We start from the raw sequence: 288,358 nt of genomic DNA on the forward strand, positions 1-288,358 counted from the left end.
AGAAATGAAAGTATGTTCAGAAGACCAGGTTGCTGCCCTACAAATCGTCTCTGGGGAAACTCTGCAATATGCCGCCCAAGAAGTAGCCACTGCCCTAGTAGAATGAGCCCTGATGTCTTCTGGAATCGCCAAATGTTGCGTGGAATATGCCTTTTTAATGGCCTTCACCAACCAGGCCGCAATAGTGCGTGAGGAAGCTGGCAGCCCGCGTCTAGTTCCATGAGGAATAATCAAGAGAGAGTCTGTTTTCCTAAAGGAGATAGTAGCTGACAAGTAGTTGGTGATGGTGGATTTAATGTCCAGCGGATGAGGATCTCCCTGATCATCAGTGAAGGATGGAAGGACAATATCTTGGTTATAGTGAAAGGAAGAAGCCACTTTGGGTATGAAACGATCTGAGGGTCTAAGAACTACCCTGTCTGGAAAGAAAACCAGATAAGGCTCTGAAATAACCAAGGCTTGAATTTCCGACACTCTTTTGGCTGATGTTATGGCAATTAGAAAGGCAAGCTTCAAAGTCAAGTCCCATAGTGAAATAGATTCCACAGGAATAAACGGTGGACTAGAAAGAGCATGGAGAACTACCGACAGATCCCATGCTGGAAATATAGGCTTCCTAGGAGGCTTTATCTTCAGACTAGCCTTAAGAAATTGGATGACCAGGGGATGAAAAGCCCATTTTGTGCCTGTTTTAGCAGAGAGAGCCGAAACCTGCACCTTGAGGGTGCTTGAACTGAGGCCTTTGTTAATTCCCGACTGAAGGAACTCCAGAATTTGAGGCAGTCCTGGAGCAAGAGGATTCCAATTTCTTTCTCGGGCCATAAGGCAGAACTTTTCCCAAATTCTAGCATAGATGGAATTCGTGGAAACTTTCCTAGCCTGCATTAAGGTAGAAATGACCTCCTGGGAACAGCCTTGCGCCTTCAACCTAGACCTTTCAAACTTCCAGGCCATCAGATGTAACCTCTCGGGAGCAGGATGAAGAAACTGTCCCTGTGAGAGAAGGTTTGGTTCTAGCGGCAGAGCAATTGGTGGCTGGACACTGAGCTGTAGAAGAGTTGTAAACCACGGCCTTCTCGGCCAGAATGGAATTACTGCGATTACTGTTACTGAGGACCTCCGAAGTCTGGACAGGAATCTCGCAATTAGAGGAGTAGGCGGGAATATATACCCCAACTTGAAACTCCATGGATGTATCGGCTGATGGAAACGGATTCCTCGACAGGAACCTGTGACATTTGGTGTTTAAAGGAGTGGCTGCTAGATCTATCTCCGGTGTCCCCCAGGTTTCCGTCAGGAGAGAAAAAATTTGAAGACTCAAAGACCACTCGTTGTTGGACAACGGCTTCCGACTCAGATAGTCGGCCAATGCATTCTGTGTTGCTGGGACATATACTGCTCTCAAGTCTGCTAGGTGAACTTGGGCCCATTCTAAAATGGGACGAACTTCCTCCATCAAGGTAACACTTCTTGTACCTCCTTGTCTCTGCACATAAGATACTGCCACCTTGTTGTCCATCCTGATAAGCACACTCTTCCCCGAGAGCAGAGATGTGAATGCCGTTAGGGCATGGAAGGCCGCTCTGAGCTCCAAAATATTGGAAACTACTCCTAGGGCTTGGAACTGCCACTGGCCTTGGACTGCTAGATCCTGGTAGTGTCCTCCCCAGCCGCTCTGGCAAGCATCCGAAGTCACCACTTCTGGGTCTGGAGGGACTATTGGCTTGTATTTCTCTACCACCATACTGATCGTTTCACCGACTTGGAAATGACAATGGTCTGATGCATGGACACTCCATTCCACTGCTTGAGAAAGGAGTTTTGCAGGATCCTCATGTGCCATTGGGACCATTGCACCATGGGTATGGTGGCTGACATGGATCCCAGCATGCTTAGACAGCCCCTGGCTGAAAGATGACTTGCTGACAGCAGTCTCCGAATCTTTTGAATTAGGAGCTGAATCTTTGCCTGTGGTAGCTGAACTCTGTTCAGTTCGGTGTCCAGATGTGCTCCTAGAAACACCATCTTCTGCGTGGGTTGTAAACTGCTTTTTTTCAAATTGACGATCCATCCGAAGTTGTGGAGAGTTAAAAGAAGAATTTCCCGATGCTGAAGTAATAACTCTCGACTTTTTGCTAACAGTAGGATGTCGTCTAAATAATGGTGAATTCGAAGACCTTTCCCCCTCAGGAACGCTACTAATGGTAGGAGAGTTTTGGTAAAAGTCCTGGGAGCTGACGAAATGCCGAATGGAAGGCACCGAAACTGGAAATGGGAATGATTGATGGCGAACCGAAGAAATTTCTGAAAGGCCGGATGTATTGGGATGTGAAGATAGGCGTCCGACAAATCTACTGACAGCATCCAATCGCCCAGATTTATTGCTAAGAGTATGGACTGGAGACTCTCCATCTTGAAGGCTTCTATTTTGATGTTTCTGTTGAGCCTCTTGAGATCCAGTACTGGACGAAAATCTCCTGTCCTCTTCTTCACCAAAAATAACGGAGAGTAGAAACCTCTCCCTCTTTGAGTCGATGGAACCTCCACAATAGCCCCCTTCTGTTTTAAATCTGTTACATATTCTATCAGGAGATTTTTCCTGAATAGTGTGGAAGGTAGTCTGGTAGGCTGAAAGTGGTTTCCTGGAAACCCATTCACGAATCCCCATTTGTGCCCATACTTGATTGTGGACAGTCCTGTATATGTCTTGTCCAGATCTGAAGAAACCCTCTTAGCCTGGCGCCCACCTGGGCTGGGTGAGTGGGCAAACTTTCAAAAGGACTTTGGATGCTCCCCTGCGGGTGTAGCCTTGGTCTTCTGCATTCTCAGAAAGGAAGGCTTAGTATTCTTCCAATCCCTCCTGAATTCTCTGCCAGGACGGTAGGATCTGGACTCCCTATACTTGTCCGGAAGATTTCGCCTAAAAGAAGGCCCTTTCTGAGCTTTGGGTCTTCTATCGGAAGGAATCAGTCCAGATTTCCCTCCTGTGACTTTGGAAATAGCCGAGTCCAGTTTGGCCCCAAAGAGATTAGAACCATCATAAGGGATCTTGCACCAATTAATTTTGGAGGCTGTATCGGCCATCCATGGCTTCAGCCATAAGGCCCTCCTTGCTGTTACTGATGCCAACATTGTTCTGGCCGAGGATCTTATGATGTCCACTGAGGCCTCTGCTACAAAGTCACCTGCCAATCTAATCTCTTGCAAAGAAGAGACTAATTTCTCCATTTCTGTACCTTCTAGCAGATCCTTCTCCAATTTAGTAGCCCATCCAGAAATTGCTCTTGCCACCGCTGCCGTAGTAATAGCCGGCCTGCAGGAGCCCCCTGCCATGGAATACGCTTTCTTTAACTCCAAATCCATTTTACGGTCCAGTACGTCTTTAAAAGAGACCGCATCTTCGATGGGTAAAGTGACATGACGGGCCAGACGCATCAGGGAGGAATCCACTATGGGAGCATTAACCAAAGGTTTAACCTTTGATTCGTCCAGAGGATACATTTTCGCTAATCTGTTAGCAATGCTTGGTCGTTTGTCTGATTCCCACTCATCTTTAATAAGATCTCCGAGTTCCTCAATAAATGGGAAGGACTCTGGCCGTTTTTTTAAATTGGGAAAGTACTTGCGGGTTTTCTGAGGCTCAGAAATAATATCCTCGCAGCCAATAGCCTCTTTGACTGACCTTGCAAATGGTTCCACCAAAGAAAAATCAAATCCTGCAGACATTTCCTGGCCGTCATTATCTGAGGATGATTCCGAAGCTTGGGAATGATATGTGTGTGCCGTGGATGTGCTAGGGCCTGTCACCTCCATAGCGGGTGCTGTTGCCAAAATAGATTCACGTACTGATTCCCTTATAAGGTCAGTCGCAATTCTGGCGTCTGCTTCCTTCTCCTTAGTTGCTTCATTGAAGCAAGAGCGACAGGCAAGCTTCTCCGGAAGGGCCGGTGCGCCACATATCCAGCAGGCATTAGCTGCGGGTCTGGTGTGATGGCTGTGATGAGAGGAAGGAGACCTGTGGTCCGAGCGGCTATGCCGAGGGCGACCGTGGTGGGAGCGACCATGTCTCTGACGAGATGAGGACCTGGAGCGACTTCTGTGCGATCTCCTACTGGAAGTGCGACTTGAGCCTCTTCCATGCCTGGAACTTGCTCCTCTTGATCTGGTAGAGCTGCCAAAAAAAGCAGCATCTTTAGCAGTCGGCACTCTTTTTTCTCCCCTTCAATACTCACCTACGACGTGTAGAGCCCCTTACCTTTCTAGCTGTCGATGGTCTGCGTGGGCAGTGGACTCCATGAAAAAAAGGTAGACAGAGTAGACTGAAGGGAAGAAAAAAAGAATTTTCCTTGCGATACCGATAATAGATAAATAATTAAAAAAAAGACACACATTTTTTTTTTTTTTTTTTTTAAAACCTGCCCCTTTAAGAACTAGCATTTGAACAAAAAGCCTTGCAGAATACACACAAAAGACTATGCAGATATAGTAGAGAAAAGGAATATTCTTACCTTATCTAGCCGAACAATAGAGATACAGGGCAGTGTTTGTAAACAGCAGCATGCAGAAGCATACAGCTGTAATTTTAAAAACGGCGCCATAGCGGCGCCGAATGACGCTCCGCGCATGCGCAGAACGGCCCGAGGACACCGGCGCCATCTTGGAAGAGGGAAAAACCCTCTCTTCAGGGAGAAAACAAAGATCCAGCTGCAAATAGACATGCGCAGAGCGATGAGGACACTAGCGGCGGCCATGACAGCTGTCTGGAGGACAGCAAGACCCAGCCACTCCTGCAGGGAAAAAAAGGTATCTTTTAAATAAGAAAAGGATAGGATTCATAAAAGGAGAGCCCACTGCACAATAAAAGCTTATTTAAAGCTTATAAAAAAAAAACTCCGTGAGATGTCCCCTGAGACCACCAGAACGGGGATTCCCTCCATAAAGCTCATTTAGAGACTGTACAGGAGGGACTTCCAAACAGGAGAGGCTTGAACCTGCTGGGGTGAGGCGGTAAGAGGCTTATTCATCTGTAGGTATCTTTGAAACTCGAACGATCCAACCTGTCAGGTGAGGATAAAAAAGAGAATGCAGCAGGAGGTCTCCCCTTCAAATTTATAGTTAACCAATCCTGTCAGGTTGTGGGGGCGGAGTCACAACCCAGTGTGTGCTGCCATGAAGGCGTCAGGAAAACTGTTTTAAACATGGAAACACCAAGTCCGAAAAAGAGGCCTGGTCCTTAAGTGGATATACAGGTACTGTTCAGGGTTTCAGGAAAAAATAACAGAACAAAAATAGCTAAACAAAAACCTAGCTGTGTCTCGTGCACCAACTATACAAAATACAGGCCCTTGCTACCAGGCTGAGCAAGCCTACAGTTTGTCAGCTCCCGCATAAGCTCCTTCATAGCTTTCACCAACCTTTTTCTCTCTCAGACCAAAGTTGTCTAATATTCCCAGGCAGAGAGTACTGGGTGTCTGTCTCAGGCGAGTTAAATTGGCCCAGGGGGTAGAGGACCAAGATCCGAACTGGATCCTGGGTCAGAGATCCCTGAACGTGTATGGGAAGAGCTTGGGAGAGGTATAAACCCCAAACAGGACTTTTCCTGTCTCTTTCTGGGATGCTCTGCTACAGTACCTATATGCCAGGGATCTGCAATTAGCAGACCTCCAGCTGTTGCAAAACTACAAATCCCATCATGCCTCTGCCTTTGGGTTTCATGCTTGTGGCTGTCAGAGTCTTGCTATGCCTCATGGGAATTGTAGTTCTGCAACAGCTGGAGGTCTCCGCTAATTGCAGATCCCTGCTATATGCATACCTCCCAACTTTCTGAGATGGGAATGAGGGACACCTTTTAGCAAAAGTATTTAGGCATAGGACACACCCCCTTAAAGGAGAATTGTAGAACAGAAATTATTGGTTAAACCCACAAGTGTTTTTTTAACGACTACTATTTCTTCATACTGGCTTTTTGAATTTACAGTTGCAGCAGTTTAGAAATTGAGTGAAAGGTTTAGCACTATACAACACTTTTTGATAAGTAGTGCATTTTATATACAACTATATAGATGAGACCAAAATGAGGGACAAATGAGGAGCAAAGAGGGACATTGTTCCAAATCAGGGACAGTCCCTCAAAATCAGGGACAGTTGGGAGCTATGAATATGAAAAAAGAAAAACTCAGCAAATATTTATTTAGTGGCAGTCTTATTCGATAAATGTGAGACACCACTACTAGTGATCTCCACTTGCTTCCAGGTCCAAACTATGTAACTATGTATAACATGTTAATGTATGGAATTATTCTTTAATGTGTTTTTAACATTGTAATAATGACTATCTTTTACTTTATGGCCAGGACCTATAGGTCAGTGAGAATACAGACTCCCTCTAGATACTCTGTGATGTACCATTATATGACACTGACTCTGGGCAGAACTACAACACAGGGCTACTTTGAGCATTAAGCTCACAATTGCTTTGCAAACACCAGTGACCATAGGGAAACTGTGAATTATTATGAATATATTGGAAATATTATAAGCTTCATACAGCTAGTTGCTTAAAAAAACGAATACAGTGTGTACATAAATGGTGCAAGTCATTATGTGTACCTAAATTGTAAGGGGCTGATCCCCATGATCTTGTATATCCATTCCTTAAGGTTCTTAGTACCTTTATAACAGCTGCTGTGGTCTATATTCTTTGTTTGCACCATTGTTTCACTAATTTATATAAGCATAATGACTGACACAATAATGTACAACAATATTAGTGCCATGTATTTTCTGGTGATCAAAGTCTCTATTGGGGGACCAGTCACATGGATTCTGTGGAGTTGAATTAATAAAGGAGAAGAATGTTTACTCCACTGCAGATGATTGGGTATGTGAAGTAAACACACTGGTTCACTGCGCTACAATAACTTTTTTAAACCAATCCCCATGACTCTAGTTACTGGAAGCTCTGAGGTCAGGGGGTGAGGCTCTTTAATGACAGGTGTGCCCACAAACCAGAGAACTCCCATAATATAACTTGCAGTACATGTCTCACTATCATGAAGAGTTAGTCATTTTTATTCTTTATCAGACTCATGGTTTACCCCTGTAGCTGTTATGTTCTATATAAGAAAATCACCAATATGCATTGTCTCTAAATATTTACCACTGGATCCATTATATTTCATGACCCCTTAGTGCCAACCACTTTAAAGTGGAGCACCACAAGATGCCTAATGGCTTTCATCTAGATACTGTCGTTCTTGCTTTCCTTAAGGCAATGACTCATTAGTTAGTGATACCAGGATCAACCTGACATGCCCTAATCTTGCACCATTAAAAAATTTAATAAGCTACTAGCTATCAGCTCTTGTGCATCAGCTTCACTCCCTCCAGTTTGTAGTTGGACCATTGCTTCTTTTGGAGAATGGCAATTTGAGAGTGAGACTCAAGATATTTGTCACCTTGATAGATGATGACATCAGTAAGTTTATGTGAAGAAAAAAAATAAAATTGCACAAAAGTTTTGCATATATTTGGTCTTTGCCATTTTGGAAAAATGCAGGACTTTAAACATATATATATATATATATATATATTTTTTTTTTTTTTTTTTTCTCAAACAAAAAAAGGTTTTTATTAAGCACAAGAAAAAGAGCATACATTTTCCAGAGCAAAATAGGTTCGTAAAGGACTGCAAACATTAACGTTCAGGTGAATATTCAATAACTTATTATCTTTATACTCATTTACAGGTTTGATTGAATATATTCCTTGTTTTAATAATTATAGATTTTTTTTTTGCAAACCTTTTCACAGCTATTACAGGGCATACTAAATTATAAAATGCATCTTTTGAATGTACTATAGATTCCCCTGTAGGGATCTACTGCCCTCTACTGTATTTCCTGCCCCTGCTATCTGGGCTGTGAGACCCTGAAGGAAGAAGTGGAGCAAGACAGAGAAGGTCTCAGCCACGTGTCCTGTCCATGCTCCTAAACCCCAAGCTAGCAGGGACTGCAAGTATTCCTATGATCGAATAGTTTACCTGCAGTTGTTGAGTGTATATCTGAATCCTTGTTAGAGAGCATTTCTGCCTCGTCTTTGTTATTATTTCATATGCACTGTGTCAGATAGGTAGGTCTGTGCTATTGTAGGTTTAGTGGTCACCTTCTAGTATATTATGTTTTTTGCAGCTCCTGTGATTCTAGTTAACTCTTTTCAGTTCTGGTCTGGGATTCTATAGCTAGTTAAACTTAGGGCTCAATAGTCAGCATAGGATAGAGCCAGGGTTTTGCTTCCGCTGGCCAGGGCAGGATCATATGTTTAGAGGTCAGGTTGTATGCCAGATTAGAAACTGTTAGAAAGGGACTAATGCGCAGAGTAGAAAGGCTTGTAAGCAGGTTAAAATAGCCATTTAGGTGCTGTCCTGACTGGAAGGGTAGTAATTCAATGCCTTTTATAGTTATTTGGTCTTTTGGGTTCTTTGTGGGTTCTTCTCTGGGTCCAGCCCACTAGTCCTGTGATATATAAATTGGGACAGTAGTCCGGTACAGAGAGAGCCCCTGAAGAAGCTGGCTAAGGTCAGTTTGGATTTGAGTTATTTCCAACAGCTTGTTCCTGACAAAAGGCCTAGTAGAGAGCTAAGACCGGTGCCCAAAAGGGAGAGGGATGACGAATGGCACCCACGAGGAGCAAAAGGATGTTGCTTTTCACCATTGGGATGTAAAGTCAATGGAACCTGATGTTTGCTGGAAGACACCAGCCCTGGAAGAATGCCTTTGATGGACTTTGTACTGCATGAAGACTACCTTTGCAGGTATGTCGGGGCAGCGCACAGCCTGTAGTTAGAGTTAGGGAAGAATTATGCCTTTGAATGATGGACTCTGCACTTTTCTGAGTGAAGCTTTTGAAACATTATCCCTGCCTGGTCTGAAGAAGTTGCTGAAAGGGCTGTAATGCAAGTAATCGTCACACACAAAGTCCACTGAGTGGGTCTTAGGATATGAAGACATTGATGTGGAGTGAAGTAGTGTGAAAACACAAGTGATTATCTGGGGTAATGGAAGTTGTACAGCAGCCTGTCGATAGTGTGTACCTGTTATAGGTGGAAAGGTCTCTAGCAGCGAGGGAGATGTTGTTGGTGCTCCTTCCACCAGTGGTCTGTCTCCCAGAGCAACAGGAGCAGATTAGCACCACAGAGGTTCCCAACATGTACAGAGGTACAGAAGTTCAAGAGTTAAGTTAAGTGCACATAAGGAGCCCATACAGAGTGCACAGCAGGGCCCACTCCAATACTAGGGAATGGTAGTCGAAAAACGCTGGACAGGTGGTTGTGGACAAGGCTCAGAATATCCCTCCTAAATGCAGATAATATAGAAGGTGTACATCATCACAGGGAACTGAGAGTTAACTGGAGAACAGTTGCAGTGCAAGTGTACATGGTGTACATTCATCTTTAAGAGTAAAGGCCCACCTGAAGTTCGAGTATTTCCCAACGGGAGCCTTAGCCTTGTCACACAGCATTGATGAAAATGGCACAAAGCAAAAGGTACCCCATGCATAGTAAAGTGATTCTGTACAAGATGACTAGAGTAGTCCAGAAGAACCCACCTCGAGGGAGGGCTCTCATGTGACTCTTTCTTGGTGCCTAATGTGGAGGGAAACATGGAAAATATGACAAAACTAATAGCACCCACCTGCCCCCTAACTTTACAGGCGGACTCTGCGTTCCAGTACCACACCACAATTCCTGCTGGTGAGGACTGCATTCCAGGCTGGTTGGACAATAGTTGGCGGAATCCTGTTTACAGGTCTTCAACACAAAGACAGTCAAGGGCCCCTGCAACTAGATTTTGCTGCAACATTCATCTGGAGCTATCTCTATTCATTACTATATATACAGTATCGCACAAAAGTGAGTACACTCCTCACATTTTTATAAATATTTTATTATATCTTTTCATGTGACAACACTGAAGAAATGACACTTTGCTACAATGTAAAGTAGTGAGTGTATACTTGTATAACAGTGTAAATTTGATGTCCCCTCAAAATAACTCATCATCTTTAGAAGAGGCTTCCTTCTGTGATGACAGCTATGTAGACCAACTTGATACAGTGTGCGGTATATGGTCTGAGCATTGACCGGATGACCCCCCCCCCCCCCCCCACCTCTTCAACTTCTGTAGCAATGCTGGCAGCACTCATACGTCTATTTCCCAAAGACAACCTCTGTATCTGATACTGAGCACGTGCACTCAACTTCTTTGGTCCACCATGGCGAGGCCTCTTCTAAGGGGAACCTGTCCTGTTAAAGCGCTGTATGGTCTTGGCCACCGTGTTGCAGCTCAGTGTCAGAGTTTTGGCAATCTTCTTATAACCTAGGCCATCTTTATGTAGAACAACAGTTCTTTTTTTCAGATCCTCAGAGTTCTTTGCCATTAGATGCCATGTTGAACTTCCAGTGACCAGTATGAGAGAGTGAGAGTGATAACACAAAATTTCCACTTAGAGGTGTACTCACTTTTGTTGCCAGCGGTTTAGACATTAATGGCTGTGTGTTGAGTTATTTTGAGGGGACAGCAAATTGACACTGTTATACAAGCTGTACACTCACTACTTTACATTGAAGCAAAGTGTCATTTCCTCAGTGTTGTCACATGAAAAGATATAATAAAATATTTACAAAAATGGGAGGGGTGTACTCACTTTTGTGAGATACTGGTGGTTATTTATGAAAGGCAAATCCACTTTGCACTGAAAGTGCACTTAGAAGTGCAGTCGCTTTAAATCTAAGGGGTGGATCTGAAATGAGTGGAAGCTCTGCTGATTTTATCATCCAATCATGTGCAAGCTAAAATGCTGTTTTTTATTTTCCTTGCATGTCCCCCTCGTATCTACAGCGACTTCAAAATGCACTTTCAGTGCAAGGTGGATTTTCCTTTAGTAAATAACCCCCACTGTATATGTGTATATACCAGGACTCCTATCGGGCCCTTTGCTGTTAACACATCTTTGCTTGTATCGTTTCTATACTGGTGAGCATCTGTGTGCTTATGGTTAATGTTATATGCTAGTTGCAGCAAGCTGGAACCAGGTCACGGCCCCCAGGTATACCTAGCTAAGGATGCGGAGACCACTCGCGTGTGCAGAATACAAGCAGCAGGCAAAAGGGAATCCAGAAGACAAGCCGTGATCAGGGCGAGCAGTGAACAAGCACAGACGGTAAATGAAGCTGGGGTCAGTACACAGGTAGTCAGACACAGTATGGACAAGAATCATGCAAATGGGAGCTCAGAGAACTATGAAGTTGCTCAGGCAATGTGGGTTACAGTGAGCATGTCTTACATAGACAAGCAAACTAGGAGGGGGCCCATAGGTGAGCACAGCCAAGCCGCAAATATAGCCACAATGTAGTAGAAGGTGTTTTGGGGCGTAATTCTATGTATGCCCGTGCTGTGTATCTTATGCCGCATACAGGGCTGGTGCAAGAATTTTTGACACCCTAGGCGAAACCTAATTTTGCCGCTCCCCCCATGACTCCACCCCCTTTGCAATATGTGACCCGCCTGACCATTACACATACAATGACACAATACACTGACCCACCTACCTGACACAATACACTGACCCCCCTACCTGAAACAATACACTGACCTACCTACCTGACCATTACACATACACTGACCTACCTACCTGACCATTACACATACAATGACACAATACACTGACCCACCTACCTGACACAATACACTGACCCCCCTACCTGAAACAATACACTGACCTACCTACCTGACCATTACACATACACTGACCTACCTACCTGACCATTACACATACAATGACACAATACACTGACCCACCTACCTGACACAATACACTGACCCACCTACCTGACACAATACACTGACCCCCCTACCTGAAACAATACACTGACCTACCTACCTGACCATTACACATACACTGACCTACCTACCTGACCATTACACATACAATGACACAATACACTGACCCACCTACCTGACACAATACACTGACCCACCTACCTGACACAATACACTGACCCCCCTACCTGAAACAATACACTGACCTACCTACCTGACCATTACACATACACTGACCTACCTACCTGACCATTACACATACAATGACACAATACACTGACCCACCTACCTGACACAATACACTGACCCACCTACCTGACACAATACACTGACCCCCCTACCTGAAACAATACACTGACCTACCTACCTGACCATTACACATACACTGACCTACCTACCTGACCATTACACATACAATGACACAATACACTGACCCACCTACCTGACACAATACACTGACCCCCCTACCTGACCATTACACATACACTGACCTACCTACCTGACCATTACACATACAATGACACAATACACTGACCCACCTACCTGACACAATACACTGACCCCCCTACCTGAAACAATACACTGACCCCCCTACCTATACACTGGACGTACCTACCTGACCATTACACATACAATGACACAATACACTGACCCACCTACCTGACACAATACACTGACCCCCCTACCTGAAACAATACACTGACCTACCTACCTGACCATTACACATACACTGACCTACCTACCTGACCATTACACATACAATGACACAATACACTGACCCACCTACCTGACACAATACACTGACCCCCCTACCTGAAACAATACACTGACCCCCCTACCTATACACTGACGTACCTACCTGACCATTACACATACAATGACACAATACACTGACCCCCCTACCTGAAACAATACACTGACCTACCTACCTGACCATTACACATACACTGACCTACCTACCTGACCATTACACATACAATGACACAATACACTGACCCACCTACCTGAAACAATACACTGACCCCCCTACCTGAAACAATACACTGACCCCCCTACCTGAAACAATACACTGACCCCCCTACCTATACACTGACGTACCTACCTGACCATTACACATACAATGACACAATACACTGACCCACCTACCTGACACAATACACTGACCCCCCTACCTGAAACAATACACTGACCCCCCTACCTATACACTGACGTACCTACCTGACCATTACACATACAATGACACAATACACTGACCCACCTACCTGACACAATACACTGACCCCCCTACCTGAAACAATACACTGACCCCCCTACCTATACACTGGACGTACCTACCTGACCATTACACATACAATGACACAATACACTGACCCACCTACCTGACACAATACACTGACCCCCCTACCTGAAACAATACACTGACCTACCTACCTGACCATTACACATACACTGACCTACCTACCTGACCATTACACATACAATGACACAATACACTGACCCACCTACCTGACACAATACACTGACCCCCCTACCTGAAACAATACACTGACCCCCCTACCTATACACTGACGTACCTACCTGACCATTACACATACAATGACACAATACACTGACCCCCCTACCTGAAACAATACACTGACCTACCTACCTGACCATTACACATACACTGACCTACCTACCTGACCATTACACATACAATGACACAATACACTGACCCACCTACCTGAAACAATACACTGACCCCCCTACCTGAAACAATACACTGACCCCCCTACCTGAAACAATACACTGACCCCCCTACCTATACACTGACGTACCTACCTGACCATTACACATACAATGACACAATACACTGACCCACCTACCTGACACAATACACTGACCCCCCTACCTGAAACAATACACTGACCCCCCTACCTATACACTGACGTACCTACCTGACCATTACACATACAATGACACAATACACTGACCCACCTACCTGACACAATACACTGACCCCCCTACCTGAAACAATACACTGACCTACCTACCTGACCATTACACATACACTGACCTACCTACCTGACCATTACACATACAATGACACAATACACTGACCCACCTACCTGACACAATACACTGACCCCCCTACCTGAAACAATACACTGACCTACCTACCTGACCATTACACATACACTGACCTACCTACCTGACCATTACACATACAATGACACAATACACTGACCCACCTACCTGACACAATACACTGACCCCCCTACCTGAAACAATACACTGACCCCCCTACCTATACACTGACGTACCTACCTGACCATTACACATACACTGACAATACACTGACCCCCCTACCTGAAACAATACACTGACCTACCTGACACAATACACTGACCCCCCTATCTGAAGCAATACATTGACCTACCTACCTGACCATTACACATACACTGACCTCCCTACCTGCCCATTACACATACACTGACCCACCTACCTGACCATTACACATACACTGACCCACCTGACACAATACACTGACCTACCTGACCATTACACATACACTGACACACCTGACCATTACACACACACTGACACACCTGACCATTACACACACAAAACACACACACACACACACACACACTGACCTAACTACCTATTGCACATACACTGACCCACCTACCTGATACAATACACTGACCTACCTGACCATTACACACACTCTGACCTACCTGACCATTACACACACACCGACCCACCTACCTGACACACACACTGACCTACCTGACCATTACACACACATACATACACTGACCCACCTACCTGACACAATACACTGACCTAACACATACACTGACCCACCTACCTGACGCAATACACTGACCTACCTGACCATTACACACACACACTGACCCACCTACCTGACACACACACACTGACCTACCTGACCATTACACACACATACATACACTGACCCACCTACCTGACACAATACACTGACGCACCTGACCATTACACACACACACACTGACCCACCTACCTGACAATACACTGACATACCTGACACAATACACTGACCTACCTACCTGACCATTACACATACACTGACCCCCCTACCTGAAACATACACTGACCCCCCTACCTGACACATACACTGACCCCCCTACCTGACACATACACTGACCCCCCTACCTGACACATACACTGACCCCCCTACCTGACACATACACTGACCCCCCTACCTGACCATTACACATACACTGACCCACCTACCTGACACATACACTGACCCCCCTACCTGACCATTACACATACACTGACCCACCTACCTGACACATACACTGACCCCCCTACCTGACCATTACACATACACTGACCCACCTACCTGACACAATACACTGACCCACTTACCTGCCCATTATACATACACTGACCCACCTACCTGACACAATACACTGACCCACCTGACACAATACACTGACCCACCTACCTGACCAATACACTGACTCACCTACCTATTGCACATACACTGACCCACCTGACCATTACACACACACACACACCTAGGTACATATTACACATACACTGACCCACCTACCTGATACAATACACTGATCTACCTGACCATTACACACACACACTGACCCACCTACCTGACACACACACTCATACATACACTGACCCACCTACCTGACACAATACACTGACCTACCTAACACATACACTGATCCACCTACCTGACGCAATACACTGACCTACCTGACCATTACACACACACACACACACTGACCCACCTACCTGACACACACACACACACTGACCTACCTGACCATTACACACACATACTTTCACTGACCCACCTACCTGACCATTACACATACACTGGCCCACCTACCTGACACAATACACTGACCTACCTACCTGACCCAATACACTGACCTACTTGACCATTACACACACACACACACACACACACACACACACACACACACTGACCCACCTACCTGACCATTACACATACACTGACCTACCTGACACATACACACTGACCTACCTACCACACGCACTGACCTACCTAGCTGACACATACACTGACCCACCTACCTGACCATTACACATACACTGACCTACCTGACCATTACACACACACTGACCCACCTACCTGACACAATACGCTGACCTACCTGACCATTACACACACACACACACACAGACCTACCTACCTGACACACACACACACTGACCTACCTGACCATTACACATACACTGACCCACCTACCTGACCATTACACACACTGACCCACCTACCTGACCATTACACACACTGACCTACCTACCTGACCATTACACACACACACACACACACACACACACACACACTGACCTACCTGACACATACACTGACCATTACACACACACACACTGACCTACCTGACCATTACACACACCTACCTGACCATTACACACACACACACACACACACACACTGACCCACTTACCTGACACAATACACCGACCCACCTACCTGACACAATGCACCGGCCCACCTACCTGACACAATGCACCGGCCCACCTACCTGACACAATGCCCCGACCCACCTACCTGACACAATGCCCCGACCCACCTACCTGACACAATGCCCCGACCCACCTACCTGACACAATGCCCCGACCCACTTACCTGACACAATGCCCCGACCCACTTACCTGACACAATACACTGACCCACCTACCTGACCATTACACACACACACACACACACACACACACACACACACTGACCGACCTATCTGACCATTACACACACACACACACACACACACACACACACTGACCTACCTGACACATACACTGACCCACCTACCTAACCATTACACACACACACACACACACACACACTGACCTACCTGACCAGTACACACACACCCACTGACCTACCTGACCATTACACACACACTGACCTACCTACCTGACCATTACACACACACACACACTGACCCACCTACCTGACCATTACACACACACACACACACACACACTGACCCACCTACCTGACACACACACTGACCTACCTATCTGACTCCTATTTCCTGCACTACTCATCCCCCACACACAGCTCGCTGTAGATAGGGAGGATCCACCCTCCTCCTTACCTCTGCTTCATCGATCATTACATCCAGGCACTACTCAGCACTGGGCGGGCAGGGTTGCTCTGGTGTTCCCACTGGCTGGGAGGTCAGCTAACAGATGCTGCTCTCAGTTCTCTGATCTCCACCGAGCCCTGCCCCTCCGCTGCACACACACACACACCTGTGAGCTTTTACTCTGAAGAGCAAGGGAACAGCGGGACACATTGGGGGATTGGAGGCATACAGATGCCGTAGCTGCACCCTGGGGGGTAGTGCGCCCTAGGCGACTGCCTACTCCGCCTAGTGGTAGCACCAGCCCTTGGGGGATTGGAGGTATACAAAGGCCGTGGCTGCGCCCTGGGCTGTAGTGCGCCCTAGGCAGAAAATACCTTGGAGTGTTTGCTTTCCAAAATGTGGTCAGGAAATTAGATGTGTGATTTATGCATAACAATCAAATGGCCACTGCCCTCATCTATAATTGGCCTTTGCAGTAAGGAGCACATGGAAGGACAATGCATGTAAAACAAAACCAAAGAAATTCCCTGCTAAACTTATAGTCTGGGACCAACCAAATCATCCTGTCTAACAGTATGCGTTAAAAACAGGAGTGTTATCAAGGCATCCTAATATTTACTGTAGTCCTAACTCTAAATTTTGTGAGCCTTCAAAGTGGAAGCTCATGCATTATAATGAATAGGCAGAGGGCAGGTGAGCTTGGAGGTAGCCCACCCCTCCTCAAAGGCACAGGAGCGCGCTGGACACCTAGTACATAGCACAAAGGCAGTAATGGTGTACAGTGCGTTCCCTTACCAATATTTCAACAATACGAACAAATAAATGGCCACTGCCCTTACCTAGAACTGGTCTTGGCAGCAAGGAGCACATGGAAGGGCAATGCATGCAGGGGTCAAGTCCTGAGGAAAAAAATGTGGGAACTCCCACCCAAGATCCACTCGCCCACCAAAAAAAAAAAAATGATACGCTCATATGCACAAATGCTTCAAAAGTGATATTTTTCATCCAATTTTCGTATTGTGTGTATCAAGCTAAACTGTTAGTACATAAAAAAAAAAACAATCCTCAATAAACATAAATACGGTAATTCTCTGAATAATCAGCATTCATTCAATTGTGCTTCCATGCAAATGTGAACATCATGTTCTGATCTTTATTGGGGAATTTTATTTTGTATATAGAGTATTTATGTGGTGAGTTTACACTTTTCATTGAACAGAGTTTGGATAACACAGGGTTAAATGGAAAGGTCATAAATGAACTGCACATTATCTGGACAGAATGCTTGGGGAGATAGTGATGTGTTCCTGCTTAGGAGATGTATGTTAACTTGGGGGGCTGCAAACTCTGCAGGGCTCCAACACACACTCGCTGCTATTCCAACCCTTCACATATTTACACATAAACTTCCCTCCTAGCATTAAACTTTGCCAGGTATTGTGCCCAGCTTACCACCCCAAAATAATGTTCCTCCCTCAGCTCACCTCTCTCCCTGCATGTCCTGTGAGCAGAATAGCTGATCTACCTGTCAGCTAGACCTAGACCTGATCTACCCGTCAGCTAGACCTAGACCTGATCTACCTGTCAGCTAGACCTAAACCTGATCTACCCGCCAGCTAAACCTAGATCTGATCTACCCGTCAGCTAGCTGTGATTGACAGGTAGATTGAAGTGGAAGCTGTCATGGGGCCCCCTACTGGCAATGCCTGAATGGTCAGGTGTGCGGCACTTACTATTGCGAGCTGTGTCAGCAGCTGCTGGTGTAGCACCTGCCACACAGCTCACATACTTCAAAGTCTTGCAGGACACGGCTGCTAATGGGAACTGAGTTCCTGCTGTGGAAAAAGTACAGGAACTCCATTCCCATGCGCTCCCGCAGGACTTGAGCCCTGAACGCATTTAAAACAAAAACGTGTAAAGTGGATTTACAAGTGTAAAGTGCACTTGAAATTGCACTGAAAGTGCACTTGGAAGTGAAGTCGTTGTAAATCTGAGGGGTCGATCTGAAATGAAGGGAAGCTCTGCTGATTTTATCATCCAATCATGTGCAAGCTAAATGCTGTTTTTTATTTTCCTTGCATGTCCCCTCAGATCTACAGCGACTTTACTTCCAAGTGCACTTGTAGCGCAAAGTGGATTTGCCTTTCGTAAATAACCCCCCATAGGTATTTATTGAATTGAGTTTAGGAGCTTTGGCAAAAAAAATGTAAATAAAAAAATGGCAAAAGCTCCCAAACTCAAGTTGGAGCCTTAAAGTCTTGTTGGAAAAAACTGAACTTCCATGGATGTCACAAAAGTGGCCTCCATACAGTTCAGCTCCAATTCAGCAGGGGATGGGAACACTAATTCCTTGATGATTGTAACGGACACAGGCACATGAAACAGGCCTACTCTTTAGACCTGATACAATTATAGAGGTATGAAATTCTGACACTTTTCTCATGACAATTTACCCTAGGTTCACACTGATGAAATGCAGGAAAGGCAGCAAATTATGTGCGTTTCCCACATTGAAATCTCCCCCTGTTCATGCGATCTGCTGCGGGTGTCAATGTAAAATTAACGACACCCCGAAACAGCTCGCAAAATGCAGTGCGATTGCCAGAATCGGATCGCATGCATGTGATCTGATTCAGGTGCGGCAAAAAACCCCAAAAGGGTCCTGCACCATTTTGGTGCAGATGCAGTGCGATTTGAGCCATACAAAGCAAATGGGCTGAAACCGCCCCTCAGAATCATCACATGGATGTGGTAAGCATCACATGCGGTGTCCCAAATTGCACAAGTGTGAACCCAAGATTAAAGTGGTACTAAACCCATCTCAAACTGGCGGCCCTCCAGCTGTTGCGAAACTACATGTCCCATGAGGCATTGTAAGACTGACAGTTACAAGCATGACTCCCACAGGCAGAGGCATGGTGGGACTTGTAGTTGCAATCCTTGACTCTGACCTCTCCTTCAGCCCCCATATCCAATCACTGGCTAAATCCTGTGGCCTTCACCTCCGCAATATGTCCAGAATTCGACCCTGCCTGACTAATAACACCACAAAGCAAGTCGTTCACTCCTTGATTATTTCCCGCCTTGACTACTGCAACTCTCTCCTTAATGGCCTACCCTTAAGCAGGCTATCCCCCCTTCAGTATATTATAAATGCTGCTGCTAGACTAATACACCTCACTAATCGTTCTGTGACTGCCACCCCTCTCTGCCAATCCCTTCACTGGCTTCCCCTACCCCACCATAAAAAATTAAAAATGCTAACCATAACATACAAAGCCATCCACAACATTGTCCCCATCCACATCACCAACCTCATCTGCAGATATCGCCCAAATCTTCCCCTCCACTCCTCCGAGGACCTCCTGCTTTCTAGCTCCCTTGTTAACTCCTCTTGCCTTCAAGACTTCTCCAGAGCCTCTCCCATCCTCTGGAACTCCCTGCCCCAGTCTGTCTGATCAGCCCCTACCCTGTCCACCTTTAGGAGATCCCTGAAAACTCATTTATTCAGGGAAGCCTATTCCACACCCACCTAAAAACTGTCCCCGAGCCACCCCCATCAAATCATTCTCTGCAGCTATTACCATGTGTACCACCACCCCCTCCCTTTAGAATGTAAGCTCTACGTATTGAACCTTTTGTATTGATACCTTTTGTATTGAACTGTACTGTAATTGAGCTGTTCCCCCTATACATTGTAAAACGCTGCCTAAACTGTTGGCGCTATATAAATTGTGTATAGTAATAATAGTTTCGCAACAGCTGAAGGGTCACCAGTTTGAGACCCCTGCATTAAAGCGGGAGTCCACCGGGACTCCGCGTTTTTTTTTTTTTTTTAAAAGCCAGCAGCTACAAATACTGCAGCTGCTGACTTTTAAAATAGTGACACTTACCTGTCCAGCGCGCCCGCGATGTCGGCACCCGAAGTCGATCTCTAGGTCGTCTGTCGGGTCCTGCCGCCGCCATCTTGGGTATGGGAATCAGGAAATGGAGCCTTTCGGCTTCATTTCCCGGTTCCCTACTGCGCATGCGCGAATCGCGCTGCGCAATAAGGACGCTCCCCGCTGCCTCTGGGATCTGTGTGTTTCCCAGCAGGCAGCGGGGCACTTGCGGGAAGGGGCGGGCACTTGCGGAAAGGGGCGTAAGTTACGCCCCTTTCCGCAGAGAGCTATCCCGGAAGTGGGTGCAGTTACCTGGATTATCCAGGTAACTGCACCCCCCTCCCCCCTGAAAGGTGCCGATTGTGGCACCGGAGGGGGGGAGGGTTCTGATGAGCGGAAGGTCCACTTTAGGGTGGACCTCCGCTTTAAGGTAACAGCTTCCCAGTCAAGGCATGCTGTGAATGATAACAGGTGCTTGTTTTCTCACCCAAACTAGCAGTCCACCAAATGGCTGGTGTCATAACGGATCACATGAGCAGCACCATGGCAACAGCAGATCAAACAGAGGCTAAGATGGCAGCTTCCTTGGATGTAAAGGATAGGAGAGTTTAGTTCGACATTATATTATTATTAACAGAATTTACATCTGCAAAAATTGTTTTTTTTTTTGTCAGTTCAAGCTGAATCTTAAATTTCACAACAAGGAGTGTTCTGCAAGTAACCCAGCCCGTTTAGGCTGCTTGTCCTCCACATTGCCCACAGCATACCTTCAATTATATCATACAGTACAAGCTGGAGGGTGATCCCACTGCTACCTGTCCTGTAAAGGGTTACATCACCTGGCTGATGTGAGGGGCGGAGCCGCGGAGCCAGGACTGAACTGTTTCATAATTGAAACTTGCATTTGTCACTGACAGGCCAGCAAGGTGTGCTGACATTCTACTGCGCTGGACAGATTTCAGTGCCGCCAACAATAAGGGACATCGCAGTGATTTGATGGGTGAAAAACAGAATAATGGCCATCGTGCGCTGCTTAACCAAGGAGAGGAAAATGAGATGGTAAGTGACCTCATTTTCCAGGAGACGCACGACTCGTCAGCTCTTTATTAAACTTGCCATTGCTTTCTATCTACATTGCTAGAATTTCATGACATCCTATTAGACAAGTATGCACTTGTTTTACTTTGCTGTCTGCATCTGACTTGAGTATATAATCCTTACTGTATTTTAGGAATTCGTACTCTATATAAAACTTCTTTCCAGGACTTTTTTTTTTAGGTTAGTCAGGTGTGTCTTATTTTTTCTATATAATCGCATTCTGCTTACATTGCACTTCTTGCCTGATCCGTAAAGCTTTGTAAATTGAAGTTACCCATAGCAACGTATACGATTTTGGTGTAGGCCTCATTCACACAGCCATGGGATTATATGCATTTATTGGATTTTTTTTTTTTTTTTTTTTAATGCATTTAAATGCGTATAATAATTTTAAATGTTATATCACACGAGCTGGGGTTAATTTATTATGCACACATTTCTATATATTTTTTTTTTCTAAACGCAATTAAACTGACTGCGCCTGAACACAAGCAAACAAATCGTGGGGTGGCTTTACCAAAACTGGAGAGTGCAAAATCTGGTGCAGCTCTGCATAGAAACCAGTCAGTTTAACTGCATTTAGAAAAAAAAATAGAAATGTGTACATCCAGGAGCTGGTTAGATAGTCTGAATGTGTCTAAACACATGTAAAGGCAGGAGATATTGCTCTAGGAAATATAAAGTTCATGATTTTTTTTCGCAAGTCAACTTCTGTGCTTAAAAAAACCCCCCAAAAAACCTAGGAGGCCCATGCGAATGAGGGCTAATAAGGAGAAAGACATAGAAATAATAAACAAATATAAATAAGGTATATGTGATGTGTGTGTGATATATATATATATATATATATATATATATATATATATATATATATATATATATATATATATTGTAACTTTTAAGACTTTGTTCCTTAACAACAAAGCAGCTCCCTGCTCTTTCTCCTAAACATATACTGTAAATCTAAGAAAGGGATTACAGTGTCCAAATTCTGTAAAAGTCTTTAATTCCTAATTCAAAGTGCCATACAATGTAGCACGAAGCAGTATTAAACCGAAAGCAAACATTTATTATATTGCAGTTACCAATTCTGAGGCCGCGTACACACGGGCGGACTGTTCGCCCAACTTTGTCCGCTGAACAGTGTTTGGGCGGACAGTCCGCTCGTGTGTGGGCTTTCAGCGGACAGTTTCAGCGGACAGTTTGACGGACAAGGTTTTTCGGAATTTCCGAAAAACTGTCCGCTGAAACCTTGTTTCAGCGAACAGTCCGCTGGTGTGTAGGCTTGGCTTGTTCGTCAAACAAAGTTGCGCGCATGCTCAGAAAGGATTTTCACGCCGAAAGTTATAATGCAGTGTATAGGACGTCGTATTTTTCGTCCCGTCGTACGTGCCGTTCACGTCATCGCGCACGGTTTCAGCAAACTGTTCGTCCGTCGTGTGTGGCCATGTCCGTCCATGCTAATTTTGAGCGGACTGTTTGCCGAAACTGTTTGACGGACAAAGTGGGGCGAACAGTCCCCGCGTGTGTACGCGGCCTTAGATGTGATAGCTGCATTTGTTTCCTTTTTTTTTTTTTTTTGACTTTCTTCCTTTTTATTTTCATATGGTGATCAAGCCAGCAAGTCTGTAGTTTTTCTCTAACTCTCTGGCAGAATGTATCTGATTATATGGATGAGACAAACCACTTAAAGCGGAGCTTCAGTCATTTTTTCATCTTTTCATCTGTTAAATCTTCTGCCCTTGTTGTTTTAACTTTGGATAGTAAAACATTTTTTTTTCTGCCAGTAAATACCTTATACAGCCCCTCTTCCTGTTACTTGTCTGGTAAAAGCCTAGGCTTATGACATCATGCATATGTCTATCTCTCACTCTCATGAGAGTTTGCCAGGAAGGGAGGGGGGTGAGTCATAAGAGGGCCAATGAATGCTGCAGAGCTGGAGGTGTGTCTGTAAATCCAGGAAGTGAACAGGCAGCAGCTTCAGCTGTCCACAGTTAAAATGACTGCAGCCAGACTCAGTGGAGGGAGATTTCTGCAGCATATTTGGCAAGTACAGAATCACAGTATATATAAAATAATAAGCAAAGCGGTTGGAGGGAAGCTTCAGAATGGCAAAGATGTTTTTACTACAGATTATGTGAGCAGACTGCAGTTCCTCTTTAACACTGGCCCGGGGTGATTACAATGATCAGCCGTTATTTATTCATGCAAAGCTTTATCCCAAAAGGAAAAACATGTTTCCTGTAACTGCTTATAAAGTTTGAGCTGGAATTTGGCTTTAATTTGTTAGTGTATCGAAATCTGCTAATACGTTTAAGGTCCCCTACCCCCAGACTGATCATGCTGCTGTGCCTCCTGTGCTCATTCCTCCAGAGTTGTGTCTCATTAATACAGGTGTGTTGCTGGTCAGATCACCAGGTGAAAACAGATAGGGGGGAAGCTAAAGAAAAGAAAACTGATGCAGTCACAATAAAACATCTAGTGATTGGTAAGCTGCAATATATTACATTTTGTGGTTTTAGGTTTAATAATGCTTTAACTTTGACAACTGTTTGGAGCGAGTATACTTGAAAAGTGTGTGGTCACTGGAAATGGTTGCCAACATTAAGCTACATTGTCATGGTTCTTTGAATTAGAAGTAAAAGATTGTATGCACTACTTGGACACCACATCCCCTTTATTGGACATAGACTATCTGTATCATATATGTGTGTATGTATTATTATTATTATTATATTATGGATTGTGATCAGCAGGTATGAGTTCTAAACTTGTCGTGTTTTATTTGAAGCCTTGTTTCCTTGTTTGACAGGTCTGTTAAAGGTATTCCTCCTTGATCCGTATCATGCTAGTAACCTTAAAAGAAATAAATGTATTATGCCTGATGTGTAGGCACTCACCGCATTGCCCTGGCACGAGCCTACTCGGTTGAAAAAAGAGGCTGGCAGAAACCACTGTAATCCTTTGTGTAAACATCCAGCCTGGGTTCAGATCACTTGGATCTTTCATGCTTCACTTGCAGCTGAATGTTTACTAGTGCCACGAAAATACTGGTTTTAGAGAGCGTTTAAACCTATTAGCCATCACTATAGAAACAACATTTTTGAGGTAGGCTTTGTACTGGCTTATAATGGTCAGTTCTGTTGTTTTTCAAATAGTGACTGGAGTTTTGGTGAGAAAATAACAATCTCTTGTGGGTATGCATTGCATTATATATATATATATATATATATATATATATATATATATATATATATATATATTTTTTTTTTTAATGCTCTTTTCTGAAGAAATTTATATTCCTTTACTATGACCTGTTCAGAATGATTGGGAGGGTCATCCTTCAGTGTAATGATCCAAAGCAATTTCCTCAGAAAGAAATGCTATTTGCATTGCTTTAGAAGTGGATGAGTCTTGGGACTCATGCCATGCACATGGGATAAAAAAATGGCTGCTTTTTTATGCCTCTGAATATAGCTCAGTTGTAGCCAATCTGTCCATGCACATAGTGACATTTCGATCTGTAATCTAGTGCAATGTGCAGGGACATAAAAAAAAAATGTCCCAAAACCAGTGTTTGGAAAGAAACGTATTTGCATAATGTACATATGTAAAATATGTGCCATTTACATATGTAAACGCAAATATACTCTGTTGTAGTACAAAAGCCATCTGTGTCCTAGCAACAGAGGACACTAGGTGACAGAAGCTGCCTGTGTCCTAGCAACAGAGGACACTAGGTGACAGAAGCTGCCTGTGTCCTAGCAACAGAGGACACTAGGTGACAGAAGCTGCCTGTGTCCTAGCAACAGAGGACACTAGGTGACAGAAGCTGCCTGTGTCCTAGCAACAGAGGACACTAGGTGACAGAAGCTGCCTGTGTCCTAGCAACAGGGGACACTAGGTGACAGAAGCTGCCTGTGTCCTAGCAACAGAGGACACTAGGTGACAAAAGCTGCCTGTGTCCTAGCAACAGAGGACACTAGGTGACAGAAGCTGCCTGTGTCCTAGCAACAGAGGACACTAGGTGACAAAAGCTGCCTGTGTCCTAGCAACAGAGGACACTAGGTGACAGAAGCTGCCTGTGTCCTAGCAACAGAGGACACTAGGTGACAAAAGCTGCCTGTGTCCTAGCAACAGAGGACACTAGGTGACAGAAGCTGCCTGTGTCCTAGCAACAGGGGACACTAGGTGACAGAAGCTGCCTGTGTCCTAGCAACAGAGGACACTAGGTGGCAGAAGCTGCCTGTGTCCTAGCAACAGAGGACACTAGGTGACAGAAGTTATCCGTGTCCTACCCAAAAAGGATGCTAGGCAGCTATCTCTGGAAGTTGTAACAATAAAGTGCTGGGCTATTCAACAAATAAACATACAGTATATAAAACCAATTAATAATACTATAAAAATGCTCCATTGGGTTGGCACCTAAATCCTAGCAACAATGGATGCTATGTTAATTTATTATAAGCAAGAGCTGTGCTTACCCTTAGCTGCTAACTAATATAAAGGTGAAAATGTGTCAGTAAAGTGCATATAAACACTAAAGTGCATAAAGTCCAGCAAAAGTATTAATTCCAAGATGATGGTGCAGCTCTTTATATTTTTGTCAAGATGCCTTTAAATAAAAGTGCTCTACTCCACACCAATCCACCGTCTGTGCCTTCACCAGGGTATGCACTCTCCCGCCAATAATGACCCCCTAGTAGAGTATACATTGAGGACGGTCAACCAGGCTTCAAACCACTATTAATATGTGCTGCATCGCCAACCAGGAACTATGGATCCACATATCCACAGGAACAGTAGATGCTAAATGGCAATAGCTACCTGCAACAGGCCACTAGGTGGCTTACTTTAGAAGCTGCTTATGTACTAGCAACAAAAAAAACTACATGGCTCTGCAATGGCCAATTTGTACTATATGCTGTACACATGTAAATGTTATCAAAAACTGTATATGCATATAGTGTATGGCAGGGCTGGACTGGAAATAAAACCCAGCCCTGGAAATAATTTCATACCAGCCCCATTGCGTTATTATACCATCCCAACAGCATAACGTCACAGAGGCTGTGCGGACATCATACAGAAGATGTCAGAGGCTGTGTGGACACGGTACAGGAGGTGGTCATAAGCTGTGTGGACATGATACAGGAGGTGGTCATAGGCTGTGCATACACAGTACAGGAGGTGGTCATAGGCTGTGCGGACACGGTACAGGAGGTGGTTATAGGCTGTACAGACACGTTACAGGAGGTGGTCATAGGCTGTGCGGACGCAGTACAGGAGGTGGTCATAGGCTGTGCAGACACAGTACAGGAGGTGGTCATAGGCTGTGTGAACACGGTACAGGAGGTGGTCATAAGCTGTGCGTACACGGTACAGGAGGTGGTCATAGGCTGTGCGGATACGGTACAGGAGGTGGTCATAGGCTGTGCGGACATGGTACAGGAGGTGGTCATAGGCTGTGCGGACGCAGTACAGGAGGTGGTCATAGGCTGTGCAGACACAGTACAGGAGGTAGTCATAGGCTGTGTGAACACTGTACAGGAGGTGGTCATAAGCTGTGCGTACATGGTACAGGAGGTGGTCATAGGCTGTCCGGACATGGTACAGGAGGTGGTCATAAGCTGTGCGGACACGGTACAGGAGGTGGTCATAGGCTGTGCGGACATGGTACATGAAGTGGTCATAGGCTATGTGGGCATGGTGGAGGAGGTGGTCATAGGCTGTGCGGATAAGGTAAAGGAGATGTCAGAGTCTGCAGACATGATACAGGATATGTCGGGGGCTGTGCGGACACGGTACAGGAGATGTTGGGGGCTGTGCAGACATGGTATAGGAGTAACAGCGGGTGGTCATAGGCAATGCAGACATGGTACAGGAGAGTAACAGGAGGAGGTCGGAGGCTGCGGAGGGGTCCGGTCTTACCTGGCCATGATGCGAAGACACCAAAACTAGTGTCTTACATTTAAAAATGTAGCCGAGCGGTGCCATTACGTCACTGCGCATGCGCCTGCCTGCCTGAAAATGGCAGAGCGTGTACTGGGCTTTCCTGAGTCCGGTTAGCTTCGGAACGGCACATGTGCAGTTGACAAGTTGGCCCTCATATTTTTTATGGGCGTCGCTGCAGCCTCAGCTCAAAGCACCCCCAGAGCAGGCAGCCTGCCAGCCTACCCAGAAGTTTCCTGCTATCCTGGTAAGCCAGTCCGGCCCTGGTGTACGGAAACATTTTTGCAAGCAAGATCCTGTGTAAAGCCATGTGCTTGTGTGCATGAGCCCTTAGGAAGTGACCAAGCAAACATTTAATTCCTATCAAGAGATTCCAAAAGTTACTAAGCCAATTAAAAAAGCAGGAAGTTGCATTTCTAGGGGTGTTTCAGTGTTGTTCTCTTCCGATGCACTAACCACTTTTTTTTGTTTATCACACACATATTAAAATTACTTTAAACCCTCAAATATTATATGTTTTCTGAAAGCAGATATGCCCATATATACACTGTGATTTAAGTAATAAACTTACCTTTAATAACAGTTTTCCATTCAGGTATCGCCGGCTGTTGTCCCAGGCAGATCGCAATTGATATCACTCCATCTGTGATAGGAGTTGGCACTATACAGGAAGCACTGGCTTATGCGGCTCTGCAGCCACTTGCTTCCTCTACCAGTGTTTTTTTTTTATTTTTTTAACAGAAGCTCTACCAGTGGATTTATTCACAACACTGATTCTCTGGGATGGTGGGTTGGCAACCCACAATCTAGGCTTGCCAACCCGTCACCCCAGAGCAGGAGGTCGCGGGCCACATCAGAGAGCTCCGCGGGCCACATGTGGCCCCCGGGCTACTGGTTGGGCACCCCTGTATTAAGCTTTGGTAATAAAACCTGGAAGCTCATTGGTTTCTATGCAGAAGTGAGCCTGATTTTGCACTTTCCAGCTTTAGTAAATAAACCCTATTGTGTACTTAAAAGTGGGGTATGCCTATGTATATGTATCATATTTTTTGCTCCATAAGATGAACCTGACCATAAGTTGCACCTAGGTTCTAGAGGAGGAAAACAAGAAAAAAAATATTCTGAACCAAATAGTGTACTAAAATATTTACCAGTGCCCATGAAATGCAGCCTGACCAGTGTCAGAGAAATGCAGCCTGACCATTGACATTAATGCAGCCTGACATGTGCCATTGCTTGGGCTGCTCTGTCTTCTCAGCAGATGTCAGGCCCAGCGGGGAGATCGCCCAGCCCTCGCAGGGGCCTGGGATGTCTGTCTTCCTGGACTGACTAGCATGGTGGGGCCCATGGCGGTGCCTGATGTAGATTCGCACCATAAGACCCAGAGACATTTTCCCCCATATTTTTTGGGGAAAAAAGTGTGTCTTATGGTCCAAGAAATACGTTATATATATATATATATCACAAAAGTGAGTACATCCCTCACATTTTTGTAAATATTTTATTATATATCTTTTCATGTGACAACACTGAAGTCATGACACTTTGCTACAATGTAAAGCAGTGAGTGCACAGCTTGTATAACAGTGTAAATTTGCTGTTCCCTCAAAATAACTCAACACACAGCCATTAATGTCCAAACCACTGGCAACAAAAGTGAGTGTACCTCTAAGTGAAAATGTCCAAATTGGGCCAAAAGTATGAATATTTTGTGTGGCCACCCATTTGGCCATTATTTTCCAGCACTGCCTTAACCCTTTTGGGCATGGAGTTCACCAGAGCTTCACAGGTTGCCACTGGAGTCTTCTTCCACTCCTCCATGACGACATTACGGAGCTGGTAGATGTTAGAGAACTTGCGCTCCTCCACCTACTGTTTCAAACATCCAACTTACAAACATCTCCTACTTGCAAACGGAAGGAGACAACAGCAAGTGAGATGAAAAAATATGGACGACAAAACAAATTATACAGGGGTGATAACCCTTCCCTATGTTTTCCAAAAAGCTTAAAAATATTTTTTTTGACTGGAGCTACACTTTAAGGGCCGGTTCACACAGCAGGCGAGGCGAGGCGACTCCGACTTGCCTCGCCGCGACCTGCCACGGCCTCAGCGGCGACTTGCAAATGACTTCTGTATAGAAGTCAATGCAAGTCGCCCCGAGGTCGCCCAAAAGTAGTACAGGAACCTTTTTTCTGAGTCGGAGCGACTCGAGTCGCTCCTCTCAGAACGGTTCCATTGTACAGAACGGGGGCGACTTGCGAGAGCGAGGCGAGGCGAGTCGTGTCGCCTCGCATCGCCCGCTGTGTGAACCGGCTCTAAAAATGTACCAGTTGAAAATTACAAACAGATTCAACTTAACACAACAAACCTACACAGTCCCTGTCTTGTTTGCACCGCCTGTATACTGCTGTTCTGAGTATATAGGGCCTGGGGGCCACACGCATTTCCTTTTTTTTAATATGGGTACAGGGTTCCCCTTGATATGCGTACAAGACCCAAAGGGGCTGGTAATGGGCAGGGAGGGCTACCCATGCCATTTTTCTCAATGGTTTTCAACCATATTGCAGGAACCAGATATAACATTAAAACCGCAAGCAGTTTTCAATGATGTTATTTCTGTTTAATGTCATTTTGTGCAGGGACTGTTCTAAACACGGGAAACACGTGGCACTTCACAGGCATACTACAGACACCCCCCAGGCACCATATTTAAAGGAATATTTCACTTTTTTTTTTCACTTTAATCATCATTAAAATCAGTGCTCCCGCCAAAGCGGCCATTTTTAAAAACATTTTAGGCATTGACCCATGTCCCCTGGGGCAAGAGCCAGGTCCCCAAACCCTTTTTAGGACAGTATCTTGCATATTAGCCGTTAAAATTAGCACTTTTAATTTCGAACGTTCGAGTCCCATAGACGTCAATGGGGTTCTAAAGTTCGTTCGAATTTGGGGTCCGTTCGAAAGTTCTGGTGCGAACCGAACCGGGGGGTGTTCGGCTCATCCCTACTCAAGACCATGATGAAAACTATCAAAGTGAATGAGGAAACCAAATAAGACTAATTTTATATAACGGGGTAATGAATGGACTATATAGGAACATTTTTTTTTTAAATATGAAATTAGTCTTATTTGGTTTCCTCATTCACTTTCACGCATTCACCCATACATCTATTTCCCACAAGACAACCTCTGCATATGATGCTGAGCACATGCACTCAATTTCTTTGGTCGACCATGATGAGGCCTGTTCTGAGTGGAACCTGTCCCGTTAAACCGCTTTATGGTCTTGGCCACCATACTGCAGCTCAGTTTCAGGGTCTTGGCCATCTTCTTATAGCCTAGGCCATCTTTGTGTAGAGCGACAATTCTGTTTTTTAGATCCTCCAGAGAGTTCTTTGCCATGAGGTGCCATGTTGAACTTCCAGTGACCAGTATGAGAGAGTGATGACACCAAATTTAACACACCTACTCCCCATTCACACCTGGGACCTTGTAACATTAACGAGTCACATGACACCAGGGAGGGAAATGGCTATTTGGGCCCAGGGGTCTACTCACTTGTGTTGCCAGCATTAATGGCTGTGTGTTAAGTTATTTTGCGGGGACAGCAAATTTACACAGCTATACAATCTCTACTTTACATTGTAGCAAAGTGTAATTTCTTCAGTGTTGTCACATGAAAAGATATAATAAAATATTTACAAAAATGTCAGGGGTATACTCATTTTTGTGAGATACTGTGTGTGTGTGTATATGTACTCACAGTACTGTGCAAAATTTTAGGCATGTGTGAAGAAATTCTGTAAAGTAAGAATGCTAAAGCATGCTAAAATAACTAAAGGCAAAGGTTGCGGTGGGCTGCGGGGAGTGAGGAATTGTATGTATTCTTTGAGAGTATTGAAATACTGGTTCTTATGGATGCTGATAGGGAGGGAATGGAGGCCCTGATAACTCTGGAGGAAATATAGCAAGCAGTGATGGAGATGGCTAACCAGAAATCTCCAGGGCCTGATGGTCTGCCGGTGGAAACATATAAACACTATGGGAAGGTATTGCTTCCAGAGCTCTTCAAAGTGTTGAACTGGGTGGAAGTGGAGGGGAAATGCCCACCTCAATGACGGAGGCAACATTAATAGTATTGCCAAAAGAGGGGAAAGATCCCTTGGACACAACGTCTTATAGACCAATTTCCCTACTCTGTTCAGATGCCAAAATCCTGACCAAGGTAATGGCAGCAAGGTTAAATAAAATGATTCTGAGACTTCTACACCCAGATAAAACAGGATTTATTCCCGGTAGGTCGACGAGTATGAACATTAGGAGGGTATATCTCAGCAGACTCCTACAGAAAATATGGGAACAAGCACGATCATGTCCATGTCCTTGTGATTAAGGTGTTTGATAGCCTGGAGTGGGGGTATATCTGGCGGGTATTGAAGGAATTTGGCTTTGACCCTTTGTTCATTAAGTGGATGAAAATAATGTATAATGGAGTGCCAGAATTAGGGTTAATAATGACTACTCGGGTAAGATACAACTGGAAAGGGGGGCGAGACAGGGGTGCCCATTGTCCCTCCTTATTTTTGTGCTTGCCATGGAGTCATTGGCTATAGCAGTAAGAGTGTAACTATGAAAGAATTTTTGAGAAGCACAGGAGAAAAGAGAATTGCATGATTTTCTCCTCTTCCTGGGGGACACGGGGCAATCCCTCGGGAAGGTGATGGACATATTTGTAAAATTCCAAAGTCTCTCCAGTCTGGCAATAAATTGGGAGAAATGGGCACTTATGCCGATTGACCCCATTAAGAACCAAATAGCGTTATGCCGCGTACACACGAGCGGACTTTTCAACATCCAAAGTCCGAAGGACCGAGTCCGTCAGACTATCCGATCGTGTGTGGGCTGCAACGGACTTTTGATTCACCAAAGTCTGACGGACTTTAGAATATGGAACATGCTTCAAATTTTCCCGAAGGAACTCCGCCGGACCCGGTCCCCTTCGAAAACTCCGCTCGTGTGTATGCTACTCCGACGGACTAAAACCGACGCTAGGGCAGCTATTGGCTACTGGCTATGAACTTCCTTATTCGAGTCGGGTCGTACGTCATCACGTTCGAATCCGTCGGAGTTTAGTGTGATCGTGTGTGGCCAAGTCCGTTCGGCCGAAAAGTCTGTCGGAACTCCGGCGGAACTCCGGCGGAACTCCGGCGGAACTCCGGCGGAACTCCGGCGGAACTCCGGCGGAACTCCTTTGGAAGTCTGTCGGACATAAGTCCTCTCGTGTGTACGGGGCATTAGAGATGCCTCAATTGGAAATTGTTGAGAAAATTCAATACCTAGGAATACACTTAACAAAAGATCCCAATAAGTTTATAAGTAACAATTTAATACCTCTCCTGGCCAAATTTAAAAGTAAAATTGAAATTTGGCGGCAACCTCCCTTATCAGTGGCAGGGAGATGCAATCTTATTAAAATGCTCTGGCTGCCACAATTATTATATATATTGCACAATTCTCCGATATGGATAGATAAGAAATGGTTAAAAAAAATTGATACAATGTTTAGGGAACTGATCTGTAAAGGAGGCCAGGCTAGGATAAGTTTGCAAGCACTACAATTACCAGCAAGGAAGGGGGGTATAGTGGTACTGCACCCACGGAGTTACTTCCTGGCTGCACAATTGCAACATTTATGGGGCAGTAAAGATCAAGAAGAAGGGGGATTAATGTCATTAGGGGCGCCCCATAAGACTCTGATAGAGGAATCGAAGGATCAGAGTAGGGGAAAATGGGAAGAAGATCTAGGGATAATTATGGAAGAGCAATGGAGGACGGTATTAGAGCGGGGGCACTTGTCAGTCGATTAGATCAACTTCTGTACAACCACCCAGTTTTAGTAAATACTTTAGCAGTTACTTGAATTTTTTTTTTCTACTTAGTTTTCTTTCCATTCCTATAATTGTTATAATTATGCTGATCTATTACCACTTGTAAATCTTTACTTCTCTGATATGTATTTCTTAAAGGAAAGCCTACCGGTTTTGTACATGTAGCGGCGGCTCCTGAAGAGCACGCGTTATGCGTTTTCCAAAGTTAAACTTTGCCTAAACTGCAGTTTGGTTTGGGTTTATTTGTCTAAATTGGACCTCTGCATCAGTCTGACTGGATTGTGAGATGTTTCGCCTGGCCAGAGACGGCACTGTCTCTTGTGGCAGGCGTGGAACTGTGGTCTGGTCAAGTGCTTAAATTAGCCTTCTTTCGGAGCCAGGTCAGTGGGAGTGGCCCTCTCGCTGTGCCCTCTGGGAGAGGGTATTTAAGATGCGGACGTCACGTGATTCGGGGTTCCAGTCCAGTATAATGTGCTGACTTCATGGTCCTGGTCCTCCTGACCAGCCCCCAGGAAGGCTATGGCCTGGGGTGCGGATCCACCCGACTTTAATGTCTCAGGGCTGGCTAGCCCAATGCAAGGAAACTGAAGGAGGATTCTGAGGTGGTTGGGTGCCATCTCCGGTTCGGGAGAGACCCAGTGTACTTCAAGCATTCCAGGGGGGGACACTTTAGAAGAACACCACACACGGGTTGGTTTTCTTAACAAGAGCCTGGAAGGGCTGAAGTAACCAAGAGAATCCGGTCTTCTGGATATCGCCAAGCAGGCTGAAAGATCCAGGTATCCTACAAGTGTTCTAAAGCTTAGTTTCCCTACGTGTTCTGCAACAACGTCTGTGACAAAGACTTTGTTCCTGAGTAAACACCTTGTTGGCTGCTAGGCCTTGTGAGAGAGGGACTGTCCAACCTGAGTGTTCATCCAGCTGCGAATGGCTATTCTCTGGATGCAGTCAAAGTAAGCAAGTTCCTTAACGTTTATAGACTTTGACATTGAGAGTACCTGAACCTCCTTTCTAACTCTCTGATCACAAGTTGAAAGACTGTTCAATGGTTTGAGTTTTGCAAATAAAATCCATTCAAGTGGATCTATTGTTTCAAGTTACTGGACCATCTACCACGGGACATCCCCTAGACATACAATAAAGAGAACGGAAGGTAACGGTTGTTAGGTTGCTCGTCTTCTGTAAGTAACCCCTGGTAGCCTAGGCTAGGATTGAAGAGCGGAGGTCCCTTTCACCGGTGGACAAAACATTACACATACACGCTATTGTACGTGAATAATGAATGTGCCTATTGAAGCACACACAACAATTTTATTTAGTTTGAACAGAAGGACAGCCCTGTGGTTTAACCAATCAGGTAATTCATACATACATCGACATTTTTCTTAAACTCATGACATTATCTAAGTCAAAGGTGAAATACAGTCTTCTGATAGTTATTTCGTCATTTCAACATCTGCTGACTGACCATATTCTTGCGTAACCAGTCCTATCTTAGCTTTGTACCTCTTACCGCAGACAGATGCATCCTAATATGTCAACATCTTGCACCTTAATTCTGAACTTAGTGAAATGCACGCCTAAGCATATTATCTTAGACCTTTAACCTAGTACCGTATATCTTTTGGCAACCTTAATAAGTATTCCCTTATAATCCTTCCTTTGATCATTCTGTGATTTACATAATGATCATTCCTTTTCTAATTTAATAGCACAGGCTTCATACTCCGAACCCTTGTGCTCTTGGTTTCTATACCATACCGTTGGATCCTTAACAATGGAAGTGAGTTTCAGATCCTTCGGAGCGACCGTGTTTCCCTTTTTACATAAACATTTGATTATCTTATAACAGGCATATAAAAATAGAATGAAGAGAATCACAGTGACAATTGTCATGGCAGCATTTCGGAGCCAAGATATTAATCCCCCAAAACTAAAACTGCTCGAGAAGGGATCCCAGTTTTTTCCTATGTTCCTTGCCTCTTTCTGTAGTTTATTTACCTCTTCCCTGTGTTGGGCAATAACGTCATAGTAGTCTTGGACTTCGATGCTGGTATTATGAATCCAGGTACAGCACTCATAATCCTCAGTAGTCTCACAGAGGCCAGTAAGGGCTGCACTCATACTTTCTATAGCCAACTCATGTAGTTCTAGTTGCTTCCTAATTGCCCTAGTTTCTAGATTTAGTTTGGTTATGTCATCAGAATTTTCCTCCAGAATCTCATCAATTATGCCAGTGTAATTATTTAATCTTTTCATTAGGTCAATTCCCCACCCTGTCCAGGAAGGGAACCATGCCCAGGCCATATCTTTTTCTAAAAACAATTCTCGTTTATTACGGTGTCTAAGGGGATATCTAGGATGCATGCTGGCTTCAAGGAGGTGACTTCCCTTGTTATCCCCTAATACCCCCATAATAGGAACCAGGGCTGCAAGGCAACACCACCCCTGGGGTTTGGTTGGGATCCAGGGGTGACAGAGTTTGCCGCAGCATATATATATGGTATTTCCTAGAGCTAGGGGTCGTTTATGGAACACGTTCCTAAGAGTATCAGAAAGGCCAGAGAGCACCAGTATTGACATTAATTGGTGTATTGTAGTCTTGGTACTAGAGCTAAGAAAGTCTAAAAAGGTGGCATTTAGGGTGGGGTCTGAAGTATGGAAGAAAGAAGGACTGTTAAATGATGTCATTGAAATGTTAAGTTTTGCTTGTTTGCAAACCTCGGCTCCATCTGTGGTGTTTCCCAGTCGGAAACACCAGTCTGGGAAGTGGCTTCTACCTATAATTTGGAAAGTGAGGGTTTTATTTGGACGGGTCCTAGTAACATTCGTTAGGACGATAGGGGGTGTTCCATTAAGGAGGGGGGTAAAATTCAAGGGGACTGCCATGAGAGGGATTCTAGCTGTACTGGGATGTAGCTTGCTGCAAATCCAGCATTTCTCAAAACCAGATTTTTGAGCATAGCTATATTTGAATTTTAGTAGTAACATCTTGTTAGTCAGTCCCTTAGGTGACTCATTAACGGGTACAATACTTCTACTATGTCTTTGGCCGGGGGTATTATTCATCTTAGGTGGTCCACATATCCCTTTTAATAAACCTAAATCTTCTGGATGATATATACAGTTGGCTATAAACCATGTGGGCAGGAATACAAATAGTACCAGACTACCCCAAAGGCATACAGCCTTCCCTGACACTGATGGAGAAAGCATCTTTTTTTAAAGTTCTGATTATTTGTTATCTAAGAGTTCTGTTCTTCTTCTTCGTTTCTCATCCCGGCAGTTGTTGGCTCTGTTTTGTCCTTTTGAGGGGGTGTGGGATCTTCCAGGGAAATTTGTTCTATGCCTCTCTGAACTTCTTGTAGATCTTGTTCTTGGGAGTTGCTGCTCTCTGTCACTGCCAGGGGCTCTGGAGTCGAGGGAAGCTGGGGACACTTTTTAAGACGGCTGGCGTGGATCCAGGTGTTTCCTAGGTCTGTTAACACTGCGGTCCTGGATACCTTTTCCACCTTCCATGGTCCTGAGAAAGCCGGTCCGATACTCTTTCTTTGTGCTAATTGTTTGATCAGCACTTTATCCCCAGGGATGAAGGGATGCGTTGGTTCTGTGGGAAGAGGGAAAAAAGGTGACAGAAACGTGTTCGTTCATTTCATGAAGCATACTTACCAGGTTTTTCACGTACATTTCCTGTTGGGAATAAATGTCAATATCAGTGTCTTGGTCTAATGGGGGTAATTCTATGTTTGCGGGGACTCCCATGAGGACCTCAAAGGGTGATAGTTTTGTTCTTGCATGTGGTGTGGTCCTAATTTGGAACAATACAGCAGGCAGATGGTCAAGCCATCCTTTCAACGTGCCTCCTGTGGCCTTTTTTAGTTTATCTTTGATATTCCTATTCATTCTTTCCACTACTCCTGCACTTTGTGGGTGATAAAGGATTTCATATATATATATTGATCAAAGGGGCAGCCCCTATATGTCCTGGACCATGGAGATATGAGAGTGCAGCCCCTATATGTCTCTTCCCCTCTTTTGACCAAAGACCTTCAGGGTCTTTGGTCAATCCTTCCTTTGTCCAAAAATGGACATCATCTTCTGTGGCCATTGATTGCATCTGTGCTATAACAGTTTTAAAGTTAGGTGCTGCGAAGTGTTCCTTGAAAAACATTGTTGTGGGGGCAGGTGGGTTAGGGGAAAAGGCAGCAGCTCTTTTAGCTTCTCTGTCAGCAAGAGCATTCCCTTTTGAAACACGACTGCTGTCAGAGGAGTGTGCCTTTACTTTAATTATGGCTACCTTTTTTGGAAGAAGAATGGCTTGGAGGAGAGCACTAATCTGTGTGGAGTTGGCAATTATTTTGTTGTCTGCTGTTTTAAAACCTCTATTGGCCCATATCACACCAAAATCATGCACCACTCCAAAAGCATATCTACTGTCTGTGTAGACGTTCACCTCTTTACCGGTGAATAGAATGCAGGCCCTAGTGAGGGCTTCTAACTCTGCTACCTGGGCTGAAGAAGGAGGTAATGATTTTGCCTCCAGTACGATGTCTGGTAGTTGAACAACTGCATAACCGGTTAAAAAGGTGGAGTCAGAGGGACGTGAGCAGCTACCGTCAACGAAAACATCCTCTGCACCTGAGATAGGGGTGTCAGTGAGATCAGGTCTGGGACTGGTAATAGCAGCAACCTTTTCCGAACAGTCATGTATAATGTCTGGGTCATGTGGTAAACGCAACATGGAATGCAAAAGGCGCACAGCGGGGTTGCTGGCAGGCACATATTTGAGTGTGAGGTTATCAGTGTTCATCAGTGTTATCTCATAACCACTAAGTCTTTGCGAGGTCATATGTTGGGTATTCATGTTCTGAATAAGATGCGTGACTGAATGAGTGGTATAGAGAGTCAATGGGTGACCTAGCACTAATTTGTTTGCATCTTGTACAGCCATTGCACAGGCAGCAAGATTTTGGAGACAGAATGGCATTCCCTGTACTTGGATGGGGAGTTTTTTTTAGATAGGTAGGAGACAGGGCGGTAGCCTGTTCCATGCTGTTGTGTTAGCACGGCGGCAAAAGAGGTCCCCGAGACTACACAGTATAGTTGAAAAGCTTTACCATAGTCTACCAACCCTAGGGCGGGAGCATTTGACAGACTGTTTAATAGAGCTTGAAAAGCTTGTAGTCTGTCTTCAGTCCAATCTATTAATTTAGGGGCTGTCGAGCCAGTAGCCTCTCTTAGGATACTATCATAATGAGAACAGTCAGGGATCCATTGGCGGCAATATACAATTGCACCCAAAAATGAGAGTAGGGCGGCCTTGTCTTTTGGGGGACTGAGAGCTCGAAGGGCTGCGGCACGTTTGGGGGACACTAGCCTTGTCCCTTCCTTTAGAATGCACCCTAGGTATTCTACCTGTGGCTGGCACCATTGTATTTTCTTCCTTGAGGCTAGATGCCCGGCGTGAGCTAGGTGTTGTAACAGTGATGTTGAATCGACCGCACAATCTTCAGCAGTTCGACTGCACAGGAGCAGGTCATCCACATACTGTATTAGTACCGACCCACGCTCAGAAGTCCAAGACTTGACAGTCTCGTTGAGTACCATAGAGAAGGCGGCTGGACTGTCTACATACCCTTGCCAGGTTAGTTGGCCCCCGGCCCAGGAGAAAGCAAACATAGGTTGGGCTTCCTCTGCAATGGGAATGCTAAAGAAAGCATTCGCTAAATCAATTACTGTGTAGCATAGAGAGTCTGCCGGTATGCATGAGAAAATAAAAGTGATGTCTGAGACTAGGGGTGGGAGGGGAATCACTTGTTTGTTTACTGCTCTGAGGTCTTGTACAAGTCTCCACTCCCCACTGGCCTTTTTTACGGGGTAAATGGGCGTGTTCCAGGGACTGATGATCGGTCTCAGGATACCTTTTGATATGTAATCATTAATTTGAGGGGAGATGCCTTGGACTTTCTCTGGGGGTAGGGGATACTGTTTTTGATATTGTATCCCTGCATCTGACCGCATTTGGGGTGCATATGGTGTGCAATTAATAAAGCCCACACTACCTTTGTTTTCTGCCCAAATTGTGTGATGGTCAAGGGAGGAAGGTATCATTAGAAAGAAACTCCTGTGTGCATGTCTTTTTGGGAACCCTCTGTGTGCATGTCGCTTAGGGCCATGTAAGTCACATAATGGTGAACTAGCGGTAAGGGAACCTTCTTTATTAAACTTAATGGTAATACACAGTTGTGCCAAGAGGTCCCGTCCCATAAGGGGCACAGGGCATGAGGACAAGACGGCAAAAGTTTGGGTACATAATTTCTGTCCTTCTGGAGTGGCTACAGTCAGTGGTGGAGTGATGGGATGGGTGACAGGTGTCCCATTAATACCAACAGAGTTTCCCTCGGTGCATTATTTGTGGCTGTGTAGGATATTGGGGTAGTGGTTGACGAGGGTTCTGGTATGGCAGATAACGGGGATACTGTGGGCGGGTCTGGGGGTTAAATCCCCTGCCTCTGCCTCTTGCTCTAATCTGTCCAGTCCTATAAGGGCACTGGGATTTCCAATGTCCTTGCTGTCCACAATTGCCTATATTTTCCAAGGCATTTGTTCCATGCACAGAAACAATCCTTCATGTATTGTGGGTCAGCCCCTTTGCAGGGAGGATAAGAATGCTTATGTACCTGACAAATTTTACTGACTTCTTGCCAGTCTTCCTCTGAACAAGGACCTTGGGGTCCTGGGTCATGGATTCCCAATTGGTGACACCTTTCCCGGACTTGTGTCCAAAATGGTTCTACCTGGGGGCCAGGGATCATATTACTGACAAATTCATAGGGTGATGGGGTGGCCATGGCTTGGGTTGCTGCAGAATTCCCCATCTAGTAGTCTGGGCAGTGTGTGTCTAGTGGCAGGACACAGGTGATAACACCCGGTTTGTCCAACAATCCGGTCTCTGGTCTGGGAGTAGGATCCCTGATCTTTTTTGGGGCAGATGGACTTATATAAAACTATGAAGATTTACCCTTAATATACGATGAAGGGTAAATTTTTCCTGGTGGCGGTATTTACCCCTCTTACACCAAGTCTGCAAGAGAACCCCCCTGGTCTGGTGGTCAGTCAAATCCACTTGTCATCTATTCTTAGGAAGAGTAGACCTAACGTGCAATGGGGGCAGGCGGATGCTATGTCACTACAAGAGGGCTCCTCATATTCTGCACTCATTTAAACAACAACAATTATTTTCCTTATACTCTATATTAAAACTTATACTCTATATACTTACACGTGTACCTAGAGAGAAACAGACATATTCTTAATATACTTTAAGACATGAAATAACCGTATTGCAATACATTTATCAATTTATAGTGCACTTTTTTTTTTTAAAAAAAAATTTTTTTCAAATGGGCGTCCACTCCACCAATCCCTTTGTCACGGGCGTAATCTACTACTTCCCGTGTTAAAAATACTATCACCAATAGTTTTAAGTCAGACCAACCTAGTCGGACTCCCCTAAACCTATAAATTCCTTGCGAGCCCTTTTCACCTCCCGAGTGACCAGCCTAGTCCATCGCGAAGGCACAGTTACTTCTTTTAATTTTAAACTAAGTTCGTAGCGGCCGCCCGGACAGAGTAAGTGTTTACACCATTCACCAATCAGGTAAAAAAGAGTAAAGTGACTTACCTGTCGCAAGACGAGACGAACCCCACTTTGCTGGTACCAAAACTGTTAGGTTGCTCGTCTTCTGTAAGTAACCCCTGGTAGCCTAGGCTAGGATTGAAGAGCGGAGGTCCCTTTCACCGGTGGACAAAACATTACACATACACGCTATTGTACGTGAATAATGAATGTGCCTATTGAAGCACACACAACAATTTTATTTAGTTTGAACAGAAGGACAGCCCTGTGGTTTAACCAATCAGGTAATTCATACATACATCGACATTTTTCTTAAACTCATGACATTATCTAAGTCAAAGGTGAAATACAGTCTTCTGATAGTTATTTCGTCATTTCAACATCTGCTGACTGACCATATTCTTGCGTAACCAGTCCTATCTTAGCTTTGTACCTCTTACCGCAGACAGATGCATCCTAATATGTCAACATCTTGCACCTTAATTCTGAACTTAGTGAAATGCACGCCTAAGCATATTATCTTAGACCTTTAACCTAGTACCGTATATCTTTTGGCAACCTTAATAAGTATTCCCTTATAACGGTAAGCCCATAAATAACCAGCAGCTCCTTCAGGGTTAGTGCTACATACACATGTTCTTTGTTTAGTGAAATCAGGGAAAAATATAAAATCTTTTAAATATTTTAGTAAAAAACAGTTAAAGGACAATGCTTAAATTTATATAATACGTAAAATATAAATATGTAATGTTCCTTTTAGGGGTCCATTCTTACTTTCCTGTCTTAATTCATTGCTTTTTAGGTTTTTAGTACAGGGAAAACAAGAAAGAGCCTAGGTAGTTTTTTACTGCTATCTGTGGTGGCCTTTCTGGTGAGATTTGCCCTTATGCCCTGTCATGGTGGCAATGACATGGTCACCAGTACAGGAAGTAATAGGAAATTTCCAAAATGCGTGGGGGAGGGAGAGGCAGAAGACCTAGTTAGTGTTTCTTCCAGCTTGGTATTGCTGTCTCTGTTCCTGCTGTAAAATTTCCCTCTCTTCTCTACCTGGATACAACATTGTTGCCATGACAAAAAGTTTATAAATCTTTCCTTATTGCCAAAAAACCTAGTTTTGACTGGTGTTACAAAAACAAAAATTGAATGTGTTGCAGCTTACCAGTCCTTAGCTGCAGTCGTTTATTGACTCCTCTTGCTGTACAGTAAGGGGGTCACTGCAAACTGGTCAGATGATCTCGCTTGAGTATGAGGTGGAATAGTACTACAGAGGGTCAGTTCGGGTGTTTCTTCCCAATTTTGAGGATTTCTTTTCATTTAAAGGAACTTTATTTTCTCTTTTCATTCATGTGTGTGGACTATTTTTATATTATTACACTAGGGATTTACATATCAGCATTTGGCACTATAAGTTCTGTTTTTCATGGTATAAGGATGTTGTAAGGACATTGAAAGGAGCAAGTAAAAAAATAAGGAATTATAGCAAGCACTGTTTAGTATTGATATATCATTATTGATTATCTTATTGACAACTTTCTGTAAAAAAAAATTAATTTGTATTTTCTAAATATTTGAGGCAAGAAATTGAAGTCTTCAAAAGTCATGCCTCTTTGAAAATACCTTGTGGGGTTAGCTTTCCAAAATTTCATCATTTTTTGAATGTTTGCTCCAGGGCCTCCAAAAATGTAATGTGTAATCATGAAATTAGATGCGTAATTTTGTGTAATTAATTTATGCTCCTTGGATTTTTAAGGATTTTGAAATACTCACACATGTGGAATGTGTAATGGGGTGTAATTATAAGTATGTCTCCTTATGCCTCTTACTAAATACCTTGGAATGTCTACTTTCCAATAAGGGGGTCATTTGGAGGGTATTTGTACAGAAATTTGTGGGTATTTTTTCGTTTACTTTATATAGCAAAAAAAAAACAGGGATTATTAAATACCACCAAAGGAAAGCACTATCTTTCTCAAATTTCATTTGGGTACAGTATTGCATGGCCGAGTAATTGTCATTCAAAGTGTGATGCTGAAAACTTTAAAATGGTTCGGGCATGAAGGGGTTAAAGTGTATAGTATTGAAGTGGTTAAAATAACATGCTTTAGGGATTCCATTAACCTGCTTGTGAAGTTGCTCATCAGTACAATGCATACAACCTATTATAGTAAAACCTGACATTTGCAAAGAAAAAGTACAGTGGAACTTGTCTAAAAGTGACAGTTTTGAGCTGCTTTCTTCTGTTTGTAAACAAAGCGACTGAGTATTCCCTTTATTCATACCTGACCTTTATCCTAGATGAGGGTCTGAAATAGATGTTAATAAGGGACCCCACAAAAGAAAACACAATGTGGTATTACTATTTCTCCTAAAAATATATACCGGACCCTTATCCCTAATGGAATCTGGTATGGATGTCAAGGGAGACCTCATGAAAAAAACAAAACAAATTGTGGGACTGGAGCCCATCCCTCCCAAATTCCATATCAGACGCTTTGGGGATTTCTGGCCAGCAAGTGAATGGGGCTGGTAGTTTTTACTGTTTGCTAATGACAGGGCACAGAGGTTCCCAACCGGGACCCGTACTGGTCCATAGCATGTTAGGAACCAGGCTGCACAGGCTTAATCTGTATTAGTGAATTATTATTATTATTCAGGATTTATATAGCGCCAACAGTTTGCACAGCGCTTTACAATATGAGGGCAGACTGTACACTTACAATACAAATCAATACAGGAGGGATCAGAGGGCCCTGTTCGTTAGAGCTTACAATCTAGAAGGGAGGGTCAAGTTGAAACAAAAGGTAATAACTGTGGGGGATGAGCTGATGGAGAAAATGAAAATACAGTTAGGTGTGGGTGGGGTAGGCTTCTCTGAAGAGAAGTGTTTTCAGGGATCGTCTAAAAGCTAATAAAGTAGGAGATAGGCGGACAGATTGGGGTAGGGCATTCCATAGGATTGGAGAGGCTTTGGAAAAGTCCTGGAGGCGAGTATGGGAGGAGGTGATGAGGGAGCTAGAGAGCAGGAGGTCTTGAGAGGAACGAAGAGAACGAGTAGGTTGGTATTTAGAGACTAAGCTAGTGATGTAGCTGGGGGCAGAGTTGTGGATGGCTTTGTATGTTGTGGGTAAGTATTTTAAATTTAATTCTTTGGCTGAGCGGAAGCCAGTGGAGGGATTGACAGAGAGGTGTAGCAGACACAGAGCGATTGGTAAGGTGGATGAATCTGGCAGAATTCACATAGGAATGGAGAACTGCTGGAGCAGTAAAGTGCCATGAGTTCCTGGCTGTGGCAGGGGGCTGTGTGATGTCCGATTCAGCCCATGACACAGCTTCCCTTTTTTTTTTTTTTTTTTGTGCAAACTTTATTTGAAGAAGTGTACAAAATGTAGACCACATTCATGGCAATGTGCAGCATTGTGATGCACAGCTGTACATTGCCATGCATTTCATCATGGTGTGCTGTGATAAAATGCAGTGCAGCGTGAATGGGACACATAGGAAACAGCTGTTTCCTGTGTGTGCTTGCGGTGACAAATGTTTTACAATGCTATCTGTCACCCCATAATGTGTGAATTGGTCCTACAGCCACTCGCATTACTGCCTAATACCAGCAGCAGTATTAGATTCTCATAGAAGTGTGAATCCTACTGCAAACTGCACATGCAAGGGATCTAGGTTATGAGCTCCTTATGAGAATTGAATGAATGAGGATTTGAGTTGGAGCTGAGGCGTGGCTGCAAATACAGATCATTAGAGTCACATCAGTGAGTGGCTAAGTAACTGTATCTGCTCACCCCCCCCCCCACCCCGTTGTTCTGGGAAAACATACCCGTACACCTTTTGGCGCTCGTGCATGACCTTGGTTGGTACAGAGACTCTGTGATTAGCCTTTGTACCACATAATGTCTGTATCCAATCACATGAGTGAGGGGAAGGAGATCTGATCTGTACAATAATTCAGTACCTCAAAAAAGGTGGGATTTTAAGGGCAATATCAAAAAAGAAAATTTTTATGTATATATATGTAAAAAGATATTTATTAATACAAAAAAAGACTAAAAAATACAGTTATATAATTGTACAAACAATTTATACAATAAAATGTGCAATTTATGCAAGTATGAAGCGACAAAGAGCGGCTCTTCCGACACGTTTCGAATAATGCATATAATATCTTCTTCAGGGAAGCCACTCTCTGAAAACACAAAATATCCAATCCATATACTGAAAACAATTTATATATTGAACAATACACAATACCCATACTGAACTACTCACATATCAGCCCAGAGGTCTAGGACTTAGATATTCCCCACCTTGGCTAAACAACTTTACCAGGGTCACAATTTTAATTCACTGCAAAAAGAGCCCAAGAGTCAAGACTCTACGATCGATGTATACAATAGCTCCGCTAGATATGTCTCCGAGCCCCAATAAGAGTAAATATCTGGGCCAAAAAAGAGAGGAAGGTGTAGGGGACCTATAACAAAAAATCAAAAAACCAATGTCAACCACCTCGATTAAATATCAGTCATATATGCAAAAAACTGTGCAATTAAATATATGCACAGATATATATGACCATGTGGAAAAAAAAATGACTACTAACAAAAACGCTAAAGAGGTTGTAAACCGCTGAATCCTCCATGCTATCCACAATCCTGGTCCCATGCGGCGACAGATTCCCTTTGAGTCACCGGTATACACCCCTAAACCCAGGAGACAGTTATGGAGCTAACACCTCCTGGGCTCCTGGTTTTCCTTAAACAGCCCCACTAAGGAGAACAGTAGAACAGTAGAAACTCTACCCCAATCACAGCCAGATCAGCTGTGACCCACAGACGGCGGTGGGAGGAGCAGAGGTGGAGCATCCACGTGATAGGCGAGGGAACGAGTCGACAAATGACCACAAGCCGGCTTGATCCTCTACACTGCTATTGCTGGCATTAATCGGTACCACCCGGATGGTGGCGCCCTCTCCGTTCACTACGGACGGAGCCGTGGCGGTAGTTTGTACAATTTTATATAACTGTATTTTTTTAGTTTTTTTTTTTTTGTATTAAATATCTTTTTACATATATACATAAAACATTTCTTTGTTGATCTTGCCTTTAAAATCCCACCTTTTTTGAGGTACTGAATTATTGTGTAAATCAAAGGATGATGGCAATAACATGTCGTTACATATGGGTCTATTTAATTTAGGAGTTCTGATCTGTGCCTGACAGAAGGGATCTGTGAGTTGACCGTAATTTTACAGTGGATTGACTTATACATCACACACAGTGCAACCATGTGTCCCCCAATCAATATCTGTTAGTGTACCAATACACCAACAGCATCTGCCAGTGTTCCCAGTACACCAACATCTGTTGATGTCTCCAGTGCACCAACAACATATATAGGTGTCTTCAGTGCCACAACAACATCTCTCAGTGTCCACAGTGCACCAACAGCATCTCTCCGTGTCCCTAGGGCACCAACATCTGTTTGTGTCTCCAGTGCACCAATTTTTTATTGTTTGTTGGATTTAATTGTGGGCCAGTGCAATCTTTATGCCATAAATACATTGCCAACAATTTGAATTCATTTTATGCCCATCCATTTCAGTGGAAACCTGTCACATTCAAATAATTAAATTTTTTTCTTGGATTTACACTGAATATGGTACTGATAAAAAAGAAGTCCACTCCTACTGGTCAACACACCCCATTCATCACATGTTATTCTTCTACTCAGAACACACTATGCGATGATTATGGGGATTTTGCACTTCAGTGATAATTCCCAGTGGGCCACTCGTCTTTTTTTTTTTTTTTTTTTTTTTTTTTTTGCCAATGAGTTTGCCAAAATGTAGACTCTGGACAAAAATATTTGTGTTTGAGTCCCTTTTTACCAGCAGGCTGGGCATCTAATAGTATATCCCCAGTAAACGGATTAGATATGGGTTGAAGTAGTACAAGGTTTGCGAGGGGGATGCACATTTAACTTCCAGGTTAATGAAGGAAAAGACAGCCAGCTGGAGCCCCCTGAATGCCCAACCTATATGGGAAGCAGTGGAAAAATTTGTGTAGGACCTTGTAATATCAATATTCCAAAAGGGATACCACCTCTACGTGGATAGTCTTTACACTAGTCTCTGAGTATTCCACCGTCTTTATCTCCAGCAAACTTTGGCTTGTGCCACAGTGTGGCCAAACCACAAGGGCTTCCCACAAAGATTGTTCTCCACAAAGCTGCAAAGGGGGGAGTCGCCCAGTTTGCCGAATGAAGAGATTTTGGCCCCAACATGGAGAGATAAATGAGATGTTATGTCCTTTCTTCCAAGATGACACCTCGGAGGAATTACAAAGAAGAAATGGTCCTCTTCAAAAATCTAGGTGCATACACGACTACAACCTGTTCATGGAAGGCATGGACTATAACGACCAAATGTTACAGCCCTACTTGGCGAGAAGAAAATCAATCTATTGGTAGAAAAAAAATATCCATTTACCTGTTTGTTAGCCTTGTACAACTCCTATGTCATCTATTGTAAGTGCACACAAAGGTTTATTGGTTAAACCAGATAGACTTGTGTCTTTTTTTCAACCAGACTAACTATGTAACTATGTAACAAAGACCTGGATCCTACCAACAGGACATTGTGACAGGCCTTATCTATCAGGAAGACACTGTCCCTGAACACATTCACTCTGATGCAGTGAGTAGGTTGCATTAAAGACCAAAAACATAATTTGATGTGACACCTTATAGTATTGTCCCCAATGTCCCTCCCAGCCTTGCCTGTGTATAGGAGACTGCTTTCATACCTAAGATACATAGCTAAGATATTAGTAAAAGCATGGTGAAGATATTTCTCATGTGTCTGCTTACTGCAATTTCCCTGTATGATCATGCCTCTGCCTGCTGCCTGAACTAACCCTTGCCTGTTAATCGACTATATCTCCTGCCTTCTGCCTGAACTGACCCGGACTGTTAATCGACCATGCCTCTGCCTGCCCTGAAATCTTACCCTGGTCTGTTATTCAACCATGCCTATACCTGCCACTTGAACTAATCTTGGCCTGTTTATCGACTACATTTCAGCCTTCCACCTGAACTGACCTCAGCCTGTTAATCGCCAATGCTTTTTGCCTGCTGCCTGGACTAATCTGATTTGAAGTAGTGGGATAGAAGACACAGGGATCTCACATATGTAGAAGTGAGGGGCTCTAGAATATTATTTCAGAGCAGATAAAATGAAGCTTTTAGTTTTTATTTGGGTTTCTCTGAGATCAGGGTCTGGTGTACTGGAGGGTTCAAAGAGCTTTGGGTGGGAAGAAGCCTCTACCCCTGTGTCCAGGTCTTACCTGACTGATGCCCTAAGCCTGATGCTTCTGCCTGCTGCCTGGATTAATCCTTTGGCTAGTTGCTGATTATGTCAATGCTTGCTGCCTGTACTGACCCTGCCCTATTTATGGACCATGTTCCTGTTTACTGCATGGAGCAATCCTTTGCCTGTTTGCTGACCATGTCCCTGCCTGGCACCAGTACTGACACATCTCTACTGGCTGCATTCCTGAGAAACACCAGTCACACCCATCCTCTGCAGACTACTACACTACTAGAACCACAGGTACTCTTTTGTTTACCATTAGTTCAGCCTTCTGTACTTCCTGGCCAGTGACCGTAGTGCTATGGGGCAGCCATGTACGATCAGGTTAGGCCTACTTGGCTTACAGAAACAGGGACTGCTGTAGGTGAAGCTACACTATGCTATATTCACTGACAACTCATATAGAGGTGAACATTACAGTACGTTGGTTTCTATACAATGTTGGTTGATTTTTGTGATACACAGGTTGCAATGTCCAGTACATAATCAGTCCAAACATTGAAAAGGTCTTACACATGTGGTAACGCCAAAAACTTGGCAAAAAAATACATTTTCAAAAGACTCATTATGCCTCTTAGAAAATACCTTAGATTGTTTGCTTTCCAAAATGTAGTTATTTCTTTGTGTTTCTACTGTCCTGATGCTAAAAGGCCTCCAAAAATGTGAAAGGTAGTTAGGAAATTAAGTGTGTAATTTATGCCCCTGGAATGCCTGAAGGTGATACTTGTTAGGCTGCACTATGTTACACCTCTATTTCTGGCTATTGCACTTGTGGTGTATATTTTATATGGAACATTTATTAAATGGACTTCCATCACGTTGGTGTGCAGCCAATCTTCTTCATTCAGTCCTTCACGGCAGGCGAGCTGGGGCTTGCACCCCCATGAGGAGTTCTAGCCACTTAATTTCAATTTGGAATCACTTACCTGGAACGGCGGTTCCCTTTGTTGTTTAGGCCGCTCTAAGTGCCTAGGCTTTGAAAAAGTCTCAAACGTGCTATCACCATACTTGAGAGGAGTAGCAGAATGTGTTTTGATGTGTAATTCCTAAGTATGCCTGCATGAAGTGTTAGACATAACCTGTTACTTTTTTTTACAAAATTATCATTTTTTTATTTACTTTTATAATTTTCAAAAGAATTGTGGGAAAACTCACCATGCCTCTTACTAAATACCTTGAACTGTCTACTTTCCAAAAAGGAGTCATTTGGGGTGGGGGGGGGGGGGGGGGGGTTAGTACTGTATTTTAGAACCTCAAGAAATTAGATAGGCAGTCAGTACATCAGGATTGTTCAATTTACAAATATAAATACCATTCTTTGTTGACTCTATAACTTTCACCAGACTAAATAATTTACACTGATTTCGGTTATGTTTACCAAAGAAATATAGCAGAATACATGTTCACCTAAATTTACAAAGAAAGTATTTATTTTCAAAATTTTATAACAAAACTAAGAAAAACTTGTTTTTTTCAACATTGTTGGTCTTTGTTCATTTATTTAGTAAAACGTAAAAAACAAATGATAATTAAAAAACAAGAGAGCTCTATCTGTGTAAAAAAAAAATTATAACATGTCCATTTGGATACAGTGTTGCATCCCTATGTAATTGTCACTCAATGTGTGACAGCACAGAAAAGTGGCCTAGGCAGGAAGAGGGTGAAAGTGTCCAGTCTTGAGGTGGTTAAATGTCTTCATATAGAGTAGCAAACCATCATATATAGTAATGATAGAAAAAATGTTACTGTACATTGGATTGAGATTTGGAGGCCAGGTCAACACCTCAAACCATCCTTAAACCATTTTTGCAGTATGGTAGGGCACATTATCTTACTAAAAGAGGCTACAGCCATCAGGGAATATAGTTTCCATGAAGGGGTGTACTTAGTCACAATAGGGATGGGCCAGACACCCCCTGGTTCGGTTTGCACCAGAATACTGAGAACAGGCAAAAAGTTCTAGCAAACCCTATTAAAGTTTATGGGACACGAACCTGAAAAATCAAAAGTGCTAATTTTAAAGGCTTATATGCAAGTTATTGCCATAAAAAGTGTATGGGGACCTGGGTACTGCCCAGGGGACATGTATCAATGCAAAAAAAAAGTTTTTAAAACAATTGTTTTTTCAGGAGCAGTAATTTTAATAATGCTTAAAGTGAAACCATAAAAATTAAATATTTATTTAAATATCATGCCTGGGGGTTCCCTTAGTCTGCCTGTAAAGCGGCGCATCTGTGCGATGTGTAGAACAGTTCCGCAGCAATAATGACAAAAATATGTAATTTAAACTTGCTCCCGGCTGTAATGTATTGCCGGTTTCCTGCAATATAGATGAAAGATAAAGAAAAAAATCGTGTAGGGTCCCTCCCAGGCCCTTTGGGTCTAGTATGGATATTAAGGGGAACTCCACGGCAAATTTTTTAAAAAGAAAATGGCGTGTGGTCCACCTCAAAATCCATACCAGACCCTTATCTGAGCATGCAGCCTGGAGTCCAGGATAGGGGGGACGAGCGGGCCGCATGCCCTCAACATGCGTAGGCCACCTGCCTTCAACATGCGCCCCCACCCCAAAGCACCTTGTCCCCATGTTAATGGGGAGAAGAGCCTCTTCCCAACAACCCTGGTCATTGGTTGTCGGCGCCTGTGGGCAGGGGGCTTATCCAAATCTGGAAGACCCCTTTAACAAGGGGGGGGGGATCCCACCCCCACTGTGAACAGTGTTTGACAATTCCTTTTATTTAAAAAAATAAATAAAAAAAAAAGTGTTCCGCAATGTCCATCTATCTTTAATCACCTTGCCAGACGGACCTGGAAAATAGAAAAAAAAATACTCCGCCTCCCGGTGACTGATGTAACGAATGACCCGGCCTCCCTCTGTCATCACATTATGTCACATGAAATCAGAAGGGGCAGAGTAACTCAGTTGGCCCCACCATTGCCTATATAACAGCTGTCAAAGCCAAGAGACAGCAGTCAACGGGAGGCCTCCCATCGTGGCGGATCTTTTTAAAAATTTTTTTTCATTTTTCGGGTCCGTTGGGCAATGGATGGACATCGTGGGACATTGTGTATGTGTGTATGTATATATGTATGTATGTATATATATATATATATATATATATATATATATATATATATATATATATATATATATATATATATATATATATATATATATATATATATATATATAATTTATATATATATTTTTTTAATATATTAATATTACAATACCTGCATAATCTCCATTCATTCAATATACCGCTGTGTAAGCCGCAGCCTTATATAATATGGTGCTTGGACTTAGCCCCTGAGCCATGCCTTTGGCCATTCATGGCTCTCACAGTACGTCAGGCTGTGACTGGCCAAAGCATACAGGTCATGTGCATGCTTTGGCCAATCAGCAGCCATCAATGCAGTGCGATCTCGCAGAGCATTATGGGGTGCTCTGGGGTGGGCGAACTTCCCGTAAGTGCTCCAAGAACAATCAAATGAACAGCCAAAGTTTGAGTCAAACTTAAAGCGGTGTTGTACTCACATTTTTAAAACCTCCCAAGCCATATTGTTTCTCCCAAAGATGCCAAAACAAACCTTTATAAAAATCCGATCGCCGTTATTAACTTTTAATTTACATTTCAAAGGTTACTTCCAGGCTCTCCTCCCGTGGGAGTAGGCGTGGTTATCACCTTTCCCCGGCTCCGCAAAGTCCCCTGGGAAGTTTCTCACATTGTTCCCATGAATCAGTGGGGAACGCTGTCCTGCTGAAATATTGTGAGATTTCGGCGTCACATGACGCAGGTCATGTGACGAGGGCATCTCAGAAGGCACCATTTTACGGCGCTGCTCGCTGCTATCAATGAGCATGCGCGGAATCGATCGGTGAATGCTGGGAGCACAGCATCACCGCATCCCGGAAGGAAATGCTTGTGGGCTTCAAATGCCCACAAGCAATATGGAAACAGCCAGCATGAAGTTTTAAAACTGTTTCTTCCGCATGAAATCGGCAAGCCGGGGAGTAAAAAGCCACAAGTAGTGAGTACAAAAACTCATTAGTAAACGCATAACAAAGACACAGGAAAAAAAGAAAGATTCGGCAGCGGAATTCCACTTTAAGTTTCGACTCAAACATCCAGCCCATCCCTACTGTACATTACATTCAACTTCCTCCGAACAAGCTGAAATTCTGGCATTCGGACATATGCCTAAACAAGCAAAGCTCGTTTGGACCTAAATGACAGGTTATCCCTACTCTTTAACTTTTTACATGAAACAATTTACAAATCCACATGCATTTTGCTTGCCTATTCCCAAAAGAATGTGGTAAGGAGTCATCTTCTTTGTTTTTTAAATTTGACCCTATATAATATATTTTAACAGTTCTGTAAAAACAATAAAGACATAGCTTTTAAGTTTTTGTGAGACATTTACACAGTTGTTTAGCCATCAGGTTTAGCAACTTTTTTGAGTATAAATGGGGTCATAATGTTGCTTGCTCGCATTCCTGACCACTATATTTATCGAGCAGGGCACATGTACTAATTAGAACTAGGTTTATACATTTCATTTATTTCTTCTATTTTCCCTTGGGGTACTTAAAATATTTGGTATCTGAATTATTAATTCTTTAACAATTCATAAACCATTTACAGCTGTAACTACATTTTGGTTTTCAGTGCAATTTGCATAATGGGGTAGATCGGTATTATTTGTTACAGATATTTATACAGCACCAAAAATGTACACAATGCTGTACATGCATATCAGTTCCTTCCTTCAAGGAACTTACAATCTAATCTCACATATATACATAAACAATATACTAGGGCCAATTTACCTACCAGCTGTCTTTAGCATGTGGGACGAAAATGGAGCACCTGGAGCAAACACACAAAAGTACAAGGAGAAAATGCAAACTTATTGCAGGTAGTGTTCTGTTTGGGATTATGCAGAGGAATCTATTGCTAGCATAGCATACAAATGCTAACTTTTTTTTTCAGCCGGAGCATAGTTTAGCTCTATTCTGCCACCTTTATCTCTGGCCCTCTGCTCCCTGCTCACCACTGTCTCTTCTAAACAAAGGGACACAAATTCTGTGTTTAGACGTGATAGCTTATCTCTCCTGGCAGCTTCCACAGCTACCTCCCTGCCCTGCATTTAGGGTAGGAACAAGGGAGGTGCAGGTGTCCCAGATTGCCATGTGGTCATGGGGGAGAGGGGTGCCCCTCATGGTAGGCTGCACCCTCTATGATCCCTTTCAAAATGGAAAGGAAAAATTATTTCCAATCAAGCTAACCCTTCACAAGCAGAAAATATAACCAGGCAAATTATACTGAGGTGGGCCCTCCACTAATCAACTGCAAAGCACAGTCAACCTTTAAAAATGTCAATATGTCTATCCCAAATCTATAAAACAAGGGGGTTACTTCCCCCATATAGAATATTCCAGAAAAAAAAAAACACACATATGCATGTATTGCAGAGATGTACTGCATATTTCTCTGTTTTATCCCTTAAAAGACACTTCCTGTAATGGGGGCTAACAACACCCTGCTTTTTTTGTGAATTATTGGTGTCAGCTCTGCCTGTTGTCTTTTGCTAAATTACTGAATCCCTTTCTCCTTTACGCATCCCCATGTCTTAGGAACTAATTGTCCTGTAGTCCAAACTAAAAACTGTGAGGGCCTAATTAAACTGCTTTGGATAGCACAGGAAATGTGCACAGGTCTTTATTGCACATATCAAATAGATCTAACAAAACCCTTCAATTCTATGTTTTAAAAGATCAAAGGGAAGCAACAAGTTCATTGTTGGTGTTTACATACAAACCATTCATGTATGCTCAAGGGTCAATTGTGCTCCCAGTAAGCAGTTATAGTTCTCCAATATTGGTAACTTCTAAATGTTCCTGTTATCTGATTGCCTCAGAGACAACTGAATGTTAATGTTATTTACCCAAACAGCAAAGGAGGATGGGTTCTAGGAGCCAATCAGGTATGTTACATGCGCATGTGCTGACAAAAAACATTGACGGGAGGAGAAAGCTGAGAGCAGAGGGGTGAGCTGACCAGTTACAGGCTGGGCCTGAAACATGATCTAGCTGTATAGTGAAAAAGTCAGATCTACAACCTAAATCTTCTGTCTGGCAGCCCAGTGAAAATCTCAGAACTGGATGAACATACATTTAAGTACAGTTTATCAGCTTAAACCACTAACCACTGTGTTTCCATTTGGTCACTAAAGCATTTGTTGTATATACACATTATTGGGTGTTTTAAGCATTTGTTGTATATACACATTATTAGCTTGTTTATGCCTTCCTTGTTTTATAAAGTTTTTTTATAATATAATTTTCAATAAACTTCTCTTTATATTTTATATATTTGATATCTGTTGTACGTGCCTAAAAAGTCCACTACTAGGGGTTTTCTAATCTTTGCGTTTCCATTTGGTGTCACTTGTGGCAATTTAGGCAGAACAAATGAACCTACCACTATATTATTCTGTTAGTAGAGAGAAAAGATTACTCTATTGCAACCTGAGAACAGGTTACTATATATTTTTTATTGGCTATAAGTGGTTGAAGGCAGTAGGCATAATGGTGATGACAAAAAGGGGCATATTTATAAAGCGGCTAATCTGACATTTTCCAAACATTTACTACAAGTGACTCTTTCAGATGCGTGTGTTTTAAATAACAGTAATTGATTTGCCTCCGGCGAACATTTGGTGAAAGGCAGTCACCGTTTAAAAAATCTGAAGTCTGAAGCTTAACTTTTTTTTCTTTATACTTACTGCAAAATCTGCAAATCCTTTTTAGTCTAATATCTTGGATTGTATGCATATCACTTTAAAATACTGGATATCATGTGTTCTTTTGTGCATAGCTTGTGTACAGGGCTATGTTATATTTAGGGTAAATGAAATAATGTTTGATTTCTCTGTTTTTACTCCAAAAGGACATTTTTGGCTACAGAACCAGTACTTGCCGAAAAGCAATGTGCATTTTTGGATACATATTTACACTTGGATTTCTCTTGCTTATATTCTACTGGAAACCAGAGTGGCATGTATGGGCCAACTGCATTCCATGTTCTCTCCAAGAAGCCAATGTTGTTCTACTTAGAACCACAGTAAGTTGAAATAGAACCTAATCATTAGATTTGATAATTAACTGTCTTATTTGTTACCATGTTTACTGTTGAACAGTGAAATCAGCTGAGCTGTTTCCTTCTAGGATGCCTTCAAAGAGCACACATGGAAGAAAGTGCTGTCAATGAAGTTATCTGAATTTCAGCACAAGTCTTTATTTGCCAGCGCACAAGATGAGGATTCAGTCATTAAGAAATCAGTGATCGGTACAGATCACCATGTAAGTTTAGAATGTGTTTTTTTTAATTCAAAGTTTTGTTACATGCAAAGGTAGTCCAGTGTCATCAGTATTATGTTTTACAAATGTTTAAACATAGAAGGTCCAACAAAATGGTAAACTTACTTGAGCAGTAGTTACAATGTTCAGGGTTGTAACAACGATAACCAAATTGTGTAAAAAAAAATGTGTTGGAAATACTGTAATTGTGAGATTGGATCCATCTTGACAATCAGAAATGGGGTAATGCACAATCGACATTTGATTGAGAGCTGGGCAATTTCAGGAGATGGTTGGTGGGAAATGTAAGCAATTGAAAACTGGTGATCCAGAAGGTATAAGTCGGCATGCCCACCAGATGTGTAACACCCCCATATACCCAACACAAGTCTGGGACAGTGGGAAAAAAGTTTGAAGTTTTGTAGACAACAATACCATTGTGTTAGCAGTTTAAAGTTCTGTTCCTGAACTGTGCTGGATATAGTAGTTTTATGAGTTAGGATTTATTATAGTTGTTGGAAAGGGAATGTTCAAACTCCCTTTCTCAGTTTGAAGTGATGAATGGACAGTTATGAAATGCATACATTAACAGACTGTTGTAGACTTATGAAATCATATGTGATGTGTGCGTCAATTGTAAGCGCAGGGATTCAATGGGAATATGAGTTGTGTGCAAGGATCATTGATGTCTAAAGTGGTTGTAGAAGTTTTGTAAATGTAAGTAGCGAAGCCGACAGCCTGGGTGGGCTGGTTGATCGAGGGACAATTCCATTAGTGGTTTAAGGCCATCAAGCAAAGGGGCTTGGAAGACAGGGAAGTGAAACTCTGGCTTGTCCATTATAGGGGTAAATGATCTGACATATGAGAAATTCTTGAGAGTATCAATTGAAGCATACCACATGGGTAGAAAGGAAGATAAAAACAAAGAAGTGGTGCATGGATGTGTTCTGTATCAATGTGTCACCCAAAGCAAGGAAGCGAGGGGGGATATCTGTGAACATCTGTTCTGGTGATATCTATAGATTGCTGTTTAAAGAAAAAAAACATTTGTGGTGTTATTCATTTTTTAAATGTATTTGCTTAAATGGTGTAACACAGTCTCTGATGACTCCCTGTGCAAAACATGCCTCTAAACTGTAAGTTAAACTAGTATGTGGCAGTTAAGCACTGAGCTCTACATTTGAAGAAATTGTTTAGAATGACAATTTAATGCATTTTTTAGTGCCACATCCAGTATTAAAGCTAAGAAACAAAAACCCCTAGTGGTGGAATTTTAAGGCACGTGAAGAGTAAGGTGATATTTTGATAGAAAAATAGTTTATTAAATATAAGGTATAAAAAAGTATGAATCATGTAACATGTAACAAAAGGAATGCATATATAGCATTTATATCAATATACATACAGTAGTACAAAAATACTCTTGTACCCAATGCATTTCGGACCACACGTTCCTCAGGGGTGAGTATTAGCAAGAGAAATTTCTATTCTAAAAAGACATATTGAAGAGAAAAGGGTAAGCATATATTACGTCATATACTGTACAATGATCCACAAACGACTTTCACATTGTACACTTACGTATTTACAATGAGATGCTGAATTAGCATTCCATACTATTCGAATTAAAAACAACAGAGATTGGAGGCAGGAGCTGAGAATCTACCTGGCATACCTGTCTGGAATTAGAATAGTATGGAATGCTAATTCAGCAACTCATTTCAAATATGTAAGTGTACAATGTGAAAGTCGTTTGTGGATCATTGTATATGACATCATATATGCTTATCATCTTCTCTTCAATATGTCTTTTTAGAATAGAAATTTCTCTTGCTAATACTCACCCCTAAGGAAGGAGATATGTGTACTCCGAAATGCATTGGGTGCAAGAGTATTTTTGTACTATTGTATGTATATTGATGTAAATGCTATATATGCATTCCTTTTGTTACATGTTACATGATTCATACTTTTTTATACCTTATATTTAATAAACTATTTTTCAATCAAAATATCACCCTACTCTTCATGTGCCTTAAAAGTCCACCACTAGGGGTTTTTGTTTCTGAGCTCTACATTCTGGCACTTTCCAGACCTCTGTGCACTGTCAGAGCACTCTCCAGTAATACAGCCTTGGGTGTAACCCAGTCTCTGATTTCTCCCAGTGGTATATAAGCGTCTAATATTCTAATATTGGGGCACTTTTCACACCTTGTGCACTGCATTGTGACACCTTGTGTACCAAACTAGTTTACCATTGAGTGCTTTCCAGGTCCAGAACGCTGGCACAACATTTGGTAACAAGCCTCTGAACCAGTGGCGGTGCATCCATTAAGGGTGCACGGGCCCGCCCCCTCTGTCACACCACCACCTCTGTGTATAATGGATAGATTCACACATTGCATGAATCTATCCATGGCCCCTGTAGCCAGCCCCTTTTCAGACGCTGGGCACCTGAATTCCAGCGGCATTCTTTTTAAGCACCTGATTAGAGCCATAGGCTCTAATAGGCTTCAAAAAAGGTGGACTGCAAGTGCAGAGCGTTGCGCTCGTAGTCCACCCAGGTGTGTTAGCAAAGCAAATTAATATTTGCTTGTCTAACACTCAACTGCCTCTCAGCCAATCAGGAGGCGCAGATCTAATACCTGTCACCTGACTGGCTGAAGGCACAGGTGCCCTGATTGGATGCTGAATGGAAGAAGACACACACGGGAGGATAAGGGAGCTTGCCGTAGTCACACGCTGCCTGATCCGCCACCAGGATAGGGTAAGTGTGTGCCGATCAGTTGTCATAGAGGCTGCATATGATGGACACAGAGGCTGCATATGATGGACACAGAAGCTGCATATGATGGACACAGAGGCTGCATATGATGGACACAGAGGCTGCATATGATGGACACAGAGGCTGCATATGCTGGGCACAGGGGCTGCTTATGATGGTCTCAGAGGCTGTATGATGGGCACAGTGGCTGCATTTTATGGGCACAGTGGCTGCAATTGATGGCACAGTGAGGTTGCAATTGATGTTTTTTTTTCAGAATTTTTCAGTTTGTTTGCGTCCCCCCCAAAAAAATTTTGAGCACCAGCCCGCCTCTGCTCTGAACACTTTTCTTCTGAGTTAACCCCTGAATACTGTGACATGAGCCTATTATGTGACCTTTGGGTACTGGGCTCTATATTGTGGTGCTTTCCAGTCCCCTGTATATTGTGTCAATTGGTCACAGACTACTTTCTGGTTTCAGAGCCATGGCACAATATGAGTGGTCCCTAAACTCTTGTTTGGGCCCTTGCTGGCATGTTACACTCCATGTGCTATACGGTACATGTGTGGGTGCCTTCCTGAGCCGTGGTGTGTGCATCCATAGACCTACATAGTGCAGTACAGCCATGTTCCTTGCTCCCTCCTCACAGGATTTGACTGACAGCAGCCTGAACCATTGGCTCCCATTGCTGCTTGTGTGTCCTCTGAGAAGAGGAAAAGAGGAGAGCAGGATTGCAGATGATGTTTTGAGAGAGGATTTGGGTACCTGTGTATATGAGTTATTGGGAGTACCTGTGTATTGGGAGTATCTGAGTATTGTGTGTGGATTGTTAGTACCTAGGTATTTTGTTTACCTGTGTATTGTGAGTGCACGTGGGCTTGTGAGTGCACGTGGGCTTGTGAGTGCACGTGGGCTTGCGAGTGCACGTGGGCTGCGAGTACCTACTGTACTTATTGTTGAGTACCTGTGTATTTTTGAGTATTAGTGTCAGGAAGCTGGCTGTTAGTACATTTGTACAGGGTATAATCCTCATTAAATTAGTAGTTATGATGCCCGGCAGGTGTAGAGATGTGACTCGGTGTATAACTTGCGGCATGCATGTGTTCCTTGATCATCTGATTGAGGGTGAATACTGCTGTGCAAAATGTAAGCACATTGTTTCCCTGGAAGCTCAGTTTCTGAATCTAGGGGAGTAATTGTCAGCACTGCAAAGACCCTCCATACTAATGGAGAGTCGGGAACATACCTGGCAGGTGCCTGCACTGAGGCGGGTTCAGACAAAGAGGTGCAGGCACTAGAAAAGAGTAGATGGGTGACAGTTAGGAAGGTTAGAGGGGCAAGTGCCAGGGAGGCCAATCCTGGGCTGGAACATCCCAATAAGTACGATCCATTGAGTGACATTGGTAAAACCAGTCAGGTATGAGCACCTCTGGAGCTGAGGGATACCCCTAGCTTCCAGGGGAAGAACTCTAGTGAGAGTGGGGGGAAAATTCTACCGGTACCTCGAGCCACATCTCTACACCCACCGGGCATCATAACTACTAACTACTAGTTTAATGAGGATTATACCCTGTACAAATGTACTAACAACCAGCTTCGATCATGCGACGTTGCACCCAAACAAAATTGACGTCCTTTTTTTCCCACAAATAGAGCTTTATTTTGGTGGTATTTGATCACCTCTGCGGTTTTTATTTTTTGCGCTATAAACAAAAGAAGAGTGACAATTTTGAAAAAAAAACACAATATTTTTAACTTTTTGTTATAATAAATATCCCATTTAAAAAAACAAAAACAATTTTTTTCCTCAGTTTAGGCCGATACGTATTCTTCTACATATTTTTGGTTAAAAAAATTGCAATAAGTGTATATAGATTGGTTTGTGCAAAAGTTATAGCATCTACAAAATAGGGGATAGATTTATGGCAATTTTTTTTCTAGTAATGGCGGCGATCTGCGTTTTTTTTTTTTGTGACTGCGACATTATGGCGGACACATCGGACACTTTTGACACATTTTTGGGGCCATTCACATTTACACAGCGATCAGTGCTATAAAATTGCACTGATTACTGCGTACATGTGACCGGTTCACATTACTCCCTTCCTCAACCTGGGAACCAACATCTGAGCCTTCAAATCACTGCGCATCCTCCAGTAACATGTACCCAACACTGTGTGGTTGAATAATTCTGTGGACTCCTCCCTGCATGATGGTGGGGCTATGGAAGGAGTGATTGTGGACAAGGAGCCGGTGGAATAGGCCACTTTGGCAGCTGCATTGGAAGGCAAACTACTCTGAGCCTGCGAAACAGAGGATGAGGATGGCTTTGTTATCCCCTCCACCAACTCTTCTGCATGTTCTGGCTCAACAATATGGCCAGCGGCAGAGAAAAAGGACAAGCATGCCCCATAACCACCTGCTGAGGCTGCACCATGTCCACGACCAGCTCTGTTGACTGTTGACACAGAGGCTGCTTGCCCTCTTTTAGTGGCCTGGGAGCATCTGCCTCTCCTTGGTGGCCTTCCGGACATGATGTAAATTTTGTTTTGCAACACCACACTACACTGTATTGTGTACTGTGTACACCACCAGAAGTGTAGTAGAAACTGTACACACAGTATTAGATACTGTGTACACCACCTGCACTGTATTAGCAACTGTACTACGGTTGCACTGTATTATGTACTGTGTACACCACCAGACGTTTTGTAGAAACTGTACACACTGTATTAGATACTGTGTACACCGCCTACACTGTATGAACAACTGTACTACGGCTGCACTGTATTGTGTACTGTGTACACCACCAGAAGTGTAGTAGAAACTGTGCACACTGTATTAGATACTGTGTATACCACCTGCCCTGTATTAGCAACTGTACTACAGCTGCACTGTATCATGTACTGTGTACACTACCAGAAGTGTAGTAGAAACTGTAAACACAGTATTAGATACAGCAATATACTCTACATTTTCATCATCATCCTGATCCAGTTAAGTTTATTCTATAGCCCTTCCCATGGCCTATGTTCTGTAGGACTTGTCTTCACCCCACCCCTTCACAAGGTACAGTAAAATTGTTCTTTGCAATGACTGCTTTTTGGTATACATCTGCCATTTAAAAGTCCCAACCCCCCCTTCCTTTTTGTGTTCATATATAGGGATGGAGTCTCATGGGTGCCTGCGTCTCATATAAAGTCCCAAACTGTTTGTAGTATAGTTAAGTTTATTCTTAACTAATCCAAAGGGATCACTGACTTTTGCCAGCTCTTAGTTTTTCTATCAGCCAGAAACATATGCAACAATAATCTTCTTGATCCCTGGGATTTTGTGGAGAGGGACCCCCAACATGGCCTCTTCAGGGGATTTTTTTTTTGCGATTTATCATAGTTACAGTATAGATTAGAGCATAAACCCTGGTCAAAAACCTCTGAATTTTCGGGCACATCTACCATATGTAATGCATAGTACCCTCAACTGAGAATCCCTTAAAACAGTTTGACAATGTCCTTGGATTAAATTTAGCAATTTTTGTATATTTGTTTTGTAGCTAAAAGAGGAATTGGCAAACTTGAATAACTATAACTAGATGTGTGACCCTTTTGCCTTGTGTCTAAATGTGTCATGAATGGTCAGGATCCGTGTTGAAACTTTGATTTGCATGTAGCCACTTGTAAATAATTTGAAACCACATGAAAATATAGGAACTAGTGTTCAAATGCACAGCAGGGAGAATTTGACTCCCTCTGGGTCATTTTGAGAAAACGTGAGATAATTGCCTCTGTTTGCATTATTTTTAGGAACAGAAGGTTCATCCATTTCTCATTTCATTACACACAAAACAAATTCTTAATATGTTACTACTGTGATCATTGATAATGTTTGATCCACATAGTGATTTTAGTCGTTAGTGAACTCAACAGGAATGGATTTATGTGTGGATTACGGTCTAGGGCAGGGATATGCAATTAGCGGACCTCCAGCTGTTGCAAAACTACAATTCCCATGAGACATAAGCATGACAGCCAGAGGCAGAGGCATGATGGGACTTGTAGTTTAGCAACAGCTGGAGGTCCGCTAGTTGCATATCCCTGGTCTAGGGTGTTAACTGATTATAATTAGGAACACATTCCATTGTAGAATACAAGGTCTCTGACTGCCAGGCAGCCTGGTCCTCATTGTTAATAACTTGCCCTGCCTGTGCATTTTCTTGGACCGGTGCACTTTATTATGTATACTTCACCTATTCAGGGTCTGTAAAAAAGGAACTAAAACAGAGCTAAGCATCAGTGTGCTCCACTTTTCTAGAGGGATGGTTCTAAGTGTGCATGACCTGTCTAGGTCAGACTCTTCTTGTATGTGGGGCGATCATGTCTGGCAAGGCAGTGTATTATTAAAGGGGTTGTAAAGGTAAATGTTTTTTCACCTTAATGCATTCTATGCATTAAGGTGAAAAAACATCTGACAGTGCCTGCGCCCCCAGTCCCCCTGTTTTATTTACCTGACCCCTTGAAAAACCCGCGCTCGTCCCCCGACATCCTTTTCACCATTCAGCCTGGCCGCTGATTGGCTGGAGTGGATGGATGGAAAGCAGCGCAGCCATTGGCTCGCGCTGCTGTCAATCACATCCACTGACGCGGAGCACAGGGGGCGGGGCCGTGTGATACAGCGAGCGGCTATAGCCACCGGCTGTATCACGGGAGCGCGCCCGCAGATGCTTCTCACCATGCGAAGGAGCTTGCATGAACATGATAAGCATCTGCGGGAAGAAGCAGAGACAGCCGCCGAGGGACCCCAGAAGAGCAGGTTCGGGGCCACTCTGTGCAAAACGAGCTGCAGAGTGGAGGTAAGTATAACATGTTTGTTATTTTAAATAAAAAAAAAATTCACTTTACAATCCCTTTAACCACTTGGGATCCGCGCTATTGCAAAATGACGGCAATAGCGCGGACCCACATTTTCGGGACTACGTCTATTGACGTAGTCCCGGTTACGAGCGGCCTGCGCGCCCCCTGAGGGGCGCGCGCGGCGCGCTCTGTGATCGGCGAGTCCGTGAGACTCGCCTGATCACCGATCCGTGTAAGGGGTCGATCCCGACCCCTTATCACGTGATCAGCTGTCAGCCAATGACAGCTGATCATGTGATAAAACGGAGCCGGTAATCGGCTAGTATTCCTCCTCGCGCTGACAGCGCGAGGAGAAAAAAAAAAAGCCGATCGCCGGCGGCCGTGTTCGGGACATCAGTCCCGATCACGGCCAGCAATGTAAAAGGACACCTGCCCCCTGCCAGTGCCCACCTGCCACCCGCAGTGCCATCCTGAAATAAAGTAAGTGCCCCCCTGTCAGTGCCACCCAGCAGTGCCCATAGTGCCCACAGTGCCACCCAGCAGTGCCCACAGTGCCACCCAGCAGTGCCCACAGTGCCACCCACAGTGCCACCCAGCAGTGCCACCCACAGTGCCACCCAAAATCTGCCTCAGGTGCTGCACCCCAGTGCCGCCCATCAGTGCCCAGCAGTGCCGCCCATCAGTGCCCAGCAGTGCCGCCCATCAGTGCCCAGCAGTGCCACCTATCAGAGCCACCTATCAGTGCCACCTATCAGTGCCCATCAGTCCCATCTATCTGTGGTACCTATCAGTGCCCATCCGTGCCACCCATCCGTGCCACTTATCCGTGCCACCCATCCGTGCCATCTTATCTGTGCCCATCTTTGCCCATCAGTGCCGCCTTATCGGTGCCGCCTTATCTGTGCCTATTAGTGCCGCCTTAACTATGCCTATCAGTGCCCACCAGTGCAGCCTATCAGTGCCCACCAATGCAGCCCATCAGTGCCCACCAATGCAGCCTATCAGTGCCGCCTAATCAGCGCACTTCAATGAAGGAGAAAAATGACCTGTTTGCTAAATTTTATAACAAACTATTAAAACATGATTTTTTTTTTTTTTTTTTTTGCATCTTTTTTTGTTTGTTTAGCAAAAAATAAAACTCCGAGCTGTAACTAAATACCACCAAAAGAAAGCTCTATTTGTGGGAAAAAAATGATAAAAAATTCATTTGGGTACAGTGTTGTATGACCGCGTAATTGTCACTCAAAGTGCATCAGCGCTGAAAGCTGAAAATTGGTCTGGGACTGAGGGGGGTTTAAGTGCCCAGTAAGCAAGTGGTTAAAGATAGGATGTCAGTTAAAATAGGTTTTTGTAGTGAATTTGTATGTGTAATATAATCCCTTGCCTAAGATGCATGGTCCGTTTGTAACTTTCTTTTTTTCTTTACCCCTTAATGCTTTTTTTGTAGGATGTCAATTGAAATGCATAATTGGCCCGATAGGAGACAGAAACTATATATACAGTCCTGGAGTTCAGTAATAAAACAATTGCCACCAGAGAAAACATTACTGACCTTTTGGCAAAACTCATATTGATTGAGATTTCTTACTTTGAACACAATCATACAGGAATGGATTTAATAAAGGCAAATAGACTGTGCACTTCAGAAGTGCAGTTGCTTTAATTTCCCCAAAGCTTATGAATGTGGCGAAGTTCTGCTGATTTCCATCATCCAATCATGTGCAAGCAAAAATGCAGTTTTTTTTTTTTTTTATATTCCTTGAGCCTGATTGGATATTCTTTACCACAACTACCAAGCTCTGGAGAAAACGAGTGCCACTGCAATTGCAGTGTGTAACTGCACTTGTATTTGCCTTTAGTAAATACCCTCCACAGTATATTCAGAATAAGAAATCCCTGTAAAAATGTGTCTGTTTATCACCCTGGTCTTGAACATGGATGCTGCCAAATCTAGTTTGCTAGGTGGTGGCTAACCTGGCCAGTTGTTAGGGAATCTTCTGATTCTTTACCTAACTCTGATTTTGATGCACCTCACCCCTCTACCACTGGATGGCATTGTCACCTATGGCATTGGAATGATAAGGTGCATATGAATTTTTAGTGGATAGGTTGCTCTAGCCAATTGGCAGGGGTTTTCTTTGACCCCATAGCTGCTGGAAGAGCCAGTGCTGCATTCTTGCCTAGGCCGACAAGGCCCAGGCCTAGGGGGCACTTTGTGAGGACGGCCCCCCCACACGGAAAAAGCCCCCCCCTCCAGAGTCAATCCATTCACTACTGGAGGTTGCTGGCTGCAGCTACTCTTACATAGAGCACAGCGTGTGGTGACAGTTCCCCCCTCCCCTGTCCCTCTGCACAGACAGGAGAGCAGAGAGAGAACTGGTCATCCTCCTGTGTTGTGACTACGGGTGCACGTGGAGCCTACAGATTAGTCACATTTTGGCTTCAGCTGGCAGGCCCAGCTATATTCTGCATGTCCTGGAGGGAGTGAAAGTAAGATACCTACCCTCCTCACTGTCTCTCCTTACAAACCTCTCACCTCTGCTTTTCACTTTGTTTCTCCTATCTCCTGTTATCTGATATAGGGAAGAAAAAGAGGGATTGCTTATTTACTATGTATGTACTCATATTGCCATGCCATGTTGTTTAATGAATAAAACACGTCTTGTTACATTGACTCATCTTTTAGCCATGCTAGATCTACCTCATTTAAAGTCCCAAACCCTCTTTTTCCTGCATATAGATAGGGATGGAGCTGTGTGATCCCACACACTTCATTTAAAGTCCCAACCCCCCTTTTTTTGTTTTATCTGAAATGGGGATGACTGTCTGATAATCATCCCTCTGTGTCTTTGGTGCTAGGGGAGGACTGTGCTTTTCTTCTCTGCATCAATGGACGTTTACATATATTGTTAACACTTTACAGCTCAATATCTGCAGGCTGGTGCTTCTGAAATCAATGGCATTTAACACCTTAGGCTACTTTCACACTGAGGCACTTTACAGGGGTTATAGAGATAAAAATAGCGCCTGTAAAGGGCCTCTTCTGTGACTCCAATGTGAAAGCCCAAGTACTTTCACACTGGAGCTGTGCACTGGCAGGACACTCAAAAATGTCCTGCAAGTAGCTTCTTTGAGGGGCTTCTAAAACGCCTATGCCCATTATAATCAATGGGCAGCGGCGCTTCGCGGGCGCTTTTAACCCTTTTTTGGCCACTAGTGGGGGTTAAAAGCGCCCCCGCTAGTTTCCAAAAAGTGCCGCAAAAAATTACGTTACCGCATACCCCCCAAAACCCCCCACGCCCCAGTGTGAAAGTGCCCTTAGTGTTTTCTTGTATATATGTGGTAACCTTTCATAGCTACCTGTATGGCTAATGCTGCCTTCTGACATATGAAGAAAAGTGTCATTTCTGTTTTAAAGATCAGTCTGGATTTTATTACCCATACTGCTGACTACATTAAGCCCAGGTTCACACTGATGCGGGTTAGAAATTGTGTGGGTTCAGCTGAACTCGCATGATTTCAAACTGGCAATGCATCTGACTTCGGGGGCAATTTGACAGACATTTGTGTGGTTCATGCACAGATGTCTATACAAATCACACCCATAGCCACCAATAGAATAGGAAGTACTTTTGGGAATCATTGCAGCGCCGCAAAGTCGGCGTCACACCAATTCGGTTGATGCCATTGCTGCCAACTTGGCCTGATGCGAACAGGTGCTTAAAGAGGAACTGCAGTCTGCTTGCATAAATTGGTATGATTAGAATGCAATTGGAGACCCTTATTGGGTACTGATGAGGCACTGGTGAGGCTGCATTGATGGGCACTAATGAAGCTGCTTTGATGGGCACTGATGAGGCTGCACTTGATACCCAATTTTAATGTACAGAGAGGAAGCGGTGGGGCTCTAAGTGGAAAAGGTGGAGCCTAAATAGAAAGGGGTGTGGTTTACAGTTTACAGGGAGGGTTTTAAACAAGAAGGGGTGTGACATTAACAGGAAGGGGTGGGTCATATTTAAATGCACAAGTTTAGTCAGGCCTAGGGCAGCACAAAACCTAAACGCATGACTGGGGAGAGCCTATTTATTTGGGAGGAGTCAGGTGATCGGGGTTCGGTGCCACCTGGGCAGCTGTCTGGGTAGACATGTGTTGAAAGCTCCCGGATGCTAGGCAGAAGCCTAAGGCCTATCTGGGAGTTCCCTGGTTTCTAGGCAGTCTGAGGCCTTCCCAGGATAATAAAGAGCAACTTAGGGTTGGGGCTTCATGTCGGAAGCCTAACCAAGTTGCATGGGTTCTACCAGCCGGAGAACCCCTCTTTGTCGGAGGTTGCTAAAGGAGGACAACCATTCCTGTCGCCAGAGGCAAAGCTTGAACCAAGGTCAGAGGTAAAGGGGAAACTATTGCCATCAAGGGACAACGCTCCTGTTATCAGAGGCCAGAGTTCAGAGTCTGAGTACCAGAGCAGCCTTATTCACTAACCAGGGGTGGTGAAGAAGTTGGGAAGTCTCAGTGGAAGTCAAGCTGGGGACCCAGCGGGATAGCAGGTGTGACGCTTGCAAGAGTTCATTCGTTGGGCTGAAGAGCCAAGTAAGAAATCCAGCAGGTCAGTGTGGGGGGCCCTTGGAAGCTACAGCGGGAGACTGTGAGATGGAGGCCAGGTCTTAGGCAATGGGGATACCAAGTTTGGTATGTGTACAGATCTGTGTTGAAGTCAACCAACAAGTTCAGTTGCTAAAGGAAACGGCTCGTTCGGGTGCAGTTCAGCATTAAGGCGTCCGGAGCTGTACAATCAATATACTGTTCTATTTTTGTGAGTCTCAGAGTCTAAGTGCTTTTGCATCTGCTCAAAGGGTGTCCTGGCCCTAACCCTCTCTTCAGTTCTTTAAGAGAAAATAAATCTCTTTTGTTCTGCACCATCGAAGTGTCTGGTGCCCAACTTCATTTATACTACTCTGCACCCACTATGCCTACCCTGTTTCCCCAAAAATAAGACCTAGCGTGATTGTCGGTGATGGCTGCAATATAAGCCCTACCCCCCAAATAAGCCCTACCCTGTTTCCCCGAAAATAAGCCCTACCCTGAAAATAAGACCTACAATGACTTTAACTAGGGCTTATTTGGGGGGTAGGGCTTATATTGCAGCCATTACCGACAATCACGCTAGGTCTTATTTTCGGGGAAACAGGGTAGTGACCCACACTGTGAGAATGGATGTCAGCTCTGCCTGACCATAAAGTTCACTGTCAGCTCTTCAGAGGTCGGGGCCATGGCTACATCTGTAATGTTTTCTTTGGCTGCAATTGTTTTTATAGTAGACCTATACTTAAAGCGGTAGTAAACCCGTACTTTAAAAAAAAAAAAGGCTCATTATGAAATACTCACCTTAGAACGAGGCACCGGTATCTCACCCAATCGACGCCAAAGGAGCTGACATGTTGCCTCGGCGTGTCTTCTGGGTATCGCGGCTCTGGCGCTGTGAGTGGCCGAAGCTGCGATACGTCACTCCTGCACATGCGCGCGTCAGTCTTTTTCCCGGCAAGGTCTGGCAGTTCTGCTGCACCTTCAGCCGGCCTTAACAGCGCACACGCCACATGACGTCAGTGGCTGCATGAAAAGTAAATATAATACTTAACAGTACAGTTTTACTCCTTTTTCTCCTAAACTGTACGGTTTAGGAGATATTCATTTTACCTACAGGTAAGCCTTATTATAGCCTTACCTGTAGGTAAAAGTAAAAAAAAAAAAACACTATACAGCCACTTTAAAGCGGTATAAAAGAAAAAACTTACTTTAGCATAAAATTCCCAATAAGAAGCAGCAGAGCACTTTTGCACATGTAACCACACGTCTGGAGGAACCTCTGAATTTCTAGTCTATAAAATTTTTTACATCATCGCTGACATACCTAAACCACTGCTCCCTGCAGGGAGTGGGGTGGAAGATGGAGAAGCAGTGCTGAGGGAGGCTGTCGTTGACCCTTGAGGATCCCCTTACTGAGGGGGAATACAAGGTAGTGCTCTAGCGCTATAACTTTACATGTGGTGTAATAACTAACTGCTGCAGGCACTAGTTAGTTGATCTGTGGCTAATGGGGTGTGATATCTCATACAGTGATTGTGCTGCGCTGTTAGGTGCCAACATATGAAATATAGAGTAAGAAAGTGAATTTGTATAAATGTAGGCATTCATTAGGTGTGTTCTTCTAAAATTATATGTAGCCAAGTCCTGAGTTTACAAGGCATGATGGGTGTAATGCAAGGTAGATTCATGGGCGCCAGACACTTCTTGAATGCAAAGAGATTTATTGTCTCTTAACCGAACTGTGGGAGAGAGGATTTAGGGCCAGGACACCCTTTAGTAGTTGCACTGTTAGTTGGCAGACTCCGATACTTCTATAGGTAGACAGCCATGCAGGGAAAGGCACCCAGCCGGACACCACATCTGCATGCTGTCTCCTATGGTAACAATCTTGAACAGTTTCTAACAAAGGTTACAATTAACTCTTTCACTGCCTCTACAATCTCCTAATGTAGAACTTCACTAAATGGAGCTCCCAGTCTCTCTCTTACTAGACTTGCTGATCCACTGGATCCCCTGAGCTCATCCAATCTTCTCTCTAAGTATCTTCCTCAAGCTTCACCCCTGCGTCCCTGCTGGGTCCCTAGCTTGGCATCCAAGATACTCCCTAAGCGTCACCCCAATGGCCTGCTCAGTCCCTGACTTGACACACAAGGCTACACTACAAGCGTCACCTCCGTTGGCTGGGTCCCTGACTCGACTCCTGCTGAAGTTTACCAATTCTTCACCATCCCCGATTTGTGAGAATACTGCTCTGGTACTTGCTTCAGCTACTCACAGTGGTCCCTTGTAGCAAAGTGGAGGGTCTCTTAGTGGCGACAGCTTCCCCTCTACCTCTGACCATGACAGGTTCTCAGGCCGGCAGAACCGTCACTTCTGGTTAGACTGCAAGCCACAGTCAACCCTACACTGCTCTCCTGCTTATGGATAGGCCCTCAGACAGCCTAGCAGCCATATGTACTTGGGATAGGCCTTAGGATCTGGCCTAGCAGCCCGGGCAGCACAACACACATCCACTCAGACAGCCGTCCAGGTGGCACAGAACCCTGAACACCCGACCTTACCCAAATAAATAGGCTATCCCAGCAGGCCAAGGGACCAAAGAAGATTCCTGCCCATTGGCTGAGATACCCCATCTATTCCTAATCTGTCCTTGCAATGCCCTTGTCTTATCTAATGCCAACAGATACCAGGCCATCTAATGACAGAAGAGAGAAGTGCAGCCATTCCAGAATTAGGGTGGAATCAATTGATCCCCTATCAACTAGCAACTCTGCCTAAACATCAGGGTGCTACATCTATATGTATAAAAAGATTGTGCAAATTAAATGACACAATACCAAAAATAATATAAATCCACAAGGTGAGCAGTAATGTACCAATCAATGCCTATGTAAAAGTTTAGTACAACTAAAAGTACTGATAGCATTCATATAAAGAATATGATGACTGATGTATACACAACATAAAAACAAATAACCAAAAAGTCCATATACAGACCAATACAACTAAAAGTGGTGTTATGATGAGTGGTGTGTTCCTTCACTGTTCAAGTGCTCTCGCCTTACTGCTGTTAGGTACCAGCATAAGTTGATATCTCTCTCTGAGGCCGCGTACACACGCGCGGACTGTTCGCCCAACTTTGTCCGTCCAACAGTTTCGGCAAACAGTCCGCTCAAAATTAGCATGGACGGACATGCCCACACACGACGAACGAACAGTTTGCTGAAACCGTGCGCGATGACGTGAACGGCACGTACGACGGGACGAAAAATACGACGTCCTATACACTGCATTATAGCTTTCGGCGTGAAAATCCTTTCTGAGCATGCGCACAACTTTGTTTGACGAACAAGCCTACACACGAGCGGACTGTTCGCTGAAACAAGGTTTCAGCGGACAGTTTTTCGGAAATTCCGAAAAACCTTGTCCGTCAAACTGTCCGCTGAAACTGTCCGCTGAAAGCCCACACACGAGCGGACTGTCCGCCCAAACACTGTTCAGCGGACAAAGTTGGGCGAACAGTCCGCCCGTGTGTACGCGGCCTCAAGGTCCATATATTTCCACCTGCCTCTAGGAATCCTTCAATGGTTAGCCCGGCTTATGGATCTCTATGGTGGGTAGTGCCTCCTCTATGGTGGTCCTGGGGATCCCTCCCAGTATACTTTGTGGTGGTAGTGCATAAGAAAGAGTTTCCCAATAGTGTAATGTTGTTTTTCCAATTTTATTATAAAAAACATCTAGTTTTACTCACTTTTTACAGCAGTTTTAAAATATTTACTCCACGAGCAGGCGTGCTCGTACTCCTGCATCACTTCCGCTATGCCTGTTGTTCAATCCCATTGAAACGCACTGGACTCTGGACTGCAAACCACAGCTAGACATGTGTGAACCCAGCCTTACACCCGTGTTGCAATTCAAACTGCCAGCAAAAAACTTCAGCATTATAATTTCATTCAGCTGTATTCTATTGTTATCTGATTTTCAGTTTCTAAGGTATGCTTTTGTTTTCTGTAGATTAGATATATACAAGTGCAGAAAATCCGTTACATATGGGATGGAAGTGAAAAACTGTTTGCTAAAGCAGGGTAAGTTTCTGTGAAAACTTTCTTTGGGATAACAAGTAACATTATCCCAAGATAACAGTTGGAATTCTTTTTCAGAGTCCTGGAAGATTACTACACTTGTTCTTCTATACATGAAAACTTTGGAGGTGGATTTGCCCAAGAGGAGCAGGATGTCAGGTAAAGATATTTAACCTAACAAGTTATTATAAAGGGGAACTATAATGTATTTTATATGTTATATAACGTGACTCATGCTAATGAAACATGGGGGAAATTGAAATAAAGTCATTTTGCAGTCATTAGAGAAAAGGAAATTCACAAAATATTGTAATATTCGGTATAATACAATAGCAAATAAAATGTTACCCATTACAAATGCTATAGTAAATTAAAGCGGTATTAAACCCAAAACTAAAGATGTACATTTACTGCTTACCAATCATTGGATGTGGTGGCTACATTTATTTTCTTTGGCTTTTCCCCCACTGTTTTCACCTGGTGATCTGGCCAGTAATGACACAACTCTGAATGATCTGGCCAGGGGGGGGGGGGTGTGGAGCTAATTGCGTGAATAAATAAAAGCTGATCATTTTAATCAAATGGTTTGTCTCATTCATGTAAACTGAAACATTCTACTGGAAAGCTTGTGCTTTTAAAAACAAAAAAAGACTTGCTGGCTGGATCACCAGCTTAATATAGAAAAAAGAAAGCCTAAAAAAAAGAAACTAATAGCTGGAGCTAATTGGATGAATAAATAAAAGCTGATAATTTTAATCAAATGGTTTGTCTCATTCATGTAAACTGAAACATTCTACTGGAGAGCTTGTGCTTTTAAAAACAAAAAAAGACTTGCTCGTTGGATCACCAGCTGAATATAGAAAAAAGAAAGCCTAAAAAAAGAAACAAATACAACAATCACATCTAAGGCCGCGTACACACGCGCGGACTGTTCGCCCAACTTTGTCCGTCCAACAGTTTCAGCAAACAGTCCGCTCAAAATTAGCATGGACGGACATGCCCACACACGACGAACGAACAGTTTGCTGAAACCGTGCGCGATGACGTGAACAGCACGTACGACGGGACGAAAAATACGACGTCCTATACACTGCATTATAGCTTTCGGCGTGAAAATCCTTTCTGAGCATGCGCGCAACTTTGTTTGACGAACAAGCCTACACACGAGCGGGCTGTTCGCTGAAACAAGGTTTCAGCGGACAGTTTTTCGGAATTTCCGAAAAACCTTGTCCGTCCAACTGTCCGCTGAAACTGTCCGCTGAAAGCCCACACACGAGCGGACTGTCCGCCCAAACACTGTTCAGCGGACAAAGTTGGGCGAACAGTCCCCGCGTGTGTACGCGGCCTAAGAATTAGTAAGCGGTAATAAAATAGATGCCAACTTTTGGGTTTAATACCACTTTAATCTTATTGATTGATTGAACATGTGAAAACAAAACTGCCCTGTGCTTTACTTCTAGGAGACTCATCTGTGGGCCGAATATAATTGATGTCGGTATTACTCCAATATGGAAACTACTCTTTAAAGAGGTAACATTATCAAGTTATAATTGTTTTAGAACATGCTATGTCATGAAATAAACCTCAAAAGGTGTGATTGTATGGGTAATAAAAAAAATATATATGATGTATACATATACAAAACTTCACATATAGAAAATTAAATTTATTGTAGAAAAAAATGTCTAAAAAGACATTAATTAATTAATGGTACAAAACATCATAAGAATAGCACTATCAACATTGCACATTGTATGAATAAAATTTGCAAACATTGCACATTTGGCTGTTTGGACCATGAAGTGGCAATCCCAATCTACTTGCTGTTCCCTTAAATCGTGATTTCTGACAAGGAATTCTGCAGAGAGGGATATCCAAAGCCTTTCATAATTACTGTTATGAATCTTCTTCAGGGAATAATACCACTTCTGAAAAAACAGCTTATATTAGTCAAACCTTAATACAAATTCATACCTATAAATGTGTATCTAATTTGTCATTAACATACACTTACAAAAAATGTGCATATTTAACAGAAGCATTCCTCCAAAAAGCATGGATGTCCTATCATGGCCATTGAAGGCCTACCCCAAGTGGATGCCAGGTGTCCACGTTCAGAGAGCACCAGACATGGAGTGCCTTAAAGGCATTAAAATATGGGCACCATCGCCTGGAAGGAAGCAGAAAAAGAGATGATAAATCCCCGGGAAGAAATGAAGTCTCAATTCCAGGGGATAAGGGTCAGCAAGGGTCAGGCTGACCCTTATTCCCTGGAATTGAGACTTATTTTCTTCTCAGGGATTTATCATCTCTTTTTCTGCTTCCTTCCAGCCCACAGTAAACAGGAGACTCTCACTGTATGTAATCTGGCGGCGCTCATCCTTCTTCCCACCCTGTCCCCTTCAAGGCAGCTAAAATTGAAATATCGGCGTATAACACGCACACTCTATTTGCAATTGATTTTGTCTTCCTGTTGTGTACATTCCAAATGGTTGACTAATTTAGTCTTCATTTCCTTGTACATTCTTATAAATAAGATCCAAGCACAGATAACCGTGGCTCGTTATATGTGTATGTACAGAATCTCACAATTTCAAATTTTTGGAAATATTTTCACGTGACAACACTTAAGAAATGACACTTTGCTACAATGTAAAGTAGTGAGTGTACAGCTTGTATAACAGTGTAAATTTCCCATCCCCTCAAAATAACTTAACACACAGCCATTAATGTCTAAACTCCTGACAACAAAAGTGAGTACACCCCTAAGTGAAAATGTCCAAATTGTGTCCAAAGTGTCAATATTTTGTGTGGCCACCATTATTTCCAGCACTGCCTTAACCCTCTTCAGCATGGAGTTCACCAGAGTTTCACAGGTTGCCACTGGAGTCCTCTTCCCCTCCTCCATGATGACATTATGGAGCTGGTGGATGTTAGAAACCTTGCGCTTCTCAACCTTCTGTTTGAGGATGTCCCACAGATGCTCAATAGGGTTCAGCTCTGGAGACATGCTTGGCCAGTCCATCACCTTTACCCTCTGCTTCTTTAGCAAGACAGTGATCGCATTGGAGGTGTATTTGGGTCATTTCATGTTGGAACATTGCCCTGTGGCCCATTCTTCGAAAGGGAGGGGATCATGCTCTGCTTCAGTATGTCACAGCACGTGTTGGAATTCATAGTTGCCGTAATAAACTGTATCTTCTCAGTGCCAGTAGTACTCATATAGCCCCAGAACATGACACTAACACCAAAATGCTTGATTGTAGGCAAGACACACTTGTCTTTGTACTCCTCACCTGGTTGAGGCCACACATGCTTGATACCATCTAAACCAAATAAGTTTATCTTGGTCTCATCAGACCACAGGGCATGGTTCCAATAATCCATGTCCTTAGTCTGTTTGTCTTCAGCAAACTGTTTGTGGGATTTCTTGTGTATCATCTTTAGAAAGATTTCCTTCTGGGATGACAGTCATGCAGACCAATTTGATGCAGTGTGCGGCATATGGTCTGAGCACTGACAGGCTGACTCCCCACCCTTCAACCTCTGCAGCAATGCTAGCAGCATTTATACATCAATTTATACATCTATTTCCCAAAGTGCACTCAACTTCTTAGGTCGACCATGGCGAGGCCTGTTCTAATTGGAAATTGTCATGTTAAACTGTTGTATGGTCTTTTTGAACTTCCAGTGACCAGTATGAGAGAGTCTGAGCGCTAACACCAAATTTAAGACACCTGCTCCCCATTCACACCTGAGACCTTGTAACACTAACGAGTCACATGACACCGTGGAGGGAAAATGGCTAATTGTACCCAATTTGGACATTTTCACTTAGGAGTGTACTTTTGTGAGATACTGTATATATGTCCACATAGCAACAAATGTCTCACATTTTATGGCCCTTTCTTTTGCATTAAGGCTATGCATATCTTTATTCATAATTTAATATATGCATATCAGTAATTACAACTTATTAAGCTGACCTTAGCAATAAAATGCAAGTTTACCATTAATCCAGGGGGCACACTGTAATGTGAATTTCAGCACTTCCTTATTGGTGCCCATACTTTATTTGTAGAGACAGTTTAGGAAGTTGTAATTACTGTTGGATGTAATTTACAGTGTATGTGTAGGCAAGCAGTTAAAGTGAAACTACCCTGCATTTAAACACCAAAAAATGCAATTGAACTCATTTTTAATATTTAAAGAAAACTCATCCATCCATCCATGTCTCCATGCTTTATTTTGTTGTGAAATCACTTTACAAAACATCCCCCTAGCATTTCTGGCTGTGGACATCTTAAGTAAGAGCAGGTGATTCATGTAGCATTTACTTCCTGGAATCCATCTGCCCATAGCTCGGGCATGCAGATAGGAGGATGTGCTTTATCTGAGAAAACCCCTCCTCTCCTTCTGAAGAATTCTGTGATATATGACAAAATTTGCCTGTAACTGAAGAAATAATAATACAAAAAAAAAAGTTAATATGATGTACTTTCCTATCTATTTACCAATTCTAGCAGCCTAAGGATAAAAATATCAATGTTGATTGAGAGTGTTAAGTTCTGATTTAAGTTTAAATGCCTATGTGTGAACATTCTTACTTGTGAAAAGATTTGTTATACTGCCACCAGTTTTTTCTAATCATGAGAAACCTAGCAGAAATCTTAGCCAAATCCAGACAATGTAGTTTCTGCACTCCAGTCAAAACATTACAACTTGGTAAATGATGTGACTGTGTAGTGCAACAATTTATTGGCGATGAATCTCTCTCACCTCCAGTTGACAACCTCTATTTGATAGATTCACAGCAGTAGCACCTAATTTGGCTCATGCTACATACACACGACTGGACTTTCAGGCAGACTCGGTCCGACAGAATCGGTCTGTTGGACAGGTCGAACGTGTGTGGGATAATCCGAATGTTTTTCATTAAAAAAATCAGACAGACCTAGAAATAGAACATGTTTCAAATCTGTCTGACGGACTCAATTCCTATTGGGAAAACCGTTTGTATGCTGGTCCGACAGACCAAATATGATGCAAGGGAAGCTATTGTCTACTGGCTATTGAACTTCCTTTTCTAGTCCCGTATTACATCATCACTTTCAAAAGGAATGGATTTTGGAACGGACTTAGTCCGTTCATGTGTGGGCAAGTCCGTTCATTTGGAAGTCTGTTGGAACTCCGTCTAAAGTTCATCGGGAAGACCGTTGGACCTTTTCTGCCGGAAGGTCAGATTGTGTGTAGGCGGCATTACAGATCTTCCTTTCGCTCTGCCCCAGTGCTGGTTGAAAAATTACATTTTTTGATGATTTCCTGAATGGGTTTAATTGAGGTCCTTTCTATTAGGGATGACCAATTCAGGAGAATTGCCAATTCATCACCTTTTGATTGTATTGAAAGTATTCATACCCCTTGAAATTTTCCACATTTTGTCATGTTACAACCAATAACGTAAATGTATTTTATTGGGATTTTATGTGATAGACCTACACAAAGTAGCACATAATTGTGAAGTGGAAGGAAAATGATAAATGGTTTTCCAAATTTTTTTACAAAAAAATATCTGAAAGGTGTGGTGTGTATTTGTATTCAGCCCCCTTCATTCTGATACCCCTAACTAAAATCTAGGTAAACCAATTGCCTTCAGAAGTCACCTAATTAGTAAATAGAGTCCAGCTGTGTGTAATTCAATCTCTGTATAAATACAGCTGGTCTGTGAAGCCCTCAGAGGTTTGCTAGAGAACCTTAGTGAACAAACAGCATCATGAAGTCCAAGGAACACACCAGACAGGTCAGGGATAAAGTTGTGGAGAAGTTTAAAACAGGGTTAAGTTATAAAAAATATCCCAAGCTTTGAACATCTCACGGAGCACTGTTCAATTTATTATCCAAAAATGGAAGGAGTATGGCACAACTAAAAACTTACTAAGACATGGCTGTTCACCTAAACTGACAGGCCGGGCAAGGAGAGCAATAATGAGAGAAGCAGCCAAGAGGCCCATGGTAACTCTGGAAGGGCTGCAGAGATCCACAGCTCAGGTGGGAGAATCTTTCTACAGTACAATTATTAGTCCTGCACTCCACAAATCTGGCCTTTATGGAAAAGTGGCAAGAAGAAAGCCATTGTTGAAACAAAGTCGTAAAAATTTACATTTGCAGCTTGCGAGAAGCCATGTGGGGGACACAGCAAACATGTGGAAGAAGGTGCTCTGGTCAGGTGAGACCAAAATGTAACTTTTTGGCCTAAAAGCAAAATGTTATGTGTGGCGGGAAACTAAGGCCGCGTACACACGGGCGGATTGTCTGCCCAACTTAGTCCGCTGAACCGTGTTTCAGCGGACAATCCGCTCGTGTGTGGGCTTCAGCGGACTTTTTTAGCGGACAGTCTGACGGACTAAGTCTTTCGGAATTTCCGTAATTTTGTCCGTCCAAACTTGGTTTTGTCCGTCCAAACTTGGTTTCAGCGGACAGTCCGCTCGTGTGTAGGCAAGTTGGACGGACTAAGTATGGCGCATGCTCAGAAAGGATTTACACGGCAGAAGGTTGCATTGCAGTGTATAGGACGTCGTTTTTCTAGTCCCCTCGTACGTGCTGTACACGTCATCGCGCAAGCTTTCAGCGGACTGTCTGTTCATCGTGTGTGGTCAAGTCCGTTCATTCAAATGTTGGACGGACTGTCTGTCCGATTTGTCTGACGAACTTAGTTGGGCAGACAATCCGCCCGTGTGTGCGCGGCCTAACACTGCACACCCCCTGAATACACCATCCCCACTGTGAAACATGGTGGTGGCAGCATCATGTTTTAGGGATGCTTTTCTTCAGCAGGGGCAGGGAGACTGGTCATAGATTATGGGAAGATAGATGGAGCCAAATACAGGGCTATCTTAGAAGAAAACCAGTTAGCGTCTGCAAAAGACTTGAGACTGAGGCGGAGGTTCACCTTCCAGCAGGACAATGACCCTAAACCTACCGCCAGAGCTAGAATGGAATGACTTAGGTCAAAGAATATTCATATTTTACAATGGCCCAGTCAAGGTCCAGACCTAAATCTAATTGAGAATCTGTGGCAAGACTTCAAAATTGCTGTTCACAGACACTCTCCATCCAATCTGACAGAGCTTGAGCTGTTTTGCAAATAAGAATGGCAAAAAATGTCAGATGTGCAAAGCTGGTAGAGACACACCCAAAAATACTTGCAGCTGTAATTGCAGCTAAAGGTGGTTCTACAAAGTATTGACTCAGGGGGCTGTATACAAATGCTCACCACACTTTACACATATTATTTGTGTCAGAAACCATGAAATCTGACAAAAGTACAGTCAAATCACACTTGTTTAATAATAAAATTAAATAAAACAAACGTAGTCAAAACATACAAAACTGATGGTCCACAAGTGCCTGCCCTCCAACTCTTGTTAACTCCACCGGGCTTATAGATGTGTGAAAAACGAAGACTACAGCAGCCCAGCAGCCGCCTACAACAAATCAAACATATATATCTGAATTTATACGTATAATCACCATAGAATAAATAGCGGCGCTCTAATAAACACTACTGTGATATGTACACAGTGACCTCCTATATTATCTATATAATGTGCAATAAATGATCATGAAACATTCGCTACATATCTCAAAAAAGTGACTCATACCATATTAAGTGATGAAATCAAAAAAACATCAAGCACAAAATATCAAAAAGCCACACACTGCCTGTGAAGACTGTGAGGAACTCAAATAAAGATTAAAAAGTATACATAAGCATTAATTAAAAAAGTTAAATAAATAAATTAATAAATAAATAAGTGTCCATAAACACTCAAGTGATTTGATGAATAGTGTAGAATATTAATGTTATCCTTGTGAGGTGGTGTGGTGGACGTGCACAAGGATAACATTAATATTCTACATGATTCATCAAATCACTTGAGTGTTTATGGATAGTCAGACAAGCCAAACGTCAAGGATTCGGAGATGAGCGTAGTAAAGCAGCAAGCAAGCAGGATCTAGAGCTAGAAGGGATGTCAGCCAAGCAAGTCTTTTAACAGGAATGCAGGCGAGTGTCTGTGATGTTGACTAAGGCGAAGGTAGAGATCCTCAGGGCTGGACGGCTTAAGTAGCCAGAACTGACGAGCAAGATATCGTCAATAGCTGAGTACCTGTGGAGAGATAGGAGTTGGCAATTAGCCGACAGCTGAGCAGCCAGCTCAGAAAACAAAGGGCCGAGCCCGGGCCCTGACAATTTGTAAAAGATTTTGAAAACTATCATTTTCCTTCCACTTCACAATTATGTGCCATTTTGTGTTAGTCTATCACAGAATACCCACAAATAAAATGGTTACAGACTTCTCTACTAGCAACAGTCTAACAGTTTATATTGGCAGACTGTTAAGCACAACCAGGTAGCACAATTACCTCCTAGCATGAGCAGCCAGAACCTCCTGTAATGTTCACAGATAGCTGCTTATACTCACTTTTCAGGACACTATTCAGCAGAGAAGCCTTTTCCTTAGCCCTTGTACACACGGTCGGACATTCCGACAGAAAATGTCCGATCGGACCGTGTTGTCGGATAATCCGACCGTGTGTGGGCTCCATCTGACTGTTTCCGTCGGAATATCTGACGGACCAAGTTTTCCAGCTTGGCCATAAAATTTTCCAACAACATAATCCGATGGGACTTTGTCCGATCGTTTGATCGGACAAAGTGCCACGCATGCTCAGATCAAATTCCTACACCAAAGCTATTGGCTACTAGCCTGAGCGTAGTCCCGTCGTAACGAAATAATGTCATCACGTTCTGAACGATCGGATTTTCCGACAACTTTGACCGTGCGTATGCAACAGTTTTGGACAAAATCCGTCAGACAAAATCTGTCGGACAAAATCCTACGGATTTGGTTGACGGAATGTCCGACCGTGTGTACAAGGGCTAAGACAGGCAGTAATTTTCCTGCTCTGCTCCTCCTGGATGTACCCTGCAGCAGGGCAGCATACATTTCTTAGGCCCAAGCTCAAGTTCTTCTTTCAGCAACATCCTTGCCTAGGCAGAGGACCTGGGGGGGGGTAAAAAGACTTTCAGCACAACCTCCTAGCAAGACAAAGCCTGAAGTGACAAAAACCTCCTTCTCCCATTAGGGGAACCATCTAGTCTCTTTAGTAGAAGAGATTATCAGGATGGTTACACATGTCTATCCAAATATAAGCTGTTTGTCTCTTTGAGATACCAGTGGCCCAGGGTTTGTGCATGTAATTATTTTATATTGACATCCAGGGATACAGCTTTGCAATGGTTCTGCCACCTGAAGCCCCTGACAAACTTGATTCCCTTTTTAAAGCGGTTCTGCACCTAAAAAAACATATTAAAAGCCAGCAGCTACTAATATTGCAGCTGCTGACTTTTAATAAAATCGCACTTACCTGTCCCAGGGTCCAGCGATGTCGGCGGCAGATGACGAGCGATCGCTCGTCACGCTGCTGCCCCCGCCACCATCCTCTGTCAGGGAATCGGGAAATGGAGCATTGCGGCTTCACTGCCCGGTTCCCTACTGCGCATGCGCGAGTTGCGCTGAGCGTCTCTTCTGGTCCCCCGCTGTGTCCTGGGAACTGTGTGTTTCCCAGAACACAACGGGGGGGGGGGGGCGGGGCGTCTGCGGGGGTCTGCGGCGGCCTGCCCGGAAGTGGGTGTAGATACCTGGATTATCCAGGTAACTGCACCCCCTCCCCCCTGAAAGGTGCCGATTGTGGCACCGGAGGGGGGGAGGGGGGGACCCCTTTAGGGTGAAGAACCGCTTTAAATTTTAGACCTGATCCATGTAAGAAAAGCCTAACTAGAGCTGAATTCCAAGCAGTCTTTAAAATTGTATTGCATTTGCCAGACAATTTGGCAAGAGAACACCAACAGCAGCTCAATTGAACCCTAGCAAAAAAACAATAGTCTCATGTTTTATCCATATCCTTACAAGAATAATACAAAAGTAGTTACCAGCTACATAAAGGGTACTGCAAACAGCATGTATCAGTAAAAAGTAAACTATACAGAAAATAAATGAATGTTACTAAAATCTTAGATCTGAAACGGCTAGGGTATAGGACTCAAAGGTCTGAGGATTATTCCTAAATTCAAAAGTTAGCCTTTATAACGGGAGATTACCCATAGTAAATAGGTAGTCATCACTACATCCTTGAACGTGTTTGTAGGTAGTGTAAGTACCCGAACTTTACTTGCTAACAGCCTCCTGGAGTACCTGTACAACAGAGCAGAATTGGAAAAGAGTCAACAGCACCATGGGCCAACCAGTTGTGCTTCAGTTCCAGAAACATGCTGATAGAAGGAAAGAGCAGAGCAACAGGGAAATGAGCTTTGAGTTTATCAGTCTACTATTTCCTACTTTTTATCCAAAGGGGTAGAGTTTAGACCTTTAAGTGTTACTGAATTGCCCCAGAGAAAAATCAGGTTTCCTCTCATGAACAGAAATTCTGATACTCTGGAAGATAAAACAGCAATGTACATATTTCTACATGTTTAACTGTGTGCCTGAAGTTCAGATTTATCTTTCATTTAATTCATTTCTGAATAAATATTTTTTTTTGTAGGTGTTGAGCCCATTCTATGTGTTCCAGCTGTTCAGTGTTTGCCTATGGTTTGCTGAAGAATATATAGAATATTCCGTGGCTATTATTATTATGTCATTCATTTGTATTGGCCTCTCTGTGTACACACTACGACAGGTATGCTTCCTGCTTTAGATTTTTAGTTAGAATTGATACATTTTGCCCTAGAATGAATTAGATGCCACCATTCTGCTTATCGGCAGGATCACCATTTACACAGTGAAAGACCAGTGTTTGTATATGTTGACAATATCTGCCATGCATGTTCCAAAATATCAAGTAAATTAAAAGTGCTGCACTATTGTCTCCACATAAAAATCACAAAGAACACAATAACACAATATTCAGTGCAATGAACAAATATAAAAAAGAATAAAAAATTGAAAAAAGTCCAATAAATCCACATCTAGTGGTGATCAATCGTGTATTGGAAATGTGACACCAATCTCTGAATACCGTGTGCAGTAATCCAAACCTCCACCTTGTGATAGCATGCAAGGCTTACCAGAGGGAATTAAGCACCCGTTACAGATAGGTAAATTCAAGCATGGGGTGATACAGTATCATCTGTCTCCCATTATATAGCAGACCATCCCCGGCAGCTGTAGTGCATTTTCACCAGAATGCTCCTCCACCTGCTATGTTAGGGATAAAGCAAGGAACCCCTCATAGTGTACTCTGTATAAAACGTTTTACTTTATTGTGTAAAATCATTACACTCACATGTCATCCAGTAAAACAGCGCTTTCTCAGAATAAAACTCAGACTGGTACACTAAAATGGCTTCCCAGCCACTTCTGGTAACAACGTGGTGACGTCACAGCTGGCTCCTCCCTACGCGCTTCATCATATCTGACGTTTAACTGGGGCACGGACGCCACACCACGAGTCTTTCAAAAATAGGAAGCGGGGAAACCAAGCTTCATTTTCAATTTTTTTGCACTCCTAATGAAAAGAGCGTTTTAGTTTTATTCTTATAAAGCGATGGGAAACTAAAACTGGAGAGTGCAAAATCCGGTGCACCACTCTGAATAGAAATCAATCAGCTTCCAGGTTTTATAATGAAAGCTTAATTTAACAAGCTGAAGTTAAAAGCTGATTGGCAATCTTGATCTGGTGAATGTGCTGCCAAATCTGACTATACAGTGGTGTGAAAAAGTGTTTGCCCCCTTCCTCATTTCCTGTTCCTTTGCATGTTTGTCACACTTAAGTGTTTCGGAACATCAAACCAATTTAAACAATATTCAAGGACAACACAAGTAAACACAAAATGCAATTTGTAAATGAAGGTGTTTATTATTAAAGGTGAAAAAAAATCCAAACCATCATGGCCCTGTGTGAAAAAGTGATTGTCCCCTAAACCTAATAACTGGTTGGGCCACCCTTAGCAGCAACTGTATGTTGAATAGGCTGTATAACTATGATGCAGTTTTCCACAGGCAACAAAAACTGGTAAATGCATTTATTTAAATGCTTCTTAAAATTGTAGGGTTATGTGGTTTATACAATTTTTCCACCCTATGCATTCACAGGGCTGTTTGGCCTTAACACAGCTTTGCGTTAGCAAACTAAGGCTATGCCCACGCACGCATCTATACCTCTTTCTGCATGTTTTTAACCCAGTCCAAATTTTTCAATGAGTTAGTGTGACTTAAAATGTGCGCTACCAAACGGTGGGGCAGAACGTTAAAGGGTTAACACTCTTCTTAGGATTCCATTTACAAACCGAATTTCTACAGCAAGTAAAAGTATATTGAGCTACTGCTACCATGGTTAGGTAGGTAAAATTATTCACTGACTAAATTAGTAAGTAATTGATATGCTCTTCTTTAAACCTTACTGTGCTGTTCTAACACTTTACACCCTTCCCCCATTTACAGCAATCAGTTAGACTGCACAGACTAGTTGAATCTCATAATAACATCAAGGTTTCTGTGTATGGAAAACAGAAAGGTGAGTTGTATGTAGTGAAAAAAACAGCACTCCCTGATTTCTTGCTAGCATTGAGAAAAGATTGCATATGCAAAATGTTCAAAGGAATTTAAATGTTATTCATTGTATTAAATAAGAACATTGTTCATTTTTATTATATTTTATTATTATTATTATCTTTATTTTTGTTTGATGAGGTGTGGTCTGAAGAACTAAAATTGCTGAAGAAAGTGTTTAATGACCTGATTAGACAGACAGTAATGGTTATTCTCCAGCATCTCTCCACATAAAATATTTGTACCTTTTTTTTTTTTTTTGCAATTTTATAAATTAACAATGTTAGAAAATATTATTCACCATGAAAAAAATGTTTACTCTTTATTAATAAGTCAGTGTACAATAATTAGCGCATTTTGCATGTTTAATGATTTTCAAGTTTCATTTTTGTTAAAGTTATGCCGCGTACACACGGTCAAACTGTATGATGTACTTAGTCTGGCGGAAAAGTACGCCAGACTGTCCGTCGGAATTTCCGAACGGGCTACTTGCCCACACACGGCACTTTTTGAGCGGACTAATACGGCGTACTAAGTCCGCCGTACTATCCGCCCTACTTTTGAAATGAACGGACTCGCCCACACACGCAGGGGAAAGTCCGCTCATTTCGAGCGCGTCTCCAGGTAGGCGGGGCCCGTGAAGGAGACGTCGCTGGCCCCGCCGCCTGGTATGGACTTAAAGGGGAACCCCAACGCCGAAAAAAATCGGCGTGGGGGTCCCCCCCAAAGTCCACAACAGACCCTTGTCCGAGCACGCTACCCGGCCAGCCAGGAAAGGGGGGCGAGCGAGCGCCCCCCCTCCTGAGCCGTACCAGGCCGCGTGCCCTCAACATGGGGGGTGCCTTGGGGAAGGGGGGGCCGCGCGGCCCCCCCACCCCAAAGCACCTTGTCCCCATGTTGATGAGGACAAGGGCCTCTTCCCGACAACCCTGGCCGTTGGTTGTCGGGGTCTGCGGGCGGGGGGCTTATCGGAATCCGGGAGCCCCCTTTAATAAGGGGGCCCCCGGATACCGGCCCCCCACCCTATGTGAATGAGTATGGGGTACAATGTACCCCTACCCATTCACCTGTAAAATAAAAGTACAAAAAAAAACACAACACACGAGATAAAATACTTTATTGCACAGCTCCGGGGGTCTTCCGTCTTCGGGGGTCTTCTCGCCGGACTCCTCCGCTATCTTCTTGTAGCTCTTTTGCTAGCGGAGGAGTCCGGCTTTCTTCCTCGTCGCCGGCCTCTTCTCCCGACTTCGGGGGTCTTGTCCCCCTCTTCGGTTCTTTTTCCGGGCCACCGCGCCTTCTTATAGCTCTTTTACAGGCGGTGGCCCGGTCTTCTGTCGCCGCCGCCGCCTTCCGTTCTTCTTCTTCTTCTCCTTCTTCTCCAGGAGATGTTAACTCGACGCTCTCTCCGGCCACAATGCCAGGGCCGCGCTGCGCGGCCACTTATATAGGGACAAGGGGCGGTGTCACATGGCTTTATGTCACATGGGTTGGTCACATGGGTTGATGTCACATGGGGACTATGACATCGTAAGGGAGCGGGGTCACCATGTGACACCAACCCATGTGACATAAAGCCATGTGACACCGCCCCTTGTCCCTATATAAGTGGCCGCGCAGCGCGGCCCTGGCATTGCGGCCGGAGAGATCGTCGAGTCAACATCTCCTGGAGAAGAAGGAGAAGAAGAAGAAGAACGGGCGGCGACCGAAGAGGGGGACAAGACCCCCGAAGTCGGGAGAAGAGGCCGGCGGCGAGGAAGAAAGCCGGACTCCTCCGCTAGCAAAAGAGCTACAAGAAGATAGCGGAGGAGTCCGGCGAGAAGACCCCCGAAGACGGAAGACCCCCGGAGCTGTGCAATAAAGTATTTTATCTCGCGTGTTGTGTTTTTTTTTTTTGTACTTTTATTTTACAGGTGAATGGGCAGGGGTACATTGTACCCCATACTCATTCACATAGGGTGGGGGGCCGGTATCCGGGGGCCCCCTTATTAAAGGGGGCTCCCGGATTCCGATAAGCCCCCCGCCCGCAGACCCCGACAACCAACGGCCAGGGTTGTTGGGAAGAGGCCCTTGTCCTCATCAACATGGGGACAAGGCACCCCCCCATGTTGAGGGCACACGGCCTGGTACGGCTCAGGAGGGGGGGCGCTTGCTCGCCCCCCTTTCCTGGCCGGCCGGGTAGCGTGCTCGGACAAGGGTCTGTTGTGGACTTGGGGGGACCCCCACGCCGATTTTTTTCGGCGTTGGGGTTCCCCTTTAAGTCCATACCAGGCGGCGGGGCCAGCGACGTCTCCTTTGCGGGCCCCGCCTACCTGGATACCCGCTCGAAATGAGCAAACTTTTCTCCGGGCGGGAAAAGTCCGCTCATTTCAAAAGTAGGGCGGACTGGCATACACACGGCCGGATTGTCCGCCGAAATGCGAGTACGACGGACAGAATTTCGAAAAAAACGAAATTCTTAGTACGCCGGAATGCACGCTGAAAAAGTCCGCTTAAGCCCACACACGAGCGGACTGTCCGCTGAAATGTGTTTCGGCGGACTAAGTAGGCCATACAGTCCGCTCGTGTGTACGCGGCATTACTATTGTCAGGAAATTCTAGTTATCAACTAATGAATTTGCATGCCATTTTCAGCAGAGCTTTGGATAGGTTTACCACTTTGGATATATTCGAAATGCAAATTAAGCTAGTGATTGCATGCGTGACTTTAGTCCGTTGGTGTGTGGGCAAGTCCGTTCGTTCAGAAGTCCGTTGTAACTCCGTCGAAAGTCCGTCGGGAAGACAGTCAGACTTTTTCTGCCGGAAAGTCCGGTCATGTGTAGGTGGCATTAGGTGTAATATAGTAGTGGTTTTAAATGAAAATACAATAAATAAAATCAAGATCTTTTACATATATATTGTCCCTCAAACAAAGTCGCCGGTGTATTTTACAGAAATTTAAAAAAACTACAAAACCTGGCTATGACTACCAAACCCCAATAAACACATAAAGAATTACAAAATCTAACACACCAGAATATCTGAACATTGTTTAACCTTTTGCTTACTAGGCACTTAAAACCCCCTCCTGCCCAGAACAATTTTCAGCTTTCAGCGCTGTCTCACTTTGAATGACAATTGCGTGATCATGCTACACTGTACTCAAATTAAATTTTTATCAATTTTTTTCATGCAGCTTTCTTTTGGTGGTATTTAATCACCACTTGGGTTTTTATTTTTTGCTAAACAAACAAAAAATACATTTTTGAAAAAAAAAATGTTTCATAGGGGGTTATTTACTAAAGGAAAATCCACTTTGCTCTGCAAGTGCACTTGAAAGTACACTGAAAGTGCACTTGGAATTAACCACTTAAGGACCGCCGTATTGCCATTCTACGTCATCAGAATGGCACAGGCAGGCACAAGCACGTAGATGTACGTGCCTGCCTTCCAGCGGGTGGGGGGTCCGATCGGACCCCCTCCCGCTGGCTACGGCGGTCCGTTTCCCTCCGGGAGCGATCCGTGATGAGGGGATGGCCGTTGGTTTCTGGCCACCCCCTCTCGATCGCTCCTGGCCAATGACGAACTTCTTCCCACTGTGTATTGTTTACACAGGAAGGAGGAAGTGATGTCATTCTCCTCGGGGCGGTCTTTTTGACCGGACTACGAGGAGAAGACACAAAGTAAGTGCACCAAAACACTACACTGACACATAGGTACACGTAGGTACACAAACCCCCCCCCCCCCCGATGGTTTTAACCCCCTGATTGCCCCTAGTTAACCCTTTCACCAGCGATCACAGTATAAGTGTCACTGGTGACGCTGGTTAGCCAGTTAGTTATTTAGGTTCCCCGTCAGGTTTTTATATAGCGCCAGGGACCCCCATATACTACCTAATAAAAATTTGAACCCCCTAATTGCCCCTATTTAACCCTTTCACCACTGATCACCGTTATAAGTGTTACGGGTGACTCTGGTTAGTTTGCTTTTTATAGCATCAGGGCACCCACCATTTATTACCCAATAAAGGTTTAACCCCCTGATCACCCGGCGGGTGATATCAATTAGGTTTTAGGGTCGGGGTCTGCGTCGCCCCAGGCAGCGCTAGGTTAGTGCCAGTACCGCTAACACCCACGCGCAAAGCATACACCTCCCGTAGTGGTATAGAATCTGAACAGATCAATATCTGATCTGATCAGATCTATACTAGCATCCCCAGCAGTTTAGGGTTCCAAAAAAACGCATTGTTAGCGGGATCAGCCCAGATACCTGCTAGCACCTGCGTTTTGCCCCTCTGCCCAGCCCACCCAAGTGCAGTATCGATCGATCACTGTCACTTACAAAACACTAAACACATAACTGCAGCGATCGCAGAGTCAGGCCTGATCCCTGCAATCGCTAACAGTTTTTTTGGTAGCATTTTATATTTAAATCCAGAAGGCAGTGCTTGGTTTTCGGGGTCCCGTACGTGGCTAGGCTCCCAAAAAGTCCCCCACATGTGGTATCCCCGTACTCGGGAGAAGCAGCAGAATTTATTTTGGGGTGTAATTTGACTTCTGCCCATAGCATGTGTGAGCAATATATCATTTAGTGACAACTTTGTGCAAAAAAAAAAAAGTTTGTAATATTCCTGCAACTTTTGGCAAAATATAAAATATTCCATGGACTCAACATGCCTCTCAGTAAATAGCTTGGGGTGTCTACTTTCCAAAATGGGGTCATTTTGGGGGGTTTTGTGCTATCTTGGCATTTTATGGCCTTCAAAACTGTGATAGGTAGTGAGGAGTAAAATAAAAAATGTATGCCCTTAGAAATCCTGAAGGCGGTGCTTGGATTTCGGGGTGCCGTGCGCGACTAGACTCCCAAAAAGTCCCACACATGTGGTATCCCCATACTCGGGAGAAGTAGCGGAATATATTTTGGGGTGCAATTCCACATATAACCATGGCTTGTGTGAGCAATATATAATTTAGTGACAACTTTTTGTAAAAATTTTTCTTTTTTTTTTTTTTGTCATTATTCAATCCCTTAGGACAAAAAAAAAAATATTCAATGGGCTCAACATACCCATCAGCAAATAGCTTGGGGTGTCTACTTTCCAAAATGGGGTCATTTGGGGGGGGTTTTGTGCCATCTTGGCATTTTATGGCCTTCAAAACTGTGATAGGTAGTGAGGAGTAAAATAAAAAATGTATGCCCTTAGAAATCCTGAAGGCGGTGCTTGGATTTCGGGGTCCCGTACGCGGCTAGGCTCCCAAAAAGTCCCACACATGTGGTATCCCCGTACTCAGGAGAAGCAGCAGAATGTATTTTGGGGTGTCATTTCACATATGCCCATAGCATGTGTGAGCAATATATCATTTAGTGACAACTTTGTGCAAAAAAAAAAAAGTTTGTAATATTCCCGCAACTTGTGGCAAAATATAAAATATTCCATGGACTCAACATGCCTCTCAGTAAATAGCTTGGGGTGTCTTCTTTCCAAAATGGGGTCATTTTGGGGGGTTTTGTGCTATTTTGGCATTTTATGGCCTTCGAAACTGTGATAGGTAGTGAGGAGTTAAATCAAAAATTTGCACCCTCAGAAATCCTGAAGGTGGTGATTGGTTTTCGGGGTGCCGTGCGCGACTAGACTCCAAAAAAGTCCCACACATGTGGTATCCCCATACTCGGGAGAAGTAGCGGAATATATTTTGGGGTGCAATTCCACATATAACCATGGCATGTGTGAGCAATATATCATTTAGTGACAACTTTTTGTAAAAATTTTTTTTTTTTTTTTTTTTGTCATTATTCAATCCCTTAGGACAAAAAAAATAAATATTCAATGGGCTCAACATACCCATCAGCAATTTCCTTGGGGTGTCTACTTTCCAAAATGGGGTCATTTGGGGGGGGTTGTACTGCCCTGCCATTTTAGCACCTCAAGAAATGAGATAGGCAGTCATAAATTAAAAGCTGTGTAAATTCCAGAAAATGTACTCTAGTTTATTGACATTTATTGACATTTTTTTACTAAAGACATGTGGCTGAATAAATTTTGCCCTCAATGTATGACTAAAATTTAGTTTATTCGATCTTTCTTATAACAAAAAGAAGAAAATATCTTTTTTTTTTCAAAATTTTCGCTCTTTTTCCATTTATATCGCAAAAAAAAAAAATCGCAGAGGCAATCAAATACCATCAAAAGAAAGCTCTATTTGTGGGAAGAAAAGGACGCAAATTTCGTTTGGGTGCAATATTGCATGACCGCGCAATTGCCAGTTAAAGCAGCACAGTGCGAAATTGGAAAAAGACCTCTGGTCCTTAAGGTGTTTATTGGTCCGGAGCTGAAGTGGTTAAAGTCGCTTTAGATCCGACATGCAAGGAAAATAAAAAACAGCACTTTAGCTTGCATATGATTGGATGATAAATTCAGCAGAGCTTCCACTCATTTCAGATCTACCCCGTAGATTTAGAGCGACTGCACTTCCAAGTGCACTTGCAGTGCAAAGTGGGTTTGCCTTTCTTAAATAACCCCCATAGTTATACAATTTTGCAAATGGTAATTTTTCTCCTTCATTGATGTTCACTGATGAGGCTGCACTAATGGGAACTGATGGGCTGCACGAATGGGCACAGATAAGGCAACACTGATAGGCACTGATGAGATGACACTGATAGGCACCGATAAGAAAGCAATGATGGGTGGCACTGATGAGTATCACTGGTGGGTAGCTCTGATAGATGTCACTGAGGGGCACTGATCGGCACTGGTAAGTTGTATTGATAGGCAGAACTGATGATGACGCACTGATTGGTGATTTATAGGTGACACTGTGGGCACTGATAGGTGACACTGTGGGCACTGATAGATGACACTGTGGGCACTGATAGGTGACACTGTGGGCACTGATGGGTGGTACTGTGGGCACTGGTAGGTGGCACTGGTGGGCACTGGTAGGTGATGCTGGTGGGCACAGAAGCCTCTGCAGAGGCTGTCCACAATTGGGACCGTCATCCCTCTTACAGCCGCCAGTGATCGGCTTTGTTTATCTCCTCACGCTGCCAGCGCGAGGAAAAAAAATAGCAGATTACCAGCTCTGTTTACATCACATGATCAGCTGTCATTGTCTGAGAGCTGATCTCTTGGTAAGGGGTCGGGATTGACCCCCTTACTCCGATCTGTGATCAGCCGAGTCTCAGACTCGCTGATCACACAGCGCATCCATGGATGCCCTCCCAGCAAATTAAGTCCGTGCTGCAGCCATCTTTTGGCTATAGCACGGACGGGAAGTGGTTAAAATGTAATGTTTATTTATTCAAAACAAAAAGAACAAAAATACATTTTGGCCAAGAGTGGGTTACAAAATAATGCTGCTACATCAGATAAGTATATATAGGTCAAACAATCCATTCATGGCATACTCTAATTATATTCAAATTGTATTTAAACATATACGACAGTCCATACAGTCCACAAATATAAATATATAATATCTATGATGGAATATTAATCATCAATCATATATGCAGATGGTGCGGTTTATAGAACCCCAAAGTCCTGTGATAATGGTTACACAGTGTTTCCAATAGGGTTAAACACACATATGCAAATGCAGGCTGAACAGCCAAATACACAACCAACAGCAATGGCCCATATGTGCACATCAACTACTTAAAGTGGAACTATGCTTCATCTGAGCATCACAAACCAAAATTTTTATTTAATTCCCTTTTACCGTATGTTTCGCTCCATAAGACACACCTGACCATGAGATACACCTGACCATAAGATGCATCTAGGTTTTAGAGGAGGAAAACAGGAAAAAAAATGTTCTGAATCTATCCTGTACTAAAATATTTTCCAGTGCCCATGAAATGCAGCCACACCATTGCCATAAACGCAGCCTGACCAATGCCATAAATGCAGCCTGACCCTTGCCAAAAATGCAGCCTGACCCTTGCCAAAAATGCAGCCTGACCCTTGCCAAAAATGCAGCCTGACCCTTGCCAAAATGCAGCCTGACCATTGTCATAAATGCAGACTGACCATTGCCACAAACACAGCCTTACCTGATGTTATCCCATCCACCTGACAGAAGACAGAGCAACCCGAGCAGCCGATTGCTCTGTTTCCTGTCTCAGGATCAGTGTCAGGCCCAGCCTGGAGATTGTCCGGGCGGGGATTTGGACGTCTATCCCCTGATCTCCTGCCTCTCTTCTGGTGGCGGCGGGTGGAAATTGTGGGGGGCGGTGCCAGCGGTGGTGGTGGGTGATGCCCATTGTATATTCGCACCATAAGACAGAGACATTTCCCCCATATTTCTGGGGGAAAAAAAGTGTGTCTTATGGTGTGGAAATATGGTAATATTCAAAGTAAACTCCCCCCATCCGTCCATGTCTCCATGCTTTATTTTGTTGAGAAACCGCTTGGAAAACCAGGAAGTAACTAAATGTAAAAAAGAATTTTTTTTTTTAGAACAAGTAAATCTGATATGGTTTACTAGATATTTACTAATGCTAATGTAAATGTTGTTTGAGAGAGCAAAGTTCCACTTTAAGGACCACCAGATACCATGATTATTTTCCATTGGAAATAATTCCATATTTGAACTGTTATTTGTAATTCCATATAATCAAATTTAAGAAAGGTCTCTTTAATCAAGTACTGTTCCAGTGTGCCTGAGCCCACTTATAAGACCAAATCACAAAATAGTAGACAGTCCCCAAAAATAAAGGATGAGGGAATCAAACAATCTGTGCATGTGAGGTTCAAATGCTAATCATTCAATATTGTAAGATATGTAAATAGTTTTAAGTAATGGTAAGGTGGGAATTATATACTTATCAGTCCATGTCTCCTTCAAAGGATAAACCAGGGCACATCAAAGTAGTGGGGATGAAAGAAACTGCTTCACTGGTAGGGCACCAATTGAGTCAGACGCTCTACTGGCGAAACCAGTCAGGCAATTGCTTTCACCCTCGCTACTATGATGGCCCCTGGCTTATCTTTTGAAAGAGACATGGACTGATAGCTATATCATTTTCACATTACTACGGCTTAAGACTATTTACATATCTGTAGGGCTGCGGGTGACAGGTTTGTGGATGGAAATCCTTTAAAATGTTGTGGCAATTGTGGAACAGCAGGAAGCAGAAATCATTTTGTAAAACTCACATTAGAATAATGGCATTGTAAGCAAACTTGGCACTGGTAGTGTTCCCTATGCTAATTTTGTGGATACACCTACATTTGTGTGATGAACAAGATAAATGTCACACAGTTTAAATGTGCAAGAACAGGTTTGGTCAATTTGATTTGGACACTATTTGTAATATAATTTTTTTTTTGTATTACCATAAACATTGTTTTGTAATTCATTGCATTATGCTTGGATATGTGTATGTACTGTGTGTATGTGTATATATATATATATATATATATATATATATATGTGTATATATATATATATATATATATATATATATATATATATATATATATATATATATATATATATATATATATATATATATATATATATATAATAATAATAATAAAAATAAAAAATAAAATATATATATATATATATATATATATATATATATTGTAATATTTGGGGGTTATTTTAGCTTAAAGGTAGAGCTTACCAGTGAGCTGAGTCCACGCCAGATATGCCGTTTTAAGGGCTTGTAGGCCCACTTTTATTAAAGAAAGAAAAGTCAGATAACAAAATAGTTGCCCACACAGGGGTTTCAGCTTTCCACAGCAATAATGTACGTAGAACCAAAAATACCAAGCCACCTGGCTCTCTTTAGCAGCACTGCTGCTCAGACTTCGGCTGCAGCCCTCTTGGCTCTTTAACCACTTGGGATCCGCGCTATTGCAAAATGACGGCAATAGCGCGGACCCACATTTTCGGGACTACGTCTATTGACGTAGTCCCGGTTACGAGCGGCCTGCGCGCCCCCTGAGGGGCGCGCGCGGCGCGCTCTGTGATCGGCGAGTCCGTGAGACTCGCCTGATCACCGATCCGTGTAAGGGGTCGATCCCGACCCCTTATCACGTGATCAGCTGTCAGCCAATGACAGCTGATCGTGTGATAAAACGGAGCCGGTAATCGGCTAGTATTCCTCCTCGCGCTGACAGCGCGAGGAGAAAAAAAAAAAGCCGATCGCCGGCGGCCGTGTTCGGGACATCAGTCCCGATCACGGCCAGCAATTTAAAAGGACACCTGCCCCCTGCCAGTGCCCACCTGCCACCCGCAGTGCCATCCTGAAATAAAGTAAGTGCCCCCCTGTCAGTGCCACCCAGCAGTGCCCATAGTGCCCACAGTGCCACCCAGCAGTGCCCACAGTGCCACCCAGCAGTGCCCACAGTGCCACCCACAGTGCCACCCAGCAGTGCCACCCACAGTGCCACCCAAAATCTGCCTCAGGTGCTGCACCCCAGTGCCGCCCATCAGTGCCCAGCAGTGCCGCCCATCAGTGCCCAGCAGTGCCGCCCATCAGTGCCCAGCAGTGCCACCTATCAGAGCCACCTATCAGTGCCACCTATCAGTGCCCATCAGTCCCATCTATCTGTGGTACCTATCAGTGCCCATCCGTGCCACCCATCCGTGCCACTTATCCGTGCCACCCATCCGTGCCATCTTATCTGTGCCCATCTTTGCCCATCAGTGCCGCCTTATCTGTGCCCATCGGTGCCGCCTTATCTGTGCCTATTAGTGCCGCCTTAACTATGCCTATCAGTGCCCACCAGTGCAGCCTATCAGTGCCCACCAGTGCAGCCTATCAGTGCCCACCAATGCAGCCCATCAGTGCCCACCAATGCAGCCCATCAGTGCCCACCAATGCAGCCTATCAGTGCCCACCAATGCAGCCTATCAGTGCCGCCTAATCAGCGCACTTCAATGAAGGAGAAAAATGACCCGTTTGCAAAATTTTATAACAAACTATTAAAACATGATTTTTTTTTTTGCATCTTTTTTTGTTTGTTTAGCAAAAAATAAAACTCCGAGCTGTAACTAAATACCACCAAAAGAAAGCTCTATTTGTGGGAAAAAAATGATAAAAAATTCATTTGGGTACAGTGTTGTATGGCCGCGCAATTGTCACTCAAAGTGCATCAGCGCTGAAAGCTGAAAATTGGTCTGGGACTGAGGGGGGTTTAAGTGCCCAGTAAGCAAGTGGTTAACAGAGTTCCTGTACACCCAGTACCTCAGCACTCTTTACTAGCTTCTTTTTTTCAGCCCACAAGCTTGGACCCTCTGTCTGCTCTGACAGACCGACCTGTGCAGACATGCACACTTCTTCTCCCTTACTCGCCTGGACTCCTCGGGAGGGTGGAGCCCAGAACCATGGTGTTGGCTTTGTTTTAAGCCCAAGACCCACCTGTGCAATCATCCAGCCAGACTGCTGGCTGTTCCCAAAACCCGGTCCCAGGATTGGAGATTCCGTACTACCACAATATATATATATATATATATCATGCACACACACACGCACACGCATCTCATAAATTAGAATAGCATCAAAAAGGTAATTTATTTCAGTAATTAAAAAAATGAAACTCATATATTTTATATAGATGTGTTATACACAGAGTGATCTATTTCAGGCATTTTTTTCTTTTATTTTTGATGATTGTGGCTTACAACTAGTGAAAAAACAAAATTCAGTATCTCAGGAAATTAGAATATTGTATAAGGCAACAATAAAATATCAGCCAGTGGCACTGCTGAGGTGTTATGGAAGACCAGGTTTCTTTGATAGCGGCTTTCAGCTCATTTTCATTGCTGGCAGGGGTGGATTGGGGGGGGGGGGCTTATGGGGCAGTTGCCCCCCGAGAAATTAGTAACGGGCCAGTTGGTGAACCAGTCAGCGGGCCCATGGGTGAGTGGGCTGACTAGTCAGTGGTTGAGCGGGCAGGCCAATCAGCAGGCCCATGGGTGAACAGGTGGACCAGTCAGTGGGTCGGCGGGTGAGTGGCCGAACAGGCTAGTCAGCAGGTGAGCGTGCGGACAGGTCAGTCAGTGGGCCAGAGGGCAGGGAAGCAGGGAGATGATATCATCTCTCACCGCCCGCCCTGCATCACCGCAGTTTCACCCTCACTGCGCATCCATGGGCATGGGATTACATCATCTCTCTGCTGCTTGCCTTCGCTCTGGGACACAGCCAGTGACAATCTGCACCTTGTAACAGAGTGACAATCTGTAACGTGTGGCAGGTGATGTGGCAAGTGATAATCCATATGTGATGGCAGGAGACGTGGCACGTGACAGTCTGCATCTGATGGCAGGTGACATGGCAAGGGACAATCCAAAACTTGTGACATGGCAAATGACAAGCTGCATCTGGCAAGTAACGTGGCAAATGACATGCTGTATCTGGTGGCAGGTGACATGGCAAGTGAAAACCTCGGGACTCCCACTGATTCTGCATTATGGGGAGTGGAACTATTTCATTTTATATAACAATGTAATAATGCACTTCAATCATCCTGACAACATATCGACCATGGTGTCGTGCTGATTGAAGCCCCAACACCAGCCATTGCCCCGATAAATTGCCCTACAAAAAATGATTTCTCTTTCATTCATTGACGGACACAACTCCTTTAATTCTTGACCTTAGGGTTATCACGCCACCTTCAGGAGAGGACTAGGCAGAACATGTAACACATGTAAATACAGCAAGACTGCAAAGCACCGCCCAGGGGGTGGTCCCTCTGGCTATAACCCATCACCCTGCTTCCTACAGCTCAGTTTCTTTCTGCCTAGTGTAGGAGAAGGACCTGGCTCCCTGAGGGAACCATTATGCTGAGGGCACAGACATTTTAGAAACAAAGCATGATGAGTTGTCCCCAGCCCACAATGACCTGAGAAAGGACTTTGAGCTCCTAGCTGAGAATTATTCCTATCTCCAAACACAAGTCAAAGATTTGGACACTAGGAATCGCAGGAACAACTTGCGAATCAGTGGGATTTCAGTGTCAGTTATAGAACTGATGCCTGCTCTCTCCAAACTTCCAATCACTCCTCCCTGACAATAGAAATAAAGGATATTCCTGCGCCTAAATGGGAAAAAATTATTATTGGTGGAATGGGGTACTGCTGCACTCACTGGAGGGAAATATCTGAACCCGAAGAGGAAGATTGGTACAAGATTGGTACGCACCTGTAAAAAATCTAGACAAAATTCCAAACATACGTTGAAATTCAGAAATTTGTCAGAAAACTGAACATCAAGAAATACTTGTTGAGTAACCCTTGCAGATCAAACATTACAAGACCTACTGAAGATATCACGCATAGCACTTTAAGGAATAAATCTGTGTTCAACCCTGCAACAAAGGATAATAAACATATCAAGGTGTTCAAAAGAATTGTACTCGATGAACTCAGGGAATTAAAAGTCAAGAAACAGGAAGAGCATAAGCACATAAAAAGTGGAATTCGGAAACTTACCAAAAGAAAGGACTTAGTCATACGCCCAGCAGACAAAGGAGGAGGTATAGTTATCCTTTCTAAAGAACAATACAATAGAAGCATGAATACCCTCCTACAAGATGAAGAAACATACACTTGTCTGTTGAGCAATCCGATGTTTAAGTGCAGAAAAGCACTCGATCAAATTGTCCATCTAGGCCTAAAAAAGGATATTTTGAACAAAAAAGAGGCCAAATACCTTACTCCAGAATCATGTCGTTCCCCAATCATATACATACTTCCAAAAATTCATAAAGACAAAGACAACCCACCCCCAAGACCAATCGTAAATGGAATCGATTCATTAACAGCAAGAATGGGACAGTACATCGACCATTATCTCCAACCAGCAGTACAAAAAACAACGGCATACTTACGAGATACGAAACACATACTGCAAATATTAGAAGATATCCCACCAAACGATGGACCTTGGTGGTTAGCCACAGCGGATGACGCCTCACTATATACGGTAATACCACACTACCCAGCCTGTGAAGCAACCAAATGGGGACTCAAAAAGTATACAAATCTACTTTGCATTCAGAGGAAATATCTAGTAAAATGCATGGACTTCATTCTAAAAAATAGCTACTTCTGGTTCAATCGGCACTATTATTACCAAAAACAGGAGTGGCCACAGGCGTAAAATTTGCTCCCAGTGTAGCAGGCCTCTTTATGGCACAGTGGGAGGAAGAAGAAGTCTTCATTAATCCACCAAGTGAACTAGTCGTCTACAAAAGATATATCGATGATATTATAATAATATGGAAAGGCGAACAAACTAATCTCATACACTTCTTAGAAAAGTTGAATAAAAATAATCGTAACATTAAGTTGACATGGGAAATTAGTGACAAAACCATAACGTTCCTTGACCTTGACATAACACAAGAACAAGGGTCTTTCTCCTCCAAAACTCATTTTAACAGCGTTGATCGCAACAGCTATCTACCACTGGGAAGCTGCCACCATAGAAACTGGCTGTATAACATACCCAAAAGCTAATTAATGCGCCTAAGACGCAACTGCACCCAAGATATACAGTTTCAAGATCAATCAAACAGCATGAAAGCAAAATTCATCGAAAAAGGCTATACTGAAGAATTTATCACTAAAAAAATGGCAGAAGTAACCGCTATAAATCGTAAAGATTTACTCAAAGACAAACTCCACACTAAGCCAGTACAAGATCTTGTGCCGATTATCCTAGATTACAATATACAACATAAGCAAATCGAACGAATAATCAAACGGAACTGGAATATATTACAAGCGGATACACGTCTTAACGAAGTCCTCCCTGCATGTCCAAAATTTGTATACCGGAGATCCCCTACCATTAGGGATAAAATTGTAAAAAATATCCCAGACCCCCCAGGTAGAGGGCTAACATTCTTTACAGGTAAAGGCTTTTACCCTTGCAAAAGGTGCTACGCTTGCACCACAACAAAACATCCAGAAGAAAAAAGAATTTAGGTCAACAAGTACTGAAAATATCTACGAAATTGATGAATTTATTTGTTGTAATATGGTTGGGGCCGTATACGCCCTGGAATGTAGCTGTGGGCTACAGTACATCGGTCGCACTAAAAGGCCACTCGGAGTCCGAATAAAAGAACATGTACAAAATATAATAAAAGGTTTCGATAAACACAATGTATCTAAGCATTTTGCCCTTCATCACAAGAAAGACCCGTCGCAATTAAAATTTTGGGGGATTGAGCCCTATATAAAACACTGGAGGGGAGGGCATAAAGTAAGGACTCTGAGTCAGCTGGAGTCAAAATGGATATTCACCTTGGACACGCTTACGCCAAAAGGCCTTTTGGCCAGGTTTTATTCGTGACTTTTAATCCTCCCTCTACCATCACTATATTCTGCACTAATTGATTTTCTGAACCATTCCTTCTTTTCTCATAATAGAGAATTGATGCCATGCCATATAGATCTTTTAAAATAATCTATTTACAACTATTTTTTACATAAATCCCGTAAATTTATATATTTTCTCCTTTATCACGGCCCTATGAAGAGTATTGAAAAATCAGCCCCCTGAAATACACACATATAGGCCCCTTATACATACATCCGAAATCTTGCCTACCTCTATATTCCCGATATTCTAGATCAATAGTTCTAGAAACATATCTTCTACTATTTCTTATGATAAGATAAATCTATGCTCTCATTTATTTTTGTCTCTTCTTTTATTAAGGTTTTATGCAAATGCAGATATTACCTGTGCTATCATCATGTATTACCTTTAATCCCGTAATTTCCGGTCGCATACCTTTCTTTTATATATATAATTTTTTTATATAATTTTTTTAAATTAAAGTTTTTCATCTTTCTATACCCCTTTTTAAATTAATTCCCCCCTTTTTTACTATATATTTTTTAATTTTATTTTTATATATTTCTAAAATCCATAGAATTTTTCCTCCTTTTTTTTTTTTGCCAATAATAAATTCTCCTAATACATCATTCATGGGGACCCTTCATCCTCCGTTTTTTGCTGTTAATTCTAAATCATGCTTCTATGATAGAAGTAAATGCGTTATGCTTGCTGTAGCCACCCGCACATGTTTTTAAGTTGGTCGCTTGCTCTATTATACAGCCATGCCCACCAACATTATGTCCACCGGCCGCTCTAGCGACACATTTCCACCAAGATGGCCGCCATACGTCTTCCGGCATACAGCAAACCGGATGTTTACATCCTCGAAACCAACAAAATGGCCACCGGTCCACTTCCGGCGACCATTTCAAAATGAATATGGCCACCGCGATACTTCCGGCACTCGTTTAATAATAAAAACCAGCTGCGTTCGTATATTTCATCTACCTGCCTGTATATAGTCACTCCATATACGTTTAAGCTATCCCCTGATGAAGTCACGTGACCCGTGACGAACACGCATCGGGAATTACCGCTACCGGAAGTGATGCTGGTCGAGCTCGCTGCTAGTTTTTACATTGCCTTTTTGTCATCCTGTGTTTGTGAGTACCTGAAGTTTATTCCTTTAATAAATATTGTACTTCTTTATAATACTACACTATGGGGCATCCTTCCTTTATGCTTTAATCCTATATACCCGGCACGAGACTACCTACGGCGAATACCCCAACGTGACTCTTAAAGAGGCCATGCACCATATAGGGAGTAAGAGAGGGACGCCAAACAGGAATTGCCATATTAGGATCCATAAAGGGAAAAGACCTTCAGGAACACCTAAAGACATACTCAATATATGCTGTAACCTTACAGCAGTAAGGTAAGGGGACATCAATAAATTGACCACCTAGGATCACACTGAACTCCGCTGGATCACCCTAACCATCACCCATTATATTGAAGAACACTTAGCACTTTATTTACACCTGTAGTTTATTTTATGCAACTTTTTGATTCTAAGTTCATTTATGTTTTATGCAACTTATGTTATAGTCGCTACACAGCTCATTTGCACCTTATACGACTTTGTATAGTTAGCACTTTATTTCACTATATGCACCTTTATATGGACATTTGATATAAATATCCTTCCGTCGATCTAGACGATTGTTCAAACTGTGCTTTTTTCACTTGGATTTAGCCCTCAGCACTACTACACTTTCGTCTATTTTTCAACTACTTTTATTACTTTTTACGTATTTTTAAATACTAACTGTTGCACCTTCTATTATAATATCATCAATTTGTATGAATTATTTTTACCTCTGTGTATTGATGTGTATGCTAAATCACTGATCCAAGGTATTATATGATTATTACGCTATTACATTTTACTTCTGTCATATATTTGATGTATTACTAGCCTTCATCCACTTACCTGCATATACACTTTTAACCATTTACTATACCCACCCTCATTGGTTTTACTAGAATCTTATCTATACAAGTTTACACAATACACAACTATTGTAAATTTACATATCCTCTAGTACAGTGCACCACTATTCTTGTACCAATACTCCTCCCTGACAACCCTCCAAATTCCATCATATGTGACAGGATTCACAGGGCTCTTAGACCCAAACCTCCACCAGATAAACTGCCACGGGACATTATCTTGTGTATGAAGGATTTCATCACTAAGGAGAATATTCTAAGGGCATCCAGAAACTCCCACAACATTGAATTGAATGGAAAAAAGATTCAAATTTTTCAAGATATCTCACAGGCAACACTTGAAAGAAGACGCAAGATGAAGGAAATAACAACAATTCTACAATCTGCACACATCAGATATAGATAGGGATTCCCTTTTAAACTAACAGTTACCCACAATGCCACCATGTATACAGTCATGAATGTTGCAGAGGGTAAAGAGCTACTGATCAAACTAGGATTGCTGGAACCAGAAACAAATCCGAGATTGCCATCTACACCACATTCATCACACGTTTGGGCCACCCCCTCTTCAAGACGCGACCAAAGAAGAATGAGATCATCCATAAAATTTGTTAACCCATAAAAGATGCTTCAAGCAAGTTTGGACTTTAATTATCCACATATCTATTTATTTGAGCCCCCCTCTCTTTTTTTTTTTTCATTACATACAATACAATATTAATACCTCTTACACGATTCTATTATATTTTACCATTTAAACATTCCTGGTTACACAATATATTGTACGGTAATAGATTATAGATATGTAACAGCATGCATGCTATTTTTTGTTTAAAAAAAGAAAAAAAAGAAATGGAAAACCGCTGTGTCTCCCCGCCTCCACTTGATTGACCCCCCTCCCACTTTTGAAGCCCATATGTGGACCAAACAGCACTGATTTTAGTGCGCTTGGTCCATTACTCTTTGGCCCATTTAGACTGGGCTCCTGGAGTGAGATATGGACGATTTAGTCCAAGAAATTTTGTTTTTCAGTCAAACTGTTTTTTTTTTCAGCTTGACCCGTTTCTACTGTGTTTTCTTTATCTAACACAATTTTACAAGTTGCGTAACATGTTTCGTTACATTAAAAAAAATGTTATAGTTAAATCAGCAGCCAGGCTGAGCGGTGAAGAGGACGGCGGGGACGAGCGCGGGACTTTTGAAGGGTGAGGTAAGTAAAACGGGGGGACTGGGGGCGCCGGCACTGTGAGATGTTTTTTCACCTTAATGCATAGAGTGCTTTAAGGTGAAAAAACGTTTACCTTTACAACCCCTTTAAGGGTGAGTTATCTCACAGTTAATCCACCCAGATCAATCAGGATTCATTCCAAACAGACAAATAACAGATAACATAAGATTAGCCACAAACATAATTCAAGACTCCATCATTCACTCTAAAACCACACTCTTACTTAGTCTAGATACACACAAAGCCTTTGACAGCATTAGCTGGTCCTATTTCGGTTTATTGCTCCCCAAAGTTGGCATATGTAATGAGTTTCTACATGGTTTTAAAGCCTTATAGCATAACCCACATATACGCCTCAAACTTGCCGGTAATAACTCCGATTTTTTCCCATTAAGTAGAGGCACACGTCACGGATGCCCTTTTTACTCTCTCCTTTTCCCTCTTCCAATGCCTGCGCCATTTGTAACAACATCAATATCAAAGGATATACAAAAGAATCCAGAGAATTTAAATTAAGCCTTTATGTTGATGATGTCCTCTTGTTTCTTACCGAACCTCTAATTTTCCTGCCAAATCTCATTACAACTTCTAACATATTCCATGACCTTACAGGCCTTAGCATAAACTTATCCAAATGCTCAGCATTACCTATAAATTGCTCACCAGAGATGACTGAATTGCTAAAAGAAAAATTTTCATTTTAATATCCATATCACCTCATCATATAAAACATTATTCCGTACTAACTATCCTAATTTATTCAACAACATCAGAAACTTACTCAAAATATGGTCAACATACCATATCTCATTCACGGGCAGAATAGTTGCCACAAAAATGGTTATATTACCAAAACTTTTTTTTTTCAGAGCACCCCCCTGCTAATACCCAAAAACACACTAGATGCACTCCAAAGAGCCATTAACAAATTCATCTGGCAGAATAAAAAAAAACAGATTTGGCTATGCGCTAATGTTCAGACCCCAATCTAAAGTGGCATTAAGCAATCCAAATCTTTGGCTATATTATCTTTCAGCCAGATACACTCAAATGGCACAATGGTATGCCTCTACCACACAAATTTCCTGGCTCTTATTTGAAGAACAGTCTGTCCTTCCATATCACCTACAAGGCCTTTTGCGGTCCAAGTCTATTTCACCTCAAAAAATGAGTCCACTCAAAAAAATTGTAAATCAAACCCTATTATTATGGAACCAACACAGCCACAAATTCAACATGTCATCAGACATGCCCCCATTAGCATCATTCATAGGCGACTCCCTCTATACTACCCATAATAAAAACCCAAATCCCCCAATCACATGGCTACTCCATAATCTAACCAATTTGAAAATTTTCACTCATAATAATACTTTCTGCTCATTCTCAGATCTACAAACAGAATACAATATACCAGACACAGAACAAATAGAATATAAAAAATTAAACTTTTCTATCAAAAGTATTATTCACTCGTCCTCCACACTCCCTTTATGCTGTTTGAACAAATATGTTTAACATCACCACGTGACAGAGGTTTGATATCTAAAATATACATAAATTTAAATGAGCATAATACACCAGATAAATCACATCCTATGATCCAATGGGAATCTGACTTGAATGATTATTTTTCAACTGAACAATGGTATATCATGATTTGCAGTCTTCAAAAATGCACCAAAACTGCATCCATCAGAGAACCAACCATTAAACTGCAATACAGATGGTACCTTAGCCTTAAACAAAATAATTCATTCTACTCAGCAACATCCCCATTATGTTTCAGAGGGTGCCCTACAATTGGTTCACTACTACACACCTTTTGGGACTGCACACACCTCAAATCCACATGGCAAAAAGCAAACAAAATAATAGAACAAATAACAGGTAGGAAAATAGAGTTAACACCACAAATATGTCTCTTATTCTTCCCCATACCAGATTTACCCATAGCACACACCAGACTAATACATACATTATTTAGCACCATTCATTGGGCCATAGCATTCAACTGGCCTTCTTCAATAGTCCCATGGCCTCAGATAATGAACCGAATGCTAGATATAAAGCTATCAGAGTATATACAGTGGTGTGAAAAAGTGTTTGCCCCCTTCCTCATTTCCTGTTCCTTTGCATATTTGTCACACTTAAGTGTTTCGGCACATCAAACCAATTTAAACAATAGTCAAGGACAACACAAGTAAACACAAAATGCAATTTGTAAATGAAGGTGTTTATTATTAAAGGTGAAAAAAAATCCAAACCATCATGGCCCTGTGTGAAAAAGTGATTGCCCCCCTTGTTAAAACATACTATAACTGTGGTTGTCCACACCTGAGTTCAATTTCTCTAGCCACACCCAGGCCTGATTTATTGCCACACCTGTTCACAATCAAGGCATCACTTAAATAGGAGCTGCTTGACACAGTAAGGTCCACCAGAAGATCCTTAAAAGCTACACATCATGCCAAGACCCAAAGAAATTCAGGAACAATTGAGAAAGAAAGTAATTGAGATCTATCAGTCTGGAAAGGGTTATAAAGCCATTTCCAAAGCTTTGGGAATCCAGCGAACCACAGTGAGAGCCATTATCCACAAATGGCGAAGACATGGAACAGTGGTGAACCTTCCCAGGAGTGGCCGCCCACCCAAAATTACCCCAAGAGCGCAGCGACGACTCATCCAAGAGGTCACAAAAGACCCCACAACAACGTCCAAGGAACTGCAGGCCTCACTTGCCTCAGTTAAGGTCAGCGTTCATGCCTCCACCATCAGGAAAAGACTGGGCAAAAATGGCCTGCATGGCAGAGTTCCAAGGAGAAAACCACTGCTGAGCAAAAAGAACATTAAAGCTCGTCTCAATTTCTCCACAACACATCTTGATGATCCCCAAGACTTTTGGGACAACATTCTGTGGACCGATGAGACAAAAGTGGAACTCTTTGGAAGGTGTGTGTCCAAGTATATCTGGCGTAAAAGGAACACTGCATTTCATAAAAAGAACATTATACCAACAGTAAAATATGGTGGTGGTAGTGTGATGGTCTGGGGCTGTTTTGCTGCTTCAGGACCTGGAAGACTTGCCGTGATAAAAGGAACTATGAATTCTGCTGTCTACCAAGAGATCCTGAAGGAGAATGTCCGACCATCTGTTCGTGTACTCAAGCTGAAACGAACTTGGGTTCTGCAGCAGGACAATGATCCTAAACACACCAGCAAGTCCACCACCGAATGGCTGAAGAAAAACAAAATGAAGACTTTGGAGTGGCCTAGCCAAAGTCCTGACCTGAATACTATTGAGATGTTGTGGTATGACCTTAAAAAGGCCGTTCATGCTCGAAAACCCTCTAATGTAACTGAATTAGGACAATTCTGCAAAGATGAGTGGGCCAAAATTCCTCCAGGACGCTGTAAAAGCCTCATTGCACGTTATCGCAAACGCTTGGTTGCAGTTGTTGCTGCTAAGGGTGGCCCAACCAGTTATTAGGTTTAGGGGGCAATCACTTTTTCACACAGGGCCATGATGGTTTGGATTTTTTTTCACCTTTAATAATAAACACCTTCATTTACAAATTGCATTTTGTGTTTACTTGTGTTGTCCTTGACTATTGTTTAAATTGGTTTGATGTTCCGAAACACTTAAGTGTGACAAACATGCAAAGGAACAGGAAATGAGGAAGGGGGCAAACACTTTTTCACACCACTGTACATCACACACTATATGACACCATGCATATATACAAAAAAAATGAACACCATGGGAGTAATCTCTTATAGAACAATGTTTTTCATTACTGTTATAAATATGTTATTTTCCACTTTGGATAACAACAGAACATTCAACCTATTGAAATGAATCAATTCTGGACTTGACGAACATCCCTATTAACATACTATTCTGTTATCATTGAAATACATACATACTTTTATAACAATTTTTCCAGACTCATTTATACCACTAGGTAAATAACTTGTATTGAGACAATTTTCTATAATAAAAAACACTTGTAAACAAAAAATAAACTTTTCAAAGTGTCTGCAGAAATGGGGGTTCTGTAGTGGCTCAGACAGAAGAAGGCATTTAAAACAAAATTAAATTATACCTGTTCAACTTCCCTCAGGTTACCTTCTACGGAACACTCTAAAAGATGTTTTCAGGATTGAATTCATTATCTTCCTTTAGAAGATTATCTGAATAGCAATGTAAAAATGAATTTTTTGCAGTCTTGACAAAATCAAGGCCAGACTTGCATATAGCCAATATAGTCCTTGGCCTAGGGTGGCAGAATTGCCAAGGGAGGCATACAGCCACCCATAACTCATGTTGCTGACTACATGTCAACATTTACCCTAGCATAATAAAAATGCCCGTCTTGCTTGTACTTAAGTGTGGGTTTCAGGTACTGAAATTATTTAATTATAAACAAGTAAAGGAATGGCGCTAATTGGAAAAAGAAAATCATAAAAATAGTCCACAAATAGAGATAGGAAAATCCTTCAAGTTTCTTCCAATCACCATGCCTCAAATAGATATGTACCTTAATAGATTCACTCCACATGTGCCCCATCACTGTGAAGGTAAAAATTCACACTCACCAACTCCAAATGGCCAAAAGAGGCCTCACTCGCTTTTTGTATATTTTCTAGAGATGTGTCATGTACCTAGTGGCATAGCCTGACATGTGTAGGTAGACCTCCCATACAGCCTCAGCTTAAGGGCCACTGGAGTTGTGACAGTGGCTGTTAGAGCGTGGTGGGGTAAGAGTGCCTACAAGATCTTCCATTAGTCGTAGAGGTGTGTATGACAGTTGCATCACCAGAGCTGGGCTGGATGGCTGAAACAGCGGATGGCAGCAGGAACATACCAATGGATAGAGTGTCACCAGGCACCAGGACAGACAGGTAACTGGATGTAGGGTCAGACAAGCCAGCGCAGCATTGGATGATCAGATACAGCATAAACAGCAGCCAGAGAATGGTCAATATGCAGACAGAGGTTGGCAACCGAATATCAGGCAGATGAAAAATATAACAAAGTCTTAAAGGCAAGCCGAGGTCAGGATAGATGGAGATCAAGCGTGGTCAGGATAAGCCGGCCGGGTCAAACACAGGAATCAAGCAGAAATTACAGGAACAGGTATACAGGTAAAGCTGCAGATCAGACAGCAATGCACCAGTGCAGACACAGCCCCAAATAGGCCACCTGGCGCCACCATCAATGGATAACACATGCTGGCATATACATTCACCTTTGTGTGATCATATTTTTGCACATGCACATATGCATTCTCCTGCTCGTAGCCTATATATTTGCACGTGCGCTTAGGTGTTAGCCTATGCCCAGCAAGACGGGGCACCTGCAGGAAAGTGTCTGCACATGCCTATTCTCCTCCACCTAGGAGCTTTGGCTGTGCTATGGCCAACATGTCCCTGACAAGACATTTCCTTTCATCACTCTCACATAGCTACTAGTGGGCTAATGAATCTTGCATGTACAATTGGTCCTTCCACTCTGTATACAATAAATAGGTGGCAAAGAGATAAATGCTTAATATATTATATTATTTTTTATTTAATGTTAAAATCGTATCACAATGTATTGCAATCATATTTAAAGGTTTTTTAGATAAGCACCAACACAGACAGTCTTTCTGTATTGCAACCGCCACTCAGCCGAGCTTCCTGATGACGAACTTCCTTCTAAATGCATTGAGGCTATGCAGTCGCCATGTCTATTATGTCACATCTGGTGGGGGACCTGTGTCATTTCCAGACAGTGGAACGCATGCCAGCTCGGCTGAGTGGTGGTGGCAGTACAGAAAGGCTGTCTGTGTTGGTGCTTAACTAAAGCACCTTTTAAATGTAAGTACAATACGTTGTGATATGATTTTAACATTACATAAAAAATACTACACTATATTACGCATTTAACTCTTTGCCACCTATTTATTGTATATGGAGTGGAAGTATCCATTGTACATGTGAGATTCATTAACGCACTAGCTATGGGAGAGTGTTGAAAGGAGACATTTTTGTAAAATTGACAAAAAGAGAGTGAGGCCATCTATTTGAGGCACAGTGATTGGAAACTTGAAGGATTATCCTATCTCTATTCGTGGGCTATTTTTTATGATTTTTTGTTTGTTGTTTCCAATTAATGACATTTCTTTACTTGTTTATATTGGTTTAGGGATGACGCTTTCACTTTTAAAAGGGCAGCTGTTGGTCTATACAAAATTTCAATAAATATTGCATTTGTAAGGTGAGGCGCTGAGTTTATCACATTTAATGTTGACATTTTTTCATACGAAATTGGTTTGATATATTATTTGTCCCTACAGGTGTTTATGTGGATGAATCCTGTCACTTGGCTCCTGGTGATGTCATTGTGATTGAAAGAAATTCTCTTCTGCCTTGTGATGCATTGCTAATCAATGGAGGCTGTATAGTGAATGAGAGCATGCTTACAGGTATAACTTCCATTCTTTAAATTTTTTTTTGCAAAATTAAATCTTTTTCTGCTACAGATCTACAACCAGATTTCACAGGCTTTGCTTTCCCAGCAGATAAAGCAATTTTCCCTTGTAGAAATGGGACAGTTTGCTAAATTCAATAGCCAAACACTTTTTTAACTGGTCATAACATACTGAAGAGAATTCACAGTATTTTAAAGCTGATTTTCAGGTAGATACATAAAAAAGCCAATGTAATCGCTTTGATAACAAAACAATATTCTTTATTGTTAAATGTCTACTATATTAGCACCTGAATTTGTCTTGATTTTCACCTCCCGTAATCCCACAGCACAGTAATGCTTGGACTTGGAAATTGAGAACTAAAAGCCAATCAAGCTTCTGTCTGCTGCGGTGCACATGTAGATATTTTGTCATGTACCTGTATGCAGAGCCTGAGGTGACGAGTGTGGATTTTTACACAGTTCCCGTCAAAGTACCCCGGAATGTTGCAACAGGGACTGCAGGGGGAGAAGGAAAGGCACAAGTGCCAAGCTGCAGATTGTGAGCAAGAACTTGGGAATGCTGGTATCTGACAACAAGCACAGGTACAGCTGGTGATTCACTATTGAAACACCAAGTCCATTTGAAGATGGAGTCAGTTCCCACACCTGGTTTACGTGAGGGCTGAGTGAAAGGACACCAGGATGTAAACCGAATCAGGAACAGGCAGAAGTCAGCAACAATTGGGCAGTGAACTAAAGTCACTGGGTGGAAGCATGGCTGGTAGAGAAGGCAGAGAGCAAACATGAGCAGACAAGGGTAATTTTAGAGCAAGGTCAGAGAGGAAGCTGAGTCAGTAGCAGAATTAACATCAAGACTGGATCATAGGAATAAGGATGAAGACCATACAGCAGCCTTTCTCAACCTTTTCAACACAGAGGGACCCTGGAAATAACTTTCCAGTCTCAGGGAACCCCTGCTAAAAATTACTATATATATAACTAATGGTACATTAGTGTGATGGTCAGTGAGAAGAATGCTCCTTAAACTTGTGGTCATTGGGAAGAATTACCCCCTTACAGATAGCTAAAAAGATCAACAGTGTTAGTGGGAACTTATTTGGGAGGCAGAAATTCCTCATTGCTCAAGGAACTCCTAGCAACCTATGGAGGAACCCTAGGGTTCCACGGAGCCCTGGTTGAGAAACCCTGCCATTCAGCAAAGAACTAGTGCAGAGTTCTGGTTTAAATAGGCTGTTTAGTAGCAGTGGACGTGCATGCACGTCTGCACATACACTTGTTCATAAATGTGGGCAAATGTGCTGCCTGTCTGCTATGCTTTCAGAAATTATCACGCCTACGTACATATGCATTAGCCAGGCAGCACCTCTTAGCTTGATGGATGACACATTTGTAGATTGGCCATATGCAGCATATGAGAAGATTAGTTATTAAAATTACAATCATTTAATCCCTTGCTTAACAACTGTTCATTAAAGATATAAATCACATAAGGCGCATATTGTTTTTTTATGGCTCACCTGACTTTGATCATTACAAACTAGATAAATATACAGTACATAGAATTGATAGAGCATTTACACAAGATAATCTATTTTAAATGAGCATTTAGAAAACTGAAAAAGCTGTACATTCCTTTTTGGGTGTGTGTGTAATGTAATGCTGCAGTTAATCTGTGTAATATTTAAAGATGTTGGTTCTATGTTTAATTTAGAAAAAGCATATGAAGACATACATGGGCCATATTTGCTGGTTACATATGTAGGCGGTTCTGTACAATTATACAAATATGATGCATACATTTGTGATTTAATATGTCTCATTGCAAGTCTGCTAGTCTACTCAGACTAAAATCAATCACTATATAAGGATAAAAGATTTTTTTTTCAAATCCAAACCATTATAATCAAATAAGTAGGGATATTTTCTATTTTTTTTGTTATAGTAGTTACATTTTTTTTATTTTTGTGAATAAATCTTTTACAAAATGCAGAACAATTAAGAAAATTTTGCTGAAAGCAGTCATCATTTGTAAAATAATGTTGACTGTGCTTTGGATCAAATGAAAATCCAACAGGAAATAGATGTGTGGTGTATCAAAAGAAAATCTAAACTCAATTCTAAATATGTACAGTACCAGCTGAACTACAATCCCCCATCCCTAACTTCTGTTTTTTCTTTTACAACAGGAAAAGTACATTGGCATTGACAAGCTTTTGGGTCATATCTAATTTCTTCAACATGTACATTTCATAAGGAGAAACAAGCTTTAGGTTTTGCCCTGAAAATGTCTCTGTGAATTTCAGTATGAAATATAGTTCATGCATAATGTTTCTGAACCTTTATCCAGACTAATGCAGCTATTCTTTAGGATTACATGTAACTGTGGAAGATCTTGAATCCTAGCTTGAGTTCGGCTTATACAATTAGTGATGGCCGAACGGTTCGCCCGGCGGTCGTTTCGCGGCGAATTTCCGACTTTCGCCGTCCGCGGGTTCGAACGCCTTTTTCCGTCGTTCGCCCCGGCGGACTTACGTGTTTAATGTATACAAGAACTTTAACCTTTCGTGACACGTTTATCATGTGTTACAGGACAACCAATTGAGACATGACAGCTCATGGACACTTGGACATTCCCCCTAACCTATAAATACACCCGATCCGGTGGCCATTTTACATTCTTTCTTCTGTCACTGTAGGGAAAGGATCCTGTGTGGAGTAGGGACAGAGAAAACGCTAGCTATTTGGTACACAAAAGTTCTTTTCAGGACTGGTATAGGTGTTAGGTCAGCAGCCTGAGTTTCTTTTGTCAGTTTAGATAAAGGGACAGAGCGCTGTATGCTGCTATTTTAGGGACAGCTCAGCCAGATTAGTCTTTCTTCATCATCATCATCATCATCATCATTAGCTGTTACTATCAGGTCCACAAAAGAGCTGTTCCAGCTAATCGTTCCAGCCTACTCTTTTTTGCCAATTTGTATAGGGACAGGCAGGAAGCAGTGTGTCAGGCAGTGAGGATAATTTTAAAGACTTGCTGTTACTATTAGTTCCACAAAGGTTCTTTTCAGGACTGGTATCAGTGGTACGGTAATAGGCTTGTACACGTATAATATTCTTTCTTCCAAATATAGAAAGAATATTATACTTGACTGCTGCCCTTCTGCTGCAGTCTGCTAATCATTCACAACTCACTTGTTCCACAAAAGTTCTTATAAGGACTGGTAACTTGGTCTGTCTAGGGTGCTACGGTACATAGGCTTGGGTGCGGTACAGTCTGCTGTTCTGTAAGGACCGCTATCGGTCCACAATAGATAGGGTTGCCGTGCACTACTGCTGACCGCTGCCCTATACTGCAGCAGTCCTTCAGCGGTATAGGGACTGACGCACAGTCTGCTAAACACTAATACACAACCTGCTTGGTCCACAAAAGTTCTTATAAGGACTGGTAACTTGGTATAGGGTGCTACGGTACATAGGCCTGAGTGCGTTACAGTCTGCTGTTCTGTAAGGACCGCTATCGGTCCACAATACATAGGGTTGACGTGCACTACTGCTGACCGCTGCCCTATACTGCAGCAGTCCTTCAGCGGTATAGGGACTGACGCACAGTCTGCTAAACACTAACACACAACCTGCTTGGTCCACAAAAGTTCTTATAAGGACTGGTAACTTGGTATAGGGTGCTACGGTACATAGGCCTGAGTGCAGTACAGTCTGCTGTTCTGTAAGGACCGCTATCGGTCCACAATACATAGGGTTGCCGTGCACTACTGCTGACCGCTGCCCTATACTGCAGCAGTCCTTCAGCGGTATAGGGACTGACGCACAGTCTGCTAAACACTAACACACAACCTGCTTGGTCCACAAAAGTTCTTATAAGGACTGGTAACTTGGTATAGGGTGCTACGGTACATAGGCCTGAGTGCAGTACAGTCTGCTGTTCTGTAAGGACCGCTATCGGTCCACAATACATAGGGTTGACGTGCACTACTGCTGACCGCTGCCCTATACTGCAGCAGTCCTTCATTGGTATAGGGACTGACGTACAGTCTGCTAATCACTAACACACAACCTGCTTGGTCCACAAAAGTTCTTATAAGGACTGGTAACTTGGTATAGGGTGCTACGGTACATAGGCCTGAGTGCAGTACAGTCTGCTGTTCTGTAAGGACCGCTATCGGTCCACAATACATAGGGTTGACGTGCACTACTGCTGACCGCTGCCCTATACTGCAGCAGTCCTTCATTGGTATAGGGACTGACGTACAGTCTGCTAATCACTAACACACAACCTGCTTGGTCCACAAAAGTTCTTATAAGGACTGGTAACTTGGTATAGGGTGCTACGGTACATAGGCCTGAGTGCAGTACAGTCTGCTGTTCTGTAAGGACCGCTATCGGTCCACAATACATAGGGTTGCCGTGCACTACTGCTGACCGCTGCCCTATACTGCAGCAGTCCTTCATTGGTATAGGGACTGACGTACAGTCTGCTAATCACTAACACACAACCTGCTTGGTCCACAAAAGTTTTTATAAGGACTGGTAACTTGGTATAGGGTGCTACGGTACATAGGCCTGAGTGCAGTACAGTCTGCTGTTCTGTAAGGACCGCTATCGGTCCACAATACATAGGGTTGCCGTGCACTACTGCTGACCGCTGCCCTATACTGCAGCAGTCCTTCATTGGTATAGGGACTGACGTACAGTCTGCTAATCACTAACACACAACCTGCTTGGTCCACAAAAGTTCTTATAAGGACTGGTAACTTGGTATAGGGTGCTACGGTACATAGGCCTGAGTGCGTTACAGTCTGCTGTTCTGTAAGGACCGCTATCGGTCCACAATACATAGGGTTGCCGTGCACTACTGCTGACCGCTGCCCTATACTGCAGCAGTCCTTCATTGGTATAGGGACTGACGTACAGTCTGCTAATCACTAACACACAACCTGCTTGGTCCACAAAAGTTCTTATAAGGACTGGTAACTTGGTATAGGGTGCTACGGTACATAGGCCTGAGTGCGTTACAGTCTGCTGTTCTGTAAGGACCGCTATCGGTCCACAATACATAGGGTTGCCGTGCACTACTGCTGACCGCTGCCCTATACTGCAGCAGTCCTTCATTGGTATAGGGACTGACGTACAGTCTGCTAATCACTAACACACAACCTGCTTGGTCCACAAAAGTTCTTATAAGGACTGGTAACTTGGTATAGGGTGCTACGGTACATAGGCCTGAGTGCGTTACAGTCTGCTGTTCTGTAAGGACCGCTATCGGTCCACAATACATAGGGTTGCCGTGCACTACTGCTGACCGCTGCCCTATACTGCAGCAGTCCTTCATTGGTATAGGGACTGACGTACAGTCTGCTAATCACTAACACACAACCTGCTTGTTCCACAAAAGTTCTTATAAGGACTGGTAACTTGGTATAGGGTGCTACGGTACATAGGCTTGAGTGCGGTACAGTCTGCTGTTCTGTAAGGACCGCTATCGGTCCACAATAGATAGGGTTGACGTGCACCACTGCTGACCGCTGCCCTATACTGCAGCAGTCCTTCAGCGGTATAGGGACTGACGTACAGTCTGCTAAACACTAATACACAACCTGCTTGGTCCACAAAAGTTCTTATAAGGACTGGTAACTTGGTATAGGGTGCTACGGTACATAGGCTTGAGTGCGGTACAGTCTGCTGTTCTGTAAGGACCGCTATAGGTCCACAATAGATAGGGTTGACGTGCACCACTGCTGACCGCTCACCTATACTGCAGCAGTCCTTCAGCGGTATAGGGACTAAGAGTTTTGTCACAGGGTCATTTAAAAAATGACATGCAGAGGAAGAGGCAGGCCCTTCCGCAGGGGTGGTAGGGGTAGGGCAGGAGCAACAGGCTTGAGCCAAAGTGGGAAGTTGCAGAAGGTGCGTTCAATTACTTTAAAGGATGCACCAGACTTGGTTGAGTGGCTCGCTCAGCCTTACTCTTCTGCACCCTCCTCATCCTCTCGATCTGCACCCTCTTCTTCACTCTCTGCTATGTGCACCCCCAAAGACACTACCACCAACAACACGACCACCACCACCACCACCACATACCTTCCGCTTGAGTCACTGGAATTATTTTCCGATCCATATCAAGAGGACATTTCTGATGCGCAGCCACTCTTGGTATTGGATCAGGAAGAGGAGGTAGCAACAAGCGCTACTCAGCAGTCTGACGCCAGTACCCAGATCAGCCCAAGGAGGAGGTTGGTCCCCGGTGTTGCTGCCTACTCCGAGATCTCTACTTATAGCGGTGGGGAAGGTGACGTTGATGATGACGTGTCTAGTGATGTCACGTGGGTGCCCACAAGAGAGGAAGAGGAGGGGAGTTCAGAGGGAGATATGGACCAGCAGATAGGGAGGAGAAGCAGCAATGACTTACATTGCACAGCAGGGACAAAGCAGACTGCAAATGTATCAGGAGCGAGTCATCGACCATGTACGGTCACATCTGGCGCTCCCAGGACACCGGCACATGGCTCCGCAGTGTGGGCTTTTTTTAACGTGTCCGCTGCTGACAATAGCGTTGCCATCTGCAATCTTTGCAGTCAACGCGTTAGTCGCGGTAAGCCCAATACTCACCTAGGGACGACCGCCTTAAGAAGGCACATGAGCAGCCATCACCGAGCCCAGTGGGAGCAACGGAACACACAAAGCCACACTGCAGGCTCTCACCGTCCAGCCTCGTCTTCTACTTCTCCTTCTCCTCTCTCCTCACAATTGTCCTCCACTCCACCTTCCATCACGCCAAGCTCACATTTTTCTGCAAAAAGGCAGGCTTCCGTGGGCCTAATGTTTGAGCGTAAAAAAATGATGACGCCGGATAACCCTCTTGCCCAACGGTTGGCGGCTGGCTTGTCAGAACTCATAGCCCGCCAACTACTGCCATATAAACTGGTGGACTCGGAGGCCTTTCGCAAATTTGTGGCCATTGGAACACCACAATGGAAGGTCCCAGGAAGGAAGTATTTCTCAGAGAAGGGCATCCCAGAGCTATATGGCCATGTTCAGCGGCAAGTGAATGTATCTCTGGCACACAGTGTCGGTGCCAAGATACATCTGACCACAGACACGTGGTCTAGCAAACACGGGCAGGGAAGGTATATCAGTTTTACTGCCCACTGGGTGAACCTTCTGACGGCCGTCAAGCATGTAACCCGTGGCACCCGTGTAGATTTGGTTTTACCGCCACGGATTGCATGCAGGCCTGACTCTTCTTCTCCTCCTCCTACTCCATCCTCCTCCCTCTCCTCCTCAGCTGCCTCCTCCTTTTCCGCTGCTAGCGTCTCTTCCACTGCACCGCCCAAGCTCCCCAGAACCTATTCCACATGCCAGGTGAGACGTTGCCATGCCGTGCTGCGTCTGTTGTGCCTGGAAGCAAAGAGCCACACTGGCCCGGCACTCCTTTCAGCTTTGCGTTCACAGGCAGATGAGTGGCTAACACCGCTCAATTTGACAGTTGGTAAAGTGGTGTGTGACAACGGTGCCAATCTGCTTAGCGCATTGAAACAGGGCAAAATCACGCACGTGCCGTGCATGGCACACGTCTTAAACTTGGTCGTGCAGCGATTCCTTGTCAAATACCCTGGGGTCCAGGACATCTTGCGGCAGGCAAGGAAAATCTCGGCCCATTTCAGAAGATCTTACACGGCCATGGCTCGCCTTGCTGACATTCAGCGGCGACACCATCTGCCGGTCAGACGTCTTATTTGCGATTGCCCGACGCGATGGAACTCAACCTTCTATATGCTTGATAGGCTGCTCCAGCAGAAACGTGCAGTTAACGTCTACCTGTATGAACTCTGCGAAAGAAACGGTTCTGGGGAGCTGGGTTTTTTTTCACCGCGCCAGTGGCTGCTCATGCGCGACACATGCAGACTTCTGCGGCCATTTGAGGAGATCACCAAACTGGTCAGTCGCAGCCATGGCGCCATCAGTGACATGGTACCTTATGCCTTCTTTCTGGAGCGTGCATTGCGTCGTGTCATTGATCAGGCTGTGGAGGAGCAGGAGCGGGAAGATGAGGAAGTCGCAATGCTGGATGAATTCCCAGGGGGGGCTACTCTATCTGAGACAAGTCAACAACAGGAGTCTGATGAGGAGTCAGAGGAGGATGGTGCCGGGGCGGATGAGCAGGAGCAAGAAGAGCATGCTTTAAACCTTTCTGGGATCCCTGTTGTGCGAGGATGGGGAGAGGAGAATGAAGAGGACGACATTATCCTGGATGATGAGCAGGAGCCAGGCCACCACACCGCTTCCACTTTAGTGCAAATGGGGGCCTTCATGCTCCAGTGTTTTAATAGGGACCCCCGTATAAAAAGCATGAGGGTCAAGGACCAGTACTGGGTGGCAACGTACTTAGACCCCCGGTACAAACACAAAATGGCGGAAATGTTACCGCCGTCGCAGAGGGCTGTCAGAATGCAGCACTTCCAGGCCTTGCTTCGAGAAATGCTGCATTCTGCTTTTGCGTGCGCTGGCAGAGGAGCAATTCCCACTCCCAGAGAAGGATTTGCGGGTACCAATCCAACAGCGCCTGCAAGAAGAGGCCGGTTTGAAGATGTGTTGGTGACTTCGGATATGAGGTCATTCTTTCAGCCGACCCATCGACAGGTGTCATCCGGATCCAGCATCAGGGAACGCCTAGACCGTCAGGTGTCCGACTACATTGGGTTAACGGCCGATGTGGACGCTCTGAGGAGTGATGAACCCCTAGACTACTGGGTGGGCAGGCTTGACCTCTGGCCAGAGCTTGCCCAATTTGCAATCGAACTGTTGGCTTGCCCCTCATCCAGTGTCCTGTCCGAAAGGACGTTCAGCGCAGCAGGGGGGATTGTGACCGATAAGCGTACTCGCCTAGCTCACCACAGTGTTAACTACCTCACATTTCTAAAAATGAATGAGGCATGGATCTCGGAGGAATTCAACACATGTGATCAGTAGACCATGTATATGTCTATAAACAATTTTTGGAATCAAGCACACAGACCTTCTTAATTCATTTGGCTCACTTCCCTGACCCAAAAAAGCACACCGTACTATATGCCCCTACCCTCCTCTTTGAAGAGGTTGAGCGGTGTCATATTTCTACTGGGGCTGCTTATTATGAGGGGTTCCCACCATCCCTGTGCTGTGCTGACTTCCTCCTGGGTGTTCTTATTATGAGGGGCTCCCACCATCCCTGTGCTGTGCTGACTTCCTCCTGGGGGTTCTTATTATGAGGGGATCACACCATCCCTGTGCTGTGCTGACTTCCTCCTGGGGCTGCTTACGGTGCTGCTGTCAGCGCTGTATGTCACGGAGCTGCTGTCAGCGCTGTATGTCACGGAGCTGCTGTCAGCGCTGTATGTCACGGAGCTGCTGTCAGCGCTGTATGTCACGGAGCTGCTGTCAGCGCTGTATGTCACGGAGCTGCTGTCAGCGCTGTATGTCACGGAGCTGCTGTCAGCGCTGTATGTCACGGAGCTGCTGTCAGCGCTGTATGTCACGGTGCTGCTGTCAGCGCTGTATGTCACGGAGCTGCTGTCAGCGCTGTATGTCACGGAGCTGCTGTCAGTGCTGTATGTCACGGAGCTGCTGTCAGCGCTGTATGTCACGGAGCTGCTGTCAGCGCTGTATGTCACGGAGCTGCTGTCAGCGCTGTATGTCACGGTGCTGCTGTCAGCGCTGTATGTCACGGAGCTGCTGTCAGCGCTGTATGTCACGGAGCTGCTGTCAGTGCTGTATGTCACGGAGCTGCTGTCAGCGCTGTATGTCACGGAGCTGCTGTCAGCGCTGTATGTCACGGAGCTGCTGTCAGCGCTGTATGTCACGGTGCTGCTGTCAGCGCTGTATGTCACGGAGCTGCTGTCAGCGCTGTATGTCACGGAGCTGCTGTCAGCGCTGTATGTCACGGAGCTGCTGTCAGCGCTGTATGTCACGGAGCTGCTGTCAGCGCTGTATGTCACGGAGCTGCTGTCAGCGCTGTATGTCACGGTGCTGATGTCAGTGCTCTGTATTACGGTGCTGCTGTCAGTGCTCTGTATCTCCTGCACCCTCTTGTTTGCCTACCCTGGTCCCTGACCTTCCCTCTCCTCCATTGCCTTCATTAGCTCCATAGTCCTGAATTGTCAGAACAATTTCCCAAATAAAAAAAAAATGCTTGTAGTTATCGATCCCAAATTCACCTCATACATGTATTATGCTATTGTCCAGGTGGTGGGACTACGTGCTACCCCCTAATAATTACCCCGTGGCCGCAAATTCGACCTAAAGGTTTGCGAAATTCGCCTCCCATTGAAGTCAATGGAGCCCGCGGCGAACGGTCGTTTTCGCGAACGTTTGTGCCCGTTCGCGTTTCGCGTTCGCGAAACGTCCCGTCGGAAGTTCGTCCATCACTATATACAATTAGTTGCAGTTCTGTAATAAAGCACACTGAGCCTTTTAAATCCCTCAGAATACTTGTATTCAAATGGGTAACTGTATGTCTCTCTTATGGCTACAGGTGAAAGTATCCCAGTTACCAAGACTCCTTTGCCGAAAACAGACAACACAGAACCATGGAAGGTTCACAGTGTACATGACTACAAGAGACATGTCCTTTTCTGCGGAACTCAGGTCATCCAGACCAAAGCTGCAGACCATGTGAAAGCTATTGTACTTAGAACAGGTACTGTAATATTTACCTAGATAATGACCAGCTTAAAAGATTTAATCAATGGCATATGGAAAGTAATTGAATGTACATTTTAAAATGCAGTGTGTACAGGGGCTTATAGTAAATTTGTGTGTGTTTGGAAGAGGGGATGAGGTTAAATGATAAGCCTGGGTGCCAGATATGCTAGGTATGCCACTGGAAACCTTTTATTTAATTGCTGGGAGCCGCCTTTCACGATTACTGTACATGCACAGGAAGGTATTTAAAAACCTTTCTCTGTGTGGGGTGTATGCTCCAGCAGGGCTGCTATGTGCAGCAAATTAGAAACACTGACCTTCTTAAGCCGCGTACACACGGGCGGACTGTCTGGCCAACTTAGTCCGTCGAAACACATTTCAGCGGACAGTCCGCTCGTGTGTGGGCTTCAGCTGACTTTTTCAGCGTGCAGTCTGGCGGACTAAGTATTTCGGAATTTCCGTAATATTGTCCGTCAGACTTTGGTTTCAGCGGACAATCCGCTCGTGAGTAGGCTAGTTCGACGGACTAAGTATGGCGCATGCTCAGAAAGGATTTACACGGCGAAAGGTTGCATTGCTGTGTATTGGACTTCCTATTTCTAGTCCCGTCGTACGTGCTGTACACGTCATCGCGCAAACTTTCGACGGACTGTTTTGCATCCGTGTGTGGTCAAGTCCGTTCATTCGAAAGTAGGACGGACTGTCCGTCGGATTGTCTGACGGACTAAGTTGGCCATACAGTCCGCCCGTGTGTACGCGGCTTTAGGCAGGCTGTATGAGGCCCAGTGATTTTTAATGGTGTCCCTGGTCACACTCATAAACAATCCTGCTTCTCTGTGAGAAAACTAAATGTTTTTTGATCTACAGATCAGATTCCCACTGCTACATATCCTGTCTTTGAATTGGTAACTTCACCCCTGTTCTCATACGGAAGCCCTCCAGCCCAGCTAAATCTTTTCCTCTTTTAATCCATACAAATAAAAAATGGAGGACTCACACCGAACTTTGGTATCACTGTAAATGCATATTACGATAGTTATTAAATGTTTTTTTGATCTATAGACCAGGTTCCCACTGCTACATATTTTGTCTTTGATTTGGTAACGTCACTTCTGTTCTCATACAGAAGCCCTCCAGTCCAGCTACATCTCCTCTTTTACTCCATAGTAGGGCTGCTACTGATTAAAATGTTCATGTTTGATTAATCGTTTTTTTTTTTAATATGTCGATTAATTATAATGCACATACAGATCCAACTACTTTTAGCTGATCTCCTTGCATTGCAACTCTGCATTAGTCAGTGGTAAATGTGGTATACACTATATACAACCATCCAACACTAGTTAGTTTCCACAATCCATGACTTAACTTCACAGTTCACACAAATACATTTTAAATTCAAACTGTAGCAGTAAGTAATTTTTTTCCCCCAGTAGTGTGACAATCCCTCCACCTCCGATCTAACTAATCACTCTCACCTTATGGCATGGACCCCTGTGCAAACAGGTGGTCATGCAAGCGGATATTAAAAGGGTTAACGTGGACCATGAACTTCTCTTTAGATCCTTAGATCTCAGCAAGGACGCCAGGTCATGGGTAGAAAGAAAAGATCTAAGTGCTCACCGCTTAAGTATAAGATTACATTTTTGTGTTCAAACACAAACTACTCACATAAAGATGATAAAAACACAGCATGTAAAGCCGACAATCGGGTTAGTTCCGTAGGGCAGCCAGCGGTTAATGTCATGCATAGTTCCTCCCCGTACATGTTACGTTCAATCAGAACTTCGAAATCACTGGACTCCTCCCCACTTCCCTTCGTTAGCAGATGGAGGCACTTGGGGAAGGGGGGGTGAGTCTGGTAACATCGCTGTCCATGACGTCACCGGATCTCCGACGGAAGTCCCTGAAGACCCAGAAGCCGACGGAGAGGTGTGTACCTATCAAAAGAATTTTGATCGATCAAAAAAATAAAGTGATTAATCAAGGAATTAATCTTTCATTTCCACATCCCTACTCCATACAAATAAAAAATGGAGGACTCACACCGAACATTGGTATCACTGTAAATGCTTATTAGTTTAGTGTCCACCCTGCTGGGATCCTCCTTCTGATGTCTTTCAGTTGTTATAAAAGAGCTAAAATGTACAGTCTCAGCTCTTTTTCAGAGTAAATCTGGCCATAAATGGTTTGAACGCACCAAATTTTGATCCATGTATAGGCACTTTGGTTGAACAGAAGTCGATCTGCCGATCAAATTCTGTTTAACCAGCCTGCTGGATAATTTACGCTTAATCAGAGCTGCAGGCTATAGTCTGCAGCATTGATCTGCATATTCTGATAGTAGGGAAGTCTTCTTCGCGCTGTCAGAATAAAATTACACATCAGGGAAGATTCACCCATCCACATCAAATATGTAGATGGGGAAATCAGGTTAGTTTTTTCGTTCACCTTGCTGGTTGAATGAAAACATTGACCCATCTATGGCTAGACTAAAGCATGCCAGATGTATGTACCTAGATAGTGGATACTCAACTTAAGAAATGCTACAGCCATATTGATGTTTAATGTGAAGAGTGAAGACAAAGGTATGAATGAGCTAAGGAGTAAGCATTCAAGTAATCATTTAACCCTCCCAGCTCCATTCTTCCACTGTACCTGACCTGAACATCAACCCCTTCTCCTCCCTTCTGTTTACAATCTATACATTAACTTTGTCTAGTGTACCATTGCCAAGCTCCATGTTTTAATCCCCTTCAATACCAGCATGTTTCTCATTTAAAAAAAAAATTGATCAGTTTGGGATGTCTACTTTCCACAAAATAAGTCATTTTGTGGTTATTTGCACTGCATTTTTATTTAAAATGTTTTATAAAACATGTCCAATTTTACCCTTTTGATAGTAAAGAATAAAAAACCCAACCCAATGGGTAGTTATTAACCACTTGCTTACTGGGTATTTATACCCCATTTCCGACCAGGCCAATTTTCAGCTTTCAGCGCTCCTACAATTTGAATGACAATTGTGCGGTCATGCAACACTGTACCCAAATTACAATTTTATAAAAAAAATTCACACAAATAGAGCTTTCTTTTGGTGGTATTTAATTACGACTTTTTTATTTTTTGCTAAACACACACAAAAAAAAAAAAAATCCTGAAAGAAAAACCCAGAAGGTTTTTCACTTTGTTCTAAAATTTTGCAAACAGATAATTTTTCTCCTTCACTCAAGGGCACTGGAAGACTGTACTGATGGGCACTGGTAGGCTGTACTGATGGGTACTGGTAGGCTGCACTAATGGGCACTGATAGGCGGCCGTGATTGGCACTGATAGGTGGCCCTGATGGGCACCGATGAGGTGGCACTGGTGGGCACTGATTAGGAGGAGGCACTGATGAGGCTGCGCTGATGGGCACTGATAGGCGATATGGAGAGGTGGCACTGATAGATGGCACTGATAGGCAACACTGATGATGAGGCACTGATGGGCACTGATTGGCAGCACTGATGGCCATGGATTAGCAGTACTGATGGGCACTAATTAGCAGCACTGGTGGGCACTTTCTTCTAATGACTTTCTTCTTTTCTTCATGCTGACAGCTCAAAGAAAAAAAAACGCTGCTAACCATCTTCTGTTTACTTCTGTGATCCCTTGTCAATGGCTGATAGGTGATTGCAGGGTAAAGGGCCCGCTTTGATTTGCCTTTTACCCTGCTTTGTGATCAGCCAAGTCCCCCTGGGGCGCGCGGGCAGTGCGAGAATGGGAGGACATTCATATATGCTCTCCCGGCAAGGGAAGCCCACGCTGTAGTCATCTTTTGGCTATAATGTGGGCGTTAAGTGGTTAAAAAACACAAAAGTGCTATATACCTCAAAATACAATATAAAATTAATTTGGGTAGAGTTGCATCAGCTAGCAACTTATCAGTCAAGCTATTACTGCACTGAAAAAATAGCATGGTAATAAAGGGGTGTTAGATGCTGGTACTTAGTGGTTGAAAATTAAAGTTATTTAGAGGTATAGTAAAACAACTAGAACAAGAGCAGAACTTTAAACTTTAGCAGCTGCAGTTTCCAGCTACTCTAATGATTTACTATCTATAGGCTTGCATTGTTATAATTTTGAATGACTAGAAACTTACAGGTTTACTTTTTGACAGTTGTCGCTTATGGAGATTTTTTGCTTATCTTCTGTTCACATACAATTGCCAACAGTAGGCCTTCACCCTACTTTCTGTCTCATGACTTCTGTCATCAGGGGGAAATATCCCCAGTGCGGTAACAACAAAACGCACTGGGCAACATTTTGTATCCTTTCCTCAATCCAAAACTTAAAAATGTTTAACACTTTTCTATGTAAATGGTTAGCCTACCACAGAGTGAGGTTACATACAGACCCCGGTGAAAGGAATCAGCCGCTTCCTTTTTTTTATTGTTTGAGAAACAAATTAAAGCAATGGTATATGCTTTCAAAAACTGTCTAGCTCCTTATAATACTTTGCAAATATTGTTCTACTGTTTCCTTCTAAGCAGTCAACCAAATGTTTTGATCTTCCTTCTAGGCTTTAATACAGCTAAGGGTGACCTGGTGCGGTCTATCCTCTACCCAAAGCCAGTGAACTATAAGCTCTACAGGGATGCATTGGTATTCCTTTGCAGCCTGATTGGTCTGTCTCTGATTGGGATGATATACGCTGTTTGTGTGTTTGCTTTGGATGGGGTAAGACATCAGTATTATAACTAAAGGAATCAGTCATGTTAACTCATACTTTACTGTTTATTTTTTCTGTTTTGTACATTTTAGTCTTAAAGTGGAACTCTAGTTCATACATTTTTGCCTTGCTTTGGATAAAGTAGAGAATAATTATAATGTCTTTGAAAGGGACTTTGTTGCATAATGAAACACTTTCAGCAAAGCACATACACGAAGAACTGGTTTTCCAAAGTCCGCTGAAAAACCAACACTTTTAGGAGTGTGCAAGTACCAGATCCCCTACTGGTGTCATTGGTTCCTCCCTCAGACCCCCCATTACTGTAGGATACAGTAGTGACATTAGGTCTAGATGAAGTAACCAGTGAGGATACAGTTGTGATGTGAGGTAAGTGGGAAGAACCAGTGAGACCTGCAGGGGACCAAGGATTTCTCTTTCTTTCTCATAGTGTAGGATACAATAGTGGCATTATTTCAGATGAAGTAACCAGTTAGACCTGCAGGGAACTAAGGAGTTCTGCATATTTATCCTAATGTAGGATACAGTACATCAGTGGCATTGAATCAGATGAAATAACCAGTCAGACTTGCAAGGGACCAAGGAGGTCCACATAGATCTCCTAGTGTAGGGTGCAATTGTGACTTGAAGTCAAAGGGAGGAATCGGTGAGAGCTGTGTTTTATTCAGTTGTTTTCTTTACAGGCATCTGCTTTGTTAAAAGGGTTTTATTATACAACGGGGTCTCTTTATGTTTTTTTCTTCAATTGTCTGAGAAATTTCCCTGTTTAGGTTTTAGTTGGAATTTAACTTTATCTTTTAGCAATAAGAAGGTATACAGGTTTTAGAGGCCATTTTTCAAGCTTTCAGTCAGTGTTACAATATCCTTTTCTTTGTTTTTCCCTTTGTCTGCACACTGGCAGATGGGCAGCTTGAGCACCCTAACTTTTATATTACCAGCCAAGCAGTTTAGCAGCAGAATCACGGCACTAATCAGAATGTTACCCCCTCCCCTACAAAAAAACAACAACAGATCAGTAGTGCTGGTATGTGTGTGACTTGCAGCTTTATAAGGGTTTAGGCAGGTTTATACTGACCGCATGCATAAGGCAGCTCATTATAACAAAGGGGCTTCTGTTGCAAAATGTCATTGGTATTATTCCTTTCACCTTTTTTTATTTATTTTTTATTTTGCTGAACAGTATATACAAAACATTGGGGATTATTTACTAAAACTGGAGGGTGAAAAATCTGGTGCAGCTCTGCATAAAAACCAATCAGGTTCCAGGTTTTATTGCCAAAGGTTAACCTCCCTAGAGGTATCCCCGAGCGTGACTCGGGTTTGTTTTTTTCTTGTACTATCGGTAACCCCGAGTCACGCTCGGGGTAACATTGCAGAGCGGCGAGCGGAGATCTTACCTTCTCCCGGCGCTCCAGCGATGTTCTCCGCTGTCCTCCGTGTCCTCCTCTGTGATCGCCGACGCGATCGCCGGCGAGGTCACGCCATCCTGACTTCCTGGTTCCGTTCTCTGCGAGCAGCAGCGGCGCACGGGAGTGGAACTGGGCAGGAATTTCAAAAAGTGAACACAACACAAACACATAAATAGAGGTGATACATTGTAATCTGAGAGGATTACACTGTATCATCTCTATCTGACTGATAAACCATACAGTGCCCCTTGCCTCCAATAAAATAAAATATAACATGGCATCAAAAAAGCGCCAATTCGCTACAAAATCGCCATTGGACCAGCTGAGTGACAGCGATAGCGACACGGAGTTGCTCGCAGAAATTAGCGATAGCGAGTCGTGGGGAGATTTGTCGGCTGACACTGACACGGATCTGACAAGTGACAGCGGTGATGATCCTGCACCTGACCTCAGCGATGTGCGCAATTGGTGCCCTATCGACTGCGATACAGACCAGGTAGCGCCGCCAAGATTCCCCTTCACTGGATCACCTGGGATGAAGGTAGATGTCGAACGTGACAATCCTCTGGCATACCTGCAATTATTTCTCACTGAGGATGTAATTGAAAAAATTGTCACAGAGACAAATCGCTACCAGGTACAGCAATCCGCTACGCTGCATGCCAGGTTTTCCCGAAGCAGAAAGTGGGAACCAGTGACCAAAGAGGACATCTGGCAGTTCCTGGGACTCATTATTCTTCAGGGGGTGGTGGGGAAACCGCTCCAGAAATGGTACTGGACCACCAATAAATTACTGGCCACTCCGTTTTTTGGCACCGTGATGTCCGAATACCGTTTTTCCCTCATCATGAAATATTTCCATTTCACGAACAATGAAGAGTTTGATGAGGCCACGTATCCTGCACCCAAACTCAAAAAAATCTGGGAGGCATCGCAAATTATTGTGAGCAATTTCCAGTGGACCTACATGCCAGAAAGGGACGTCTGCGTGGATGAAAGCTTGATGGCCTACAAGGGACGCCTGAGCTGGATACAATTTATTGCATCCAAAAGAGCGAGATTTGGCATAAAGTCCTACATGCTCTGCGAGTCATCCACCGGGTACATATGAAATTCGGTCATTTACACCGGTAAAGGCACGAAGTTCAACCCCAGGTACAGCGGCTATGGGATGGTCACATCATCAGTCCTCACACTGCTGGAGCCATTGCTGAACCATGGATATTGTGTCACCATGGACAACTTCTATACGTCTCCGGAACTTTTTGATGTTTTGCTAAAAAACAAGACCGATACGTATGGTACTGTTAGGCCCAATCGACGTGACATGCCATCTCTGTTCTCCCGGAAAAATCTAAAAACCGGAGAAATGGTTGCCTGGCAGAAGGGTAAGATGATGGCAATGCGATGGCGAGACAAGAAGGACGTGTGTCTCATGAGTACCGTGCACAATACCGCCACTGCCATGGTCCACACCAAACGTAGGAAAGATGTGCTGAAGCCGCAAGTCGTCATAGACTATAATTGCACTATGGGAGGCGTGGACAGAGCCGATCAGACAATGACATTTTATCCGGCTATGCGCAAGCAGCAAAAAAAATATTATAAAAAGATTTTCCGGCATCTTCTGGAGCAATGCCTTTGGAACGCATATGTCCTATACAGAGCACAGAGTCACAAGCCTCTTATTCATGCCGATTTTACCTGGAAGGTGGCTGAGCAGATTTTCCTCCAACACGAGACACCATCAGGATCTGCGATCAGACCTGGACGACATGCTATTAACGTTGTCAACCCAGAACGCCTAACAGGTCGTCACTTTGTGGACTACATACCACCAACCGCAAAAAAGGCAGCACCTACCAGGATGTGCGTGGTTTGCTGCTCAAAGAGAGATAGCAGTGGAAAAAAAGTCAGAAAAGAAAGCCGGTTCTATTGTCCGGATTGTGATGTTGGACTGTGTGCTGTACCTTGCTTCAAAATGTATCACACTCAGGATGTTTATTGAATTTTCTTTGTTTGACAAATTTCATTATTTCACATTACATTATTGAATAAAATTATATTATTTATAAGATTATAATTCATGATTTTGTGTTTCAAACTTTATCACATCTGGGATGTCTACTAGAGCCTTGTTTGGTCAGGTTTTAGTAAGTAATTACTAAGAATTGCAGGCCTATGATACATAACACCAAATTTTCATGCAAAAGAATTGTACCGCTTTTGGAATAGAATTCCTGACAGAATCATACCGCCAGGGAGGTTAAATGAACAAGCTGACATTAAAAGCAGAGTGGCTGGCTGGCTACCATGCACAGCTGCACCAGATTTTGAGTGCTCCAGCTTTAATAAATCACCCCCACCCCCCCATTGTGTTCATTTGACACGTCTTCGTTTTGAGAAATAAAATTAGATTTTAACCTGACATTATTTAAAAAAGAAATTTGGTCTACTGTTATGAGTCTTCATTAAAAAGGGTAGCTAACACATATAAAACCTAAATATTTGAGTGAAAAAATAGTAGCACACTGTAGCGATATTTTTGCTTGTAAAGTTTTACTCCCTCTTGTCTCATTGTACAATCTTATATCTGTCTTTTACAGGCTGAGGCTGGAGAGGTGGTGAAAAAAGCTTTAGATGTCATCACCATTGCAGTTCCTCCAGCTCTCCCAGCTGCCCTTACTGCAGGAATCATTTATGCGCAGAAAAGACTTGAAAAATATGGAATTTTCTGCATCAGTCCCCAGAGGATCAATCTCTGTGGAACGATTAACCTTTTTTGCTTTGATAAGGTACTGGTGAAATTTTACTTGCAAGCATACATGTATCTATAAAGGTAGAATTTACCATAAGTATATACTGTACCTACAAAGGTTTGTCCTTTCTGTCCATTTTGTCTGTGGTCCTGCTGGAAACAAAGTAATGCAAGGTCCTGGCCAGTGCACAGTTTACACCAGACAAAACGGAGAGGAACCCCTATAGGAGATCATTGAGGAAGGTGGACACCAGGCTGGACTAAGGCAGATGCAAGAGAGGCTTTCTTTTCGAGTGCTATGCTGGTGGAATTTGGCATCTTGGGTGTCAGAGGACTTTGTAAACAGGATTTAAAGTTACCAACACCACTGATAATGTATGTATACAAATATCAAATAATTCAATTTCTAAAGGTTAAACATCCCAAGAGAAGCAAAGTAATTGCACACATTTTCAGGCATCTCATATGCATGAGCATATTATTGTTGCACAACAAACAATCTTGGTCCTGATACACAATGTGTTTTACAGGTCAGAGCCTGTTTCTTCAGGTAACTCCTTTAATTGTCTGTAAACACAAAAAAGAATACCTACCAGCCAGTATACAGAACAGAGTTTAACATTTATTTGCTCCCATTATTCATAAGTATCATAGGTTACATGATAGCATGTGCAACTAAGTATCATATACCTGATAGCATGTGCAATAAGTATCATGCTACCTGAAATCATGTGTAATAAGTATCATATACTACCTGATAGCATGTGCAACTATAGTTGCACATGCTATCAGGCAGCATATGCTACTTACAGTAAGTATGGAATTAAGACAGGCACAGTTTTTATTTTATCCAGCTGTATTTACTCAGTGAAACTTGTATAACATCCAAGTAAAAGATATAACACCAACATGGCAGAAAAAAAAATCAAAAACAGAATCACTGAGTTGGAAAAAGGATCACCCCCTTGTGTAAGTATTTTGTTGAACCACCTTTTGCTTTAATGTCAGCCTTTAGTCTGTTGGGATATGTCTCTACTAGCTTTGCACATCTAGACTTTGCAATATTTGCCCACTCTTCTTTGCAGAACTGCTCAAATTTAAATTTGATGGTGACAGTTTGTGGACTGCAATCTTCATGTCATTCCATAGATTTTCAATGGGGTTTAAGTCAGGGCTCTAACTAGGCCATGCAAGGATGTTCACCTTTTTTTTATTTCAGCCACTGTGTGGTCATTTTTGGTGTGTGCTTTTGGTCACTGCCATGTTGGAAGGAAAACCTTCTTCCCATTGACAACATTCTGGCAGAGGGCAGCAGATTTTCCTCAAGAATTTGACAGTATTTTACCCCATCCATTTTCCCTTCTATCCTTTCAGGTGCTCCAGTCCCTGCTCAATAGAAACACCCCCATAACAGGCTATTACCACCTCCATGCTTTACTGTAGGAATGGTGTTATTTGGATGGTGAGCTGTATTGGATTTCTCCCAGACATATCGTTTGGTGTTGAGGCCAATAAATTACATTTTAGTCTCATCTGACCATAACACCTTTTTCCACGTGGTCTTAGAATCTTCAAGGTGCATCTTGGTCAGCTCAGTCGTGCCTGCATTTGGTATTACTTGAGGAGTGGCTTTTTTCTTGCAACCCTCCCATACAAGCCACATTTGTGGAGAATTTGTGATATTGTTGTCACATGCACACAATGACCCCTCTTTGTCATGAATTCCTGCAACTGCTTCAGAGTTGCTGTAGGCCTCTTGGTAGCCTCTCTGACCAGTTTCCTCCTGGTTCTTTCATCCAGTTTGGATCAACGTCCTGATCAAGGGAGGGTCTGTGTTGTGTTGTACCAAACATCTTCCACTTCTTAATAATAGACTTCATTGTGCATCTAGGCATTGATAAATACTTTTACATATTTTCGTATCCATCGGCTGACTTGTGCCTGTGCACAACTTTATCCCGGGAAGATCTTTTGACTGTGCTTTGACACCCATAGTTGATTTTTTGCTTCAGGGACTGAAATTCTCCAGAAAGCTCTTTTGTTATGATGACCTAATCAAAATGACCACAGCTGATCATAGTTGAAAGTCAAATGGCTTTGTGTGCCATTGAGAAGGGGAGTAGCTATACCTAAATGAGTTTACAAGTCATTTTTAGGACGGGTGCTCCAGTTTCCAACTGTGATTCTGTTTTTTAATTTATTTTATTTTTTTCTGACATGTTGGTGTTATATCTTTTATTTGGATGTTAAATGTTGCACTGAGTAAATACAGCTGGATAAAATAAAAACTGTGTCTGTCTTCACTTCAGGCTGCAAAGTAACAACATGTAATTATTTAAAAAAGGGGGTGGGGGGATTTTTTCTGTGAATTGTAGCAAGGTCCCAGGCCTCTTTTGGTCTAATGAGGACCTCCAGGGTAAGGGATAGCTGACATCCTTCTGTATGTAGTGGGTTGTGAGGCATGGTAGGTATAGAGTAGTTATAGTTATTGGGTGCCAGACACTTCTTGAATGCAAAAGAAAGTTTATTTCTCTTAATCTTTTTGAGGGAAAAGAGGGTTGGGACCAGGACACCCTTAGGTCGTTGCAAGATTAATTGGCAGACTTCGAGACTTCGATAGGAGGACAGCCATGCAGCGAAAGGCATCAAGCAAGATGCCACATCTGCATGTGCAGGAATGCTGTCTCCTATGGCTACAGTCTTTAACAGTTCCTAACACAAACGTAACAGTTCCTTCCTCTTTCGCTACAATCATTCCTTGTAGTTCTTCAGCCCACTGAGCATCACTAGACCCACTGATTCACTGCCACTGAATCCCTTGAGCTCCTCCAATCTTCACAGTGGTATCTTCCTCAAGCGTCAACCCAGCTTCTCTGCTGGGTCCCTAGCTTGGCACACAAGATGCCTCTCAAGCTTCACCCTCGATGGCCTGCTCAGTTCCTAGCTTGACACACAAGGCTGCTCTGCAAACGTCCCCTCTGCTGGCTGGGTCCCTGGTTTGATTCCCACTGAAGTTTCCCAATTCTTCACCGTCCCCGGTTGGTGAGAATGTTGCTCTGGTACTTGTTTCATTTACTCACTGTGGTCCCTGGTAATAAGGCGGACAGTCCCTTACTGGTGACAACTTCCCCTCTACCTGCGACCACGACAGGTTCTCTGGCTGGCAGAACAGTCACTTCTGGTTGGACTGCAAGCCGCAGTCCCACCCTGCGCTGCTCTCCTGCTTCTGGATAGGCCCTCAGACAGCCTAGCAGCCAGATGTGCCCAGGATAGGCCCAATCTCCAGCCTAGCAGCCCAGGCAGTACAACACATGTCCACCCAGACAGCCATCCAGGTGGCACAGAACACTGATCACCTGACTCCACCCAAATATATAGGTTCTCCTAGCAGGCTAGGGGTTTAAGAATGCCCCTGCACATTGGCTGAGATACCCCATATACCCATAATCTGACCTTGAAGTGCCCTTCTCATATCTAATGCCACCAAGTACCCGGCCACCTAGCGGCAGAAGAGAAAAGTGCAGCAAGTACAGACTTAGCGGGAAATCAATTGATCCCTAACAATAGACCAAAGTAACTACACCTGGCAGGTACATTTAGGAGCAACCCTGCCTAAACACCAGGGTGCTACAGAATAATGGAAGCAAATAAATGTTAAACACTGTTCTGCATACTAGCTGGTAGATATTCTTTTATTGTGTTTACAGATAATTATGGAGTCTTGAGTTTCCTGAAGAAGCAGGCACTGACCAGTAAAACGTATCGTATGTCAAGACAAGTTTATTGTGCAACATTAATATGCTCATGCATATGTAATGCTTGAAAAACTTGTGCAATTACTTCGCTTCTCTTGGGATGTTTAACCCTTTGAAATGGAATAAAAATGCTTGATTATTTTATACATACATTATCAGTGGTGTAGTATTTTTAAAGTACCGTTTAGTATTTTTTCTGATATGCTTTTTATTAAGTATATGTTAAGAATGAAGGATGTGGTACCTGTACAGTAAATCCATAAGATGTAGTGGGGTGACACTACTCCCCACACTTGTATTTTGCGTTGTTTTTGGTGGACATACGCTTTTGTTTCTTTCTTCAATTATTGACACTGAATTTTATTGCATAGCTGAAACGTAACATTTATTGCATATTCGTTGTCAATACTCATTATATCTGTGAAATATAAACTGAATTTTGGGAACCCTTGGTGTCAGGGTACATTATTAATATGAAGTACCTTAGTGAAGAAGTAATCTCTTCTGTGCCAAGTGGTTGAAGTAGACTATAAAGGATCTGTGTATAAACAGTTTATCCCCCTCTTAGATGACATTTCACATACATACAATATATATGTACAAAAGCCTGCATTTTTTGGATCTTGCAGCTCATCTACAGTATAGTTATATTGGCTGCAAACAAACTGTTGTATAGGGAGTTCCTCAGAAGTATCCCATGTACATATGATATTGAGGTCAAGATATAGGTGCACGTTGCACGTAAGAAGTATCAAATTGGGTGGTTTACAGCACTTTGGCTGTTTAGGCATTGTTTATTAGAATGAGTCATATGCTTTCTGTATGAAGAACTTTCTATGTACTTGACATGAGGTCTATTTTCTGGATATCATTTGAACAAATATTTTAAATTGTGTAATTTTATACTATATATACAGTTAATATTGTTTTATTCTGCCCTTTCGTCAAGTCTATTTTTCTGTGTTCTTTTCTGGCTTGCATACAATACCTTTTTTTTTTTTCCCAGAGGCATTTTTTGCAGGGGTTTTGGGTCTATACTTCACATTTTACCATGCAGTATTATCTTTCTCTGAAACAAAGCTTTCAGATTGTTTTACACTACCATTTTCTCTAATTCCAGAATGGTCATTCTTATGTTACTTTTTTTCAGACAGGAACCTTAACCGAGGATGGCCTGGATCTTTGGGGTATAGTACCATCAAATGAGTATCGGTATGTTGTAGTAAAATTATGGACTTAATTATGAATGCATACAATATATTTTATTTTCCATATAATATGTTTTTAAACATGGTTTCTTTATTATCTTGTGATATTCCTTCACAGTGTCTGCAAATAGAACATGATTTTAATATATTCTAATACCCTGGTACAGAGGGAATTAAGCTTAGGACTACATGGGCAATTAAGGGAAAATGAAAAGTATAATAATAATAATAATAAAAAAAAAAAAAAATATATATATATATATATATATATATATATATATATATATATATATATATATATATATATATATATATATATATATATATATATATTCTCTATCAGTACTTGCTACACAAGCCACTTTGTAACTTAATGATCATGAAAAAATACTTTACTATTTCCTGCTTGTTTAACACACAAATCCCTGTTCTGTCAGGGGAGAGGAGACCTATTGCTTGTTCCTACTAAGTAGGAACGACTATGTCTCCTCCCCCAGTCAGTCCTATCCCCATACAGTTAGAAACACTAACGAGGGAACCCATTTAACCCATTGATCGCCCCTAGTGTTAACCCCTTCCCTGCCAGTGACATTTACACAGTGATCAGTGCATTTTTATAGCTCTGATCGCTATATAAATGTCATTGGTCCCACAAATGTGTCAAAAGTGTCCGATCTGTCCACCACAATGTCGCCGTCCCAATAAAAATTGCAGATCGCCGCCATTACTAGTAAAAAAAAAAAATAATAATAAAAATGCCATAAATCTATCCCCTTTTTTGTAGACACTATAATTTTTGCAGAAACCAATCAATATACGTTTATTGCGATTTTTTTAAAAAGAACCTTTTTTTTTTTTTTTACCAAAAAATATGTAGAAGAATACATATTGGCCTAAACAGATGAATACATTTTTTTCCCAATAAGCATATATTGATTGGTTTGCGCAAAAGTTATAGCATCTACAAACTATAGGATATTTTTATGGAATTTTTATTCATTTTTTACTAGTAATGGTGGCAGTCAGCGACTTATAGCAGGACTGTGACATTGGGGTGGACAAATCTGACCCTTTTTAACACTTTTTTGGGACCAGTGACACCAATAGAGTGATCAGTGCTAAAAAAAATATGCACTGTTGCTGTATTAACCTCCCTGGCGGTATGATTATTTCTGATTTTAGGTGCTGAAAGCGGTACAATTATTTTGCACGGAAATTTGGCGTTTTATATTGTAGACCTGCAATTCTTAGGAATAACTCTTAAATCTGTTCAAACCAGAGTCTAGTAGACATCCCAGGTATGATAAAGTTTATAATATAATAAATAACTATAAATAATGATAACAAATAATAATAAAAATTATTCAATAATGTAATCAAATCCAAAAACAAAGAAATTTGCTCATTTGTAGAATTGTCGCTGTCATTAGATTTAGTGTTTGATGATGAATTTCCCCACAAATCACTATCGCTCAATTCTGCAAGGGATTCTAATTTATTATCGCTGTTTTCTAGCTGGTCTAAAATCACTTTTGACATAAAGGGACACTTTTTAGTTGCTATGGACAATCCAAATTCCAGGCAGAAAAAAACAGTATTTATAATATAAAAGTGCATGCAGGACACTTGACAGACCACTAGGGACAAAGGGTGTGTGTATTTTTTTTATACAGTAATGTAATCTGTAAGATTACAGTATACTGTATGTGTTTTTGTGTTTTTAATTTCTTGAATTTGGCGCTGATCTCCGCTCCCGTGCGTCGTAACGTTGCAGGGAACGGAGCTCAGCGGCACTCGGGCACTGTGTGAATCGAGCGGAGGACGGCTCGCACACACAGCGGGGAGACATCGCAGGATCCAGGGGACAAGGTAAGTAAGTCTCCCTGTATCCTGCAATGCGATCCCGAGTCTGGCTCGGGGTTACCGCTCGTAGTACTGAAATTCCACCCCGACCCAGACTCGGGAATGCCGCCAGGCAGGTTAATGACACTGGCAAGGAAGGGGTTAACAGGGGCAATCAAAGGGTTAAATGTGTCCCTAGGGAGTGCTTTCTAACTATGTGGAGGTGCTTTTACTGTGGGAAGACAGAGATCTGTGTTCCTGCATAGTAGAAACACAGGATCTCTATCTTCCCTTGTCACAGAACGGCAATCTGCCTTGTTTACATTGGTAGATCAATGTTCTGCCTCTCTCAGGAACGATTGGCAGTTCCCGCTGTGTCCAATCACAGCGCGAGAAGGTCACCGGCAGCACACTTGTGCACCCCAGACCCAGAACTGCAAAATCACATACCTGTACTGTGCACAAGCGCCATCACCCCACATTAAGTGTATGTGAGGCGGTCAGAAATAATGATTCCAAAACTCTTAAAGGGTAATTCCACTTTTGTGGGGAAAAATAATAACGTATACAATTGTGACACAAGCCATATTGTAATTGAATGTTATTAAAAATGGCCTTACCTTTTCAATCTGCAGCACTGTAATTTTCTGAAAATGCAATGCAATATGGCTACCTTGGAGGTGTTCTGTACACAGAATGTGTACAGGATGCCATCCAGAAACATCATTTCCTGCTTGTGTGATTGGCTCACTGATTTTCCCAGAAATCTACACTAAGATACAAGTCAAACAATTTTTTTCCTCAGTTTAGGCCGATACGTATTCTTCGGCATATTTTTGGTAAAAAAATTGCAATAAGCAATTTATTGATTGGTTTGCGCAAGTTATAGCATTTACAAAATAGGGGATAGTTATATGGCATTTTTATTAATAATTTTTTTTTTAAATGACAGCGATCAGCCATTTTTATCATGACTGCGACATTATGGCGGACACATCGGACATTTTTGACACATTTTTGGGCCCATTGTCATTTATACAGCAATCAGTGCTATACAAATGCACTGATTCCTGTGTAAATGACACTGGCAGTGAAGGGGTTAACCACTAGGTGGCAGTGTAGGGGTTAATTGTGTCCTGGGACGTGTTTCTAACTGTGGGGGGGTGTGGCTGTGTATGACACGTCACTGATCTCTGCTCCGATCACAGGAAGCAGAGATCAGGACACTGTCACTAGGCAGAACGGGGAGATGCTTGTTTACATTAGCATCTCCCCGTTCTTCCTCCTCGTGAGACGATCGCGGGTATCCCAGCAGCGATCGAGTCCGCGGGACCCGCGACCCGACTCTCGGAGCTTCTGCTAGTGTATAGCCAGCCCTTACACTCATTATCTGTTGATATTAAAGCCGGACATTTAGAAGTCGGTTACAATAAGGACATGGTAAAGCAAGCATAGATGGTTTCGGAACAGAGAAAGGTAGTTTTGCTATGATTCTTTTTTTTTTGTCTCAAAATGCTATGATTCTTAAAATGTATATAGTTTATTGGGAAGAGACTGTCAGCAAAACTGGAGTTATACTTTAGGTGTCTTTTGTCATGGAATGATTTGACTACTTGTTGGCAACAGTACATTGATTTTGGCTTGTTACAAATGAATTCACTTCCAAAAAAGGAATATTTCTGTAGCAAGGATGATTTTGTTTTGTTTGTTTTTTTAGGTAAAATTGACCTCAGAATGTAAAGTTATTACTATTAACCAGTAGGTGGAGTGCTAGGTACATTTCTTGCCTATGAAACCAACTTGTTATTTAGAAAGCTGAATCATCATAAAGCTGTATGAGTCACAGTGATTCATCTTCCTTGTCTTTATGCATTGTATTGCTCCATATGGAATTCAAAAACGAAAATGCAATCACAAAAAGAGAGAGGCTATTTACTGCTGAACTCTTTTTTTTTTTTTTTTTTTTTTAAACGGCAGAATACTCTGTTAAATTAGTGTCATGCGTGACCCTGGTATAAAACCTAATATTAAAATTTAAATATTCTAAATATATTGTAAAATATATTAAATGTAAATGGGTATAAACCAGTTTAAACTTTTTAAATTGGTCCTTGATTGTTTTCCTTTACTCACTGTAGCCTTATACTGGAACAGTTCTTATGCATTGTGAGAAAGTGGCTTGAGTGGTTGGTGTGTACATTTGTACTTTTCCAAAATCAACTATTTAGTCAAATTTTAGGCTGTTTAAAGCCCCATGCACACTATTATGCTGTGTACACACAGCCGGACTTTTCGACAGCAAAGGTCAGACGGAACGAATCCGCTGGACAATTTGATCGTGTGTGGGCTTTATCGGTCCTTTGCTGTCGAAAAATCAGACGGATTTTAGATTTAGAACATGTTTCAAATCTCTCCGACGGACTCGAGTCGTGCCGAAAAATCAGTTGGTCTGTATGCTAGTCCGACGGATGAAAACCGACGCTAGGGCAGCTATTGGCTACTGGTTATGAACTTCCTTATTCTAGTCCGGTCGTACGCCATCACAGTCAAATCCATCGGACTTTGGTGTGATTGTGTGTGGCCAAGTCCGTTCGTTCGGAAAGTCTGTCAGAAGTCCGCCGGGAAGACTATCAAACCTAGTCTGCCGGAAAGGCCAGTCGTGTGTACACAGCATTAGATTTTCTGCAGATTCTTCATATTTACCTAAACCATGTAATATGAGGTCAAAAATAAAGAGTTTCAATGTGTATGCAATCAGGCAGTCCCTTGCACCTCATGGTTTTGGTAAATCTGAAGACAAAAATCTGCATAAAATCTAATGGTGTGTATGGGGCTTTAGACTTGGGAGAAGTTCATGTATTTTTTGCTACGTTTTTTGTACAGGTGCACCAAATTGTACCTTTCAGCTAACTCAGACAAATACATGGTGAACAAACTTGAGGTGAGGGTTTGTAGGATAGGTTTTCTGGTTTAGATAAACATAGCAAATCAGGTGTACCTTTTTGGCCTCGATTGATGGATGTAGAAATAGTGATATGGAGGCCAGGTTCTTGAGATGATGTAACTCCAATCCTGCTTTGGATCCCAATTCACATATTTTACATTCCTGATATTGTACATGTGATTTTCCAGTGCTAAGATTAGTTTGACTACACAGCAGTTCTTGCCAGCAGATTTGCAGACACAAGTGTAACTAGGACAGCTGAGACACAATGAAGACAAATGCCTTGTTGCATTTTATTCAGATATTGTAATTAAAATTCCAGTAAAGTCTGTTTATGTGAGTTGTCACAAGAGATGAATTGGTTCCCTTGAACTAACTGACCCAAATCATATTAATGGGCACCTGAACCTCTACCACACGGCCCGATAGACCTACCTAATCCTTTCCTTCCCTTCCTTTCAATGGAATTGGTAATGGGGTCCTTTGGACATTTCTGGGTGCTGTGGATAAAGCGTTTCTTTCCATACTCTTCACTAATATGTTTATAGGATGATGTTGATCTTTTTTACAAACTCATGAAGTTTGAATGTACTGTCCATAACTTGAGTTACTTGCAGTTTCTTATGGCTGCTGCTCTGAGGTGCCAACTGCCGCCAAACACTTTGATCTGTAATCCTCCCTATGTGGACGGAAGTAATAATACTCACTAAAGGAATGCTTTTTATATCTTTTGTTCATTCATAGAGCTGCTCAGGGAGTCACATGAAAATCTCTAGTGCATGTATAGGCTTGTAAAGATTTACTATTATTCTAATGAGACTGGGGTTGCTAGTTCACATATGTATGGTTTTCTTAAGCTGTACACAGTTATGTTTAACACACAGTTTGACATGAGATATAGGCATTTGATGCTTAAAGTGGAATTAAACTGCTTACGAATGTCCTGGGAGCTTTTGCCATAATGAGCAAATTTGCACATTATGGTACATTTACTTTGTGAATGTCCTTCTCCAGCAATGTGACAGCAACTGTACTCTTCTTTACTGCCGATTTCATCTTTACCTAGTGTCTTGGGCCATGATTGGCCGGTAAGGGGTGATGTGTGCACACAGAATTTAATTAGTCCTGGGCCTGGCATACAATTGTGCCAACATTGCACACTGAGCTGCGCATGCACAGCTCATTGTACACCCAGAAAACAAAATGCTGACAGACAGGGAGAAGAATTTTTGACAGAAGAGACACATGGGGGGTTATTTACGAAAGGCAAATCCACTCTGCACTGCAAGTGCACTTGGAAGTACAGTCACTCTAAATCTAAGGGGTAGATCTGAAATCAGTGGAAGCTCTGGTGATTTTATCATCCAATCATGTGCAAGCTAAAAGACTGTTTTTTATTTTCCTTGCAAGTCCCCCTCAGATCTACAGTGACTGCACTTCCAAGCGCACTTTAAGTGCAAAGTGGATTTTCCTTTAGTAAATAACCCCCATGGAGTCACAAAAAGCCTACATGTCAGAGTTTAATCATGCTCTGATTTGACGTATTGCAACAAGCAGATAAAGTAGAAATGCGGTCAGTTTTTTTTAGTTTTGGTTACATTGGGAAAAGGACAGAGCTAACCTAAGAGAGCAGCAGGACAATACCTGTCTAACAGCCCTCTAATATCTTCAGTGGTCTTAGGGCTGGTTCACACCCCAAAAACGCACTTCGGTTCTGTTCTGAATGCGTTTCTGCACACACATTCAAAAACGCACCGGACTCCAGTACAGTGACAAAAATTTAAAAAAAGAAGGAAAAAAGCACCTGGAATGGATTTATAAATTGTGCTAAAAATGCGTTAAAAACAAGCATGCAGAAACGCACCTGGAACAGATCTGAAGTGTGTTTTTGTGATGTGAACCAGCCCCAAGACCACTGAAGATATTAGAGGACTGTTAGACATGCAGGTATTGTCCTGCTGCTCTCTTAGGCATTGAAGAAGCCCAGTACTCCCCATGGGCTACCAATTGTGTTTGGGTCTATGAAGAGAGGCAGTGTAAGCAAGCTGCAGACACCCCTCAGGGGAAATACAAATGTGACTGGACAAGTTTTTCCAGTCTATCCTATCAATGTTACCTATTAAACCTAAGCTGACAGTGTATGTGGGTGCACAGACACTGGACTGAATTTCCAGTACTTCCTGCCCTCTAACACCCTGGCATACTCTGATGCACTTGATGTCTCTTAAAAAGGAACTGCAGTCTGTTAACATAATTTGTAATAAAAACATCTTTGCCATTATGGAGCTTCCCTCCAACCACTTTGCATAGTATTTTATATATACTGTGATTCTGTACTTACCATAATATGCTGCAGAAATCTCCCTCCACTGAGGCTGCATCCATTTTAACCACTTAAGGACCGAGCCTCTTTTTCAGATTCGGCGTTTACATGTTTTAAAACATTTTTTTTTGCTAGAAAATTACTTGGAACCCCCAAACATTATATATTGTTTTTTTTCTAACACCCCAGAGAATAAAATGGTGGTAATTGCAATACTTTCTTTCACATCGTATTTGCGCAACGGTCTTACAAGCGCACTTTTTTTTAAAAAAATTCACTTTTTTTAAATAAAAAAATAAGTCACCAGTAAAATTAGCCCAATTGTTTTTTATATTGTGAAAGATAATGTTACGCCAAGTAAATTGATACCCACCATGTCATGCTTCAAAATTGCGCCCGCTCGTGGAATGGAGTCAAACTTTTACTCTCAAAAATCTCATACATTTAAAAAATTCTACAGGTTGCATGTTTTAGGTTACAGAGGAGGTCTATAGCTAGAATTATTGGTCTCGCTCTACCAATAGTGACGATACCTTACATGTGTGGTTTGACTACCGTTTTCATATGCAGGCGCTACTCACGTATGCGTTCGCTTCTGCGCACGAGCTCGATGGGACAGGGTGTTTAAAAAAAAAAAAATTCTTATTTATTTTACTTGATTTTATTTATTTTTACACTGTTTAAAAAAAATGGATCACTTTTATTCCTATTACAAGGAATGTAAACATCCCTTGTAATAGAAAAAAGCATGACAGGTCCTCTTAAATATGAGATCTGGGGTCAAAAAGTCCTCAGATCTCATATTTGGACTTAAATGCAATAAAAAAAAAAATGTGATTTGAAAAAAATTACATTGAAAAAATGTTCCTGAGCGCCACCTGTAGACAGCTGTCACTGTATTTTAGTAAATATCTCCTAAACAGTGTAGGTTTAGGAGATATTTCTTGGACCTACAGATAAGCCTTAATCTAGGCTTACCTGTAGGTCAAAGTAGTTTGTAAGGGTTTACAACCACTTTAATAGATGGAAAGGTGAAAAAATGACTGAAGGTCTGCCTTAAGCTGGCCATAAATGGAAAGAAAAAAGTTTGGAAAGACGCTAGTGTTTGATAAAGATCTTTTGAACGACTGTGTGTTAACACCATTATTGTATCAAATTGTTTTCCACATATTATCTACCGTCTAGCGACATGAATGGTACATTTTTGTCGATCAATGCACATGCCCTTTATTTTTATTTTCAAATTATTTACAAAATTCCGACATGCTGGATCTTTTGGCATAAAACGTTGCATTCTGAGAATTAAAATGCGCCCACTAACCTTTCTAAAGTTGAACGATCTGGCTTATCGAACTTTTTTTCAACCAATTTTCTATCCATGTATGGCCAGCTTTAGATAGGAATCTCTTCAGTGTGAAAATCCATTTTATCCAAAGTTTTGTCTGTAACTTGTTTTTCTGACTTTGCAATTTTAAGATTGAAAACTTTTAGTAGTTTTAGGTTTAGAAAACAGTTGAATTTTCTTCCAACAATCACTGAATTTGATCCAATACATTTGATGTTTTTTTACTGTCTTTCTTTTAATGTTGTATGCTTCTATGAGTTTCTGTTATAGCTTTAGGGCCCGTTCACACCTGTGCATTTTTAGCGAGCTAAAACACACTTGCTCAGGACTCACCCCAAAAAATAATCCTAAAATGATATGATACTGTTCATATCTGTGCACTACATTTTTTGGTCTATAAACCTGCTTGCTGCATCTTCAGTGCGTTTTCCTAAAAACGCATCTTCAATAGTATCACATCAAAAGTGCAGCATATGTTTTTATGAGTATTTTTTTTTCACATGTCCATTTTTCCAAGGTGACTAAGGGATGAAAACGCATGCAAATCCCATATAAAACACACAATGTGTTGCATTGATTTTAACATAATGCATTAATGGTGCAACAAAAACATGATTTTTTTTTTATAATTCTTTATTTAGAGCGTTACATTACAGACTATACAAATAGAGACAGTAATTTAAAAGTAGAATGAAGTCTTACAAATGGATCCAAAAAAGGATATCATGTCATATACAATGTGACAAGGGTTTTACAGAGTCGCACACACTAAAGGTGATAAAGAAAACAGCCATTAACTGATAATTTAAGATAGCAGTAGGAGAAGCGGAATAAACATTAGTGCAATTCAGCTCCCGCAGACTGGAAAAGGAAACACAAGGGTGCCGCTGATTATGCATATAGGTGGTTAAAACAAGAACTATAATGACACAAGCAATGTATCAGGTTTAAAGTATAACTAAATGGAAAACTTTTTTTTTTTCTGTTTTGGATAGAGTGAAGGGGGATTAGAACCCCTGTTTGGGATTTTCACCATTTCTATTTTTGCTGTTTACCATTATTATTAAAAGTGAAAGTAAAAGAAAATCCCTGATTGTGGGTTGTCCCCAGAAAAGTAATAGAGGGCCCTTATACCCAAGCATACTTCTCTACATTTAGGTAAATGCTATGCTTTGATGTGTTTTTGTATTAATTTTTTATTTTATTAAAACTTGTTTGTTTATTTTTTATCAGCTTTCAGGAAATCATTTCAATTACAGAAAACACTTCTCTTTTCTGGTGTCCACTCCTTGGAGTTATGGCATCCTGCCATTCTCTCATTTTCTTGGATGGGACAGTACAGGGTGATCCACTGGACCTTAAAATGTTTGAGTTTACATGTTGGGTAAATACTTTTATTTTCAATCGTTGTCAGTTGTCTCTAACGTTGTTATGAAAATGATCAACATCACAAACTCTAGTGATGGTTCTCTAGTATAATTGTTCATTGGGACATCATGGTATGTTGGTTCCAAAAACACTTATTTTACAATAAGCTCTGTATATGGAAATCTTCATGTTATATTTTTTACTTATCAGGCACCTACATTTTGCTGTGTGAATGTCTCAAGAATCCGCACAGCCATCACAAACAATCATTGTATTTTCTGTATTATGTTGATCATCGTCTCTATCTAGTGGTTATAACATGGTATTTTTCCTGAAGTACCTCAATTAGGAAAATACAGCATTACGATCATTAGATGGAGCTGACAATCCTAGGAAATCAACATATTAGGCAAATTACAGTGATCATTTGTGATGGGGTCCCTCCAGAGGCTGCTAGGGGTTCCTTGAGCTGTGGCTGATGAACCACGTTTTTGATGGTGCCTACAGAGTTCGAGGTTCAGCAACACTTAGCAAAGCCAGCAGCATGACACCAAATATCTTTTTAGCTGTCTTTAAGAGTGCCATTCTGAGCACCATTTTAAGGGGGGCATTCCTCATATTGGCCACCAGTATAAGGGACATTGTTCCAATTGACCCCTGATAAATTGGTTTTAGTAAGGGCTCCTCGAGACCTGAAAATTATTTTTGGGGTACCTTCAGGGTTAAAAGGTTGAGAAAGGCTGCCCTAATGTAAGGGCTGTAAATGGTCAGGTATTTGAACTTTTTAGAAAGGAGGTTGCTTGCAGCCTCTTTACACCTCACTAAGGCAAGCATCTCACAGCACGCAAGATAAGAGAAATTTTAAAATGAGTTATTTTAGCTCACTTCTTCACTTTCATCATCAGAAATGTGAATATACCTATAGAACCTAGATCTAGATGAAAGGTGATCTCACTTCTTTGGCCTGTCTAGGACCAGAAAGTGTTTTATATACTACTGTATTCTCAATTCACATCTATTATACAGGCATACCCCACTTTTAAATACACAATGGTGTACTCTACGGTGCCAACACTGATCCTGCCATGTGAACAAAAAAATGTAGTCACCCAAGCATACTTCATCTTGTAATCTTATTGCTACTGATTTGTGTTGCCTTAATTTTATACAACTGTGCCTTTAGCACTGAAGTTTTGGTCATTTTAGAGAACTCTGGCTGAGGAGGTCCCTTCTGCAATCTTTATACAAAAGCCTAAGATTAATTCCAAGTATGGATATACACAAGAAGTCACTTAATTGGCTTGGGTATCATTCAGAGAACATGTTGTATTTTCACAATGAATCAGAAGTGTTCTGTGATTGAGCAAGTTGGAAACGGTGGCATCACCACCCTGCCTCTCCACCTTGCTCAATCAGAGAACACTTTCATTAATTTCATTACATTCATTGAGGAAATGCAAAGCATTCAGTAAGCAGCAAGGCAACAATTCAGTACGGGATCTGGAAGCAAGTAGAGATCACTGTGGTAATCTCTACTGGTGTCTACCTCAGTGGTGTCTACCTCAGTGATCTTTAGCTTCCAGGGGCATCGGTCATGTATGGCAAATTCATAGGTACATTGGTTCGGTCAAAGCTGGACCAATGTAACTCTAAAGATATCCATACCTGAAGTTCATCTTTAAAGTAAATCTAAACTGAAGAACAAAAATGCAATTTATAGCAACTTACTAGTCCTTAGATGTGGTGGCTGCATTTGTTTTCTTTTTTAAGACCAAGAACATATTATACAGAAAAATAAGTCCTTGTGCACTGAAATAAAATCTCAAACAATGATATCACCTTTCCCAGCTATTTCCTTGAACTGTAAGCTCTTTCCTCATATGTAGTAGAGATTGGGAGGAGGGAAGTATTTGTAATTTAAATTAGGAGAGCAGCCTAGCTTGACAACGCTTCTCCTTCATACAGTGAGTGAATGAGGACAGGAAATTAGCAGGTAAAAGAAAAGCAAATATAGACTAATAAAGAAATCCAAAGCAGGCACCCCATCTAAGGACTGATTAAGCAAAATATATTACATTCTATAATTTAGATTTGGATAATTCCTTCTCCATTCTGCTTCATTTGTCATGTTCTAGTCATACACATAGGCACAGATACACAAGGTGTACTGGCCACACTGGGCCAGTTTGGATAAAAATTCATTATCTTATATGTATGTTTTATGATGTGGGTGGAAACTTATTCAATATCAATACATAAGCATCTATGTTTTCCTCAGGAGATTGATGCATCAAGTAATCAATATCAAGAGTCCATGGAAACTATGGTTGTGAAACCAGGCCCTGAGGCAAAAAAGGTAAAAAAATATAGCAACCAGGCATTTATGAATATAATATCTTTCACAATCATTGGTGTTTATGCAACACTATTTGCATTACTAATGTGGAAGTTAAATTCTAAAAGACAAAAGAAGGCATCTGGGTAAGTATATGTTACATTTTTGACCTGGAGCTAAACTGTAAATAATGTACATACCTACTTTAATTTATTAAATATTATAAAAAATATTAATATAAATAATTTAAAAATATATATTGTCTACATTTTACAAATGGCCTTTACGTTCTTGTTTCAGGTTGACATTGAAGGAATTGCTATTCTGCAGCAGTTTCCTTTCTCTTCAGGCCTGCAGCGCATGTCAGTGGTCACCCAAGTCCTTAATGGTGATGAATATGCCGTCTACATGAAAGGAGCACCAGAGATGGTGGCCTCATTCTGCAAGCCAGACACAGGTAACTTAAAGTAGAACTATAGGCAAATTTGTTTTTTTCCATTTAGGATAGACTAAGAGAAGGTTTTAACTCCTGTGTGTTTTTTTTTTTTTTTTTTTTTGCCATCTGTGTCATATCGTAGAGACTTGCCTTCACTTCCTGCACCATAACCCAAACAGAAAGTGGAATTCCTGCGAATTAAGGCAATCCATTGGGGCCCTCCATGTTACCAGAACTAGTGTCCCCATTCAATAATTCCCTTCTATTATTGTTCTGGAAATAACCTAAAATGTGGGATTTTATTTTACGTTCACTTTTGATGGCATAAACCTGACAGGTGTTTTAATCTCTCTTAACAGTCTCCAAAATGGGGAAAAAATGCCTTTAGTTATACTGTACTTTAATTTATTGTAGGCTGAAGCAGTGCTGGTACAAGGTTCTCTAGCACTCAAGGTGAAGATTCATGTATGATGATACAGTAAATGCTAAACTATAGACTCTAAAGTGCTGCCAGATGTCATCTGCTGCAAATAAAGGTTTTATGTTTGGGGTGGGCAGGCATGTGACGTTCACCCTTTCAGACTTCCCCTATGCAGAGATTTGCCAGGTCGCGGGACAAAAATATAAGAACATATTAAACTGGCATGCAACAGAACACATAATTAAAAAACATAATTTTGTTTAAGCAAAATCTAAAAAACAGTGTTTTATCACATATATCATGAAGCCTATCCAAGTATAAAATATACAGCGGAAAATCCTGTCAAAATGTCACTGACACAGAATGTCTATGCATTTTGCAGGTGTTCCGCTTCATCAGGAGAGGTTACGTTGACCTAAAAGGTCATACACCACTTTATGCAACTGAAACGCAAACAAAAGCAAAACATCAAATACAAATAATGACATATGATTTCACCACAAGGGGGTATAATAAATATAGATAAAAACATATAGATTATTCCCATAAGAGGAAAGATTTTTTTGTCCACCGCATGGAGAAGGACAATGGAGGAAGAGGAAGGGAAGGAAAAAAAAAGTTTTCTTTGTTTCTATATATAAAATAATAAATTCACCCACTTAGGTTAGTGAGAGTAACAAACACAGCCACCAAGACGTCAGTAAAGGAATATCAAGAGATACAGATCTGGAGACTAGTCCACACAAACTTCCTTGTGTATGACAATCTAAAGAAAAATAAATAGGTGTGAAGGTAAGGAGTCGGGAAACTTAAACCACTATGGACCCCTATTAAAAAAATCTAAATAAAAAGAAGATAAAAAGAAGAAACAAAAAAATAAATAAAAATGACATTGTCAAAAAGGAAAATGTTCATCCAACTGCCAAAAATAGTTGTCAGAAAGAAATTTTACACACAAAAAAGGCCTGGGTCAAAAATACAACTTAGTCCACCACCATTTTCCGAATCAGGCATACAAATGGTGTTTTCTTCCTTCCTTGTATCCTCCCGAGCCTCCCAGGGACCACCTCTAATTACACCAAGTGGCAGGAGACCACCTGCCACAAAGACAGGCAGTGATGGTTTTCCCCATGCAGAGGGACCATCCCTTCCCCAGAAGAACGGGCAATTCTTGAGCCATTTACTCACATCCTCACATCAGAGAGACACTGGAAGTAACGTAAATGTCGAGCAACCTGATGTTGCAAGAGTTATTGGTCCTCATAAGTGTATATTCATATTCCTTATTAGTTTTGATGGTAAGCAAGAGCTACTTTCTCTTTTCCCATGGAGAACTGGTTTCACAAAGGCTACAGTCCTTTAGTTCAGAGTTATTTACATAGCTCATACACTAGGTAGGACAAAACAAACAAACTCTTAACCAAATGTAATGTACATGCTCACAGCCTCCCTTGCCTAGAGTTTTTCAAGCTTGCAGGACCACAATCTCAGCACCAGTAGATTAAGAGTGACTATCACATCACTTTCACAAGTTAAAGAGGAAGTAAACCCTGATGGGTTTACTTCCTCTTTCATTCCCTGCAAAGGCAAAGCATAATGGACTACTATGCATCGCATAGTAGTCCATTATGTGTCACTTACCTGACACAGGAGCCAGCGAAGTCACCGCTGTCCCCTGTAGTCCGGCGCATCCATCTTTTCGGGGGGGTCTCGCAGCTCCGCCGCTGTCATTCGGCGGAGCCGCGATGACATCACTCCCGCGCATGCGCACGGGAGCCGACACGCGCAGCAGCTCCGTTGTTGGAAATGCCGCGCTCAGTGCGCCTGCGCGCTGCTGTCTACAGCGCATGCCCCGTAGACAGCGGTGCCTGTCTTCGGGCAAATATCTCCTAAACCGTATAGGTTTAGGAGATATTTCTTGGACCTACAGGTAAGCCTTAATCTAGGCTTACCTGTAGGTCAAAGTGGTTTGTAAGGGTTTACAACCACTTTAAGTGACAGTAAAACCATTTACACATACATGGAAACCACCACATGTTCTAATGGAAATAGTACAGTACCCATGGGAGATGATGGCACTATCCAAATTATCCACATAATGACCTTTCTCTTACTAGCTATAGTATACTGAAAATGCATGGTATGTCAGATTATCTTCACAATAATCATAGCACATCTAGAAAGGTTAATTAATACATTATTCACAACAATTTTCATAATGTTGGTTATCAATTAAAAAGCTAATAGGATTTTTATTTTTTATTAAACAGTTCCCATCAACTTCACTGATGAGCTGGAGCTTTACACAAAGCAGGGATTTCGAGTTCTCGGAATGGCATACAAACTTCTTGAGAAAAATGAAAATCTGAGGGTCAAAGATTTAAAGCGGTAAGGGTCCAAAACCTGGCAGCTTATGCGTTTGTTTCATAGAACTGGAACACCTCTACCTCCACCTATCTCTTTCTGCTAAAAAATTGTGGATGAGTTAGAACTTTTGTCAGGTTTTTATTTCTCTGTGTTCCAACTGGAAAACAAATCCTCCACACTTCCTGTCCAATGGCCACATCAGGAAGTGTGAGGAAGTATCCCCATAAAGTGGAGAAATCCCACCTTTGACAGAAGTCACTAAACAGATGTAGAGAGATATATCCTAACCTTCTGTTCCAGTGACAACTGTCATCATTTGACATCATGTGACCAGAGGCAGTTAGAGCACTAGTATTCCTAGTATTGCCCCTTACACACGATCGGAATTGTAGTTGGAAAAAGCTCTGATGGTTTTCCCGACGGAATTCCAACGGGATTTCACTCAAGCTGTCATGCATACACACGGTCACACCAAATTTTGACTGTCATGAACACAGTCATGTACAACACATACAACGGGACTAGAAAAAGGAAGTTCAATAGCCAGTAGCTTCCGTCTCGTAGTTGAATCTGAGCATGCCTGAGTTTTTGCGCATTGGAATTGCAAACACACAACCGGAATTTCCAATAGAAACTTTTTCCGTCTGAAAAATTGAGAACCTGCTCTCAATCATTTGCTGGTGGAAATTCGGCCAGCAAAATTCCGATAGAGCATACACACACATTTTCCAACGAAAAGCTCTCATCTGTCTTTTGCTGGCAGAAATTCCGACCGTGTGGAGGCGGCATTAGGGGATCAGCTAAGACAGCCCCATATCTCTGCCAGTACATGTTCCCTTTTAAATAAATTGTAAATACTGTATATTGCCACTTTTGCAGGTGTTGTCTGAAGTTTATTGAACTTATTTCAAGATTAAATTAACTATTATATGTTTTGCTGTAAGGGATGAAGTGGAATCTGACTTATCCTTCCTTGGACTTCTAGTGATGGAAAATCGTCTTAAACTGGAAACTAGGCCAGTATTACGGGAGTTATCTAATTCTGCTGTCAGGACTGTTATGATAACAGGTACAATTTCATGAGCCATATTTTCATTTTATATTATATTTTCATGGTACAATTTCTTACCAATTTGACATTGGTGCTCTTGCTGTGTGTGCATAGTACATATATATATATATATATATATATATATATATATATATATATATATATATATATATATATATATATATATATATATATATATAATTTATGAAAGAGGTCCCCAACACACTTTTAATGTGGTCTGTATTTTTTTTTTAAAGTGCCTTGATGCAGCAATGTGGCTTCCACATATGCTTTCAAAAATGTATACAACTAAAACCTCTGCTTTTAACCTTAGTAGATGAAACAGATTATAGTGGACTTGTCGTCTTTTACCTCTTGTTCTGGTTACAGCTGTAAAATTTTGGATATCATACCTCCCAACATTTTGAGATGGGAATGAGGTACACCTGCTAGCAAATGTATGTAGGCATAGGACATGCCCCCTTCCATGCCCCTTAAAGCAGACATAACCAACAAAAAAAAGGTTAATTAAATCCACAAATGTTTATTTTTAACCACTAATATTTCTTTATTCTGGCTTTTAAAATTGAAAAATGCAGCAATTTAGAATTTGGATGAAAGTTTTAGCACTGGAAAACACTTTTTGAAAGATTAAAAAGTGCATTTTATATACAACTATATAGATCAGACCAAAATCAGGGACAAATAAGGAGGAAAGAGGGACAGAGGGACATTGCTCCAAATCAGGAACGGTCCCTCAAAATCAGGGACAGTTGGGAGCTATGATACCACTACTTAGGGAAAATAGAGAACATAGCAAAAATAATTGACATGGGTTTAATCCTTTCCTACTAAAATGGCAGTTTGGGCTGATTCGTATAAATTGCCATCTGCAAATATGCATTCTTCCTGCAGCATCATGTATAGTAGATAGGGAATCCCAATTATTTATATATTAAGGCGCCAACCACATCGCTTTACTACACGGAAGGGATAGATGCAAGTGTGCAATGCTATACTTTTTAAATATCCTAGAAGAATTGTAACACAACACTAGGAGTGTATATTGTACATACTGTATTTGGAACTAGAAGACCATTTAACCCCTTCTCACCATTGCCTCCCAGCCCTTTAAGAACTTCTAGATGCCAAAAGGCGGAGGAGAGTATTCAGGTCATGTGACCGCTGTGATTGCCTCACTCACAGTGGTCACATGATTGGAAAGCTCCCAATTGAAATGTAAGCATAGGGAGCTTTACAGTCCCTACCTGTGACTGTGCTAGGAGTGCGCAGGGCAAGTTCTCTCAGCACAGTTTTGTGTTTACTCACCTCAGGGCCGCATATATATGGCCTCTCGGCAAGTGGGCTTTAACGTATATGTGAGCAGCCAGTGGGAAGAGGTTAAACCTAAAACACAGGCTGACCTTTACAATTAGGGCCCTAAAAGCACACATGGTTGATTTTGCACTAGAATACACACCCCCGGCTTTAGTAACCTTCTTATTGTGAAATGTCATTTGATCTACTAAACTGAAACTATGAGTTAAAGTTATACTAAACACAGACAATTTAATATACATGATCCCTTCAGTTTACATATATGGGATTCCTTCTATTTACATACTGTCTATGGGTTAACAAAGGTACACTGTAATGATATCTGGGGAGGTTCTGACAGTCACAGCCTGCTCTACAAACCCCCCAGCCTGTGTCTATTGTGTTTATGAACTTAGAATTACAAGAAGGTGATGCCTCCATCAATGAAGATTTAGTATCCTGCCCCCATAATTTAGAGCTGCTAAGTGGGCGTGGAGGAGGAGGAGATGTAGTATACGCCCATATATGTGACTTAAAGCTACATGGGCTGCTCAGGGACGAAATGCTCAGCATAGAAACACTCTAAGAGGGCTTTCACACTGCGCCGCCCATAGCGTCGGCGGTAAAACACCACTATTTTTAGCAGTGTTTTACGGTCGGATTCGCGTAATAGCGGTGTTTTGCCGGCGGTATTGCAGCGCTGCCCCATTGATTTCAATGGGGAGCAGCGGTGGAGGAGCGGTAAACACACCGCTCCTTCACCGTTCCAAAGAAGCTGCTGGCAGGACTTTTCCTGACGTCCTGCCAGCGCACCGCTCCGGTGTGAAAGCCCTTGGGCTTTCACACTGGAAACAATGGTGCAGCAGTTTGAGGGCGGATTGCAGGCACCATTTCTAACACTATAGCGCCTGCAAAACGCCCTCGGTGTGAAAGGGGTCTAAAAACGCTAAAAGCCAAGCATGCTCACTAACTGCGGCAACGGTTCCAGCTGCAGCAGGAACACAGACAGGAGAAGGTGGTACAGAACAGCAAGAGCAGCCAGTTTTTCTGCAGAATACTGAAGAAAAATCCCATAGTGGCTAAGTGAGTTTGATCAGCATGCAATAGCATTTATTGATAGTTTTCACTTTGGATTTAATGTCACTTTAAGCATTTGTAATATTTTAAACAGTTGTATAACTATGGCAATGGTCTTTTAGGCCCCTTTCACACTGGGGCGGGAGCGGCGTCGGCGGTAAAGCGCCGCTATTTTTTGCGACGCTTTAGCGGCGGTCTGCAGCAGCTAGCGGGCCGTTTTTAACCCCCGCTAGTGGCTGAAAAAGGGTTAAAACCGCCCGCAAATCGGCGCTTTGCTGGCAGTATAGCCGCACTGCCCCATTGATTTCAATGGGTAGGAGCGGTTTAGGAGCGGTGAATACACCGCTCCTTTCACTACGCCAAAGATGCGGCTAGCAGGACTTTTTTCACCGTCCTGCTAGCGCACCGCTCCAGTGTGAAAGCCCTCCAGTTTTCACACTGGAGTGAAAGGGGATGTTTTTTTCAGGTGCTACACAGGTGCTATTTTTAGCGCTGTATCACCTGAAAACCGCCCCAGTGTGAAAGGGGCCTTAGTACTGGCCAGATTACCTGAATGTTCTAGAGGACATTACACTGTATCATTTCCGGTAATTACACTCCTCTATATAACATTACAATGCCTGTCGCCTAGGTGACAATCTTCAGACAGCTGTGACTGTTGCTAGAAACTCAGGGATGATAAATACCGCCAGTAATGTGATTCTGGTTGATGCCCAAGAGCCCACTGACAATAGCCTGGCCTCCATCACGTGGACTCTACTATCTGGACTGAAGGCAAAGAATTTAGATGATGTGGTAAGTAGCATTGCTATAGTGCTACTTTGGCCTGGGTTGCTTGTTCATGCCATGAAATATATTAGCGTTGTTAAATATTTTTTTAAAACATCCTGTTTCAAGCTCACCATTTTTCTGTTTTTAAATCTCTATAAACCACTTACATTCACACATGCAGTGTCAATAGCTTGGGTGAAGGTGACATTTTATAGTTAAAACGTCAGCATGATTAGATTAATGTATTGAATGAGGCAGTCAAATTATTACAGAATGATTTTGATATAATTTACAGTATTTTGAATGTGTACTAATTATGCCCCTGCTGTGCACACCGCCCTGTGGATAAGTCACCTGACATGCACTGTCCAGTAGATGAGCAAGTCCAGTAACAATAGTCATTCAAGTATTTGAACCTACCCAATACTACAAAGGGAGCTCTTGTAATACTGGTAAATTAACTGGAAGTCAGGAATAAAATGTATTCCAGCACTGGAGCACAAAGCAAGCACACAATATTACCAAAAGTATTGGGACACGTGCCTTTACATGCACATGAACTTCAATGGCGTCTCAGGCCGCGTACACACGAGAGGATTGTCCGTCCAACTTAGTCCGCTGAAACGTGTTTCAGCGGACAGTCCGCTCGTGTGTGGGCTTCAGCGGACTTTTTCAGCGGACAGTCTGGCGGACTAAGTCTTTCGGAATTTCCATAATATTGTCCGTCCAAACTTGGTTTCAGCGGACAGTCCGCTCGTGAGTAGGCAAGTTGGACGGACTAAGTATGGCGCATGCTCAGAAAGGATTTACACGGCCGAAGGTTGCATTGCAGTGTATTGGATGTCGTATTTCTAGTCCCGTCGTACATGCTGTACACGTCATCGCGCAAGCTTTCAGCGGACTGTCTGTTCATCATGTGTGGTCAAGTCCGTTCATTCAAAAGTAGGACGGACTGTCTGTCGGATTGTCTGACGGACTTAGTTGGACGGATAGTCCGCCTGTGTGTACGCGGCCTCAGTCTGTAGGGTTCAATATTGAGTTGCCCCCCTTTGCTTCAACTCTCCTGGGAAGGCTGTCCACAAGGTTTAGGAGTGTGTCTATGGGAATGTTTGACCATTCTTCCTGAAGGGCATATGTGAGGTCAGTCACTAATGTGGATGAGAAGGTCTGACTCGCAGTCTCCGCTCTAATTCATCTCAAGAGTGTTTTATTGGGTTGAGTCAGGACTGTTTGCAAGCCAGTCAAGTTCCTCCACTTAAAACTCGCTCATCCATGTCTTTATGGATCATGCTTTGTGCACTGGTGTGCAGTCATGTTGGAACAGGAAGGGGCCGTCCCCAAACTGTTCCCACAAAATTGGAAGCATGAAATTGTCCGAAATATCTTAGTATGCTGATGCCTGAAGATTTCCCTTCACTGGAACTAAGGGGCCAAGCTCAACCCCTGAAAAACAACCCCACACCATAATTCCCCCTCCATCAAGTGATTTGGACCAGTGCACAAAGCAAGGTCAAAAAGACATGAATCAGAGTGAGTTTGGGATGGAGGAACTTGATTGGCCGTACAGAGTCCTGACCTCAACCTGATAGAACACCTTTGGGATGAATTAGAGCAGAGCAGGCCTTCTCGTCCACATCAGTGCCTGACCTCAAATGAGCTTCTAGAAGAGTGGTCAAACATTCCCATAGACACACTCCTAAACCTTGTGGACAGTCTTCCCAGAAAAAGTTGAAGCCGTTATAGTTGGGCCAACTCAATGGTGAATCCTATGGACTAAGACTGGGATGCCATTAAAGTTCATGTAAAGGCAGGAGTCCCAATACTTTTGGTAATATAGTGTGTGTCTTGGTGCCTGCCTGCCTGCCTGCCAGACAGTTGTGTTTTCCAACTTGGTATTCCTAATGCCTAGAATCTTGAGGTGCAGTGATAAATATCTACCCGTTTTCATGGGTCAAATGCTTGATCTGTGCCTCCTAACTCTCAAGCTGCTCTATTAGCCAGTTAGGCTGCTTCATACATGAACTCTATATGTTAAAATCTTATTTTATGCTATTGTAGTGTGCTGAGCCACAGTTTTGTTTGCATACCTGTAATGCTTCTCAACGGCACAGTCACTGGGATGTACCAGCTATATACTGTATCTCCAGAATGTGTTAGGGTGGCCCATTACTTTCTATGGCAGATTCTGGTATATGCATTTGTTGTTCCAGGTTCTCTCTTATGCCTTGTACACATGGCCAGACATTCCGACCAGAAAAAATCTGATGGATTTTGTCCTAAACTGGTGTTGCATTCACATGGTCGGACAAAGTTGTCGGAAATTCCAATTGTTAGAAACGTGATGACGTTCGTTCGTTATGACGGGACTACGTTGAGGCTAATAGCCAATAGCTTTGGTCTCGTAATTTGATCTGAGCATGCGCGGCAATTTGTCCAATCGGAATTCTCTACAAACGTTCGGAAAAAGTCCGATTTGATTTTTTGAATTTCAGTTGGAAAAAGTCAGATCGGATTTTCCGACAATATAATCCAATCAGACCTTTTCCATCGGAATTTCTGGCCGTGTGTACAGGGCATAACACCTTTTTTGTAACAGTTGCCAGTATTTATCCTGCTCATCATGTTAAAACGTGTCATTAAACCTATACAGTATAATGTATATTCATGGCGTGAATACTTGTATTTGATTGTTTTTTTACTACATTTATCTGCAGTGTTTGACTTTACAATCAGAATGTTTATGGCTAAAATGTGCCAACTATGACCCGTTTCATACATATCTTATATTTTATCTTGGAATTGCAGAATATTTATATTGACATACAAGATAAAAACAAGCCTGACAGTGAAAACCTGCCTTATTATTTTGCTATGACGGGAAGCTCTTTTCAAGTTATATTACAGCACTTTAGCAATCTATTACAAAAGGTAATTGCTTAAGATTATTTTCAATAAAATACATAAAATGTTGTATGTTTAAAAAGAATAGCACTTGGGGGGTTTCAACAAAAATATTTCCATAAGCTTATATATGTATTTGACATATTTGATGCATGTTATTTACTGTACCGGTAACAGCCTCTGTTGTGTAGATCACCAAAAGCTCTGAGATTGCAGCTCGACCTGCCATCTTGGATTTGATGCCAGCAGTCCTCAAAGTTGCCACTCAGATGACACTGTATAATTTTTTCTTTCTCTAGGTCTGTAGAGCCAGCCTTCCAATTGTGTGGAGTACTGTGCAGTATGAAATGAGTAGGGATGAGCCAATGGTTGGAATGAGTTGATAAACTGCCAAACATTTGGCAGGAGTTGGAAATTGAATATAGAAGCCATAGTTCTACCATTTCTATATATGAGAATATCCTGCTGTCACTGGTAGCTTAGAAAGCAGCAGGAGCTTGCTGTTTCCCTTGGAACCACTGACATCACCCAGACATGTAGCCAAAGGAACAGGGACAGTGATGACATGTATGCCCCTTCCCTTAAATCACTGATGACTGCTCAAGAAGCCCTAAGTCATGAGTACTAGACATGTGCATTCGTTTTCGTCCGAATGCATTTTCGTCCGAATTTCAGCTATTTTCGTTTTCGTTTTGACAAACGATAACGAAAGCACAAAATCCGAAAAACGAAAGATCCGACATAAATAAATGCTTTATTTTCGTTTTCATTGTTACAACAGTTCGATATAGAATAGGAGATTCGACATGACTCTGACAACAATCTGTGTCTATAGAACCTGTGTTCGAATGTGCTTAACCTTACCTCTATTAGTCCAAGATTATATAGAGAAAATATTCGACAGAGAAAAAAGATTTGACAGAGAGAAAAGATTCTGCAAGATACTGTCCTAAAAAGTGTTTGGGGACCCGGGTCCTGCCCCAGGGGACATGGATCAATGCAAAAAAAAGTTTTAAAAACGGCCGTTTTTTCGGGAGCAGTGATTTTAATAATGATTAAAGTGAAACAATAAAAGTGTAATATTCCTTTAAATTTCGTAGGGGGGGGGTTGTCTATAGTATGCCTGTGAAGGGGCGCATGTTTCCTGTGCTTAGAATTGTCCCTGCACAAAGTGTCATTTATGCAGGAAAAAAAGTCCTTTAAAATCACTCGCAGCTATAATGAATTGTCGGCTCCCGTAATACAGAGAACACTCATTGGAAGTCATTGATAAAAAAATAAATAAATAAATTTTAAAAAAAAGCGTGGGGGTCCCCCAAATTCAATTACCAGGCCCTTCAGGTCTGGTATGGATATTAAGGGAACCCTGCCTCAAATTTAAGAAAAAATTTGACGTGGGGTTCCCCCTAAATATCCATAACCAGACCCTTCAGGTCTGGTATGGATATTAAGGGGAACCCCGCGTCAAATTTAAAAAAAAATTGACGTGGGGTTCCCCCTAAAAATCCATACCAGACCCTTTATCCGAGCACGCAACCTGGCAGGCCGCAGGAAAAGAGGGGGGGACGAGAGAGCGGCCCCCCCTCCCTCCTGAACCGTACCAGGCCACATGCCCTCAACATTGGGAGGATGCTTTGGGGGTCTGTGACCCCTCAAAGCACCTTGTCCCCATGTTGATGAAGACAAGGGCCTCATCCCCACAACCCTGGCCGGTGGTTGTGGAGGTCTGCGGGCGGGGGGCTTATCAGAATCTGGAAGCCCCCTTTAACAAGGGGACCCCCAGATCCCGCCCCCCCCCCGTTTGAAATGGTAAGGGGGTACAAAAGTACCCCTACCATTTCACAAAGAAAGTGTAAAAAATGGTTAAATAAAACAAACACACTTTTGAAAAATTCTTTTATTAAAAATAAAAAAATAAAAAAAAAGATTCCAGCGGCGGTAATCCACTCTTGCTATCCAGCGACGGACGGTCATCTCTCCAGCGATGTCTCATCTCATCCAGCACAGCGAATCCTCCGTCCTTCTTCTGTCTCCGTGGAGGAGACACTGCAAGGATTCCGGCGGCTGACGTTTCTTATATACGGAGGGCGGGGCCACCCGTCACCTGACCCCGCCCCCCTCTGACGCAAGGGGAAACCCGGGGTTCCCTGTGACGTAGGGGTGACCCGCACCCCTCTGATGTAACACAGGCAGGTTTCCGTTACATCAGAGGGGGGCGGGGTCACCTATACGTCACGGGGAACCCCCGGGTTTCCCCTTGCGTCAGAGGGGGGCGGGGTCAGGTGACGGGTGGCCCCGCCCTCCGTATATAAGAAACGTCAGCCGCCGGAATCCTTGCAGTGTCTCCTCCACGGAGACAGAAGGATGGATCGCTGCGCTGGATGAGATGAGACATCGCTGGAGAGATGACCGTCCGTCGCTGGATAGCAAGAGTGGATTACCGCCGCTGGAATCTTTTTTTTAATTTTTTTATTTTTAATAAAGGAATTTTTCAAAAGTGTGTTTGTTTTATTTAACCATTTTTTACACTTTCTTTGTGAAATGGTAGGGGTACTTTTGTACCCCCTTACCATTTCAAACAGGGGGGGGGGCGGGATCTGGGGGTCCCCTTGTTAAAGGGGGCTTCCAGATTCTGATAAGCCCCCCGCCCGCAGACCTCCACAACCACCGGCCAGGGTTGTGGGGATGAGGCCCTTGTCCTCATCAACATGGGGACAAGGTGCTTTGAGGGGTCACAGACCCCCAAAGCATCCTCCCAATGTTGAGGGCATGTGGCCTGGTACGGTTCAGGAGGGAGGGGGGGCCGCTCTCTCATCCCCCCCTCTTTTCCTGCGGCCTGCCAGGTTGCGTGCTCGGATAAAGGGTCTGGTATGGATTTTTAGGGGGAACCCCACGTCAATTTTTTTTTAAATTTGACGTGGGGTTCCCCTTAATATCCATACCAGACCTGAAGGGTCTGGTTATGGATATTTAGGGGGAACCCCACGTCAAATTTTTTCTTAAATTTGAGGCAGGGTTCCCCTTAATATCCATACCAGACCTGAAGGGCCTGGTAATTGAATTTGGGGGACCCCCACGCTTTTTTATTTTATTTTATTTATTTATTTATTTATTTTTTTATCAATGACTTTCAATGAGTGTTCTCTGTATTACGGGAGCCGACAATTCATAATAGCTGCGAGTGATTTTAAAGGACTTTTTTTCCTGCATAAATGACACTTTGTGCAGGGACAATTCTAAGCACGGGAAACATGCGCCCCTTCACAGGCATACTATAGACAACCCCCCCCCCCTACGAAATTTAAAGGAATATTACACTTTTATTGTTTCACTTTAATCATTATTAAAATCACTGCTCCCGAAAAAACGGCCGTTTTTAAAACTTTTTTTTGCATTGATCCATGTCCCCTGGGGCAGGACCCAGGTCCCCAAACACTTTTTAGGACAGTAACTTGCAAATTAGCCTTTAAAATGAGCACTTTAGATTTTGAACGTTGGAGTCCCATAGACTTTAATAGGGTTCTAAAGTATGCTATATACTAGCTCCGTCGAATCTTCTTTATACATTGACAGACACCATAAGCCTTCAAAGACAGATTCGACCGTGATTCATGTGGATTTTCGGACGAATGCAATTTTTGAACGAAAAACGAAATAAATAAAAACGAATTTCGGGAGTAACTAAATAAATTAAGTTTTCAGACGAAAACGAAATTCCGAAACGAAATATTTTACTCTGCACATGTCTAATGAGTACCAGCAGGATCAGTAGTGTGTGCTGGTTTCTTTTTTCAGTGAGTCGGCACGCATCGTGGTTGATGATAGATTTACAGCGAGGAAGGGTGTTTTTTTTATTATTATTTAAATAAAAGACTTGTCAAACATTAGGATGCTTTTATTTATAGAGAGTTCTGGGTTTGTCAGTGGACTCCTTTGAGGTGATCCCACATGCCCAATTCAAATCCATACCATTTTAACTTAACATTCTGGCTGCATGGCACAAGAAGGTACATTTTCTGCCATAGTAGCTCACAAATGCAGCCCTGGTTGGACTCTGAAAGATTCCCATGAGGAATGCCAACCTGACAGGCTGAGGAGGAGTCACTGGAGGAAACTTGTCTCTCAATCAGCATACTGAAGATATGAGCAATTTGGTTGCCTTTTAGAGCTGGGCCTCTTAACTACAAGGCCATCCGATCTGGATTTATTAGAACATCACAAAAGCTGTTGCACACATTAACAATCAGGGAGTATCCAGAAGTCTTGCAGCTCAAAAAGAAGTGCTCTTATTCTGACTTGAGTGAAACTTAGAAATTACATTAGAACTGTGTCACCCTCAGTGATGTAAGTAACTCAGTTAAAATAAACGGAGTTACTTAACGCAGTTACTTTAGAGGGTAATGAGTAATCTAACTGATTACTCTTCCCCTCATGATAATGCCGTTCCCATTACTTGGGCTGCGTTACCACAATTACATCTACCGCGCGGGACCAGGTAGACTGGACTAACGAAGGAAGTGAATATCGCCGCCTCCATCGGTGAGATTGACACCTCGCGAGCCCGTCGAGCGGCCCACCCTCCTGAACCATACCAGCCCGTGTGCCCTCAACATGGGGGGTGCTTTTGGCTCCTGCGGCCCCCCACCCCAAAGCACCTTGTCCCCATGTTGATGAGGACAAGGGCCTCTTCCCGACAACCCTGGCTGTGGGTTGTTGGGGTCTACGATGTACCCCTTCCCATTCACCTGGGAAAAAAATAATTTCCCGGGACTGTGACATCATAAGGGGTGGGATCACCATGTGACATCACCCGGTGACCCCGCCCCTTATACCTATATAAGTCGCCACACAACGCGTCCCTGCCATTACGGCCGGAGAGAGCGTTGTGTTAACATTGGAAGGAAGAAGAAGAGGAAGACAGCGGTGGTGGCGACAAGACCGGGCCAACGCTAGTAAAAGGGCTGTAAGAAGATAGCGGAGGCCCGGCAGAATAGCGGGACAAGACCCCCGAAGTTGGAAGAAGACCCCCGAAGTCGGAAGAAGACCCCCAGACGGCGGCGGCGATTAAGGAGAAAGCTGGGCTCCTCCGCTAGTAAAGGAGCTAGCAAAAGAGCAGAAGATAGCAGTGGAGCCTGGCGAGAAGACCCCCGAAGTCGGAAGAAGACCCCCAGAGCTGTCTAATAAAGTACTTTAAAAACCTTGTGTTCTGTTTTTTTTTATTAACACTTTTTTCCCCAGGTGAATGGGTAGGGGTATATCATACTCCATACTCATTCACATAGGGTGGGGGGCCGGAATCTGGGGGTCCCCTTATTAAAGGGACTCCCGAATTCTGATAAGCCCCCCGCCCGTAGCCCCGACAACCAACGGCCAGGGTTGTCGGGAAGAGGCCCTTGTCCTCATCAACATGGGGACAAGGTGCTTTGGGGTGGGGGCGCTCGCTTGTCCCCACCCCCTTTCCTGACCTGCCGGGCTGCATGCTCGGATAAGGGTCTGCTATGGACATTAGGGGGACCCCCACGCCGTTTTTTCAGCGTAGGGCAGGGGTAGGGAACCTTTGCTCTCCAGCTGTTTTGAAACTACAACTCCCATGAGACATTGCAAGACCCTAGCATGACTGCTAGAGGCAGAGGTATGATGGGATTTGTAGTTTCAAAACAGCTGGAGAGCCGAGGTTTCCTACCCCTGGCGTAGGGGTTTCCCTTTAAATCCATACCAGGCGACGGGGCTTGTGAGCTGTCAATCTCGCTGATGGAGGCGGTGACATTGACTTCTTTCGCTAGTCCCATCTGTAGAATATTTAAAAAAAAGTCACAGTTAGTTTGCTGAGTAACTAATTACTTTTTCAATCTAGTAACCGAGTTACTAACACAATTACTTTTTGGGAGAAGTAATTTGTAACTTAACTAATTACTTTTTTAAAGTAAGATGACCAACACTGGTCACCATACACATTCCAGGCATGCAAAAGTGGCTGGCAGACTTCCTCAGTTGACAGCTTCCCTCTACCAAGAAGGGGTTTTGGGATCGCTGGTGAAGATGGGGAGCACCAGGCTTGAACCTCCTGGACGAAGCTACACAACCCCGCTAGCGAAACGCATTGACGTCATCAGCGTCACGTGACTCCTCTTGTCGGCTGTGTCCCGGAAGGAAGCCAGCAGTAAATTTGAGAGACGGGAAGGTGGAAAGACTGCAGTAGATGGTACATGGAGCTACAGCACTGCAGAAAGGCTACGTAGGAGCGGAGAATTCCTAGCTCTGCTGAGGGCTGATAATACATGTAATGGGACCGTTACAGTACTAATCAAGGGATCCGGTATATAAAAGCATCCTTGTAGGTTTATCACTCTCCAAACGCCATGCACTGAACATAGCGACACAGAGGATATGGTATCGTATGGCATCTTATCTTTTGCTTATACTGGCGTGCTATATCGACACTTTATATTCCCTATACTTGGTACCACAGTGAGCAACTCAGTGTATTTGGGACTAATATCTGGACCGTGAACATTTTGTGTTACCCACTATCATATGACCCACTTAGTGGTCCATCATGAATCCCCCCATTTCTGCAGCTATTTCCGCCCCCCAATAGCCCTGTGCATTAACATTATTCCTTAGATGATAATTCATAACAACTGATATGTGGCCACCAGTGTCTTCGAGAGATTGTCATTAGTGACTATCTTCATTATTTTCACAGGACTCTTGGAACATCTTAGCTTGTCCTTTCCTCCTTCCCCCCGCCCCCTCTCTTCCTGCATACAATAGGCTCGAGCCTCCCAGGGACCCCCGTGTGGATATCACTGTCTATCGGCATATTTATGCCATATCTCTTATACGTTGTTCATACGTGGCAGAGATATCCACACACAGATCCTTGGCGTCCGGACGCTTTGTTATATGTTGTATGTACTTAGTGTTGTATGTGTATTTGTCCCTTTGTTGTCACATCTAGAATATAGACTTGCATATGTAAGTCTATATACATTCGGGGATGAGGTGCCTATTTCTTTTTGGTGTCACTGGGTTGTTTGAACCAAATCGTTTCTACATCTAGAATATGTTTGGCATGGTATTTCTGGATGTCATTTAGTTGCACATGTCCACCTACTTTTACCTCCCATTGTGGAGTGTTTTGTTCTTTTTGTAAATTTATAATAAATTTTCATTATTTATCTTCACATTGCATGTTGGGACACTCATTTGGTCTTCTGGTTCCTGCCAGCTTTGACAGGCACACACCAGGTCCTTTTCTTGATAAAATTGGTATTGCTGGCAACAGCAGTCATCTCTGAGAAGTAGGGGAGAATGAAAAAATCTTTTGGTAGTACAGATAGATTTTTAAAAATATTTTGCAACTGAAACCCAATGGTTTAAAGAGTTTCAAAAAAAGTGTTCTCAGTGACTATATCAGCTCATTCATTCCTCCTGTAATTTATTAGCGGAGTTGTAAAAAGATGGGTGAAGAATGTTGCTATTATGGTCAAAAACCCCACCACCAATTTTCATAAATGAGACATGTTGAAAAATCTGTCTGTCTACTAGGTTGGTCAAGTATTAGCTCATGCAAATATGTATGTTAGCATGCTATGTACTATATTTGGTATTATTTAATAAAGCATAAATAGTGTTTTGTGGATCATATTACGACATGGAGTCCTGTACACAGCATTGTGTGAGTCATGTAGATCTCAGCTGAAAACTGCCAAAGTGTTCAATAAAAGTCTGAAAACATTTCCTCAAAAAACCTGCTAGCAAGCATTTCTGCTTAGGCATTCATGGATTTCTGGGTGTGAAACGAATATGTATGGATAGTCTGTACATGATAAATCATGCTGAGCTTGTCTACTGTTATTTTACAGATACTGATAAATGGCACCATTTTTGCACGTATGTCTCCAGGGCATAAATCAAGTCTTGTTGAAGAATTTCAAAAACTTGGGTAGGTAGGCGTATATATGCAATGTATATCATCTGCATTAACCCTTATGCAGTGTGGTTCATCTGTCTATTGGTATATAAGCAAAAGTGAGTTGATCTGTAAGTTTTTTACATTGAGGCTGGAAGTATTTCACACATTTTATTAGTTTTAACTTTTCCTGGATAATAAAACTGACATCATCTGCAGACTCAACATTTATTGCACTGTTACTAACAAAATTTTATCTTGTGCAACTCCATCATCACATCTGTAATAAACAAATCTTAATGTGGAACTCAACTCTCTCAAACAATATTAACTATCTTTAATCCTTAAGCTGCTAGCATTAGTAAATAAATAGGAAGTTACATTATATTCTCTACATTTCTTCAGTTGCTGGTTTCTGGCCTAGGCCAAAATTATATCTTACATCCCAAGAGTCTTCATGGACATTTATTTCCTTTTATTTCAGCTAAGCACATCCTCCTGCCTGCTAGGGTTGCCACCTGTCCGAGATACCCGGACAGTTTGGGTTTTGAATCGTGTTCGAATTTAATTTCCGTTTTATTGAAAGAAAGTTGGTGCAAGATGTAGCAGTGATACAGGAAGACCTAAATTAAGTAGAGCTATGGGCAAGAACATGGCAGATGAGGTTCAATATTGAAAAATGTAAATTTATGCATGCAACATACTCTTTGGTAAAAAATCCACTTAATCCAAGTCTTAGGCCGCGTACACACGCGGGGACTGTTCGCTCAACTTTGTTCGTCAAACAGTTTGAGCGGACAGTCCGCTCAAAATTAGCATGGACGGACTTGGCCACACACGACGAACGAACAGTCCGCTGAAACTTGCGCGATGACGTGAACGGCACGTACGACGGGACTAGAAATACGACGTCCTATACACTGCAATGCAACCTTCGGCGTGTAAATCCTTTCTGAGCATGCGCGGAACTTAGTTTGACGAACAAGCCTACACACGGGCGGACTGTCCGCTCAAACCAAGTTTCAGCTGACAGTTTTATGGAATTTCCGAAAAACTTTGTTCGTCAGACTGTCCGCTGAAACTGTCCGCTGAAGCCCACACACGAGCGGACTGTCCGCCGAAACACTGTTCAGCGGACAAAGTTGAGCGAACAGTCCCCGCGTGTGTACGCGGCCTTATGAGCAAAATATCACCATCAATAAGTCTGTTAAAGCCACATATCAAATTTAAGCCTGACCTGAATGTTTGAATTTCACAGGTGCATTAAAACGAGAAGTTAGTACGTTTCGCAGCCCAGGCTTCAGGAAGTAGACACACGACCTTCCTTATGAAAAAGTTTGTGACTTTAAATGAGGCCCAGATAGACATGTGCCTCCATCCCTCTTCAATTGAAAATATAAGGAGAGAGTTTGGGACTTTAGATGAGGCGTGTACCAATAAGTCAATGCCGAGAGCATAACTGTAGTGTATATGCATAAACAAGATAGATGCACTTTAAGAAAGATCTTTGGATTGGATTGTCTGTCAACATTTGTAACCATGTTGTAACATGATAAAACAGTACCTTCAAATAAGGTTTCACAGCAATGATACAGCAAAAATACACAACAAAAATGGAGACAGACATTATATACATGATAAAAAACCAGAGGGATTGCAGCACAGTATGCTCAATGCGTTTAGTGAAAACATCACTTCCTCAGGAGGAAGGCTTCCATGCACGCTTAATGGGGTTTACATCTACCCCCTTTGCAGCAGACTGCAGTTTAGGTTTATTATCAATTTTTGGACCCATTTAGTGATCTTTTTCTTTATGGACATTACATTAACAACAAGAATCCCTGTTGGATGACCAATTTACCGCAAATGATTTTATATGAATATCTGCAATTCTCTTGTGGTCCTTATACTGCAATCTATCGTGTATTGGTATGGCCCCCTCAGTTCCCGTGGTGGAGACCTGTGGGATGAGCTTTGGCGTTTGTGGCCTGGTGCTGACAATGAGAGCTGTTTTCATAAATGGATTGCGGTTTCTCCTGAGGAAGTGATGTTTTCACGAAACGCATCGAGCATACTGTGCTGCAATCCCTCTGTTTTTTTATCATTTATATAATGTCTATCTCGATTTTTGTTGTGTATTTTTGCTGTATCATTGCTGTGATACCTTATTTGAGGTACTGTTTTATCATGTTACAACATGGTTACAAATGTTGACAGACAATCCAATAAAGATCATTCTTAATGTGCATCTGTCTTGTTTATGCATGTACACTAAGGTTATGCTCTCGGCATCGACTTATGGGTACACGCCTCATCTAAATTCCCAAACACTCTCCTTTTTTTGCAACCTTCCTTATGAGTGTCTGTGTAAGATCTGGCTGCAGGAGATTAGAGAATACATATTCATTTGGTCAGCTTCTTGCCTTTGGCACATTTATTTCACAGTTCACTGATTAGTCTTGTTGCCTGCAATTTCTGTATAAATATATTCTTTACTATACCTGTATGTTTACGGGTCTTATATGGCCAGCAATACTGTGTTTAACATGAAATCTAATCTAATCCAAATGATATTTGTTTTCTATAGGTATTATGTCGGAATGTGTGGTGATGGTGCAAATGACTGTGGTGTAAGTACAAACTGCACAGTTTCTCCTATTTTATTATGAATGATATGAATAAAATACGACATTATTGAGAGCTGGTGATTCATCTCTATGGTTATTAATTACAGGCTCTGAAGATGGCCCATGTTGGAATTTCATTGTCTGAACAAGAAGCTTCTGTTGCTTCCCCATTCACATCAAAAACTCAGAATATTGAATGTGTTCCTCGGCTGTTAAAGTGAGTCTTCACAAAGCATTTTCCTAGTTTCACTTAGTTCATATGCTGAACTACCACTCTACTATATACATATTAAACAATGAGTTACTCTTCCACTGACCTCTGTGAAGGTTCAACTATTTTGGTTTAGATGCACAAGTGCAAGCAAGATTTGTTAAAGTGCAGTGAGAGGAAGTTCTCCTCTTTCTGCCCGAGTAATACAGCAGCAAAGAGAAGGGGCTTCAACACTCATATGCTGCATGTGTGCATTCATGGGGGCCTAGGTTTCTGTGCTGAGAGTATGTCAAAGGCAGTTCCCTCTCTCTAATAATGAATGGGAGCCCATGGGACTGGCTCCCAAACATGTGACCACGTGTGATAGTTAAACACAGTGGTCATGTGACCAGGCAGTCTTTCCAGCCCCCAGTCACAAATTTCCTGATAAAGGGGCATCGGGGCTGTGTGAGAAGAAGTGACACTAGTTTTTTCACCTTAATGCATGGCATGCATTAAGATGAAAAGACTTGAGGGTTTACAACCCCTTTGACACTGATATGTTGGCCTCAGTTCATGATTTTGCCACAAAAAAATGACTGAGGCAATGGCAGCTCAGGCTTTGAGTATGGAGAACTGTGTAAATAGTAATGAAACAGGCAAACCGTACATCTGCATCTGAGGTCTGTTGTTTGGTTGTTAAGGGTGTACACAAACTTAGTACTTAGCAGTGCTCTTTAGACATATGAACGTTCTTTTCCTAGACTGTCTTCTGGAGTATCACATTGAGATGTGCCTCTTCACTCTTGGACACAATACGCCAGATCTAACATGGCCTATAAAACTCCAGTATTTATCTTCACTATCTACTACAGTTTCCTTTTGGAGAGAGTGGAAACAATCCCATTTTATGTTTCATCTTTGGTGCTCTGCTGGAGTGCAGGCAACTATTACTGATACCCTTTGTCTCTAAAGCCCCATACACACGATGAGAATATCGGACCAATAATTGCCTTTTTTTTGCATGCTAGTCTCATATCGAAAATGAAGAGGTTACTAAACTTTAAAAAATTCTTGTATGACAGAATACACATTTGGAAGTGATGTCGTGTATTGTAATGTATTCTTGTTTTTTTTAACATTCGCGGTCTTGCTCTTCTCTTTTTTTTACGGAGAAAAACTGTACTGATTATCGGAAAATCGCACGATCTGGTATCGTACGAGAATTTTTTTTGTGTTTTGTTCCTTTTGGATAATAATGCATGAATTGTTGTGATCAGCTCTCAAAAGGTGTGTGCTAACAGATTCTCCTATGTTCGTTTTGAAATCTGTATTTTTCATCCAATTTTCTCATCGTGTGTACTTGGCTTAACTGGATTTTAAATGGTAGCTGTTCAATTATGATAGCTTATCTCCTGTACATGTACTATGCCACAGATTTTATGTACCATTATCCTTGTATTCTATATTTCAGAGAAGGAAGAGCTGCTCTTATTACCTCTTTCTGTGTATTTAAGTACATGGCTCTTTACAGCATGATTCAATATATCGGTGTGCTGCTCCTATATTGGGTAAGATTAATAAATATAATAAAGTAAATATCTGCGCTAACCTATATGAGGACGGGGTGCTGCAGCTCGTAAATAGCCTCAATACTGAATCTCAAAACATATGGATAAATACACTACTATTCAATTAAGAAAAGTGAATAAGTGAAAAAATTTAAAGGAAATACCAAACGGGTGTTGCAAGTGAAATATCTCAGAAAAGGACATTCATATAAAAAGCAAATACACAAGAAAAATACATATAAAACAATTAATGAACTGATCAATATAGAAAGCGATCAAAAAGATTATTGCATGCATATGCTCAAAAAACAATAAATAAAAAGTCCATATAAATGTAATGACCGCGATATGAGATACCATATATCTTCCAATATTCTGCTACAATCTTAAAATACATTTATTTTGGACATACTACACCATGAAGTACTTTCTTCTATCCTCTTATTGAATGAGACCATCCAGGACTATTTGAAAAATATAGGATGATTCTTGTCTGAAAACCTTCTCTCTAAAATTGAATATCCCACTGGAACAGAAGGAGTGTTTTCCCCTGAAAAGAACCACAGGAGGACTGTAGTGCCTCCGGGAAGGCTTGTGCACAGGCATCTTTGATCCTAATAATTTGAGATCCTACGAATCTGGTAAGCACCATTGATATTATTTCCTGACTTCATATCATGGTCATATCATGGTCATTACACGTATATGGTCTTTTTATTATTGTTTTTTTTGAGCATATGCAATAAACATTTGAATCACTTTGTATATTAATCAGTTCACTAATTGTTTTATATGTATTTTTCTTGTGTATTGGAATTTTATATGAATGTCCTTTTTTTTTTTTTTTAGATATTTCACTTGCAACACCTGTTTGGTATTTCATTTTTATTTTTTAACTTATTCTTTTTCTTAATTGAATAGTAGTGGATGTGCGCTTGTTTCTTAAGATTAATAAATACTCTGCTGCCTGACAAATACATTTCACTAGTAAAGTATAGCTAAACCCAAAAAAAAAGATTGCAGCTTACCAATCCTTTCATATCCTGGCTGCATGATTTTATTTTTTCACTCTTTTATGCTTTTATTTTTAACAGTTGGAGGGCCAAGGTTGCCTACCCCTGTAGGTAGAGGGTGATACTAAGCATTTTAGATGATTTGTAAAGGCTGATTATCAAACCTGCTGCAGAGTGTCCCTGTGAATGGGCTTAATTTTCTGTTCTATTTTTGCTTATATCTCCATGAAGAAGATTTTTTCTCACTTCATATCTAGTAATTAGTGAATGACCAAAGAAGGAAGTGAGGGGACATCTCTTCAGTATGGACAACAGACGTTTTAGCCCCCAATGCCAATTTCAGAGTGAAAGCGTTCATTTGTAAAGATGCTATAATGACAGTAATTTAGCAGTCTCATGTAGCATGTCCCCAGTCTTTGGAGATTCCCGAAACACTATGCCTGTAGTGTCTTCAGTTGTTAACAACTCCTGTTATGGTCAACAGTTTATGACCATCTCTTCTAATATAGATGAAGTCTCTTACACTGTATTGTTATATTATGTGAGGCTCTTTGGTGCTGTCGGAGCACACGGTTGCGGGCCCCCTTACACTTTGTAAGCGGACAACTGCTGTTTTAACCCATCCCCAAAATTTCCCAAACCGCAAAAAAAAGTTTTAGCCAAAATTGGGCTTTAAGGAAAGCTATAAAACCCTTTTTATGTTTGTTCATACCTGTAGAACTAGAGGCGATTCAGTTCGCATTGTGCGCTATATAAGTATTTCATTCATTCATTCATTCGTAGATGTCGTAAGCGAAATGTAAGCAATTTAACAATGCGTGTCAATTGAATTACATCATAGGTATTTTTTAAGTATACAGCCTGTGGCTCCTACTTTGGAGTGCTGGACAGCGATTGTGCTCTGCTGGTTCTTTTTTTATGTGGCATTTCATTTTTATTTCAGTCGGTGCCCGATTTACAGATCTCAACTAATTGAAAATGCTAGCATCCATTATATGAAATACGCTATAGTCATTCAAATATATGAAACAGCAAAAATAATGAAATAAAAATGTTTATGAAAACTTCACAATATTGATGGAAATTACTGTATACACTAACTGAAAATATAATATAGTTTTCTTGTTTAATTTTTCTGTTTGATAGATAAAGGTAGGCAACAAATTTGTACAGTGGATGGTTTGGGTTTTGGATGGAACCTTGTGGCAATAGGATGGCTATAGTTGTGCAGTTTATCTCAACACAAACCACAAATTGTCAGATTATGCTTCAGCTTTGATCTGCAACATCATAAATTCATAGTTACTAACAGTTAACAATACCCTGTGTAGTATGAGTGTCTACCAGGTTGAATATCTATTGAAAGAATTGTTTAGGTAGAACTCTCACACAGCAAAGTCACTGGTCATTTTTTTGATTGGACGGGTCATATTTGAGTTAGTGTGACTGGCTGAATTCATGTGCATCTAGTTAACGCAAACACATTAATTAAAAAAAATTTTTTTTTGGTCTTTAGCAAAAAAATGCGTTTGCAAATTATCAATTTCTTTTCCAAGATCTGGCAATAACAACAGTGATCAGTGTGACAAGTAAGTGGCAGTTAATGCATCTCTTTCCTCAGTTATCTGTGCAAAAACTCACTTTGGTTCTGTGATATTGTCAATTTTATTTGATAGTTAGCTCTTAAATGTTTGTTTGTGCTTTACTTTTTTTAGCTTAATTTTTTATGCATTTATATGAGCGAGTATCTGTTTATATCACCTAAAATTGTTCAACACATGCTTTCTACAAAATAAACTGACCAAAAATGGACACATTTATTTATTCAACACAGCTATACATTGCACATAGAAGCATGAAGTTGGCAACCAAGGGACCCACACTTTTCAGCTAAAACATTTTTCTTTTCTTTTTGGATAGTGATGAGGGGGTGGAACCTGAGTCATTGCTGTCTGTGTTCTCAATAGGACAATTTGTTTTCATTTGTCCTGGTGAGAGCTGTCACCAGAACTGAAAGCAAAGGAAAATCCACAATCTTCCACTGGTTCTGGTGACAGCTGTCTATGGGGGCATTTACCTCACTTTGGAGTGCTTTCATTCCTTCTTTTGTCTGCCGAAACGAGTTAAAAAGACGTATTCACTTATTTTACCATACTGGACAATAACACAGACACTTGCTGGTTTAAGTATTAAGACTTAAGTAATTACTAACTATTCACTTTTTTATTTCAGTGAGTTTGAATCATGCATACCCAAAACTGGCCTCATACAGGCCTCCAGCCCAGCTAATCTCACCTCAACTATTACTTTCTGTGGTGCTAAATATTATCTTCAGTCTTGCCTTACAAATCTGTGGCTTTCTCGTTGTACAAGACCAGCTATGGTACAACTCTACTGATATCTTTAGGTAAGAAAAGGGCAGGGCTGGATCAGTCAGGGTCAGAGCCCCTTATGTCTTCTGACATTATATTACCTAGGTTGGTACATGATAAAGAAAATATATTCAATTATATAGTCTCTTAAATATATTAAAAAAACCTAAGCACTTTATATAAGTTGTAAATATCTAGCATTTTTGGCCTTTTATCTCACTGCTGAAAACAATAGACTTCTGTAGTATTAACTAGTAGAAGAAATCATGTGACCTAGGCTGACTAGAATAAGCTGAAAATAGCATTTTGTTTCTACAAGAAAAGAAATACTGTTTATTTTTTTGTTCATTCATAATAATGGTTTGGTAATGCTGACATGTGCCCTGCTGATTTGTGTGTGATGTCAAACTTAATGGTGGGTGCACACTAGAGGTCTATTGATAAAACCTTTGTTGTGCTTGTGCAGAAGTCACAAACATCAGCACATGAATATGGTCGGTGCCACCTAGTCGCCATAATGCATTTTTGATGTATTGATGTTAAAACAAATCTTATGGCCACTAGGTGGTGCTGATGATATAGAAACGACTTACATTGAGAGAATATATAGCAATTTTCATTCTAAATATTCAGATATTTGTCACATCCACACAACGACCCCAATTCATTTTTAATTGAGATTTTTCATTATTTTACTAATATATCTTATATATTATATTTAATAAAAAATCTTTTGTTGATCAATAAATCACACTAACACATGTTTTTCTAACGTGAACTAATAATAAGGAATGATGGCAAACCACGTTTCTAAAAGCCCATAAGCCATCCAATAACATTATAAAAAATGACCAATATTTTGGTCATATGCAAAAGTTAGACGATTGCCTAGCTCGCGCCCTACTTATTAGGGCGATTATGCTCCCTTTTTATCTACCTATTGAGGAATTACCATGTAGTTCTTTGACTTGCCTTATGTACTAGTATTTATCACCTACTGTTATTGATATATGTACTGTATTGATTAAGAATCTAAGCTGGAACCTTATGATCCTTCAGCTACCTTCTTTTTTGTTTCCTTTGTATTCATGTAACAACAAAAATCCAATATACAGAGATTAAACATAAAAATTACCAATATTTTGAATCGGGTCATTGGCAGTGAGCTGAAGTGATTGTAAGGGTTTTACATCCACAGAATGCTGCAAGTAGCATTTTGGTGATGATCAGAATTTTTTCTTCTAACTGCCAACATGTGTCACATGTGTTCATAATTGTAAATCTTTCAATGAGAGGTTGACAGGCTGCTTGGTCTGCATAGGCACACTATGTGAGCATATAATGGAGCCTATAACAATTGTACAGTTTTTCACAATCATATCTACAAAACAGTGGTATAGGCCAAAAAATATTTAATTTAGGTAGCAGTTTTTTTTTCTGCTAAAAGTTAAAAAGTGGTTAAAAAAAGGAAAAAAACACATAGTTTGCTGGGTTTTTTTCAGTATGGTTTCTTAATGCCGCGTACACACGCCCAGACTTTCCATCGGACAATCCGATTGTGTGTAGGCTAGTCTGATCGTTTTTCGGAAAAAAAAATCAGACGGACCTAGAAATAGAACACGTTTCAAATCTATCCGACTGACTCAATTCCGACTGACTAAAATCGGGAAAATTGTTTGTCTGTGTGCTGGTCCGACGGACCAAATATGACGCAGGGAAAGCTATTGGCTACTGGCTATTGAACTTCCTTGTTTAGTCCCGTTTATGTCATCACGTTTAAAACAAACGGACTTTCGAACGGACTTAATCGTTCATGTGTGGCCAAGTCCGTTTGTTCGGAAAGTCCATCGGAACTCAGTTGAAAGTCCATCATGAAGACCATAGGACCTAGTCTGCCGGAAAGTCCGGTCGTGTGTACGCGGCATAAGCTATAGTTTTCTTGATTTCTGTTGAGGACTGGTGTTCTCCAGACTTCTTGTTTCTTACAATAAACATGCCAAATGGCCATATTAAAGAGGAAATAAAGCCTGATGAGTTTACTTCCTCTTTCATTCCCTGCAAAGGCGAAGCATAATGGATTACTATGCATCGCATTGTAGTCCATTATGTGTCACTTACCTGACACAGGAGCCAGCGAAGTCACTGCTGTCCCCTGTAGTCCGGCGCATCCATCTTCTCGGTGGGTCTTGCTGCTCCGCCGCTGTCATTTGGCGAAGCCACGATGACGTCACTCCCGCACATGCGCACGGGAGCCGCCACGTGTGGCATCTTCGTCGTTGACGGTGCCGCGCTCAGTGCGCCTGCGCGCCACTGTCTACGGCGCATGCGCCATAGACAGCGGTGCCTGTCTTTTGGCAAATATCTCCTAAACCGTGTAGGTTTAGGAGATATTTCTTGGACATACAGGTAAGCCTTAATCTAGGTTTACCTGTAGGTCAAAGTGTGTTGTAAGGGTTTACAACCTCTTTAAAGCAAAATAACCCCAGTGTCCCCAGTTTCCAAATCTTACTATTAGGGTTCTTAGCCACCCCATAGTCCACTTTGGTAGCTCTTGAAAAACCCTACCTTTTGCCAGGACTGAGTACTGACATAATTTGTCTAAACAAAGTTTGATTTTTCAGCTCTAGATTAAACATCTTTTTTCGCTCTAGTATATTTACAGATTAGGAGTGATTAATATACAAATGTCTGATTATGTTTGCTAAAATAAAGATGTGAAGCTGTACAGTAATCTGTTTGACTTTCAAAATATGTATCTAAAGATCCTACAGCTAACCTATTTGTTCTTTCCACCCTCCAGAGCTTGCCAACCAGCCAATGATACCTCATTTAATCTGAGTAGTGGCAATGATACCTCCATGTCCCTGCCTGAAAAGACTGAATACCAGAGCTATGAAAACACTACTGTCTGGCTATTGAGCACTATTAATTGCCTCATTGTAGCCTTTGTGTTCTCAAAAGGGAAGCCGTTCAGACAACCTATTTATACTAACTGTAAGTAATATACCTATAACATTCAGAAGATTTAAAAAAGGTGACTCTGCCATGTGCTGCATTGGGTGCATTGTGACAAATAAAAAAAAAAAAGAGTCAGTAGTGATAGAGGAAGAGGTTCTGGGTTCTTATTAGGCACTCCAATTATTCCTTTATAGGGATACCTGAGTTACCCCCTTACTTGAACTATGTGTTCTAATATTAGGGTGTAGTGCAGACTCCGGATGTTTCCTCTAGCTGATACTAATCACTGGTCCCCACATACTGCTCTCTGGAACAATCTGAATCTTCAGGATCTCTTACAAATTCCAGAGCCAGCCATTTGGGAAATGAGAGGGAGTAAAGTTCAAGAGGATTTGTTTTTTTGACAATAAACTTCCACCAGTTGATGTATTGAAAATTAGGTCTTCCCTGCCGAATAGTTACTTATTCCAATACATTCAATTACTTCATGCATAGCTCAGATTTCTCAAGCCTCTTTGAGTTTGGTGATAGTAAAATTATATAGGGTTCTTAGCAACCCAGTCTAGTGAATGTTCAATGTACTCCAGCTTCAATGCAATTTTTCTTCATGTCTTCTGGATTTGTCCAGCTATCTATGACTACTGGGCTCAAGTTTTACAACCCATCCATGCAATTAAGGCTTTTTGGGTGTCCCGGGAGATTTGCCCTTGTCTGAGTCTTTTGAACTCCTGGACTTTTGGGAAAGCAACCAAAACATTGCTTAGTATAATGCTCTATTATGCTAGGAAAGCTATTGTCCTTCATTGGAATTCCCCTACACCACCTACTCTTAAGTGGAGGTTAATTGTATTACGCTGATCTGTCCCCATACATGGCCATCTATAATAGCAGAGGATGTCTCTCTAATTTTGAGAAAGTGTGCTTCCCCATGGCTAGAGAATTCTGATGCTGCAGTTTTGATTTGACCCTTTATTTAAATACAGAAGTTTGAGCAATGTCCTAAGCAATTTAGTTCCTTTTAAACTACTTTGCTCTTGTATTTGGTATTAAGTGCCACTAAAACATAGTCCTTTCACGTGGTCTTTAAGGGACTTTCCTTCTGTTGTTGTGGAGCTTAGTGACTGGTCCTCTAGACCAGTGGTTCTCAACAGTGGTGTTATGGGCGGCACAGTGGTGTAGTGGTTACCACTCGCGCCTAGCAGTAAAAAGGGTCGCTGGGTCCCTGGAGTTTGTATGTTCTCCCTGTGCCTGCATGGGTTTCCTCCAGGTACTCTGGTTTCCTCCACACTCCAAAGACATGCTGGTAGGTTAATTGGCTTCTTTCCAAAATTAGCCCTAGTATATGAATGGGGAACTTGCATTGTGGGCTCCTTGATGATTCAAAAGAAGAGAGTTCCTGCACCTGTTCCCTGAGAAAAAAAGCCCCCTCAGTGATGATTAAGACAGTGGTCCTGGGCTCTTATGAGGCACTCCAATTATCCCTTTATAGAGTTTTAAAGCATGGTGCAGACTCCCCTAACTGATAATAATCAATGGTACCCACATACTCTTTTCTGGAACAATCCATAGAGAACAATCTAGAACAAAAAAAAAATAGAATTTATAAAAATATATATAACATGATCACAGTTCACAATGGGAAACCTCCACTGTTTTATTCCTGGAAAGAGTTGTGGTAAATATCAGATTCTGGCTAAGTCCTATAGAATATTGAGTATTTTAGAAGTGAAATTATAAATAAGATTTATGAATAAAACAAAAAGTGTGCAAAGCCCTTCACATACTGTAATGGCATAAAAGTACTTTAAGCTAAATGAGAGGGAATACTTTGCTAACTGGATTTTAATATAGGATTCAACCAGGTTTAAGGATGTAGGTTTTCATAAAAAAAAAAAAAAGATGAATGGCTTTTCTAACATAATTCATTCATATGCAAAAAAGAATTTGGGGTAAGAGAGACAAATCAAAAATAAATTTGTGATTCTTTTTTTTTTCAGATTTATTTGTAATTGTGATTTTAGTCCAGCTCATAGTTTGCATCTTCTTGCTGTTTGCAAACATTTCACATTTATATGTTGTGATGGAGGTAAGTGTAACATTTTGCTAATTACAGTAGATTACTAAGATCTGCCAATATTATTATTATTATTATTATTATATGCGATTTATATAGCACCAACAGTTTACGCAGTGCTTTACCATGTAGAGGGGGGAACAGCACAATTACAGTACAGTTCAGTACAGAAAGGACAGGAAGGCCCTGCTCGTAGAGCTTACTAAAGGGAGGGGGTGGTGGTATAGAAGGTAATGGATGCGGGCAATGATTTGATGGGGTGGCTACTAATTATTAAAATGTGTTCACTCTAAACATTGCATCTAAAGCCCATATGCAACTGATTGTTCTATAAAAATTAAAGACAACCAGTAACAACTTGTCTTGTACGAGAATTTAAATTTTAGATTATCATGTTTGTGCAACTGTAACCTACATGTTTAATACAATGTTTGAAACAAGCGTTCCTTCCAGAACACATGGAAGTGCCAGCTGAGCCATTAGTTTTACCTTTATGAGCCATTTCAGCAGTGTTGGCTGGTGAAGTTTTATGATGAGGGAGGTGCCAGACCCCACCCTTCCTTTTTGACCCCTCCCACTTGGTGAAAATGGGCGTGGTTTCAGAGAAATAGTGGGCGTGGCTCTAAGGTGGTGTGGTTAGCGTCTGAGATGAACGAGGGGTGGAGGGAGAGAGGAATGGAGGGACAGCAGGCCCAGATCCTACACAACAATAGAACTATGTGTATTCTAGAAAGTTTAACAATCAGCAGATAAAGATATTCCAAACACCTGGTGTTAGCACTTCAATCATCCCGGCACCATGGTCGTTATGCCAGCCTGTGTCCCCCAAATGCAGCCTGTCCCCCCCAAATGCAGCCTGTGTCCCACCAAATGCAGCCAGCCTGTGTCCCACCAAATGCAGCCAGCCTGTGTCCCACCAAATGCAGCCAGCCTGTGTCCCACCAAATGCAGCCAGCCGGTGTCCCACCAAATGCAGCCAGCCGGTGTCCCACCAAATGCAGCCAGCCTGTGTCCCACCAAATGCAGCCAGCCTATGTCCCACCAAATGCAGCCTATGTCCCACCAAATGCAGCCTGTGTCTCACCAAATGCAGCCTGTGTCTCACCAAATGCAGCCTGTGTCTCACCAAATGCAGCCTGTGTCTCACCAAATAAAGCCTGTGTCCCCCAAATACAGCCTGTGTCCATCAAATGCAGCCTGTGTGTCTCACCAAATGCAGCCAGCCTGCGTCTCACCAAATGCAGCCAGTCTGCGGCTCACCAATTGCAGCCAGCCTCTGTCCCCCAAATGCTGCTTATGTCTACCAAATGCAGCCTGTATGCCCCAAATGCAGCCTGTGTCCCCTAAATGCAGTCAGCCTGTGTCCCACCAAATGCAGTCAGCCTGTGTCCCACCAAATGCAGCCAGCCTGCGTCCCACCAAATGCAGCCAGCCTGCGTCCCACCAAATGCAGCCAGCCTGCGTCCCACCAAATGCAGCCAGCCTGCGTCCCACCAAATGCAGCCAGCCTGCGTCCCACCAAATGCAGCCAGCCTGCGTCCCACCAAATGCAGCCAGCCTGCGTCCCACCAAATGCAGCCAGCCTGCGTCCCACCAAATGCAGCCTGCGTCCCACCAAATAAAGCCTGCGTCCCACCAAATACAGCCTGTGTCCACCCTCCATTCCTCTCTCCCTCCATCCCTCGTTCATCTCAGACGCTAACCACGCCACCTTAGAGCCACGCCCACTATTTCTGAAACCACGCCCATTTCACCAAGTGGGAGGGGTCAAAAAGGAAGGGTAGGGTCTGGCACCTCCCTCATCATAAAACTTCACCAGCCACCACTGCTGAAATGGCTCATAAAGGTAAAACTAATGGCTAAAGGAACACTAGTTTCAAACATTGTATTAAACATGTAGGTTACAGTTGCACAAACATGATAATCTAAAATTTAAAAAACATGATAAATTAAAATTAAAAAAACAGACTTGAATTTACAAACATGCATAGTGACTAGGGATGAGCTTGGTGTTCGAGTCGAACATACGTTCGACTCGAACATCGGCTGTTCGCACGTTCGTCAAATACCGAACGTCATGGGCCGTTCGCGCCAAATTTGTGTGGTGGTCACGGCCCACAATGCACTGCGCCATCGCAGTGCATTACTGGCTCATGATTGGCCAAGCATGCACTGTGACCCCGCATGCTTGGCCAATCACAGCGCCGGCAGCGAGGAGAGCCATGATTGGCCACAGGCAGGATGCCTGTGGCCAATCATAGCTCAGGCTGTGTAGTACACGCCCCACACTATATAAGGCCGCCAGTGTAGTGTGTTGGCATCTGTAGGAGTTAGTGGGTGTTCTCTGTGTACCTTCAACACAGTATACACCGTTCGTTATCGGCCGATTTTGCGTTCTTGCTCTTCTGTAATTGAGCTGTTAGCAATCTGCAGGAGTTTGTGGGAGTTGTCTGCGTGCCCTGACCGCAGTATACACCGTTATATCCACCTATATAGCTAGCTATATTGCTCTTCTGTAATAGAGCTTGCAGTCAGTTGTAGGAGATTGTGCCTGCTGTCTGCGTACCCTGACCGCACTATACATCGTTATATCCACCTATATAGCTCTTCTCTAAATGAGCCATCTGCCATCTGCAGGAGTTAGTGGGTGTTGTGTGCCTCCAGCACAATATACACTACCCAATTGCTGGTTTTCCCATCTCCATTACCATGTCTGGAAGGCCAACAAGGAGAGGCAGACCGGCACGAGCCGATAAAAAAGGGCAAGCAGGCTCTGTGTCTAGAGACAACAGTGCTGGTCGTGGACGCGGTGCATCTCCATCATCAGCACGTAGCCATGGGACACACTTGTCCTTCTTTTCGGCAGCTGGATGTGTTGAGCCGCATCATACCAAAGACTTGGTAGAGTGGATGACCAAGCCCTCTTCATCCTCCTCATCCTCTCTCACCCAGGCTCAGGGTACTAGCAAAGCAGCTGCTAACGCATCGTCTTTCCTCGTCTCAATGTCATCATCAGTGACTCCTTCCCTCGACCCACCACGTCCTCCTGAGGAGTCCCCTGAACTCTTTAAGCACAGTGTTGGCTACGTGCTCCAGGAGGATGCCCAGTGTTTTGTACGCTCTGATGATGATACTCAGCTAGAGGAAGGCAGTAGCGTGAGCGCAGAAAGAGGGAAGTCTCAAGAAGAACAGCAATCTGGCAGTCATGTTCTACAAGCTGCAGCATACTGCCAGGTTTGCTCCAGCGATGAAGAGGGAAGGGATGACGAGGGCACTGACTCCACGTGGGTGCCTTGTAGGAGAGAGGAGGAGGAGGCACATGTCCAATGAGGCAGGATGCCCTCCGGGGGCCAGGTTAAGGGCAGCACACCGACTGAATCACACCGCAGAGCTCCGCCTGTGCAGGGCGCTGCCTCTGCACGTTATTCTAAAAGTTCTTTGGTGTGGGCCTTTTTTGAGATGAGTGCATCAGATCGCACCGCTGCTATTTGCAGCATATTTCTCAAGCGTATCTCGCGTGGCCAAAACATCAGCCACTTGGGCACCACATGCTTGACCAGACATATGTTCACCTGCCATGCAGCTCGTTGGCAAGCGTACCTCAAAGACCCACACCAAAGAACAAAGCAGACCTATCCTTGCTCCTCATCAGCTGGGATTTCCAACCCCACTAGACCTTCAGTCCTCTCTGAAACCTGCTCTGAGAAGAATGAAGGTGTAGAATTAGTGTGTCACAGCCAAGTGCTTCCGGGCACTCTGCTAGCAGTACACCCACGTCCGATTATAGCAGGTAAATTTCCCTGCCCCAGCTGCTGCACCGTCGAAAGAAGTTCACTCCCAGCCATCCACATGCTCAGCGGTTGAATGCTAGCTTGGCTAAATTGCTAGCACTTCAACTGCTGCCTTTTCAGTTGGTAGACTCGGCCCCTTTCCGTGAGTTTGTACAATGCGCGGTTCCTCAGTGGCAGGTCCCCAAATGCCACTTTTTCTCATGGAAGGCGATTCCAGCTCTCTACCGGCATGTGGAAGGCAATGTCCTTGCCTTGCTGGACAGGGCGGTCAGCGGTAAGGTGCATATTACCGCTGACTCATGGTCCAGCAGGTATGGACAGGGATGTTACCTGTCTTTCACGGCCCATTGGGTCACTCTTCTGGCAGCTGGGAAGGATGCAGGACAAGGTGCAGTAGTGTTGGAGGTTGTTCTGCCACCACGCCTCCAAAATGCTACTACTGGTTGTGACACACCTCTCTCCTCCACCTCCTCCTCTTCTCTTCTTCTTCCTCCATGGCTTCTTCCAGTGCTCTGTCCTCAGAACCAGCGGTGCTCCGTAGGTGTTCCAGGGGCTACGCAAGTACGCAGACAAAATGATGCCATGCCGTGCTTGCGCTGGTTTGTTTGGGGGACAGGAGCCACACTGGGGCAGATATTTTGTCAGCTCTGCAGGGCAGGCCGAGAGGGGGTTGACGCCACGCCAGCTTAAGCCAGGAATGGTGGTTTGCGAAAATGGCATCAACCTCCTCTCCGCCCTCCGACAGGGACAACTGACCCATGTGCCCTGTGTGGCTCACGTCCTTAACCTGGTGGTGCAGCGGTTCTTGGGCAGGTACCCGGGCTTACAGGATGTCCTGAAGCAGGCCAGGAAAGTCTGTGTGCATTTCTGCTGATCATTTAATGCCTGTGCTCGGCTGGCTGATCTCCAAAAGGAGTTGAACCTGCCCAAGAACCGCCTTATATGTGACATGCCCACCAGGTGGAACTCAACGTTGGCCATGCTGCAGAGGCTGCACATGCAGCAGAGGGCCATCAATGAGTACCTGTGCGACTACGGCACCAGGACAGGGTTAGGGGAGCTCGGTTTTTTTCTCACCACGCCAGTGGGGCATGATCAGGGATGCATGCACTGTCCTGTCACCGTTTGAGGAGGCCACAAGGATGGTGAGCAGTGACAGTGCATGCATCAGTGACACTGTACCTCTTGTCCACCTGTTGGAGCAGACGCTGCATGGAATAATGGACAGGGTACTTGAGGCAGAACAGAGGCAGGAAGAGGAGGAATTCCTTGCCTCTCAAGGCCCCCTTTATCCAGACAGTGTTCCTGCTGTGCCACCCATCACACAGGAAGAGGATGAGGAGGAGGAAGAGGAGGATGATTGTGTCAGCATGGAGGTGGAGGCTGGCACTCAGCATCAGCAGCAGTCTTGTAGGGATGATTTACAGTCCCAAGAAACCTGTGGACTTGTATGTGGCTGGGAGGAGGTAGCTGCGGATCATGTTGTCCTTAGTGACCCAGAGGACTCCGGACCGAATGCCTCAGCTAACCTACGCTGCATGGCCTCCCTGATCCTGCAAAGCCTGCGGAAGGATCCTCATATTCTTCGGATCAAGGAGAGGGACCATTACTGGCTGGCCACTCTCCTTGATCCACGGTACAAGGGTAAGGTTGCCGACCTTATCTTGCCATCAAAGAGGGAGCAGAGGATGAGACATCTCCGGGAGACTTTGTAGAAAGGTCTCTGCAATGCGTTCCCAGAGACTGGAAGGTTACAAACTCCTGGTCCTGGACAACGTGTTGCTGAGGCATTGGTCAGAAAGAGCAGTGGAGAAGGTGGCCGTCTGACCGATGCGTTCAGACAATTTTTTAGTCCGTAGCCCCAAGGTATGATCGGTTCCAACAACCATCGCCAGGGTCTGATTTACATGGTGCAGGAATACCTAGGGGCAAGGTCAGACTTGGACACCTTTCCCACCAAAAATCCTCTGGCTTACTGGGTCTTGCAACAAGCTACTGGCCTGTCCTGCATCCAGCGTTCTTTCGGAACGCACCTTCAGGGCTGCTGGTGGCTTTGTTACCGATCACAGGGTGTGCCTGTCCACCGACTCAGTTGATTGACTGACCTTCATCAAGATGAATCAGTCTTGGATCACCCACAGCTACCAAGCACCTGAAGCTGAAGTAACCAAATAATTTTTTTTGAAATATCACATCCCTTCAAGACTGCCTATGCTGATGCTGAGTGACTGTCCTGTTATGTTGATTGTCTATGCTCTTCCTCCTCCGCTGATATGTTGGAAGAACATTTTTGGTTCTGGGTGATGCCACCAGCCCAATTTTTCTGCCCCTGTGTAACAGGGGTGTTTAATTAAAATTTTTGATGCAATGCTTTGCAGCAGGGCTCATTCCTGCACTACAACTAGAGTATACGGGAGAGGTTGCAGTGTCATGGCACCAGCACCAGTGCCTAAGGCCTAATTTTTCAGCCCCTGTTAAACAGGGGCGTTTAATTACAATTTTTTATGCAATGCTTTGCAGCAGGGCCCAAAGCCCGGTATAAATCCAAGGGTGATCGGAGATTCGCTGTCCAAGGGTCTCGGCTATGGAATGCTCTACCAATCAACATCCGCCTGGAAGAAAATCACCTGGCTTTTAGGAAAAAACTCAAGACCTTCCTCTTTTAGCAGATGATCAAAGCTCGCCACAGCGCCTAGAGGCGATTCAGTTCGCATTGTGCGCTATACAAGTATTTCATTCATTCAGGGCTCATTCCTGCACCACAACTAGAGTATATGGGAGAGGTTGCAGTGTCGTGGCACCAGCAGCAGTGCCTAAGGCCCAATTTCTCAGCCCCTGTTTAACAGGGGCATGTAATTACAATTCTTGATATAATATTTCACAGCAGGGCCCGTTCCTGTGCCCACCCAGAGTATCTGTGAGGACTTTTAGTGTTGTGGCACCAGCACCACAACAACCAAAGGTCAATTTTTCTATCACTGTTCAACAATGGCATGTAATTACAATTCTTGATATAATCGTTCACAGCAGGGCACTCCAGCGCCCACCAAGAGTCACTTTGAGGGCTTACAATGTTGTTGCAACACCAACACCTTGTTCTGCCATTTCTGCAGAGCATATAGGGCAGGCCCCTACTTTCAAACATCCAACTTACAAACGTTTCCTACTTGCAAACGGAAGGAGACAACAGGAAGTGAGATGAAAAAAGACGGACGGCTAAACAAATTATACAGGAGGTGATAACCCTTCCCTATGTTTTCCGAAAAGCTTAAAAATTGATTTTTTGACTGGAGCTACACTTTAAAAATGTACCAGTTCAAAATTACACACAGATTCTACTTAACACAACAAATCTACACAGTCGCCTGTATACTGCTGTTCTGGGTATATAGGGCCTGGGGGCCCCACGTCTTTCCTTTTTTTAATATGGGTACGGGGTTCCCCTTAATAGCCGTACAAGACCCAAAGGGGCTGGTAATGGGCAGGGCGGGCTACCCATGCCATTTTTCTCAATGATTTTCATCCATATTGCCGGAACCAGATATTACATTAAAAACGCAAGCCGTTTGAAATTACTTTTTTTCTGTTAAATGTAATTTTGTGCAGGGACTGTTCTAAACACGGGAATCACGTGGCACTTCACAGGCATACTATAGACACCCCCCAGGCACGATATTTAAAGGAATATTTCACTTTTTTTTTTCCACTTTAATCGTCATTAAAAACAGTGCTCCCGCCAAAACAGCCATTTTTAAAAACATTTTAGGCATTGACCCATGTCCCCTTGGGCAGGAGCCAGGTCCCCAAACCCCTTTTAGGACAGTATCTTGCATATTAGCCATTTAAAATTAGCACTTTTTATTTCGAACGTTTGAGTCCCATAGACTTCAATGGGGTTCTAACGTTCGTACGAATTTGCGGTCCGTTCGAAAGTCCTGGTGCGAACCGAACTGGGGGGTGTTCGGCTCATCCCTAATAGTGACAAGCCATAATGTTTTCTGGGAAAATGTTATTTAGATAGATGAAAACTAGAGCTTTTTGGCAAGGCACATCATGTTTACAAATTAAAAATGAAGCTTTAAAAGAAAAGAACACTGTACCTACTGTGAAACATGGAGAAGGCTTGGTTATGGTTTGGAGTGAATTTTCTGAATGTGGCACGGGGTTCCTTAAATCTGTGCAGGACACAATTAGAGAAACTTCCTGCTCCGTGTTAGAAATCTCTGTCTCAGGCACAGGATAATGACACAAAAGTAAAAGTACCAAAAAATGGATGACAAAACATTAGACTATTCCGAAGTGACCTTTAATGAGCTGAGCTGTCCAAAGAATATGAATTCTATATAGAAATTCAAATATAGAAAGCTGAAACACAGAGAGAGGGAACCACTAAAACCTGCGGCAGCTTAAGCAGTTTGCTCAAGAGAAGACCAAACTACCTGTTTGTAGATGCAGACATCCCATTGAGAGCTACAGAAATCACTTGTTTGCTTTCAAAGGTTGTGTAACAAAATATTACGTCAAGGGTCCCATAATTTTCATTCATTCCATTTTCATTTTTTTCATTATTTTAAATATTCTGTTTAATCAAAAATCAAACGCAATGTCTGATTTTGTGAAATATGGAATGAACAGTGACGGATGCCATTATTTTTGTGAGTTTCAATGTTATTTCAGAAACAAACTGTGGGTTCTTCTTTTTTCGTGGAGGAGTACCAACAAATGAGTCCATGGCTGTAAATGTTTAAAATGATTGACTAGTTAGCTTTGTGTCCAATAGGAAAAGTTTCACTTGTTACAATGTGGTCTCTCTGTAAATATATAATATCAAAAATAGAAACTTTGCATAGGCACAGACTTCCAGTTGTCTATAGATGTAACAGAGTAACATTGAATAATAGATGATACTCCATAGATATGGGCGCCGTCAATAAATTTTGTTTCGTTCCGTTCCATTACGGTTCGTATTAGAATGAATTCGTACTTCGTATTTCATGTCCGAAATTCAATTTCAATTCATACGAAATACGAATTGCCGCTAGGTTCGTTAACTTGTACGAACGTTCTTTGCGATGAATTTAAAGGCAAAAATATACCTCAATATGACAGTCGATGCTGATGGAAGTTTGGTTTTTATCCGAAATACGAAATTCTGTTGAAGAATTTCCTATCCGAAATACGAATTTTCGTTAGATGAGGGGCTGCCACCATTCCTGTGCTGTGCTGACTTCCTCCTGGGGATTCGTAAACAAAAGTTTGTATTTCGTACAAAATTCAGACGCATAACAATTAGTATTTCGGATCCTCCCGAACGTACGAATTTAGGGAAATTCGTACGAATTTGAGATTCATACGAAACTAATCGCACATGTCTAATACACCAAGAGGCTGTAGGTAGAATTACATTTAACAAGTTTTAAGTGTTCATCTTCCCTGTAGAATCTTAATTGTTTAGTAAATGTGGAGTGCAGGTTACACTTTAAAGAAGGGCTTGTGTTGTTGAAATGCAATAATTGTAATATTCACCTGTGCTATCTTGACTGCCATGCATGCCCGTTTTTGGGCATATAGGGCAAATTATTAATGAGGTTTTGTAGGTAATTTACTACAAGTGTCACATTTTGTCACATTTTGTTTTGGTCTCTTTTAGCTTGTTTGTACACCTCTCATATGGAGAGGATCCATCATAATAATGCTGCTTATTATATTAGGCCTTTCCTATGCTACAGAGGTAAGTAACCAGCATAAAGACATTGTGATTGTATTTCAGTATTTTTATTCCTCTATGGATTTATCTTATAGTGTACAGAGAGGCATATCCTGAAATATTAGATGTTGAGAAATGAATATGTTTCAGATTTAATAGCACTAAAATACTATATCAAATTGGGGCCATTTATCTGTCTGCAGCGTGTTAACTAATGGTTTACTTGGTTTTTTAATGTATTTGTATTTTCTAAGATATGTCATTTTATGTTTAGAGTTTGGAAAAGTTAGAACCTTTGTTAGGTTTTAATATTGTTTATGGTCATGTTGGGAAAATTAAATTTATTTCCCGTCTTGACAATGTTGACAATTGAATGGGAAGTGAAATTTCTCAAACAAGGAAAGAACATGTGCTAGTAATTATACTGTTACCAGGAATCAGCCTAAAACAGTCGCTTCGGCAGGTACAGGATGACTTTCCTGTGGGGGCACTCGTGCTTGATCCTGAGCCAGGCTGTTTGCATCTATTCAGACACACAGCCTGGCCCAAACAGTGGCGGCTGGTGTTTTTTTTTTTTTTGGGTGGGGCGACAAACAACCACACGGAGTGGTACTAGCACAACTGCCACCTACCCCCCTGTGGCTCAGCAAGGCACTAACACCCCCACCACACGCTGTCCTTACCTGGGCAGTGATGATGTGGCTATCTTCCAGCGTGATGGGCTCAGAGAAAGCTGCTCCAGTGTCCTCACATGGCTGCTGTAATTCATGGGCCCAGTTCCCTGAAAGGGGCTGGACATTTGAATAGTGGGCAGCCATGGTGGCCATTTCGGGGGTGGCTAAGAGAGAGGGTGGCACCCCTAATGGATTGGCCGCCAGTGGTCCCAAGCCTCCATTTGATCATGTGTCGGGAGGCTTAGTACCATCCAAGGGGGTCCTCTGTCCACGATTGTCCCACTCCAATACACACATTCAAGCAAACACAGTTCCCAGTATTCATGCAAGAATATGTGTACAAAGCACACACTGAGTCAGTGTAGTTAGGTAGAATGATCCAAAATGCACTTAAAGCTGAACTCCACAATAAGCAATTATTTTCTAAATACAAGAGACCTGTATATTCTTATTTGAATCTTGGTGTGCTTTGTGTATTTTTTTTTCAGATCTGTGCAGTAATCCAGCATAAAATGTTGCCTTTGTGTAGGAGTTTACTTTAATACTAATAAAGACCGGTCTCTGCTGGGAACAAAAAAAACGATACAGCAGTATGAGCATGAATTGGCTGCACGCCCCAATGAAAGCATATCGAGTATAGAAATTTCCCTAGGGGGTTTTAAATCGCAGCAAACAAGTCCAAGATATTGTATAAAAAAGTTTTACAAAATTAGCATGTACACATACAGCTGTCCGTCAAGATAGGAGCGCTAAAATCAGTTGCTAGAAGGCATAAATTGCATATTTATACATGGGTACAAAAACAGATAAATGGTAAAAGAGCTATAAAAAGTCATACAGAGAGACCCAATGCGTTTCAACCATAATATAGTAGCGCTCTTCTTCAGGGAGAATAAGGATATAGACTAAAGAATACAAGAAATCAGTCAATACAAAGCATTAACATTAATTGGTTAACAAGGTTGCAGAATAAGTAATGAGATGTATATTTTATATTTACCAAAAAACAACTTAAGGAGGTCACTAAGCATCAAAGGAAATCCCAGTACACTGTAAGAGAATTATATAAATATACAATTAGTCAATGTGAAAAGAAATAACTATGTGCAAGTGATGAAAGAAAATGGTGTAACAAAGTGCAGAAAAGAGGACAAATGGGCTCCCAGAGCACAACAGAAAATACTGCTGATCCATTTGATGACAAAAAGAGTGCCGAGACCCCAAAGGGGAATGTGAAATATAAAGAATGGTAAGAGTGGAAAAAGAGAACACTTGAAAAAAAAAACGAGAAAACAATACTGCGTGGTGAAGAAAAAGAACATAAAATGGCCCAAAAAATGGGTTGTGAGTGAAAGTGCCTAAAGACAAGTGTAGAGAAAAAGAAGAAACGTGAGTGACCTCCTTGTGGGACTCATTGGGCCCCTCCTCTCACACCTTTTTGGCAATCTTATCTTCCGCCCTCTCCCCCCTTTGTGCTGCCCCGCCCCCGCCTATCTTCTTTCATGCAGTAAATGCAACCTCTTGTAGGCTCTCTTTGTGGCCTGATGGGTATGTTGCTTTTTTTGAGGGGTGGGCACTGGTTTGGTTGCACTGTGCTGTCTGGACCCCTGGGGGAGACAACCTGAAGCAGAACTGCTGGAAGGCTGCAAATTAAGTTGTTTTTTGGTAAATGTAAATTTCATTACTTATTCTGCAAACTTGTTAACCAGTTAATGTTATTACTTTGTATTGACTGATATTTTGTAATCTTTAGAAGTCTATATCCTTATTCTCCCTGAAGAAGACCGCTACTATATTATGATCGAAATGCATTGGGATCTCTCTGACTTTTTATAGTATTTTTACCATTTATCTGTTTTTTGTACCCATGTAGAAATATGCAATTTATGCCTTCCAGAAACTGATTTTAGAGCTCCTGTCTTGACGGACAGCTGTATGTGTACATACTAATTTTTTGATAAACTTTTTTATACAATATCTTGGACTTGTTTGCTGCAATTCAAAACCCCCTAGGAAAATTTCTATACTCCAAAGACCAGTCTCTGTTGCTCTCTTTCCTCGTGCAGGGTGACTGGTCTTATATTCACCCACTCATGTAGTTTTCTACAGGCAGTCTGAAGTAGGTGAGCTTTCTGGGTCCCTCCCACAGCTCTGCTATACACACAGACAGCGTGCAGAGCACTGATGATGTCACTGCTACATTTATATGTCGATAACTGGTTTTGCATAGACATTTGGTGCAGGCAAATTCATATAATTTGTGGTCTATGAGGAATATACAGCTGTTGCCTGTCAACCAAAAAATACAGCTAAAATCCAATAAGATTATTAACAAGCACCAGAGAACCTGACAGTTTTACATTGTTATAAACTGTTATATTTATATATAATTTACTGTTTATATGTGTGTGTGTGTGTGTGTGTGTGTGTACTTACAGTATCTCACAAAAGTGAGTACATTTTTGTAAATATTTTATATATCTTTTCATGTGACAACACTGAAGAAATGACACTTTGCTACAATGTAAAGTAGTGAGTGTACAGCTTGTATAACAGTGTAAATTTTCTGTCCCCTCAAAATAACTCAACACACAGCCATTAATGTCTAAACCACTGGCAACAAAAGTGAGTAGACCCTGAAAATGTGAAAATGTCCAAATTGGGCCCAAAGTGTTAATATTTTATGTGACCACCATTTTTTTCCAGCTGAGCCTTAACCCTCTTCGGCATGGAGTTCATAAGAGTGTCACAGGTTGCCACTGGAGTCCTCTTCCACTCCTCCATGGCGACATTGCAGAGCTGGTGGATGTTAGAGACCTTGCGCTCCTCCACCTTCCATTTGAGGATGCCCCACTGATGCTCAATAGGGTTTAGGTCTGGAGACATTCTTGGCCAGTCCATCCCCTTTACCCCCTGCTTATTTAGCAAGGCAGTGGTCTTCTTGGAGGTGTGCTTCGGTTCGTTATCATGTTGGAATACTGTCCTGCAGCCCAGTCTCTGAAGGGAGGCTATCGTGCACAGCTTCATTCATGGTACCCTCAATGAACTGTAGATGCCCAGTGCTGGCAGCACTCATGCAGCCCCAGACCATGACACCACCATGCTTGACTGTAGGCAAGACACTTGTCCTTTTACTCCTCACCTGGTACCCACCAAACACACTTGACACAATCTGAACCAATTAAGTTTATCTTGGTCTCATCAGACCACAGGACATGGTTCCAGTAATCCATGTCCTTAGTCTACGTCTTGTCTTCATCAAACTGTTTGCGGACTTTCTTGTGCATCATCTTTAGAAGAGGCTTCCTTCTGGGACGACAGCCATGCAGACCAATTTGATGCAGTGATCGGCGTATGGTCTAAGCACTGACAGTCTGACCTCCCACCCCTTCAACCTCTGCAGCAATGCTGGCAACTAGTGATGGCTGAACAGTTCGCCCGGCGATCGTTTCGCGGCGAATTTCGGCTGTTCGCGGTCCGCCCGATCGGCGGACTATTGCCGCCGTTCACCCGGCGGACTAACGTGTTTACTGTGTAAAAGAACTTTGACCTATGATGACACATCCATCATGGGGTACAGGACAGCCAATTGAGACATTACAGCACATGGACACTTGGACATTCCCCCTAACTTATAAATAGACCCGATCCAGCGGCCATTTTACATTCTTTCTTCTGTCACTATAGGGAGAGGTTGCTGTGTGGAGCAGGGAGAGATTGCAGTGACCCAAATCGCTAGCTATTTGGTACACAAAAGTTATTTTCAGGACTGGTATAGGTGTTAGGTGTAGTTCAGGATATAGGTTTGAGGCACTGCTGTGCTACTGATTGTTCCAGCAGCCTGAGTGTCTTTTGTCAGTTTAGAGAAAGGGACAGGACGGTGTGTGTTGCAGGGACAGTCAGTTTAGTCATTAGCTGTTACTATCAGGTCCACAAAAGTGCTATTCAAGTTATTGTTCCAGCAGCCTCTGTTTTGTCAGTTTATATAGGGACAGGCAGGAAGCTGTGTGGGAGGCAGTGAGGGTCAGTTTAATCAGTAGCTGTTACTATATTAGGTCCACAAAGGTTCTTCAGGACTGGTATCAGTGGTATGGTAATAGGCTTGTACACGTATAATATTCTTTCTTGCAAATATAGAAAAAATATAATACTTGACTGCTGCCCTTCTGCTGCAGTCTGCTAATCATTTACAGCCTACTTGTTCCACAAAGGTCCTTATAAGGACTGGTAAGGTCTAGGGTGCTACAGTACATAGGGTTGAGTGAGGTACAGTCTGCTATTCTATAAGGACTGGTATAGGTCCACAATACATAGGATTGAGGTGCACTACTGCTGACCGCTGCCCTATACTGCAGCAGTCCTTTATCAGTATAGGGACTGACGTACAGTCTACTAATCAGTCACACACAACCTACTTGTTCCACAAAGGTCCTTATAAGGACTGGTAACTTGGTCTAGGGTGCTACAGTACATAGGGTTGAGTGAGGTACAGTCTGCTATTCTATAAGGACTGGTATAGGTCCACAATACATAGGGTTGAGGTGCACTACTGCTGACCGCTGCCCTATACTGCAGCAATCCTTCATCAGTATAGGCACTGAGAGTTTTGTCACAGGGTCATTTAAAAAATGACAGGCAGAGGAAGAGGTAGGCCCTTCCGCAGGGGTGGTAGGGGTAGGGCAGGAGCAACAGGCTTGAGCCAAAGTGGGAAGTTGCAGAAGGTGCGTTCAATTACTTTAAAGGACAAACCAGACTTGGTTGAGTGGCTCACTCAGCCTTACTCTTCTGCACCCTCCTCATCCTCTCGATCTGCACCCTCTTCTTCACTCTCTGCTATGTGCACCCCCAAAGATACTACCACCAACAACACCACCACCACCACATACCTTCCGCTTGAGTCACAGGAATTATTTTCCGATCCATATCAAGACATTTCTGATGTGCAGCCACTCTTGGTATTGGATCAGGAAGAGGAGGTAGCAACAACCGCTACTCAGCAGTCTGACGACGGTACCCAGATCAGCCCAAGGAGGAGGTTGGTCCCCGGTGTTGCTGCCTACTCCGAGATCTCTACTTATAGCGGTGGGGAAGGTGTCTAGTGATGTCACGTGGGTGCTCACAAGAGTGGAAGAGGAGGGGAGTTCAGAGGGAGATATGGACCAGCAGATAGGGAGGAGAAGCAGGAATAACTTACATTGCACAGGAGGGACAAAGCAGACTGCAAATGTATCAGGAGCGAGTCATCGACCATGTACGGTCACATCTGGCGCTCCCAGGACACCGGCACATGGCTCCGCAGTGTGGGCTTTTTTAACGTGTCCGCTGCTGACAATAGCGTTGCCATCTGCAATCTTTGCAGTCAACGCATTAGTCGCAGTAAGCCCAACACTCACCTAGGGATGACCGCCTTAAGAAGGCACATGAGCAGCCATCACCGAGCCCAGTGGGAGCAACGGAACACACAAAGCCACACTCCAGGCTCTCACTGTCCAGCCTCATCTTCTACTTCTCCTTCTCCTCTCTCCTCACAATTGTCCTCCACTCCACCTTCCATCACGCCAAGCTCACGTTTTTCTACAAAAAGGCAGGCTTCCGTGAGCCTAATGTCCGAGCGTAAAAAAATGATGACGCCGGATAACCCTCTTGCCCAACGGTTGACGGCTGGCTTGTCAGAACTGATAGCCCGCCAACTACTGCCATATAAACTGGTGGACTCGGAGGCCTTTCGCAAATTTGTGGCCATTGGAACACCACAATGGAAGGTCCCAGGAAGGAAGTATTTCTCAGAGAAGGGCATCCCAGAGCTATATGGCCATGTTCAGCGGCAAGTGAATGTATCTCTGGCACACAGTGTTGGTACCAAGATACATCTGACCACAGACACGTGGTCTAGCAAACACGGGCAGGGAAGGTATATCACTTTTACTGCCCACTGGGTGAACCTTCTGACGGCCGTCAAGCATGTAACCTGTGGCACCCGTGTAGATTTGGTTTTACCGCCACGGATTGCATGCAGGCCTGGCTCTTCTTCTCCTCCTCCTCCTACTTCATCCTCCTCCCTCTCCTCCTCGGCTGACTCCTCCTTTTCCGCTGCTAGTGTCTCTTCTGCTGCGCCACCCAAGCTCCCCAGAACCTATTCGACATGCCAGGTGAGACGTTGCCATGCCGTGCTGCGTCTGTTGTGCCTGGAAAACAAGAGCCACACTGGCCCGGCACTCCTTTCAGCTTTGCGTTCACAGGCAGATCAGTGGCTAACACCGCTCAATTTGACAGTTGGTAAAGTGGTGTGTGACAACGGTGCCAATCTGCTTAGCGCATTGAAACAGGGCAAAATCACGCACGTGCCATGCATGGCACACGTCTTAAACTTGGTCGTGCAGCGATTCGTTGTCAAATACCCTGGGGCCCAGGACATCTTGCGGCAGGCAAGGAAAATCTCAGCCCATTTCAGAAGATCTTACACGGCCATGGCTCGCCTTGCTGACATTCAGCGGCGACACAATCTGCCGGTCAGACATCTTATTTGCGATTGCCCGACGCGATGGAACTCAACCTTCTATATGCTTGATAGGCTGCTCCACCAGAAATGTGTAGTTAACGTCTACCTGTATGAACTCTGCGGCAGAACAGGTTCTGGGGAGCTGGGGTTTTTTTCACCACGCCGGTGGCTGCTCATGCGCGACGCATGCAGACTTCTGCGGCCATTTGAGGAGATCACCAAACTGGTCAGTTGCAGCCATGGCTCCATCAGTGACATGGTACCTTATGCCTTCTTTATGGAGCGTGCATTGCGTCGTGTCATTGATCAAGCTGTGGAGGAGCAGGAGCGAGAAGATGAGGAAGTCGCAATGCTGGATGAATTCCCAGGGGGGCTACTCTATCTGAGACAAGTCAACAACAGGAGTCTGAAGAGGAGTCAGAGGAGGATGGTTCCGGGGCGGATGAGGAGGAGCAAGAAGAGCATGCTTTAAACCTTTCTGGGACCCCTGTTGTTGTGCTTGGATGGGGAGAGGAGAATGAAGAGGACGACATTATCCTGGATGATGAGCAGGAGCCAGGCCACCACACCGCTTCCAGTTTAGTGCAAATGGGGGCCTTCATGCTCCAGTGTTTTATTAGGGACCCCCGTATAAAAAGCATAAGGGTCAAGGACCAGTACTGGGTGGCAACGTACTTAGACCCCCAGTACAAACACAAAATGGCAGAAATGCTACCGCCGTCACAGGGGGCTGTCAGAATGCAGCACTTCCATGCCTTGCTTCGAGAAATGCTGCATTCTGCTTTTGCATGCGCTGGCAGAGGAGCAATTCCCACTCCCAGAGAAGGAGTTGCGGGTACCAATCCAACAGCGCCTGCAAGAAGAGGCCGATTTGAAGATGTTTTGGTGACTTCGGATATGAGGTCATTCTTTCAGCCGACCCATCGACAGGTGTCATCCGGATCCAGCATCAGGTGTCCGACTACATCGGGTTAATGGCCGATGTGGACGCTCTGAGGAGTGATGAACCCCTGGACTACTGGGTGGGCAGGCTTGACCTCTGGCCAGAGCTTGCCCAATTTGCAATTGAACTGTTGGCTTGCCCCTCATCCAGTGTCCTGTCCGAAAGGACGTTCAGCGCAGCAGGGGGGATCGTGACCGATAAGTGTACTCGCCTAGCTCACGACATTGTTAACTACCTCACATTTCTAAAAATGAATGAGGCATGGATCTCGGAGGAATTCAACACATGTGACCAGTAGACCATGTATATGTCTATAAACATTTTTTTAAATCGAGCACACAGACCTTCTTTCTTCATTTGGCTCACTTCCTTGTCCAAAAAAAGCACACCGTACTATATGCCCGTACCCTCCTCTTTGAAGAGGTTGAGCGGTGTCATATTTCTACTGGGGCTGCTTATTATGAGGGGCTCCCACCATCCCTGTGCTGTGCTGACTTCCTCCTGGCGCTGCTTATTATGAGGGGCTCCCACCATCCCTGTGCTGACTTCCTCCTGGGGCTGTACCTCTGCTGTGCATATTATGAGGGGCTCCCACCATCCCTGTGCTATGCTTATTATGAGGGGCTCCCACCATCCCTGTGCTGTGCTGACTTCCTCCTGGGGCTGCTTATTATGAGGGGCTCCCACCATCCCTGTGCTATGCTGACATCCTCCTGGGGCTGCTTATTATGAGGGGCTCCCACCATCCCTGTGCTATGCTGACATCCTCCTGGGGCTGCTTATTATGAGGGGCTCCCACTATCCCTGTGCTGTGCTGACTTCCTCCTGGGGCTGTACCTCTGCTGTGCATATTATGAGGGGCTCCCACCATCCCTGTGCTATTCTCATTATGAGGGGCTCCCACCATCCCTGTGCTATGCTCATTATGAGGGGCTCCCACCATCCCTGTGCTATGCTCATTATGAGGGGCTCCCACCATCCCTGTGCTATGCTGACTTCCTCCTGGGGCTGCTTACGGTGCAGGTGTCAGTGCTGTATATCACGGTGCTGATGTCAGTACTCTCTATCACGGTGCTGCTGTCAGTGCTGTATATCACGGTGCTGGTGTTAGTGCTTTATGTCACGCTGCTGATGTCAGTGCTCTCTATCACGGTGCTGGTGTCAGATCACTCTATCACGGTGCAGGTGTCATTGCTGTATGTCACGCTGCTGATGTCAGTGCTCTCTGTTACGGTGCTGCTGTCAGTGCTGTATATCACGGTGCTGGTGTGAGTGCTTTATGTCACGCTGCTGATGTCAGTGCTCTCTATCACGGTGCTGCTGTCAGTGCTGTATATCACGGTGCTGGTGTTAGTGCTTTATGTCACGCTGCTGATGTCAGTGCTCTCTATTACGGTGCTGGTGTCAGATCACTCTATCACGGTGCAGGTGTCATTGCTGTATGTCACGCTGCTGATGTCAGTGCTCTCTATCACGGTGCAGGTGTCATTGCTGTATGTCACTCTGCTGATGTCAGTGCTCTCTATGACGGTGCAGGTGTCATTGCTGTATGTCACACTGCTGGTGATCATCTCCTGCACCCTCTTCTTTGCCTACCCTGACCTTCCCTCTCCTCCATTGCCTTCATGCGCTCCACAGTCCTGAATTGTCACAACAATTTCCCATATAAAAAAAGAATGCTTGTAGTTGTCGATCCCAGATTCACCTCATACATGTGTTATGTCATTGGCCATGTGGTGGGACTATGTGTGCACAGCTATTAATTATTTTGTGGCTGCAAATTTGACCTGTAGGTTTGCAAAGTTCGCCTCCCATTGAAGTCAATGGGGCCCGCCGCGAACGTTACGGTTAGCGAACTATCGGCCGCGTTCGCAAAACGTCCCGTCGGAAGTTCGTCCATCACTACTGGCAACACTCATACGTCTATTTCCCAAAGACAACCTCTGGATATGATGCTGATCACGTGCACTCAACTTCTTTGGTCGACCATGGCGAGGCCTGTTCTGAGTGGAACTTGTTCTGTTAAACCGATGTATGGTCTTGGCCACCGTGTTGCAGATCATTTTCAGGGTTTTGCTAATCTTCTTATAGCCTAGGCCATCTTTATGTAGAGCAACAATTATTTTCTCAGATCCTCAGAGAGTTCTTTGCCATGAGGTGCCATGTTGAACTTCCAATGACCAGTATAAGAGACTGAGAGCGATAACACCAAATTTAACACAGCTGCTCCCATTCACACCTGAGACTTTGTAACACTAACAAGTCACATGACACCGGGGAGGGAAAATGGCTAATTGAGCCCAATTTGGACATTTTCACTTAGGGGTGTACTCATTTTTGTTGCCAGTGATTTGGACATTAATGACTGTGTTGTTATTTTGAGGGGACAGCAAATTTTCACTGTTAAACAAGCTGTACACTCACTACTTTACATTATAGCAAAGTGTAATTTCCTTAGTGTTGCCATTAGAAAAGATATAATAAAATATTTACAAAAATGTGAGGGGTGTACTTACTTTTGTGAGATACTGTGTGTGGGTATGTGTATATGTGTGTGTATATATATATATATATATATATATATATATATATATATATACACATACACACACACAGACAGTACTATGACAAAAAGAAGAACCCGCTCCAGGTGTCATTACTTGTAATGATCTCTCCCCTCTATATGCAACAATATGCAAAAATTGTACAAAGAGGTCTGGATGGCCACATTTCAATGAAAACAATGTCTTTATTGTTATGATAAATCCATGCAGCAAGGATAAAACCACTAACGTGTTTCACACCATTATAGCAGGTGTTTATTCATAACTACTCCTGCTATAACAGCGTGAAACGCATTTGTGGTTTTATCCTTGCTGCATGCAAAAGTATTAGGCAGATGTGAAAAAAATGCTGTAAATTAAGAATGCTTTCAGAAATAGAAGTGTTAATAGTTTTATTGTATCAATTAACAAAATGGAAAATAAATGATCGAAAGAAAAATGCAAACCAAACAAATATTTGATGTGACAACCCTTGCAACACAGTTTTGAACTTGGCAGGTAGGTTGTTCCAAACATTTTGAAGAACATCCACAGATCCACAGATCTTTTGTAGATGTGGGCTGCCCCAAATCGTTCTGTCTCCTCATTTAATCCCAGACAGACTCAATGATGTTGAGATCAGGACTCTGTGGGGGCCAAATCATCACTTCCAGGGCTCCTTGTTCACCTTAATGCTGAAGATAGTTTTTAATAACATTTGCTGTATGTTTGGGGTCGTTGTCCTACTGCAGAATACATTTGGGGCAAATCAAAAAATTTCCTGATGATAATGCATGAAGGATAGGCATATGTGCTCCAGCTTTGGAGACTCTATATAACTATAGAGTTAGGACCACAGTATATAGGGGAGCCTTGGCGTGGGTACAGCTTATGCATCTATTTGAAAATGTGTGCAAATTTGTTTTTTACGTGAATGGTTACACAGGATCAATTTGGTTGTTTTTCAAGCTGGCTGGTAAGTGTGCTGAGAAATCTTTTGTTTGTTTTTTGTTATGGATAAGTATCTGCCTGTATTTCTTAGCATTGAGGACACCATTGATCCTGACTAAAACTCCATTTGCAGAAATGCTGCCCCAATCTTGCAAGGAACCTCCACCATGCTTCACTGTTGCCTGTAGACACGTATTATTGTACCGCTCTCCAGCCATTCGTGAACAAATTGCCTCTTGCTATAGCCCAATATTTTACATTTTAAATCATCAGTTCAGAGCACCTACTGTCATTTTTCTGCACCCCAATTCCTACGTGTTCATGCATAAGCTCTTGTACACACGGTCAGAGAATCCGTCGGAATGTGTCCTATCGGACCGTGTCGTCGGATAATCCGACTGTGTGTGGTATGCATCGGACTGATTCCGTCGGAATATCCGTCGGACCCAATTTTTCAACATGTTGGAAATATTTCCCGACCAACTGGTTCGATTGGACATACTCCGATCAAGTGTAGAGAATTTTGATCGGACCAAGTGCCACGCATGCTCAGATCAAATTCCTACATCAAAGCTATTGGCTACTAGCCTGAACGTAGTCCCATCGTAACGAAATTACATCATCACGTTCTGAATGATCGGATTTTTCGACAACTTAGTCCGACCGTGTGTATGCAACAGTTTCGGACAAGATCCGACGGACAAAATCCGACGGATTTGGTTTTCGAAATCTCCGACCGTGTGTACAGGGGCTAAGACTTGGAAACAAGGCTAAGCAACTCAGCTATGCATGAAAACATAGAAAGTGAGATGCAGAAAAATGGCAGCAGGTACTCTGGACTGATGAGACAAAATTTGATATATTTGGCTGCTGCAGGAGGAGTTTGTTTCTCAAAGGACTGGAGAACGGTACAATAAGGAGCGTTTGCAGGCAACATCGTCGATCTCAACCTTGACTCTGTCCGGGATTACTTGAAGAGACAGAAGAATTTGAGGCAGCCTACACCCACAGAAGATTTGTGGTTAGTTCTCTAAGATGTTAGGAATAGGGATGAGCCGAACACCCCCCTGTTCGGTTCGCACCAGAACCTGCGAACAGACCTAAACTTCGTGTGAACTTTAGAACCCTATTAAAGTCTATGGGACTCGAACGTTCACAATCTAAAGTGCTCATTTTAAAGGGTAATATGAAAGTTACTGTCCTAAAAAGTGTTTGGGGGCCTGGGTCCTGCCCCAGGGGACATGGATCAATGCAAAAAAAAGTTTTAAAAACGGCAGTTTTTTCAGGAGCAGTGATTTTAATAATGATTAAAGTGAAACAATAAAAGTGTAATATTCCTTTAAATTTCGTAGCTGGGGGGTATCTATAGTATGCCTGTGAAGGGGCGCATGTTTCTGGTGCTTAGAACTGTCGCTGCACAAAGTGTCATTTGTGCAGGAAAAAAAGTCTTTTAAAATCACTTGCGGCTAAATTGTCGGGTCTCCGTAATACAGAGAACACTCAATGAGTGTTCTCTGTATTAGCCGACAATTCATTCATTCATTGATTAAAAAAAAAAAAAAAAAAAAAAAAAAAGCGTGGGGGTTCCCCTAAATTCAATCAAAAGGCCCTTCAGGTCTGACATGGATATTAAGGGGAACCCCGTGTCAAATTTAAAAAAAAATTGACGTGGGGGTCCCCCCAAATATCCATACCAGACCCTTCAGGTCTGATATGGATATTAAGGGGAACCCCGCATCAAATTTTAAAAAAAAATTGACGTGGGGGTCCCCCTAAATATCCATACCAGACCCTTTATCCGAGCACGCAACCTGGCAGGCCGCAGGAAAAGAGGGGGGGACGAGAGAGCGGCCCCCCCTCCCTCCTGAACCGTACCAGGCCACATACCCTCAACATTGGGAGGATGCTTTGGGGGTCTGTGACCCCTCAAAGCACCTTGTCCCCATGTTGATAAGGACAAGGGCCTCATCCTCACAACCCTGGCCGTTGGTTGTGAGGGTCTGCGGGCGGGGGGGCTTATCAGAATCTGGAAGCCCCCTTTAACAAGGGGACCCCCAGATCCCGCCCCCCCCCCCTGTTTGAAATGGTAAGGGGGTACAAAAGTACCCCTACCATTTCACAAAGAAAGTGTCAAAATGGTTAAATAAGACAAACACACTTTTGAAAAATTCCTTTATTAAAAATAAAAAAAATTTAAAAAAAATTCCAGCGGTGCTAATCCACTCTTGCTATCCAGCGACGGGTCTCCGGGGTCCAGCGATGGATGATCATATCCAGCGACGGGGGATCTCTCAGTCCAGCGCTGTCCATACCTCCTTCTTCTGTCTCCACTGCGGAGACACTGCAGAGAGCCGAGCGCTGACATTTCTTATATTGGGAGGGCGGGGCCACCCGTCACCTGACCCCGCCCCTCTGACGCAGGAGAGGGAAGCCAGGGGTTCCCCAGTGACGTGTGGGTGACCCCGCCCCCTCTGATGTAACGCAGGTTTCCGTTACATCAGAGGGGGCGGGGTCACCCACACGTCACTGGGGAACCCCTGGCTTCCCTCTCCTGCGTCAGAGGGGCGGGGTCAGGTGACGGGTGGCCCCGCCCTCCCAATATAAGAAATGTCAGCGCTCGGCTCTCTGCAGTGTCTCCGCAGTGGAGACAGAAGAAGGAGGTATGGACAGCGCTGGACTGAGAGATCCCCCGTCGCTGGATATGATCATCCATCGCTGGACCCCGGAGACCCGTCGCTGGATAGCAAGAGTGGATTAGCACCGCTGGAATCTTTTTTTTTTTTATTTTTTTTATTTTTAATAAAGGAATTTTTCAAAAGTGTGTTTGTCTTATTTAACCATTTTGACACTTTCTTTGTGAAATGGTAGGGGTACTTTTGTACCCCCTTACCATTTCAAACAGGGGGGGGGCCGGGATCTGGGGGTCCCCTTGTTAAAGGGGGCTTCCAGATTCTGATAAGCCCCCCGCCCGCAGACCCTCACAACCAACGGCCAGGGTTGTGAGGATGAGGCCCTTGTCCTTATCAACATGGGGACAAGGTGCTTTGAGGGGTCACAGACCCCCAAAGCATCCTCCCAATGTTGAGGGTATGTGGCCTGGTACGGTTCAGGAGGGAGGGGGGGCCGCTCTCTCGTCCCCCCCTCTTTTCCTGCGGCCTGCCAGGTTGCGTGCTCGGATAAAGGGTCTGGTATGGATATTTAGGGGGACCCCCACGTCAATTTTTTTTTTAAATTTGATGCGGGGTTCCCCTTAATATCCATATCAGACCTGAAGGGTCTGGTATGGATATTTGGGGGGACCCCCACGTCAATTTTTTTTTTTAATTTGACACGGGGTTCCCCTTAATATCCATGTCAGACCTGAAGGGCCTTTTGATTGAATTTAGGGGAACCCCCACGCTTTTTTTTTTTTTTTTTTTTTTTTTAATCAATGAATGAATGAATTGTCGGCTAATACAGAGAACACTCATTGAGTGTTCTCTGTATTACGGAGACCCGACAATTTAGCCGCAAGTGATTTTAAAAGACTTTTTTTCCTGCACAAATGACACTTTGTGCAGCGACAGTTCTAAGCACCAGAAACATGCGCCCCTTCACAGGCATACTATAGATACCCCCCAGCTACGAAATTTAAAGGAATATTACACTTTTATTGTTTCACTTTAATCATTATTAAAATCACTGCTCCTGAAAAAACGGCCGTTTTTAAAACTTTTTTTTGCATTGATCCATGTCCCCTGGGGCAGGACCCAGGTCCCCAAACACTTTTTAGGACAGTAACTTTCATATTACCCTTTAAAATGAGCACTTTAGATTTCTCCCATAGACTTGTATAGGGTGTTCCGGCTTTTCGAATTTGCTGCGAACAGCCCAAATTGTTCACTGTTCGCTGAACAGGCGAACAGGCAATGTTCGAGTAGAACATGAGTTCGACTCGAACTCGAAGCTCATCCCTAGTTAGGAACAAACTACCTGCTGAGGTTCTTCGAAAACTGTGTGTAAATGTACCTAGAAGAATTGATGCCATTTTGAAGGCAAATGGGGGTCACACCAAATATTGATTTGATTTGTATTTCTCTTCTGTTCATTTACTTTCCATTTTAATTGATAAAAATAAACTATTAACGCTTCTATTTCTGAAAGCATTCTTTATTTACAGCATTTTTTCACTACAACTTTTGCACAGTACTGGACATATACAGTACATATATATATATATATATATATATATAATATATATATATATATATATATATATATATATATATATATATATATGGAAAGGCCAGTATGGTGGCCTGTAATTATGGGTGGAGCCCGGTGGAGTATATAACCAGCCCGTTCGCCTGGCTCCCTCGTCGGTTTCCGGTGCGCGATATCTGATACGTCAGAAATCAAGGGCCGACTATCCACGAGACTTTACAGTGAGCCGGGTTCGTGAGTTCCTACGTTTTCGTCCGCCTCGTGTCGACAAAGCCTTGTCGTTCGTCAGCGTCCGTCTGGTTGCCGTCTGAGTCGCTATACTCTAATCGAAATTTTCCGTTGTCGTACAACACGTCTGGGCCGGCTGTCGCAGGTAGGGCTTCGGCACCCTTTTCGTTTCATGTGTTATTAAGTCACGTAAACTAGATTCCTGAACTCACGAACCACTCACTCTAAATTACACGAACGTCTTAACTGCGACACTTGTATTCGATACCTCATGTCACTACCCCTTCTTCGAAGAAGTCGTTGTCACCTTTTCGGTACATGTCGTTCGTGCCAACAGGCACTTCGTTTCGTAGCACGTCATTGCTAAACCGAACGACTCATTTCATTGTGTTCGAACCGATCGAACCGTTTCGAAATCACAGCTGTCTGCTTGTCACGCTAAATTGAGCAGTCCAGGCAATGTCAATCTCAGGTTGTTCAAACCAAAAAAAAAAAAAAAAAAAATCATTTCATACCGTTTGTACTATGTCCGTCATGTCATTTCTTTTCATGTCAATCATTTCAGTCATTTCAATCATGTCAGTCGGTTATGTCGGATCATTTCATTTCTGCCATTTCTAACCATGTTATCATTTCTGTCACTTACCGCGCTCCGAGTCGAATCCCGTCGCATCTCTAACGCACCGATTCGCTTCGAAGTGCCCCAAGGTTCGGCCTCATTTCTGTACATGCTCCAGAGACTGAGTCACTCGCAGGTTCAAGCATGGTCTTTGATTCTAGTCTTTGTCATGGCATATCATTTCTGTCACTTATTACGCTCCAATCCGAATCCCATCGCATTCCTTATGCATCGATTCGTTCTGGTGCGCCCAGCTGCACGCCTCATTTCAGTACCCCCCCCTTGCCTGAGCTCCACGTGGCAGGGTCCCCCCCCCCTGCCTGAGCTCCACGCGGCGGGGTCCCCTCCCCCCCCCCCTGCCTGAGCTCCACGTGGCGGGGTTCACCCCCCGCCTGAGCTCCACGTGGCGGGGTCCCCCCCCCCTGCCTGAGCTCCACGTGACGGGGTCACCCCCCGCCTGAGCTCCACGTGCCCCCCCCCCCCGCCTGAGCTCCACGTGGCGGGCTCCGCCTGAGCTCCACGTGGCAGCCCCCCCCCCTGCCTGAGCTCCACGTGGCGGGGTTCACCCCCCGCCTGAGCTCCACGTGGCAGGCCCCCCCCCCTGCCTGAGCTCCACGTGGCGAGGTCCACCTCCGCTTGAGCCCCACGTTCTATGTGCAATTTGCGTTGGAAACAAAAAAAATGGGGAAAGGGAAGGAAAAGGAAATTTTTCATCTGCGACGCAACCAAGTCACGTCTCTGTCGCCATATGCACGTTATTCTAAATTCGGTTGTCTGCTCGTTTCATTTATGTAGCTCGTTTCAGTTATGTCTTTCATCACATTTTCCAGTCTTACCTCCACGATTTAGCTAGACATCTCTCTGCAGGTATAGGAGTCTCATACAAACTTACCTTCATCTCCTCAGATCAGTCGAGTTTTCAGTAGGTCCAACCTGCACCGGGTCGGACGGTGCCTCCTTAGGTAAGAGAATCTTCTGGGAGGGAGACGCTCACAAGCGGTAGTATCCTTCTCTTTAAAAAAAAAAAAAAAAAAATGTTTGCTCAGGAGTCTCCTACGAGTCTTGTAATCCATGTCACCCTCTTAGGTTCCGTATAGGAGAAAAACCCAGACCCAAGGATTAATAGGCTCACCAAGCCTGGATTTTGCCACCATGTCCCAGGCTGGCAGCGAGGACTACACGGCTCCGTTGTCTCCGTCTCTCGTCTCAGAGAGCGGCAGCCAAAGGTCCTTCAGAACATGGACCATTCCCAGGCTGACAGCCGAGTTGAGGCGTAGGGGTGTACCCTTCCCAGCTACAGCCAGAAAGGCCGAGCTTTTCGGGCTCCTCTTTCCTCCCCCAGCCGCGGTTGAGGATAGTGCCCAGCAGGCCTCCCTGGGCTCTATCGCTGCTTCCATCACGCAGCTTCACACGCTGGTGTCATCCCTGACGACCTCAATGTCAGAGGTTCAGAGTCGGGTGGCCCTCCTCGAGACCCGCCCAGTCGTTTCTCCTCCTATACCAGCTTCACAAGCAGTGGAGAACACCAGCGCAGGTACCCCCGGGTGTACACCAGTAGTGTACCCTTCTCATTTAATATCAGCCAACATCAGGAAGGACATCCTAGAGGGCAAGGACGTCAATCTGGCTTCACTCCTGATATCCATTCATGAGCTGGCAGAAAACAAAGCTTACACTTGGGGGGACGTGTCGGTGGTCCTCAAAGCCAAAGACCCCAGGCTGGACAGGAAGCTTTCGGTCACCGAGTTCACCTTGGCCTTCGGCATGCTGAGGGATGTCATCTGCTCGGCCTCCCCCGGCAGGAGGGAGGAACTGGATCGTTACCTCCACGTGGTAGTTGACATGGGGTATAAATACGGCGGTTTTTCATTTTATGACTATCACCGCTCCTTCTCCGCTAAGGCGGCCGCCAGGCTCTCCCAATTTCAGATACCTACGGATTGGAGTGTCTTGGACACCGAGTTGTTCTGCCGACACTTCGCAGGGCTGCGGTCTCCCCTTTGTGCCATTTGCCAGTCGGCTACTCACACCGCAACTTGGTGTGCCAGCTCAGTGGCAACCCCGCCCGTAGACGGTCCATCGACCTCAGGTACTGCCCAGGCCCTACCGGCGCCGGTACGCCTGCCGCAGACGGATAAACTGGGGCGCCCGGTCAAGACCTTGGGAGGCGCAGCCATCTGTAACAACTTCAACAGCGGGTCGTGCAATTTCAGCCAGTGCAGGCTGCTTCATGTATGCTCACGATGTCATAGAGCTCATCCCAGGCTCATGTGCGAGGTCAAGCAGGCTAGAAAATCTTGACTAAGCCGGGTCAACGTGTCGTGGCTCAGTGTCTACCTCGCCAATCATCCCACCCCCTCACTTGCCACCTACCTAGTTCAGGGCTTTACTCAGGGCTTTCATACAGGACTTATCTCTCTCCCTCACCTTACACACGAGTGCCAGAACCTGCGGTCAGCAGCCACGGACGTACAAGCCATCGACCAGCTATTACGGGCAGAGCTAGACCGGGATTTCATCATAGGCCCTTTCACGAAGCCCCCATTTAACACCTGGCGAGTCAGCCCTATTGGGCTTGTCAAGGGCAAATTCTCCAATAAACTTAGGTTGGTCTACGATTTGTCAGCGCCTTATTCTTCCTCTGTCCCCAGTCTTAATTCCCTTATCCCCTCTGAGGAGTTCTCCCTTAAATACGCATCCGTAGATACGGCCATCCAGGCCATTCTCAAGTCAGGCACAGGAACATGGCTCTCCAAGGCCGACATCTCGGACGCCTTCAAGCTCCTTCCTATCCATCCATCTCTCTGGTGCTGGCATGGCATCAAATGGAGGGAGCTCTACTATTTTGCCACTAAGCTAACCTTCGGGTCCAAGAGTAGCCCCTGGCTCTTCGACTCGTTTGCGCAGGCTCTCGCATGGATCTTGCTGCACGTAGCCCAGTGCCAGGGAGTCATACACTATTTGGATGACTTCCTGCTGGTCGAGTCACCTGGCTCCCTTCCAGGGGATCTGGATAAACTAAGGGTGGTCTTCAATAACCTTAACGTCCCTATTGCTGAGCACAAGGTGGAGGGCCCTGCGCAGGCAATCACCTTCCTCGGGGTCAGCTTAAACACCAGCACTATGCAGGCCAGCCTCCCCCCGGATAAACTAAGCCGCATCAGGTCGGTCATGAGGGACTTCACCCGCACCAGAACTTGCACCAAGAGGCAGCTACAGTCCCTTCTCGGTATGCTTAATTTTGCTATGCGCATCATCCCTCAAGGTCGCGCATTCGTATCGCGCCTGTTAGTCCTTCTGTCCCATTCACAAGACCCGGAGCACGTCCTCAGCCTGGACCCCGCAGCTATAGCAGATCTTGCCATGTGGGAGGAATTCCTGACGTCCTGGAATGGCGTGTCCCTGTTCATTCCCTCCGTGTCCTCCTCGTCACCGCAGGTCGTGACCGACGCAGCGGCCTCCACGGGTTTTGCGGCAATTTTTGGCCACCTCTGGCTCGCAGCCCCTTGGCCTCCTCAGATACTGGCAATTCCGGGCTTCACCGAGACATCCTCCCTATTCGAGTTGTACCCCATCGTAGCCGCTGCCCACACGTGGGGCCGCAGTTGGTCCGGTCAAACAGTGACCTTTTCAACGGACAATCTCGCCACTGCGGAAATCATTAACAAAGGCAGGTCTAAGTCTCTGGAGATTATGTCCTTCCTGCGGCGACTGGTCCAGCTCTCGTTATTGTTTCAATTTAATGTTCATTGTGCCTTTATCCCCGGTAAATGTAATCGGGCAGCGGACGCCCTCTCCCGCTTTAACTTAGTTTCCTTTTTTGATCAGGTGCCCGGAGCCGGACCAACGTCAGCAGCTATCCCGGACTGGTCTCAACTGACCCTGGATTAACCCCTCACCTAGTAGCCGCAACTCAACTCATCAATCACTCCCTCGCAGACAATACCCGCAAGGCCTACCAAACAGCCTGGAGGGCCTTTAACCGTTTCTTAACATCTCACTCCACAGAGACCTCCCGGGTCAAGCAAGTCCTGGCCTTCATTGCCCATTGCCACTCGGACTTGGCGTTATCCTTTAACACGATCCGGCTATACCTGGCCGGGGTACAACATTTTACGTCCCTCCAGGACCCTGCCGAACCCTCCTTGTTCACTTTTCACGCCATTCGGGCCGTCATGCGCGGCATCCAGAAACGCCAGCCTACGGCCTCCCCCAAACGCCTGCCTATCACAGGAGACGTTTTCAGAAACATGTCTGATATTCTGGCCACTGCACCTTTCGGACTCCACACTAGTATCATTATACAAGCAGCCATACACCTGGCCTTCTACGGCTTCTTACGGCCAGGCGAGTTTACCTCCAGTAGCCCCTCAGCTCGCACGCTATGCAAGCACCACCTGGTCAGGCACGGAGACCATTTCATCCTACATATAGCAGTATCCAAGACGCAGCAGCTTGGCCCAGGTACAGACATACATTTTTATAAAACTAACAACCGCTGGTGCCCGGTCGCCATTCTCACCCGCTTGTTGACCCTTCTGGCCGATCAACCAGGAACTGGCCCGCTTCTGCCATTCCACGGTAAGCCACTGAACGCAGCCCAGTTCATGGAGCATGTCAGGATACTCCTGGGCATCCTTCACCTCAATCCGGCTCACTACTCCGGACATTAATTTCGGATCGGAGCGGCTTCAACTGCCTCCCGCCAAGGGGTCCCGGTCCACGTTATCAAAAAGTTGGGTAGATGGAAGTCCACCTGTTTCGCCCGTTACATACCCAATCCGCAAGTAGAGATGGCCCAGGCCTTTGTCAAGCTCACCCAGTAACAAACTCGAATCAATAAAGGCATTCCCTACCTGTATGTTTTTGCCCCCTTATTTTGGTATACCCTACGTTAGGCCAGGGCACACTTTCAGGTCCGGTTCAAGTAAGCGAGTTTGTGTTAACCTTGTTTGTCATCCTTATCCGTATCGGTCAGAGGGCTCTGGGCCATAAATGGAAAGGCCAGTATGGTGGCCTGTAATTATGGGTGGAGCCCGGTGGAGTATATAACCAGCCCGTTCGCCTGGCTCCCTCGTCGGTTCCGGTGCGCGATACCCACCCACCCATCCCCTGTCAGGGCATTTCTCAAGCATTATACTCCTCGGGCGAGTACTCATTTCACTCCATTTCATTTTCATTTCATTTAATTACTCATTTCTCTATCAAGGGTATGCCCCCTTATTTTGGTATACCCTACGTTAGGCCAGGGCACACTTTCAGGTCCGGTTCAAGTAAGCGAGTTTGTGTTAACCTTGTTTGTCATCCTTATCCGTATCGGTCAGAGGGCTCTGGGCCATAAATATATATATATATATATATATATATATATATATATATATTTTTTTTTTTTTTTTACATTTGTAAATTTCACATGATAGGCAGTTTTACAAAGTGTATCTATAAATTATAGATATAATATCAATATAAGCATGGTCAGTTTAGTTTGTCACGTCTATGGAACATTTGGATTGGTTATTGTATGTTACTGCTTTTTATACATTGTTCTTTGTCTTATTAAAATCCTAGTCCATTTTTAATTTAACAATTAAATATGTATATTTTTTAACTTTGAATCAGCTGAGAAACACTCTTAGGTCTTGATAACATGGAGTACATTTTTATATTTAATACCGGTTTACTTTTCCAGGTATTTGTAATTGAAAACAGGATGCTTTGGGACATAATAAAACGCCTTACTCAATACAAATCAAAGAGTCCCTACAAGAAAATACGCCGAACTTTGGCCAAAGATTCCGAGTGGCCTCCAATGAACAAGAAAGACAATGCTGTCCCCACTGACTTAGCATTAGCAAGTGAAATGGGAGACTATATCAATCCAACTTTTGAATTAAATGAGAAACTTTAACAAGTCTAACAGCTGGTGGTCAAGACCTATGGTGGGAATTCATTAAAATAGGTGCAGACAGAATCTGGAGCAGCTGTGCATATAACCAGTCAGTTTTTACATACTGTTTTAATCTTGTTTTGTGGACGCTATTCTCTAAGTGCTCTCTTTTTAACATTTATACTAATAAATATTTGATACTTTTATAAAAATTGCTTTCGGTCTCATGCCAATGAAAGCTCTTACATTTGTTTTTCTAGTGTTTTATTTTGGGATGTGGCACAGGTCTTACATCTTTTTTTCCAATCAGCTTCTAACTTCAGCTTGCTCAGTTAAGCTTTGAAAATGAAAGCTTGAAGCTGATTGGTTGTCATGCACAGCTGCTCCAGTCTTAGTAACCCCCCCCCCATGAATGTTCTATGATTTGATGACTTTAATTGGGTAGGAGGCAACCTCAAAATTCATCTTTTTACTATTAAGTGAAATAACAAAATGCCCAATGTAAATTATAGTCATATAACTAAGCAAATATATAAGAATATGAAGATAAGTGCCCTTATTTATGTCTGCATTCTGTACATTGTGGTAGGAACTTGTATTGTCATGTTTTTAAACATTTGTTGTCGCAGATTATATTTTCCTCATATAAACTGTGCTAGTAATATATTTTTTGTCTATGTTTTATAAAACATATTTCTAATATTCCTTTAACTGCCACAAGTTTTTATATTGTTGTATGATATTTTTTTAATATATGTTGTACATATGTTTTGTTTTTTTCATATTGACTACCAAAGAATGAATTTTGTCTGTATATTTTTGCCCTAGGCAAACAAGCACTATCAAAAAACACTTTTTAGTGGTGTAAAAGAAAAAATATTTAAATAATCCAGTTATGAAAGAAAAGTGGGGCTGCCCTTCTGCAAATGCCAGTGTGCCTGTGTATATAAGTATATATAAGTCCAGAGAAAAAGTCAGAGAAAAGTCAAGCATACTGACTCTTACCGGAGAGCTTAGCAATGGCAGCCTCTTTGTTTCTGTCATCATAGCATTCCTTTAAATGGCAAGCTTTTAAAATGCTAGGTTCCCTCACCATGGTATATGCATGACAAGGAGTGCTGAAGAACTTGAATTTAAAAATAACCACTTTGACAATATTTTGCCCATTCTTTTTTACATATTCTCTGGCTAAGATGGCACAAAATGTCCTTAGTGCTTCTATCTGTTTGTGTCCAAATAGAGACACTAAATGCAACAGATACAATATACAAAGCAAAATTTATTTATTAAAATGCATTAATATAAATACTATGCTATTTTTATTAACCTCTTATTAGATATATCCATCAATAAGTGCCTATCCTTTAACGTACTTGACTAAGGATAACTGTGCAAATCCAAAGCATCATTCTCATTCCGATGGACAGTATAGCTGCATGTACAGCCTTGACTGCTCTTCATGATCGTGCTTACTGATGGTTTGGCAAATTCTTGAAGCCTATTGACTATTTAGAGAAATGGTCTGAGATCGTGACATCTACGATCACAATAGAAAGCTATTTATTCATGGTTTAATATCTGTCTGAGGTATTTTAAACACGAGTAATCGTGGAGGCTGACTTTTGTGCAACCAAGTGAACCTGAAAAACTGCCCAACTTCAGCGCATAGATGACTGCCTGGCTTTTTTTTCAGAATCGTGCAACTCTTATATCAGAAACTCATTAGTTCCAATGGAGAAATATCTAAAAAAGGGCTCCACAAGCCTAATGCTGCATGCACACTGGTCGTTTAGCTCCAGTGCAAGATGTCCCAGGATTTTTGTGCATACTGCCTTTATCATGAGTACCATTTGGTACAATGACCAGCCAGGCTGTAGGCAGCACCTGTGCCTCCTGAGCCCACAAAATGCCAGGCTGTGACACAGAGGGGCTAGATTCTCAGTGTGAATAACGCTTAATATGTGACCATACAGTACATGTGTGTATGGCCTAAGTACAGTGTGCATGGCCTAACATAAGTAACCATCCATATTCCTATTGCACACAATCCTGGAAAAATCTGTAAGCAAATGGGTGCTGTAGTAACTGCCAGCTGTAAACTGGAAGATGCATGATGAAGTGTAAATATTTGCTAGCAGACCACAGATCTATTTGCGTCCAAATGATCTTTTACTTGAAGCATGATCACATCACAAGCAAAAGAAGTGCAACATTTCAGGAGCCAAGCAGGACTCCTTCGCCAGGCATTGTTCAGATGTACAGATCCATGATGTGCTGGCAAATATTTACACTGCATCATGTATGGCCAACATGAGACCTGCACTTCAAATGACACAAAGCTGCTAATGGTATATATGGCGGTGGTTGGTCTTTGCAGAAATATCCTCCTGGAACCATACTTGTAATTTACGTGTGGGAAATGGAAAAGGCAAAGTATAGTGTATTTTCAGTTAGTACATTCATTAGGTTATTATAGTGTTAAAACTAATTTTGGTAATTTCTTCCACATTTGCTTCCATATATTTATTATTGTATTAAATATAGATATTTGCAGATTAGCCACTTTAGGGAGCTCTATTTTGCCTGGCTTTTTTCTCTGCTTAACAACTTATGAGATGTGATATCAGCAACAGAATAAGGTGGCCATTAGATAGACTTGTATTGTAAGAAAGGTCTGTAGAGGACAATTATTATGTAACACTGTAAGGCAAGAAGCAGAGCTGCATAAATAATGAACAATGGGGCTGTTCTCTGTGCACATATCATTACGAAATATAAAGGCAAGGTTTTTGAAACATTAGCACACATTGCACAGTGCTAGTGTTGTTTACGTTAAGCTGTTACTAATTGTTACATTTTGAAAAATCGCTGAAAAGACTATACATTCCCTTTTTAAAGTTTGTGTTCATGCCCTTGAAGGCCAGAAAACTGAATGTGTGAATGTTGTGCATACCTACAGCATGTTTTTATATTTGTAAATACAAAAAAACATAGACTTGTATCGAAACAGCATGTCTGATGTATATAGTTTACTGGATGTTTGTTTAATCAAATAAATATATTAATGGAGGAAAACTGCATTGTTATTGAATTTGTACAGTACGTAATGTAGATTAGGATTGGCCACTGTATGCCAACCTCTGATCACCAACAAGTAGATTTTTATAGACTATAATGAAGTGTCATTATCAGAAATTTTTCTTCCAGATGTGTTTCCAAGGCCATTTGCACACAATATAGCTCTCAGGCAAGGTTCATGCTAGCCAGCACAATAAAATGCAGCTTTTTACCATACACACTAGTGTAATGCTGGCACTTGCAGGGGTCATGTGGTGTGTGTTTCAGCACATCACACTGCTGTTTTTTTTTTCTTTTTTGTTTACTGTATACTGTCACTGCAATCATATCACTGTGACCTAGTGTGTTGTGCTGCTGTGCAGTGACGTGCTGTATGGAAAAATGCAGACATGTTGCAGTTTCTCACACAGCACTACACATTCCACCAGCACAGTGGTGTGAATGAAGTAAGTAGACACATAAACATTTGTTTTCCATGTGCCCTAGCGTTGCCCTGGCTTTATCCAGTGTGGAAAAATGCAGGTCATTGCACATAGGAAGCTATTTACTAAAGGAAAATTCACTTTGCACCAAAAATGGACTTGGAAGTGCAGTCACTGTAAATCCGAGGGGGACATGCAAGGAAAATAAAAATAAAACAGCATTTTAGCTTGCACATGATTGGATGATACAATCAGCAGAGCTTCCCCTCATTTCAGATCTACCCCTCAGATTTAGAGCGACTGCACCTCCAAGTGCACTTGCAGTGCAAAGTGGGTTTGCAGTTCATAAATAACCCCCATGGTGTGAACAAGCAACACATTCTGTGACTGGAGAATTTGGTGGATGAATGAGAGGATCCTCAGTCAGAGAATGTGTTGCATTCTGTGAAAACAATACAAGGGCTTTTCTGAATGGAAGAAATGACAGAAAGGGGTGGATGGCCGTCAGTGCTTCTTTTATGTACTGCAATGTTTAAGTCAAGTAAGTTAACCCCCGCGGTGCCAGATGTTGATCTCTGTGAGGAGGACCTGTTATCACTCGTATCTAGCTTATCTTACTGTGGGAACCATTTCTACAAGGAGCAATCTAGGACTTGGCTAAGGATGTTCCTAGGTGAAGCCTGGTGTTACTGCTCACCTTCACCAACACAGGAGTGAGCTCTTTCTCTGATTCAAACCCCCTCACATACACTTTCTTTCCTCATATGCAGTAGCTCTGAGTTCAGCATTTGAGAGCACAATGCTGTGATGATGCTTAGGCAGTGTTTTTGGTAAAGATGAACTTACCCTGTTAGTAATGTTACTGAAGCTATATCCCAGAAAAAAAAATCCACTTTAAAGATGCCCAAACATTTTTACAAAATATTTAAAATGGAAATTGCACAATTACAGGGACATTGTTTATTTCAGATACTCAAATGTGTTATTTCTTTTTTTACAAGCAGTTCTCATACTCAACACTTGAGGGCGCGCTCATTTCAGAAAATAAGGTGTGTGTTTCACCATAAACATCCTGCTGAACAATTCGTTTATTTTATTTTGCAAAGCTAAATTATGAAGTAGCACATGAATTTAAATAGCTGGACAATTACCATATTAATCGGTGTATAACGCGCACAGGCTTATAACATGCACCCCAATTTTACGAGGGAAGTTTAAGGAAAAAAAAAACTTACATTTTAAATAAAGAAATTTGAAGCAAAATTAGGGTCACAGCTCATCAATAGGGATGGCCGAACGGTTCGTCCGGCGGTCAGTTCGCGGCAAATTTCGGCTGTTCGCGGTCCGCCCGATCAGCGGACTATTACCGCTGTTCGCCCGGCGGACTTCCGTGTTTACTGTGTAAAAGAACTTTGACCTATGATGACACATCCATCATGTGGTACAGGACAGCCAATTGAGACATTACAGCACATGGACACTTGGACATTCCCCCTAACTTATAAATAGACCTGATCCGGCGGCCATTTTACATTCTTTCGTATGTCACTATAGGGAGAGGTTGCTGTGTGGAGCAGGGAGAGACTGCAGTGACCCAAAACGCTAGCTATTAGGTCCACAAAAGTTCTTTTAAGGACTGGTATGGTATAGGTGTTAGGTGTAGTTCAGGATATAGGTTTGAGGCACTGCTATTCAAGTCATTGTTGCAGCAGTCTTTTGTCAGTGTAGAGAGGGACAGGATGCTGTATGCAGCAGGGACTGTCAGTTTAATCATTAGCTGTTACTATTAGGTCCACAAAAGTCCTTTTCAGGACTGGTATTAGTAAAGTAGTACAGGATATAGTTTTGAGTGCTATTCAAGTTATTGTTGCAGCAGCCTGTGTTTTGCCAGTTTAAATAGGGACAGACAGGAAGCTGTGTGTGGCAGTGAGGGACAGTCAGTTTAATCAGTAGCTGTTAATATTAGGTCCACAAAGGTTCTTTTCAGGACTGGTATGGTAATAGGGTTGTACACGTATAATATTCTTTCTTCCAAATATAGAAAGAATATTATACTTGACTGCTGCCCTTCTGCTGCAGTAGTCCTTTATCAGTATAGGGACTGAGGTACAGTCTGCTAATCGCAACCTACTAGTTCCACAAAGGTCCTTCTAAGGACTGATAAGGTATAACGTACTAGAGTATATAGGGTTGAGTGAGGTATAGTCTGCTAATCCTTAAAGTGGTTTGGTACCTAAAAATGAAAGTTCATGTTATTAAAATCAACAGGCAGCATACTTACCTAAACGAACCCTGAAAAAAAAAAAATATTATTTACTTACCTTTTATTTCTGATGTTTCAGCTGACTTCCTGGTTCTCCTCCCGTGGGAGTAGGCGTGGCTATCGTCCTCGCAATGGTCCCTGGGAAATTACCCAAGAATCCATAGGGGACAATGAAATTCCGAAATCTCGCGAGATTTCGTTAGCACGCCGGTCACGTGACGAGGGCGTGTACGAATTTCCCATTTTTAAAGTGGGCAGACAGCTGTATCTGCCATTACACACGAGGAAGCAAATAAACAACAAAGCAAACAGCACCAGCGCATTTTTTCTTCAGCCAGCTTCTCACAAAAGGTAAGTCATGTTTATTCCATGGTATAATTAGCCTCATTAGCCTCCTTAGCTTCTGTGGGTTAGTTTTCATTCATTCTTTGTTCTCTGTGCTGTGTGGTTTTCGTTGCCTTGACAACGGGGCGGGAACTTCCTGGAGTTTTTCTTTCCTTGTCACTGCTCTCACTGAGCATGTGCAAGATGGAGCGGAGCATGCTGGGAGCCAGACGTCATCATATACCAGGAAGTAAATGCCTGTGGGCTTCAGACGCCCACAGTTAAAATGGAAAACGCCAGAGTAGGTTTTTATAAGTCATCCTGAAGAAAAGATTCGTCGCGCCGGGGGTCAAATAAACGCCGGACGTGGATGCCAATCGAAGCTAGCACTCACCCACCAGTGAGACAGGTAAGAAAAAAATAAAAAAAGAGCGGAATCCCACTTTAAGGACTGGTATAGGTCCACAATATATAGGGTTGAGGTGCACTACTGCTGACTGCTGCCCTATTCTGCAGCAGTCCTTTATCAGTATAGGGACTGAGGTACAGTCTGCTAATCACAACCTACTAGTTGCACAAAGGTCCTTCTAAGGACTGGTAAGGTATAGCTTACTAGAGTATATAGGGTTGAGTGAGGTACAGTCTGCTAATCCTTAAGGACTGGTATAAGCCCACAATATATAGGGTTGAGGTGCACTACTGCTGACTGCTGCCCAATTCTGCAGCAGTCCTTTATCAGTATAGAGACTGAGGTACAGTCTGCTAATCACAACCTACTAGTTGCACAAAGGTCCTTCTAAGGACTGGTAAGGTATAGCGTACTACAGTATATAGAGTTGAGTGAGGTACAGTCTGCTAATCCTTAAGGACTGGTATATCACGGTGCTGGTGTCAGTGCTTTATGTCACGCTGCTGATGTCAGTGCTGTCTATCACGGTGCTGGTGTCAGATCACTCTATCATGGTGCAGGTGTCAGTGCTCTATATCACGGTGCTGGTGATGATCATCATCTCCTGCACCCTCTTCTTTGCCTACCCTGACCTTCCCTCACCTCTATTGTCTCAAGAGTCCTGAATTGTCAGAATTTCACATCTAAAAAAAGAATGCTTGTAGTTGTCGATCCCAGATTCACCTCATACATGTGTTATGTCATTGGCCATGTGGTGGGACTATGTGTGCACAGCTAGTAATTATTTTGTGGCTGCAAATATGACCTGTAGGTTTGTAAAGTTCACCATCCCTGTGCTGTGCTGACTTCCTCCTGGGGCTGTACCTCTGCTGTGCATATTATGAGGGGCTCCCACCATCCCTGTGCTATGCTCATTATGAGGGGCTCCCACCATCCCTGTGCTGTGCTGACTTCCTTCTGGGGCTGCCTATTATGAGGGGCTCCCACCATCCCTGTGCTGTGCTGACTTCCTCCAGGGGCTGTACCTCTGCTGTGCATATTATGAGGGGCTCCCACCATCCCTGTGCTGTGCTGACTTCCTCCTGGGGCTGCTTATTATGAGGGGCTCCCACCATCCGTGTGCTGTGCTGACTTCCTCCTGGGGCTGTACCTCTGCTGTGCATATTATGAGGGGCTCCCACCATCCCTGTGCTGTGCTGACTTCCTCCTGGGGCTGCTTATTATGAGGGGCTCCCACCTTCCCTGTGCTATGCTGACTTACTCCTGGGGCTGTACCTCTGCTGTGCATATTATGAGGGGCTCCCACCATCCCTGTGCTATGCTCATTATGAGGGGCTCCCACCATCCCTATGCTATGCTGACTTCCTCCTGGGGCTGCTTACGGCGCAGGTGTCAGCGCTGTATATCACGGTGCTGGTGTCAGTGCTTTGTCATGCTGCTGATGTCAGTGCTCTCTATCACGGTGCTGGTGTCAGATCACGGTGCAGATGTCATTGTTGTATGTCACGCTGCTGATGTCAGTGCTCTCTATCACGGGGCTGGTGTCAGATCACTCTATCACGGTGCAGGTGTCATTTTTGTATGTCACGCTGCTGATGTCAGTGCTCTCTATCACAGTGCTGGTGTCAGATCACTCTATCATGGTGCAGGTGTCATTGCTGTATGTCACGCTACTGATGTCAGTGCTCTCTATCACGGTGCTGGTGTCAGATCACTCTATCACGGTGCAGGTGTCATTGCTTTATGTCACGCTGCTGAGGTCAGTGCTCTCTATCACGGTGCTGGTGTCAGATCACTCTATCATGGTGCAGGTGTCATTGCTGTATGTCAAGCTGCTGATGTCAGTGCTCTCTATCACTGTGCTGGTGTCAGATCACTCTATCACAGTGCAGGTGTCATTGCTGTATGTCACGCTGCTGATGTCAGTGCTCTCTATCACGGTGCTGGTGTCAGATCACTCTATCACGGTGCAGGTGTCATTGCTGTATGTCACGCTGCTGATGTCAGTGCTCTCTATCACGGTGCTGGTTTTAGATCACTCTATCACGGTGCAGGTGTCATTGCTGTATGTCACGCTGCTGGTGATCATCTCCGGCACCCTCTTCTTTGCCTACCCTGACCTTCCCTCTCCTCCATTGCCTTCGTGCACTCCAGAGTCCTGAATTGTCAGAATTTCACATATAAAAAAACAATGCTTGTAGTTGTTGATCTCAGATTCACCTCATACATGTGTTATGTCATTGGCCATGTGGTGGGACTATGTGTGCACAGCTAGTAATTATTTTGTGGCTGCAAATTTGACCTGTAGGTTTGTAAAGTTCGCCTCCCATTGAAGTCAATGGGGCCCGCCGCGAACGTTACGGCTTGCGAACTATCGGCCGCGTTCGCAGTCCGCGTTCGTGAAACGTCCCGTCGGAAATTGCCCATCAATTCATCAATTCACCCTGCTCAGTGCCCACCTGCAGCCATTAAATTGATTGATTGACCAACAATGCAGCCTGTTCAGTGCCCATCTGCAGCCTATAAATTGACCAACAATGCAGCCTGTCCAGTGCCCATCTGCAGCCTCACCTTTCCCATCATTGCAGCCTCACCAGTGTTGGGTTATCCCTGCTGTCTCCGAGGGAAGAGGAGGAGTGAGCGCCACTTAATTACACAGAGCTGCAATCTTCTGTGTACCCGGAACTCCGTCACTCACAGCCACACCTCCTGGCCCTGCTCATATGATGGACAGAACAATGGCCCAATGCGGTGCCAGGAGGTGTGGCTGTGAGTGATGGAGCGTGGGTACACAGGAGATCGCGGCTTTATGTAATTCAGTGCCGCTCGCTCCTCTTCCCTCAGAGACAGCAGGGATTGGTGTATAATATGCACGCACAATTTCCCCCTTATTTTAAGGGGGAAAAAGTGCATGTTATAGGCCGATAAATACAGTATTTAGAATACAGTATTAACATTGATATTTTTTAAAGGTGGGGCTGAAGGATTAGGCTATAAATAAATAAGACTAGAATATGTGTTAATAATGTAAAAATCGTTTCATTTAAAGGTTTCAAGATGTTGAAAATTAAAGGTGTTATGATCAGGAATCAGGATACATTTTTTCCAATAAAGGTGGATTCGTGGCCACGTGTGCCAAAAATGTACTGCTGTCACAGTGCTAACATTGCTGCTAACAGATAACCAAATGATACTTGGCAAAGTTACATAAATGTCATACATCTGCTGTTATGGGCAGGTGAGGACTGGGAACATTTGGCTTTGTGGAGAACACAGTCAGCTGGTCCCCAGCACAGGGATGGCTTCTTGTGGCCTACAGAAATTACATCACTCAAAGTGTCCCACCTGCCCCTAAGTCTTTCCTTGGGTATAGATGAGTCGTCTAAATACATCATGTGAATGATAGGCATTTGACAGGTAACACAGGGGTCGATTTACTAAAACGGGAGCATTCAAAATCTAGGGCAGCACTGCATGAGGAACCAATCGGCTTCCAGGTTTTTTTTTTTTTTTTTTTTGTCAAAGCTTATGTAGATTGATAGAGATCTATTTACTTCTATTTATTTATTTCTCCCTACGTTTGGCTTTGTTGTACTTTTCTCTTCTACCACTAGGTGGCCGGGAACTTGGTGGTACTAGATATGAGAAGGGCAACCCAAGATCAGGTTATGGGTATATGGGGTATCTCTGCCAATGGGCAGGGGTTTTCTTGAATCCCTTGGCCTGCTGGGAGAACCTATATATTTTGGTGAGGTCAGGTGATCTATGTTCTGTGCCACCTGGATGGCTGTCTGGGTGGACATGTGTCATACACCCTGGGCTGCTAGGCTGGAGATTGGGCCTATCCTGGGGGCATCTGGCTGCCAGGCTGTGTAAGGGGCCTATCCAGAAGTAGGGATGGGCTAGTACCAGTACATATGTTCGACTTGAACATCGGCTGTTCGCCCGTTCGGCGAATTCCGAACGTTATGGGCCGTTCGCGCCAAATTCGTGTGGCGCTCACGGCCCACAATGCACTGCGATGGCGCAGTGCATTGCTGGCTCATGATTGGCCAAGCATCCACTGTGACCCCGCATGCTTGGCCAATCACAGCGCCAGCAGCGAGGAGAGCCATGATTGGCCACAGGCAGGATGCCTGTGGCCAATCATAACTCAGGGTGTGTAGTACACGCCCCACACTATATAAGGCCGCCAGCGCGGCGGCCTTGTGTAGTGTGTTGGCATCTGAAGCAGTTAGTGGGTGTTCTGTGTACCTTCAACACAGTATACACCGATCGTTATCGGCCGATTTTTCGTTCTTGCTCTTCTGTAGTGGTTGTTGTCTGCGTGAAAAATGAGTATGAAATATAGAAAGCTGCTCACATATAAAAGTGTTCTCTCCACTCAAAATAAAAATACAGGCAGTGTTTTATTTGGCGCTAACTAGATTAATACTAAAAAGTGGTTTTACTAAAATAATAAATTTGTAGATGAAAAATAAATATATGTGAATTCATACAGTGCATAAAAATGTGTAAAAAGTAGTAAAACTAATACCGGCAATAAAGTGCATAAAATATCAATATGACATGAATAATAAAGTGCATCCACAATAACGAAAATAGGAATTACCTCAGTTACAAAATGCATGCAGCAGTGCAAAGGAGAGGCTGGGGTAAACAAGGGGTGCATGTAAAGCACTGAAAGGCAAAGGAAGAGTGAACACCATACTGATTGCTCACATTGCATGAATACCATCAATTGCTAAACGGATTGCACAATTTTTGAGTGGACTGTTTACACACTTGTTTCACTTTGCACTGGATATTTAATGTTTATATATATATATATATATATAATTTAAAAAAATATTTTTTGAGTGTCGTAATGTGATTTTTCACTATTTCACACTGCTGCATGGACTTTGCGATCGATATATATATTTTTTATTATATTGTTATTTTTGTTACACTTCATTTTCTAAGCACTGGTTATTCAATATATTTTTTTGAATTTTGGCAGTAATATGTTAGGTGATACTGCACTATTTGCACTGCTGCATGCATTTTGTAACTGAGGTAATTCCTATTTTTGTTATTGTGGATGCACTTTATTATTCATGTCATATTGATATTTTATGCACTTTATTGCCGGCATTAGTTTTACTACTTTTTTACACATTTTTATGCACTGTATGAATTCACATATATTTATTTTTCATCTACAAATTTATTATTTTAGTAAAACCACTTTTTAGTATTAATCTAGTTAGCGCCACATAAAACACTGCCTGTATTTTTATTTTGAGTGGAGAGAACACTTTTATATGTGAGCAGCTTTCTATATTTCATACTCATTTTTCCTAGCGAAGGTGTTGCAACAGGATTTTCCCATTTTTACATATAATAGAGCTTGCAGTCAGTGTTAGGAGCTTGTGCGTGCTGTCTGCGTGCTCTGAACCCAGTATACACTGCTATATCCACCTATATAGCAAACTATCTTGCTCGTTTTAAATAGAGCTTGCAGTCAGCGGTAGGAGCTTGTGCGTGCTGTCTGTGTGCTCTGAACCCAGTATACACCGCTATATCCACCTATATAGCAAACTATCTTGCTCGTTTTAAATAGAGCTTGCAGTCAGCGGTAGGAACTTGTGCGTGCTGTCTGCGTGCTCTGAACCCAGTATACACCGCTATATCCACCTATATAGCAAACTATCTTGCTCGTTTTAAATAGAGCTTGCAGTCAGCGGTAGGAGCTTGTGCGTGCTGTCTGCGTGCTCTGAACCCAGTATACACCGCTATATCCACCTATATAGCAAACTATCTTGCTCGTTTTAAATAGAGCTTGCAGTCAGCGGTAGGAGCTTGTGCGTGCTGTCTGCGTGCTCTGAACCCAGTATACACTGCTATATCCACCTATATAGCAAACTATCTTGCTCATTTTAAATAGAGCTTGCAGTCAGCGGTAGGAGCTTGTGCGTGCTGTCTGCGTGCTCTGAACCCAGTATACACCGCTATATCCACCTATATAGCAAACTATCTTGCTCGTTTTAAATAGAGCTTGCAGTCAGCAGTAGGAGCTTGTGCGTGCTGTCTGCGTGCTCTGAACCCAGTATACACCGCTATATCCACCTACATAGCTCTTCTCTATTTGAGCCATCTGCCATCTGCAGGAGTTAGTGGAAGTTGTGTGTGCCTCCAGCACAATATACACTACCCAATTGCTGTTTTTTTCATCAGCACGTGGCCATGGGACACGCTTGTCCTTCTTTTCGGCAGCTGAACATGTTGAGCGGCAACATGTCAATGACTTGGTAGAGTGGATGACCAAGCCCTCTTCATCCTCCTCATCCTCTCTCGCCCAGTCTCAGGGTACTAGCAAAGCAGCTGCCAACGCATCGTCTTCCCTCCTCTCAATGTCATCATCAGTGACTCCTTCCCTAGACCCACCACGTCCTCCTGAGGAGTCTCCTGAACTCTTTGAGCACAGTGTTGGGTACATGCTCCAGGAGGATGCCCAGTATTTTGTAGGCTCTGATGATGATACTCAACTAGAGGAAGGCAGTAGCGTGAATGCAGAGAGAGGGGATGCTCAAGAAGGACAGCAATCTGGCAGTCATGTTCCACAAGCTGCAGCATACTGCCAGGTTTGCTCCAGCAATGAAGAGGGAGGGGATGATGAGGGCACTGACTCCACGTGGGTGCCTGGTAGAAGAGAGGAGGAGGCACATGTTCAACGAGGAAGGATGCCCTCCGGGGGCCAGCTTAGGGGCAGCACACCGACTGAATCACACCGCAGAGCTCTGCCTGTGCAGGGCGCTGCCTCTGCACGTTATTCTAAAAGTTCTTTGGTGTGGGCCTTTTTTGAGACAAGTGCATCAGATCGCACCGCTGCTATTTGCAACATATGTCTCAAGCGTATCTCGCGTGGCCAAAACATCAGCTGCTTGGGCACCACATGCTTGACCAGACATATGTTGACCTGCCATGCAGCTCGTTGGCAAGCGTACCTCAAAGACCCACACCAAAGAACAAAGCGGACCTCTCCTTGCTCCTCATCAGCTGGGATCTCCAACCCCACTAGACCTTCAGTCCTCTCTGAAACCTGCTCTGAGAGGAATGAAGGTGTACAATTAGGTGTGTCACAGCCAAATGCTTCCGGGCACTCTGCTAGCAGTACACCCACGTCCGATTATAGCAGGCAAATGTCCCTGCCCCAGCTGCTGGACCGGCGAAAGAAGTTCACTCCCAGCCATCCACATGCCCAGCGGTTAAATGCTAGCTTGGCTAAATTGCTAGCACTTCAACTGCTGCCTTTTCAGTTGGTAGACTCGGCCCCCTTCCGTGAGTTTGTACAATGTGCGGTTCCTCAGTGGCAGGTCCCCAAACGCCACTTTTTCTCATGGAAGGCGATTCCGGCTCTCTACCGGCATGTGGAAGGCAATGTCCTTGCCTCGCTGGACAGGGCGGTCAGCGGTAAGGTGCATATTACTGCTGACTCATGGTCCAGCAGGCATGGACAGGGACATTACCTGTCTTTCACGGCCCATTGGGTCACTCTTCTGGCAGCTGGGAAGGATGCAGGACAAGGTGCAGTAGTGTTGGAGGTTGTTCCACCACCACGCCTCCAAAATGCTACTATTGGTTGTGACACACCTCTCTCCTCCACCCCCTCCTCTTCTTCTTCCTCCATGGCCTCTTCCAGTGCTCTGTCCTCAGAACCAGCGGTGCTCCGTAGGCGTTCCAGGGGCTACGCAAGTACGCAGGCAAAACGATGCCATGCCGTGCTTGCGCTGGTTTGTTTGGGGGACAGGAGCCAAACTGGGGCGGATGTTTTGTCAGCTCTGCAGGGGCAGGCCGAGAGGTGGTCGACGCCACGCCAGCTTAAGCCAGGAATGTTGGTTTGCGACAATGGCACCAACCTCCTCTCCGCCCTCCGACAGGGACAACTGACCCATGTGCCCTGTGTAGCTCACGTCCTTAACCTGGTGGTGCAGCGGTTCTTGGGCAGGTACCCGGGCTTACAGGATGTCCTGAAGCAGGCCAGGAAAGTCTGTGTGCATTTCCGCCGATCATTTAATGCCTGTGCTCGGCTGGCTGAGCTCCAAAAGGAGTTGAACCTGCCCAAGAACCGCCTTATATGTGACATGCCCACCAGGTGGAACTCAACGTTGGCCATGCTGCAGCAGCTGCACACGCAGCAGAGGGCCATCAATGAATACCTGTGCGACTACGGCACCAGGACAGGGTCAGGGGAGCTCGGTTTTTCTCACCACGCCAGTGGGGCATGATCAGGGATGCATGCACTGTCCTGTCACCGTTTGAGGAGGCCACAAGGATGGTGAGCAGTGACAGTGCATGCATCAGTGACACTGTACCTCTTGTCCACCTCTTGGAGCATACGCTGCGTGGAATAATGGACAGGGCACTTGAGGCAGAACAGAGGCAGGAAGAGGAGGACTTCCTTGCCTCTCAAGGCCCCCTTTATCCAGACAGTGTTCCTGCTGTGCCACCCATCACACAGGAAGAGGAGGAGGAAGAGGAGGAGGAGGATGATTGTGTCAGCGCGGAGGTGGAGGCTGGCCCTCAGCATCAGCAGCAGTCTTGTAGGGATGATTTATAGTCCCAAGAAACCCGTGAACTTGTACGTGGCTGGGAGGAGGTAGCTGCGGATCATGTTGTCCTTAGTGACCCAGAGGACTCCGGACCGAATGCCTCAGCTAACCTACGCTGCATGGCCTCCCTGATCCTGCAAAGCCTGCGGAAGGATCCTCGTATTCTTCGGATCAAGGAGAGGGACCATTACTGGCTGGCCACGCTCCTTGATCCACGGTACAAGGGTAAGGTTGCCGACCTTATCTTGCCATCGCAGAGGATGAGACATCTCCGGGAGGCCTTGCAGAAAGGTCTGTGCAACGCGTTCCCAGAGACTGGGAGGTTACAAACTCCTGGTCCTGGACAACGTGTTGCTGAGGCATGGGTCAGAAGGAGTGGTGGAGAAGGTGGCCGTCTGACTGATGCTTTCAGAAAAATTTTTAGTCCGCAGCCCCAAGGTATGATCGTTTCCAGCAACCATCGCCAGCGTCTGATTTACATGGTGCAGGAATACCTAGGGGCAAGGTCAGACTTGGACACCTTTTCCACCAAAAATCCTCTGGCTTACTGGGTCTTGAGGATGGATCACTGGCCAGAGCTTGCACAGTATGCAATTGAGCTACTGGCCTGTCCTGCATCCAGCGTTCTTTCGGAACGCACCTTCAGTGTGCTGCTGGTGGCTTTGTTACCGATCACAGGGTGCGCCTGTCCACCGAATCAGTTGATCGACTGACCTTCATCAAGATGAATCAGTCTTGGATCACCCACAGCTACCAAGCACCTGAAGCTGATGTAACCGAATAATTTTTTTTGAAATATCATATCCCTTCAAGACTGCCTATGCTGATGCGGAGTGACTGTCCTGTTATGTTGATTGTCTATCCTCTTCCTCCTCCGCTGATATGTTGGAAGAACATTTCTGGTTCTGGGTGATGCCCAGCACCAGTGCCTAAGGCCCAATTTTTCTGCCCCTGTTTAACAGGGGCGTTTAATTACAATTTTTGATGCAATGCTTTGCAGCATGGCTAATTCCTGCACTAAAACTAGAGTATATGGGAGAGGTTGCAGTGTCGTGGCACCAGCACCAGTGCCTAAGGCCCAATTTTTCTGCCCCTGTTTAACAGGGGCATTTAGTTTTAGTGCAGGAATGGGCACAGGAACGGGCCCTCCTGTGAAATATTATATCAAGAATTGTAATTACATGTCCCTGTTAAACAGGGGCAGAAAAATTGGGCCTTAGGCACTGGTGCTGGTGCCACGACACTGCAACCTCTCCCATATACTCTAGTTTTAGTGCAGAAATTAGCCCTGCTGCAAAGCATTGCATCAAAAATTGTAATTAAACGCCCCTGTTAAACAGGGGCAGAAAAATTGGGCCTTAGGCACTGGTGCTGGTGCCACCACACTGCAACCTCTCCCATATACTCTAGTTTTAGTGCAGAAATTAGCCCTGCTGCAAAGCATTGCATCAAAAATTGTAATTAAACGCCCCTGTTAAACAGGGGCAGAAAAATTGGGCCTTAGGCAAGGGTGCTGGTGCCACCACACTGCAACCTCTCCCATATACTCTAATTACAATTTTTGATGCAATGCTTTGCAGCAGGGCTAATTCCTGCACTAAAACTAGAGTATATGGGAGAGGTTGCAGTGTGGTGGCACCAGCACCAGTGCCTAAGGCCCAATTTTTCTGCCCCTGTTTAACAGGGGCGTTTAATTACAATTTTTGATGCAATGCTTTGCAGCAGGGCTAATTTCTGCACTAAAACTAGAGTATATGGGAGAGGTTGCAGTGTCGTGGCACCAGCACCAGTGCCTAAGGCCCAATTTTTTTGCCCCTGTTTAACAGGGACATGTAATTACAATTCTTGATATAATATTTCACAGGAGGGCCCGTTCCTGTGCCCACCCAGAGTAACTGTGAGGACTTATAGTGTTGTGGCACCAGCACCACAACCACCAAAGGTCAATTTTTCTACCACTGTTCAACAATGGCATGTAATTACAATTCTTGATATAATCGTTCACAGCAGGGTGCTCCAGCGCCCACCAAGAGTCACTTTGAGGGCTTACAATGTTGTGGCAAAACCAACACCTTGTTCCGCCATTTCTGCAGAGCATATAGGGCAGGCCCCTCCTTTCAAACATCCAACTTACAAACATCTCCTACTTGCAAACGGAAGGAGACAACAGCAAGTGAGATGAAAAAAGATGGACGACAAAACAAATTATACAGGGGTGATAACCCTTCCCTATGTTTTCCAAATAGCTTAAAAATAGTTTTTTTGACTGGAGCTACACTTTAAAAATGTACCAGTTTAAAATTACAAACAGATTCAACTTAACACAACAAACCTACACAGTCCCTGTCTTGTTTGCACCGCCTGTATACTGCTGTTCTGAGTATATAGGGTCTGGGGGCCACACGCATTTCCTTTTTTTTGTTTTCAAAAGTTTTTTATTGGTAACAGGAACAAAGGATACAAAGATATCAGCCATATAGTATCAGTAGAGAATAAAAAGCAAGAGTCTGATACATAGCAAATAAGGCCAGACAGAGTACATCTTAGGCGCATGTTAACACATATGGCGTTTTTTTTTAAACGTGCTCGTAGAACGGGTCCCAGAGCTGTCATGGGCTCCAAGGGAGGCCTGCTACGTGACAGGGCCGGGACCCCCATGAATTTAACACATGGAGTGCAGTTTATTGCAATCTTGCAGGAAACAGTGCAAGAACATAATCAGGGCTGCCAATAACCTATGTTACCTAAATAGGTATCAAAGAGATATAGAGGGTATACACAAACCGAGAGCAGTAAAGAAGGAGGATAGGGGAACTGAGGGGGTAGGAAGATCGGGGAAAGAGGAGAGGAGTAGGAGAACTAGATGAAAGAGAAGAGGAAAAAGGACAGAGGCGTCAGGGAGAAGAGGGGGGGAAAGGAAGGAGGTCGGCCGACTCACACCAAAGAAACGAAGGGCATACACTAACAACTGGGTCAGGGGATATGTATGTTTAAGGGTTCAGTAACTGTCTATCAAAGTTCGGTGGCAGGTAATGGTCAACCCAGTGTTGCCAAATTTTAGTGTGGCGAGGGATCTTGTCCAAAACAGTGGCTTCAATTCGGCTATGAATCATAGCTTGCGTGACCCGATTTTTCACTTCGGTTATAGGAAGGACTGGGCTTTTCCATGCTTTGGCAATTGTTTGCTTGGCTGCCGTGGTAAGCTGTAGGGATAGGCGTATTTGCGCCGTGGTGTGGGAATCCGGATAGAAATTCAAAAGAGCCAGTGCGGGGTCAGGGGTTATCGGTTCCCGGAACATAGTGGATAGCATTTGGAATATTGTTGCCCAGAAGCATTGCGCCATAGGGCATGTCCACCAGATGTGCATATATGGGTACCTCTTCCGCCGCAGTTGCGGAAACAATTTGGCGAGTAGGGCGGTAGAAACTTAGCAATTCTGTCAGGCACTAGGTACCATCTCATAAGCACTTTGTAACTAGCTTCAAGGGCAACAATATTGTGCGACGAGATTTTTGTGTTGTGCCATACACTGGACCAATCCTCCTCATCTATGGTTAGTGATAAGTCTTTGGCCCATTGTTGTGCATAAGTCGGTAGTGTAGTGGGCTGGGAGGTAAGGTGTTCGTATAGTTGAGTTATAATGCCCGGTGCGTGAGGGTCGGAGTCACAAATCTTCTCAAATATGGAAAGAGCATGTAGGGTTACAGCCGGGTTAATGACCCTCCGTACAAAGTGAGAGATTTGGAGGTAACGAAAGTATTCAGTATTGGGAAGTTTGGCTTGGGTTTGAATGGACAGGAATGTTTTGATAGCGCCACCAGTCACTAGGTCACAAACACGGGTTAAACCTGCCTGGGCCCACGCCCGGAAAGAGGCAGGTTCTGTATGTGCCGGATAGAAGTGTTTATGGCCTATGAATGAGAGGAGCGGGGAGTGCAGGGATCGTAAGTTAAACCGTTTACATAAGCTATCCCATAGCTTCAGTGTTGGGTGATGGGGTTAATAATGGGATCCCGTGCTGTTTGGGGGAGCCATAACAGATTTGCCAAAGGTACCGGGTGTATGTCTATCGCTTCCAGGCTCACCCACAGAGGGATCTCAAACTTAGCATGGTACAGGGTCTTTTGGGCCAGCTGGGCTGCGTGGTAGTAATGGGAAAAGTTAGGAACCCCCAGTCCACCCATTTATGATGACGGAGTAGCACAGATCTTGTCACCCTGGGCCTAGTGGATCCCCAGACGAAGCTGAAGACCCGGCTCTGGATGACACGATGAAAGTAGGGGGGCACTGGTACAGGAAGAACCCTGTAAAGGTATAAAAGTTTAGGTAGAAGGGACATTTTGATGGCAGCAATGCGACCCATCCATGAGATATGAAGGGAACTCCAGTCATGAAGTAGGGAAGACAGGTGTTTCAGCATCGGGATATAGTTTATACGAAAGAGATTTGCTGGGTCACTAGACAGTTTAATACCTAGATACGGAATAGAGGTGTCAGACCATTGAAAGGAGAAGTTCTGTTGTAGAAGAGTGACAGTATCCCTCGGCAGAGACACATTCAGAGCCTTTGATTTAGCCTGGTTAACTTCTAGGCCGGAGATCTGAGCAAACCGATCAAGGAGGTGGAGTAGGTTGGGGATGGAAGTGTGGGGAGAGGTGACAAATAATAAAGCGTCATCTGCAAACAAACACAATTTGTGTACAGTTGATGCTATCTCCAAGCCCTTAATATCAGGATTCACCCGTATCATTGCTGCTAGCGGCTCTATAGCCAAGGCAAAGAGCAGTGGGGATAGGGGGCAACCCTGGCGGGTCCCTCTCCGTATCGGAAAACTTTGGGAGCGAAAACCTGAGTATTTAACTGAGGCATGAGGGTCATTATACAGAGATGTAATCCATTGGAGGAAGTGTGGTCCAAAACCCCAACGCTGCAGGACAAAGTGTAAATAGGGCCAGGATACGGTATCAAACACCTTTCTAATGTCCAGAGACAAAAGGTGCATAGGAATGGAGCGCGATCTCGCTAGGTGTTGTAATAATATGACACGACGAATATTGTCGCTGGCTTGCCTATGAGGGATAAACCCCACTTGGTCCTTATGAATTAATTTGCCGATGAGTGGATTAAGACGCAGCGCTAGAATTTTGGACAAAATTTTTATGTCCACGTTGAGCAGCGATATGGGGCGAAAGTTAGACCATAGGGTGTTATCAGTGTTGGGTTTGGGTATCATGGCTATGGACGCTGCGAGAGTGTCTCTGCCGAAGGTCTGCTGCCTCAATAGGGCGTTAAACGCGTTTGCTAAGAGAGGGGCCAGTACGTCAGAGAACTTCTTGTAGTAATTGGCAGGCAAACCATCAGGACCCGGGCGTTTTCGGGGCTTAAGGGATTTTATGGCTGTGAGCACCTCCTCTACAGTGATTAAGCTGTCTATTGATTCCCTAGCAGATTGCGGGAGTTCAGGGATGGGCAAGTCTTGAAATAAGACGTTTGCTTGTTGGGGGGAAAATTTGGTTTTAGCTGCATATAGGTCGGCCAATTTCTGTCGGAACTCGGAGAGTATCTTGATAGGGTCACTAGTGTATGTGTTCTTATTTATTTTAAGGCGTATAGGCTTGCGGATCCTATCAGGCTGTCGGAGACGTAGGGCCATAAAGGTGTCGGGTTTATTGGCTTTAGTGTAAATTGTGTGATTATTCCTGCGTAGGATCTTATCTGCTGATTCTGCTAGGAGGAGGTCTAGTTCAAGCTTAGTTTTTTCAAGGGTCAGTCTGTGGGTGAGGCTTGAAATTGGAGGAAGTGCGAATGATAGTCTGATTCTAGCTGTAGTTGTCTGAGTACTCTATCCTTCTTAAGGTGGGTGGCAACTGATATACAACTGCCCCGAATTACAGGTTTGTGAGCCTCCCAGAGGAGAACCGGGGAGATCTCGGGGGTATTATTATGTTGCAGATAGTCTGTGAGGGAAAAGCGAATGTCGAAACAGAAGGGTTGGCTAGTGAGGTGTGCCTCATTCATAGACCAGGTTCTATCTGTAGTCTGAGGGATCAACGAAGATACAGTGGTGAGCACCGCACAGTGGTCCGACCAGGGGATTGGGCAGATTATGGACTGGATCACAGTCGGGAAGGTAGCTACCGGTGTAAGAATGTGGTCTATTCTAGAGAAGGATTTGTGTGGGTAGGAATAGAAAGTGTAATTACATTTTGAGGGGATTACATTCTCTCCAGGTGTCAAGGAGGGAAGCTTTCTGTAGTTGTTGACATAATTGGACCGAAAGGGAGTGTTGCTCTGGGGCGTATGGTGACTTATCGAGATGGGGGTGTAGGGTCAGATTAGTATCACCACAAATAAAGAGTGAGCCTTTTCGGTGCGTGTTGACAACCTGCAGGAGGTGTGAGAAAAAGGGATTCGGGTTTCCATTAGGTGCATAATAGGAGACTAGGGTGGTTTCAGTGTCCTGGAGTAATCCCACTAGGATAATATAACGCCCTTCAGGGTCTCTAATTTCTGAAGTGGGGGTGAACGGGGAAGTGTGATGGAAAGCTATCAGGACCCCTCTATGTTTAGTGTTAGCCGAGGCCGTGAAAACTTGGGGATAACTTGAACTAAAAAATTTCGGGGTATGGGACACGGCATAGTGGGTTTCCTGTAGGGCTACAATGTTAGCTTTCAAGGATGCAAAGCTACGGAAGGCTTTAATCCTCTTATTGGGGGAGTTGAGACCCTTGACATTAAGGGATAGTATGTTCAGCGGGGCCATAAGAGCTGGATGGGGGGAGGCTTATAGGGCATAGTAGAGGGCGTGGGAGTCGACCGACCTAAGGTAAGTGGGGGGAACCTTACAGGGATAAGAAAGAAGAGGTGGGAAAAGAAGAAGGGGAGAAGGACTCTGCGTATAGGGCGAGCCATGAAAGGGTAGAGACACAAAGTAGCCAGGCTAAATCGCCCAACCAAGCAATGCTCAATCTCCGGGGCCAAAAAGGGATGGCCCAGAAGAAGGTGCATTGAAAAACGGGGGAGCAGTGGCTGTTCCCCGCCGCCAGCGGGAAAATTTTGTTATCCAGAAGCATGACATACATGTCATTTGTGAAACACAATATAGACTAATATTAGGTGCAACATAACAAGTAAACCACCCAAACTGTCAACATATTAAATGAAACAACAGTAAAAACATAAAACCGGAGTCAAAGAGAATCTTTGAAAGGGGTATCAAGGGATCTAAGGGGACAGGGTAGGGGGAAGAGGATGCGGGAAGGGGGGGGAAAGTCTGAGGGGAGGGAAGGGAAAGGGTACCGAGGGAAGGAGGGTAAGAGGAGCAGGAGGAGGAGAAAGGAAAGGGACAAGGGGAGGGAGTTAGGGGGGGTCGGGGTAAGGAAAGGGGGAGGGGGGAGGATAAGGGAGCAGGAGGGGAACAAGGGGGGGAAGGAATTGGAGGGTAGAGGGAATTACAGCGGATACATAGCTGATAGGTAATCACTATGAGCGTAAATTTACAAGCACAGTTGCGCAGCAAACGGATAACCTCCGTATTTCTCGTGCTTCAGTGACAGTGGGAACTATGGGTGATGCTGTAGAAAAGTAGGGTGGTAGAGGAGTTAAAAGGACAAAAATCAAAAAGTAAATAACATGAGATGTATCAGATAAGGAAAAAAAGCAAAAAAATATATAAAAAAATAATTTTGTAAAAAAAAGAACGAGTCTGTGAAAAAAGTTGAAAGGTACCGAACCATATGAGGGTTAAGAGGTTTAAATATCAGGCTGTAGAAAGAAGGACACAGGATGATTTTGAACCAGGAGGACAGGGCACAGAGTCAAGTTGGAGTGGGATCAGCTATGAAGCAGGGGTAACCAGACCTCCAGGGGGGTATCAGGAGCAGGTTAGGCCAGGAGATGGTAACAGGGGCCAGTTGAAAAAAAATCATAGACAGACAGAGGGAGGGGACCGATTCGGCGAGCCGGAGCCCGAGAGTAAGCAGGGGCTCATTAGGGTCAGAAAGAGTACATACCAGCTGGCGGGTCCCAAGGTTTCGGTGGAAGGAGATCTCCAGTAGGAGGATCAGTGACTCCCTTCCTCACGGTAGTCCGAAACCTACAAAAAAATAAGGGGGGCAAAGTGGTGCGCTTACAGCGAAGCGGGGAGGAGAGATGACAAACCCAGCATCTTCAGCGTGGTGTTCGGGATTTAGGTGTAGTGATTCTGTCCATCTCGGGTCTCGATGGGGTTCCCTTGCGGATAGAAGCTGGGCCTGGCAGTTGGCGTAGCGGTGTATTCAAGTAAGGATGAGCTGCTGGGCGAGCTGGAGTATGAGGGAGGTTAGTTTCAGGTTGCTGATCCAGAGGGACGAGGCGGAGAGATTCCAGCAGGCGTTGCAGGGAGTCCGGGGATGAGCAGGTGTGCTGTTGGCCCTGGTAGGCGAATTGGATGGCGAATGGGAATCGCCAGGCATACTTCAGGCGGTGTTGAATGAGGATCTGCAACAGCGGCTTCATGGCCCGACGCTTGGCGATAGTGAGTGGAGCCAGGTCTGAGAAGATTTGATAGGTATGACCCTGGAAGGTCAGTGAGTCTTTATTGCGTGCTGCAGTGAGGAGCTGCTCCTTGGTGCGAAAAAAATGTAGTTTGACGATGATGTCACGCGGTGGACCTTCTGTTTGACGACGGGTTAGGGCCCTGTGAATTCTATCGAATTCTAAACGTTCAATAGGTGTACCAGGGGCCAGCTCTTGGAATAAGGCCGTGGTAAAGGACTGGACGTCCTCTAGGGATTCGGGGATCCCCCGGATCCTCAAATTGGATCTGCGTGAGCGGTTTTCCGCGTCTTCCAAACGAGAGAGCAGGGTGGCGTTCTCTTCCCGGAGGGCAGCAAATTCTTGCGTGTGTTCATGCAGCGTGAGCTCCATGTCATCGACCCTAGTCTCTAGGTCTGCAGTGCGTTGGCCAATTTCGCGGATTTCTCTAGAGAGTCTGTCTGTGATTTGCTCTGATGTGGTTTTTAGGGCTTTCTGGAGCATAGACTCCATATGTTTAAGGAAGTCATTTTGCGACATACCTGCTGATGGTAGCGAGGGAGAGCTAGCGATCGCAGGTTCCTCGCCTGCACGATCCTCTTCGCTATCAGAGTTGTCTCTGCTAGGTGTAGAGGCCGCTCTCTGGCTTGCAAGGGCCTTCGCCGCCATCTTGGATGAGGCGCGGGCGAGAGCTTCCTTGATCGGTTTCGGCTTATTCTTACCCCTGTGGCTGGTCAGCACCATTCCACCTGGTGCTCGGATATTTCAGGGGGTAGTATGTCCGGAATATAGCGTTGGATCTGGTTTGGTACGCTAGTTTAGTCCCGATGTGGCGGCGAGGAGTGCGGAGCACTAGCGGAAAGCGTCCTCCATGCTAGGCTTCACGCATGCGCCCCCCGCATTTCCTTTTTTTAATATGAGTACGGGGTTCCCCTTAATATGCGTACAAGACCCAAAGGGGCTGGTAATGGGCAGGGAGGGCTACCCATGCCATTTTTCTCAATGATTTTCAACCATATTGCAGGAACCAGATATAACATTAAAACCGCAAGCAGCTTTAAATGACGTTATTTCCGTTAAATGTCATTTTGTGCAGGGACTGTTCTAAACACGGGAAACAAGTGGCACTTCACAGGCATACTACAGACACCCCCCAGGCACGATATTTAAAGGAATATTTAATTTTTTTTTTTCACTTTAATCGTCATTAAAATCGGTGCTCCCGCCAAAACGGCCATTTTTAAAAACATTTTAGACATTGACTCCTGCCCCAGGGGACATGAGTCAATGTCTAAAATGTTTTTAAAAATGGCCGTTTTGGCGGGAGCACCGATTTTAATGACGATTAAAACCCTTTTTAGGATAGCATCTTGCATATTAGCCGTTAAAATTAGCACTTTTAATTTTGAACGTTCGTGTCCCATAGACTTCAACGGGGTTCTAAAGTTCGTACGAATTTGGGGTCCGTTCGAAAGTTCTGGTGCGAACCGAACCGGGGGGGTGTTCGGCTCATCCCTATCCAGAAGTAAGAGGGCAGCACAGGGTTGGGATTGTGGCTTGTAGTCCAACCAAAAGTGATGGTTCTGCCGGCCGGAGAACCTGTCATGGTCGGAGGTAGAAGGGAAGCTGTCGCCACTAAGGGACCAACCACCTTTACCAGAGATCTCAGTGAGTGACTAAAGCAAGTACCGGAGCAGTATTCTCACCAAACAGGCACAGTGGATAATCAATAAACTTCAGACGAATATCAAGTCAGAGACCCAGCTAGCGGAGGTGACGCTTGCAGAGCAGCCTTGTGTGTCAAGCCAGGGACTAAGCTGGTTAGGTTAGCAGGGGTGAAGCTTGGCAAGTATCTGGAGTGCCAAGGTAGGGACCCAGCTTGAAAGCGTGGGTGACGCTTGAGGGAGATACCACCGCAAAAGCCTTGAGGAGCTCCAGGCATTCAGTCAGTGAATCAGAGAGTCCAGTAAGAGACTAGGAGCTCAAGCGGCTGAAGAACTACAAGTAGACGTTGTAGTGAAGCTGAGAGATGTTGAACTTTGTGTTAGGAACTGTTAAGTACTGTTGCCATAGGAGACAGCAATCCTGCACATGCAGAAGTGGCGCCGTGCTGGGGCCTTTCTCTGTACGGCTGTCATCCTATTGAAGTTTCGGAGTCTGTCAATTGAAATTGTAACTACTTAAGGGTGTCCTGGCCCTAACCCTCTGTCCCTTCAAAATATAAAAAAGACATTTTATGCCATGTACACACGACATGACTTTTCGATGGACTGAATTCCATATGACTTTTCGACTGACTTTCGATGGACTTCCGTCGAATCGGACTTGTCTACACACAATCACACCAAAGTCCGACAGATTCGACTGTGATGACGTACGACCGGACTAGAATAAGGAAGTTCATAGCCAGTAGCCAATAGCTGCCCTAGCGTTGGTTTTCATCCGTCGGACTAGCATACAGACGAACAGATTTTTCGTCTGGATTGGAAGCCCACCACACGGTCGAATTGTCCGACGGAACCTTTGCTGTCGAAAAGTCCGGCCGTGTGTACACAGCATTAAAAGAAATAAAACCTCCAAGAAGTATCTGGCGCCCAGATACTCCATATAAAATCAAATGATAAAGCCATATGAGAGCATGACTAAACGGTATGAAATTCGATGTGCGGAGCAAAATTAAGATGTTCAAAGAAGCAAAAAGAACAAGAAAAGCTATGCCTGTGCCCGGAATTCTGCTAATTGGATGGGAAATACTTACTGTGGATAGTAATACACTATAGCAAAGAATATATGTGTGTGTATATATGTATGTATATATATATATATATATATATATATATTCAAATGGGTGAGTGTCAGGTCACCTTGGTGACAGATGCACACCGTAGGGATCAGGAGTGCACCGCAAGGTTGTGGACCCTACGGCTGACTGCTGCAGACGGGAGACAGATCCCACTGTGGTTAGAGCGTAAGATTCCCTGGGGCGCAGAGTCTAAGAGCTAGCAGATGTTCACCAGCGCCTCTAGTGGTGAGGATGGACTTGGCTGCAACTGGCTCCAGGTTGCGACCCTCAGGGTCCCCCAGCTCGCACCCACAGTAGGCAACAGGAGGATAGAGATAGTGAGGGACAAAGCTAAGGCCACAAGCAGACAGGAATAGTCAGGGACATGCCAAAAGGTCAGGATCATAGGCAAACAGGGATAGTCAAGGACACGCCAAAGTCGGTAACGGAACAACAGAAGATCACACGGCAGGTAACAGGAAGCTAACACACAAAGGTTGATCAGCAGCGTTGGCCTGCAGTGCACAGGTTAATATAGAGCTCCCTGATAGGAGCTAGGGTGGAGCCATGCCAGAGGATGGATTACAAAAGCAGATAGGTGAGGGTCGGCTGGTCTCTAGATGAACACATGGAAACAGGTAAGCAGACAAACTATTGCATAACCATGACAGTGAACAGTAAGAGAAAAAGGAATGTACTGTAAATAAATATAGCGCTTCCTATTAAAGCCTATACTGGGAGTATCCTGTCTAGGGGATTTTATTGAACTCGATGCTCCTCCAATGAACTTCCTTATTTAAGCCACGTGGCAGCAGCTGCACCAACTCCCACTCCTACTCCACCTTTAACTCTCACCAGACCATAATTATAAAGGCCGCGTGCACCTGGGCACACCCCTATCTGGTCTTCCACAAAATCTGGACACTGGTTTGGAGATCTCTTCCCTCCGAAGGCGGTTTGAAATCTCCAAACTACTGAGTCCAATCCGGCAATACCAAAATCCAGAGAAAACTGCAAAAGCAGTTTCCCCTGCTCACAATTAATACTCCATAGTCCTACACTCCTGCACTCAGTAGTCCTACACTCAGCAAACGTGCAAACCCTCTGTCCTTTTCTTGACCATTTCCACAGTAACAGAGTCACAACTCATCAACACTTTATTAATGTAGATTTATAAAATTTCTATAGGTCTGCCTAAAATGTTTAATTTTATTCTGTGTCCGGGGTACAGCCTTTAATACAATACATCATCAGATCTATGGTTTTTCCTCATGCAAAAAGTCTTTACAGGGAGACAACACACAAAACAGAAACAGCAGTAACCCAAGCCAACTGAACAGATTTTAGTGAGTTGTATTAAGACTGGTTAGGAGACCTGATCTACTACTATGGTTTTAATATGTTAAATTGACTTGTGTGAGAATTATTAGACCCTATACAACAATTTAAAACGAGCATCAATAAAATAATCGTCTCTGTGACTGTGTAAAGAGATAATTACGGTAATTAATAACTTGTGTAAACGAGCATAGTTGAAGGATGAGAAAGCGATGTAAGAATAGCATTCTTGTTTTACTCTGTATATACACATTCCTTTTGCCTACACTATCCTCCTTTCATTGTACAGGACTATATCCTGGTTCTCTATGCAATGATCCTTGATGGCCATGTGAGATCCTGGCTATGCTCTGGTCTCCATACATCTATACATAAAATATAGCTACAGTAGATGAAGGTGATATTGTTTTGTCCACTGATAATATGCCAACACAAAAAAACATCTGGAAAAAGATAGCAGACTTTGTTGTGGCTTGCTAAATATTTATTGCAGAAAAGCCACACCTTCTTCTTTGCAATCTGTACACAGCACATGTATTATAATTAGACAAACAAAATGTTATCCAATTATCATTTGTACAATGGAAATCCACTAATAAACCCTTCACGTGTCTTACATTTTCTGTGTGTAAATGTCAGGCAAGGATACATACCACAGTAAAGGCCAAGTACAAATGTAAATTCTATTCAGTTTATATAAGCTTTATGTATCCAGCTCCTGGTCATGTGTATTGTGTGTAGCTGTACCCCCGTAGGGGCTACTGGTAGTTGTGGTCTGTCTGTCACCCTGCTCAGCCAGACACACCATTTTTCAGTCACTCTCAGACAGAAAACAGTCCATGCACTTTGTTTTGTTATTTTTATTGGGGGAATTCAACTTGGATGGGGATAGGGTAGATATGAGATGCCCAGATGATCAAAAGACAATGTAGGGACTGAAACTATATACTTCTCCAGTATATACAATCTTCTTTCTTCCTCCAGCACATCACTTGATTACTGATCTCACTCTTCAGCACATCACTTAATTGTTGATCTCACTCCAGCACAAACTTGGTTCCTCACTTTCAGGACCAGCTAGCTTGTTAGATTAGGCCTGACAATGGCTCCGCAAGGCCTTAGCAGATGCTCTTTGCTGTCAGGGACTATGGGTCTTTGGTGTAGAAAAAAACGAAGGTACTCCCAATGCTATTTGTCCCATGTGGCTACTGATTCCAGTACCACCTCTTCAGGCCCTGACAGCAATTCTGGCTGCAGCTGTCTCTGTCCACTGCCTGTGCCACCACAGTCCACTCCACTGGCTCTGCACCCATCCCAAACTGCAATCTTCCAGTCCACCCAGACATGCCTCCAGTTCTCCTGACTGTGCGTCACTCACCAGCCCTCCTGGCTGCAACCTGTTGTTCCTCCCTGGGGACTTGCCTGGCAGTGCTCTCCTGCTTTCCACTCTTTACTGCTGTGCCTCCTGTCCAGTACACCTCGGTCCGCACCCAAGCCCAGGCCGAAGGTCACCCCCCCAAACTGGGAAGCTCCCTCAAGGGCCATGACAGCCCAGCACTCCATCTCTAGCTTCTACCCTGAACAACTTCTCCCCAGCTGGGCTGACCCTGAGTATTTAAGGTGCCCTGCCCTCTGCCAATCCAGGTTGGGGATTTGTCAGGGCTCCTCAGAATACTCCAGGCAGCTCCACCATACCTCTCCTCCTTTCCTTCCAGAAGATTTCAGCATGTTCTGGAAAGTAGTGGGAGGTCTCAGTGATGCTGCCTATGAGTCACCAGCTCTGCCTGAGTCACTCAACCCTGACCCGGAAGAAAAACACACACAGATTTGGCTGACAGCCAAGCCTAGAAATGTACAGTACCTACTCTAAAAAAAACTCCTTACACTTTTAGCACACCAGAGGGTTCTACATGTAAAACTCTTACAGTGCCTTGCGAAAGTATTCGGCCCCCTTGAACTTTTCAACCTTTTGCCACATTTCAGGCTTCAAACATAAAGATATAAAATTTTTATTTTTTGTGAAGAATCCCCAACAAGTGGGACACAATTGTGAAGTGGAACGAAATCTATTGGATTTTTGAAACTTTTTTAACTAATAAAAAAATGAAAAGTGGGGCGTGCAAAATTATTCGGCCCCCTTGCGTTAATACTTTGTAGAGCCACCTTTTGCTGCGATTACAGCTGCAAGTCACTTGGGGTATGTCTCTATCAGTTTTGCACATCAAGAGACTGAAATTCTTGCCCATTCTTCCTTGCAAAACAGCTAAAGCTCAGTGAGGTTGGATGGAGAGCGTTTGTGAACAGCAGTTTTCAGCTCCTTCCACAGATTCTGGATTGGATTCAGGTCTGGACTTTGACTTGGCCATTGTAACACCTGGATACGTTTATTTGTGAACCATTCCTTTGTAGATTTTGCTGTATGTTTGGGATCATTGTCTTGTTGGAAGATAAATCTCCGTCCCAGTTTCAGGTCTTTTGCAGACTCCAACAGGTTTTCATCCAGAATGGTCCTGTATTTGGCTGCATCCATCTTCCTCTCAATTTTAACCATCTTCCCTGTCCCTGCTGAAGAAAAGCAGGCCCAAACCATGATGCTTCCACCACCATGTTTGACAGTGGGGATGGTGTGTTGAGGGTGATGAGCTGTGTTGCTTTTACGGCAAACATATCGTTTTGCATTGTGGGCAAAAAGTTCGATTTTGGTTTCATCTGACCAGAGCACCTTCTTCCGCATGTTTGGTGTGTCTCCCAGGTGGCTTGTGGCAAACTTTAGACAAGACTTTTTATGGATATCTTTGAGAAATGGCTTTCTTCTTGCCACTCTTCCATAAAGGCCAGATTTGTGCAGTGTACGACTGATTGTTGTCCTATGGACAGACTCTCCCACCTCAGCTGTAGTTCTCTGCAGTTCATCCAGAGTGATCATGGGCCTCTTGGCTGCATCTCTGATCAGTCTTCTCCTTGTCTGAGCTGAAAGTTTAGAGGGACGGCCAGGTCTTGGTAGATTTGCAGTGGTCTGATACTCCTTCCATTTCAAAATGATCGCTTGCACAGTGCTCCTTGGGATGTTTAAAGCTTGGGAAATCTTTTTGTATCCAAATCCGGCTTTAAACTTCTCCACAATAGTATTACGGACCTGCCTGGTGTGTTCCTTGGTCTTCATGATGCTCCCTGCGCTTTCAACAGAACCCTGAGACTATCACAGAGCAGGTGCATTTATACAGAGACTTGATTACACACAGGTGGATTCTATTTATCACCATCAGTCATTTAGGACAACATTGGATCATTCAGAGATCCTCGCTGAACTTCTGGAGTGAGTTTGCTGCACTGAAAGTAAAGGGGCCGAATAATTTTGCACGCACCAATTTTCAGTTTTTTATTTGCTAAAAAAGTTTAAATTATCCAATAGATTTCGTTCCACTTCACAATTGTGTCCCACTTGTTGGTGATTCTTCACAAAAAAATAAAATTTTATATCTTTATGTTTGAAGCCTGAAATGTGGCAAAAGGTTGAAAAGTTCAAGGGGGCCGAATACTTTCGCAAGGCACTGTATATTAGTCACACTGGATTAAAGATAACTCGAGCTGTTTCCCAAATTCGATTTTTTACTTTAGTCCCCAATGTATAACAAAGAATGAAAGATGAGTCCAGATAGATCTGTTTGACTTTACTTCAGTAAAACCCAACATAGAATCTCTTATTTTATCAATTTGGCTATTTTCATCAGCTTGAGGGGTGGCTTCAGCATGTAGAATGACATTTCCTCCCTCTTCCCTGCTCTCCGCCACACATGATTAGACATGTGCGGTACGTTTCGTACAAATCAAAAATTTTGTACGAATTTCGGAAAATTTGTTCATTCGTAAGCATCCGAAATATGAATTTCTATGCTTCCGAATTGTATAAGAAATATGAAATTTCGTTGACGAATTTCAGATCCAAATTCCATTACAACGGAAACGTGACTGGTGTTTTGTTGACCAATCAGAGGTTTTCTTCTGCTGAGAGAGGGTTGGGAAAATTACCTTTTTTAATATGGGAGTGGGAGACTGGTACTGGTAGTCGATGGGAGATTCAGAATCGGACAAAATAAGAATGATTGTTAATATCGTTTTATTATTGTCATAATAATTACAATTATTCGTTATGATGAAGTTAAAAACCCAGGTCAGCACAGCACAGGGATGGTGGGAACCCCTCATAATGAGCACAGCAAGGGTACAGCCCCAGGAGGAAGTCAACACAGCACAGGGATGGTGGGAGTCCCTCATAATGAGCACAGCACAGGGATGGTGGAAGCCCCTCATAATGAGCACAACACAGGGATGGTGGGAGCCCCTCATAATGAGCACAGCACAGAGATGGTGAGAGCCCCTCATAATGAGTACAGCAGGGGTACAGCCCCAGGAAGAAGTCAGCACAGCTCAGGGATGGTGGGAGCCCCTCATAATGAGCACACCAGGGGTACAGCCCCAGGAGTAGTCAGCATAGCACAGGGATGGTGGGAGCCCCTCATAATGAGCCCAGCAGTGGTACAGCCCCAGGAGGAAGTCAGCACAGCGCAGGGATGGTGCCCCCCCCCCCTATAATGAGCACAGCACAGAGGTGGTGGGAGCCCCTCATAATAAGCACTGCAGGAGTACAAACTCAGTAAGTCAGTACAGCACAGGGGTGGTGGAAGCCCCTCATAATGAGCACAGCAGGGGTACAAACCCAGGAAGTCAGCACAGGGATGATCATAATGAGCATAATGAGTCAACGACTGCCATGTTGAGAAAGGTATTGTTTGCTTTATAAATTCATCATGACAAACGTTTGTAATTGTTACAAAAAGTTAACGAAAATTCGTATTTCGTACGAATCTGAATTGAATTTCGGACACGAATTACGAATTAACGGCTAATATTAAACGGAACAAAACTAATTTATTGATGGCGCACATGTCTACACATGATTGAGTGACAGCTTTTGGGAAGGCTCCAGCAGGGATGTGCTCTTGTACCTTTAACCACTACAGATCCGCGCTATTGCCAAATGACGGCATCAGGGCGGACCTACATTTCCGGGACTACGTCTATTGACGTCGTCCCGGATACGAGCGGCCTGCGAGTCCGTGAGACTCGCCTGATCACCGATCCGTGCAAGGGGTCGATCCCGACCCCTTATCACGTGATCAGCTGTCAGCCAATGACAGCTGATCATGTGATAGAACGGAGCCGGTAATCGGCTATTATTCCTCCTCGCGCTGACAGCGCGAGGAGAGAAAAAAAAAGCCGATCACCGGCGGCCGTGATCGGGACATCAGTCCCGATCACGGCCAGCAATACAGCTGACCACCTGCCCCCTGCCAGTGCCCACCTGCCCACCGCCGTGCCATCCTGACTAAAAGTAAGTGCCCCCCATCAGTGCCCCCCATCAGTGCCCATAGTGCCCACAGTGCCACCTACAGTGCCACCCACAATGCCACCCACAGTGCCATCCAGCAGTGCCACCAACAGTGCCACCCACAGTGCCCACAATCTGCCTCAAAGGTGCTGCGACCCAGTGCCGCACATCAGTGCCCAGCAGTGCCGCCCAGCAGTGCCGCCCATCAGTGCCCAGCAGTGCCACCTATCAGAGCTACCTATCAGTGCCCATCAGTCCCATCTATCAGTGGTACCTATCAGTGCCCATCCGTGCCACCCATCCGTGCCACTTATCCGTGCCACCCATCCATGCCATCTTATCTGTGCCCATCTTTGCCCATCAGTGCCGCCTTATCTGTGCCCATCGGTGCCGCCTTATCTGTGCCTATTAGTGCCGCCTTAACTATGCCTATCAGTGCCCACCAGTGCAGCCCATCAGTGCCCACCAATGCAGCCCATCAGTGCCCACCAATGCAGCCCATCAGTGCCCACCAATGCAGCCCATCAGTGCCCACCAATGCAGCCATCAGTGCCGCCTAATCAGCGCACTTCAATGAAGGAGAAAAATGACCCGTTTGCAAAATTTTATAACAAACTATTAAAACATGATTTTTTTTTTTTTGTTTTTTGCATCTTTTTTTGTTTGTTTAGCAAAAAATAAAACTCCGAGCTGTAACTAAATACCACCAAAAGAAAGCTCTATTTGTGGGAAAAAAATGATAAAAATTTCATTTGGGTACAGTGTTGTATGCCCGCGCAATTGTCATTCAAAGTGCATCAGCGCTGAAAGCTGAAAATTGGTCTGGGACTGAGGGGGGTTTAAGTGCCCAGTAAGCAAGTGGTTAAGGAGGGGTGGCTCCCCTTCAGCCCACCTGCTCTCATCTATCCATCAGAATGCATGTGCCTCCACTGCGGGGACACTTATATTTTAGTGTTAGGACCACAGATACCAGGGTGCCGTGACATGGCTCTGTGGCTCACGCATGCGTTTGCAAATGCGTGCAGACTAAACCCCTGTTTTTAACGCATACTGTTAGACAGGTTAATTTGGTTGTCTGCGAGCTGGTGGTAAGTAGGCTTTGGTTTTTTCCTGGGCATTCCCCAGACATTGCTGTTACATGGATCTACACAAACTCCACCTCCACCATGGGAAGAATGATTATCATTTTATGATTATTAAGTTATATTAAAAATGGTCTTTATTGTTGGTAAGCTGTAGTTTATGTATTTGCAAATCTTTATTTGATCACATGACGGCAAAAATGAACTTTGTGAAGCCAAGGTAAAGCAATGCTACTTTCAGATGTGACATCAGCGCATACATCTGCAGATTTGGCCTTTCTGATTGTTCTTGTTTCTTGTCTCAGTGTGGTGGGGAGCATAATGCCCATGTCACATGACTGCCGTTTATGGCATTATAGGGCTTTTTTTTGATAACCCATATAAAGTTGTCTGAATGGGTGTAATTACACTTTTATTTCCATGTTACAATGTGATAGTTACAATATACAGAACCTCTCATACATATTCAAACTGTTGTGAAACTATTGGTTGGAAAATCTGTCTGTAATTTAAAAAAATTACAGCAGTCTCAAAAAGAAATTTGTTAGGGGAATACCTGTAGTGAGTGGAGACCAATGACCGATAGCATCAAGCTTAGCAAAGTTCTCAGTTCTGTAAGAGATTGAAATGTCTGAGCCCTTAGACGGATGATCAGTGTTGGGGTCATAAGCCAAGGTTGGTCCAGGAGAAGGGTTTCGTAGTCGTGGTCACAAGGTCGATGCAAGAGTTTCATAGTCAAATCGCAATATTCCCTAAGCACACATCGATGGAAATGGTTGTAAAGATGCTGGGTGCTGTAATGATGACGGGCTGGAAACCTCTGACAATCTCAAAAGGAAAAATGTCATCAGCACATCAAGGATTCCTCAGAAGGGTCAAAAGCTTTATTTACATGGTCACACGGTACACATAGAGCAATGTTTCAGAGCCACACAAGGCCCCTTCGCCATGCAAGTCAAACATTGTTGTATGTGTACCTAGTGACCATTTAAATAAAGCTTTGGACCCTTCTGATGAATCCTTGGTGTGATGATGACATTTTTCAGATCAGAGTTATGTAGTCGGGGTCACAAGCCAAGGTCGATGCAGGAGAAGAGTTTTGTAGTCGGGATCACAAGCCAAGCTCAATTCCAAGTAGCAATAGAGGTAGTTCAAGCAGCAGGCAGGATAAGAACCACAATAATCTGGCAACAGGAAGTGCAACTGCATGGCTTATATCAGGAAGTTCATGGAAGGAGCAAAGGGGGTTATTTACTAAAGGCAAATCCACTTTGCACTGCAAGTGCACTTGAAAGTGTGGCTGACACGCTGACACATATTTGTTATTGTTGGGACTTTATCATTTATGTTTTGGCACTTTCACTAATTCTTTTGTTATTTAGTATATTTTTTGTCACATTTGTGCTTACAGATGTATTTATCACTAATTGCAATTAAATACTGGTTCATCACTGGTTTTCTCATTGTCAGTGCAGCTATTTTTTCTTTTTCACATGGACTTATTTACATATTGAACTTTATGAACTATTCAATTCACTGTTTATGAACTGTCAATTCACCAGCTCCTCTGGTGCTTCGGTCTAGAAGGTTTTAGAAACTTCTAGAGCTAGTGGGTGGAGGTTAGGAGGAACTGTCTGGAATATGTATGAGGGCCTCAGCCAATCCAAAGTAAAGGGCTGGCAGGGGGCAGGTCATCTCATGATTAGGCATGAACCATGCCAGCAAGGAAGTCGGGTGGAAGATGGAGATACAGTGCTGTGGAGATTGTCGTTGGTCCTCAGTGGTGCCCCCTAGTCTTGGAAGGATCCTGCCACAACACACAGTGGGAGCCCTTCCTGGAGGCATGGGAGAAAGTGTGAGGCCAGTGTGAGTACAGCTGCACTACTAGGAGATCTCCTTCAGAGTTTGCAGGGTGGGCTAGAGCGAGAAAAAGACAGTCTGGAGGACAGCTGTGTGAAGTTAGCCTGGTGGGCTAGTGAAAGGGGCAGCTGCAACCAGATGGGTTGGCAGTGCCTGAAGAGGTGGTGCTGGGATCAGTAGCCACAGGAGGGAATGTGCAAGCTGTTTCACTGTATTTTCTACTACACTACAAGGGGCTCAGGTTCCTGCCTGTAATGGGCCATCTCTAAAACATCCAAATGAGAGTTTGCCAGGTATCCAAACATTGATTCAGCTGGGGTCCCCAAGCAAGAGTATGCTTGAAGAAGAGGTCGGAGCTGAATATAGACTGTATATAGAGACTGTATATAGGAAGAATGTCCCTGAAATTTTGCTAAAGTCAAGTGGGCATCCCATAACCTCCCATTCCTATCCAAGTTACTAAACCTCAATAAATAACAAAAACAAAGTCACAGACTGTTTTCTGTGTCTGGAGTGTCTGTGAAAATTTGGTGTGCCTGGCTGTACAGAATGGGGGATCCCAGCTAACTGCAGCTCACTTGCATAGTAACCACAAGTGCACTATTATTTAAGTATATATTGAATAACTGAAAGTAAACCTTAAAGTGGAGCGACTGTATCTGAGCATAACAAGCTGGAAACACAGTATCATTCATTTGTAATATTCAAAGCAAACTTACCCATCCAACTATGTCTCCGTGCTTTATTTTGTTGAGTTACTGCTTTGAAAAACATCTAGCATTTTCTAGCCATAGTAACCTTGAAGTAAAGGTAAAGAGGCTTCATTAAGGATTTACTTAATGGAATCCATCTGCCCTTAGCTCAGGCATTCAAGTAGGAAGGTGTGCTTAGCTGAGAAAGCTCCTCCTCCAGACGAAGTGAAAAAAATGCCCATGAAGACTCACTGGATCTATTACATGATTTTGGCCAGAAACCAGGAGATAAGAGAAGACATTTAAAAAAAAGTTTAAACATGTAAATCTTATATGTAGCAGAATAAGGATTGAATATAGTTCATGTTGATTGTGAGAGTAAAGTTCCACTTTAAAATTGAATGCAACCTGGTCATTATCACATTTACATACTGGTTTGTCAGGCCAACCTTAGTTTATTGGTTTTGTTAATTAAATAATAATCACATCACATAATCAATTACACAACAGTGGCTTGGGAATATTTGAGCAGTATGCTGGTAATATCTGAGGAACATTTTATGGGTGTAAGTACATTTGTAATAGGATAAGATAATATAAAACATTTGCATTAGGATAAGATAAGGAAAAATAGGCAGTGGAAGATAGCACAGGCTAGTGGTGATAAACTGGGCAGTGGAATGTCTAATGGTGCAATGGAAATTACATGTGCAACCAAAACATTGAAGTGTGGCAGTAAAAATATAAAGTATATGTTACCAAATGTGAAGAAATTTCCCAAAAAAATCATTGACCCATAATTGCCGAAACTAAGAAGAAATATGATAGAGCATACTGTATATAACAGAAGCCAAAACAGAAGTCATAACAATGTACTGAATTTAACTACTTGCCGATTACACACAGTGGGAGCAGATCTAAGTGTACTGTAGACTAGATGTCCGCCGACACCCACCGATTGTAAGCCACAGAGACAAAACTGCCTATGTAAACAAGGCAGATTGCTGTTCTGACAGGAGGGAAGGCATGGATCCTGTGTCTCTGCAAAGCAGGGACTATGATCCATATCTTCCCTGTAAAAGCACCTCCCACGGTTTAGAAAATCATGGATCAGGCACAAAGTTAACTGTTTGATCGCCCATGATGTTAACCCCTTTCCAGCCAATGTTATTTGTACAGTGACAGTGCATATTTTTATTTCACTGTAATTGTGTCACTGGTTCCCAAAAAGTGTCAGAATATCCACCACAATATCATAGTCCTCCTATAAGTCGCTGATCACTGCCATTACTAGTAAAAATAAATAAATAAATAAAAATACATCCCATAATTTGTAGACGCTATAACTTTTGCGCAAACCAATCAATATACGCTTATTTATGATTTTTTTTTACCAAACATATGTAGCAGAATACATATTGACCTAAACTGATGAAGAAATTAAATTTTTTTCATTTTTTTTACTGGCTATGTTTTATAGCAGAAAGTAAAAAATGTTGTTTACAAAAAAAAAATGCCCTTTTTTTGTTTAGAGTGCAACAAATAAAAAACACACTGGTGATCAAATACCACCAAAAGAACGCTCTATTTGTTGGAAAAAACGGACTTCAATTTTATTTGTGTACAGTGTTGTATGATCACACAACTGTCAGTTAAAGTAACGCAGTGCCATATTGCAAAGAATGGCCTGTCAGGAAGGGGGGTAAGTCTAAGTAAGCGGTTAAGGCGGCTATCTTATTTTAAAGGAGAAGTACAGCCAAAGCTTGTTTGGTTGTACCTCTCCTGTGGATCACAGGAGTGAAGATCACTTCCCTGTGACCCGTTTTTAGCAAACAGTGGGATGACATCACAGAGCCGATCTGCCCACATGCCTGGACCTGAACATGGCTCAGCCTCTCAGCTCCAAGCTAGCAGCTCCTGCCTCCTCCACAGCCCAGCGCTCCAGTGAGCGTGTGGTGGGGGGGCAGAGAGCTACTGACTGACAGTCAACAGCTCTCTGCTCAGGGAGCTGTGAGAACCAAGTGATCGGCGGTGTTAGATCGCTTGGTTCTCAGTGTTAGAGCTGGAGGGGACAGATGCACCATTGGACCAATGCTGGATCCAGCTAGTATAATTGGGAAAAATAAAGGATTTCCATACTTCTCTTTTAAGAGAGCATGGAAAACAAAAATGGGCATGTGTCTATAAAAATGCTGTTTGAAATCAGCTCTGAAGGTAAAAAAAAAAATGGTATATTGAATTGTAATATAATTGTTGGGGTATGGTAAAAGCCATCTCATAAAAACGAGACTGCAGGCATTTAAACAAGAAACTACCACAAATGTACATGGCAGCAAACAGAATAATAGTGGGGGATGGGGCATAAAATGTCCCCATCCCCAACACTTATGGGATCATGAAGAGACTAAATTTGTTTTAGTAAAGTTTAATAAATTAATAAAAAAAATGGTTAAAAAATGTACAGTTGTCAAAAAACGGTCCTCTGGCACGAGCAGGTATCTATAAAAGCAAGAGGATGCGTCACTACAACTGCCAGAAGAGAGAAGAAAGAAGACAGCTAAAAGCAGCTTGTCCCACCCTTCCCCTCCCTGTCGTGGCCCTGTTTATGAGGTGTTTATTTTTTTGTTGTGGTGGTCTTTTGTTTTGCTACCCCATTGATATATGGGGGAAATATATGTTGTTTTAAGTATTAGCTTGAGCTTATACAGCTGAGCTATTAAGTTATGCTAAATAATATTTTGTATTATATTATAGGAGTATTATTTATTGATTTTAATCTTAGTGATGAATTATTAAACCTATAATAAAGGGCACGGCCTATACAACCAACAGGTATTGAGTGTGATTATTATTTGTTAATAGTTCTTTATATGATCCCAATGGCTTTTAGATTAAAGCGGGATTCCACCCTAAAGTGGAACCTCTGCTGATCGGATCCCTCCCCCCCTCCGGTGTCACAATTGACACCTTTCAGGGGGGAGGGGGGTGGAGATACCTGTGAAAGACAGGGATGTTCACCCACTTCCGGGCATAGACTCCCGTGGGAGTCTACGCCATTTCCTGCCCTGCAGCGCTGTCTGCTGGGACACACACGGGTCCCAGTGACAGCGTGGAATTTTCCTATTGCGCAGCGCGGCTCGCGCATGCGCAGTAGGGAACCGGGAAGTGAAGTGGATTTGCTTCACTTCCTGATTCCCTCACCCAGAATGGCGGCAGCAGCAGCCGAGAGCCGAGCGATCGATCGGCCTCGGCTGCCGGCATCGCTGGAACCCGGGACAGGTGAGTGTCCATTTATTAAAAGTCAGCAGCTGTAGTATTTATAGCTGCTGGCTTTTAATATTTTTTTTTTTGGTGGAATCCCTCTTTAAGAACTGGCAGATAGGGGTACCCTCATCCCTTATTAAGGCATGAATACCACTACCAAAAACTATATGACACGTTAAAGGTTTTACCTATAATAAACAAAAATATCAGAGGCTGGTGTATTATGTGATATAACCCCATCAACAGCATGATGCACATACACAAATTGTACATGAGTCCAACTTCACCTGTTGCGTGGACCCAGTGGGCTTGAGAGTGCAAGATCTGGTGCAGCTGTATATGGTAGCCAATCAGCTTCTATCTTTAGCTTCTTCAATTACTCTTTGGCAAAAAAAACAAAAAACCTGTAAGCTGACTGTTTACTAAACAGAGATGCGCCATATTTTGCACTCTCCAGTTTTAGTAAAACAAACCCACTGATCCACTTCTTCAGAAGTATTAGAGGGCAATACTCCACAGACTTACTGTATAACTGACGATAGCAATGAAAAGTAAAGTCTTTACAAAGGCTATGTACAGCATCCAACAAGCATGCATTGCATAGAGAAGCACAGAGACAGAGCGGATGTCCTGTGTATCTCGGCGGTGCTCGGTAATTCTTGGCCGATATCTGTGTCTTTAAAGCGGGATTCCACCCTAAAGTGGAACCTCCGCTGATCGGATCCCTCCCCCACTCCGGTGTCACAATTGACACCTTTCAGGGGGGAGGGGGGTGGAGATACCTGTCAAAGACAGGTATTTTCACCCACTTCCGGGCATAGACTCCCGTGGGAGTCTACGCCATTTCCTGCCCTGCCGCGCTGTCTGCTGGGACACACACAGGTCCCAGTGACAGCGCGGCGATTTCCTATTGTGCGGCGTGGCTCGCGCATGCGCAGTAGGGAACCGGGAAGTGAAGCCTATTTGCTTCACTTCCTGATTCCCTCACCTAGAATGGTGACTGCAGCAGCCGAGAGCCGAGCGATCGCACGGCCTCGGCTGCCGGCATCGCTGGAACCCGGGACAGGTGAGTGTCCATTTATTAAAAGTTAGCAGCTGTAGTATTTATAGCTGCTGGCTTTTAATATATTTTTTTTTGGTGGAATCCTTTTTCCGGCCGCACTCGGCTATTTTCAGACGTTCTCGGCTATTTTCGGCCACACTCGGCCATTCTCGGCGGCTTTTGGCTTTCCAAAAGCCGCCGAGAATGGCCAAGGGCGGCCAAAATAGCTGAGAAAGGCCGAAGATAGCCGAGAACGGCCGAGTGCGGCCGGAAATACCCGGAAGCCACAGCGAGCGGCAGAAAGGGTTACAAACAGCGGGGGATCAGCGTATAACACGCACCCCCGATTTCCCCCTGATTTTAGGGGATAAAAAGTGCGTGTTATATGCCGATAAATACGGTATATTGCAAAAAATTTAAAACAGAGTCGTGAATAAATACCACCAAAAGAAAGCTCTATTTGTGAGAACAAAATGATCAAAAATGTATTTAGGTACAGCGTAGCATGACCGCGCAATTGTCATTGAAAATGTGAGATCGCTGAAAGCTGAAAATTGGACTGGGAAGGAAGGGGGGAAAGTGCCCAGTATTGATGTAGTTAAGCATTTCCCAAGCATGCTGATTAAAAGGGAATGGAGGAACCAGGGAAGGCAAAGTATAAATAGAATTATCTTCAAGCTGTATTCAGTTCCGTCCCATAGCAGATTTACGTATATACATGATCCAGCTCTTGCGGCGGCTTGCTCCCACCGGTGGGTATCGCGGACTCGATATTCACCGGCACTCACTGGTTCCTGCCTTCCCCTTTTAAAAGCACCTCCCACAGTTCAGAGAAACACAGGCTAGGCACACATTTAACTCTTTGATCGCCCCTAATGTCCATCTCTTCCCAATCCTTGCATACAGCATGGCTTCACCCAGGAATATTGTTATTACCCCTTTTGTCTTCAGCACTGGCATCTTTTATTATTTTTATTTTTTTTTGTAAACTATTACTTTTTATTATGTACCGTGTATAATATTTTGTAGTATTATTATTATTCAACAAATAGTTTACGTTTTATAAAACATGTTGCTGTATAGATGAGTAAAGCTCACAGATTGTTTGGACATGCAATTTTAGTATATATCTTAGAGGAGTAGTAAAGATTAATTTTTAACATAGCAAAGGAAAAGAACCAGATCAGTGTGCCTCTTTAATTATCTGCCGCATGCACAGATGTGTAGCATGTGTGCCAAGTCTGCACAAAATTGGACATTTCTGCACAATAGTGGTCACACCGCAACAGATTTTGGCAGTGCATGTTATAGGCATTGTGACTTGTTTGCATTTGCATGAAAATACTCATTGCATGTACCGCAGGTCTCTGCCATATCTGAAACAACTGTGGTACATCTTCACACATGTAAAATCTTGTGGCGTGCTTGCAGTATCTGTGATACAGCATACAAAGGCAGTTCATCTTTTTTGTATATGAAAACATAATAATATTCCTCATATCAGTTTGGACCAATCAACAGCTAGGCCTCTTAATGTATAAATAACTCCCTGGAACACGCAGGGAGGATCATAAATCTCATATATTGCACGGTTAGATGGATAAAGAGAAAGACAATAGTGCTGCTCTCCCAAAGTGAAATAATGCAAAAAGTAAAAAACGTATTATCTTATAAAATAAGTATGTGTGACCTTATGGTACGTGATCTACTCAAATACACTCGGGACTAGCCCAAAGAAACAAAAAATAAAGACTGTTCATATATAAATCTGCAATTAAAATATATCAACATATGGGTGAAATATCCAACCAACATACATTAAACGTGACGTGATCAGGAGGGGTACCCCCAGCTAAGGTGCTCACAGTGTGTATATCTAAAATCACATAAATCTAGTGTGTATATACATGAAAACAGTTACTTCATATGCAACAAAGTGTCATGCATGATAAAGTATAAATAGTGATCAAAGTACGTTAAAGTGCTGAGTGCATATAATGAACAAAAAAACATAGAACAAAATAAAACAAACAATAGTCCAGCTAAGTGAAAAAAAAAAATCCAGTGAGAGTATCAGATGCAGTCATAAAGTGACTCAGTGCTTGCAAGGTGCAACAAACTCTTTCTCCACTCCGGTGATTCCACGTGTTACTAGGCACACCAGGTAATTACCTCACCGCTGTAAGGTATACAGCGTATCTGTAGCCTTTTCAGAGGTACACAGGGAATCAGGGGGGGGACTTCAAATAGCCATACTGTAGTCACCATCCATGTAACCGCTCCATAGGTGGATTCCAATATTGCTCAACAAATAAGTATGAGGGCGACCATAGTATAGTAGATTTTAAAATCACAAATTTATTAACCAATTAAAATTACTCACAAACAACAGAGGTGAGTCAGACAGTAACAGCAAAGCTACGAGCGCACCGCTCGGGTGTAGGCGTCACTTCCGGTCTCCATATCCTATGCGTTACGTCACTTCCCGTGACATCCCAGTTGAAGTCACGGGAAGTGACGTAACACGTAGGATACGGAGACCGGAAGTGACGCCTACACCTGAGCGGTTCGCTCGTAGCTTTGCTGTTACTGTCTAATGTGTGTTGGTTGGATATTTCACCCATATGTTGATATATTTTAATTGCAGATTTATATATGAACAGTCTTTATTTTTAGGTTCTTTGGGCTAGTCCCGAGTGTATTTGAGTAGATCACGTACCATAAGGTCACACATACTTATTTTATAAGATAAGTTTTTTATTTTTTGCATTATTTCACTTTGGGAGCGCGGCACTATTGTCTTTCTCTTTATCCATTTAATTCACATGAGTGTGTGTCTCATGGAAGTGTTTGCAGCATCCAGCTAATAAGACAAATTACCATCTCTTATTCTATACACAACGCAGGAGCCTCAATTAAACACATATTGCACGGTTAGTCATCCCCTGGCACTTGAACAGCTATTAAGTATTCAAATATAAGTACTGTACATAAAGCTCTTCCTCATTCATCACTGAACAGTCCTTTTGTCATGGTTATGCAGTGATCTTCCTGTGTTTGCTTACCTTCCCTCATGTCTTCAGACTAAGAAGCCAGCCACTTCCACCTGGTGGTTTTTATAACTTCTCCTCTAAGCATGGCTCCACCCCAGGCCCTATCAGGGAGCCCTATATTAACCTGTGAACTGCAGGCCTCAGTGCTGATCAACCATTGTGTATTCTTTGTGTGTTAGCTTCCGCTTTCCTGCCGTGTGCTCTGCTACTGTTTTCCGTTACCGACTTTGGCGTGTCTTGACTATCCTTGTTTGCCTGTGATCCTGACCTTTTGGCGTGTACCTGACCTTGGCTTTGTCCCTCATCCCTATCCTCCTGTTGCCTACTGTGGGTGTGAGCTGGGGGACCCTGGGGGTTGCGACCTGGAGCCAGTTGCAGCCAAGTCCATCCTCATCACTGGAGGCTCTGGTGAACACCTGCTGGCTCTTAGACTCCGTGCCCCAGGGAATCTCACGCTCTATCCCCAGTGGGATCTGTCCCCCGTCTGCAGCAGTCAGCCGTAGGGTCCACAACCTTGCGGTGCACTCCGGATCCCTACGGTGTGCACCTGTCACCTCGCCTCAAGGTGACCGGACACCTTTCATGTATTGTAGACCCAATTCTCCTGTATCTTTCCACTGCTTCAACTTACAGATCGCTAATCAAAATTAAATTCAGCTGGCTATATCTGGGCAGGAGAAATCACTTGTATAACCTATACCAATGATGGCGAACCTTGGCACCCCAGATGCTTTGGAACTACATTTCCCATGCTGCTCCACTACACTGCAGAGTGCATGAGCATCATGGAAAATGTAGTTCCAAAACATCTGGAGTGTCAAGGTTCGCCATCACTGACCCATACTATTACCCACAACAACAACAACAACAAGTGATATAGATACCACACTCCTGATTAGGGATGAGCTGAACACCCCCCCCCCCCCCCCCCTGTATGGTTCGCATCCAGAACATGCAAACAGGCAAAAAATTTGTTTGAACACGCAAACACAGTTAAAGTCTATGGGACACAAACATGAATAATCAAAAGTGCTTATTTTAAAGGCTTATATGCAAGTTATTGTCATAAAAAGTGTTTGGGGACCTGGGTCCTGCCCCAGGAGACATGTATCAATGCAAAATAAAAAATTTTAAAATGGCCATTTTTCGGGAACAATGATTTTAATCAAAAGTCTTAAAGTGAAACAATAAAAGTGTAATATTCCTTTCAATTTCATACCTGGGGGATGTCTAACAATGGGATAGATTTATGGCATTTTTATTATTTTTCTTTACTAATAATGGCGCTGATCTGCAGACTGCGACCTTGCGAGGACAGATTGGACACTTTTGACACTTTTTTGGGACCATTGACATTTATACAGCGATCATAGCGAAAAATAGCCACTGATTATGTATAAATGTCACTAGCAGGGAAGGGTTAACACTAGGGGGGCGATCAAGGGATTAAGTGTGTTCCCTGGGAGGTGTTGATAACTGTATTGGGGCTGGACTGACTGGAGGAGGAGAGCGATCACTAATCTCTCTCTCAATCCCCTGACAGAACGGGGATCTGTTTGTTTACACTGACAGATCCCCGTTCTGCCTATTTCTGGAGTGATCGCGCGTCCACAAATCGCTGTGTATGTACAATGACGGCGATTTGCACAGGGGAGCCAACCTGTTGCTGTACGACTAGTCCGTAACTAGTTAAATAAATGGAGGCAAGAATAAATAATTGAATAAATAAATGAAAGTAAATCAATGATGTTTTTTTGTTTTGTTTTTTTGGTGAACACCCAGTTGACCTGCTAACACACACACACTTTATTGCAGTGAACAGGTGCTAATCCATCCATAGGTGATAGTGTTATACATGATGATTTGAAAGTGCCACAAATAGTAAAACACAATAATGCCCATCTTGAAAAATAAATTAAAAATCCACAATAGGTGAGAAGTCAATAGGTCCCCTTGAATCAGATAATTCACCTTCGTATACACACACCTCTGTGTGTCTATTATGTGAACACCACCACTGTGATCCATCACCTTCTATCATGCATGCTCACCTCCACCTTTGATCCATAAAATACAGGTTGAATGCGCTTGTGATATAACCAAGATCCCTTCCTCAGGTCATGGATATATGTCCCCTTGAATGTTCCCTTGGTTCAGTAGACTCATGAAACAAAGGACAGATTTTATGTGTTTTATATCTTTATTGTTGACTAGTTGCCATTTAGGAACGCTTACGTAGAATGCTTACTACACAGTAGAATAGATTGCAGCAGCTACAACATAGCACAAAGAAACAAAATTTTCCCAATAACCAACTAACTGTATAAATAGAATGCCAACTAACCACTGTTAACGCAGCATATGTCTCACCAACAGATAACAGAGAATAGCTAATGCTTGTATTATGTAAGTAGTGCATTTTTTTAGGATACAAAAATTGCTAACTGCAATACATATATATACGTTGCGGTTTGCAAGTGGTTTACCGGGATTATGGCTGTAGATATCAGGCCCCCCAACTGTACTGTTTTTTGCAGCCGGTGGCTGGCTTTCTCATGAAAGCATTCTGAGTAGCTCATGAGCCGCTGGAATGCTTTCCAAAGCAGAGGAAGGGGACACCCCCCTCTCCCTCTGCTCACCAGTGTTTCTCAAGTCTACCGTTTTTGCTGGTTGACCCAAGAAACTATCCGACTGCGCGACCGGCTGCTCCCATAGTCAGTAGTTACTCTTTGATTTATTCTATGGCCTAGGAGGACTGGCGGGAAGTCGTGCCGTCACTTCTGGTCCAGGCTGAAAGTAAATATACATATTATTTTAAAGCAAAAGATCAAAAAATAAATAAATAAATAAATTATATATATATATATATATATATATATATATATATATATATATATATATATATATATATATATATATATATATATATATATAAGAAATGGTAATTTTCAAGATGAATAGGTCAGGGATTGTCAAACAAATGGCATGGAAGGCTGGGCATGACCCTGGCAAACATGTACCAAAGGAAAAAATGTTTAGAAATTCAGTTCGGCAGGAAGAAGTGCTTTTAAAAAATGCCTAAACATATCTATGCTAAAAATCTTAAAGTGGAGGGCCACCCTAAAAAAAAAAAAAAGATCATTAATATTCTTAAAAAAATGTAAAAAAAAAATTTGAAAAAAAAAAAATTTTTTTACCTTGTCAGAAATCCCTGTTGCTAGGCAATCTTCCTAATCTGCCTTCTTCCTGCTCCTCGTGATCTTCATAATCTCTCCTCATCGCGTTGTCTTCTGGGTAATGGGGCGCGCTGTGTTCTGGGAACTTTGTGTTCCCTAACACAGCGTGTCCCATTCACAAAGCGCTGCGCGACTCGCATGCGCAGTAGGAAACGGGCAGTGAAGCCGCAAGGCCCCAGCTCGCTCCCCGTGCAAGGGCTTTGAAATCTCGATCACCGCTGGGCTCCCACGATCGCTCGGGGCACATGGAGAACCAGGAGCTGTGTGCGTAAACACACAGTTTCCGGTCCTCTGAGGAGTAAACTAAGGCCGCGTACACACGCGGGGACTGTTCGCTCAACTTTGTCCGTCAAACAGTTTCAGCGAACAGTCCGCTCAAAATTAGCATGGACGGACTTGCCCACACACGACGAACGAACAGTTTGCTGAAACCGTGCGCGATGACGTGAACGGCACGTACGACGGGACGGAAAATACGACGTCCTATACACTGCATTACAACTTTCGGCGTGTAAATCCTTTCTGAGCATGCGCGGAACTTAGTTTGACGAACAAGCCAAGCCTACACACGAGGGGACTGTTCGCTGAAACCAAGTTTCAGCGGACAGTTTTTCGGAATTTCCGAAAAACTTTGTTCAGCAGACTGTTCGCTGAAACTGTCCGCTGAAAGCCCACACACGGGCGGACTGTCCGCCGAAACACTGTTCAGCGGACAAAGTTGGGCGAACAGTCCCCGCGTGTGTACGCGGCCTGACAGATCGTTTGTTCATACAGAGTATGAACAGCGATCTGTTAGTTTCCCTGCACAGTCCGATCCCCCCTTCAGTTAGAACACGTACTAGGACACACATTAACCCCTTCACTGCCCCCTAGTGTTAATCCCTTCACTGCCAGTGACATTTTTACAGTAATCAATGCAATTTTAATCGGACTGATCGTTGCATTAATGCCAATGGTCCCAAAAATGTGCCAAAATTGTCCGACGTGTCTGCCATAATTTCACAGTCACAATAAAAATCGCTGCTCGCCACCATTACTAGTAAAAAATAAAAAGAATTTGTAAATATATTGCTATAAAATATTTGCTATAAAAATATCCCCTATTTTGTAGATGATATAACTTTTGCGCAAATCAATCAATAAATGCTTATTGTGATTTTTTTACCAAAAATATGTAGAATACATATCAGCCTAAACTGAGGGAAAAAAAAATATTTTTTTATATATTTTTTTGGGGGCGTTTTTTTCAAAATTGTTGCTCTTTTTTGTTTATAGCACAAAAAATTAAAACTGCAGAGATGATCAAATACCACCAAAAGAAAGCTCTATTTGTGGGAAAAAAAAGGACATCAATTTTGTTTGCACAACCGCGCAATTGTCAGTTAAATCAACGCAGTGCCGAAATGCAAAAAGTGGCCTGGTCTTTGGCCAGCCAAATGGCCCGGGGCTTAAGTGGTTAAAGGTGACCGTACACTGCTATCAGTTAGATCTTACATAAATTCGATTTAGTGCAAGAGCCTTTTTGATTTTCTATAATTTGAATGAATTGTTCAAATGCATCTTCCTATTACCTATTTTGCCAACATATCGAGTTGTACAGAGATTGCATGACTATCTTAAAGTGGAAGTAAACTCCCCTATCGTTTTCAGCCAAAGAAGATGCCATCTTTGCCTCTGTTTAATCTTCAACTGCTATGGTGCTGCACATGTGATTCGTTATGACACCAGCCATTGGATGGTTTGATAGTTTGGCTGAGAGCACAGCCAATGTGCAGTTAGCATTCCCGGCATGCCTTTTTTTTTTTAACTGTTTAAATCCATGGGTTTGCTTCCACTTTAAGTGCCAAATTTAGAATGTAGATGTGCCATGACCCACTTGTATTTTCCTAACGATATTTCTTGGGCATTATACAAGGTGCATGAGAAACCACCTTTTTTCAAAACATGCTAGAGTGATCAGGAATCTTCAAACTACAGCTCTCCAGCTGTTGTGGAATTACACATCCCATGAGGCATTGTAAAACTCTGACATTCACAGGCATGATGGGAATTGTAGTTCCTGAACAATTGGAGGGCCGTAGTTTGAAGACCCCTGTGCTAGACCATTATTATGCCTCCAGAGCTGGGAGTGTAGCATCTACCCAACTTCTCTCTGTTGGTGGACACAAGAACCTACAAGGGTTGCTGGTTTGAATCCCACCTGTGACACCTGCATGTTCTCCCTGTGCCTGTATGGGTTTCCTCCAGGTAATCTGGGTTCCTCCCACGCTAAAAAAAAAAAACATGCTGGTAGGTAAATCAGATCATGTTTAAATTGGCCCTAACATGTGTGTTAGGCACCCACACAAACACAACCCCATATAAAAAAAATATATATATATCTATATATATATTTTCTTAATTTGCAAATAAGGATCATCTCTTCCTCAGAGAACAGGGAGCGGGACATGGTGGTGGGAAGAAATTGATAGCAGTACAATCAACTTCCCAGAGGGGCGTGATGTCATTCCTGTGTGCTGGCCACCACTTCTGGGAACCAGATATGCACCACGGAAACATACCTCCATGCAGACTGCAGTTGAGCATCTCACATGCACAGCGGTCATGCATCTAGTTGCTGGAACCCAATTTTTAGGGAAATTAATAGTAAAGCAGATGCAGATTTCCAGGACTGGACTAACAAATGTTTAGAAAGGCAACTGGAGTTTTCTGTTAAACAAGGTCTAAATGGGCCATTGACATGCATTATAGTTGAACTTAGGAATGTGTCTTTGCAAAGTTAAACTAAATTAAATCCTTTCTTATTTTTTCTTGGGGATAGAGTGCAGAGGGATTAGAAGTCTTGTCAGTTTTTGGGGATGTCTGCACCCCTGATAGGGTGAAATCACCTCCCAAATTTTGCCACTTTCTCTTTCAAATTTATTCACTTCCTGTCACATAGCCAAACAGGAACTGAGGGTAAAACCCTACCAATGTCTTTCCTTGGGGGCACACAGGTCAAATTAACTAGTGTCCCTATTAGGTAAATTGCACTCTAGCATTTTGCTGTGTACATCCCAAATTATTAGGTATCTTGAACTTTGGGGTTTATTTCCTAAAGGCAAATCCACTTTGCACTACAAGTGCAGTTGCTGGAGATCCGAGGGGGACGTGCAAGGGAAAAAAACAAAAAAACGCATCTTTCCTTCTACATGATATTATCACCAGTGTTTTCCCTCAGATTTACAGTAAGTACACTTGTATTGCTGAGTGAATTTGCCTACGCTAAACTCCAAAATACCTAATAATAATTTGGGGTGTACCCAACAAAGTGTTAGAGTGCAATTTGCCTAATGGGGACACTAGTTAGATTGACCTGTGTCTCCCCAAGGAAAGACATTGGCAGGGTTTACCCTCACTTCCTGTTTGGCTATGTGACAGGAAGTGAAGCCAATTTTAAGAAAAAGGGACACAAAGCCCAACCTAAAAAAGACAAGCAGGGGTTCTAACACTCACTTGGTTTCCCTCAAATGCCCACAATTAGAATAGGATTGTCTGGAGCTCACTTTTAGCTCAATACTCTAAATCAATGGTTCTCAACCCTGTCCTCAAGTACCCACAAACAGGCCAGGATTACAGGTTTCCCATCATCTTGTCCATCTTGCCCAAATCACAGGTAGGCTTGTGCAATTCGTTTCGCAACGAATCGAAATTCGGCCGAATTTTGCATCTTTCGGACATTCGGATGCATCCGAATGTCCGAATAAAAAAATAACAAATTACAATGAATACGAAAGAAATATAACGAATGAATTTGAATGAATTCGACATGATTCGAAATTATTTCAACCGCATTCGAAATTATTTCAACATGATTTGACATTATTTCAACCGCGTTCGAAAATATTTTGTGACCCGACGTTAGGGCCATGTATCTCGGGGTCACTTGGTGCTAGACACTTAAAATTTGGATATGTTGTAGTGCTAGTATTATTGTGGTTGCATACTAAATTTGGGGTTTCTAGCTATAAGTGACCCCGAGATATGTGGCCCCAAAATCGGGTCGCAAAATGTTATTAGTTATTAGAGCAGAGGATGACATTTTGCGACCCGATTTTGGGGCCCCATATCTCGGGGTCACTTATAGCTAGAAACCCCAAATTTGGTATGAAAACACAATGGTACTAGCACTACAACATATCCAAATTTGAAGTGTCTAGCACCAAGTAACCCCGAGATACATGGCCCTAAAGTCGGGTCACAAAATATTTTCGAATGTGGTTGAAATAATGTCGAATCATGTTGAAATCATTTCGAATCCGGTAGAAATTTTTTCGAATTTCGTTGAAATATTTTCGAATGTGGCCGATTTTTCGAATTCGGTAGAAAACTAAACGAAATCTGAAAACGAATTTAAGGAAGTTAACGAATATAACTAAATGAAATTAATAAATTAACTAATTAAAACGAAGCGAAACTAAACAAATTTTTTCCTTTTGCACATGTCTAATCACAGGCAATGGCTGTGTATTTTAGACAGCTATTTTAGCCAAGATAAATTTCAATTACCACGATAATCAGCCTCAGAACCTGTGCAATTAATATATGTTTGGCTTTAAAGGGATGGGGTGGCAACCCCAAGCCATCCCCCTGTCCAAAATTAAGCATTTCATCCAGCATGTTACAAAATTACAGATGGGACAAACACTTCCCGGTTCAGGGGGGAAAACAAAAAGCCTAACATGGATGAAATTTATACAACAAATGCCACTGCAGTCTATGGGAACTGACTTGTTAATTCTGCTAGTCCCAACTTGGCTGGCTTATCTTCTAGTTATTGGCCTTAAAATGGGTATGGGGGCCCAGGGCCCACCCTAAGGCACATATATAAATATCACCAATCTGGACGACCCCAAAAACAAAACAAGGAGAAGTGCCTTCAAAAATGCAAAATACCATTTATCCAAAATGCTGCTTCAAAGATGTACGGCTTTAGAGAAAAGTTCCAAATCTACATTGCAGCTGCAAGATTTTAAAACCCCCATATGGAAAATCCCACCCCAAAGGACAAAAAATATTGTGCCCCTTCCATACAATAACTAACCCCTAGCCAAACACACAGCAACCCAGCCCATGAAAGGGGGATGGATGCTTGGGGGCAGGAGGGGCTTGGGCACCCCAAAAGTCAACCACCTTATTCAGGGGGACAAGGGCCTCTTCCACACAAACGTAGGCTGGGGTTGTGGGGGGCTGCAGAAAGGGGGCTTAACGGAATGTGGAAAGCCCCTTTGAACTAGTGGGTACAAGGTGCTTTGTGGTTGGTATTGTGCTGAGCCCAACATGCCCCAAAGGCAGCCACCTATGTTGCGTGCATGTGGCCTTGTATGGTTCAGGAGGAGGTTGGACGATCGCTCTTATCGCCCCTTTCCTAGCTGGCCCTGTTGTATGCTCTGAAAAAGGATGTGGTTTGGATTGGTGAAGGCAGCTCCCAGCCTTTGGAGAATGGAGTGGAGTGTGGAGTTCCCCTTTAAAAGCAAAAGCTAGCCCATGGAAATCCAAGGGGTTAGAGGGGGAGAGAAGAGCATTGGAGAATGGAGTGTGGAGTTCCCCTTTAAAAGCAAAAGTCAGCCCATGGAAATCCAAGGGGTTAGAGGAGGGAGACAAGAGCATTGGAGAATGGAGTGTGGAGTTCCCCTTTAAAAACAAAAGCTAGCCCAAGGAAATCATATGCAATAGACGGGGAAGGGTAAATGCCCTTTTAGGAGGAGCTAGATGAGCCAGAGTCTTACATAATCTTAGCAAGGTGCATGTCACATGTTGGCAATGTAACATGCTAAAATGACCAGTGTGCAAATATCCTTAAAAAAATACATAAAGGTGAACCAGTGTAAAAATAAAAATGTCAAGCTTAGAGGTGCGCCTGTTCAACCCACGCAATTGCATTTACATTGCTTGACATTTACTAAGATTTTGGCCGCAAAGTGAACAAACGCATTTGAATGAGCGCAAGAGCCACTTGCACATGCGCAGTGCTTACATTGATTTTGCACAGATCTAAACCTACTTGCAGGCACAGCAGGCTTGCTCTGAAAAAGTTACTTTCTTATTCTATTTTGGGCATATTTCTTACTTGGGCAGTTGTTACTAAACTTCCTCACATCACCCCACATCACCCCATAATATTGGCATCTCCATCTTCTGTTAATATTGAATTGAAGATGCTGTGTGCAATGTCCATAGTAGAGCACAGATTGCAGTCTCCTTTAGTAAATGGGGGATTCTCGCTCTGCTCCCGCTGCACCGTTTCGTAAATAGGAAAATGTGCGTTGCGCCTCACCGTCTGCCTCTACTGATGGCGCACGGCTTTGGTAAATCAGTCCCAATGTTAGTTTACCTTTTCCAGCCAGTGTTACAGAGGGAGACCTTCTTCCGTGGCACCACATATATGCACACCTATGTTTGAGCTTTTATGTGGGCAGATGGAGGGAAAATTTAAGAAGTATTAAAAGCAAATTGTGCCAAATACTGTCCAAAGTATTACCATAACTTAAATCCTCTTTTATGACTATGTACATCGCAAACAACCCAGCAGTTTATCGATTACATTACAATAATCCCAGTAATTACTTTAGGAGCTTCAATAGTCCTGAGTTAAGTTGAAGGTATACCAAATTGTAAATTAAAATAATAAAACTTTACAAGCTTGTTCACTTTGAGAATTTTTTTTGTATAGCAATTTCTTGACTATATTTCATTCTTTCTTTTTTTTACTTTTTAAGTTTATTTATTTATTAATATTTTATTGTTTACAGTTAAGATGTGTACCTATAATTATAGTAACATTTTTAAAACATGTAAACTTGGATTGGGATTTACTAGTATAGTAGGGATACTAGGATTTATACAGAATTATACAAATTTATACAGAGATGTGAATTAAAAAGAAGAATTGTTTCCAAATGTGCTTAATGTTCTCGAAAAATAGGTGCAATTTTTCTAATATTATTTAGCATGGGTCAAAAATGTTTTGGTTATTTTTTTTTTTTACTTTTTAAGTTTATTTATTTATTAATATTTTATTGTTTACAGTTAAGATGTGTACCTATAATTATAGTAACGGTTTTAAACCATTTAAACTTGGATTGGGATTTACTACTATAGTAGGGATACTAGGATTTATACAGAATTATACAAATTTATACAGAAATGTGAATTAAAAAGAAGAATTGTTTCCAAATTTGCTTAATGTTCTCAAAAAAATAAGGTGCAATTTTTCTAATATTATTTAGCATAATTAAAAAATGTTATTGATTGTTTTCTCTTATTGTTACATCTTATTGGACACCATGTATATTATTTATATTTTAACCTTTAAATAGTGCTGTGCTGTCCCTAACCAACAACCATATTATACACCAAAATTAGTAAACACCTCCCAGACCTTCCAACCAATTAAAACTACACATTAATGCAAATAAATAAATGTTCATAAATAATGGTAAATTCATACACTTGAATGAAAATGTTGTGCACTAATAAACACCCTCCAGACCCCCAGACACAAATTTATCAAGATAAAAGTGAATACAGACAATTGGATACATAATCTAGTAGACTACATTACATAAATGAAGGTAAGAATAAATAACTGAATAAATAAATAAATACATTTAAAAAAAAATCTTTTTTTTTTTTGTGAAAATCCAGTCGACCTGCTAACACACACCCACACACTCTATTGCAATGAACATGTGCTAATCCATCTATACGTGATAGTGTTATAAATGATGATTTGAAAGTGACACAAATAGTAACACGCAATAATGTCCGTCTTGAAAAATAAATGAAAATTCCACAATAGGTGAGAAGTCAATAGGTCCCCTTGAATCAGATAATCCACCTTTGTATCCACACACCTCAAAAAAAGAAATTGTTGATCATTTGCTTTTAAAGATAAATAATTTGGATAGTTTTAGAAATCTGTATGGTCATTTTCTAGATGAATAGGTCAGGGATTGTCAAACAAATGGCACGGAGGGCTGGGCATGACCCTGGAAAACATTTACCAAAGGAAAAAATGTTTTGAAATTCAGTTCGGCAGGAAGAAGTGCTTTTAAAAATGCTTAAATACATCTATGCTAAAAATCTTAAGTACTATTTTCATTTCCACATTGCATTTCAATTATTTCTTGCCTCCTATTCAAGAATCTGAACATTCTTGAAGTTTGCAAACCTACTTTGTGAAGATCCATTCTGTACACATACGCTTATGTGACTCATATGTTCTGTGTGTAACCACAACTGTGTCACAGAATTCTCAGATCCTACCTTCTGAACTATGAACTACAGAGGTTCTGAGAGAAGGAGTTTCAGGAGGCGGAGTCAGTAAAGGAATCACAGCTTGCAGGCAGTAAGGTACCATGTCACATATAGTTCTTATGCCGCTTGCAGACGACCGGACTTTCCGGCAGACTAGGTCCGACGGAATGATTCCGATCGTGTGTGGGAGAGTCCGATCGTGTGTGGGATAGTTTGATCGTTTTTCTTTAAAAAAATTAGACGGACCTAGAAATAGAACATATTTCAAATCTGTCCGACGGACTCAATTCCTATCAGGAAAACTGTTTGTCTGTATGCTGGTTCTGACGGACCAAATACGATGCAAGGGCAGCTATTGGCTACTGAACTTCCTTTTCTAGTCCCGTTGTATGTCATCATGTTCAAAACGAACTGACTTTCAAACCGACTTTAGTCCGTTCATGTGCGGGCAAGTCCGTTCGTTCGGAAGTCTTTCGTAACTCCATCAAAAGTCTGTCGGGAAGACTGTCGGACCTTTTCTGCCGGAAAGTCCAGTCCTTTGTACGCGGCATAAGAAATTGAAAATAAACAGCAGAGAAGACAATGCAAAGAATGCAAGAGATCCAGGAAGGTATTGATAGAGATAGCCAGTAGACAAGCATTTTCAAGTAAGTTTTTATTGGATTGTCAAGAATGGTTAATTTTTATTGTTTCTACAAAGCTGATGCTATAAAGTGAAAGCTTATGCTGTGACTATAGAGCTCCTTTTAAAGTGAAACATTAAAGTGGTTCTAAAGCCTTAAGATTTTTCACCTTAATACATTCTATGCATTTGGGTGAAAAAACCTTCTCTGCTGCAGGATTCGCCCCAGCTTCCCCTTATTTTTACCTGAACCCAATCTGATCCAGCGACTCTTGCTGCTATCTCCCTCCTCCCTGGGCAGATCAATAGCAGTGGGAGCCATTGGCTCCACTGCTGCCAATCAAATGCTGTGGTGAGGGAGTGGGGGAGGGACTGAGTTGTCCAGTCTGTGTCGATAGACGCAGGCAGGGCGGCTTGCGAGAAAGCCGGCACGGGTGCCCTCATTGCACAAATAAGTATACCATGTTTGTTGTTTTATTTAAAAAAAAAGTTAAGGTTAAACATTACTTAAAAAAATGAATAATTCCTTTAAACAGCATACCTGGAGGGTTCCCTTAATCCTCCTGCAAAGGGACACATCTGTACAATGTATACTACCTACCTAATTTGTAAAACTAACCTTTACAAATTAAAAATTTGACATTAACATTTAACATTTAAAGCATTGGTAATTTACAGCTTGCAGGTGATTTATTCTGTTCATAAATAAAGTGGCCATGGATTTCTTTGAGCCAGATCCTACATGTTAATAGAGGATCCCACACACACACACACACACACACACACACACACACACACACACAACCAAAAAATGTGGGGTTCACCCTAGAAGTAGGGGATGAGAAGGTTCCATGCGAAAAAAAGAAAAAAACTTTTTGAGACTGGTATGCATTTTAGGGGGCAACCCCATGCAACATAAGAAAACTATGAGTGTGCCTCCCCCAAAATCCATAACCAGACCATTATCCAAGTATGCAGGCTGGCTGGCTAGGAGAAGGGAGGGAGGGGTGTGCTCCATCCCTAAATCATGCCAGGCCACATGCCTTTAACATGCCCTAGCAATGCACTGTGTCCCCATATTGATGAAGACAGGGGGAACACTTCAACATGGACAGGGGCTTTTGGAGGGGACTAGGGGCTAGCCTTCTACTCACTGATTATGGCCCATAGAGGAGACTGGGGATATTGTCTGCTTCTCCCGGTCAGAGAATGGAAATAAGCTCAGTTCAGCCTCTAATCCCATGAAAAGAGCAGATCATTCTCTAATGATGGACAACAATGTGATGAATGCTGAGAGGGAGGCTTGGATTAGGTGAGCGAGGCTTGGAGTGAGGACAGTGAAGCTTCCCTTCTGAAGTGGATGGAAAGGTGTATTGTTAATCTTGTACAGGTTAATGATCAGAGGGAATATGGTGGCCCTCCTGCAGACTAGGTTGGAGAGGCTCCTCCAAAAATATTTATCAACAATCTCCCTCAAGAAATCTATGGTAATAGATGAATTCCATTTTTTCAGACAGCTGGAACATTGTATGAGTTTTGTCCTATGATGACTTGTCTAGTGGACAGATTACACGAGATAAAGCTGGTTAATGAGATTTGGACAGCCCTGGGTCTTCTTTCTGGGGAACTTGTGCTGAACTGTCTGTATGGGCGCTGACCGGAGCCACCTAAACTTGTTTGGATGACTAACTGTTAATTAGCTTACTGTGTAATTGGATTACTGTTTATGTGTATGTTGGCTGGTCATTAGATGTACTGTTAGATGTAATGGTGAGATTACTGTTTACAGTTTACATTATTTAGGGTTAATGTGATCAAGCTCTTACCTCATTTTGCGTGGTATAAATTCTGTGTGAATTTACAATAAAGTCAGTTTCAGCACCTAAGCTAGTGTTGTCTAGCTCTTAGGTGCAATTCTCAGCTATAGATATTGGTTCCTGAGTGAAAGAAGCTGTATCTTGGTGGAGGCACCCAAACGAGGTGCCAGGTGGTCCGTCACATGGAGGAATCTGGACTTCGGGAACTCCGGGAAGCCTATGCCACCTGGACGGAGGAAAAAATATTCTTCAGAAGGGTAAGTGACTGGTGGGAGTTTGTGAAAGTCAAGCTGCGCAGATTCTTTCAGGCAAGGGGACGCCAGCAAGTGTGTGCCAGGAAGAGGGAACTCAGGAGACTGCAACGTCAGTTGCATTCCCTGCAGGACCTTCATCACTGTGGCTGGGATGTTAGGCAAGACCTGGAAGACACCAAGAAGAGTCTGAAAGGGCACTTTGAGGAAGAATCCAGGCACATTGTCTTCCGTGCCAAGGTGGAGAATCTTGAGAAAGGTGAGAAGTGTAACTCTTTCTTTTTCAGGAAACTCCTCTCAGGACACACACCCTTGTCAGAGCTGCGTGATGAGACCGGAAAACACTCCAGAAGGGAAAAGAGGCTGTGATGCAAGTGGTCAGCGACTACTACACCAACCTCTACTCCCCGAAAACAAGGGTGGGCACTAATGCTTCCGTCACTGAGGGAGGGGATGATCACGATTTTGTATGAGCGCAAAGGGGAGAGATCGGACCTGAAAAATTGGCGTCCGATCTCTCTTCTGAACGTGGACTACAAAATCCTCGCCAAGGTTCTGGCCAACAGGCTGAAGTCTGTCATCATCTGCCCGGATCAGACTTGTGGCATTCCTGGTCGCAGGATTGTGGACAGCCTTGCTGTCAGGGCTGGCTTAGCCCTTCCTCCTCTGGGCTGGCCGCTCATCTGTCGGCTAATTGCCAGCTCTCTTTTCTTTCCACAGTTACCAGCTGTTCCCGATGATGTTCGTCTGACCTGCCTATTTAAAGCCTTCCAGCTCACTCTTTCCTTTGCCTTTGCGTGGTCACATCACAAAGGTCAAATTCACATCAATGGGACATTTGTTATTTTATTACATGATTTGTGACGGTTTACACTGGAGAAAAGAAAAGCCCTAAGGCCTTTGCTTATAATGTTACAAGACCGTTATCTTCCATATTGCTGAAACTTTCCATTCCAAATTAAAAAAGATGGCATGTGTTAAAATATACATGATCCATCTGATATTCCTGCTATACAAGATGCTTTAGGTTTGCCAGATCTTCCAAGTGTAATATGACCTATATACCATTTAGGAGAGTGGAACATTGGGGGAATGATTTCATGGTTTTACCTGAGAGCTCTGAGAACCGTCTGCCTATCTGCAACAGCAATGGGCTAGGAGGAGAGAGGGAAGAAAGAAACTGAAATAAGGAAGAATATCCACCTTTCCTTTTTTTTTTCTTTACCAATGACATTTTTTTTTCTTTCCTCCCCACCTTTGTACTTGATGAGCACTACAATCTGTATGACAAAGCTGGTTGTAAAAAGATGATATTTATTTATCATTTACACCATCTATGTCTATCCTTAAATCTATCATCATGTGTTATACATTATAAAATATGGATATATATGCTTATTTGATTGTATTTGCTCATACTTGCGTATCCCTATTTGTCGCTAAGATTGTGGACCAGTTTGTGTTGTCGCACATCAGACATTGCATTTTTTGCATGTGGTTGGTACTGATCGCACTGGCCGCATGTATTTGAATCATGTTGATGTGCAGAACACAGGTGATAACAGTGCGTCAAGATGTGGACCACATAGTTTGTGGGGCATGACTTACACCACATTTGGATCAAGGTCATGGAATTATCCATGACTTTATAGAAACCAGTTATATGGGTGTTTTCACCTATGTTATCAAATTCCTGGTAGAGACGATGGTCCGTTTTGCGATATGCAAACTGGTCATTTGGTTTTATTAATCTCAATGGTCCCCTCAAAAGTCCAGGAGGCACAGAGAGGGCTGCTGATGAGTTGTGTGGGAGATATCTTGTTGGACTATATAGGTTTATGCAACACAATAATGAGACCAGGGCTCCCAACGTAACAAAATATGGGCTATGTGTCTGTGTGATTACTGATGGTTCATCCATATGACCCACATCCTGGACCACCTCGTGAAATTCTGGTCTCCAGTGTAGATAGCAATAATTTATGCAGAGAATAGGGAATATATACTATGTCTCGCGTCTCTGCTGTGAGACATTCCCTGTGTTCACCCACTTTAACGCCCTGCCCTCTGGTAGGGTTTGGTGAAATTTTTTATTTTTTTGATAGATTCCATATCCCTTTGTTTTTGTGTGTTGGGCTTTCTTTTTCTTTTTTTCCCACATATTGTGTGATTTAGTGTCCCTGAGTAGCTCAGGGCCCTGAGAGAGGAATCCTCTTCCCTTTTTATTTGTAGGGTGTTTTTTTTTTCTTTTTTTTAAGATGGCAACATGTTCCACTCTTGCATCTTCATTGAAACTTTGTACTTATGTCAAAGGCCTTAATAATGAGTGAAAAAGAGGTCAGATCTTACATAGCTTGCATAAAGCTAGGGCCGACATTATACTCATTCAGGAGACCCATTTTTGTACTGATGACATTCGTATATGTTCTAGTAAACACTGTTCCCAGTGGTTTCACAGCACTATACCTAATTCAAAGTCAAGAGGGGTCTCCATCGCTTTTCATAAATATTTACTGGTTCAGCAGTTGGAACATTTAGCTGACCTTAATGGTAGATATCTTTTATTTAAATTTTAGTTGTGAGATAAACTTTTCACAATTGCTATATTCCGAATCATGACCAGACCATGACAATTTCTCATTATCTTTGTCTCTTATGCCGCGTACACACCATCAAACAAGCGGGTGGAAAAGTCCGGCAAACTGAAGTCCGCCAAACAATCCCCCCGTGTGTAGCCTCCGGTATACTTTTTTGACCCGAAAGTACGGCGGACTTAGAATGTAGTTTTACACTCCAATCTTCCCGCCGGACTCGCATTTCGGCGGACAATCCAGCCGTGTTTATGCCAGTCCGCCGTACTTTTGAAATGAACGGACTTTTCCCGCCCGGAGAAAAGTCCGCTCATTTCGAGCGGGTCTCCAGGTAGGCGGGGCCCGCGAAGGAGACGTCGCTGGCCCCGCTGCCTGGTATGGACTTAAAGGGGAACCCCAACGCCGAAAAAAAATCGGCGTGGGGGTCCCCCCAAAGTCCACAACAGACCCTTGTCCGAGCACGCTACCCGGCCGGCCAGGAAAGGAGGGGTGAGCGAGCGCCCCCCCCCCCCTCCTGAGCCGTACCAGTGCCCTCAACATGGGGGGTGCCTTGGGGAAGGGGGGGCCGCGCGGCTGCCCCACCCCAAAGCACCTTGTCCCTATGTTGATGAGGACAAGGGCCTCTTCCCGACAACCCTGGCCGTTGGTTGTCGGGGTCTGCGGGCGGGGGGCTTATCGGAATCCGGGAGCCCCCTTTAATAAGGGGGCCCCGGATACCGGCCCCCCACCCTATGTGAATGAGTATGGGGTACAATGTACCCCTACCCATTCACCTGTAAAATAAAGTACAAAAAAAAACACAACACACAAGATAAAATAATTTATTGCACAGCTCCGGGGGTCTTCCGTCTTCGGTGGTCTTCTCGCCGGACTCCTCCGCTATTTTCTTGTAGCTCTTTTACTAGCGGAGGAGCCCGGCATTCTTCTTCGTCGCCGCGGCCTCTTCTTCCGACTTCGGGGGTCTTGTCCCCCTCTTCGGTTCTTCTGCCGGGCCACCGTGCCTTCTTATAGCTCTTTTACAGGCGGTGGCCCGGTATTCTGTCACCGCCGCCGCCGCCGCCTTCCGTTCTTCTTCTTCTTCTTCTTCTCCTGGAGATGTTGACTCAACGTTCTCTCTGGCCGCAATGCCAGGGACGCACTGCGCTGCGACTTATTTAGGGACAAGGGGCGGTGTCACATAGGTTGATGTCACATGGGTTGGTCACATGGGTTGATGTCACATGGCGACAGTCACAGCATCCTCCGGGACTGTGACATTGTAAGGGGGCGGGGTCACCATGTGACACCAACCCATGTGACACCGCCCCTTGTCCCTATATAAGTCACAGCGCAGCGCGTCCCTGGCATTGCGGCCGGAGAGAACGTCGAGTCAACATCTCCAGGAGAAGAAGAAGAAGAAGAAGAAGAACGGAAGGCGGCGGTGGCGGCGACAGAAGACCGGGCCACCGCCTGTAAAAGAGCTATAAGAAGGCGCGGTGGCCCGGCAGAAGAACCGAAGAGGGGGACAAGACCCCCGAAGTCGGAAGAAGAGGCCGCGGCGACGAAGAAGAATGCCGAGCTCCTCCGCTAGTAAAAGAGCTACAAGAAGATAGCGGAGGAGTCCGGCGAGAAGACCCCCGAAGACGGAAGACCCCCGGAGCTGTGCAATAAATTATTTTATCTTGCGTGTTGTGTTTTTTTTTGTACTTTATTTTACAGGTGAATGGGTAGGGGTACATTGTACCCCATACTCATTCACATAGGGTGGGGGGCCGGTATCCGGGGGCCCCCTTATTAAAGGGGGCTCCCGGATTCCGATAAGACCCCGACAACCAACGGCCAGGGTTGTCGGGAAGAGGCCCTTGTCCTCATCAACATGGGCACAAGGTGCTTTGGGGTGGGGGGGCCGCACGCCCCCCCTCCCCAAGGTACCCCCCATGTTGAGGGCACGCGGCCTGGCATGGCTCAGGAGGGGGGGGCCCGCTCGCCCCTCCTTTCCTGGCCAGCCGGGTAGCGTGCTCGGACAAGGGTCTGTTGTGGACTTTGGGGGACCCCCACGCCGATTTTTTTTGGCGTTGGGGTTCCACTTTAAGTCCATACCAGCCGGCGGGGCCAGCGACGTCTCCTTCGTGGGCCCCACCTACCTGGAGACGCGCTCGAAATGAGCGGACTTTCCTCCGCTTGTGTGGGCGAGTCCGTTCATTTCAAAAGTACGGCGGATAGTACGGCGGACTTAGTACGCCGTATTAGTCCGCTGAAAAAGTGCCGTGTGTGGGCAAGTAGCCCGTTCGGAAAGTCCGACGGACAGTCTGGCGGGAAGTCCGCCAGACTAAGTATGTCGGACAGACGGCTACACGTGTACGCGGCTTTAGCGGATTTTGCAGAAGGTGTCATTCTTGTAGGAGGGGATCTCAATTTAGCCTTCGAGCCCTACTTGGACACCTCTGCTTAGCGTTCCAGTATTCCTCACTCTCAGTTGAGAGCTTTTAAAAAACAATTGTTTGATCATAGGTTACTTGATCTATGGCGAATCTTATATCCCAAAGATCGTAATTATACATATTTTTCATCAGCCCATAAATCTTATAGTAGTCAAGATTATGTTTTATCAGGCCCAAATGTTTTGTAGTGGAATCCTTCTTTGGAAATAGGATTGTTTATTTGGTCTGATCATTCACCTATATTTTTAACAATATACCCCCTTCAGACTCTGGGCACAAGTTGGTCGTGGCTTTTGAATGATATGCTTATATCAGACCCACTTTGTCATAAAGCAATTGTGGAGGCAATTGGCAACTTTGTCACTGATCATGTACAGGATGAAACAGTGTTACCGTTAAAATGGGAAGCTCTTAAAGTGGTATTACGAGTGTTGTTTATTCAACATGGTTCTCATCTCAAAAAAGAAAGATCCGTTGCTATTAAAAATATCTTGTTAAAGCTTCATTCCCTAAAAACTCTACTTAAAGCCTCACAGTTTACAGAAATACTAGCTACAATATTGTCTACTAGGGCATCATTATTAAAGCTTTTGGAAGCATCTCATAGTTCATATCAACATAGATGTGCCTTAAGTAGTTACAGATATGGGAATAAATGTGGGTGACAGCTAGCACGTACATTGCATCCCCGTCCTCTCCAAACCTTTATTGCTAGTATTAGGAAGTTGTCAAGGGAAACTACCTCAGATCCATAATGTCTTCAACAAACATTCAGGGAATATTTTTCAGCTCTTTATAATCTGGCTCAACCATAGTTTTTGGAAGATACGGGATCTTATAATAGTTACACTGAAGACTATGTACAGGACACTGCTATTCCAACATTAGACACCGACTATAGGAAATTATTGGATTATCCTTTCTCAATTGTGGAATTATTGGGAGTAATTTTATATATTCTATCAAGTAAGAGCCCTGGCCCAGATGGATTTACTCCAAAATTCTATAAAACATATAAAGAATATTTGTCCCCATTTATGCTCCAGGTATTCAATTCCATCCCTTCCACTAACCCATTTCCAGTCGCTCAAACACTGGAAGCATACATTACTTTGTACATTACTATGATTTCTAAACCTGATAAGGATCTGACATTATGCTCCAGCTATCGTCCAATATCTTTAATTGGAATAGACATAAACAATTACGCTGATTGTGTCACATCTCCAATCTCTTATTCCGAGATTTGTTAGAGGAAGAGAAATACGTGACAATATGATAAAAACATTCTTACTTATGGGCTATGCCCAAACAGCTAAAATACCAGCGTGCTTTTTCTCTATTGATGCAGAGAATGCTTAGGCAAATAGGGATGGGCCCAAATTTGCTTAGTAAGATTTTAGCGCTATATTCTAAACCCAAGGCTAGACTAAGGATCAACGGATCATTGACTACAAGTGGTAGTATACCACAAAATGGTACTCGTCAGGGATGTCCTCTTATACAAAATGGTACTCGCCAGGGATGCTCTCTGTCTCCTTTGCTTTATGTTCCTGTAATGGAGCACTTAGCAATAGAAATAAAACAGAATCCCTCTATCACTGACATAAAGATAGATCAACAGGAAATAAAACTTGCTCTGTTTGCTGATGATCTGTTACTCTATATTACCAATCCGCATATCTCTATGCCTTCTATTCTATCTGAATTCCAGGATTTTGGAGTTTTGAGTAATTTCAAGGGAAATTCTTAATGTGTCACTTTCACCACATTAAGTGGCAACGCTGAAGAATCATTTTTTGTTTAGATTCTGCTCCTCTACACTAAAATATTTAGGAATTAATATTCCTTCAGTTCTGACCCATCTATATTCGATAAATTATATCCCTCTTATGCAACGTACACTCCAAGACCTTAAAAAAATATGATTCTAATGTATATTTGTAGTTCAGGAGGATTAACATACTGAAAATGGACATAATACCCTGCTTTTTGTACCTATTTCAAACTATCCTAGATCTAGATCCTAGATCTTTTTTCTCTATTCCACAATCAGCTTTTACAAAATGTATATGGGGGCATAAGAGATCTAGATTACATAGGAAAAAATTAACATTACCTAACGTGAAAGGAGGAGCAGGTGTACTGGATCTATATTATTACTATGTTGTGGCAGTTCTGATTAAATTAGTGAACTGGTTTCACCATTTGGATACCAAACAATGGGTATCAATAGAGCAGGGGTTGAATCAGCTTGATCTTCAGGCACTTCCTTGGTTAAACTTATCTTTCCGTGGTACTCATCAAGACATGTTCTCTTCTTTACCTTTTCTTACGTCTCATTTATTGAGAATCTGGTATAAAATGATTTCGCGGCTAAGGCTTTCTTCACAAGTAGGACTTATGACATACTTATTTTGGCAATCCACAAATTCCACCTGCATTTTTTTATGTGGAACAAGCAGTCTCACTGAAGAGTGAGCCGGATTCTTTGCCAGGGCAAACTTCAATCCATATTGAATTTAATTCCTACACAACAGCCCTCACTTGCGCAATGGTTGGAATATCAGCAAGTATTGTCATTCCTGTCTTCTATTCCCTTAAACCAACTTTTTAATAGAGATCTAAATTAGTTTGAGTCCATTTTGTTACAAAGGTCTAAACAAAAACATGTCCTATCAGCAATATATAAGATTATTATTGCAAAAAAACACCCTGAGCCTCCAGAATTTACAAATAAATGGGCCGTATGCTTAATGTTTAGATTGGAGCAGAAGAGTGGGAGAAGGCATTTATCCTCACACATTGCTTAGCACTGACAATTAAAGCCCAAGAAACAAGCTATAAGCTCATTTCTCATTAGTACCAATGTCCAGCACCCCTGCAGCATATATACCCAGATGCATCTGATATATGTTAACGGTGTCATTCACATATGGTGGGAATGCCCCCAAATTCTAAATTTTTGGGACAGGATCACACAGTTGCACTCTACAGTTGCAGGAGAGCTAGTCCCCAATACACCACAAATTACCCTTCTATTCATTCTTCCAGGCTCCTATACAAATATAAAAAAAAGGGTCTACTCAGACACTGTTTAACAGCGGCAAGATTGGTTATCCCGTGACATACAATCCCCATCAGTGAAGGAATGGATAATGGAAATGGATTATAATGAGAGTTTGGAGACCCTCCTGGCACATGAATTGGATACATATGAAAAATGCCGTCAGGTATGGGCCCCCTGGAGGACTTTTAGGGAATCAACAGGAAATTAGAATGACTTATAGGAACTTGAGTAGTATCTAAATAGGACCTACTAATCTTTCAAAACATGATGTCTATGTGTTGCCATCACTTTCCCCCTGTCTGTTTTGTTCTTTTTGTGCTTGATTTTTGTTTTTGTTATGTTAGTTTGTATAATGTATTTGCAAGTTGTTTGATGGTATGCCTATACCATTAATATATGTAAATTTGTCTATTTGTATAATAATTTAAAAATCTTTTAAGATTGATTTCTAAAATTCAATCTTAATTTAAAATTAAGATTGAATAAGAAAAAAAAAGTATAACTAAAGACAAATACTTTTTTTTTTAGTTTTGGATAAAGTGGAGATTGATTAACCCCTGACAGTTTTATTTTACTGTCTGTGCCCCCATTAGGGAGATTCACCTTCTCTATTTGTCCTATTTACCATTATAATTGAAAGAGACAGAAAATCCTAAATTTTGGGTTGTCCCCAGAAAAGTAATATTAGGGAAATTTTCCAATGGGTACACTAGATTTGGAGACTTGGGTCCCAAATGAATTTATTTAATTTGCAGGGATTTTCCTCTCACTTCCCATTTGTCTATGGGACAGAAAGCAAATCTCTACAATGACAAAGCTGTCATTTAATTGGTGGAAAAACTATATTTATATATGTTTGTGATTTTTTAAAACAATTTTCATTCAATATTTGACATTTATAAAGATATTTTATATTTACTTAATTTAACATTTTTTTTTTTTATACACCACATGGGTCCTGTGAAAACAGCTTCCCTTTTTTCTTTTGTATTAATACATATTCTATGCTGCAGGGAACTTGTGAGTTGGCATATTTCTACAGTTTAACACTTTCCACTCGCTGTATTGTAAAATAGCAGCCGCAGATATCCTGACTGGGCATCATATGATGTCCAGCAGAATAAGTCACTAGCGCTCATCCACAAGGGCGTGCAGCGATCAGTAGTGCGGTGTGTCACTGTGACACACTGCATCTCAGATCTTGGTGAAAAGCCTTTGACGTAGGCACTTTAACATGTGATCAGGTGTGTCCAATTACAGTGCCGTTTATCGTCTTTTCCTCTATTTGCACTGACAGGTGCGAGTAGAGGAGAGCCGATCAGCAGCTTTCCTGTTGGGGGGTCTGCACTGATAATCAGTGCATCGATTATCCGTGCAGTCCCTTCAGGGATGCCCACAAGTGCCAACCTGTGCCTACCAGGGATGCCAACCTGTGCCCACCAGGGATGGCAATCAGTGCCAATTTTAGGGAAGCCAATTAGTGCCCATCAGTAATGCTTGTCAGTGCCTCCTCATCAGTGCTGCCTATCAGTGCCCATCATTGCTACCTATCAATACCCATCAGTGTCACCTATCAGTGCCCATCAGTGCTGCATATCAGTGCCGCCTGCCTATCAGTGCAGCCTATTAGTGCTGCATATTAGTGCCTCATCATCAGTGCCACCTCATCAGTGCCCATCAGTGCCCATCAGTGCCACCTATCAGTGATACCAGTGCTGCATATCAGTGCTGCCTATCAGCCCAGTCTATCAGTGCTGCATATTAGTGCCTCATCATCAGTGCCACCTCATCAATGCCCATCAGTGCCCATTAGTGAAGGTGAAAAATTACTTACAACATTTTATAACAGAAACAAATAAAAACTTTTTTCATTTGTTTAGCAAAAAAATCAATAACCCAGTGGTGATTAAATACGACCAAAATAAAGCACTAGTTGTGGAAAAAGATGATACAAATTAAATTTTGGTACAACATTGCATGACCGCGCAATTGTCATTCAAAGTTTGAGAGCTCTAAAAGCTGAAAATTAGCTTGGGCAGGAAGAGGATGAAAATGGTTAAACTATTTTACCTCTTTACTAGCAAATGACAGGGGTTCTAATATTTCTTAACTGTATCCATCCCATTATGTCATGAGATAAAATACCACATGGTTTCATAAGTAAAATACCTCACATTTTGATGAACCAACTCATGCTTTATTTTAGTAGTGTTTTTTTTGTGAATTGCAAAAAAAAATGTGTAAAAAAATCTATGAGTTATTTTATCTCGGATTTTAAGAGTAAAATAACTCTTTGTGAAATGAGCCCACAGACAGCAATTAAAATGTGACTGTGCTTCTGTCACCTCACCACTCTATCCAAATCCTAAAACAAAGGTTTGCCTTTGTATGCAGCCTCTAGCAGGTGCCTTTATTGGTGTTTTCTGATTGGGATAGTGAGAGATTATTGGAACATGGAGCCAAATTGTTGCAAATAACTGAATGAAATCATTATAGTGCTTATCCATACTGCTCAGTCACATGGTGAGTGGAGAGACAAGACCTTTACTTGTCAAGCAACTAACTGAAACTGGAAAAAATTTTGGATCCTGCCCCGAAAAGCAGCGCCTTGTGGTGCTGCCAAGCTGAATATCATATAATGACATTGTAGAATATACAACTATAGTCAGGTAAAATGGAAAGTACACCATATGGAAATTGTTCCATTTCTAACTGTAGAGCCCCCCGGGTCTTCTAAACTAGCATTCACCCCAGGGCTGAGTCCATGGCTATAATGGGGAGTTTTGAACAGAAATTGGGCCCCAGTCACTTTTGATCCCTTTAAAGCTTTAATGTAGAACTTGGAAAAAGAGGAGAGAGGGTTAGGGGTCTCAGATACCAGCATAAGGCCTGCCTGGCCTTATGTGAAAAGGTAATCGCCCCATAAACCTAATAACTGGTTGTGCCACCTTTGGAGGCAACAACTCCAATCAATCATTTGGCAATGAGTCTTTCACATTGCTGTGGAGCAATTTTGGCCCACTCTTCTTTGCAGAATTGTTTTAATTCAGCCACATTGGAGGATTTTCCAGCATGAATGGCCTATGTAATGTCATGATACAGCAACTCAATTGGATTTAAGTCCAAGCTTTGACTAGACCACTCCAAAACTTAAATTTTGCTTTGTTTGGACCATTTGCAGGTGGACTTGCTGTTGTGTTTCGGATCATTGTCCTGCTACATAACCCAAGTGCGCTTGAGGTCGCGAACTGATGGCCGAACATTCTCCTTTAGGATTTTCTGGCAGAGCTCAAGCCGCGTACACACGGGTGGACTGTCTGTCCAACTTAGTCTGCATTTCAGCGGACAGTCTGCTCGTGTGTGGGCTTCAGCGGACTTTTTCAGCGGACAGTCTGGCGGACTAAGTCTTTCGGAATTTCCGTAATATTGTCCGTCCAACTTTGGTTTCAGCGGACAGTCCGCTCGTGAGTAGGCAAGTTGGACGGACTAAGTATGGCGCATGCTCAGAAAGGATGTACACGGCCGAAGGTTGCATTGCAGTGTATTGGACGTCGTATTTCTAGTCCCGTCGTACGTGCTGTACATGTCATCGCGCAAGCTTTCAACGGACTGTCTGTTCATCGTGTGTGGTCAAGTCCGTTCATTCAAAAGTAGGACGGACTGTCCGTCGGATTGTCTGACGGACTTAGTTGGCCAGACAGTCCGCCCGTGTGTACGCGGCTTCAGAATTCATGGTTCCATCAATTATGGTAAGTTGTCCACATCCTGAAGCTGCAAAGCAGCCCCAGGCCATCACGCTATCACCACCATGTCTGACTGTTGGTATGATGCTCCTGTTATGAAATGATGTATTAGTTTTATGCCAGATGAAACGCAACACACACCTTCCAAAAAGTAAAAAAATAGTCTCATCAGTCCACAGAATTTTTGTCTAAAAGTCTTGGGAATAATCAAGATGTATTTTGGTAAATGTGATGCCATTTTTGCCCAGTCTTTTTCCTATTGTTGAATCATGAACACTGATCTTACCTGAGGCAAGTGAGGCCTGCAGTTCTTTAGATGTTGTTCTGGGTTCTTTTATGACCTCCTCGAAGAGTCATTGTCATGCTCTTGGAGTAATTTTTGTAGGCCGGCCACTCCTGTGAAAGTTTACCTCTGTTCCAAGTTATCTCCATTTGTGGACAATGGCTCTCGCCGTGGTTCACTTTGGTTCCAAATGGCTTTTAAACCCTTCCTAGACAGATACATGTTTGTTTCTAATTTGTTCTTGAATTTTTTAGATTGTGGCATGATGTGGGGCTTTTTGTAATCTGTTAGCGTGCTTCACTGTGTCATACAGCTTCTATTTATGTGATTTCTTGATTCAACAGGTCTGGCAGTAATCAGGCCTAGGTGTGGCAGGTGAAATTTAACTCGGCTTTTCAAAACTAATGGTTAATCACAGTTCATTCATGATTCAGCAGGGGAGGGGGCAATTACTTTTTCACATAGGGCCAGGCAGATTTGAACAGCTTTTTTCCCTTAATAAATTAAATAATAATTTAAAAACTGCATTTTGGAGTTACTCTGCTTATCCTTGTGTAATATTAAAATTTGTTTGATAATCTGAATCATTTAAATGTGAGAAATATGCAAAAAAAATAAAAAATAAAATCAGGAAGGGGCAAATATATATATATTTTTTTAACATCAACGTTTATTGAAAAGAATCAATAAGTACAAAATTGGAGTCGCAGCTCCAAGTAATAAACAGTGGAGTTAGTTAGATGCAGTTCGACATTTGCAAGTAGGAGTAACACATTATGACAAAACATGGTATACAGTTCAGGATTAGAAAACCCCAGGAGTAGCTCAAGGGGACACAAGTGTTTCCCGTCTGCGAAATAAAATGCCATACAATCCTGGTGGGTTTTGGAGTGAATCTAACCACTAATAGATAAAGTTAGCTAGGAAAGCAGAGGAAAAAGAGGGGGAAGGAAGGAAGTCTAGATGAGTCTAAATAGTAGGGAAGCTTCCTGGAAAGGTTACTTGTGCACTGAGAGCATCGTTCTTATCCGCCTTAAATAAAGAGTTCCAGTAAAGGCCAGTATGCAAGTTGGTACAGTAGGTAGAGAACCTTACAAGGTTGTTTAATGCTCCTTGAGGAGATAAGTGTATGTCTGAGAGCATGTGAATTCAAACCAAGGAGACCATGTTGCATGAAAGCGATCCACTTTCTCCGTGGACTGGGCTACAGTCTCCTCCATTTCTTGAATCTCTGAAACTCTACGCAGCCACTCCGGACAGATGGAGTCCGTGGTGACTTCCAGTAAAGTGGAATCAGAGCTTTAGCTGCGTTCAAAAGGTGCTTGGAGAGTGAGAATTTGTATTTCTTAATAGAGAAATTGATAATGTGAAGAAGACAGTTAAGTGCATCAAGTTTTAGTTTTGTCTCCGTGATTTGAAACACGAGCTTCCTGACCTCGGACCAGAAGGGCTGTATCATTGGGCAGTGCCACCATATATGTAACAAAGTGCCCTTATCCTCTTGGCAGCACCAGCACAAGTCCGAGGTCAGCGGAAACCATGAATATAACTTCACTGGAGTGGCATACCAGTGAGTTAACAGTTTGTAAGCTGTTTCCTGTGTTTTAGTGCTGATATAGCATCTGTGAGCAAATATACAGACCTTCTTCCATTGTTTATGTGTGATGGAGATGTTCAATTCTGTGGACCACCGCTCTCTGAGTCCCCCTGGGGCACCACCTCCCTGAACCCACCCATGGGCAAGTGACGTCGCTTTGGGGACCAGTTCGCTTGTCAAACACACCGTCTCCAGCTCGGTCAATTGTCTACAGAAGTTCGCCCTGGTTGAAGCATTATTAAGGTAGCTACGAATTTGAAAGTAAGTCCATAGTGGAAGGTCGGGTATTTGATTTTCTGGCTTGAGAACTGAAAAGTCTTTGAACCCGTCCCTGCCAAAGCACTGTTTGGCCAGTGGTTTTCCTGTCATAGGCGAGTAAAGGAATTTATTTCTCATGCCAGGGGAAAAATCCGGGTTGTTGTACAGCGGAGTCAATGGGCTTAAGTGAGAGGAAAAGTCATTGAGTCTTGTTAGTTTATGAAAATTACTCAGTGTGGTGCCTATGAGAGGGTGAGATTTCAGGTCAGTGGGTTGGGTCGCCCAGGGAATCCAGGGTGAGAATCTAATTGGAGTCGGGTGCACTGCGTCTTCCAACTCAACCCAATCCTTGAGTTTTTATAGTGGCAATTCCAGTCTATAATCCTGGTGACATGAGAGGCAAGATAGTAGTGTTGATAATTAGGGATACCCATTCCACCCTTATCTTTGGAGAGTGACAATAGTGCAAAACTTACTCTAGGGTGTTTGTATGCCCACACAAAAGACGTTTGAATAGAGTGGAGGGTTTTGAAAAAAGCCTGTGGGATTTTTATTGGGATGTTCCTAAACAGCGTAAAGTACTCTTGGCAAAATGACCATCTTACATATTGCTGCCCTCCCGAACCAGGAAAAGTATCTCAGGTGCCAATTGAGGAGGTCTAAGGTAATTGCTTTTAGTAAGGGTGGGAAGTTGTGTTCATACATTTGAGACAGCTTAGGGGTCAACCATACCCCCAAGTATTTAAGAGCCGAATCTACCCATTTAAAGGGACAAGTTGATTTAATCGCGTTAAGGGTGTTAGTGGGAATGGAGATATTCATGGCCTCAGATTTAGTAAAATTGATTTTAAAGTTGGAAATCCATCCGAACAGAGAAAACTCTTCCATCAAGGGGGGTAGTGAGGAGATTGGGTCAGTTTAAAAAAACAACAGATCATCTGCGTAGGCCGCTACCTTGTGCTCCCTTTTTGCCACTGTAAACCCCTGTATTCTGCTCTCCGCGACCACACGTCTGACAAAGGGCTCCAGTGTTAGGATAAATAGCAAGGGCAAAAGAGGACAGCCCTGCCTCGTTCCATTGTGAATCTGAACTGGTTCTGATAATGAGCCATTAATTTTCAGCCTAGCCGACGGTTTTCTATACAGGGAGGCAATCCATGTCATCATACGTTCCCCCAAGCCAATGAACCCACATGTTTCGAGCATAAAATCCCAAGCTACTCGATCAAAGGCCTTCTCCGCATCGGTAGACAGGAGAAGCCCCTCGATCCCACCCGGCCTGGCCTCATGTATCAAGTTTAGAGCCTTAACATTGTCCCTCGTCTCTCTGCCCGGCGCAAATATTTTTTTCCAGTATTGTATATCCTCTCCCAGAATGAACCATTGGCCAAGAACATCCTACTAGGCTGGCTGGAAAAAAAAATATTTATAACTCAACCTAGTTGTACTATCTCATAGTGTGGTGCAAGTGACAGCTACTGGCAACAGCGAGAAATGCACAACCTAACTGAGATTAGAGAAAAGGTCAGAAATAACTGTACAATCAGTCTGAGCTTTCTACAGCTCAGCCAAAAACTACATTTGCATTATAGCCCCTGTTTAGGACCAGGGGGCTACATGAACATATTATAACAGGCAAACATTTATAAACATTTTTAAAAATGGTTATCACTGTGATAAATATATCACACATTTTTCACTTTTCAAGGACGTATGAACCTGAATGCATCTGCCTGCATCCAGGCTTGGACATCCATTTCTAACTGCAGGTACCATATTTATCGACGTATAACACGCACCGGCGTATAACACGCACCCCAAGTTTAGGAGGGAATTTTTAAGGAAAAAAACTTTTAGGAGGGAAGTTTAAGGAAAAAAAAACCCTTACATTTAAATGCCCATCAATGCAGCCTTATCATTGTCCACCATTGCAGCCTTGTCCACCATTGCAGCCTTGTCCACCATTGCAGCCTTGTCCACCATTGCAGCCTTGTCAGTCAGCCTTGTCCACCATTGCAGCCTTGTCAGTCAGCCTTGTCCACCATTGCAGCCTTGCCGCCGCCTTCGACCACCTTCGGCTCTTATCAGCAGCTTTCGGCTGCCTTTGTCCGTTCTCTGCAGCTTTCGGCTGTTCTCAGCAGTTTTCGGCTGCTGAGAACAGCCGGAAGCTGCCGAGAACGGCCGAAAGCCGCCGAGAAGAGCCGAAAGCGGCTGAAAGCCGCCCAGAGGCTCAGAATTGTGGGGGATTGGTGTATAACACGCACCCACGATTTTCCCCTGCTTTTAAGGGGAAAAAGTGCATGTTATCCGATAAATACGGTAATTGCTGGTTACGCTTATACATCTCTCTGGAAAGGCTGAGTGGCTACAGCTTTCTTCATTCACTGTTCATCCCACTCTCAAGAATCTGCTAATTCTTGCCACAGGAATTAGGTCTATGCATGTAAATGCTCCTCTGAAGGAGGCCTTAAAGCAGTACAACACTATAGAGTATGGTTGCCACATTTTCCTAGAGTTAAACCTGAACATTTTGCCAGAGCACGGCAATTTTTTTTTTTGTAGTTTACATTATAGTATTGTAAAAGGCCTTGGACACCTTTGGGTGCCCCAAGGCCAGTAGTAATGTGGCGCGTGTAGCGGCGAACATTGGGTGTGGCCAAATTGATAGTAGGAGGGCTTAACGGGACATGGTTAAGTAAAACGAAAGCATTTTTTAACCATAAAATATGCTATGATTGCTGTGCCACAAGTAAGAGTCTTACAGACTCAGCACAATCCTTTTTGCATTTCTTTATGCACAAATGCTAGCCATCCTGGGACACACGATCAGGCCAGCTGCTATAAGCTGAACTGCACATGCACAGCTCAGCTTACATTCCATGGATTGCTGTGAGCAAGCAGGTAGGTGTATTTTATTGTAGAAGAGAAATTGAATGTCTCTTCTGCAATAAAAAAAGCCCACCTGCTCACAGCATGTAATGACAGAACGTTTGTTCCACTTTAAGACACACAAAATATGGGCCAACCTATAATTAAAAAAACACAATGCAACATATACTTTTCTGCACCCCAAAAGCTAATTTGTATTTGTAAAAGAAGGGGGGAAGAGGCAGCAGAACATGACATTTAAACTGAAAGTCTGTTTTAATATTCCACAAGCTTTATTTATTGCAAGTAGTGCAAACTCACAAAGCCAGAATGTAGGAACACACCCTCTCCTACTACTTCAATGTGCTCCCCCCCCCCCCAACAGGGGCTTAAGGTGGCCATACACTACACCATCTCATTGTACAATCTTTAAATCGAATATGCAGGCCCTTACACTATATAATTCTTGGCAGATCAAAACCTGATTGTACAAGAAGATTGTGTAGTTTATGGTTACCTTAAGTCCTGACCTGTGAGCTTGAAGCACTTGCATTACAGTTTGGTGGCCATTGCAGTCATTTTGCACCTACGGTAAACCCAGTGGCTCTTGTTAGAGTAAAATATGTCCTACCTTTGCCATCATTAATAAAAATTAAAAAAAACACTTAATTGCTGTAACTAAATTAAATCCCATTGTTGGAGTTTGATCATCCTCTCCCTGGAGTCTTCCATTCAAAGCTGACCACATTGATGCGGACGAAGAGGCTGTAGCACTATGGAGTCTGTATACAGAAGGGGGATGTGCATCGCTGCAATAATGGCACAAAGTTCTACAAATATGTGGACACCATAGCACTACAAATCCCCAGCCATTTCCATGGAGCCACCCCTCCTCCCCCCTTCACATTAGGCATTTGCATAACAACACATTGAAAGAGACCTGCTGAGCTTCCATGCAGATTCTGGTCATTCTCTGCAACACATGGGGAGAGGGCATGGCTTAGCTGAGACTGAGGGGGCGGTATCCGTCTTTCTTCAGTGAGTACAGCCACCAGACACAAAGAGGAGTGTTCAGGGGATCCCAAGCGGCAGTGAGTGGAAATACAGAGCAGCTCCACGGACTCCAGCAATCACTTGCTATTTACGGGCTGCAGATGGGACCGGAGAGAGGAAGCACATCCCTGACGCAGCTCCTGGTCCATGTTGAGTAATGTGTCTGGGTTGAAATCTGGACAGATGATTGAAAAACCGGATGGTTCGGGGGGAAAACCGGACAGGTGGCAACCCTACTATAGAGTCGCAAGAAGAACTAAAGGTAATTAATGTGCTTATTCTTAGTGACTAAGGAAACAATGAGAATGAAACAAAAAAAAAAAACATTTCTCCATATTTATTTATTTCTAATAGAGGATGTTAGAGTCTGAGTAGCCAATTTAGAGATACATTGTTGTAAGATAAAGTCATGAAAGAAAATAATATATGGAGAATAGGGATGAGCTTCGTGTTCGAGTCGAACATACGTTCAACACGAACATCGGCTGTTCGCCCGTTCGGCGAATTACGAACGTTATGGGCCGTTCGCGCCAAATTCGTGTGGCGCTCACGGCCCACAATGCACTGCGATGGCGTAGTGCATTGCTGGCTCATGATTGGCCAAGCATGCACTGTGACCCCGCATGCTTGGCCAATCACAGCGCCGGCAGCGAGGAGAGCCATGATTGGCCACAGGCAGGATGCCTGTGGCCAATCATAGCTCAGGCTGTGTAGTACACGCCCCACACTATATAAGGCCGCCAGCGCAGCGGCCTTGTGTAGTGTGTTGGCGTCTGAAGCAGTTAGTGGGTGTTCTGTGTACCTTCAACACAGTATACACCGATCATTATCGCCCGATTTTTCAATCTTGCTCTTTTGTAGTGGTTGTTGTCTGCGTGCCCTGACCGCAGTATACACCGCTATATTCACCTCACCTATATAGCTAGCGATATATCTATCTTTTATAATAGAGCTTGCAGTCAGTGTTAGGAGCTTGTGCGTGCTGTCTGCGTGCTCTGTACCCAGTACACACCGCTATATCCACCTACATAGCTCTTCTCTCCAGCACAGCACAGTATACATCTGTATTTACCCTTTATTGCTGGTGTTCTATAATAAAGGCATCTGCAGGAGTTAGTGGGTGTTGTGTGCCTCCAGCACAATATACACCTGTATCTACCCTTTATTGCTGTTCTCTAATAGAGCCATCTGCAAGGTTTAGTGGGTGTTGTGTGCCTCCAGTACAGTATACCCCTTTATCTACCCTTTATTGCTGGGGTTCTATAATAAAGGCATCTGCAGGAGTTAGTGGGTGTTGTGTGCCTCCAGCACAATATACACTACCCAATTGCTGTTTTACCCAACTCCCTTCAGGCCATTACCATGTCTGGAAGGCCACCAAGGAGAGGCAGACAGGCGCGAGCCGATAAAAGAGGGCAAGCAGGCTCTGTGTCTAGAGACAACAGTGCTGGTCGTGGATGCGGTGCATCGTTATCATCAGCACGTGGCCATGGGACACACTTGTCCTTTTCGGCAGCTGGACATGTTGAGCCACAACATGCCAACGACTTGGTAGAGTGGATGACCAAGCCCTCTTCATCCTCCTCATCCTCTCTCACCCAGTCTCAGGGTACTAGCAAAGCAGCTGCCAACGCATCGTCTTCCCTCGTCTCAATGTCATCATCAGTGACTCCTTCCCTAGACCCACCACGTCCTCCTGAGGAATCTCCTGAACTCTTTGAGCACAGTGTTGGGTACATGCTCCAGGAGGATGCCCAGTGTTTTGTAGGCTCTGATGATGATACTCAGCTAGAGGAAGGCAGTAGCGTGAATGCAGAGAGAGGGGATGTTCAAGAAGGACAGCAATCTGGCAGTCATGTTCCACAAGCTGCAGCATACTGCCAGGTTTGCTACAGTGATGAAGAGGGAGGGGATGATGAGGGCACTGACTCCACGTGGGTGCCTGATAGGAGAGAGGAGGAGAAGGAGGAGGAGGAGGAGGAGGCACATGTCCAACGAGGCAGGATGCCCTCCGGGGCAAGCTTAGGGACAGCACACCGACTGAATCACACCGCAGAGCTCCGCCTGTGCAGGGCGCTGCCTCTGCGCGTTATTCTAAAAGTTCTTTGGTGTGGGCCTTTTTTGAGACGAGTGCATCAGATCGCACCGCTGCTATTTGCAACATATGTCTCAAGCGTATCTCGCGTGGCCAAAACATCAGCCGCT

General features: G+C 43.4%; 1 protein-coding gene and 1 long non-coding RNA gene across 2 annotated transcripts; one reads left to right on the top strand and one right to left on the bottom strand.

The window, feature by feature from the left end:
- The first annotated feature begins 21,768 nt into the window (after positions 1–21,768).
- LOC143988151 (putative cation-transporting ATPase 13A4) lies at positions 21,769–213,252 on the top strand. The gene is made up of 30 exons (XM_077487480.1): positions 21,769–21,951; positions 55,807–55,980; positions 56,085–56,219; positions 72,427–72,497; positions 72,573–72,653; positions 73,955–74,024; positions 83,100–83,234; positions 84,998–85,070; positions 109,986–110,114; positions 120,645–120,809; positions 125,379–125,536; positions 129,562–129,750; positions 134,619–134,680; positions 144,364–144,514; positions 146,777–146,854; positions 147,134–147,290; positions 149,961–150,078; positions 151,002–151,126; positions 154,134–154,297; positions 157,079–157,201; positions 165,043–165,122; positions 167,677–167,719; positions 167,824–167,933; positions 169,381–169,477; positions 172,007–172,079; positions 172,723–172,897; positions 175,663–175,856; positions 177,818–177,906; positions 187,336–187,416; positions 209,742–213,252. Exons 1-30 carry the CDS (start codon positions 21,889–21,891, stop codon positions 209,958–209,960), a joined length of 3,582 nt encoding a protein of 1,193 aa, XP_077343606.1. The 5' UTR covers positions 21,769–21,888; the 3' UTR covers positions 209,961–213,252.
- LOC143988150 (uncharacterized) lies at positions 35,099–42,047 on the bottom strand. The gene is made up of 2 exons (XR_013276775.1): positions 41,518–42,047; positions 35,099–37,440 (listed from the first exon to the last, which is right to left on the bottom strand). It is a non-coding gene; the product is annotated as an uncharacterized LOC143988150 (long non-coding RNA).
- Positions 213,253–288,358: the final 75,106 nt, after the last annotated feature.

The sequence above is a fragment of the Lithobates pipiens genome, unplaced genomic scaffold, assembly GCF_037356315.1.
Source record: "Lithobates pipiens isolate NorthernLeopardFrog02 unplaced genomic scaffold, aLitPip1_a1.2 Scaffold_18, whole genome shotgun sequence".
In the NCBI taxonomy this organism is placed as follows: domain Eukaryota; kingdom Metazoa; phylum Chordata; class Amphibia; order Anura; family Ranidae; genus Lithobates; species Lithobates pipiens.

Excerpts from the sequence above, each read along its gene's own strand:
- LOC143988151 (XM_077487480.1), top strand. The coding sequence starts at position 21,889 with ATGGGTGAAAAACAGAATAATGGCCATCGTGCGCTGCTTAACCAAGGA. Across the intron at positions 151,127-154,133 it reads CAGGACTGTTATGATAACAG|GTGACAATCTTCAGACAGCT; the intron begins GTACAATTTCAT and ends CCTGTCGCCTAG. Across the intron at positions 154,298-157,078 it reads CAAAGAATTTAGATGATGTG|AATATTTATATTGACATACA; the intron begins GTAAGTAGCATT and ends TTGGAATTGCAG.